This window comes from Pelodiscus sinensis, chromosome 24, assembly GCF_049634645.1.
Source record: "Pelodiscus sinensis isolate JC-2024 chromosome 24, ASM4963464v1, whole genome shotgun sequence".
NCBI classification, from domain to species: domain Eukaryota; kingdom Metazoa; phylum Chordata; order Testudines; family Trionychidae; genus Pelodiscus; species Pelodiscus sinensis.
In genome coordinates, this window is record NC_134734.1 from 18,728,689 (window position 1) to 18,998,070 (window position 269,382).

The following is a 269,382-nucleotide window of genomic DNA, read 5'->3' on the forward strand; positions in this document are numbered from 1 at the left end:
GTGGTCGCAGCACCCTGCGGGTTTGGAGGGCAGGGCTGTGGGGCCACGCCGGAGCAGCCCACCTTACTAATGGGTCGGTGGCCCTGCCGGTGACAAGCATCGTGCTTCTGGCTGCGGCTGCCCCGGCATAGGGGCTGCCGATTCTTCTGCCCCTCCCATTGCTATGTAGCCAGGATGACGGGGGAGGGCTGGCCTCTCTTCCCCCTTCCGGATACCCCCCGGCCAGAGCTCTTGCATCAGACGTGGCTTGCAGATCTGATGCCAACGACCTTTGCAACAGCCAGTGTGTGCGGGGCTGGGGGGTCGCAGGGGGGGCAGGGCAGCCAACTCCAGGTCCCATCCAGCCTGGCTCTGAGCCCCCTGCCATGGCTGCAGCTGCACTCGAGCCAGAGTTCTCGGCGTGTGGGGATGCCGGGTAGCTGCTTGCTGCCCTCCTCTGTCGGAAACGTGGCACTGTGCGGTGAGAGGCCTCAGCACGGAGCAGGCACAGACCCCGGGGCGGAATGGTTCCCCCTCAGAAAACACCCCCTCGGCGGTATTCGGGGGGAAAGGGACAGTGCTGACGAATTTCTCATTGGATAAACGTGGTGGGTTTTGGAGGCAGGGAGGAGGGTGAGCTTTCAAAATGGCCGGTGTCCCATTTCCCAGAGGTTTGCAAGGGAAAAAAAGTTGCGTTTTGGCAAAGGGGCGAAATGACTTTGTTTCAAGAGTTGGGGGTGTGTGCGTGTGTCTTTGCATGTCTGTGTGTGTGCGCCCGCCGCCCCCCTCCAGACATTTCGGCTGACCCACTTTGCATTCTTGGTTCAGGAAACGTCCGCTGCCGACTTTACTTTTCCTCCTCGCTCCGGAGGGAGCAAATTCCCAAAGGTTGCAGGACGGGAAAGCTCCTCCCCACCCAGCGTTCACGCCGTGCGAGGCCGCAGATCCGCCTGCCGCCGTCACACACCGTGGGCACGCACTTCCGCGGCAACGTGGGAGAACGCTCTCTAGGCCAGGGGCCTTGGCCTCATTGTGCAGTGAGCACGTCCGGGCCCTCAAAGCACGGTGGCAAGAGAACGCCTGGTGGGACCTTTTCTACTGTATCCGAGCACCACAATGAAACCTCAGCCGCCCCCGCGATGACCTGTGTGTCACCCGCTGCTCCATACACACCTGGCTTGCAATCCCTGCTGGCAACAGAGACTCCGCGATTTCCCGTACCAGATCCATGACAGAGCGAGGGTCAGAACCTAGCTGTCTAGGGTCCCTACGCATGCCGGATGCATTAAGCCAGGCTGTCACCGATGGAAGGGTGTAGCTCTTCTTGCGGGGCAGGGGACTCGAATAGCGGCGGTTGCCATTTCGGTTTGCTGTGCTGAGGAGTGCTTAGTTCTGAGATCCGGCCCAGCCACCTCCGTGCTGCATTGCAAACCTGGCTCGGGGGGGAGAGCCGGGCGTGGGTTGCTTGAGTGTCCGTGCCGCATTGGAAACCCAGGTCCCACAGCTGGGCTAGCACGTCCACCCCGCCCTGTGCAGACCAGATCGGTGACCTGCGTTCACACTGCAGGGCTTGGACCCCAGACACCCTGGCAGGGCTCTCGGACCTGGGGTCTTGTGCATGCCACTCATTTGTGGGTGGACAGAAGTGCGGCCGGGGTTCACACCTGAGTCCGAGCCCAAGGGCAGACATGGGTTTGAGCCCCGCTTTTATACAGGTATAGCTCCACCCACAATGCTCAGCCCCGCCTGCTGCTAGCAAGCTAGGAGGAGAGACCAGTTATTCTGTGGTGGGGTCGGGGAGAAAGGGGTTGCACGGTGCAGGGAGGGCTGCTGGAAGGTGAAGGGAGAGATGTGTGATGGCACACCGGGGCATTAGAGGCATTAAAAGCCTTTTAGGCCAGTGTTTGCTGCCCATTCTAACCTGGGTAACTCCAGTCGGCCTCCAGCATTTCGCCCTGCCCTGCCAATAAGCGAAGGGAATCCCCTTGGCTGTTGTGCAGCGGGGCTGTTAAACAGCTGCCATGTGCCACCCCAGAGGTGGCCGCATTCCAATCCTTGCGCACTCACTTGAACAGCGGCCACCTTGCATCCCAGAGGCAGGCCTTGTGCCCCAGCGCTGCGTGGGCTGCCCGGGCGGTACTGCCTGTGTGCTACCGGACACCATCCCAAGGGGGTTGCTTCTCAGCTCGGGGCGGGGAGGACTATCTGATCCGGAGTTGAAAAAAAGAAACCGTCAGTGCTACCATGCTCAGCCGTATCGGGGCCGTGCCCTCGTTCAGCAGAGGCCCCGGGTGCTCACGTGAGCGCCAGATGGAGAGGACAGGCTGGGCTGGCTTTTCCCACTAAGAGGAATAACAAACCCATTTGCTTGTCTCCCTTTTTCCCCCTCCCGGAGCAGTAGCTCCGTAATGCTGGTGCCACATCCCATCCATGCGGCGGCACGTGGATGCTGGCGCCCACGTTGCCCCTGCCCTTCGCGGCTGCCTGACAGATTCTTGGCTTCTCCTCTCCCTTCTGCCTTTCCTACCCAGGATGCTGCAGGTGGCCTGGCTCTGTCCACGGGAATGGTGCCGGGCAGTCCCAAGAGATGCAGGGATCCGTCCCACAGGGACCACGGGAGTGTTTTATAAAGGCGCCCATCACCACGGCATCTCGAGGTCCCTTCCAGTTTTAGTGCTCTATGATTCGATGAAAACACCTGTTTTGATAGGCAGCAGGGTGCTTAGAAATTCACACGGGCCGTCCAGCCTCGGCAGTAAAAAGCTAAATCCGTGGCAGCAGGCTCATGAGAACCCGAGAGCTGGTCCAGCTTTCACGCACACGAGCCAGTTCTAGGTTATCCTCTCCCGGCTGAAAGCCAAAGGAGCCTGCCGCGACTCTGCTTGCAAACAGGCCTGGCGAAGCAGCGGGGGGATCTGTCACTGACGCACCGGGCTGCGCCGCGGAGAAGACTAATGATAGCAATAAAGAGAGCTGAAAATCAAGTCTGTTTTATTAAAAGCAATAACATTGTCTCTCCTCGGGGGGCGGATCAGACCTGGGATGTGCAATGTAACGGCACGCAGTCTGCGGGGGGGCTGCCTGCAGCTACCAGCCCTACCACTGCTGTGGGGAGCGAGGGAGTGGCTCCCTTCTCATGGGGAGGTGGGGCACTGCGTGTCCGGACCTGAGATCCAGCGCTGTGGCTATGGGGCCTTTCCAAGGAGGTGCGGTGGCCAGGATGGGTGTCTGTTAGCCACACAGGGCCAGGCTGGTTCTGTCCACAGGGGTGGCCGTGACACAGGCAGGAGATGAACCCCCTGAAAGGCAGCCTGTGATTGCACCAGCCCCAGCAGCTGCGGTGACGCTGTCAGCTCGCCACTGATGGAGACTGGGCATGGAGCTAGACCAGCTTGAGGATCTAGCGCGGGAGATCGACGGCCCAGGGCCCCCCCTGGCGTGCCTGTATCCAGCCCCCGAGGGGGCTGCCCCCCTCCAGCATCAGGAAGCCAGCACTGGCACGTCAGCCCTGCAGCACCTCGCTCCCCCCTGCACCCAGCGCTGGCTCCCCACTGTGGAGGAGACGGGGGAGGGGGGGGACAGGCCAGAGCCTCGTGGGCCAGAGTCAGGTAAGCCAGGAGCTGGATCCGAGAGGAGCCGGGAGGAGAGGAGTGGGGATGAACTCTCGGCCTGGCCAGACGGGAACCAGGCCCCATGGGCAGTGGGTGAAGATTTAGCCCCGCCCCTTCCACCGAGGCCCCGCCCCTTCCACCTGGCCACCCCACGGTCCCTGGGCAGCTGGGCCGTGTAGGCAGTTTCGGGAAGGCAACACCTTCCCTTGCCTTCATTACCCACCTCCCATGGCAGGCCCCGAGCGGGGAGGAAGGGAAGAAGTGAGGAGATGGCAGCTGCCGGCCCTCCTCGTGCACTGGGGCGCGGGGAGGGAGAGAACCAGCAATGCGGCACGAGGCAGCAGGGATGGCGGGCAACGGACACTGCAAGCCATCCCATCGTGAAGCCGCATGTGGGGCTGGCCTGCCCCTGAGAGCATCTATCATAACACAGCCCCGCGGCCATGCACAGCAAGAGCCCAGCGCGGCTGCAACCAGCCTGCACCAGCCCAGCCGCCCCTACAATAACAAGCCAGGGCAGGCAGGACTAGAGGCATGGCGAGAGAGTTATGCGCCAGGGGACAAAGGCAAAATTTGCGCCCTCTCCTTCCCCACCCCCGCTGCCACACGGCGGGGCCCTGAACCTGACTCACGGCTGAGCCCAACCCTGGGAAGAGGAGGGGGGGGAGCTTATACTGCATCTTCCCTTGCCCCTCCAGTTTGGGGCCAGGCCCCCACATGCACTAACCTGCCGGCGGAGATGGAAAAGGGTCGGGCTGGGGGTGGAGAGACGGGGAGGAGGTTCTAGCCGCCGCGGGTGGGTGGGGGAGGAGCAGGCGAGCTAAGGGATGACAGGGGGAGCAGAGGGGGGACTAAATTGGCTCCCCCCAGCATGGCAGGGGCAACTGCCCCCTTCCACCTCCACCCCCCCCATTACGCCACTGGGCAGGACAGCACCTCAGCCCTGCAATCGCAGAGCAACAGGGGGGAGTCCCTGTCTGCCACGGACCAGGGACTCATCTGACGGGGTAGCCAGCCCCCTGGCCAGCAAGCCAAGGAATGAACTTGCCCTTTGGGCTGCATTCCTACTAAATAGTATAGTGCACTACAGTCGGCACACCCCGGACCCGGGCCCCCTGGTGTCAGGGGCTGTACAAAGGGACCTGAGACTCCGCCCCTTCAGCAACCAAGCCCCGCCAAACCCCAACCCGGAGCCCAACCCTGCCAGGCTAGCCTCAAAAAGGCTGGGCTTGGCAGATCTATTTTAAGGCCAGAAGGGGCCATTTTTTCATCCAGCCCCTGACCTCGCGTGCCTCAGTTTCCCCCCCGCTCTCCCTGCACTGCGCCCCGTTGCCGTGTTTAGCTTGCAGGAAGACAGCCAGGAGCTGAAGCCACCAAAGGGCGCAGAAGTCACCACCTGCCTCCCTCGTTTGTTTCAGCATTTGCGACGTAAAAGCACAAGCCTTTCCGTCCCCAAGGCAGCGTCTTAACCACTAAGGCCCCCCCGCATCTCACCCTGCGCCCATCACCGTGGTGTCTGATTGGTCCACCCAGCACGACTTGGAGCCTAGGACGTTGTGGAGCAGAGGGGAAGGTGTTAGCAAGGAAAAGAGAAACAAGACACCTTCAGAAAAACCCCCACTCGCCTTTCCGGAGTCTGAGATTCATTTTCTCCCACTCACCGAGTGCTGCCAGTGCGCAAGGGGGCTGTCGTGGTACATGGCATCCCATGAGAGCCCATCTGTGCCAATAATAATAAGCCTCTGAATGATATTTCTACAGAGCCTTTGCGAGCCCCCTCCGGAAGCCCCGTAGCGCCTTGCTTCGGGCACACAGCTGCTGAAACGGAATCACTAACGAACCCGCTCGTTAGCCGGTCGCGGTGGTCTCATGGATGGGCTGAGCCCCATGCCAGCCCGAGGGTTGTGGGTGCAAAAGCGCACAGAGCAAGGAATGCACATGCACTGGAGAACGGCCCCTCTGGGTCAAACTCAGGGCCCGTCTAGTCCAGTAGCCTGTCTTCCAGCAGTGGCCAGTGCACAATTATCGATGGATCCCTCCCCGCTGTCCACTCCCAAGCTCTGGCAGGCAGAAGCGAGGGGCATTTGTGCTGGTGTGTCAGGGTGGGGCCTGTCTCTCTGAGCAGTTGCCCCTCAGGGGCACCAGGAGGCGCTGTGGGGTACGGCGCTTGGTGAGAGGTTCGGGAGGGGTAAGGTGACCAGGTGTCCTGTTTTGAAAGGCACAGTTGCATATTTAAGCTGGCCTGCTGGTGTCCTGCCTTTTCCTTTAAAAAGGGCACATTGTTCTGTATTTTATGTCTCCTGAGCCATGGAGTTCCTTGTCCTGCTGCTGGGTGGAGCCCTGCTCGCCAGCTGCCCACCCACTAGGGATGTAAAATCCTGTATAATCAGTTAACCGTTAGTGGGATTAAGTGGGATCCCGGGGGGGGGGGGGGGGGGCGGGACCGCTCCAGCTCAGCTGAAGCAGCCCCCAGCGCATGGCCAGTGTTCCCTGTAAGCTGTGCGCTTGGGTAGCCAGACAGGAGAAATTTAGGTGCCGCCCAGCTGATTAGTAGAGCGCTCAGAGCTTCCCACAGTTGATAGCATGTGTGTCTATGGGTGGTGCACATCCACGCATGCCTTGGTGCATGCAACAAAATTTATTCTGCACATAAATGGGGGGAAAAAATTAGAGGGAACATTGCTGCTAGCTATCAGTTCCTAGCCTCTTGTAGGGCTGCCGGCTCTGCCCACCCTGTGCAGGGAGCTGCCACCTTCTCCCAGCCCTGCACGGGGCTGCCGGCTCCCACTCTGGCCGGCGGTACTGTGAGCCCAATGAGGCTGGAGTAGTCCTCCACCCATGGAGGGCTGTGGGGGGCTGCTCCCAGATGCCAGTTAACCATTACCCAGTGAGCATCACCCGGGTAATGCTTCACCCACGTCATCACCCGTTCACATCCTTACCACCCACTGGTGGTGAGTGGGGATGATGATGCAAGGGAGTGTGCAAGTGTGTGGGGCTGGTTGTTCCCCTCGTCGGTTGTCGGTGCTTCCCCCATTGTGTGCTGACCCAGTAGGGCCCCGCCCCCCCATCGCGGCACCAGCTGTGAGCTGCGGTAGCTGATGAGTGCGGGCGGGCACATCCTTTTTGTAAGGGGGGGGGCCTCAGAATTGGGCACAACACTCCAGATGTGGCCTCCCCAGTGCCGAATGCAAAGGAACAGTCACTTCCCTAGATCTGCTGGCCACGAACACACCCCAATCTGCCCTTCGCCTTCTTGGCTTCAAGCACACACAGTTGTCTCATATCCAGCTTCTCATCCACTGTCATCTTCACTTCCTGCCCTGAACTCCCTGCTCCACCCCAGCAACAATTGCATTTTAGTGCGGTGGGACCTGTGCGCATTATGCTGTATGGCTGTTATGCAGCTGCATTGCCCCCTCCCCCGAGAAGGCTGCACTGCAGCGGAGGCGGAAGCCCAGAAGCAATTAAAATGGGTGCGGGGGGGACCCATCCCCCAGGTCCCATCAAGGTTATCAATCCCGTTGGGCAGCAAGGGGCTCTGTAAATATAAGAGATTTGGTTATTCCCACTGGTCGAGAATTCATTCAACCGCAATAATTGCAGCAGAGAGGCCAAATACATTTAACAGGCCTCTTATTGTCGAATACATTGCAACGGGATAGACACGTAACACTTCAGCGGCAGAGTCCCCACCCTCCTGTTCCAAGCCCGGGCGGGTGGCACGGGAGCTGCAGGAGAAGTTTCTTTCAATTCACTTCGTGGCACTGGTGCAAACCCAGGGGAGGCGCCCATAACCCATCGGTGTTCTATGTGCGGCCCGCAAGACATTTCATTTACGGCTGCCCACATGCAGGGGTGCCGGATTCTCCTAGTTTCCATCCACATTAAGTTTTTTCCTACCCGTGTTGCTGAAGGGACAGGCGTGTGAAGCCAGGGCAGGTGAAGGGTGGGACGGGCGGGCACCCAGCCCTGACTGTGAGCACCGGGTGCTCCCTCTGCTACGGTTCCATCAGCGCCCGCCGCACATTTTCGGTGCGCCAACACAGTGAGTAAAACAACTCTATGTCCTGGTTATGCCAATCTTGCAGCCCACTCCTGCGGCCCACTCGTCAGCCTAGCTTGCCCATCACTGCAGGGATGTGGCTTTTCCACAGCCTGAGCGAGGTCCCGGTGACGCACCCTGGGATAGGGGAAGGGAATAAGCAATTGTGACGTAGTGGGGGTACCTGGCTGGTTTCTATGCTGCTGGCTCTGGGGTAACCCCCACTGGCTGCCGTGGGTACCACGACCCAGCAAAACAGGAGGAGTCACTATGCAAAGGGACCTCTCAACCCTATGGCCAGACACCCCCCATGGAGAGGAACAAAGGAAGGTGGAATGCTGCCCTGGCTGGGGGGGCAGGGCTGGAAGAGTGTTGGTTAGTTGCGGGCTGGGAGCATAGAGGAGACAGCCTAGGGAAAGGGGCTGGAGTTTAGGGGCCCAGTCTCCCCCATCTCAAGGGGGCCTGAGGCATCCTAGCCCAGCTCTGTGACCAGATTCCATCTGTGCTGTGCTGTATCCTGGAGAGGCAATAAACTTCCTCTATTCCACCGCCTGGTACAGTCTGTTTGTGCCATTTCAGGGTGCAGGAGACGGGGGACCCCCAACGCGCTGTCACAGCAATACAATGGCACCTTGATGCTAGTGAAACTGCGTCCATGTTTGGGGCTGTACTGGTGTCACACACACTTAGGGTATGACTACAGTGGCAAGTTCTTGTGCAAGAACCCACAAAGCGTCCACACTGCCTGCCCACTCTTGCGCAAGAAGATGTACAGGACGGCGTCGGAAGACAGGACGTCTTGCGCAAGAGCTACGCTCTTTTCTAACAAGTGTAAGCCCTCTTGCGCAAGAGGGCAGTGTGGACGCGCAGCAGGGGCTTCTTGCGCAAGAAAGCCCTATGGGTAAAATGGCCATCAGAGCTTTCTTGCACAAGAGAGCATCCACACTGCCATGGGTGCTCTTGCACAAAAGCACATGGCCGTGTGGACATGTTCTTGCACAAGAGTTCTTGCACAAGAACCCTTGCGTGAGATGTTCTTGCTCAAGAACCTGCCAGTGTAGACATAACCCTAGGCTGTGTCTAGACTGGCCAGTTTTTCCGGAAAATCAGCCGCTTTTCCGGAAAAACTTGCCAGCTGTCTACACTGGCCACTTGAATGTCCTCAAAAGCACTGACTTCCTACTGTAAGAAATCAGTGCTTCTTGCGGAAATACTATTCTGCTCCCGTCCAGGCAAAAGTCCCTTTTGCACAAAGCTTTTGCGCAAAAGGGCCAGTGTAGACAGCTCCGATTTGTTTTCCGCAAAAAAGCCCGTCTAGCTTGGCACAGATGCTTTTCTGCAAAAAGTGCTTTTGCGGAAAAGCGTCCGTGCCAATCTAGACGCTCTATTCCAAAAATGCTTTTAACGGAAAACTCTTCCATTAAAAGCATTTCTGGAAAATCATGCCAATCTAGACCCAGCCCTAGTGTGGTTCGCTGACCCATGGGCTGTGTCTAGACTGGCCACTTTTTCCGGAAAATCAGCCGCTTTTCCGGAAAAACTTGCCAGCTGTCTTCACTGGCCGCTTGAATTTCCGCAAAAGCACTGACTTCCTACTGTAAGAAATCAGTGCTTCTTGTGGAAATACTATGCTGCTCCCGTTCGGGCAAAGTGTGGGAGCGACTGTGTGGTCAGGCGTGTGGGGCAGGGGCAGAGTTGTGGTGACAGCAACGCTCCGGTCGCCTACGCCAACTGCATGAGGGGGTTCTGCCTAGACCGCCTGACGGGCAAGGCCTTGGTTGTGGGTATCCCTCCAGCAGGGCTGTCTCTGCCGGGGCTGGTGCCCCACACTGGTACCACCCCCAGGAGGGGGGCTGAAGCTATGAGGAAAGAAGTTGCCAACGCTCCCAGACCGGATGCCATTTCCTGTGGTGACGTCCGACCTGGGGGAGTTGGCAACCAGGGGCAGGGCTGGGAGGGAGGCTCGGGCCGGAGAGACGCGTCGCTTTTAAGGGGAAAGCGTCACTTCGTTCCAGCGGCCCGCCCCCAGCCCGCGAAGGCCCCTCGCCTCCGCTTGGTAAGTGGGGGTTGAGTGCTAAGCCCTGGAGGGAGGGGGGCAGTCGGGGGATAGGGCTGAGGGGTGGCGGGAGCCCATAGGCAGCACATGGCTCCATGGGGTACCATGACATGTGGGGCAATTTGGTGCCCCACATTTCACGGTGCCCTCTGCAGCTGCACGTTTTCCGCATGGGTAGGGCCGGCCCTGGATAACTACCTGGAGGCAGGAATGAGGGAGAGTCGCCCTACAACAACAGCCCGCTGCCCTCGGGATGGCAAAACCTGGGGTGCAGCCTTGGGGACTGACACGAGGTGTGTAACCCCCCCCCAGCACTTCCACGCCCTGCCCCCCTCACTGTATGCAGCCTTCAGTGGATTCATCTGCTGTCTGGTTTTACAGCTGCTGATCAGAACACCCAGCTCTTCCTTAGCCCTTGAAAGGGGCGTTCCCGCAGTGTGTGGGGCGGGGGGGCAGGGGAGTTTTTGAGTTTCAGAGCCTGGAGCAACGGCCGGCGGCTAAAAATAGCAGTGTAGATGCTGGAGCTGGAGCCTGAGCTCCGAGACCCTCCAGGCCCTTGTCCCAACCCAGGGGTGGGCAATCATTTTTGCCTGGGGACCACTTCAAAAATGTTTGAAGTAGCTCTGGGACACCCTGGAAGGGACGTGGCCTAAGTGGGAAGGGGTGAGGGAGCCCCTTTGCCCTCCCTTCTCACTAGGCACCCATGCCCTGGAAGAGGCTTAGCATGCTCCCCCGGGAGCGCGGGGAGCCTCCCACCCTGCCAGGAGCATGTGGCACTTTGAAGAGCTGCAGGCTCCTTGCAGGGCCGGGGCAGGGCAAAGGAAGCTTCGTGCAGCTCCCGAGCCAATTAGGGCCTGCGGGGGAGCGACAGGACCTCCATGGCCTGGATCCACCCACTTGGTGGGCCGAATTCAGCCTGCAAAGGCCCTTTTGCCCACCCCTGTCCCAGCCTCTCCACCATTCCCGGGAGCCCCACAGCCTGAGCTCCCCTCCATTGCCCCGGGCTCTGGGATTCCACGCCAGAGGTTTGCCCTCCCAGCGTAGAAGTGCCTGGAGGACTCTCCCCGGCGCCCGCGGCGGAGTCGTGGCCAAGCAGGGAGTTGCCCGCAGCGCTCTTAATCAAGCACCTAACGCCCCCGTTTCCTTCCATTCCTGGAGCCCTCTATTCCTCCCCGAGCACGTATCCCCCTCCCGGCCCCCCTCCCGCCGCCGGCTCATGCAGCCCGGCCGGAAGAAACCCGCCGGCGGGAAGAGACCGGGGGAAAGGGGAACGGAACTCGCTTCCCGCTTGCTGCTGAGCAACGCCAGGGAGCAGAAAAATAATTTGCAAGTTTATGAAAAATTCCTCGCCAGGGGAAGGCAGGTGCATTTCCTTCCCTGATTAATAACCGGGAGGGAGGGCCCGGCAGCTTCACCCCAGCACTTCGAGCCACGGCGGGGCTCCGGATTAGTACCTTCTCTTTGTAAGCAATTACCAGGAAGCCTCTTGCGACGCTGCTGCCAGCGTGACCTCTATTCTCGGGTAATTATCTGAGAGCCAGGAGCAGAGGCGCCCAGCACTGCCCGCCCAGGCTCTGCCGGCTTAGCAGAGGGTGGTTTGCAGAGGACTGCAAGGGACTGGTTTTTGGGGGCTGGGGAGTCAGATCCATGGATGGAGGGAATTAACTGAGGGCCCGCCATGGAGCCATTCGAGGCCAGGCAGAGGGGAATGGAGGTATTAACACTTGCTGCTCGGGATTTTGTTTAAGGCTCTCCAGGAGCTGTTCAGGTCATTATTCCCCATGGGGAAACTGAGGCACAGTGATTCGCCAAAGGTCACACACTGGCTGAGCTGGGAAAAGGACCCACCTGTGTTGACTTCCCTCTTCCCAGCTAACCCTGGGACAACACACTTGCACTTGACTTCCCTGGGCTGAGCACTTTGTTCCGTTGTTTGCCCCAGGGCTAATTATCTCAGAACTGGGACTAGACATTCTAATTTCCAGCCTTAACCACTAAACCCTACTCCCCTCCCTAAGCCAGGGATAGAACCCAAGAGTCCAGATTTCCCCCATCCACCCTTCTAGATGCAGCAGCGATGACTGGTCTGTATTGCAGTCATGCCTGGGATTTCCAGGCAAGCGCCAGGTCCCTATGGTGTTAGGGGAGGGGCAAACTCAGCAGCCTCTTGGCCGTGGGGCTGAGGCTTGGCCAGACCTGCAGTAGCCAGTGCCTCTCCGTGCCGGTGAAGCCCTGTGGGCTGGCACACTGCCGGGGCTCCTGGGGTCTTCGAAACAGAAGCTAAACCCACGGGGAAGCCAGTGAGCCGCCAGATGACACTGCCTCGATCCACGGCTCAACCGCAGCCGTGCTCAGAGGCAAGGCCAGCCCAGAGAATTTCCCTCTGCTTCTGCCATGCCTCGCGTTGCTGGTCGGCTGTAACCAGCCTAGGACACAATGGGCGGCAGATGAAGGCCCAGCTGGGGAAGGCAAGCCCCAGGCCCTGCCCCTTCTGCCTGAGACCCCGCCCCTGGAGCCAAGCCCCGCCCACCCCTAGCCCAATCCTTCCTGGCCACCTGGAGGGCCGGGTTTACTGGGCTGCCCTCCCAGCTGTACCCAGCGGCCAGGATGCAGGACTAGAAGCAGCCCTTCCTGGTGGCTGGGGAAGCTGGCTTGCCGGGCAGGGGACTGGTCTTGATGACCTCTCCAGGTCCCTTCCAGTTCTAGGGGAGACAGACAGACAGAGGAAGGGAAGAATGGAAGGAAGGAGGAATAAAGATAGAAAGGCAGGTCAGGAAGCAGGAAAGCGGCCAAGGGAAATGCATGAGTGCAGGGGAGCAGAATGAAAAAGCACGTGTGTGTGGGAAGGATACTGGCTTCTCGTGGGATGAGGAAGGATTTGGACCTGGCTTTGGAGCTCCCTGTCACTCTGTGAGCTGAGCCTGGGGGCTGGAGGAGGGTTCAGTCCAGTTTATAGACAGGGAAACTGAGGCACTAAGCCAGAACAGGGAAACTGAGGCAGCACCAGGCCTCCGGACTGAAGCCCTGTTGAGTGCCAGCCCCGGAGTGTGCAGTATCAAACCCTGGGCTCTGTTACAAGGGGAGCATGCCTCTTGTGGGGCCAGTCGCGCTCTTCTTCCGGAGGGTAGGGGAGGGGCCATGCTGCCCTGTTTGTTTGGAATCCAAGCCAGGATCAGGCCCCTAGGAGCTCATTGGCATGGGCCTGCTGGGAAAGGGGTGGGGAGAGCCGAGGGCATGCCCAGAAAGATGTTCTCTGTTGCTTCCCACCCGCCCCATGCTGACGTGCAGGGGGCAGGGGAACAGGCCCTGGCCTCATGCAATGAGATGACGCCAACCAACCACCCGTGGACATGGCCAGAGCTGACTTGGCTTATTTCACCACGAGCCAAACACTCCTGGGGGTGTCTGCTGGAGACAGGTGGCCAGAGGACGTGGTCTCAGGGCTTAGCCCCAGTGGGCTCCCCAGGAGGAGAGAGAGGGTCATGGGCAGTGAGCAGTGTAGGCCACGGAAGGCACGGCCATCCCAAACCCGCCTACATGCCCTGGCCACGGGGGAAGTCTGGGGCCCCGGCACAGCAACCCGGTCACCCCAGCCGCCAGGGAGGGATGGGGCAGTGGCACGGCAGCCAGGCTGACAAATGACAGCCCTGGCCCTCCAGGTGGCCAAGAAGGATTGGGTGGGGAGTGGGCGGAGCTTTGCATGAGGGGCGGGGCCTCAGGCAGAAGGGGCGGGGCTGGGGCTTGCCTACACCTGCCGCCCATGGAGCGGGTTGAGGGCAGGGGACTTGCAGCCCTCTTCTCTTGGCCGGAGAGGATGTCAGAGCTGCTAAGCTGGCTGGCTCAGGGCTTGGAGGTGCTGCAGGAAACCGCATGGGCAGCTCAGGAAGCGACACGTTCCCTGCAAGTCAGCACGGAGCCCCCCGCAGGGTGCTGCACGGCGGGGGAGGGACATGTGGGGAGCCAGGAGGGGGTGCCCTCGCTCAGCCTCGGGGGGGCTTTGAGCGGCCCAAGGGAGGACGCCTGAGCCAGTTCCAGCTCCCAGGAGCTGTCCCAGCCTTCCTCCCTCAAGTCCCCCCCACCAGTAAAGGCATCACAACATCCTCCACCACTCCCTCTTTGCCACGTGTGAGCAGCTGCATGTCCGGGTGGTGGGATGGAGCCCGGCTGGAGTCGGATTTGACTTTGACTGCTCCATGCTGCTTCCCCCCGGGGCTGGGGGAATTGTGGTGGGGGAGCGTCTGCAGGGACCCTCTCCCTCTGCAGGCCTAAAGTGCGGCACGGCCAAAGGTCATCGGCCCCCTGCCCCCCCCAACCTCTGCGTGTGCTTGGATCCAGGCACGTGCTCTAACCACTAGGCTAGCCTTCCTCTCATAGTACTACGGGTGCTTGTCTTGTTCCTGTGGCCGATGACGTGTTGCTTGTGAAGCCTGCCCCTTTAACGAGTCTGCCACGTCTCCTAAATCCCCCCGTCACCCCCAACACCCCGCTCAACGGCACAGGGCACGGGGGACCCGTCATCCGCCGATCGAGCCCCTCCCTGGGACGGGGATTATCAAAGGTTTCCCCCCACAAAAGGGCTCGTCACGGAATTGTGCCACCATGAAAGGAAAGGCCCCGGGCACTCTGTGTTCCTGTCAAGGCATCTGCCTCCCCTCAGAAGCGCCGGTTCCTCATTTGCATGGCGAAAAAATAAAATAAAATAAAATTCGTTTCCATCACAACTCGCCTGAGGGGACCCCCTCCTCCCGCAGCGGGGCCGTGCCACCATGGGGGGAGGATGGCGAGCCGTCTCGGCGAGGGGGGTGCAGATCCCTCAGTGGGGGGAGGGTGTTTCTTCTCCCCTCGCTACCTGATTTTCTCCTAATTAGTGCCAGGGAAGGGTGGGGAAATTGATGGAACCTGGGGACCGCCAGCCTTCACTGCGTCCGGGATCTGGGAACGCAGCAGGAAGGATGGCTCGCCTGTGGGGAATGAGCGTCGGCTCCCCCCACCCCCGTCAGCTACTGCAGGTCTCTGTTGAGGTGCCCCGCTCGGACGGCAGCACCCCTGCTAGCAGTACCAAAGGAAGGGGGTGTGGCGTGGTATGGCCGCCCTTCCTTCTGTGCTGCGGGTAGTGGCATCTCCACTTTCCACGCCGGCTGGCCAGAGAGTGGCAGCCTGGCTTTGAAGCCAGTGCCACATGGAGGGGGGGCCACGGGTTGTTTTGGTGGCTGGGGCTGGGAACAGGACCTGCCGCATGGCTGGGGGGAGAGGTATCTGCTTTGGTGGCCAGGAAAGGGATATGGTGCATGGTGAGGGGCGGGGGCAGGGTCTGCTCCAGCAGCCGGGAACCCGCGTGTGTTAATAAATTGGGTGCCACAGGGGCACTCATCCAAACCAGCGCCCATGGCCTCGATATTGGTGCACCAGTCAAAACTCGCTCCGCTCACGGCTGGAAAATCTTAGAGGGAACACAGGTTGCCACCCTTCCTTCGGCGCTGTTGCTGGCAGTGGCAATGCTGGCCAGGCCGGGCGGCTGAGAGCAGGTGTCATTTTTTCATACATTATTTCCAAAGTCTGCCTGGACAGAGATGGGAGGACTAAAGCGGAAGTCGTAGCCGGAAAACACCGAAGCATGGGGACCCTACCAACGACCCTCCTGCACTTGCCTTGCCCCCGCCTTTGGAGGTGGGACCCCCCCCCCCCAGTCTGAGAAATACAGCACTAGGGGATTCCTCTATAACCCCAAGGTCCAAGATGGCCCGTAGTTCTTGGAAGACCCTTTCCCGCAAGCGGTGGTAGATTCTCCCCCTTTTCCTGCCAACCGTTGGTAGATTCTCCCCTCTTCCCACAAGTGGTGGTAGAGTCTCCCCCTTTCTATGCCAAGTAATGGTAGATTCTCCCCTCTTCCCACAAGTGGTGGTAGAGTCTCCCCCTTTCTATGCCAAGTAATGGTAGATTCTCCCCTCTTCCCACAAGTGGTGGTAGAGTCTCCCCCTTTCTATGCCAAGTAATGGTAGATTCTCCCCTCTTCCCACAAGTGGTGGTAGAGTCTCCCCCTTTCTATGCCAAGTAATGGTAGATTCTCCCCTCTTCCCACAAGTGGTGGTAGAGTCTCCCCCTTTCTATGCCAAGTAATGGTAGATTCTCCCCTCATCCCACAAGTGGTGGTAGATTCTCCCCCTTTCTATGCCAAGTAATGGTAGATTCTCCCCCCCCTTCCCACAAGTGGTGGTAGATTCTCCCCCTTTCTATGCCAAGTAATGGTAGATTCTCCCCCCCTTCCCACAAGTGGTGGTAGATTCTCCCCCTTTCTATGCCACGTAATGGTAGTGGTGGTAGATTCTCCCCCTTTTCATGCCATGCGTTGGTAGATTCTCCCCCTTCCCACAAGTGGTGGTAGAGTCTCCCCCCTTTCCATGCAAGTAGTGGTAGATTCTCCCCCTTCCCACAAATGGTGGTAGATTCTCCCCCCCTTCCATGGAAGTGGTAGATTCTCCCCCTTCACACAAGTGGTGGTAGAGTCTCCCCCCTTTCCATGCAAGTAGTGGTAGATTCTCCCCCTTCCCACAAATGGTGGTAGATTCTCCCCCCCTTCCATGGAAGTGGTAGATTCTCCCCCTTCCCACAAGTGGTGGTAGAGTCTCCCCCCTTTCCATGCAAGTAGTGGTAGATTCTCCCCCTTCCCACAAATGGTGGTAGATTCTCCCCCCCTTCCATGGAAGTGGTAGATTCTCCCCCTTCCCACAAGTGGTGGTAGAGTCTCCCCCCTTTCCATGCAAGTAGTGGTAGATTCTCCCCCTTCCCACAAGTGGTGGTAGAGTCTCAGGGAAGTTTTCATACTTCAAACATCTGTCTGGATGGAGACTGGGGGACCAAAAGGAGGTCCTGGCCAGGACAACCCCTATGCATGGTATTCCTGTCAGACATCAGCATCTCTTGCATTAAGTGGCCATATCATTCTTTGCACAAAGAAGCCTGTTCTTTACCCAGGAACAAAAATCTTGTGTCTACATGCTGCTTGTAGGAGCCAGAACGTATGCAACCTTCTAGTAACTCTGTAGTCTCCTGCCACCTGCCGCCTCCTCCTTAATTTCCTGGAATCGCAGAAAGGAAACGTTGCCTCCTCCAAGAGATGCTATGTCAATGCAAAATTCTAAATTCTCCATCCTGGGAGCACGGACCAACATTAGGAGCCAAATAAAAAAAAAATCACCAGACTGGCCTAAAATGATGAGATTAAAGAGAAATAAAAGAATTAATGTTGGGCCTTTGTATGTGCCTTTTCTTTCTGAGCCTGGAGGGCATACTCGAGTCGTGTTTTCAGCCTTTTCTTCACAAATCCGAGGACCTGAAACACCTTTTGCATGAAAGCCAAGGGTGTGTCTACACTCCAGAGCCGGTGTAAGTATGGCTGAGCCAGCATAGCCCCCTGGCTTAAGTGCAACTGACAGGCACAGAGGAGTTTTTCTGTGGGCATTAACAACACCGCCTCCCCAAACAAAGATCTCTTAGATTCATAACTTGAGCAGACATGCCTAGCAGTCAGAGGAGTGACACTATGGCTACACTTCATTCCTCTCTCTTGAGAGGAATGCAAATGCAGACCCCCAAAATTGCAAATGAAGCAGGGATTTAATATCCCGTGCTGCATTTGCATAATCGCATTATGGCGCTATTAAGAAATAATGCTATTTCGAGAGAAAAAATGGGGTTATTTCGAGATAAAACCCTTCCCTCAAAATAACCTGTTTTTTCTCTCGAAATAGTGCTATTTCGCAATAGCGCCATAACGTGATTATGCAAATGAAGTGCAGGATATTTAAATCCCCACTTCATTTGCAATTTCGGGTGTCTGCATTTGCATTCCTCTCAAGAAAGAGGAATGAAGTGTAGACATAACCTCAGAGACCAACATTCAAAGACATGGGTCAGAGCTGGGGTCAGGAGTCCAAGAGCATCCAAAAGGCAGGCCTCGTTGACTCTGACTTTAAAAGCAGAAGGGACCATCATGAACATCTGGTCTGATCTGACCTGCAGGCCACAGAACCGCATCCATCCACTCCTGCAATGGACCCACAGCCCATGAGTTACTGAATTCCTCCAATCAGGATTGAAAAACGTCAAATTATGGAGACTCCACCATTTACACTAACTGAAACCAGCAAGTGACCTGTGCCGCATGCTGCAGAAGAAGACAACCCCCAAGGTCTTTTCCCATCTGATCCATTGAAAATTCCTTCCCAACCCCAGACATGGGGTCAGTCTGACCAGGAGCATTTTGGCAAAACCCAGCAACCAAAAACCTGGCCCAGAATGCTCTGTAATAGCTCCTGGGTATGTCTACACCGCTAGCTAAGCCCAGCTCTGTGGGACCCAGGCTTGCAGACACAGTTTCCAGCTGCTGTCTCACATCTGGGCTAATGCGTCCACCCTGCATTGTAAACCTGGGTTTCCAGCTGCTGTCTCACTTCTGGGCTACTGTGTCCACTCTGCACAGCGCTGACCTTCTGGCTCAGGTCGGAGGCTTGTGCTGTGTCCACATTGCAAAACGGCAGGGCCTGCGCCCAGCAATTGGAAACCCAGGTTTACAATGCAGGGAGGATGCTCAAATGTGAGCTTGGAAACCTGGGAGACCACGGACCCAGGTTAATAACCCCTGCCATGCCTCTATTCCCTATCTCTGCAGTGGGGTTTAAGCAATGCTCTGCCTCCAGGAAGGATGTCAGGCTCGATGCACTAACAATTGGGTGGTGTCCAGATGGGGGATGGGTGGGACAAGTAGGGCAGATCTGGGGGCTTGAGGGATCGACCTGTATGTTTGGCAGGGATTGGCTTTGGGATCTAAAAACTCTGGTCTGTTACCAGCTCACCAAACTCCAAGGCCATAACTGACACCCTATCTAGCCAGTAGAGGGGGACAGACAGCCATGCCTGCTCTGCACAGGTGTGAGTCCAGAAACAACCAGCAAGATGAATTCAGAGACAAGCACCATCCCCCTGAAAGATCTCCCTTCCACAGTAGCTACCAGGCTCAATCCTACTTAGCTTCCAAAATCTGAGGGCTGCCTGGAGATTTGCACCTGGCAATTGCAGCATTAAAACACAGGCCTTTTCCTGAAGGAAGCAGCAGTAGTAGGCTGTTATCTGCTCCGTGGGGTAGTTCGTTGATTCCCGGCTTTGCTGTTGCATTCCAATTCTATGCTAAACAGTGCCATTTGCTCAAGTGCGACTCCCGCGACCTGCCGTTGGCTTTCCCGTGCGAACTTCCGGAAGGCGCTTGCATCGCCTAACGATGTTTTCCTTTGGCGTGTTTGTGTGTTTGTTTGCTGGGTGGGCTCGGCTCTCGGACAGAGGTGCTAATAAAGCAGACGGGTTGTCATGTGGGATTAGATCATGTTCATGTTAACATGCTGTTTTCTTTAAATAAATAATTGTCCCCAAACTTGCATTCAATTATTAAACAAAACACTGGTCTAATCCTCTTGTTCTGGCAATGACGCTGCAGGCCAACTTCTGGGTATCTTTTTTCCAGTCTACGAATCCTTCTCTCAGCCCTTTGGAATCTCCCATGGGGGGACAAAACTTTGGGTTTAGAGTCTCATTTTGGCTTCATCTCAACATGTTCCCAACACCTCTCCAGCCTGGATTGCTGACCTGGAAGGCTCGGGCGAACAGGGCTTGCTGCTTTCTGGCTATTGTGCTTGGAATCAGAAAATGTTATTTTCGCATGCCTCAGAGATGCGATCGGCTAGGAACTTCACGAGTATTGCTGAGCTGCACTGTGGCTATTTGGAACTGCTGGGCAGTAGCAGGCGTAGAACCCAGAGCGCTGTCAGCCCAGATCCCGATCCCTGGAGCTAAAGGAGACTCCCCACTAGCTGCCGGCAGTATAGGGTCTATGACACAGGGTTGGGTGGTTCTGATTCCACCCCACAGAGGACAGCGGAATCACACTCCCAAGCCACTTCCCTTGCAATGTGCACTTGCCTCTCGGAGGTAAACAGCGGCAAGGCAAACTTCTCAACACACAGCCAAGCTGAGCTGGCTCGGGAGAAATGCCAAACAGCAGTGAGTCCTGCTCCCATAACCCAGGCAGTCTTTGGCCTCTTTCCTGAGGCAGCCAGCCAGGGGGGTGACTTTTGTGACAGCTATTTGCTTCTGAGCCTGTTTCTTTTTAACCCTTACTATTCTGGAAGTTCTTGTTAACAGAAATGTCGATGAACTCTGGGCCACCCTCGCTTCTTCTCTGCATCTACCCAGGGAGCTACTTGCATTCACCTTCTACAACTCTCAGCCAAGGGGTGTCAACCACCGCCCCCTGTCCATTAGACGGTGACAGGGGAAGGATCCCAGGGCTAGTTACCTGGTATACTGCATGCAAAGCAACCTGCAGTTTTTCTCCTAAGAGAAGGAAGAAGGAAGAAGAAGTTTCCAGGCAGTGGATCCCTTTGTAAAGAAGGGAGAGCAGGATGTTAAAAATTAGCCCTTTCTAGGAGTTTGCAAAGTGCTACCAGGACAAGTCATTGCCTATTTAGTTACAGAAAAGATGGGCCTCATGAAGTTCTTATGGGATCAAACAGGCAAACAGCTTGGCTGTGTCTAGACTGGCAAGTTTTTCCGCAAAATCAGATGATTTTGCGGAAAAACTTGCCAGCTGTCTACACTGGCCGCTTGAATTTCCGCAAGAACACTGACGATCTCATGTAAGATATCATGTGGCAATAAGTTCCACAGGTTAAATCATGCATTGTGGAGAGGGGGGAGATTTACCTGGGACTGGTTTTAAATAAGCTACTGCCTTTCCAATTCATAGAATTCCAATTTCCACGTTCCACGAGGTGTACAGCTAGTTCAGATTAGAAGCCTAGTCCGAACTAGCTAGTCCGTGCCGCGTGTAGCCGCGCGGCACGGGGTCCAAACTAGCCGGCATTTAAAAATGGCGCCGTCCGGCTTCATGCAAATGAAGCCCGGGAAATTCAAATCCCGGGCTTCATTTGCAACTGCGGATGACTACATTACCTCCGCTAGTTCGAACTAGCGGGGTAGTGTAGACATACCCTAAGTTATTCAGAAAAAAAAAAAAGAAGCATTGCGCCTTTAAATTTCACATGTCCAGTATTTTCTGTCTGGGGACGCAAATACCAGACTGTCCCGATGAATACTGGACACCTGGCAACCCTAGCCATACCCTGCATACCCTACTGGCCTATCTAGCATCTTTCAGCATAATCATATGCTAGTAGGGTTGCCAGGTATCCGGTATGGACCCGGACAGTCCAGCATTTTCACCTCCTGTCTGGAAAAAATTTCAGAAAATACCGGACACCTGAAATGTCCGTTATTTTCGGGGGGTTTTCCCAGACAGGTGGCAAAAATCCTGGACACCTGGCAACCCTACAACACACTCAGCAACTGGGCCCAGCCCCCGGACACCCCCTGGACCCCGGACCCCTATCCCCAGCCCCCCTGGTTCTGCAGGGAAGCTCCCTTCTGGCTTAACCAAAAAACCAAGATGACTTCCAGCAAAAAACCTCAAGACCTGAGCAAGGGGAAGCAATGCCTCCTCTGGGTCTTAGTGCTCAACCCTCCTCTTCCTAGCCCTATTCTGACTATGCATGCAATTAAAGGGGCCATACTGTTTTAATGCTGTTTTTATTTATTTATTTTTTTGCTTAATAACTCTTGGAGTCCTTTTTTTGTTCAACAACTTTGGTCTCCTACCCTTTCCCCCCCCAACAGAATTTTTTCCCCGTTTTTTTTTGGGGGGGGGGATATTTTTGTTGAAACCATCTGGCAACCCTATATGCTAGCTGGTCCCGTTGAACCCTAGGAAGAGGTGTGTGCTCCAGCACAAGGTAAGAAAGCCTTCTTCTCCTTTCTAGACAACTCCTAGGATTCCTATTGAAACAGGAGATTAATCTGCCCCATGTGGCATTGGCTGCCTTCTCCCCTCACCCCTCCCCGGTAGAGATTTGCAGGTGAAATATGGGAGGATATAAAATCAAGAATGTGCCGGTGGGCTAGATGAGTTTGTGTAGGAAGGGAGGATAACTTTGCCTTTGTATCAGGATTGCCAATTTACTGTAGCGCTTCGTTCATGCTGGTTTCATTAGGGATCGGACTCAGGAAAATATATTTCTCTGCACACAATGGAAATACGGAATGCAAAAGGCACTTGGCAGGGAAGATTCTGTTACAGAGAGCAGATGCAAATGCACACTTGTGGAGCAATGGTTACAGAGCCAATAAAACCTACAGCAAGCACAGTGTGTGGTATAGGATGGTGTATAAAATACTGTAATGAACTTGTGGCCTCTTAGGTCTTTGTGGCTGTCACTGTGCCTCACATCATGGCAGCTTGGGACTTCTCAGGTGGCAGCGGGGAGAGCTCACACCCTCCCCTTCCAAAAACAGTGGAGCTAAAGGAGGATCCTCATGAGATGCAAACAGTATAGTGCTTATGAGCCACAGAGGAGCAGTTCTGATTGCATCCAGCAGAGAGTGGTCATAGAGAGACATACGTTCACATGTACGTGCCTCTTTGTTGCACTATTTTATGTCTTTCATATAATCAGAGCAATTGTAAATGGAATAGATCGACTAAGGGGCTTAGAGCCATCTGGGTGATCAGTACATTAGACTCTTCTGTATCTCCTTTATCCAGTCCTGTGAAGCTAATCCCAACAGGACTTTCTTCACCTCCCTGGCGAGTCGGAAAATAGATTTTCTCCATGATGTAGTGGTAAAAAAACGGAAATGGGTCAACCAATCTAAGCTGAACTCCACATCCCCTAAATTAGGTAGGGATATTCAGTTTCCTGGAGTTTGCCCTTGACTGCATGACAGGAAAAATAAGGGAGCAACTCACAGGTGCTGAGGGGAGAGATGGAGAAGAGCCAGACAGGGTGGGCAGAAGATTTACTGGGGAGAGGACACCTTGGGAAGATGTATCTGGGCCTAGTTTGAGGCTGGGGCAAAGACTTGGTGTTGGGTTTGCTTTGGACCTGGATTAAAGTACACTATCTCCTATAGTGAGGCAGCTTGACCTCCCTCCGACCCCTCAGAGGAAGGACTCCCTAAGGGCCCCCCGGTGGGTGGGGCCACAGCAATTTAGCCCCACCCACAGGAAGTAGAAAGGTGGAGCCAGAAGTATAAAAGGAGGAGGTAAGCGCTCAGTTAGGGCACAGTCACAGAACAAGCCAGATGCTCTGACCAGTCTCCTGAGGAGGAAGGCTCAACCGCCCCACCCTAGAAGGCAGAACTAAGCAGCCGGGATGGGGCCAGGACCACCACTGGGCCCAGAAGACTGGGCTGGGCCGCCAGGACCGCTGCCTGACCCTGGCCCGGCCCAAGGACACTCTGCCAGCACCGTCCTTCCCGGCAGACGCGAGGAGCCGAGACGAAGCCAGGCAGGACCCGGGGGAACCGGGAAGCAGCCCAGGTAGGGTTGCCAGGTGTCCAGTTTTCACCCGGCCTGCCCATTATTCGGGTCCCCCCGTCTGGTAAAAAAAAAGCTGAAAATTCCTGTTTCCCTGGGGCAGAAGCTCAGCGGGGACAACTTTCCCATGCTGCATCTGGTGGGGAGGGGGGGGGTGAGGAGTGCAGGGCCATTTAAAGGAGCAGCACCCCCCCCCCTTTTTTTTAACAACTTTGGTCTCCCCCCCCCTTTTTTTTTTAAAACAACTTTGGTCTCCCCCCCCCCCGCTTTTTTTTTCTCAATAGAATATTTTCCTGGTGGGGGGGAGGGGTGCGAGGTGTTTGGTATTTTTTGTTAAACCATCTGGCAACCCTAAGCCCAGGGATCGCCGGCCCATTGCCGGCTGAGAACATGGAGGTCCACTGGGCAGCGTGTTGCGGCCAGGATCCCCGCGGACCCAGTGGCAGCCCACACTGCTGCTGTTGGGGCCCTGGGCTGGGGAGACACAACCCCCCCCCCAGCCTGCTGACAGACCCGTGTCTCAAACGGTTGATACTGTTCATTTGTTGCCCTGTCCCAGGGCTGGGCCTTGGAACGGCCGCTCTGCCCAAAGGAGGCCTTAATCTTTACTTTGCTGGGCCTGTGAACTGAACAGTGACCTGAGCCCCTGGACCTTGGATAGCCTCGCCCTGAGCTAGGGCCCGGACACGAGGACTCCTGTTCAGCTGGGCTATCGACTGTAACCCCCCTGCCTTAGACTGTGGGGGCTTCACAGGCGGATTAACTACTCAGTAGGCAGTGTTGTGAGGCAGCTTGTATTTAGCCAGTGGGTGGAGTCACAACATCATGTCATCCAAGGGAAACTGAGGCAGGACTGCTGCAGGACTGTCCCAGGCCACAAGGCGGGGAGGGGGGGGGGAGGGGGTGTGCTCTAGAGGCAGCCACTCGAGTTCAGGTATGACAAGCTAGGAATAGGAATTCCAGGCTAGTTCATTTTGGAAACATTGAAAAGTTGCATTTGGATAATGCCTGCCAGGGCTGGTTTCCATCTGATTGCCAGAGTGAAGTAAGAGGGGACGAGCTTAGGGTGGCCAGGTGCCCAGTTTTGAACTGGACAGTCCAGTATTTGAGCTTTCTGTCCGGGAAACAAATTGAGACAATAGAAATGTCCAGTGTTTTCTAAATAAGATGCAATGTCGATTGTGATGTCATGTCAAGTGTGTCTGGTATTTTTTTTGAAACCATCTGGCAACGCTAGCCTAGCTTTAACTGAGAGTCAGGCCATAGCTCTTAAACTTGGCTTGATGTTTAGATCTCACTGTGACATCTACCAAGCAACCCTACTTTGAAGGGAAAATTCCCAGTGCCCATATATTATAGAAGCCATTATAATTTTTAGTAGATCTCTAATATAGATCACATTATTTTTATTCCATAGAACTATGCTTACCCTAACCAACATTGTAAGGAGAGCATGGTCCAGTGGTTAGGGTACTGCCTTGGGACTCAGAATTTGGATGCATGCCAGGCTCTGCCACTGACTCACTGGGTAACCTTGGGCAAGTCACTGCCCCTTGCTCTGCCTCAGTTTCCCCTCCCACGCTTTGTCTATTTAGATTCTTTAGGGCAGGGACTGTCTCTTACTAGGTATCTGGGCAGGACCCAATGCGATAGGACTCTGATCTTGAGGCCTCTAGGCTGAGCGAGTAAACTGAGCTGGGTTGACTAGAAGCCACCCTGTGCGGCTTAGCAGGGCCCAGCTATGCATGACTGCAGCGCGACCGCAACACAAGGCAGCTTGTGTGGAGCGAGACGTCATGAATAAGCAACACTGCGGGCCTCCTAATGGACTGGAATTTGTAATCTGCCGTATTTGCCCAGTCCTAATTCATAAATCAGCAGGCGTGAGTAATTTCCCCAGGAGAGCATTTAGACGGGAGATTGAATGAGTAATTTACTGGGAACATTAAGACAGCACCAAATTACTTATTTATGAGAACTTTTTGACAGATCGGCCATTCAATAATTTATACGGCGCCGCGTTTCGCCAGGGTCACCGGTAAATAATTCACTTATTATAAACTCGGGAAGGCTTCATGATACGGTGAATTATTCTCTCGCGCCCGAGTCAGGAAGGTAAATGTGGACCCCCACGATGGCACTTGAATGGGGAGGGAGCAGCCTTAGGCTTTCCGATCTCCAGAGCACCCCAACCTGAACGTTCGACGTGTGCTTAAGCCCCCAATTCGTGCCTGATGCCGGGAGGGCCTGAAGGGGCCAGCCAGAAAGTGAGTCTGAAATTCCCCAGCAGGGTGGGGAAAAGGTTTAGTGTATATAAGAACCAGGACCAGTGACTTCAGGGGTGCTTTACCCTGGGCCTACGTATGATGCTGACTCCGGCCTGGTCCCAAACCACTGATGTCCCCTTGGCACCTTGAATCACGCCTAGGAAATGAAACTTGCAGATGCTCCTGCTAGTTCCCGGGAGCCATTGATGGCTATTCTGCATATTTACACCAAGAGCTGGCTCCCCCCCAGTTCCCCAGAGAGACGGAGCACTGTAGGCAGGGGAAGGCAGTGGCTGGAGCACTCAGGTGGGACCCAGGAGACCTGGTTGCTAGTCCTGGCTCTGCCACTGACCGGCTGGGTGATCTTCCCCACCCTGTGCCTCAGTTTCCCCTCCTGCCCTTTGTCTCTGTAGTCGGTAAATGGCAAGAATGACCCTTGGCCTGTTCAGGACAGGCAGGGACCCTCTCTCACCCCATGTCTGTGCAACATCTGCCACCCGGAGGCCTGCACTCAGCTGGGGCCTCTAGAAGCGCTTGCTATACATACAACAGTGTGGCCTTCCGGATACAGCCTCCTGCCCTGGGGTACCCCAAAAGAGGGTGCTGCAGGGGGGGAATCTGGAGGGAGGTGCACAATTGAGGGATGCTGGAGGGGTGTGTGTACTGGGAGGGGTATTTGGGATGCTGGAGGGGGCATTTCAGGGGTATGTGAGGAAGTTGTTCCCTGGGGAACACTGGAGTGGGTATTTGGCAAGCGGGGGGGGTGTACTGGGAGGGGAATTTGGGGGTGCTGGCAGGGGGTATTTGGGGTGCTGGAGGGGCATTTAGGGGCTATGGAGGGGTGTGTGTACTGAGAGGGGGTACTTGGGGTAGGAGAGGGTATTTGGGAGTGCAGGAGGGGCATTGGAGCTATGGGGGGTGTACTGGGAGGGGGTACCTGGTGGGGCAGGAGAGGAAGCCTGCCACCTCACTCTCCAGGAGGGGGCCGAGTTGTTCCCTGTCAGGATGGCTGGCCCAGATCCAGGAGCAGTGACAACTGACTGTCTGAGGCTCCCTGGGGCTTCTCCCTCCCCAGGGCAGGGCGCCGGGGCCAGGGCGGGCAGGACTGGCAACTGTAGCAGAGGGCCCAGGCGGGCGCGGAGCCGGACGCCGGCTCCTTCTGAGCCGTGGGGCTGCCCTGCTGGAATCCCAGACCTCGCCCCTTATTTGGAAAAATCCCCCCGGTGGGAGACAGAGGATGGAAAAAGAGGCGAAGTCCGGGAAGCCCAGACATGTGGGAACCCTGCCCGCCTCGGGGTTCCCTTCTCCCCCAGGCCTCAGCGTCTGGGACGTCTGCTCTCCCGTTAGCCCCTCGTCTTCAAGTGGACAACAGCCACCGCGATGCAGAGGGGCCCGTAGACGGCTGCAATGAGATAACCCTTCAGGGAGCAGTGGCAAGTACGCCAGCTCTCACCGCCTTCCGGCTCTCCCCCGTCGCCTCCCGCCGCTGTTGGCTTCCCTCCCTTTCCGCCTGTGGTTATGGGATCTCTGCTGGTTGGGGGTTCCATCATTGTCCTCCATTCTTCTCTTGCGGGGGTCCCCATGGCTCCTCCTTCGCTCCTGCCTCCTTCCTGCCGACGGCCTTTGCAGGGGGTGAAACACAACGGCTGCAGGTTAATAACCGGGGGCGGTTCCTGCAGTGCATGTCTGGGGGGCTGGTTTAGATCTCTGGACAGAGGTGCTGGGGCAGTGATGAGCGCCAGGGAACTAAACTGTTACCCTGCATAGGAGGAAACCACATCACGCCAGGGGGTGCAGCAGCCCCCCGAGTTCCAGCACTTGTGTCTCCGGCCACAGCTTGCTCAGCTCAATCCATAGCAGCGACTTTAACACAGACGGGCTGCTGGAATTTTGGAAACCCCTTAGCAGTGTCCCCTGGAAACTATGCGCTTGTGGGGTCGCTCAGGAAAGATTCCAATGCTGCCCAGGGGATTAGCAGAGTGCCCACAGCTCGGTTTTGTGTTTCTACAGGTGGTGCACATTCCCATGTGGCGTGGTGCACAGAACAAAATTATTCCACACATGCATGGAAAAGATTAGAGGGTACATTGCCCCTTAGTGCCCCCCATTAGACCTCAGCTTACATGCAGCCGCACCTATTGACACCAGCATGGATTGGTGTGGGCAAGGCTGCCGCAGCAGGTTTTGCAATGCAAGTGAGACGGTGCAGAGGGAGAGGGGAGGCGGAAGCAGGCGGAAAGGATTCCTGCGTGCACTCTGTGGGCTCATTCTGCATTGAGCCATATGAGGAAGTTACACAACTAGCATGTGCCTGGCGGGAGGTTGTGCCTGAGCCCCACGGCACCTATCAGCTAGCACCACCCTGGCCTGACTTTCCGACCCCCTGCCCTGCGGCTGTCGCTGCAACGAGACGAGACTTCCTTCTGCCAGCCTGATGGGAACCCGCTGCGGGGGCTGGGAATTTGTACCCATCGACGTGACTTGCAGAATTTGCCCAGTCTCCCCTTCCCACTCCTCCTCCTGCCCCTCTGCCCACCCTGGGAACGTACCCCAACTGGGGCCAGGGCCCTGTCGCGCTAGGTGCTGTACAGACCCAGAAGCAGACAATCCCCCAAGAGCTGACAGTCGAAACCGATGAAAGGAAGACTCTTCGGCTTCCCGCCCACTACAGACGGGGAAACTGAGGCATGGAAGGACGCTGTGACTTGCCCGCGGTCACATGGCCAGGCGGTGGTGCTTTTGAGTCCCAGCTCAGGGCCTGAATCACAAAGCTGTCCTTCCTTTCTGGATTTGCTGTGGCTGCCGAGTGAACCCGGATGGCCAGCACAGGCCAGGTCAGCCTCGCCCAGGTGTGACTTTCTGCGCATGCGGCATTCAGGGGGTCCTATGCACCATAGCAGGGGTGCCCTGAATTCAGGTGGATTCAGTGGGAGAGAATTAGGGGAGACCTTCCGAACCCAGGCAGGGGGGATTGTGGGAAGGTATCAGAGGACTATCAGCACTGGGGCGGCTTAGCCGGCGTTCACACTGCAAAGGGGGGAAAGGGACCAGCCAGAGTGAACACAGCCTTGTGTGCTAACCCAGCCCCTGCTCTGAGCCGGCTAGCCTGGGCTGAATCACCCCCAAACCTTGGGGGGGGGGGTCTTGTGTGTGTGGAGAGGAGCGGGGCTGGGGTAACACCCAGGAAACGCCTGGGCTAGTGTCGCCAGGAAGCCACGTCAGGGGGAGGGATGTTAAATATCGGATATTTGAATAGTCGAATAACCTCGTGAATTCTTATCCGTTAGTCGACTATTCTGCAGTCCCTGGGGGCGGGGCCCTGTCACTCCGTGCTGCTGCCTCTGTATCAGGGGTATGAGGTGCGAACTGGTCCATGAGGGAGCCGGTTTAAAAACCAGCACCCCTCACAGACCGGCTGCCTGTTGCCCTGCGCTGCTGCCCCTGTTTAAGGAAGGGTCTGAGATCCTGGACCCAGCACGAGCCGGAACTGAGCCAGGCTGTCTGCCCACCAGGCTCCTCATCCAGTTTAAATGCAGAGCCGCAGCGGGGGTAGGTTCCGAACCCATCACAAGCCAGGGCTGAGCTGGGCTGCTGGCCAGCCTGCTAAAAAAGTACTGGTGAGGGGAAGGGAGAAGGGGAGAGAGGATAATGCATGGTGTTGACAGCATCGGTGCGTAACCCGTGGGGGTCGCGGCTGTCTTCCTGGGGGGTCGCAGGGCCGTGCCGGCCGCCATTTTGTTTTCCCAGCTTGACGCCCGCCGCAGCAGGGGCAGGGGGAGTGGCAGGGGAGCAGACCGACGCTTTAAATTAAAGGAGCTGCAACGAAATGTTCCCGGCGCCTTTTTTTTGCTCAACTAAAATCGCGAATTAAAAAAGGTTGAGCACCGCTGGTCTATAGCATGAACCTATAAGCTTTTGCTTCTCAGTTAATTAACTACACTGTTGTTTCTCAAACTGCGGGTCCTGACCCCCCCGGGGGGGGGGGGTTACAAGAAACTTAGAGGGGGGTCGTGGTAATGCAACGTTTGAGAACCCCTGGACTACACTATTCCATCCCTATCCATGGAAGCATTTGCATGGCCAAGCATTGCTGCAGACCCACGTGCTGGCTGCCAGAGGCACTCACCTCGCACGGACAGCTCGTAGGAGAATGTCTTGGGGTGGGAAGGGTCTGAGGAGATATCCACCACGGCGCGGTACGGCCCCTGGTCCTCTGGCCTCAGCCCTCGCAGCTCCAGCGAGAGGTTCCCGGCGTTGATGGCCAGCCGGTTGCTGAAGTACGGGACGTAATTGACGCGGAAGGCCCGGCTTTCGGGTTTGGCCTCGGCGATGTGAGTGCCCTGCTTTCCTGAAAACCACAGGATGCGGACGATGTCTCCGGCCACAGGGCGCAGGGCAGGGAAATACACGGACTCCCCTACAAAGCCCTCCAGCTGCTCCCGGCTGTAGGAGAGCTGCAGACCTGCAAGAACTGGGAAGGCAGGAGGGGAGTGAGTTGGAGAGGGGTCATTACAGGGTAAGGGGCCCCCAAGGAGTGGGAATTGGGCTCATGGGTCCAGACAAATCAGCACTGGGCGACGCTCCTTTCCAGAACCGAGAGCCCTAACCACTAGGCCACGCTGCCTCCCTTAAGAGCATTGGCATGGGGTGTTACACCAGGAAATGCTCTCGTGCAACTGGAAAGGGCTATTGTGATGCCACGATAACGTCCCATGGTGCACCTCCCACGATAGGGCAGGGCACGACGGCGGGCACATGGACCCTAGCGGTCAAGTTAAGCTGCTATGTGGTAACATGCTCCAGATCAACTTGCCCTCGGTAAATCCAAGGAGGGCAGAAACCCCGAGAGCTGGCCCGGGAACCTGTCATGCTAGAGCAGTGGTTCCCAAACATTTCGGCATCACGCCCCCTTTTTGATTTTTGAGAAACCCTCCCGCCCCCTCCCCACCCCACCCCATAGCAGAAAAACTTGTTGAGCAAAAAAAACCCTGACCAGGGCCGAAAAACAGCAGTGAAACTTAGGGGGGAAGATTGACGGGGGGCAGGGGGTGGGGCTGGGTCACCTCGTGCCCCCCCCCTGGAATTTCTTCACGCCCCCCCCAGTTTGGGAACCCATGTGCTAGAAGCTATATAGGTCCAACCCTTTCCCCAGCCCAGTCTGATTAAGAGGGAGAGACGCAATGACCAGCCTGGACCCCGTCTATCCAGGGGAGCTGTGTCAGATTATCCCCCACAAAGACCATGTGTTTCCCAGGTCTGCAGAACTTGCCCTGAGAGGTGGACGCTAGGTCAAAGACGAATTCTTCCACCCACCCAGAGGTGTCTACACGGGGGCTTAGCTCAGCTCACCTGCCGCTCTCAGGTGTGAATTTTTCACACTTCTGAGCCATGGAGCTAACTCAGCCTAAATTCTGGGTGTTGATCAAGCTGTAGTGGGATTCAAAAGGGGACGACGCTCCTGGTAACCCAACAGCCCCACATTATCATAGCCAGAGCTACCACGAATCCTGCCAAGGAGATTAAAACTCCTGCGTCAGGGTGTAAACCCACTTCTCAGTGCTAGAGACCCCTCATCTGCCTACTGGACGGTTCTGGCACCCTCTGCTGAACCATTTGGTGCTGGCCACCGGCGGAGACGGGATACCAGGCTAGATGGGCTCGTTGGAGCTAACGTATCTGTGTGGGACGGGAAACTCCCTCCCAGCTGCTGTATAGACACTAGGGCTTCGTTTACACTGCGGCGTTTGCCGCAAGAGCCTATGCAAATGAAGTGTGGATTAGCATATTGCCATGTTTCATTTGCGTAATTTATTCAAGCTGGTTTTGCGCAAGGGGTTTTTGCACAAAAAAGCAGTGTGGACGGGCTTTTTTGCGCAAAATCCCCATTGTGCGCAAGATCCTTATGGCTCTCCGGCTTGAATAAAATATGCAAATGAAGCACGGCGATATGCTAATCCACTCTTCATTTGCATAGACTTGCGGGAAACGCCGCAGTGTAGACAAAGCCTAGGAGACAGACCCACTTTGGTGTGGAATTGGGGATTGTTCTCTGGAAACTGGATTTGTGGATTGGGTGTTTCAGCGTGCACACGGCTTTGTAAACCTGGGCGTATGGCGGCCGGACTTGGCTCACAGGCGTGCTAATGGGTCCCCGCTGCATTCCGCAAGCTTCTGACGGGGTCTGCGGCTTGAGCCGTGTCCACGCCGCCGAAGCCCTCAGAGCCAGCTGGCTGACCCGTGTCAGACTGATTTGTGTGTGGACGCAAGGGGGCTTGGGTCACGCCTGCGTCAGTGTCCAGGCTTCGTGATGGGGTTGACACACCCTGCACATCTAGGTGAGTGTCTGCGGAGCTCCTGCAATGCCCAGCTCCTCGGGGCACCGAAAAAAGCTGCCGTCTTGCAAACACCTCCCACGCGGAGTGGTCACTGACAACACAATCCGTGGATCCCAAAGGGGGCTCCATGTTACCTGCTGCACGGCCCTTCCCGGCCTCCGCCGGGCCCAGGGGTGCGGCAGTTTCGGCAGCATGGTCAAGAGATGCCCAGCGCCCCATCTGAAGGTGGTTCCCACCCGCCAGGACACAAGCGACCCCTTTGCTACTCACCTCCCAGAGCCAAAAGCAGGAGGCTATGGAGCAGCGGCCCCGTTCCTGGCCCCATGCCTTGGACTTCTGCTTTCAGAGACGAGTGGGTGGGGAGGGGAGCAGTCTTCCTGAGCGGCACACAGGAAGCTGGACTTGGCCACAGAGTGCCTGTCTCAGTTAGATGTCAGCTTGCCTTTCCTGGACGGGTGTCTGTCGGTGGGAAGCTGTGGTCGAAGGCATCTGGCTCTGGGGGGTGGCGAAGGGAGCTGTTATTGCTAGGGGGATGATTGCACCAGCAGCCCAAGGAAAGGCGAGCACTGAATGGTGTCTCATGCTGAAGGAGACAGTGGGATCTAGTGGTTGGAGCAGGGGGGAAGAGGCTGGGGTGCAGGATTCCTGGGTTCTATTCCTGGTGCTAGAAAGGAGAGTTGCCCAGTGAGAAATGCAGAGGGACTCGGTGTCCTTTCTTCCGGCGCCTGGCTCAGCTGTGGGAGGGAAGATGGTCTAATGGAAAAAGTGACAGACCAAGGCACAAGGCAGCTGGGTTCTGGGCCTGGCTCTGCCCATGAATAGCTGCCCGGCCTTTGGCAAGTCTCTTCACTGTCTCCCTGTGCCTCGGTTTCCCTGGCTCTGAGCTGCCAGGCCCAGAGATGCCGGGCTCTGCTCTGGCACACATTAGGTACTGGGACCACCTCTCCACGGCAAACTAGTGCAGTGAGGTCCCTGCTGTTCCCCTGGATCGCCAGTAACCAATCCAACTGGGTCATTCCCTGGGGTCTGTCCTTTACTGGCGGCATTAGCCCTCTGTTTGCCTGGGGCAGCTCGCTCCCGTAGCAAAACCGACTGTGGGGCTGATTCCAGAGGGCTTGATGGGGGTGAGCGGCGTATGACTTCCTCTGGGAGGAAGGCTGCTGTGTGTGTGTGTGTGTGTGTGTGCGTGTGTGCGCGTGTGTGTGTGTGTGTGTGGCCCCCACCCATAGGGCACAGAGCATGTGAAATCAGGAGATTGCATCAAGCGGGATGCAGCAACCCCTGGGTATGGGGGGGAGGGCCTGGTAGTTTTCTGCTCTGGGAGTGGGGCTGGGGGCCAGTGGCTTGACTCTCCGAGTGCGCTGGAGGGGCTGGCGCATCAGGTCTGGTTCCTTGGCTCCATCCGTGCAAATTTCCCCACCGAGAACCCACGCAGCTTGGCGGGTGGGGGAAGGGAGCAGGAAGAGGGGAAACCCAGCTCGTGCGGAGTGTGCAAGCGGCTCGCTCTGGGGACCCCGGCGGGGAGAGCGCACGCCCACAGCTCCTGGTGGTGCCGGCATGGGAGGGGGGTTACGAGGCGAGAAAAGGGGGGACATGGAAGCGGGTATCTGCTGTTCTGACCGTGCGGGCAAAGCAAGCGCCCTTTTGTGAAATGGCCCCCTGCCCGGCCCCACCCAAAGCGCTGGGCCTGTCCCCCTGCGGGGCTGGGGCTGGGCTTAGCCCCCCTCTGTCTGGGGGGCGCTTGGGGCCACACACGAAGCTGCGCTGCCCACAGGAAGCCGTTTTCAGGCAGGCCCCTCACGGTTCCGTGCTCAGGCCTCCACCGGCTCTCGCCTGAGGCGGGTTTAGCTCGGGGCTTGGTGTCACGAGGCCACCGGCCGGTGGTGATCCAAGATGGGAGCACCCTGGGGAGAAGTATCCAGGAGAGAATTAACAACCCCTCCAGGGTCTCCGCCTCAAACAGCCCCGCCACCCCATGAGCCGGAAAAGCGCCACCTTGCGACAGGCTGGCTGCAGGGTGCAGAGAGAGGGCAGCCCCATCTTGCAGAGCCCAGTGGTGCTGGGGCAGGGGGAACGCATCAGAAGGCAGAGATTTCCCCAGCCTAACCTGTTGGCATCGCTGGTTCATGCTCGATCAGCTGTAGTCAGCAGGTTCCCGGCAAGACATCCTGGAGCGGAGCTATGCCCGTAAAGTGCGCCTAAGCGGAGCTGCTCCTCAGAGCCAATCAAACCACTCGTCCATCTGTCTATCCCAGGACTTTGTCTCTGCCATTGCTCTCTGCCGGATGGCATCAGAACGGGTCAGCTGTGTGTCATTGGCCCTATACAGTTCATCTGTAGTGGAGAGTCTCGGGTAGTTCAAGAGGCAGAGGCCTGGGTTATTAGCAAAGCTGGTAGGCCCAGATCTGCAAAACTCTTTAGGCTCCCAGCTCCCACTGGAATCCATCGCAGCCCATTTTTAGCGTTAAATTGGAAATTGCAAAGTGGCCTCCGAGTGCAGGGAATGTGATTGGTCACAGGTGGCTCTGGATTGGTCACAGCACAACGAGTGACTCACACGCTCCTGGACAGTTTGATAAGCCCTCACGGCAGAGGGACTGGGGAGGAACAAGGCTGAATTTGTTCTGGTTGGAATGGCGAAGGGGGAGGCCCTGTTCACCCCCGACCCGCTGTTTATCCTGGTAACCGGCTTCCTTCCTCATTCCTGAGGCTGGTGATCGGCCAGTGCTAGGATTGCCAGAGGGCTGAAACAAAAATACCGAACACCCTCCCCCGCCAAAAAAAACCAAACCACCAGGAAAAAATTTTGTTGAAGGAAAAAAAGGGGGGACGGACACCAAAGTTGTCGAGCAAAAAAAAAAAAAAAAAAAAAAACTCCAAGGACTTGGATCACTGCTAGGGGTTACCAGCTCGTCATTTAAAAAAACCCGGACACCCTTCATGGGGGGGGGGGGAGGACCGACCAGGAAGGGAGCAGGGCCTGGAAACAGCTAACGGAGGGGAGGGGCTAGCCGGAGGAGATGAGGGGGGCCAACGGGAAGCAGGGCTGGTGGGGGGGGGGTCGGGCGGAACGGGGCTGGCCGGGAGGAAGGAGGGCGGGAAGCAGGGCTGGTGGGGAGGGGTCAGGCGGAATGGGGCTGGCCGGGAGGAAGGGGGGCGGGAAGCAGGGCTGGTGGGGGGGGGGGGTCGGGCGGAACAGGGCTGGCCAGGAGGAAGGGGGGCGGGAAGCAGGGCTGGTGGGGGGGGTCGGGCGGAACGGGGCTGGCTGAGAGGAAGGGGGGCAGGAAGCAGGGCTGGTGGGGAGGGGAGTCGGGCGGAACGGGGCTGGCCGGCAGGAAGGGGGGCGGGAAGCAGGGCTGGTGGGGAGGGGGGTCAGGCGGAACGGGGCTGGCCGGCAGGAAGGGGGGCGGGAAGCAGAGCTGGCGGGGAGGGAGGTCGGGCGGAACAGGGCTGGCCAGGAGGAAGGGGGGCAGGAAGCAGAGCTGGCGGGGAGGGGGGTCGGGCGGAACGGGGCTGGCCGGCAGGAAGGGGGGCGGGAAGCAGAGCTGGCGGGGAGGGAGGTCGGGCGGAACGGGGCTGGCCAGGAGGAAGGGGGGCGGGAAGCAGAGCTGGCGGGGAGGGGGGTCGGGCGGAACGGGGCTGGCTGAGAGTAAGAGGGGCGAGAAGCAGGGCTGGCGGGGAGGGGGGTCGGGCGGAACGGGGCTGGCCGGGAGGAAGGGGGGCGGGAAGCAGAGCTGGCGGGGAGGGGTGCAGCGGTGCTGGTTGGTGTAGATCAGGAAGAGGAACGGGTCGGTGGGAAGCAGAGCTGGGGGGGTGCAGGGGGGCTGGCCGGGGAAGTGAGGGAGAGGAAGTGAGGGAGAACCGGCCGGCCAGGAAGGGAGGAGAGTGAGCAAATTGGCCAGCGGGGAGCGGGACTGACCCGGGCACTTGCTGCCTTTCCTGCGCAGGCTCCCGGCGACTCACAAGCAAGGAGGAGGTTTCCCCTCCTCCTCACACTCAACCACCTGAGGGCTCCCGGCAGCAAGCGTGGCCCCACCTCCCACCTGGGACTCCCTGCCACTCCCCCGCCCACACCAGGCTTCCATCTGGTGTGCAGCCGGAAAAATCAGAAAATACCGGACATTGCACATGTCTGGTATTTTCTGATTTTTTTTACCGGACAGAGCGTGCAAATAGCAGACTGTCCGGTACAATACCGGACACCTGGCAACCCTAGCCAGTGCACCAGGCTGCAGATTGAAGCCCAGTGCCATGAAATGGCCGTGAGAACGGCCCATTGGGGCTGCTCGTTGAGGGACTAGCCTGCACCGACGGGTCGTTCTGTCCCAGGGGTGCACCAAAGATTGGGGGGGGGCGCAGAGACGGTAACTTCCCAATGCCTTGGAACAGGCTCTCTGGGCCCAGGGAAACTACCTGACTTCTGAGGTGACACCCACACAAACACACACACATGCTGCCAGCTCTGCTGAAAGGCTCATGGGAGCCAATTCCTTTTTGGGTGGGTGGGGGCGACAGACTGCTGGGGAGTTCTTTGGCATTAGAAAAGGTTCAGAGAAGGGCAACTAAAATGATGAGGGGTTTGGAACGGGTCCCATATGAGGAGAGATTAAAGAGACGAGGACTTTTCAGCTTGGAAAAGGGGGGATATGAGAGAGGTCTATAAAATCATGAGTGATGTGAATAAGGAACAGTTATTTACTTGTTCCCATAATGTAAGAACTAAGGGCCACCACATGAAATTAATGGGCAGCAGGTTTAAAACAAACAAAAGGACGTTCTTCTTCACACAGCGCACAGTCAACTTGTGGAACTCCTTGCCGGAGGAGGCTGTGAAGGCTAGGACTAGAACAGGGTTTAAAAGAGAACTAGATAAATTCATGGAGGTTGAGTCCATTAATGGCTATTAGCCGGGATGCGTAAGGAATGGTGTTCCTAGCCTCTGTTTGTCAGAGGGTGGAGATGGATGGCAGGAGAAAGAGCGCTTGATCAATCCCTGTTTGGTTCACTCCCTCTGGGGCACCTGGCATTGGCCACTGTTGGCAGACAGGATACTGGGCTGGATGGACCTTTGGTCTGACCCAGTGTGGTTGTTCTTATGTTTTTACGCTCGGGGTCATGGGTGCAAGTGACACAGGTTCCTGCAGCCTGTATCAGCAGAAAGGCAGCAGGGCATCTGGTCCTGTTACAGTTCACTAGCTGCCAAAGCGTGGTCGAGTGCTGCCCCCTGGTGGTCTGAACGGAGCTCATGCATTGCTGGCCCAGAGCTGGGAGCCAGGTCTATGCCAGGCTATCAAAGGGACAGGCTGGGAGGTCACCAACGCGGGTGGGGGGAAGGGACGAGCTTTGGAGCTTCTCAGCGCTCATCTTCAGGTCACCTGGAGTTGGTGCAATAGAAGAGGTCACCTCCCCCCCAAGAGACGGGGTGGGGGGGCTGGGTTAAATCCCCTGGCTGGGGAGCAAAACCCCACTTTGTCAGATGAATGGAGGGGAAATTATCGAGCCGGGACGGGGAACCTTTTTGGGGTCGGTGGCTGCTGACCCACAGACACGCAAGTGAGAAGCAAACAAAACCAAACCAAACCCTCCTGGACTGAGAAGCAGAAAGGCATTCCCCACGTTCTCCTCACACCAGAGCCAAGGGGGGCCCAGGCTAGTAGATTTTGGGTGCTCCAGCCCCACAGGGGAAGGGGGAGGGGTTGGAGTACCAGCGTGAGGTCTCCAATCATGGGGAGAGCCCCGAACCACCTCAGAGGCCGGATTCAGGCAAGCTGGAGCCACATCCGGCCTCTGATCCTAGGCACCCCACCCCTGTGACAGTGGCAGGCATAAATGTATTTTATATGATATCTGTAATTTCCACTCCATCATCTGACAAAGTGGGTTTTTGCCCCCAAAAGCTTATGCCCAAATAAATCTGTTTGTCTTTAATGTGCCACAAGGGCTCCTGGTTGCTTTGCGGATACAGTCTAATATGGCGACCCCTCTGATCCTAATAACTTCCCTGGAAAGTTGAGGGCTCAAAAGGACTTGTTCCTTCTGTAACTTCCAATGCGAGGGTCTCAAAGCACTTACCAGCAGCTGTCACTAGAATGCAACCACCTCTGGGGAGGAACATGGCAGGAGTTGAACAGCACACCGTTCAGGACAGGAAGCAAAGTACAGGATGACGAGATATCAGGGCCAAGGAGAAGGGTGGCTGGGATGAAACGACTAGGCAGTTATCCAAAGAGTATGAGTGTAGTTGGGTTTAAGCAGTTTCCTTTGGCTGACGGCCTTAGCAGAGGGACCAAGGACTTATACCTGCCAGTGGGGCGTGCATAGGGAGCTTACCCTGCTTATGCTGTGGCTGTAGGGAAGCCATCCATCTCTCGAGTGACTGTGTGAGCATTTTGTACGAGGAAAACAGGCAGTGGGGAAGTGGCTGTCAGAGATCAGCCCGAGTCCAAGAGATGGATGGAAAGGGGAAAGGAGCAGCGTGATGAGAATAAACGCTGTTTCCTTTCTCTCCTCTCTTGAGTTCTTCTCAAGCTGCATGTGAGGGGAAGCGATGAGCCCTCAGGCTCTACTGGACTAAAATCAGATGCATTCTACCAACTATTATTAGCAATAGCATTGTCATAGTGCCTGAGGCTGCAGCTGCAGTCATGACCCCATTGTTTTAGGCACCGTGGGTACACATTATGCCATTTACTTGTAATATTTTGTTCATCCAGTAGGTGTCCCTTTAGGCTTTTTAGAGTTTCAGGCAGGAAGCAATCCCTGGTAAACCTGGGAGACTAAGCTGGAACACAAGCCCAGAGGGAATTTTTATTTATTTGTAGTTTTCTTTAATAAATGCCCCTGGGAGTATAATTCTATACGTGTGCATAGTAGGAGAGAGCCCCCACTCCAAAGAGCTTAGGGTATGTCTACACTACCCCCCTAGTTCGAACTTGGGGGGGTAATGTAGTCATACGGAGTTGCAAATGAAGCTCGGGATTTGAATTTCCCGGGCTTCATTTGCATAAAGCTGGCCAGTGCCATTTTTAAATGCCGGCTAGGTCGGATCCCGTGCCGCGCGGCTACACGCGGCATGGGGTCCGACCTAGCCGGCATTTAAAAATGGCACCGTCTGGCTTTATGCAAATGAAGCCCGGGAAATTCAAATCCCGGGCTTCATTTGCAACTCTGTATGACTACATTACCCCCCCTAGTTCGAACTAGGGGGGTAGTGTAGACATACCCTTACAGTCTCAATAGACAAAGGAGGGGTCATTATCCCTATTGTCCAGATGGGGAATACTGAGGAAAAGAAAGACCAAGATTTTCAAAAGTACCTCCTGGCTGAGGCAGTGTTAATTTTTTGAGAGGGTACTCAAATGGAAACAAAAAGGGGCCTGACTTTGAGACAATACTGACCAGTCTTCTCTGAAAACAGGCCCCCCACCGGGTCTCCCAATGGGCCCCCAAAATTATTTAGGACCAAATTCTCAAAGATAGTTAGTAGGGCTGTCATTTGAACTGCGTTAATGCCTGCGATTAATGCAGGACAGGATTAACATGTTAATTTTTTAACGCATTAATCGTGGGCATTAATGCTGCACTGCCCCTTTGAAGCGCCGCTGCGGCACTTCAAAGGGGCAGCGCAAGTGGAGCTAGAGATCAGCTGGAGTGCCCAGCTGATCCCTGGCTTCACTATTGCAAAGACCCTTTGAAGCACTGGACGGGCACTTCAAAGGGGCTTTTTAACACAGAGCTGGGGATATAGCTGGGCGCTCCCGCTGATCCCTGGCTCCGCATGTGCTGCCCCTTTGAAATGCCGTTTTGGTGTTTTAAAGGGGCAGCGCGTTAGAAGCCGGGGATCATCTGGGGACTCCAGCGGATCCCCGGCTCCGCTGTTGCAAAGCCCCTTTGAAGCGCCAGAGTGGTGTTTCAAAGGGGAGGCGCCTGCGATTAATCACAATTAAATTTTTTAATCGCTTGACAGCCCTAATATTTAGGTGTCCAGCTCTCTTTTGAAATCTGTGGGAATTCAGGGTCCAGGGACGTCCCTAGGCAAACACAGAATACACTGCTAAGCAGGGTGGTGCCCCCGATTTTGTAGGCAGCTGCGTACGTGGTGGCAGCAGCGATACTGACCCTCCCTATCCTCCGTCTGCCTGCGGACTGTGCCCACACACCGCTCACTAGCTTCTTCCCCTTTCTGATGGAAGGGGAAACAGCGGCTCGTCTTCGGCCGGCTGCATGGCTGCCCCCGCTCTACCTCCGGTCCCTGCTCCAGTCATACTGCTCGCCACCTGGCACCCACATCTCCACCAGCCTCCCTGCCCTGCTTCTGTCCCCTGCGGCCCAGCATCTCCTTCAACTTCTTGACCTGCCTGCTGGCCTCCCGCTCTGCCTGCTGGCCTCCAGGCAGAAAGGCCTGGAGTGAGAGAGGGAGGCTAAAAAGGAACTCCTAGCATCGAAGCTTCAAACCAAAGGGATGGCTGTTTAGGACTCCGAAAGGTGATCCGTTGGATTCATCACCCCATAACAGGAGTCGATTGAAATCCAAAATCTCCATGGTAGCACTCTCTGAAATGCTTCTAGTCCCGTGGGCTGGACCAAGGAGAGAGAGCTGCAGGGTCTCGCCGTGTGGAGGAGACAACGTGTAAGGAGGAGGGGGGTTAGATTTATTAGGAACAGGGGAAACTTTTGGGAAGGGGGGAGGCTATCCAGGAAGGACGGGCTCCCCTTAAGCCAAAATGGAACCAGACTGCTGACACTTAGCATTAAAAAGGTCACAGAGCCGTTTTTAAACTAAGGGCTGGGAGAATTCGGCACCTGCCAGCTGAGCACATGGATCAGAGAGAGACATCCCTTACAGGCGGGTCTATTAATGGAGATTCTCTATATAAGAAGGTGTCCACTCTGGAATGATGAATGCAGAAGTGGGGGCCCACAGAAGCACCCCAAAACCTGATCTCTCCAGGCTTTGGTACAAAACTTCCCGCAAAATCCTAACACCTGGACTTTGGGAAATAAATTTTTTTTTTTTAAAAACCCGCTGTCATCACCCAAATATTACAAGAAAAACCAGGGAAGAGATCACTTGGGAAATCTCAGCCCTAAAGTAAAACCAGGACACAGAAATGAACCAATGCCAGATTAAATAAAAAAGAAAGAACTTTTATTATCAAAACAATACCCCAGTTACAAGCATACAGCCGGTCCCCAAGTTACGAACAGGTTACAGACCAAACACTTGGCCGTAACCAATATGTTCATAAGTCGGACCCCATTGAGTTACATTGTGACCGTGCTGTTCGTAAGCGCGGGTCGCATCTGTAACTCGGGGACCGCCTTTACGACCGCTTAATGGGAGGTTTGGTCGTAAATGTGAATGGTCGTAAATCGACTGTTCGTAACTCGGGGACTGGCTGTAGTTGGAATGGCTAGATGGTAAGAGCCACCAATTAATATACTCATGGAGGATTCGTCCGTGGACCAAAACTTAGTTACAAAAGAGAGAAAAAACCATTTCTAACAGCACAGACATCAAATCCAAATTCCCAAACCAGAAAACAATAAAACCTGACGGATTTATCTAGACTTTACCCTACTTACACATTATGAAGAGTCTTTTTCTTGGAGAGAGACATGTCCTCTGTCTCCCTCAGTATCTAGAGAGCAAAACTGGCTCAGAGACAAAGGAGGGAAAACCCCAAAATTCCTTTGTCTCAGTTTGAAATCCCTACCTGCATTTCTATTGGCTGACCGCTACCTGGCTAGGTACAGGAGACATATTTAGCCCTTTCGTCCCCAGGCTGCTGGCCAACCCTCATGGTTATGGCAGGAGGAGAGGATGGAAGATGATAAAATACAGATAAGATCTGATGATGAGAAAAAGTTGAATGAAAAAGGCTCTCTCATACAATGACATATAATGGCAGGCTCCTAAAAAGGGACACATTTTTAAGTGCTTATGTATAAACTCTAGTCTAAATTACCCAAATCCATCAATAAAGAGATAGTGGAGTCATCAGGGAGAGTTGTCGGAAAACATCTGCTTCATGTAAAATAAAACCCTAACAGAATATTGGGATTCATTAGGAAGGGGATAGATAAGACAGAAAATATCATCTTGCCTCTATATGAAATTTAGAGGCAGCAGATTTAAAACAGAAGTGTTTCTTCAGTCAACCTGTGGAACTCCCTGCCAGAGGATGTTGTGAAGGCCAAGACTACAACAGGGTTCAAAAGAGAACTAGTTAAGTTCATGGAGAATAGGTTCCTCAATGACCATTAGCCAGTATGGACAGAGATCCAACCCCATGGGCTACGTCTATATTGGTAAGATTTTGCGCAAATACTCTTTAACGCAAGAGTTTTTGCTTTAGAGTATTTGAGTAAGAGAGCGTCTACACTGGCATGTGCCTTTGCGCAAAAGATGTGCTTTTGCGCAAGAGCATCCATGCCAATGTAGACGCTCTCTTGCGCAAGAACGCTCCGATGGCCATTTTAAACATCGGGCTTTCTCGCGCAAGAAATTGATGTTGCCTGTCTACACTGGCCTCTTGTGCAAGAACAGTTGCGCACGAGGGCTTATCCCTGAGCGGGAGCGTCAAAGTATTTGCACAAGAAGCACTGATTTCATACATTAGAACGTCAGTGTTCCTGCGCAAGTACTCGCAGCTAGTGTAGACAGGTGGCCAATGTAGATGTATGCCAATGTAGATGTAGCCATGTTGTGAAGGTCCCTTACCTCTGTTTGCCAGAAGCTGGGAATGGGTGACAGGATGAATCAATCAATGTTTGCCTGCTCTGTTCATTCCCTCTGGAGCACCTGGCATTGGCCACTGTCGGAAGACAGGCTACTGGGCTAGATAGACCTTTGGTCTGACCCAGGCTGGCCATTCTTATGTTCTTACATAGAACCCATCTGTACCTGGCCCCTGCTTAACCCCTCTACTCCCCTCCCAAAGCTGAGCTAGAACCCAGGGCTGTGTCTACACTGGCCACTTATTCCGGAAAATCAGCTGCTTTTCCGGAATAACTTGCCAGCTGTCTACACTGGCCCCTTGAATTTCCGGAAAAGCACTGACGATCTAATGTAAAATCGTCAGTGTTTTTCCGGAAAAACTATGCTGCTCCTGTTCGGGCAAAAGTCCTTTTCTGGAAAACTGTTCCGGAAAAGGGCCAGTGTAGACAGCCCAGATTTCTTTTCCGCAAAAAAGCCCCGAGCGCGAAAATGGCAATCGGGGCTTTTTTGCGGAAAAGCGCGTCTACATTGGCACGGACGCTTTTCCGCAAAAAGTGCTTTTCCGGAAAAGCATCCTGCCAATGTAGACGCGCTTTTTCCGAAAATGCTTATAACGGAAAAGTTTTCCGTTTTAAGCATTTCCGGAAAAGGGTGCCAGTGTAGACGTAGCCCAGGAGTTTTGATAGGGGCTCTCTCCCTCCGCAGAGTTAGGAACAAAGTAAGAATGTAGATTAACATTTTAAACCTAACTGTGTCCACTAAGTGACTTGCCACAAGATGTCAGAACATATTATTACAGTTGAGTGGGACTAGTATTTGTCTTTTTTAAAATAAAGGAATTAGATACGGGGCTTCTGCCAGCTAACTGCTACATTATTTGCCAGAAAACTAGAGTTTTCAAGTGCCTAAATAGCCCTTGAAATCATGGCTAAAATTGCTCCCCTTCAATCAGAATGTGAAATAGCACCCCTGGCTGGCCACCACATGCCCTGAAGTACTTGGAATTTAAACAGAGAAGTAATGGGCCTAGTCAAAACCAGAACCCAGATAGCTTTACTTACCTCCCTCAGCTCTACCCACTAGACTATGCTGCCAGGCTGGAGAGCCAGGCCTTTGCTCCTCCCTGGCATTGACAGAGCCAAGAACAAGCCCCGGGTCTCTGCCCACTTAGCTCAATGCCCTCTTCATGAAGCCACACTGCCCCTCCCTAGCGAACTGATCCCCTATTTCATAGGCCCTGCCCTGCCATCTGACCTGAACAACCTTAGCGTCAAGATAAGAACCTGGCTGCAAAATACAGCCCTGCTGGCAAGTGTAGCCAGAGCCAATGTTCCCTTTCACTTTTTTTAGATTGGAATAAATTTTGTTCTGTGCACCAAGGCATGAGCAGATGTGCCCCATCAATAGAAACACGTATTGCCGGCTCTCAGCAAAGAGAAGAAGCTACTGCAGAGGCAGAAGCACCCAGACTCTGAGCTCATAATCTGATCCAACCGCCACACGGCTGTTTTCCCCTCAAATCCCCTCTGAACAGCACTAATCACCTTATGGCTCCCCCTTCAAACCACCCGCCTAAACCTATTGTTTGTCATCCTTTCAACAGCTTCTGCAGATTAGCAGCCGCATGAACATCTTGCATCTGTACCAGTCAGCACTTGCCAGTCCTCTCCTTTCCACACAGCACTCGGGGCTCCCCTAGAAGCCCTGGCAGGGGGGTCTGCTCCCTTGGGGGGCTTACTTTCCCCACCAGCAGGAGGATGCACTGGTGCTCCAGCCTCTGATGGTGGTAGGGGGTGTATGTGGGACTTGAACTTGCAATCCCAGGTGCAGAAGAGCTGATGCCATCTCTAATAGGCCACCCCACTTCCTGCACCCAGCAGGGCAGATTGGGTCGGTTCAATCATTGTCTTCAAGTGAGCGCTCAGCATTATCCTGGTACCAGCCGGTTGTTCGCTCAGGGTTCGACCCTCAAGCCAGGAAGAGTTTCTGGGCAAAGCGGCATCGGGGGCTCAGACTCAGCTTCACTTCCTCCGCGTCAGAAACGAAGTGCAGCTATGGCTCTATTTGACAAAGCTGTTGGGTTTGACGCTTGCGTTTCGGTGAACAAAATCACGTTGTTCTGACGAAACCCGGGAAAACGGCGAACAAAAATTGAAAAGGCCCCTTTAGTTGGTTCGAACGTTTTTTTCAACGACAAACATTTAATTTTGGATCAGCTCTGGTGCAGAGCGTGAGCCAGTCACACATTGCAGCCCTCACGGTTCGAAAAGCCTCCTCCCATTCTTAGTGATTATTAGTCTTGGCAAGGGGGTGGCAAGAAATAAATCAATGGAGCGATAGGTGGCTGACACAAACAGCACAAGACAAGAGCGCTGTCACTTCAAGCTGTACTTTATTCTAGTCTCAAGCACTGACGCATGACTGTAACAGGTTAGTAAAACACTTCAGACTCTCAGTAATAATCAAAGTTTGGTGTCGTTCTCAGGGGTACAGCAGTAGCCTTCCGATGGCCAATCTTCTGTCTGGTCTACACAGCACCCTTAGCTCGAAAAAAGCTACACAATTTACGCTACGCAAATTGCACAGCTTATTTGGAGTGCATTTCGAAATAGCTTATTTTGTAATTTGGCAACTGTTTACACAGCACCAAATTTCAAAATAACTCGCTATTCCGAAATGCTCCTTAACTCTAGTGGAACGATAGGGTTGCCAGGTGTCCGGTTTTGAACCAGACAGTCCAGTAGTTGAGCTTTCTGTTCGGGAAACAAATTGAGAAGATATAAATGAGAAAATAGAAGTGTCCGGTATTTTCTAAATAAGATGTCATGTAGATTGTGATGTCATGTCATAGAATCATAGAATCATAGAATAATAGGACTGGAAGGGACCTCGAGAGGTCATCGAATCCAGCCCCCCGCCCTCAAGGCAGGACCAAGCTCCGTCTACACCATCCCTGACAGATGTCTATCTAACCTGTTCTTAAATATCTCCAGAGAGGGAGATTCCACCACCTCCCTTGGCAATTTATTCCAATATTTGACCACCCTGACAGTTAGGAATTTTTTCCTAATGTCCAATCTAAACCTCCCCTGTTGCACTTTAAGCCCATTACTCCTTGTCCTGTCCTCAGAAACCAAGAGGAACAAATTTTCTCCTTCCTCCTTGTGACACCCTTTTAGATATGTCAGATATGTCCGGTATTTTTGTTGAAACCATTTGGCAACCCTATGGAGCAAGGGTTACCGGGACATCGGAATAAACCACCCGTTATTTCAAAATCTATTTCAAAATAACGGGCTGCTTCAATAGATGCAGAAGAGCTATTTTGGGATACTTCCAGTATCCCGAAATATCTCCACAGTGTAGACGTACCCTAAGATGCATCCATGAAGACATCCAACTAGCCCACACTTCTCCCTTATTTATCCTTGTTAGCAGTCCATAACACATCAATCAAAAACTGGTGCAGCAAGCAACTTTAAAGGCTAAGCAAGAGGTCTCCTCAAATATTAATTAGCCAGAGGCGTTTTTGCAAGTGTCACCTGTTCGAGGAGCCTGACAAATATATTCCAAAGGGCAAATATAGACAAGGCTTCCTGTTTTTCTAAAACACGGGCCTCTTCAGCAGTTTTCAAAAGTGACTTCATCGGCGGCAGGCAAAAATTGCACAAGCGTCTCCTGCTGGTGGTTAACCAAAGCTTCCTCCCAAAGCTTAGTCCTGGGCTTTACAAAACAAATTGTTTGGTGGCTTCAGAGCAGGGCCACCAACTCTGGCAGGTGGCTGCACAGACGCTTTTCCTGAAAATACTTAATTTTAGGAAAACCAAATCAATATGCCCAGATACACACCATAGAGTTGCAATTTCTTTATGCAGAGGGGTTTGGGAGGGAGATTTGCTCTGGACTCGATCCTAAAAATATGGAAAGGGATGTAAGCATGATCTGAATGAATGAATGAATGCTCCGGGACAGAGAGCTGGAAAGGAGGAAGAGACCCTGGGTGTGTCTATGTAAATACAGTTAGCTCCTGCCTTGTTTACATTTGCTAGATGTTCAGCAGATGGAGAGGTACTTTGCTCGTTGTAATTAACTTCATTTGTGACCCAACACGAGTTATGTTAGTACTGAATATTGTTGGAGGAGTGAAATATTGTTACCAGCATGTAATTATTGCGAGAACACGGAAAAGCAGAACTAGGCTGAAACTCTTCCAAAGGAAAGGGCTTGAGTTTATTAGAAGGGGCTTTGCTAAGTAAGGCTGGACTGTCAGAGTCTTGTGAAGTATCAGAGGGGTAGCTGTGTTAGTCTGAATCTGCAAAAGCGGCGAGGAGTCCTGTGGCACCTTATAGGGTGTGTCTAGATTACAGAGTTTTGTCGACAAAAGTGGACTTTTGTTGACAAAACTTTACCTGCGTCTACACTACCGCTAAGTTCTGTCGACATAACGTCGACAGAACTCAGCAGTTTTGTCGATGCTGGTAAACCTCATTTTACGAGGCATAACGCCCTTCTGTCGACAGAGTTCTGTCGACAGAAGGTGTTATTGCATCTAGGGTTGTGTCTAGACTACAGGGTTTTGTTGACAAAGCAGCTTGCTTTGTCGACAGAACTGGATGTAGTGTAGACGCTCTTTGTCGACAGAAGCTTTGTCGACAGTATCTGTCGACAAAACTTCTGTCGACAAAACCCTGTAGTCTAGACGTACCCATAGACTAACTGAAGTGTTGGAGCATAAGCTTTCGTGGGCAAAGACCCACTTCGTCTTGCATCTGGGTCTTTGCCCACGAAAGCTTATGCTCCAACACTTCAGTTAGTCTATAAGGTGTCACAGGACTCCTCGCCGCTTTTGCAGAGTCTTGTGAGCGTAAGAAGGAGGGGGAAGGCCAGAGAGGATGATTTTGGGGAGGGAACGAATGGTCAATATTAAAAAAAAATCCTTTTTTCTGCCATGTGATCTTTATATTTTTCTCTTTTATTTAATACGTCAAAACAACTCTTGTTCCATTTCTTTTATTGCCCTCGCTTTGCTTGAATACGAGCCGATGCGATGGCCTTGCATGGGTCTTTCACTCGCTGAAGGATTTTACTTTTGGGGGAAAACGGAAGGAAAATCTACGTGCAATAAATAATTATCGCGCAAAAAAGGGACATCGCTAAAGTGGCCAACTTTCTGATCACCCACCCACAAATCAGAGGAGGCTTGGGGATGGGGTGCAAGACGTTTACAGGAGGCAACTCTGGCTAGTGGCTGCAGAGACGCTTTTCCCCCAAAATACTTAATTTTAGGAAAAACAAATCAATATGCCCAGATACACACCACAGCGCTGCAATTTCTTTATGCAGAGGGCTTAGGAGGGGGGTTGCTGTGGACTCCCGTTTGTGTCCCATGCAGGCAGTGTCACCTAGCGGTGACAGACAGAACTTTCTCTTTTGGCCTCCCTCCGTCAAGTTCCTGGCCTTCCTCTCTCTGGTCCCTGGCCAGTCCTGCATTTGCTAAAGAGCAGAAGGGCCCTGCTTCAGGCCCAGAGGTCTTTGTGCCTGCTGAGCCGGAGGAAATGGCCCATGCTGAAGAGGAAGAGTAAAACTGGTAAAAGAGGCAGGAATATCTTGCATAATGGGTGGTGGGGATTGCATCACAGGGGAGAAAGCCACACCTGTCTGACCAGGGACTTGAACCCTCAGATTACAGGGCTGATGCACTACCAACTGAGCTACCTAAGGAGTAGCCCCATCAGAGGGAAAAGGTGACTACAACACCACACATGCCTCTCTCTCTTCTACACCCAGCCAGCTCCTCCCGACAACCTCCTAGGGCATAGGGTTGCCAGGTGTCCAGTTTTGAACCGGACAGTCTGGTATTTGAGGGTTCTGTCCAGGAAACAAATTGAGAAAATACCAGACATAGAAAATATCCGGTATTTTCTAATGAGGTAAGTTGTATTATTATTAGGAGTATCGGTACGTAGTTGCAAACTGCCTGGCTGGTCGACATGCTCACGCGGCGTCACTGTGTCTACCAGCCAGGCAGGACGCAACTCCACGAGGGGGGGGGGGCCAGGGTGGGAGGGAATCCCCGGGGCCGGACTCGCTCCTGCTTCGCCAGGATCGTGCGCGGGATGGCAGCACCCCGGGATCTGCGTGTGCCTGGGTCAGTCCCGCTCCCCACTGGCTGATTCTCTCCCCGCCTCCACCGTGGCCAGCCCTGCTCCCCCCATCCCCTTCCCGGCCAACCCTGCTTCCTGCTGCCTGGTCCCCCCCCCCATCTCCCTTGGCCAGCCCTGCTCCCCCCAACCCCTCCCGGCCAGTCCTGTTTCCCGCTGGCCGGGCCTCCCCCCCATCTCCCTCGGCCAGCCCCGCTCCCCCAACTGATTTTCCCCACCTTCTCCTCCCCCCGATCTCCCCTGGCCAGCCCCGCTCCCTCCAATCCCCTGCCGGCCAGCCCTACTCTCCTCCCGGCCGGCCGGTTCCACCCCCTTCCTCCTCCCAGCCAGCCCCGCCCCCCCCCCCCCCCCCCCCCGCATCTGAGGGTTATGCTTCCACCCTGCACCCATCTGCAGCTCCACCCTGTGCAGTCCCAAGCCTTGGCATCTCACCATGCCAAGTGTGCCCTAGGTGCTGGGGACGCTGTGCTTGCAGACCTACAGCGCAGCCATCGCTGTCTGCCCACACTGACAGCTTGGCCTCACCGCTCAGTGACACCTCGGCTTAGCGTCCTCTCTCCAACAGGCGGGCAAGGGCAGGCCAGGTCGGTGCTGCAGCTGGGCTCCTGCAGCTTTGAGCTGCCTGGTTTCTGGAGGAACCCACGGTCCCTCTGTGATGTCAAAGTGGAGGTTCGGAGGGGGGCATTTGAAGCTGAGCTGAACTTCCCTGGGGTGGGGAGCAGGAAGAGCAAGGGGCAGCCAGATCTTCTTGGGCTTTCCAAAATGTTGCTGGCACTTGGACAACATGTTGAGAGACATAGACCTGGGCACTAAGCCCCGCTCCCTGTGAAGGGAATCTCTGGAAAAACCAGATGGAGTGGGACCGGAGCATAGCCCAGGACTGGTAGCAGCTACCCGGCTTGGCAGGGCCTCGAACCCACAACCCCAAGAGGCTGATGCCTCATCCATTAGAACAGTGCTTCTCAACCTTTTTTGATAAGGACCCCTTTTTAAAAAAAAATTAAATAACTTGTAAGTACCCCCAGTACCTCCAGTTTTCAGAGACAGGTTTTTTCTTCCTACTGTTGCAACACATTTCGTTAAACTATTTCATCATAGCCAGGCGGGCAATGACATTTTTGGGTGTAAAAAGTACAAAAATAATCAAGCGCTGTAAAACTTAAAACAAACATTCAGTTTTCTCCCAATTTCAGTGGTGTGGACGTACCCCCCAGACTTCTCTTGAGTACCCGAGGGGACTCGTACCACTGGTTGAGCATCACTGCACTAGAAGACTGATGTCATGACTCTACTTTCACCTGATGCCTTATTCTTCCTAATTTCAACTGGTGCTAACTCCCAGCCCCTGGGCAGATTGGGGGTAGGGGGAAGAGAGACAAACCTCACCCCCACAGCCCCAGCCTCGGGCTACTGGTGCCTTAGCCACTAGGCTACTGGAGATCCACCACAACACATTACTTTCAACAGTCACCTTACTTTCAACAGCTCCTACTTTCAGCTGGGGACGCTAGTGGTAGCTGTCCAGGGAGTTGTGTTTAACCCAGGGGTGGGCAAAAGGGCCTCCCTGGGGTGGATCCAGCCGGCCAAGCGGGTTGCTCCGGCCCGCGGAGGCCCTGCTGCTCCCCTGCCCCCAAACCCTGATTGGCCTGGGGGCAGAAGGGGGAGCACGCAAAGTCTCCTCCCACCACTGGGGGCATGGGCACCCAGGGGGAACCTCTGGTGGGGGGCAAAGACGCCCAGGTATTGGGAGTCATGTTTAACCCCTGGTTGTTGTGTTTAACACTTTGGGAATCGCGTTTAACACCTGGGAGTCACCATTAACTCCTAGGAGTCGTGTTTAACCCCTGGGCATCACGTCTAACACTTTGGGCATTGTCATTAACCCTGGAAGTCGTGTTTAACCCTTTGGGAGTCTTGTTTAACTGTTGGCCATTGTGTTTAACTCTTTGGGAGTTGTGTTTTACCACTTGGAGTCATCTTAAACCCCTGGAAGTTGTGTTTACCCATGAGAGTTGAGTTCAACCTTTTGGCAGACATGTTGAAGTCGTATTATCTCCTGGGTGTCATTTTTAACCCCTGGATGTCATGTTTAATCCCTGGGTGTCATATTTAACCCTTTGGGAGTCATGTTTTACCCTTTGGAATCATCTAAAAACACTTAAAAATAGTGTTTACCCCTAGAGTGGTGTTTAACCCTTTGGGAGTCATGTGTAACCCCTGGATTTCATGTTTAACCCTTTTGGAGTTGTATTTAACCCCTGGAAGTCATGTTAAACCCTTTGGGGGTTGTGTATAACTCCTGGGAGTCGTGTTTAATCCTGGGGCATCATTTTTAACCCTTCGGGAGTAGTTCTCAATCCCTGGGTGTTGTGGTTAACCCCAGAACTCATTTTGAACAATTTGGGAGTCTTGTTTAACCCCTAGGAGTCCTGCTTAACTTCTAGGCGTTGGTTTTAACTCGTTGGGAGTCATGTTTAAAGGTAGAAGTCGTATTTAACCCGAATGTAAACCTGGGAGTCATGTTTTATCCCTGGAAGTCATATTTAATCCTCTTGGAGCCATGTTTTACTCCTGGGTATCATATTTTATGCCTGGAAGTTGTGTTTAACCCTGGTTGTCGTGTTTACCCCTTTGTGAATCGTATTTAACCCCTAGGATTCATGTTTAACACTGGGAGTCACGTTTTTACTCCCTGGGGGGTCGTGTTTAACCCCTGGGTATTGTGTTTAACACCTGCCGGCTCTTAATACATTTAAAAAGCAGAAGCACAGTGGGGAGGACCGGCGTGAGCTGGGAATCAGCGGACCCGACTCGCGCCAGGGCCCCAGCGCTGCTGCAGCACCAGTCTTTTAAACATAGTGGCTACGTCTAGACTGGCATGATTTTCCGGAAATGCTTTTAATGGAAAAGTTTTCCGTTAAAAGCATTTTCGGAAAAGAGCGTCTAGATTGGCGCGGAGTTCGTGTTATAAGGATGCGCTTTTGCGGAAAAGCGTCCGTGCCAATCTAGACGTGCTTTTGCGCAAAAAAGCCCCGATCGCCATTTTCGCGATCGGGGCTTTTTTGCGGAAAACAAATCTGAGCTGTCTACACTGGCCCTTTTGCGCAAAAGTCTTTCGGAAAAAGACTTTTGCCCGAACGGGAGCAGCATAGTATTTCCGCAAGAAGTACTGATGATCTTACATGAGATCGTCAGTGTTCTTGCAGAAATTCAAGTGGCCAGTGTAGACAGCTGGCAAGTTTTTCCGGAAAAGCAGCTGATTTTCCAGAAAAACTGGCCAGTCTAGATACAGCGTCTAAGAGCCAGCAGGCTCTTAATACATTTAAAAGGCTGATGCACCATGCGGAGGACCCAGGGTGAGGCTGGGGGTTCTGGTAGGACTGAGCTCTGTTAGAACAGTGCTTCTAAGGCACCGGCCTCTTAAAGAAGCCGAAGGGAGGCCCGGTGGCTCTGCTGAACCTCTCTGCCCAAACGAAACAAGCGTCATTAAAAAAAAAAATTAAACAAACACATGAGGAAAACCGGTGGTTATGGAAAGAATGAAGCAACAGCCAGCCCCCTTTAATTTTCTCAGCCCAGAGGCAGCATGATGCAGGGATCAAGTGGCAGAGTGAGGAATAGAACCCAGGCAGCCTGACTCCTAGGCCCCTCCCCAGGGCTGGAAACACAACCCCGCTGTCCTATCTCCCAGTGCAAGGGGGCAGTTGCTCAGTGACACCTAAAGTGGTCCACTGTTGCTGCAGCACCATATATAGTTATTAAGCAGGCCTTACATCAACAGTGACTTTGAGACTAGCAAGCAAAGATGGGACAGTGACCAGTGTTCCCACTAATCTTTTCCAACCCTGTGTGGAATTTTTGCCATGCACGTGCAGAATAAAATTTGTTCTGTGCACTGAGGCGCAGGCCAATGTGCACCACCAATAGAAACACAAGCCCAGCTGTGAATGCTCTGCTGATCAGTTGCATGGCATTGGAATTTCTCCTTAGCAGCCGCCCAAGCACCCAGTTTGCAGGGCCAGACACACAGAATTGCAAAGGGGGCCTGGTAAAAGCTAGAAGAAATAAACACAAAGTGGATTCCTGCCTCATTTGCTTATACCACAATGCTCTCAGTTGCCCAGATGGGATGCTGTGCTGTGCTAGCTAAGGTTAGGACTGAGCGAGGTCATGCTACCGCAGTGCAGCATCTTTCGGCTACTAGCTAGGAACAAGCTGAAGGCTTGTCTACACTCAAAAATAAATTCAGATTAAGGGAGGGTGCGAATTTAAAATGCAGTAGCTATTCCCGAATAGACACACAGGCTGTGTCTACACTGGCCACTTATTCCGGAAAATCAGCCGCTTTTCCAGAATAATTTGCCAGCTGTCTACACTGGCCCCTTGAATTTCCGGAAAAGCACTCACGATCTACTGTAAGAAATCAGCCGCTTTTCCGGAAATACTATGCTGCTCCTGTTCAGGCAAAAGTCCTTTTTTCAGAAAACTGTTCCGGAAAAGGGCCAGTGTAGACAGCACAGTAGTGTTTTCTGCAAAAAAACCCCGATCGCGAAAATGACGATCGGGGCTTTTTTGTGGAAAAGCGCATCTATATTGGCACGGACCCTTTTCTGGAAAAAGTGCTTTTCTGGAAAAGCATCCTGCCAATGTAGACGCGCTTTTTCCAGAAATACTTATAACGGAAGACTGTTCCGTTTTAAGCATTTCCGGAAAAGGGTGCCAGTGTAGACGTAGCCACTGATTCTGGCAGAAGGCGGCCTTATTGCTATCTGTCTTAATCCAGATTAAACGACAGAACAAATTCTCTCAATCCGGACTCAGTGTTCATACAGGTTGCTAATCAGGCATTGCTAATCCAGAGTCAGGTCCGCAGGTGGACAAACCCAGACTTCAAAACTCAGCAGCAGCCAGGGAAGAATGGATGTTCTGGTCCTTTTCTGCCAGTGGCTTGCAGGTGATGAGTTTGTTGAGTTTCAGTCATCTCCACCGTCCTGGAGGTTCTACGGGCTGGGAGAAAAAGGCTGCTGGGTTTGAGGTGTGTTTTGGTCATGGATTTGCATTTTTTATTCTTTGCTGCCACCTAAACAACAACAAAACTTCCCTGTTTATGTAGGACCTACCTAAAACCACCACTCCTGGCTCGCAGAGGTGCAACTCCCAGTGGACTTGAATTGGAATTTGGGGGGGGGCTCAGGCCCCCCAACACTGAGCTCCTGGGTATCGGAGCAGCAACACAAACCTCGGGCCTGGCCATGCTGGTGCCTGCGCCCCAGGAAGTAAAAAAAATACCATGATGCTCTTCTTTGCTGGGGCAGAATGTCTGCCCCCATGCTGGATGGACCAACAGATGGCCTCCCCCAGCAGCCTGCAGCCCAAGGGCTGGCCTGGGCAGACATACTGAAAGCCATCACTCTGCAGGCTTAGGGCACGTTTCCCTGCGAGAACCTGAGAGACAAGCCCCCAGGCCGAGAGCCAGACAAGGCCCGGAGACAGCCCCCTCACACCCGCAGACTAGGGAAAGATTTTTATTTCCAAACTTCCAAGGCAGTGTTACAAATAACGGAGGGTAGAAAAGAGTCGGCTTCACCGAGCACGGGAGAACAGCCCTGGCAAACGGGGGGCCAGCTGCAGAAGGTTCGTTAGTAGGCTCCGGGTCTGACCCTGCTTCTATCCAGTCCACGAGGCGGGAATGTCTCGGGCCGTGGAGCTGGGCAGGGTTAGCCACCCGACACGCGCTGCGGCTGTACCGAGGAGGGCGTGACCGGCGGAGGAAGAGGGAGTGGCCAGAACCAGAGGATGGGAAGAAGAGATGCTTCTGGGGGGACATGGGGGTGCCCCACAGAACCCCCGGCACATGGGGAGCCTACAGCCCGTGCAGCTGCCCAGCACCTGGAGGCCTGAAAGTGGGGCAGACGGGTGTGATGTCTCAGGGAACTGCAAGAGGCAGGGGAGTTGTCTTGTTCTGGGGGGGAGCACGCTGTGAATGCCCTAGGGTCAAAAGAAAGCATTGGGGAGGGCAATCTAGTCCCCCCCCCCATCCCAGCAGGATTCCCCCAGCCTGGGACCCTCCTGCATCCACTAAACCCGGAGTGGGCAAGAATTTTTGCCAGGGGGCCACTTCAAAAATGTTTGAAGTAGCCCTGGGTCACCTCAGAAGGGGCGGGGCCTAAACAGGAAGGGGCAGGGCTACCCCACCCCCAGACCATGATTGGTCTGGAGGTGGGGGAGCCCCTTTGCCCCCCCTTCCCACTAGGCACCCATGCCCTGGAAGAGGCTTGGCACGCTCCCTGCCCCCCCCCCCCGGCCAATCAAGACCTGGGGGCGGGGGAGCGTGGGAAGCCACCTCCCACCCTGCCAGGAGCACGGGGTACTTCAAAGCACCACATGCTCCGGGCAGGGAGGCTTCACGTGCTCACCCTCCCCCAGGCCCTAATTGGCCTGGGGGCAGGGGAGCAGCAGGCCCTCTGTGGGCCAGATCCACCCAGTTGGCGGGCTGGATCCGGCCCACGCAGGCCCTTTTCCCCACCCCTGCCCTAGACCTAGGGTGGTCCCTGCAGCACAGGGGGTGGACTCGGCCACTGCTAACCTGGAAAGGCCAGCAAGCGTCACAGTCAATTCTCCCCGGGGCTCGCTGCCTCCCCTAGGGGCGGGTCTGGAAACACCCTCCGGGCCAGCACCGGGAGGCTGTGCTGTGTGCAGTCACCCAGGAGCCGGGATAACCGCACAACAAGCTCAGGAGTTTCCCGCGTGACCCAGAGTCTCACGAGCAAGAGGAGGGGCTCTGAGTACCCACCCCCACCCCCGGCCAGGTGGCGGTGAGGTTTGGCCCATGCAACAACCGCCCTCCCTGTCCATCCATCGTGGCTGTGTGCCACGGGGCCTGGTTTAGGCCCTCGCTGCTGTGGGGAGGGCTACGGGAGAGCTTTGTCCCCACTGGGAATTAACACCCAAACATCCCCCTCGCTCTGAGGCTCAGGGGGATTAATGCACCCTGAGAACGCGCTTCCTGCAGCTCGGATTATGTCACTGGGCCGGACAGAGAGCTCCTGGCCCGACAGACCTCCCCCCGCCCGTTGCTGGCTCTGCCTCCATGCAGCCTTGCCCGTGAAGCGGAGTTCAGACCTGGGCCCACCCGAAGGGAGACTCGCAGAGGCGGCAGTGGGAGGATGTGCTGGTCAGATCCTGCATTTCCCCTGGGATGAGAAGGCTGCTCGTTAACCAGCCCCCAGGGGGGCCTTCTGCATCACCCCGGCTGCGCCCCGCCTCACAGAGCCTTCCTAGCACTTCTGGCAGGAGAGGAACACATGGTCTGTGGAAAGGGCCCCTCCAGGTTTGTAAGAGCTCCCCCTGCCCCAGAGATCCTGCACAGGCTGTTCACAAGAGGCACCGGGCCGCGGCATCACCGCCTCTTCCAGCTGTCGCTCCCCAGGCGTCTGAGGAAGGAGTGGGTGAGCCAGACCTGTCACCCCGTTTCTCCCCATTCCCCCTATCCGATGGAGAAATGGAAGCACAAGACGGGGAAGCAACTTGTCCCGGCATCCCAGCGTGAGAGAGCTGGGAACGGAACCCAGGAGTCCTGGCTCCCAGCCCCCACCAGCTCCAAGCACTAGACCCCCCCCCCCCCCTGAGCTGGGAATGGAACCCAGAGTCCTGGCTCTGAGCCCTGAACACGGAGCCGTGACAGGAGGAAACGTGGAGGGGGGCCCGTGAGGGTGAGAACAGCCACGGCCCGGACCCAGGCGTTAGCCGGGAGAGCACTGGGCATCTTTGGTGTGAGCTCAGAGGCACCGCGCAGGGCGTCGGGGGCAAGGCCAAACCTACAGCGACGCCCACAGCCCACTTAGGCTCCACCCACAGCCCACTTAGGCTCCACCCACAGCCCACTTAGGCTCCACCCACAAGGTCCCTTCCAGGCCCAGTGCTCCAACCCCTCCCCCCGCCGTGTGGCGATGCACAGATCAGGGCCCTGGGACACGCCTGCAGCATGGCAGGAGGTTCCACCTGCCCAGCGTGGAAGCCCGGACGGAGCTCATCCAGGAAGCGGGCCCTGTGCAGGGGGAGGAAGAGAGGTGAGGCGAGCTCCGTCGGGGAGTTATTACGGTGATGCGGCAGGACCGTGACGGGAAGGGGGTCCTCGCGCAGCAGGCAGAGGGCGAGCGGCTCTAGAGGAGGACGCAGTCCGACTCCGGCTTGTGCCGCTGCCTGCGCTCCGTGGCTGGCCGGCCGGCCGCCTGAGCTCTCCCCTGAAACCAAGGAGAAGAAAAATGCAACCGCTGCCTTCAGCCATCTCAGCGTGCTTTGCAGTCACATCTCCCCACCCCCACCCCGCCACCAAGAGCCTCCCCCCGGAAGGGCCAATGGAAGCAGAGAGAGGGGAAGCGACTTGACACAGCTAGGGACAGAACCCAGCTTGCTCTAACCATTAGGCAATACTCCTCCTGGAGCTAGGAAGCGGAGTCAATGGGTCCCAGTTTCCAGGTCTCCTCCCTTGCACCCTCCACAGGCCTGGGAATAGAGCCCCAGGGCCGACCTCACTCCCTGGCTGCAGGGGCTGCCCCGAGAGGTACAGCTGCTGCTACTGCAAACAGGGAGGCTTTGGAGTTAGATTCCACATGCAGGGCCACAGATTCCCTCCAAATCCTCGAGCTGCTCCCTGCCCCGGAGCAAAGGCCCATGGGACACAGCTAGACCAGGGGAGGAGGAGACAGAATTGCACCAAATTGGACTGATGCGTCCTCGCCACATGGAGGGGGGGGGACTGGCTGGACCAGCAAGAGTTGGGCGGAGCTGAGCAACTCTTGAGTGGGAGGGTTAACGCCGGGGCTGAAAGGACTTGCCCTGTCCCCCAGGTGAGTCCCCCTCACCCTAGGAGGGTGCCATGCCACAGCCTCCTCCTTCCCCCGCCAGTGGCTGGTGTAGACCCCTGACAGCAAGAAGGTCCAGGGAGCAGGGGAACAGGGTGGGGCTGTATTGCATTCTGGGGGGTAAGCCAGGGCCTGTTACCTGCACAGGAGGCGTTGCTGGCTGCTGCTGCTGCTGCTGCTGCTGGTATTCCTCCTGCTGCAGCTGGCGTGCAAGCTCCAGGTCGCTCAGGGCAGAGGGGCCCTGCTGCTGCTGCAGGGACAGGGCTATCATGTAGTCCTGGGGGCGAAGGAGGAGACGTGCTCAGGGCGGGGACTCCTGGGGAGTAGGATACAGGGGAAAAGAGGAGCTCTATCCCAGAGGGTCCCCACAGCTCTACACCAAGGGGGTCCGTAGGGGATCGCTCGCCCAGCACTGACAGGCAGCCACCTCTGGGGAGCAACATGGCAGCTGTGCAAAACACACGGAGGCAGGACATAGGGACACGTCACGGAGGTCAGTCTCAGCAGGTCTGGGCACGAATTCACGTAGCAGGGATCATCGAGGGGCGGGGGGAAGGTTGGATCTGGAAGGCTCAGGGCTAAGTCACCGCAATGACCTACCCTCTGGGGAGGATCCATCACCCTCGCTTGGGGAGGGGGAGAAACAGAAGTTCAGAGGGATTAAGAGACTCAAACCTCTGGGCTCCTCTCTTCTGCACTGATCAACGTCCCCCTCAGAGGCAACGACAGCTCCCAAGAGCCCTGATTCCCAGCACCTCTCTGCTCTAACCACTAGACCACTCTGCTCTAACGATCAGGAACCTGTTCTAGTAGGGTACGTCTACACTTGCACCCTCTTTCGAGAGAGAGATGCAAATGCAGCGGAGCGAAATTGCAAATGAAGCGCAGATTTGAATTTCCCGCACTTCATTTGCATAATCGCGGACCGCCACTAATTCGAAATAACAAACGCTGTGTAGATGCGGTTATTTCGGGAGAAAACCCTTCTTCCGAAATACCCCTTATTCCTCATACAACGAGGTTCACCGGTGATTTCGGAAGACGGGTTTTCTCCCGAAATAACCACCTCTACACAGCGTTTGTTATTTCGAAAGAAGGTATTTCGAAATAGCGGGGGGTCCGCGATTATGCAAATGAAGCGCGGGAAATTCAAATCCGCGCTTCATTTGCAATTTCACTCCGCTGCATTTGCATCCCTCTCTCGAAAGAGGGTGCAAGTGTAGACATACCCGTAGATCCGGATTCCGGGAGGAGACACATTTCTGTCAGAAGAGCAAGAGAACTGTCAATTCCATTCTCTAGTCTAGACCACGCAGCCTGCCTGGGGTCGGAACGAGAACCCAGGAATTCCAGCTCCCAGTCCCCTCTGCTGTGACTACTAGACCTCACTCCCCTCCTATCGCTGGAAAGGAACCCAGAAGTGCAGAAACCACCACCGCTCTCTAGCCACCAGACCCCACTCGCCTCCCAGAGCCAATAATAGAATCCAGGTGTCCTGACCTCAGCCCCCTCCACTCTAACCACTCAGCCATGCTACCATGGCTAGCCACCTCCCTGCACAGTCAGGCCTCCTACCTGGTCCACCTGCCTCTGCTCCTGGGGGGAGCTGCCGGCCGCCTCCTTCCCCAGCGTGTGGCTCAGGTGGAACTCGGCATCACAGAAGCAGCTGTCCCCATCCACGTTGTGCAGGCTTTCCCACGCCACCTTCTCCTCCTGGAGGAAGCCCTGGTCTGTGACCAGCAGGTACAGGTGGCCCTGTGGAGAGGTGTGTAAGAGCCAGCATCCCCTTGAGAGCCTGTGATCCACTTAGGCACAACCTCTGGGGGACATCACAATCAAAGGGTCACTACCACCCCACCTCTAGGGGGGCATGCGAGGCAGGAAAGGGTTAATGGACTAGCAAAACACTGGGGAAACCGAGGCACAGCTGCTGCTAATGCTGCAGCAGGCCATAAAGGGCTGCAGCCCTGCCTCAGTTTCCCCTATGCCTCAAATTGGGCCCCTTAACCCTTTCTTGCCTTGTGTGGAGCCTCCCCAGACATAGAGCCCCCCATGTCCACCTGCATGCAGCCGTAGGAAGGCAGAGCTCACCTGGTGCTTGATCATGGTGCTGAAGTGGTTGTTTCTGAAGAAGACGCTCAGCTCCCCCTCCTTGACAGCGGCCATGAGCTCGCACAGGCCGTGGTAGGACAGCTGCGAGGCCGTAGACTCCAGGAACTGCTCGGCGATCAGGCCTGAGGGGCAGAAACGAGGCGTTAGCCAGGGAAGGGTGGGGGTGTGAGACTGGCGCGCCGCGGGGGGGAGGGGGGGCACCCACGCTGGGTGTGAAACCGGTTCAGCCTGCGCCCGTTGCTAAACCGACGTACCAAAGGGAAGTGACTTGCTCAGTGCGAGAGCAGGGAACCGAAGCCAGGTCTCCTGCGTCCCAATCCCTACCCACTAGGCCACACTGCCTAGCAGCCCACAGCCCCCTTTAGGGAACCAGCTGCAGATTCTGGGAGAGGCTATCTTTGTGTTTAAGGGGGAAGGATGCTCTACCGAGTAGCAGATTCGCTCCCTCCAGGAGCATGGAGGAGGCAGTATGAGCCCAGGCGGCCAGGGAATGGCTCTGAGGCCTTGTCCCCAGCTACACGTGGGTGCAGCCCAATGGGAAAGGGCAGACACGGGAGCAACACGTGAACCCAGGCAGCTGTCCTGCCTGAGGACACTGGGCGGGCTGGAGGAAAAAGTTCCAGGGGGGGAGGTTGTCTCAGACTGCCGGGCCCCGGAAGGGGCGGAGCTTTGGGCAGAAGGGGCGGGGCTTTGGGCTAGTCTCCCCCAGGCAGCCCCCAGCACCGCCAGACCACGCCACGCAGGGCTCCGGCAGCAATGTAAAGGGCCCTGGGTTCTGGCTGCCACCACTGCCCGGGCCCTGTTGGATCACTGAACCCCGTAGGCAGTTGACACAGCGGGGGTCCCGGAGTGTCTGAGAAGGGGAGACTGCACCCCCATCCCTGTGCCAGTGCAGGGGTGATTCTGGCCCCGGAGGGTCTCAGATCTGCAATGGGGTAAATTGCGTCCTGCGTCAGGCACCTAACGAGGGGCGAGTGCCCGGCGGGGGGAAGGGGAGGGGTTCAGTGCCAGGCAGGGCAGGGGAGACACAGCTGAGAGGATCATGAGCTTGTTGTTCACAAGGGAAGGAGCCCCCAAATACAGGGGAGTTGTAGGTGCCCCCCAGCCGAGGTTGGGGGTGGAGTTCAGCTCTCAGGTGGGGGGGGGGGCGGAAAAATGGGTTTTACCTTCAGTGACCAGGTTGGGGTCACTCGAATGCTTGCAGGTGATGATCTTCTCCACCAGCTGGTTGTAGCTCAGCTTGCCCACGGCCTGGGCCACGTCCGGGCTCTGGAGCCAAAAAGAAGATTGGGGGAAGGAGACGCCCCAAGGAGCCCAGGGAGAAGCCAGAAGGGGAAGTAGAGGCCCGAGCGGTCACTACGCTGCAGCCCCTTTGGTGCCAGCGAGGCCGGTGCAGAGGGCGTTCAATGCCAGGGCAACGTGGCCTGGTGTCCCATTAGGGGATGCTTCCTTCAAGCACAGCCAACCCTGCCTCGGCCCTGGCTCAGTGCTCTGCTCTGGCAAAGCCCCACAAGACCCAGCGGAGGGGCGTGTGGGGGAGGGGAGGGATGCAGAGGTGCCACTGAGGCTACATGGGTGCCCGCTGCCCCTGCATCGAGGTAGCGCAGGCTGCCTGCCCTCTCTGCAGTCACCAGCCATGGGCGAACCTGCCCTGGTGTCTCCATGGGCCTTTTGGCTGCCCCTCTGGTTTTATGTTGCGAACGAGAGACGAGAGTGGGGCCCTTCGTCATTCCCAGGCCTGGGTCAGCCGAGCCACCGGAGGCTGCCCCACCCTTCTGCCTGGGTACAGCACAGCCACGCTGGCCCGCTCTGTCCTTGGCTCTCTGCTAGGGCGCCAACAACGCAGAGATTACAGTGGTAGCTGATCTGGGGTGCAACTGCTCTGAAATAGGACCGGAGCCTTGCTCCACCGGACAGGACTGCAGCTCTCGGGTCTCCCAAGAGCAGTGTTTCTTAAACTCTGTTCTGCGGCACACCGGTATGCTGCAAGGCAGTCGGAGGTGTGCCGCGGAAAACAACAGAATTCAAAATGGCCACCCTTAAAGGGTCAGGCTCCTTTTTTTTTTTCTTGCTCAATAACTCCCCGCCCCCTAACCCCCCTTTTTTTTTTCCACTCAACAAAAAATCCTTGGTGTTCTTCATAAAAAAAAACTATTGTTTGGTGTTCCTTGGTCTTAAAAAGTTTACGAAACACTCCCCAAGAGGGTCAAGGAGCAGTGAACATAGGGGAGCGCTCAGCACAACCAGCCCAGCTGGATTGGAACTAGCAACCACGGGGGAAAGAAATCCTGGCTCTGCTCAGAGCCAGAGGAGTTTTGCCGTTGGTTTAGTGGGGCCAGGATTTCAACCGCCAAACCTCTGACCTACCCGCTTGCCCTTGTGTTTCCTCATCAACCCAATCCCTGGCCCTCAGTCTGCAAGAGGGAATAGTCTCTGCTATTCTCCTGCCTCCCGCTATCTGCGCGCTGGGCTCAACTTCCTTCTGTCATTGGGGCCAAAGCCGCTGCCAGCTTGGCAGGACCTCGCAGCGCTGCAGAGACAGAGCGCTATTTCCCGCCTGGTTGGACCGGCCCCTCTGTTCTGGGAACGGACGCGGGCGGGTGCCATTTCGCTGCATGGAGCGCCAGCCGCAGTGTGAGCTCCACACCTTTCCCTCTTCCCCATGACCAGTGCTTCCCAAACTTTTCGGCATCACACCCCCTTTTTGATTTTTGAGAAACCCTCAAGCCCTCCCACCCCCTAAAAAATAGCAGCAAAACTTGCAGAGCAAAAAAAAAAAAAAAAAAAAAAAAGAGGGGGGGGGGACTGATGGGGGCCGAAAAACAAAAAAAGCAGCAAAACTTGGGGGGGGGCTTGGTTGCCTCATGCCCCCCCTGGAATTTCTTCATACACCCCAGTTTGGGAACCCATGCCCTAGACCAGTGGTCCCCAACCATTTGAGGTTGTCAGGCGCCAGGGGGCGTGGCCGTTCGCCCGCCGGGCGCCAGGGGGCGGGGACACTTGTGCGCCCGGGGGCGGCCCCCCCCCATAGCCGCATGCCCGGGGCCCCCCCATAGCCACGCGCCCGGGGCCCCCCCATAGCCACGCGCCCGGGGCCAGGGCCCCCTCCAAGGGCCACGCGCCCGGGGCCGGTGCTCCCCCCCCCCCCCCCGCAAGCGCCGCGCGCCCAGGGCCGGCGCTCACCGTGCGCCATGTGCCCGGGGCCAGGCCAGCCCCGAGCACCTGGCGGGCGCATGCAAATGCCCCCGCGGGTGCACCATGTTGGGGACCACGGCCCTAGATGCTCCCAGCAGCCAGAAAAAGTGGCACCAAGAAGTTCTGAACTGGACTTCAGCCTTGTCAATTCCTAAAACACCCCTCAGGTGTCACGGCTGCCTTGGTGCCCGCTCCTGTCAGAACTGTAATGCCATCTAGTGCCTGCCTGCTGCTCTTCCACCAGCAGATCTCAAAGCACTTGGCAATGGGGAAACTGAGGCACGGGGCGGGGAAACAACTTGTTCAAGCTCACCCCGCAGTGGAAGAGCTGAGGCTGGAACTCAGTTCCATGAGTGGCAGTCGAGTGTGCTAGATCCGCTGCCTCCCCCTTCCCTTCTCCAGCGCTTCCCCCACCCCACCGGCTCTGGCTTCTATCCATGCCCCACGCAGGATGGAATTGACGGACGCATCGCTCACCTGGGGATCCACCAGCCAGCCATGGTACAGCGGGATGTTCAGGAGGTCAAAGATAATGCACTCTGGGGTGTACTCAAAGTCGGAGACCCCCGTGAACCTCACGTTCACGTCGAGGCCCGTGGACATCTTGGGCAGGACCATCATGGCATCGTTGACGTTCTGCAGCGGGGGAGAGAGAGGACAGCACTGTGTACCGACTGGAGACAGAGGTGCCGGGGCAAGGCAGGGCCTGGGCAGTCGGGGAGTTGCCATTTGCAATTGGGGTTGCATTTCCTCCTGACTTAGGCAGGCTCTTGGGGCTAAAATCTTGGCCTGACATCCAGGATTAGGCTGAGCTGGGATTCCTGCTACCCCTGCCCTGATGGTCTCTGTTATACTGCTGTCACGTCATTTGTTAGCGCTCCACAGCCGCACAACGGGGCTGGGTTTCCAGGCAGCGTCGCCTGAGACTCGGGGCTCTCTTCACCAAAGCGGCGACCTCAAAGCACAGGGACTGTCTCTCGCGAGGCACGTGCAGCGCCCGGGACAGCAGGGCCCCGATCCTGAACTGGGCCCTACTGTAACACACATGCCTCCTCGCAGGGCAGCTGCGAGATGCTCTCAGGACTTGGCTAGACAGCGAAACGGACCAGAACAGCTCCCTGCAGGGACACCCTGCTCCAGAACACGACCCTCTCTGCTCCAGAACGATCCATGTGCTTCCGAAGTGGGAGTCTCTACTCTGGAAGGAAGTCACTTTGCCCCCCACCCCTCCCTGCCAGGGGCACACAGTGCCTCGAGGGAATAGCCGGTGGTTCTCTCTAGGCCAGGGGTGGGCAAAAGGGCCTCCGCTTGCCCACCAAGCAGGTGGATCCGGCCCATGGAGGCCCTGCTGCTCCCCTGCCCCCAGGCTAATTAAGGCCTGGGGGCGATGGAGCACCAGAAGCCTCCTCCCGCCCTGCCAGGAGCACGTGGCGCTTTGAAGCGCCGTGCACTGCTCACAGGGCAGGGAGAGAGCGGAGGAGGCTTCATGTGCTCCCCCGCCCCCAGGCTAATCAGGGCGTGGGGGCTGGGGAGCTTCATGAAGCTTCCTTCCCCCTGCCCCAGCCCTGCAAGGAGCCTGCGGCACTTCAAGTGCCACATGCTCCTTGCAGGGCGGGAGGAAGCTTCACGTGCTCCCCTGCCCCTCAGGCCCTGATTGGCCTGGGGGTGGGGAAGCGTGCCAAGCCTCTTCCAGTTGCCTAGTGGGAAGGGGGGGCAAAGAGGCTCCCCCACCCCCAGACCATGATTGGTCTGGGGGTGGGCAGCCCCGCCCCTTCCTGTTTAGGCACCGCCCCTTCCAAGGTGGCCCCGGGCTACTTCAAACATTTTTGAAGTGGCCTCCGGGCAAAAATGATTGCCTACTGGGCGCTGCACACCCCTGGTGCGGGGGGGCAGGAGACTTTGTGGGCTCCTGCCGCCAGGTCTCGATTGGCGGGGGAGCGGCAGGACCGTATCTTGCCCGCCCTGTTGTTACTACATGTGCTTTGATCTCGGCTCTTCTTTGCCTCCGCTGTAAAGTAAAACAATCCCCCCCTTGCCAGTCCTCCCTCCACTGGAGTGTCCTTGCAGGCCTCCGTTCATCCACACTGCCCTTCCCCGCACCTCGTGCTTGTTCTGCACGGAGGGGGTGAGGTGACCCGTGCCACACACAAAAACCCAGAGGCAGCACCGTTCACTGAAATCAAGAGAGGTTCGTGTGGGCCAGAGGACCTGGGTCTGAAAGGGGCCTTCTCGATCAAATAGTCCAGAGATCCTGCGAGCACGGACAACCCTTCTGCAGCAGCTCATGCAGAAACCCATCAAACTCCACCTTCAAACGAATGAGGCTCTTCTCCTCTCTGCTGATACTCCTAACGGAGGTCGGTCCAGCACCTCTCTCCTCCGACGGCTAGAAACCTGCTTTTAATTTCTAGCCTCAACTCACTCCGGAGCCAGTTTAATCCCCATGTGTTCTTGGGCCAACTCGGTCCTTAAGCTTGAGCGGTTCCTCTCCCATCCCAGTGGAAAGTGCTGCAGAGGATGAAGTGTGGACACAGGGCAAAGGAAAACAGAACGGAGCAGATGCTACTCTGAAGTGACACTCGGTTGCCTGCTCAGTAAACTATTGTGCGACTTATCGAAGAGTTTAGGCACCTTCGTCGGCGACAAACTGGAACCTGGAGTTTTGCAACCCACATGGGAAGTGTTACCCGGTTCATTTTTATTTTATGCAGACACACTAGGGCGGCCGTGGCCAACCTGCGGCTCTGCCCCCCACTAAAGTTCGGGTAGCGAAGCCGCCCCTGCGCTCCTAGAAACATCTCCCGGCTCCTGGTTCCCTGTGCTCGCCAGGTGCCAAGGAGCTGTCTGGTGAAATAAAATGGCTCAGCCAACGGGAGCCTGATGTGGCCAAAAAGCCAACCTGAAGTACCTGAAGTGGTTGTGTTTTTTTGTTTAAAGGGACAGGGTTGTGGGTTTTTTTCCCCCCTCGACAACTTTTCCTTCCCGGCTCTTTGTGCTATATGCACAACTATTTTGGCTCTTTGCCTAGAACGAGTTAGCCACCCCTGCGCAAGGGGGTTTGGTTTGCTTTAAACAGATGGGGAAACCGAGTCACGTGAGCTGCACGGTGCCTCCCATGAGGCCATCGAGCGGGCCGATGAGAGAACAAGTCCCTGTCCGGCGCTCTGGGGGTGAGGCCTCTCTTGCTACCAACATAGCTCCCAGATTCGCAGACTGCTTTTGCAGCACACTAGCTCTCCTCCCTCGCAGTGCAGCTGACAGGGCGGGCATTTTTAAACAGGGATCAGTTTGGTCCCCTGCTGACCCAGGCCTGCTTCGACACTCCACAGACGCGGTGGGGGAGGGGGTGGATCCAGTTGGTCTCACCTGCTGGAAGTTGAGCTGCAGCCCTTCTGACTGCTCTTGGGGCTTGATGGATAAGATGCAGTCTCCTTTGAAAGAAGAAAACACCCAGTTGCTCTTCCTGATCAATGATACTTAGCCTCCCAACATGTGAGCACCTCACAGTCTGATATTTTTATCCTCCCAATCCGCCTGTGAGCCAGGACAGGGCTATTATCCCCATTGTGCAGGTAGGGAAACTGAGGCACAGGGCGGCTAAGTGACTTGACCAAGGCCACAACAGAAATCTGTGGCAGAGCCAGGGACTGGACATGGGTTTCCTAACACCTTCACCACTGGAGTATCCTTTCTGCCTTCAGGAACAAGGCCAGGGCTTGGCCTGTCCTCAGGGGAAGGCTGGATCTGGATTACAGTGAAGATGGCGAGGCGACAACTCCTGCGCAGGCTCACAAAGCCCCTACACCATGACGTGGATTGGATCCAGGAAAGAAGACTGGGATGGAGGATGGAGCAGAGAAGCACTAAACCGCCCAATTCCCACTTGTGGTTGGGGAACGGGCAGGAGATTGCATTAAGGGTCCCATCCGGCCTTCTTCTTTGTGCCCCTACAAGTCACAGAGAAGCAGCTGGGAATTTTAAACGCCCCCCCAGGATAGTTCTGGGCAGCCCAGGGCCTCGAGGCGCTCTCCCGAGTTCGCCACTCACCAAGGTGCGCCATCAACTCGTCTGACGTGATCACTTCCTTCTGCGGGGACAGCTTCACCTGCAGGAGGTAGGGAAGTTAGCAACGTTGGCGACGGACCCGGCCTGTTTGGATCCTCGAGGCTTCCCCCAAATCGGGACACGGGGATAATCACTAACATCCCGATGCACATCTGCCAAGCCCCTCTTCAGCCATATTGAGGTCAGACACTTGGGCCCCCTAGTCTGTCTCCTGCCATCCTGGTCTACACCATTGGCCTTCTTAACCCTTTACCCCACCTAGAGAAACCCACATCCCCGCCATTAAGGCCTGATGGTTTAGAGCCGGGGTGAGGAACCTTTTTTGGGTTACGGGCCACTGACCCACAGAAAAAAATCACACGGCAGCTGCTCACGAGCGAGAAGAAAACAAACCCGCACTGACATGGCCCTCGACTGAGAAGGAGAAACCTTCCCCACATTCCCTTCCCACACCAGAGCCTAAGGGGGCCCAGGCTAGTAGACTGTGTGCTCTAGCCCCACAGTGGGGCAGTGGTGGGGCTGGAGCACCAGAGCGGGCTCCCCAATGCTGATTCTAAGGGGCTGGATCCTCCCTCCCCCCGGTTTAGAGGATGGTGATATTGATAAAACAACCACACGATCTTACGGTGGCACTTGTTGGACTGTTACTAAACATTGTACCACACTGCATCAGCCTCGTTATCCCCACTGTACAGATGGGGACACCGAGGCAGGCAGCAGGGAAGTGGCTTGCCCAAGATCATGCAGCAAATCAGCAGCAAGGTTGGGAACAGAATCCAGTCTCCTGAGTCTCAGGCCTTAATCCACTGGGCCATACAACCTAGCAACATGGCACAGAGAAAGCAAAATTCTTCCTGGCCCCTGCAGTAGCCAGCAGGTGCCCTGAAGCATGAGACTTGACCACATGTATTTTTACTGCAACATCAGACACGTCACAAGATCTCATGGCCAGCTCCCAAGCCCCCAGAAGCCAATGGGAATCTTTCCACTCACTTCAGGGCGCTGGGGTCTGGCCCCACCCCGAGATGAGAAGACCCCCCCCAACAACGGAGGCGTTTAAATAGCAAACACTTCAGCTACTACAACGCTTTGCTGAGCAGTTCTGTGGCAACAGCATGTGATGAGCATGGAACAGGACAAAAGTTTCCCAGCATGCACTGCCAGGGGCCATGTCCCCGTCCCTGAGTTTGCCAAAGGGAGTGGCCGATAGAAGATAGCTAGTGCCACCCACAAAGTCCCCACTGGGGCAGGTTTCCTCAGTGTCTTGGATACTTACTCAGGCCCCCTCACCATCATATCTGAGCACATTAGAGTCTCATGCACCCTTGCAGGGGAGGGCCACCCCATTTTTCAACTGGGGAAACTGAGGCACATAGAGACTAAGCGACTGACCCAGGGACTCACAGAATCTGTAGCAGAGCAGGGATGTGAACCTGAGCCCTAACCATCTGGCCATGTCGACTCTCAGTACAAGGAGGCATCTCCGTGCCACTAGAGAAGGGCCTCTCACATGAACTACACTACAAGATGGACCCAGATCTTAGGCCAGTCCAGGGGAGTCCGGGCTGTACTGCCCGCCCAGTGGCTTCTCCCTGGAGCCGGCGTGGGGGGCAGTCCGGTCCGACAGCAGCTCCCTGGAGCAGGCCGGAGTGGCAGAGGGCTGTGCTGCGGGCCAGCGACAGCTCCCCAGGGCTGGGGCGCTTGCTGCCCCCTAGTGGTCATTCGTGAGTGTAACTGTCCCTGCTCTCTCACCCTGCCCTTTCCATTTGATGGAGAACAATCCCATTCCAGGCACATCCCATTTCCCTGGCACAACCAAACCTCGGCCTGGCTTTAGGTTAGAAGAGGAAGCTGCCGGCCAGATTTGGTGGCCGCTGCTCATACCGTGTAGGAGGAAAGCTGGTGAACAAATGGACTCACAGAAACGGAGGGACACACAGACAGACACCCCCACACTCTAAAATAGGCCTCTCGTCCTTGCCACCCCCCTCTTCGCCCCCCCGCCCCCCTGTTCTGAACGGCAGCCCCGGCCTTCCTCTGGCACCCGCCTACCTTCCACTGCAGGAAGAGGATGTTCATGATGGCTAGGAGTGGGCAGGGCCCATTCTCGCTCTGGGTGATGATGGGGGTCCTCTCTCCTTTCCAGCTGATCCACTTCACGCAATAGAAGTCGGGCTCGGGCTCGCGGGCTGGGGGCTGGGCCTTGGTGGCCTCCGACACCTGCCCCACGGCGCCCAGGCTAGGGCTAGCGATGGTGGAGGCTTGCCGGGAGGAAACGCCCGCCGTTTGGCTGCCTCCCGTGGGGGGACGCTGCTTCTCTTTGGGGTCCGCCTCTCCTTCGGGCTCCCCGCGCTCCAGCTGCTCGGCTTCGTCACTGGGCCCTGCTCTCGGGGACGGACCCTTCGTTGGGGCATCTTCAGGCTGGCAGCTCGGGCTGCGCTGCCCTGAAGGAGCCTCCTCACCGTGCAATACCCCAGTCTCCTCTGGGCTTCCTAGCTCCTGCCCATTCAACAGGCAGGCTTGAGCTGCTGCCAGCTGGGTTCTCTCTCCCAGGCCAGCAGTGCCTTCCTCGAGCGGGCAGGTTTCAGGTCTGGTGCCTTCCATGTTTACATCCTCCCCTTTGGTGGCCACAGGATCCACCTGCTCAAGCCGGGGCTCCATCTGGCCCAGACAGCAGGCAGAGTCCTTAGTGCATTCACCAGGGCCGGGAGCGGATCCTGGTTCCCTTTCCACGGCTGTCTGACTGTGCCGTTTGTTTCGCTCCTGTCCCTGATTTTACAAATTCTCAGGGAAGCCGATTCCACTCAACACAACTGGAGGGGGGAACAGCGGCCACCACCATCGGCTTCTGAAAAAAAAAAAAAATCCCACGTCTCAATCTACCCTTTACAAACACGGCAAATCCAGTCACCGCCCAGGACTACGTCCCTTTCGAGGCCATAAAACTAGCGTGTTCTAAGCAAAACGAACTCTTCGTCATTCATCATGTTCAGAGCTCATTCCTCTTCCTGTCGATTCAGCTAGATCCCCCCTCCCTTCCTGTCAAATTTGTTCAAATTAAAAAAAAAAAATCGAAGGTAGGGTAAGGGTATAATAAATAGCTCCTCTTAAAGCAGTCTAATTCTTGTTCCAGAATCTATTTAGTGCTGTTTGGTCAGGACGAGGTATTTAAAGAAATCTTTAAAAACAACAAATAGTCTAGCAGCACTTTAAAGACTAACAAAACATGTAGATGGAATCATGAGCTTTCGTGGGCACAGCCCACTTCTTCAGATGACCAGAGTGTTGACACATGCTTTGTTAGTTTTTAAAGCGCTACCAGACTATTTGTTGTTTTTTAAGTTTATCCTCTACAGAGTAACTCGGCTACCCCCTGAAGTTAAAGGAATCTTTGCTAGGCACGTTGAGATTTCTCTGCAAGTTTGTTTTTTTTTAAATCTCCTCCTGCTCAAAAAAACCCACAAAACAATAAAATAAAAAAAGACCCCACCCCAATTCTGCACGGATACCTGGCCTATCCCTTATCGATCAATTTCCTCAAAGAAAATGAATCCCGATCTTCTTTCCTTTCCTATTTTATATTCAATTACTCAGTGCTGACTAAATGCAATCTTCCACCTGCTGTGTGTGTGTACACTTCAGCTCAAGATCACCTTTAAAAACAAAGGTGGCTTCTCAGTGCTTTTCTACACCCTGAAAAGCAACAATCTAGAAAGAAGGGAAGAGAGACGGAATTCAAAACAACACACACAGAGCAGCTAGCTTGCAAAACAGGTCTGATGTAATTAGAGATAATGTAGATAACAGCCCCCCCTTCAATACACAGAGCAAAGATTTTCATACAAAAAGGTATTTTTAAGCTATAAAATTAAAACAAAAACAAAAACACAAAGCCAGTGGGTTTTTTGCTTAATTCGGCCTTATCAGTGGTCTGGAATTCTTCTGATTCCTCTCAATTCTTTACCCAAAGTCCTTTTCTCTCCAGGCCTGAGGTTATGTCAACAGAACAGAGGGCTAGTGCTTTCTTATCTTGTTTTGACCTCATCTGTGGCTCTTCCTACCTAGCGATTTAACTTGTCTTTCCTGTTTGTCTTCCGGAGTTATTTTTCTCCCTTTCCGTGATTTCACTGGGTTGGGGTATCCGCAATGTTGGAGCTGTCAGACTGAGCTCTCTTAGGCGGTCCTTTCAGCAGTCGACTCCCCCCGGTTCACTGAATAAACACACAGAAGAGAAAGAATGGGCTAATAATTCCACGGTGAGATTTCCAATAGTCATTACAGTTCAAAACAACAAATGGTCTGGTAGCACTTTATAGACTAACAAAACATGTGGATGGGATCATGAGCTTTCCTGGGCTGTTCATTTGCAGCTGGAAAAGACTCACCCCTAATGGAGATCAGAAGTACAGGCCAGCACTTCCCAGCTGGCAAGTACCCTAATGCTTTAAAAAGTTTAATACGTTTTTAAAACAAAGACCAAAGTTGTGATTGTAATAAAGGACAGCCAAGAGGTGCAGTTCTAAATTCATAAATAAAGAAAAAGAGCCCTCAGAAGTAACAGCAGGAAAAAGGTGAACAAAGAAGTAATATTAAAAAACACTACACTTTCAGGTGGCAAAGTAATTTTGCCTGTAAATAAATGTGAAGCTTAGCACAGCAGAAAAACTATGACTAGCCTGATCTGCCACGTAAGAAGGGAAACTGAGATATACTACCGCGTGAATTTAATATCTCAACAGTGGGATAATTTATCCTAAAACCTTAACGTTGAACTAGTGAACTAACTCAGTGGGATTTTACATCCCCGTTTCCCATGCTGAATCCCTAGAGCCTCAGCCCAAACCAATGGCTTCAATTCATTCGAGCCCCCTCGCCCAGCATGTGCAAACTCATCGTAGGCAGAGTGCCAGACCAGGGCTCGCTCTGTGATGCCACTTTGGAAGACCTGGGTTCAATTCCCAGCTCCACCACTAGCCCGCTGGGCACCCTAGGGCAAGTCGCTGCCCTGCTCCACGCCTCAGTTTCCCCACCTTCAAAACGCTGCTTATCAGCCAAGAGCTCTTATTACTTATCCTTCTTCACACCCTCCCCGCAACCCCCTAAAAATATAGCTCTGGCTTTTCGCATCAAGCCTGAAAATGAATGAACTGCAAGCCCTCCAACACAGTGTCAGTGGGTAGGGTTCTGAAAACCACATGGGTAAGGCAGATACCCAATTCCTATGAATTTTGCATGGGAACTGGGTGTTCATACTGTAACACCTTTCAGAACCCTACTCTGGACCTTTTCGTTCGGTGTGAAATTTGCTTGGCTCACGGGCAGGCAGGACAGACAAAGAATGAAAAGAACCCAACAGCAACAAAAACTATCCACCCAGCCAGCAAACACAGCCCTTGAAGGGCCTGTCCACACCTTATAACATCTTATACCTGCCCAACTAAAGCAGCAAAACCCTTCCAGTGTAGACACAGTTCTACCAGTGGGGGTAGTTCTCATCAGTCACCGATTCTAAGCCCAGAAGAGACTACTGTGATCACCTGTACTCTGACCCCTAGTCTGACCACAAGCCATAGGACTTCCCTGAATTAATCCCTGTTTGAACTAGCACAGATCTTCTCAAAGAACATCCAAGTTGGATGTAAACACTGCCAGTGATGGGGAAGCTAACATAGGCTGTGTCTAGACTGCAGGCTTCTTTCGAAAGAGCCTCTTTCGAAAGATCGCGTCTAGACAGCAGGCGGATCTTTCGATAGAGGAAATCCGCTTTTTCGAAAGAGAGCACCCAGCGAGTCTGGATGCTCTCTTTCGAAGACGGCCTCTTTACATTGTAGAACGCCTTCTTTCGAAAGAGGAACTTTCGAAAGAAGGCGTTCTTCCTCGTGAAACGAGGTTTACCGCCATCGAAAGAAAAGCCGCGTTCTTTCGAAATAAGTTCGAAAGAACGTGGCTTGAGTCTGGACGCAGGGGAAGTTCTTTCGAAAAAAGGGTACTTTTTTCGAAAGAACCCCTGAGTGTGGACACGGCCATAGAGAAGAGACATAAGCTATCCCCATACAACATTTAATCCTGCACTGCTGCATCCACGTTTAAAACGCAGAGGTGCTGAGGTCCTGGTCTGGCGCAAGCCAGGACTGCTCTGCCTGGCTCGCACCAGGTCCCTGAGCAATCCCTGCTGCGGCTCTGCAGTTTAAATTTAGTATGAGCCGGGCAGCTATCTTACTCCATTTAAAATGCAGAGCTGCAGCAGAGGTAGCTCCGGGACCTGGCGTGAGCTGAGACAGAGCATCTTCCCTTATCAACTAATCGCGTAATCGATACAAACTAATCGGTATCAACCACATGATTAGTCAATTACCTGCCTCTTAACATCCTAAATTCAGGGCGGTCACATTGGGCCCCACGCTTCAAGGGGATGTGAGGTCTCCCCCCACTACAGACCCCACACTCCAGTCGTGGGCAATAATTTTTGAGCGGGGGCCACTTCTAAAAATGTTGAAGTGGTCGCGGGCCGCCCCGGGAGGGGCGGGGCCTCGGTGGGAAGGGGCGGAGCCTTTCAATAGCAGGAGTTGAAAGGGATCGCGCCTCCAATATGGCCGCTCTTACGTTCTGGGTGGCTGCCAGGCAACACAGCCGCCCGGGGAGGCGTGAACCCTTTAAACTGAGACCGTTAAAAGGGCTCGCGGCTCTTCATGGCTTTGATCCGGCCCGCATGTCTGTTCCAGGCCCCGCCCCCTAGCACGTTGCTTGGGAGCCAGACCCGCGCGAGCCCTTTCGACTGCTTCTATTTAAAGGGCTCGTGCCTATCGGTTCCCAGGCAACGCGCTAGGGGGCGGGTCCGTTGGGTCACGGCCTCAACCATTTTCTTCGACGGGGTCATGAGAAAAAAAAAAAAAAAAGGTTGAAAACCACTGCAACACAGCTCCCACGGAGGCCACCTGCCTCCCACGCCAGCTTCCTCGCACCATCTCTGGGAGAGGCGTAGCCCAAAGATCGACAGAGATAGGCCACCGATGCGTCCATAGGCACCCTAACAGGGCTGTTAAATCGATGCCTGTGCTCCTGCGGAGGGCATGCCCTGCTGAGACAAGGAGCATCGTGAGCACGTGCAAAAGCCGTTTAATCCCTGCCGTGACTGGACATGGACGTAACTTCGGTCGCCTTAAATTGGTGGCGTAGACCGGCCCGTAAACACTCTGTTTGGCCCCTTTAGGGCTACCACCACACCCACCTGCTCTGCGTCCGGCTGGTGCATCTTCTGCACATTTAGGCCCTGATCCTGCAGACTTAACACCCGGAGCTTAGCTTGACATACGGCAAGTCCCACCGACGTGGGTGCATTACGGGGGATTGTTCCATTTGCCTCAGCAAGATCAAGGCTGTAGGCTCCATGGGTGAAATTCTATGGCCTATGTTATACAGGAGATCAGACTAGATTCCCAAAATGGTTCCTTCCAGACTGAAAAAAATCTAGGGACTCTGAAGTGTAATCTCTGTAAGGCAAGGACTGTTTTACATTTGTATAGCGCCCAGCACCCTGATAACAACCCTTAGTGGAATCTGGCTCTTTGCATCAGGAGATCTCAAAGCACTTTACAGAGGAGGTCAGAGAGGGAAACAAAGGCACAGAGAAGGGAAGCTGCTTGCTCAAAGTCAGTCAGGAGCCGAATCCAGCTCTCCCAAGTCCCTAGCCTATGCACCATCCGCTAATCCACATTTCTGGGACCCCACTCTTGATTTGGCCCTATAGGTGCAGTTAAAAGAAAATCGAATGCAACTGTCTCTAGTGCAGGATCTCAGTGCTGAAGTTGTACACCTGGAAGCCAGTGGAGATTTCCAGTGGCCACAGCAATTTCTTTTTTCTTCAAAGTCTTGATTCCAAACTCAAAAAAGGCCACAGTCGACACAAGTCACTAGACGTGAGAGAGGAACGACTGAGTGAAACTCTCCACGGCACAGGCCAGAGTTCAGCCTAACTGATCTAATACCTCCTCCCAGCCTTAAAAACAGGGATGTGAACACTAGTTGACTAGTCGCTCCCCCTTCCCCTTGCTGCCTCTATCAGAAAGACAAAGGGGTGCTTCCAAACGGCAGCACCGCATGGAGCCCGGGGCCAGACCTGACGGGGTCTGGATGTAAAACTCAAAAAATGCTCCCCCATCACGCCTAGGGTTGCCAGATGGTTTCAACAAAAGTACTGGACACACTTGACATGACATCACAATCTACATGACATCTGATTGAGAAAATACTGGACAGTTCTATTTACTCAATTATAGTTTCTCAATTTTTTTCCCCAAACAGAAAGCTCAAATACTGGACTGTTCGGTTAAAAACTGGACACCTGGCAACCCTAATCACGCCCCAACTGTTGCCATTGCAAATTTAAGGCCAATTTCTTCTGGGCTCCTCCCACCTCCTGATGACAGGCCCCGCACAAAAAGCTCTGCAGTCAGCTGTTGATGGCTCTACCTTGCCTCAGTCAGGTTCACGCCGGCAGAGCAGAAAAAGCGACCATGTAAAATGTGCCCTTTTCCAGCGACATCCACAGCTTCAAAAAGAGGAAAGTGGGGGAATTTCAAAGCAGATCCAGGAAAGCACTCACCCGCATGCTTACATTTCAGCATGTCCGCCGCCTCACGGAAGTCACTTGAACTGTTCTGTGCTTCGAAGTTAAGCACATGCTTAAGTGCTTTGCTGGATCAGGACCAGAGACATTTAAAAGCACCCTTCAAAACAGCTCGGCTACATTAATGCGTCCTCTCCCTGCATGCTGAGTGTCTACGGGATTACAGAGGAAAAGAAGGGCGAAAAGTGGCCAGTGCCGTGTTTTGGATGCCAGAGTAGAAACTGCTACTGATGCGGCTGTCAATCAATGCCGCCTTGCCACTGTAATTCACTGCGAGTTCCTTTCATGCCAAAGCACTGGCGGGAATGGAGTCTGGTGTGATGGATGAGGGAGACAGGCAGGATGCAGGTCCCCACAGTTCTTTGTAGTCTAATATCTGAAAACAGGTTTTCAAAGCTCCTGCCTCCGTCATTTAGGCATCGTCCATCCCCTCCCTGGCAAATCTCCATCGAGAGAGGCGAAGGACAAATGGATCACAGCCATGAGAGTCTCCTTTAGGGGGACCCTACAGCAGATCAGGGCTGAAGCAGCCGGCAGTGGGAGAAGCGGAGGGGAAGACATGCTTTGCCAATGATAAAGGGGTCCTGGGATCGGAGACTTCCCTTCGTCAGCTGGAAATGCTCTTGCTTTAAGAGTATAAATCGGACGTCTCTTCCCAAGGACAGTATCATCCAAACATTTGCAGTCCCGGTGCTGCCAGCCAGTCTTGCCAACCCCAGGAAACACACGAAAAGAAAGTTGGGATCGCCCCAAAAAATCATGGATTGGTTTTGTTTTTTAAATACTAGATTTATCCAGCGCTGCTCGAATGAAAATGTCCAGGCTGCGTTTGAATCATTGCTCTGGGGTGGGGCTGTCGCTGGGTATTTCAGGATGCAGGCTGCTCCAGGGGGCAAAGGACAACCCCCGCCCTCTCTCACCACAGCAGTTTGGGGGCAGGTGAGAAGCGCCCCTCCATGCTACTGCAGCTCCAGGGGGCACAGCTGGGGGAGGGCTGCGAGTCCCTCAGCTGGGGCAGGTCCAGGTTCCTCTGCCCCCAGAGGGAAGAATGAATCAAACTGCACTTTCCCCTTGCTCCCTGATGAAGAGGAACAGCCAGCAACGTCCTAATATGAATTAGCGGGATAGCAGGGGGAGCTTCAGCCTCCCCCCACTTTCCCTCCCTAAAGGGTGCCTGGGGGGAGGCTTGGGGCTAGGGCAGTCCCAGATGGGGCATCAGGGACATGCCCCCAGCCCGCCCCTTTCATCGGCCTGGTGATTCTGTCTCTTTTTTGTATGGTTTTCTGAGAAGCAATCCCATTCCAGGCACATCCCGTTTTCCTGGCACAGCCAAACCCTGACCTTGCTTTAAGTTATAATAAGAGGAAGCTGCATAGCAAATTTGGTAGTTCTAGCTCTTACTGCTTAGGGGGAATACTTGAGCAAAGAGACAGACAGACAAACCCTCAAAAATATACCACAGATAACGGTGGGGTTCTTTCTATTTACTTCCCAGCTTCTGAGAGTCCTGCTTGTGTGCTTCCCTGCCTGGCTGAATTCATCGGTTCACTCTTTGCTTATATGTAAATAAGAAGCATTTTGGAATGGGGGATCCTGTATTTGTTCAGTTTTGTACAGCACCTTCCACGTGGAGGGTCCTTGCTCATGATTATAATACAAGTAATAACAGAGCCTTTAGGGTGCATGTTTTCAAACTTTTCTCCGTGTCCACAAGCACTGTCATTTGCAGCCCGAAGCGGATCGTGTTCTGGGAAGGGGGTAGACACCTGCCACCACCCTCGTTTGCCTATTTAAAAGTTGTCTTCCTGACCCCATCTCTTGGAGAATGGTGGGCGAGCTCTCTGCATTGCTTTGTCATTTCTAGTTTTAAATGAAAGTTAAGATCCGCCCACACCACATGACCCCGGGAGCTGGGGCTTTAAGAAACACAAGAATATCACAGGATTTGCAAACAACAAAAATCACAAGAGAAGGGTATTGTTGTGTTGCAGAATCTCACATTCTTTCCCAGGGCTGCTCCCCGGCACTGTCAAAACAACTATTGCATCACAGCGGACAAAACCAACTTATCAGACGTGAAACCTCAAGATAACATTTCACCCAAATTCTCCCCAGCCTTAGTCTACTAGATTGTGTCACTTGCTTATTTCCATGCTCAATCTTAAATGGCAAGCAGGCATGGATCCTAGCGGGGAGAGCAGGACTCGTGAGTTCTATCCCCGCTCTGCCAGTGACTCCGTCACAGCCCACTAGGTAAACCACATGCCTATGCCTCAGTTTTCCCACCTATAAAATGGAGATAACAGAACATCCCATTGCTAATCACATGCCATACCAAAACACATCGGGGGGAGGGGAGTCTTTAAATGCAAACCTTATTCATTTACAAGTTTTGGGATGGGTAAGAACATTTTGTTGTTTATACAGGCAGCAAGCGATTTGCGCTGCAAATTCTGGGGCTAGATGGGACCACGTCACTGCACCAATTGACACCAGCAGTGAATTCGGCCTTAGGGGAATGGAAGGCATAAGTCACCGAGGTCTGAGTGGAAAGGAGAGGAGAGGGGTCTCCATCCCTACGTGGGATGCTGCCTCCAAGTGTCTAGGCCTCAAGAGCTGGAAGCCAAGGGGTCGGGTGCTCTATGAATTGCTACGAAAAGGATGTGCTGGCCTTTTTACTGCTCTGTGTCCTGTAGGATCATCTTAGAGGGTGGAGTTGTTGGGGCCACAAAGCAAAGCAGAGAGCTCGCCCGCCATTCTCCGCAAGAGATGGGGTCAGGAAGACAGCTTTTAAACAGGCAAACAAGGATGGTGGCAGGTATCTACCCCCTTCCCAGAACACGATCCGCTTCAGACCGCAAATGACAGGTTTACAAGCTTAGCCTGGAGTGACCCAGTTTCTTATCTGGGGTCCTGTTGCCTGGGCTCTCCGTGGTCACCACAGCGTGTGTGGGTGTGGCTCCCCCAGGCGCACCCAGTCCCGTGGAGCCCTCCCCGTCTCTGGGATTTCACTCTCCAGCCCTGCCAAATAAAAGGAACCTCTGGGAAGGAGGTAGCAGGCGTCAAGCTGGAACCAGAGAGCAGCCAGGGCCCCAGCAAACTTCCAACACTTGAGTCCCGGCCTTGAAACCAAGCAGCCACTGCCAGGAGGTGGGTTGCAGCCTGGGCACATGTTTCCCCCCCTCCCCCCGCTTTGGAAAACTTCTCCAAGTCGAGTCACAACCGTCTGGACCCGCCCCTGCTTGCGTCTTACCACACAGCAATCTTGGTCTCCAGGTTTGCAACACACACGCGCAAAGGGACGCTCCCAAACTTGCCCACGACACCGCACCCTAGGCGGCTGGGCTTTTTTTTCCCGGTGCTCATCCCATGCTCCTTTTGCAAGCAGCCAGCAAACCCTGAAGCCAGTTCCGGGCAGCACAGCTGTGAGGGTGGCTTTGCCGTGTCCCAGAACCATGGGAGGAAGGGAACAAGGGTCCAGATAGCTTTGCCCATATGGCTGCACTCATCAAAAGCCACATTTGCAGCCTCCAGACCTGGCACGCAGACACCCCTTGCGTTGGGGACCAGGGAAGCAGGATCAGAGCCTCACAGGCGGTTAGCTCTTAAAAGCAACCTCCCACCCTTTCCCAGCCCTAAAATGTCTTATTCCAGTGCCCCAGCCAACCTCAGCCATCCCTTCCCCAAAGGCAGCCAGAAAATGAGTGGTCATCTTGCAAATCCACACCCCCTCCCCTATTCCAGATGGGACAGAGGTCTCAACCCACTGACACCCCCTCTGCCAACTCTGCCCCTCAGCAGCCATATTTCTCTTTCCCCGCTGGCATCTGTCCCTCTCCCCCCACCAACCACCTGCTTCCAGATTTTTACCTGGTAGCGGGGAGGTGGGAGAGTAAAGTTTCTTTGCAGATTTCACTCTGAAGCCGCTTCTGGGCCAGGACCGACTCTTCTCCTGCTACCTCTTGTTGACAGCACTGTGTTGTTCTTCTTCTCCGCCCCTCCTGGTGCTCATGTAAATGCAACTAATCCGGATTCTGCTACTGGGCTTGTAACTCTATCTCCTTCCTGCAACACATGCAAACTCCCCTGCCTGCATAGGGGGGTCTATAGGGTGCCCCCAACACCTCCCACCGCCCTGAAACTCTCTGCTGCTACTTTGCTGCCTTCTCTGGGAACTTTTGTGTTTTTTATTTTTTTTCCTCCCCTGGGTGGATCCATCAACAAGAGGCCTGGAGCAGCTGGGGAAAGAAAAACTGCTTGGGTTTCTTGGCTTGGCCTTTGTATTTTCAGAAGGGACATCTGCTGGGTTGGAGGATTTACAGCAGTCAAGGAGGCGGAGAAAGTGTTTTCCCCTCCTCCTTGCCAGTTGAACAGTAATCCACAAGAGCTGCCTGGAGAAAGAAACAAGACGAACAGTCCAACCACCAAGGAGTCCGGTGGCACCTTACAGACTAAAGTTATTAGGGCATAAGCTTTCATGGGCTGCGGCTCACTTCGTCAGAGGGGGGAGGTTTTTTTCATGAAGCTGATGAATTTTTGTAAGCGGCAGCCCATGCAAGCTTACGCCTTAATACATTTGTTAGTCCTCAAGGTGCCACAGAACTAATTTTTGCTGAAACAGACTCACAGCTACTCCTCTGCAACTCGTCAGTAGCAAGAGATTAGCCTTACTTACTGGCTGTGTCTATATTGGCATGCTGCCTGCCTACGCTGGCGAGGAGTTCTTGCGCAAGAACACTGACGTTCTAATGCAGTGGTCCCCAACACGGTGCTTGTGGGCGCCATGGCACCCCTGGGGGCATTTGTGTGCGCCCGCCAAGTGCTCGGGGCTGGCCTGACCCCGTGCACGTGGCGCATGCATGGTGCTAGAGCTGGCCCTGGGCGCATGGCGCACGGTGAGCGCCGGCCCCAGGAGCGCCACGGATTGGCCACCCGCGCTCTGGGTGCACAGCGCATGGGGGGGCGCCGGCCCCGGGCGCGTGGCACTTGGGGGAGAGGGCGCCGGCCCCGGGCACGCGGCGCTTGGGGGGGGAGGGCGCCGGCCCCGGGCGCGTGGCGAATTGGCTGCCCGCACTCCGGGTGCACAGTGCTTGGGGGGGCGCCGGCCCCAGGCGCATGGTGCTTGGGGGGGGGGGGGCGCCAGCCCCGGGCATGCGGCCCTTGGAGTGGGCACCAGCCCCGGGCGCGCAGCGCATGGGGGGGCCCCACCCTTGGGCACGCAAGTGTCCCTGCCCTCTGGCGCCCGGCGGGCCAACGGCCACGCCCCTTGGTGCCCGGCAACCTCAAATGGTTGGGGACCACTGTTCTAATGTATAAAATCAGTGCTTCTTGCGCAAGAATTATGATGCTCCTGCTCAGGAATAAGCCCTCTTGCGCAACTGTTCTTGCGCAAGAGGTCAGTGTAGACAGGCAACATGAATTTCTTGCGCAAGAAAGCCTGATGGCTAAAATGGCCATTGGAGCTTTCTTGCGCAAGAGTGTCTACACTGGCACGGATATTTTTGCACAAAAGCACATCACTTGCACAAAAGCACATGCTAGTGTAGACGCTCTCTTGTGCAAATACTTTAACGCAAAAACTCCTGCGTTAAAAGTATTTCCGCAAAATCTTGCCAATGTAGACGTAGCCACTATGTGCAGGGGCTGTCTCATAGGATAAGAGTCTACAGGCCAGAGCAAAGAAGATTTAGCATATCAATCTACTGTGGATTACACTGAAATATCATCGTGCTCATTTAAAGCCTGTAGGATCTGACATACTGGACTATCGAGTTTTTTATCCAGCAGCAGCCAGTCCAGTGTTGGCAGTTCCCACAATTCTACTGTGAGTCTGGCAATACTGAATGTGCATTGCTTAAAGCTCCAGCGGCTGGAGGCATGTGATTAGGTGAGACTCGCAGGTGCAGTGTGAGTGTTTGAGGTTGGGCTTCACCTACACTGAAGGAAGAAGCCTTTTGCAGAAGAGTTCTTGTGCAAAAGTGCGTCCAGACCTCAAAGTGCATTGCAAAAGCGATGTGCTTTTGCGCAAAACAGTATCCACACTGTATGGACACTCTTGTGCAAGAAAGCCCCGATGACCATTCATAGAATCAGAGCACCTGTGCTTTTTCCGATAGGGGTTTCTTGTGTAAAAAACCCTCCGAAGGATCCCTTCCTGCCTTTTTGCGCAAGAGCTATAACACAAAAAGGAGTTATTCCTCGTGGGGAGAGGAATAACTCTACCGGCAAAAGCCCTCTGTTCTGTCAATTTTCTTGCGCAAAAAAGCGTTTGAGGTGTGGATGCTTTGCCATTTTTTGTGCAAAAACAGCTGTGGAGAAAAGCTGAAAAACAGGACTGAGACAATAGATGGCTAATAAAAACCCGTTGCTTTAAAAAGTAGAAACAAGCAAACGAAACAGCTTATGTGATTAAGACTTTTTTGGGGGGGTGCTCATCTTTAGGGGACCCTCCTCCCTAACAGAGGTACACAGGTGTGGGAATGCTCTTTATATTCAGGACAGCAGCAGACGGGGTTGTAACCGAAATGATCAACTAATAATTCAGGGAGTCCGTTGCTCCCTTCAGCCCCTCTACGATCTGCCTTGCCCTGCGATGACATTAATGAGGAGGGTGCAAAATTTGTAGCTTGTGTAGGCTGAGCACTTTCCACACCTCAGGGGCTTCTTCCTTTGGTATAACTCGGCTGCCTCCTTGGACAAATCTGAAGGCTTTTTCAAATCATCTGGCTTAGCATACTGCATGGCCGAGCATCTGCAAAGCCATTCATGTTGAGGTCATTGGTTCCAATCTCGCCCAGGTTATTAGAGTCCAAAAAGTGACAACCTGTACAAAATGACCTGGCAGGAACGGCGTGTACATCACAAAAACCCTCCATCACTCCTGCAGTGTTCCCACCTCTTGAGATTACACTGCAAGCCAGACTGGTGATCTATCCAGCTACTGGAATCATGAGATTGCAAGAGACTCTTTGGCTTTTATTAAAAAGGAAACCAGGGGAAAAAAAGTAATTTTCTCCTCCTTATGGTTGAAGAGAAATATTTAAAACCACGAAGCAACTAACCGCTAAAGTCTCAGACACTAGAAAGCAAAGGAGAAGCTTCTACCAGCATGGTGGTGCTAAAGATGTTAAAATTGTGTGTATTCTGAAAATTTCAGCAGTTACGCGTTTAAACGGATGGTGGGGGGAGGTGTAAAGGTGGCAAGTTCTCTGGGAGCCAGCTTTTAAGAGGCAGCAGCACCTGGGGAGAAGGCCTGTGTGTAACCATGCTCATCGGTTAACCTAGGCCTGGGTAAAATATGGCCCGCGGGCCGGAAGCAGTGGAAAGCTGCATAGCCCTGCGGGGCACTTTCTTTTTTGAGTCCAAAAAGGGGGGGGAGGGGGAGAATCATATGCTGCTCCTGCCCCCAGCACAATCCCATTGGCCAGTTTCTGGACAAACACTAGCCAGTGGAAGCTGCCCATTTGAATAACAGGCAGCCAAAAAGCACAACCCTCCTGCTCACTCGCTCAAGCACATGGCTGAAGAGGCAGAAACATTTTAAGACTCCTGGTGAGAACCTGCCTCTGGCACCTCAGCCCCTCCCTTCCCCAACCCTCTGCCTCAGACTCCTGCCCCGCTACTCCACATGCACCCAAACCCCCTCCTAGATCCGGCACCCCAATCTCCTGCCCGAGATCACAATCCCCTCCTACCCTAGGTCACATGCCAAAACACGGCACCCCAGTTCCCTGCCCTAGGTCACACCCAGGGCCGGATTAAGCGGGGGCTTGCCGGGCAGCTGCCCGGGACGCCAACCTATGGGGGGCGCCTGATGGCAGCTGTAAGGGGCGCTGCACGCCTGGAGCTGGGGGCCGCGCGACACCCCCTAGAGCTGCAATCAGGCTCCGGCACGCTCAGTAAGGTGCGCAGTGTGCCAGGGGCAGGGCCATGCATGCACTGTGCGCCCAGGGGCAGAGCGGCGCCTGCATTGCACGCCCACTGCCCGGGGCGCAGGAATGGCTCGAGCCGGCCCTGGTCACAACTACCTCCTTTGCCTAAACTCCCACACTCCATTCTCCCTTCTTTACCCAAAGCTCCCTTTGGCACCCACCTCCATCCCAGACCCTGCATCTCCTCCATGGAAGAGTGTGGCCCCCCCCATCCAAAATTTCAAAAATCTTGGGAGTGGCCCCCCCATCCAAAATTATTGCCCACCCCTGGGTTAACCATTTACACATTGACAGTATCACATCCCTAGGCGGTGCTATAAAAATTCATAATTTTAAGCCACCCTTGAATTTAAAAATATGATTTTTGACCCTTTCAATGTCCCTTTTTCTCTTTAATGTTTTGCTGCGCTTCTTTATTGGGAAGTAAAACTGGTTCGCAAACAACATTGTCAGCCTAATCGCAATTTGCTGCAGGTTATTTTTGCCTCGTGACGATTTTTTTTTAATTCACGTATTTATTGTAAAGTGATTGTATGTCAGAGACACGCACATACACACACCGGCCTCCCTAATTCTGAACCGCAGCTGTCAAAGCAACACCATCTCCCTCAGGCCAGCTGCTGCACTGGATTTGTGTCTCATATCTGAAGCGTAGCTAAAGGCAAGAGGAGTAATTCAGAAGACAAACTAAGAAGTAAGGTTGCTGTAACAACATAAGGAAAAGAACCAGTCCAGAAGTGAGCCGGGTGTTATGTAAATAACACAACTGGGATGTTGGGTAGCAGAGAATATTGCTTGCTGGCAGAGGTTCTCTGAGGTTTTGGTCAAAGAAATATAACAGGACAACCAATCAGGATACAGGGTAATTTAAATTACAGGGTATGCAACACTGGAGGGGGGATTGGGAATAGTGTGACTGAAAAACCATACCCCCATCCCATGAAAACTTCACAGCTCACTCTGTCCCCGTCACTTGGCCCAAAAGATCTGCCTCACTCTCACTTCTGTCAAACTGGATCAACAAACTGCCCCCACATACTCCAGCAAGTCACCCCACTTCCTACAAAGTCCACACAACCGCACGCTCACAGCTGCTGCCTGTGTGTATTTCCATACAGCTCCGCGCCTGCAAAGTACCTTTCCATCCCCACAGCACGTGAAAACCCCTCTGTGTACAAACACAGCCTCACAGAGCTCCCTGCAAACACACTTACTTCTATGTACAAAAACACAACTACACACACACTCCCCCATCACACCCCTAGAATCCCACTAGCCTTCTGACACACACATACTCACCACAACCGCACACTGTCATCTCACTACCTCTACACTCATGCCATACTACCCACACTCAGTTTCCTATGTTCATAGCTGTCCTACACACACCACCATACACACTCACTCCCTACTACACATGCACATCACAACCCAAACCCTCTAATCTCACAACACTCCTATACTCAAATTCACAACTACATACCATCTCCTGCACACACAACCCTCCCACATATATTCCATCACAACCCTTACACACACACACACACTCACCCGGAGCAGAACCCCATGCACACTCATTTACTGCTAGACATATGCTCCCCATCACAAACTCCCCCCAGTCACACCAATCCTATACACACAACTGGAACCCCTAGACACTCACTCACAGCTACACACATATCACAACCTGACATCCATAACCTTCCATTTACAAATACATTCCCTCCCCATCACAATCGCTACACTTGGACCAGATTTCTTTACATCCCCCCCCACGCACCCCAGTCATAACCCTCATACATACTTACAATCACACACACACTCAGACAGCTGATTACACATTCACTCACCACTACAAACACATCTATCACAATCCTCTGCAATTTCTCCCATCACACTCTCTCCTATACACACACACTCTCCCATCACGCCTTTTCCTACACACACCACAGTCACAGCCTCTCCTACACACACACAACTCCTACAGCCACACGCTCCTCTATATCCCCGGCTGACACACCTGGGCCTATACAAACATAACCCCCACAGTCACAATCTCTTCTAAACACGACCCTGCCAGTCACACGCTTCCCAACACACACATAAACACCGCACAGTCACACACACCCTATACACATACCCTCCGCAGTCACACACACACACCCTAGTCACACCCACCTACACAAACCACAAACATACACATCCCATGGTCACGCCCTTCCTACACATAACACACACCCCACAGTCACCTTCCCACTACACACACACACACACACCCCAGTCACATCCCCCTACACACACACACACCCCCCAGTCACATCCCCCTACACACACACACCCCAGTCACATCCCCCTACACACACACACACACACACCCCAGTCACATCCCCCTACACACACACACCCCAGTCACATCCCCCTACACACACACACCCCAGTCACATCCCCCTACACACACACACACACACACCCCAGTCACATCCCCCTACACACACACACACACACCCCAGTCACATCCCCCTACACACACACACACACACCCCAGTCACATCCCCCTACACACACACACACACACACACACACCCCAGTCACATCCCCCTACACACACACACACACACACCCCAGTCACATCCCCCTACACACACACACACACACCCCAGTCACATCCCCCTACACACACACACCCCAGTCACATCCCCCTACACACACACACACCCCGCAGTCACATCCCCCTACACACACACACCCCGCAGTCACATCCCCCTACACACATACACACACCCCAGTCACATCCCCCTACACACATACACACACCCCCCAGTCACATCCCCCTACACACACACACACACACCCCAGTCACATCCCCCTACACACACACACCCCAGTCACATCCCCCTACACACACACACACACACACCCCAGTCACATCCCCCTACACACACACACCCCAGTCACATCCCCCTACACACACACACACACACACACACACCCCAGTCACATCCCCCTACACACACACCCCAGTCACATCCCCCTACACACACACACCCCAGTCACATCCCCCTACACACACACACACACACACACCCCAGTCACATCCCCCTACACACACACACCCCAGTCACATCCCCCTACACACACACCCCAGTCACATCCCCCTACACACACACACACACACACACCCCAGTCACATCCCCCTACACACACACACACACACACCCCAGTCACATCCCCCTACACACACACACACACACCCCAGTCACATCCCCCTACACACACACACACACCAGTCACATCCCCCTACACACACACACACACACACCCCAGTCACATCCCCCTACACACACACACCCCAGTCACATCCCCCTACACACACACACACACACACCCCAGTCACATCCCCCTACACACACACACCCCAGTCACATCCCCCTACACACACACACACACACACACCCCAGTCACATCCCCTACACACACACACACACCCCAGTCACATCCCCCTACACACACACACACACACACCCCAGTCACATCCCCCTACACACACACACACACCAGTCACATCCCCCTACACACACACACACACACACCCCAGTCACATCCCCCTACACACACACACACCCCAGTCACATCCCCCTACACACACACACACACCAGTCACATCCCCCTACACACACACACACACACACACCAGTCACATCCCCCTACACACACACACACACCCCAGTCACATCCCCCTACACACACACACCCCAGTCACATCCCCCTACACACACACACACACACACACACCCCAGTCACATCCCCCTACACACACACCCCAGTCACATCTCCCTACACACACACACACACACACCCCAGTCACATCCCCCTACACACACACACCCCAGTCACATCCCCCTACACACACACACACACACACACACACCAGTCACATCCCCCTACACACACACACACACACACCCCAGTCACATCCCCCTACACACACACACACACACCCCAGTCACATCCCCCTACACACACACACACACACACCAGTCACATCCCCCTACACACACACACACACACACCCCAGTCACATCCCCCTACACACACACACACACACCCCAGTCACATCCCCCTACACACACACACCCCAGTCACATCCCCCTACACACACACACACACACACACCAGTCACATCCCCCTACACACACACACACACACACACACACCCCAGTCACATCCCCCTACACACACACACACACACCCCAGTCACATCCCCCTACACACACACACACACACACCAGTCACATCCCCCTACACACACACACACACACACCCCAGTCACATCCCCCTACACACACACACACACACACACCCGTCACATCCCCCTACACACACACATACCCCCCACAGTCACATCCCCCCCCACACACACCCCAGTCACATCCCCCTACACACACACACACACACACACACACACCAGTCACATCCCCCTACACACACACACACACACACACACACAGCCCAGTCACATCCCCCCCCCCCACACACACACACCCCGCAGTCCCAGCCACCCAGTCGCAGGGCCGCTCTCTCGCTCCCCGGGGCCGCCCCCTTTCCCGGCAGCCCCGCGCGGCGCGCACCGAGGAGCTGGGGCCGGGCCGGGCTCCGCACCCGGCAGGAGCCGCAGCTCGCTCGGAGCCGGGAGCCGGGACCCTCCGGCCGCCATGGAGCGCTTCGTGCGGAGCCGCCGGGCCGCCCTGCAGGTACCGGGGGGGCCCCCCCTAACCCCCCAGCTCCCCCAGCCTCTGCCTGCCCCCCAGCACTCCCCGACTCCTCCCCCATCCACCCATGCCTGCTCCTCCGTGGTCCCCCTTCATGTGACTCCCTCTCCCCTCATTCCCACCCTGGACTTAGCCCTTGTGCCGCCCAGCTGGTCAGCAGAGTCCCCAGCTAGTGTGTGTGTGTGTGTGTGTGTGGTGCGCCTTCCCACATGCCTCGGTGCATGTCAAAATTGATTCCGCACATCGGTGGGAAAAATCCATTCGGGGATGGAAAAGATTAGAGGGAACTTTGATGCCCGCCATGTGCTGCAGGGATGGGCACTGATGGCTGATGTAGCCCTTTGCCTCTGCAGAACCAGGAGAAAAGTTACTTGGGGATCAAAGTATTTTCTGTTTGGTGCGGGGGCTGAAGCCACCACTTAGCAAAACTATTGGTCCTGGAAGGCACCTTATTAATTACAGTCTTGCTTTTCAGCTTTAGTTGCTGCTCTTTCCCCATCCAGAAGAGATAGCGTCTCAGGCTGGCACCTTCAAAGGATCCTTACAGGGACATTTGACTCCGAAATCCCTTTAATTTTCAGTGAAAGGCGGGTTCCAAACCCCTTCAGTCCCTATGAGAATCGCAGCTTAAGAGTTTTTGCCCCTTGGATGTTGGATTTTGAGGATGTGCGGGGGGGGGTATAGTAATGCTGCCTTGAGAACCCACAAAACCCAGGACAGCTAAAATCATGGACGAATTTAAATAGAGAATTAAATGTAAGTCTTTATGTCTCGTAAGTGTCTTTAATAAGAAATCTATATCCCCTACTTCAACTCACACAACTTCCAGTGACATCTAGTTCTGATGTTTCATCCTGCCATCAGGCAAGTGTTTTGTTTTGGCACTAGTTTCAAACTGGCTATTACATCTCATGGGTCCATATAATTCCCTTTGCCTGTGGGACCTGTTGACTGACACATATGATGAAAACAAGCTCAAATTGTAGAAACAAAGGGGCTGGTTGTTAATGTTAGTGTGTATGGGCAAGGAGAGGGAATGTCAGAACTGGATGCATGAAATGACCCAGGGTTTCCCCCTCCTCTGTTAGGGAGAAGCTATCACTTTCATTTCTTTAGGATTCTCGAGTTCTGCTGTGTTGGGCAGCGAGGCTAAAATGAACATGTAACTGTGTCAAAATAAGAAGTGCAGGAAATAGAGGTGGGAAGAGAAAGGAAAAGTGAAATTCTACCATTGGGGTATTAGTGTCTCAGCCCTTCCCTGCTTGGTCCTCTCTCTATTAGAATTTAGCGTTGCCTTGTCTGTTTTGCCAACATCTTTCTAGCAATGAGCTAGATCTTGGCTGTAACTTGGAGAAGCTGCCTTTTATAGATGAAGGCGTGCCACTCCTTTGAAAATCAGCAAAGCTCTAGCTTGTGAGTTTACATGTAAACTCGGCCCAGGCGATGAACGCATGGTAAGGGCACAGTTGAGTGTCAGCACTGCGATTTTACTGCACGGTTCATCTCTGGAGAGAATTTTCTTAGCAACAGACTAGGGCACTCCCAGCAACTTGCAAGTGTCTGACAGCAGTCACAGGCTGACAGCTCTGTATGATTTGGGGCATTCTGACGTGAGGAAAGTGATGAAAGAATGGATGTGTGGTTAAGACTCCTGAGTGTGAGTCAGGAGCGTGGGTCCTATTCTTGCCACAGCTGTCTCTCGTGACCTTAGTCAAGTTTTTGTGCCTCAGTTTCCCCAACTTTGATACTTCCCTATAGCCCAGGGCTGTGGGGTGGAATATTTAACCTCACTTATCTTTGGAGCAACTTTTTCAGGGAGGGCTTAGAATAGAGTGCTGTGAGCACTAATTCTTATGCTCCAAAGGACCCTATGGATGAAGATATGTCAATAAAATGAAATATAAGTAGACCACCCTTTATAGATTCTTTCTGGCCTCAGGACCTTATATTTTCAAGGCCTATTACTTTCTTTCTTTGCTTATGTGGGATATGCACTAAAACCGTCACCACTGGCCTCTGAAGTATTCGAGATGAAGATATTTGAAAAGTTTATGCCTGATTCCAAGGTAGAATTAATGCTGGGAATGTTTGATTAGGGTGCTGCTGTTGGACAAGCTCCGGAGCGGAGTCCAGATAGGAACATACAAATGGAAGATTGCCTGCCTCTAAAAATAGAAAGTGTGTTTCTTCCTGTCGTCCCCCAGTGTGCCAAAATGCAAGCGAAGGCAACGGTTCTATGCAGACAGATTGGAGTGGGGGTGAAGAGTCTATAATCGCTCTATGTGTTGTGGCAATGAGTTTTGATATCCCCACGCTGTTTGTGGCCATGATAATTCTCATGCCCCGCACGGCTCTGTCTCTCCGTGTCTGGAAACTGTCATTCATCTTAGTTGGTCAAGGGATAAAACAATAATAATAATAATAATAAAAGCCCCCAAACCTAACTACATGACATGACGCACTTGTTGGAGACATTCTAGTGAATGCAATGGAGAATTAGGTCATTTAGCTGCAGGGCGTGGTGTATCAGCGTGCTTGAGGAGCAAGGGAAGATAAGAAAGACAGAAGAGGTTTGGCTATTTTGATCCTGATTAGGATGTGATTTAAATTACATTTCTCCTCTAATAGGCTTAAATTTCCTAACCAGAGCATAGCGCTGTCTTTTTTCTCTACACTGACACCTTGTTATGGTAAGGGAATTATAGCTGAGTATTTTTATGCAAGCAGTTCTTCCAGGAGAGACATGAGCTAATCAGTGATATCTTTAATCTCTCTCTCTGCACGGAGGTGCAAACATGTCGTCTGAGGGTTGTTGGTTTTTTTTAAATCAACTTGACATTTCAATAGACTGCAGAACCTGCCTATTTCTCAGCTAATCCCCCACTTCGATCATTCTTTCTCAAATCGTCCCCCCAAGTTGTTGGCAGGGGTGGTGGTTGTTGGATTTAACAGCAAAGCTAATGCAGCGATGTCACCTGTTACTAACACTTACCATACTACAAACCATAATAGTAACACCCCAAGTCACCAGCTGAGATCAGCCAGGAAAAAACGATATGTGGAGGGAAGCCAATGGACTCTGGCGTGGGCTAGAGTAAATAGATTGTCTCACAGGCCACACACAGAACACTGATGGGTCTCGGTTTGCCCACCTCTGGTTTGCAATCTACACAGACAGAACAGAACGTGGGAGGAGTTTTACTGAGACGCGGAGTGATTTTAAGTGTCTTTCCTAGAACCCAATTCTCCCGAGTTCCAGCCTCGTGCCTTCGCCACAAGATCAGCCTGAACCATCGTCCCTGCAGTGACCAAGTGCACTGAAGAAGGACGCCCACTTTCCCTAGTGAAACAGACAGTTTTGCTGTATGGTGTCTTCCCCGTTCCAGGAGCTCCTCTTCCCCTAGGGTTGAGCGTGTGGTTTGAAGGCTGATGTCACCACTTGGCCAGGGACAGCCTGCATGTCACTAGCCTCCAAGGACGTTGCTGTCAGCAGCTGCACAACGCACTCCTGCCCACAGCTGCTGCCTTGTGGCTGGTGACTCGGGTGGGGCCTCCGTAAGAGGAGGCAGGCACCCCCGACCTCCTGTCCCATTGAGGTTCCTCTGTAGGGTGGTCTCCCGACCTTTCCAGGTTGGGTCCTGAAGTCAGGTGATGCTCTATAGCAGGGGTGGGGAACCTCAGGTCCGGGGGCCAGATGTGGCCCTTGGCTTGCCTTGATCCGGCCCCCGAAGCCCCCCCCACATTGGGGAACCCACGTTGGCGCTCCAGCCCCCCTGCCACCCACCTGCAGGACTGGAGCACCCAAAATCTAGCCTGGGCCCCTTCAGGCTCTGGTGTGCAAGGGGGATGTGGAGCATCTTTCTCCTTCTCATTCAGGGGCTTCTCACTTGTGTGCGCCCCCCCAACTGTTTTTTCTGTGGGTCAGCGGCCCCCGACCCGAAAAAGATCCCCACCCCTGCTCTGTGCTGTTCAGAACAGCTCCCAGTTCCTTCTCGGTGCCCGCGCCCCTGGCGGCGGGAGACTTCTCGCGCTCCCTCCTCCTGCCCCCAGGTCTGGGGAGCACGCAGGGTCTGCCCCCGCCCTGCAAGGGAGCAGCCGGCGGTTCATTCTAAATCCCGAGCCCCTTGCAGGGCGGACGGAGACTTTGGGTTCTCCCAGGCCAATCAGGGCTTGAGGGGAGCACATGAAGTCTCCTCCCATCCTGCCCTCCGGCGCACGGCGCTTAGAGTCAACCGCAGGGTTGAGTCTAAGTGCCACGCGCTGCCCCGTCCCTGATTGGCCTGGGGGTGGGGGAGCAGCAGGACCTCTGTGGGCCGGATCAACCTGCTTGGCAGGCCTCATCTGGCCCGCGGAGGCCCTTTTGCCCACCCTGTTATACAGGCTGTGCAGTGAGTGAACGGGGCCCGTACGAGACCCTGCATGAGTGTAAAGCTTTATGCCTGCACTAGGATTTGGCACCAGCCATAACTCCGGTGGCTAAAGGCCGTGCCACGGCTAAAGCTTCAGAGACGGGGTGTAACCTACCTGGTGAAGAGGCCCCCTTGTTCTAGAGCCCAACCAGAGCACAGATTGGGTTTACGTGTGGGGATCCGGGACAAAAAGCTGCTTTCTCCTGGCCGGGCGGAGTCTGCTGGCTGGAGAGAGGAGTGGGGAGGCTGAATGCAGGGCGGCTGTTCTTTCCGACTGTTTGTTTGGGGCTTGCGCATAAGCAGCCCTCTGTGTGCAGCTGGCTGGCTGCAGCCTGCTTGCGCCAAGGGTGTTGTGACCTCGTCCGGCTGCTGTTCGTGTGTGTCTTTGCCTGCCACAAAGATACGTCGGCTGTCTTGGGCTAGACTCGCGGGGCGTCGCCCTGCCGCCCGTTCACGCTGCCTGCAGGCTGGGTGTGAGAAGATGCCCAAAAGAGCGTCGGGTAGGAGGAAAGGTGAACTAGTCCCAGCTCTGCCACTGAGCAGCTGTGTGACCCTGGGCACATCACTTTTCCTGCTCCCTGCCTCAGTTTCCCCTTCCAGCCTTTCTGTTTCGGCTGTCCACTCTTTGCAGCAGGAATTGCCTCATGGTCCAGTGCCTGGCACAGTGGGCTCCAGTTTCAGCACAGATCTCTGTGGGCACTGCTGTCAATTGGGCTGAATACCGCCCTGGCTTGGAATAGTAGGTCCGTGACCACCTTTCATTGGACCCTCTCCAGCCCCCTGCTGGGCCTGTGCTGTGTGTAGCTCTGTTGCTGTGTCTGTGAATTACCCCTTGCAATCTCTGACGGTCACGCTGTGAGCAGACAATAGCAGTGAGTTTGCCTCTAGCTGGGCACAAGCTTTTTCACGTTGCAGGAACAGGTCTGATGGCCGCTTGTTTCAAGCAAGTGCAGGGAGATTAGCGAGAGTGGATACAGTGAGCAGCAAAGATGCAGCCACTTGGACCCCATGCAAGCTACTAATGTGATAATGTGGCGGCAGCCCACACTGAACCCTATGTCGCTGCATCTCAGCTGCTAGTTTTAGGTGCAGTCACGCCTCCGATTGCAGGGTAGAATCATAGAATCATAGGACTGGAAGGGACCTCGAGAGATCATCGAGTCCAGCCTCCCGCCCCCAAGGCAGGACCAAGCTCCGTCTACACCATCCCTGACAGATGTCTATCTAACCTGTTCTTAAATATCTCCAGAGAGGGAAATTCCACCACCTCCCTTGGCAATTTATTCCAATATTTGACCACCCTGACAGTTAGGAATTTTTTCCTAATGTCCAATCTAAACCTCCCCTGCTGCACTTTAAGCCCATTACTCCTTGTCCTGTCCTCAGAAACCAAGAGGAACAAATTTTCTCCTTCCTCCTTGTGACACCCTTTTAGATATTTGAAAACCGCTATCATGTCTCCCCTTAATCTTCTTTTTTCCAGACTAAACAAGCCCAGTTCATGAAGCCTGGCTTCATAGGTCATGTTCTCTAGACCTTTAATCATTCTTGTCGCTCTTCTCTGTACCCTTTCCAATTTCTCCACATCTTTCTTGAAATGTGGCGCCCAGAACTGGACACAGTACTCCTGCTGAGGCCTAACTAGTGCAGAGTAGAGCGGCAGAATGACTTCACGAGTTTTGCTTACAACACACCTGTTGATACAACCTAGAATCATATTTGCTTTTTTTGCAACAGCAGCACACTGTGGACTCATATTCAACTTGTGGTCCACTATGACCCCTAGATCCCTTTCCGCCATGCTCCTTCCTAGACAGTCGCTTCCCATCTTGTATGTATGGAACTGATTGTTCCTTCCTAAGTGGAGCACTTTGCATTTCTCTTTATTAAACTTCATCCTGTTTACCTCTGACCATTTCTCTAACTTGCTAAGGTCATTTTGAATTATGTCCCTATCCTCCAAAGAAGTTGCAACCCCACCCAGTTTGGTATCATCTGCAAACTTAATAAGCGTACTCTCTATCCCAATATCTACATCATTGATGAAGATATTGAACAGTACGAGTCCCAAAACAGACCCTTAGGTAGACCGAACCTGGGTTCAGCCCTTGGGCTCCAGGGGGTCTGTCGGCTCGTTTTGTACGGAGAAGCTCTAGTTTAGTTCAGCAGGTTGCTGGTCAAAGTTCTGTAAGCACGTGGCTTGCTGGGGTAGGGTCTCTTCTTTCCCCCTCCCAGTTTATTTTTGTGGCTGATTCCCCCACGTTTTGGGATGATGTTGCCCTTCGGTGTTGGTTTCCTCTTCCCCAAGAGTGTTGACCCCAGAAGACGAACGCAGCGCCTGAGCAAAGACGCCTCGTGGGCTGTTGGAGTGAATGAATCAGACCTTGACTTAGTTCCTCATCAGCAGACAGTTATTCCTGCAGGTCTGCACTGCTGGCATTTTCTATTTGCAGTTGCAGAAGTAGCTCAAATGGGAGCTTTTTTCTTTTCTTACCCATTAAGAAAAACCATACACTTTTGTATCACGCTGACTGGGAACACTGGTATTGCGGGACAGGGTCTGACCTGTATCACTGTAGTATCTGAGCACCTCCCAGATTAGTGTGCTTATCCCCATAGCCCCCCTGTGATGCACGGTAGGGTTGTTTATACTCATTGTATGGGGAAACTGAGGCACAGAGCAACAACGGGGAAATGTGCCAAAGCAGTTAAGTGATTTATTCCGGGTTGACGAAGTTTGGACTCGTTTGTGCCTCTGTCATTTTTGAAAATGGAAGTTAGGCTCCTGACTCACTTGGATGCTTTTGAAATTGTTCCACTGTGTTGAACCCTGAGACAGAGCGGGGAATCAACACATCTCCTAAGCCCCAGCCTCGTTCTTTAACCACTGCAGCATCCTTCCTCTTCTTAGCCAGCAACATGTCCTGTCTCCCGTGGAAACCATACCAGCTTCTTCAGAGGAAAGCACAAGCCACCTTTACAGTGCGCCATCACAGAATAACCTGCTTGGAAAGGCATTTTCTGACACCTTCGCTTAGTGATTAGTGTCTGCCCCGAAGCAGGAAGGTTTCTTTCCTTTCCAGTCTCTTCTTTAATTCCACCTACGGTAGCTTTGGCCACCCTCTTTACCTGTCTTTGTGACTCTGACTGAGCTGTTGGCCTTGCTGAAATCATGTGGCAGGGAGTCCCACTTGTCAAGTGCGCATTGTCTAAAAATAAAACCGTTTCCTGTCCATGCTCCTCAACGGACTGCTTTTTGCTGAATAATGTCCTCTTGCCCTTGTGTTCTGGAAAGATAACTGGGGCGCTCCAAGTTCTCTTCTCTCCATTCTCTGTAGAGCCCTGCAAATCTGTGGATCTCCGCTTTATATCCGGGGGTCATTTTTGCAGATGCGGACGCAGATACCAATATTGTAGCCACGCAGGGCTCTAATGATCTGCTATTGTACTTGCCCTGTCTTGTTCCCTCTCCTGTGTCGCTTCCGGGAAGTAAACCATCTCCGCCTTTTTGTGCTGGACATTTTCCTGTAGGGCCCTCTCTATTCTGGTCCTCTCCTTTTAGAGGGAGCAGGCCCGGAACTGAATCCAGTCTGCCAGGCTATAGCTGTTGTGGATTGCAGTCCCAGGATCTCGAATCGAGATAGGCCTGGCGGTTATAGAAGTGAGTCCATTTTGACTGGGATAAAGCAACTCCCCTAGGCTGTGTCCAGACTCAGGGGTTTTTTCGAAAAAAGTAGCCTTTTTTCGAAAAAACTTCACCTGCGTCCAGACTCAAGCCGCGTTCTTTCGAAATTAAATCAAAAGAACGCGGCTTTTCTTTTGATGGCGGTAAACCTAATTCTACGAGGAAGAACGCCTTCTTTCGAAAGTTCCTCTTTCGAAAGAAGGCGTTCTTGAATGTAAATAGGGCTTCCTCGAAAGAGAGCATCCAGACTCGCTGGGTGCTTTCTTTCGAAAAAGCAAGCCGCTTTTTCGAAAGTTCCGCGTGTAGTCTAGACGCGCTCTTTCGAAAGAGGCTTGCAGTCTAGACATAGCCCTAGGGACATGGCAGGATAGCCATCTGAGTCTGGGGGGGATAACTTTGTATAAGAAACGCACTTGCCTAGCCAGAAGGTGTATGGGACGGGTGTTGAAGTTACTGGCCGAGGTGCTGGGGCTGGCAGCGTGTAGCAGAGGAGCAGAACGGTCCCATAAAATCTAGTTCAGTGATCCCCAACATGGTGCCCATGGGCGCCATGGCACCCGCTGGGGCATTTATGTGTACCCGCCGAATGATCTGGGCCGGCCCTGCCCCAGGTGCGCGACGCATGGGTGGCCCCTATCCTGGGCACGCAGCACATGCATGCCTCCACCCCCGGTGTGCAGGCCCGCCCCCGGGCACCCTCACAAGGTTGGGGACCACTCATCTAGTTCACTATGAATATGCTGCTTGTGTTATTTAGCTGGAGGGACCATTTGAGTTGCCCCTCCCTGCCAGCCTAATCTGATTCCAAAAGGTGCCGGTGTGTCTCTTCCATTGCTAATGGCTCAGACCCGTGCTGATGTAATGTGTTTGGAGGAAGGGCTGGAGCCTCACTGCCATTCCCAGCGAACGCTAAGGGTAAATTAGCTTTGAAAAGGCTTGTACACATCCCTCTCCGAGGCCTGTGAGTGCCTTTTAGTGCAAATTGCTTGTGCCTTTCCCTGGGATGCTGTTTTCTTTCCTCCCTGGGGCCATATGCTGCTGTTTTGCCTGTTTGCCCCGTAACAGGCAGCTCTTAACTCTGCTCCATAAATGCATTATCCCAACCCTGCTTATCTAAAGTGCTTGGCTGGCCAGCGCCCAGTCCGTCCAACCCAGCCCCGATTGCGGCCTCTGGTTCTCTTGGCAGTAACTGGGAAACCGACGCGGCTGCTTAGCACCGGAGGCGAAGGGCAAATAGCTTTTAAGGAGCTGGTGCCCATCTGCCTTGTTTGCTCTCGGACAAAGCGGGCTGTTGAGCTGCTGCATCCGTTTGCTTGGGCAGGCAGCGAACGCTTAATTCATAGGTGGTCACCGAGGCCGCGCGTTGGAGCGGCGGAGCCGGCTCGAACGCCCTGCGGGTTTTCCCTCAGCCCCCCGCTCCAGAGTCCTGTTGAAGGAGGGATGTTAAACCGTGTGTCATTAAGGAACCGGGTAGCGGCTGAACATGTCAGCGGTTACCTGCGGATCGGCGGTGGGCCCTCCGGAATCTGGTGCACGTGAGGACTCCCCGAACTGTTACTAATGTCTCTGTCCCTTCCACACTGTAGGGACACTCATCTTTACCCCGTTTCAGGGGTCAAGGTGCAATCCTGTTAATGTACACCCCCACCCTTACTAATTTGAAGGGCTCAGGGCAGAACTTTCTGCAGGATCTTTCGCCATTGAAAGAGCCTTACGCAGTAATAGTCTTCTCTATTTATTGACAATTTCCAAGCAAGCAGCATACACATGCTAAACACACAGGCTACGTCTACACTGGCCCCTTTTCCGGAAGGGGCATGTTAATTTCACCTATCGTAGTAGGGAAATCCGCGGGGGATTTAAATATCCCCCGCGGCATTTAAATAAAAATGTCCGCCGCTTTTTTCCGGCTTTTAAAAGAGGCGGCAGGTGCCAGATACCTGCAGGTCATTGCTCCTGGAAAGCACCTTGGTACTAGCCTAGTGTCCACTCTTACCCCTGGAAGCCATAACTGGCCCTTTCATCCTCGCTGCTCATCCCGCCGACTCCTCTCCCATCTTGGCAGAGCTGCTGTCCTACTCTTCCTTTTCATGTCATGCGGGGAGGAGAGTGGGGCAGGCTCTGGTGGCGTGCCTGGCACCCAGGGGTGATAGGTGCAGGTGGGGCGTTAGAAGGACTCTAGGAAGGAATACTGTAGAAAGGGATCTAGGGGTCATAGTGGACCACAAGCTAAATATGAGTCAACAGTGGGATGCTGTTGCAAAAAAAAGCCAACATGATTGTGGGAGAGGCATTAACAGGAGTGTTGTGAGCAAGACACGAGGAGTTATTCTTCCGCTTTGCTTTGTGCTCATTAGGCCTCAACTGGAGTATTGTGTCCAGTTCTGGGTACCACGTTTCAGGAAAGATGTGGAGAAATTGGAGAAGGTCCAGAGAAGAGCAGCAAAAATGATGAAAGGTCTAGAGCAGTGTTTCCCAATTGGTGCTCTGCGAAGAGCCGGCCCCCTCCCCTCTTAAAGAGACAGTGCTGGAATCACGGTGGATGGGTTTTTTTGTTTGTTTTTTGCTCAACCAAACATGGCGGGGCCTTAGGGGCTCCGTGGGCAAATTAAATTGGGAAACACTGATGTAGAGAGCATGAGCAAGGAAGGAAGACTGAAAGAATTGGGCTTGTTTAGCTTGGAAAAGAGAAGACTGAGAGGGGACATGATAGTGGTTTTCAGGTACCTAAAAGGGTGCCACGAAGGAGGAGGGGAAATTGTTCTCCTTGGTCTCTGAGGACAGGACAAGAAGCAATGGGCTTAAATTGCAGCAAGGGAGGTTGAGGTTGGACATTAGGAAAAACTTCCTCACCCTCAGGGTGGTTAAACACTGGAATAAATTGCCGAGGGAGGTTGTGGATTCTCCACCACTGGAGATATTGAAGAGCGGGTTGGATAGACATCTATCAGGGTTGATCTAGATCAGAGCTACTCAACTTTGGACACCCCGGGGGCCACAGTGATATGCACAGCACATGCCGAGGGCCACAACTTAATTGTGGTTGCATGTACATGCAAATAAATATGCACAGAGCTTCTTTCACACTGGCGGGCATGAATACAAAGATTAAGGCAAGACCACACAACACACAGGCCCCATTTAAATCAGTTCAGCTGATATTAATAAAATGCAATATTGACCCGACTTCCACCCGCATGACAGCACTTTGAATGAGCAATGACAGTCCAGGAATTGAACTACTAAAACGCATCTCAACAGAAGACCATTCTGTTGACTCGCCGTGGTGGAGCGTGTTCCCAGTGGAGGCCGTGTTTGAAGGATCCCACCCGTGGGCCATGTGTTGAGCCCCGCGTAAACCCGAACCGCACAGTCGGCCGCAAACAAATGGGCTGCGGGCCGCATGTTGTGTAGCCCTGATCTAGACGGTGCTTGGTCCTGCCGTGAGGGCAGGGGACTGGACTGGATGACGTCTCGAGGTCCCTTCCAGTTCTCGGGCTCTAGGATTGTTCAGCAGATAAACTTGGGAGCCTCAGGTCCCTAAGTCAGCACAGGGGCTAAATTGGTGGTTCTCAAACTTTTTGGCCTATAGCCCAACCTGCTCACCACAAACCTTTCTACGGACCGCCAGCCAACCACCTAGGATGACAAAATGGGTGCAGGAGGAGTGAGGATGGGGGTCTGGATGGGAGGAGGGTGCAGGAGAGGGCTGGGGGTGGGAGGTCTGGGAGGGTGCAGGGGCGTGGTGGTGGGTCAGGGAGGGAGAGTGCAGAAGCGGGCTGGGGATGCAGGGTTTCAGTGGGAGGGAGGCTGTGTGAGGGCAAAGGGGGTGTGGGCATGGGGGAATGGGAGGTCTGGGAGGGAGGGGGGTGCAGGAGTGGGCTGGGGATGAGACGTCTGGGAGGGTGCAGGAGTAGGGGGGCCTCTGGGCGGGAGGGTGCAGGAAAGGGATTGGGAGGGAGGGAGGGTTCAGGAGAGGGGTGGGAATGGGAGGTCTGGGAGAGTGCAGGGGCCGGGTGGCGGTCTGGGAGGGTGGGAAGGTGCAGGAACGGGGTGGGGGTGGGTGGTCTGGGAGGGTGCAGGAGCGGGGGGGAGGGAGGGAGGGTGCAGGAGTGAAGTGGGAGGTCTGGGAGGATGCAGGATTGGGGTGGGGGTCTGGGAGGAGGATGCAGGAGTGGGCTGGGGATGGGACCTCTGGGAGGGTGCAGGAATAGGGGGGCGTCTGGGCGGGAGGGTGCAGGAAAGGGGTGGGGAGTTTGGGAGGGAGGGAGGGTTCAGGAGAGGGGTGGGGGGATTCGGAGGGAGGGTGCAGGAGCGGGCTGGGAATGGGAGGTCTGGGAGAGTGCAGGGGCCGGGTGGCGGTCTGGGAGGGTGGGAAGGTGCAGGAACGGGGTGGGGGTGGGTGGTCTGGGAGGGTGCAGGAGCGGGGGGGAGGGAGGGAGGGTGCAGGAGTGAAGTGGGAGGTCTGGGAGGATGCAGGATTGGGGTGGGGGTCTGGGAGGAGGATGCAGGAGCGGGCTGGGGATGGGGGGGTCTCAGTGGGAGGGAGGTTGTGTGAGGGCAATGGGGGTGTGGGCACGAGGGGGATGGGAGGTACTTACCTGGCTCCGCCTCCTGCCGCCCCCAGGCACTGCCCCCCACTGCTCCCATTGTCCACGATTCCAATTCCAGCCAACGGGAGCAGCAGGGAAAGTCTCCAGTGAGCCGTTTCCTATGCTGCTGTTCCCCCAGCTGACTTGCGCCCCCCTCCCGGCTTGCCCCTCTCCCCCGCTGGGAAGCCGGCGCTGGCGCCCCAACATCATGGAGGGGGGCAGGGCTGGAGCGTCCACGCAGGCTCTCTGCTCCGGGGGTGAGCCCACGGTGCTCCACAGACCCCACTTGGAGAGCCACGGGTCCAGATGAACAAGCCTTCCTGGGTCGGGCAAGGAGGAGCCGGGCGAGAAGTCCCTGCCACGTCAGACTCCTCGAGCAGCCCGCCCCCCGGAGCCCCAGCGTGTGCTTCCCTCCTGCGCCGGCACCCGGGAGCCAGCCTTCCCCGCGGGGCTGCTCCGCCGGGATTCCAACCCGCCCGTCTCTTGGCAGGAGCACGTCCAGCACGGCCGGGAGGTCCACGTGGTGCTGGGCAACGAGGCCTGCGACTTGGACTCCACGGTGTCGGCGCTCGCCCTGGCGTATTACTTGGCACAGGTGAGCGCGTCCCCAGGGCTGGGAGCGCTGCTTGGGCTGGGTGGAGTTAACCGGGGGATCTCTCCGTGCACGGGGAGGCCCCCGGGTTGGCCCTGAGGCCGTGGTGCGGTGCCTGGACTCCCCCGTGCCACACACGCCGTATCCAAGGCCAGTTGCTAACTGGCCCTCTGGGTGGCTGCGTTCTCCTGCAGACCTCTGTGCAGTCCAAGGCGGCGTTCCTCCCTGTGCTGAACATCCCCCGCGCGGAGTTCCCCCTGCGCACAGAGAGCACTTTCCTCCTGCGGGAGCAGCAGATCCCTGACCGCTGCCTGATCTTCCGGGACGAGATCGACCTGCATGCGCTGCACCGGGCTGGCCTCCTCTCCTTGACTCTGGTCGACCACCACATGCTGCCAAGGCAAGGGGAGAGGCGGAGCAGAGGGTTTAGGAGACCGGGGCGGGGTGTGCGCTAACTCTGGTTCTGCCACTGAGCTACTCGGTGACCATGGGCAAGTCACTTCACCTCTCTGTGCCTCAGTTTCCCCATCTGTGAAGTGAAGCTGAAGACACAGAGACGCTTTTGGAAGTGCTTTAAGATATCTAGATGGAAGACACACTAGGGCAGCTAGGGGGTGTTGTTAAATCGCAGGTGAGGGGAGAGTGGGGGCTCCAGCTAGGATGGGAGGAGGGGGGCGCTGTTGACCCTTGTTTTGGGGTATGGAAGAGAAATTGCGGAGGGAAACACCGGGGGATGAAAGCAGCCGGTGCCCGCCTCTCCAGTGGGGGGCGCCCACCCGGTGCCGCTACTCACTTCCCCATCTCTCCCACCCAGCGGAGACGCAGCCCTGGAGGAGGCTGTGGTCGAGGTGATCGACCATCGGCCCCTGGAGCGGGAGCCTGGGTGCAGCGTCACCGCGGAGCTGGTGGGTTCCTGCGCCACGCTGGTGACGGAGAGGATCCTGCGGGGCCCGCCGGAGCTGTTGGACAGACAGACGGCTGCGCTGCTGCACGGTGAGGGCAAAGCTAGCCAGGGTCGATCCCCAGGGTGGGGTGCAGCGTTCTGGGGAGGAGACTCAGACCTCAGGCCCCCGTGCCAGGCTGTGTCCTGCTGGCTGTAAATCCAACCCCTCAGCAGCATCACGGCTGCTGCGGCAGCAAAGCCCTGACGTCCAAGGCCAGTGTACGGCAGCATGGCTTTGCCTAGGGATATACCCCACCGCATTGCCTGGTCTTTAGACCAGGCCTGGGCAAAATACGGCCCACGGGCCAGATCCGACCGGCAAGCCACCGGATCCAGCCTGCAGAGGCAGCGGGGAGCCCCAGGCAGGCTCCCCCGCTCGCCCCGCTCGCCGTGCAGAAACACGGCTGCAGGGCTCCGTTTCTGATTTTAAACAGGAGGGAGGGGGAGTTTTAGGAGCTGCCCCGCCCCCAGCTCAATCCCATTGGCCGGTTTCTGGCAGAAACCAGCCAAGGGGAGCTGCTTGTTGGCGTAACAGGCAGCTAAGAAGAACCACGCCCCCTCTTCTGCGCTCAGTTATTCATGAAGCACATGGCCAGGCAGGCTGGCTAGGAAATGTGTTAAGCTCTGCAGGCAGGCTGGCTAGTTTGGCAGCTGGCAAGGAAGTCTCTTGGCCACAGCCTGCTTCTGGCACCCCAGCCCTTTCTCCCCCCCCCCCACTCAAACACACCCAAACCCTCTGTCCCCCTCTTACACCCACACCCTCTCCCCAATCTGGCACCCCAATCTCCTGCCCCCTCCTACCCTAGGTCACCTGCATTCCAGTTCCCCTGCCCTAGGTCACAACCGCCTGCTTCATCCAGTCTCCCTTTTGCACCCCAGTCCCTTACCCCAAGCTCCCTTCTGCACCCAACCTCCATCCCACACCCCACATCTCCATTAATATCATGGAAGACGGCAGCCCTTGAGTACTTCCCAAATCTTGGCGTGGCCCCCCCTCAAAAATTTTTGCCTACCCCTGGTCTAGACTTGGGGTATGTCTAAACTACATGGCTCCATCGACGGAGCCAGGTAGATTAGGCTGATCGGCAAAGGGAAATGAAGCCGCGATTTAAATATTCGCGGCTTCATTTAAATTTAAATGGCTGCCGCGCTGAGCCGACAAACAGCGGATCAGCTGTTTGTCGGCTCAGCCCGCTAGTCTGGACGCTCCCCTGCCGACATGAAAGCCCTTTATCGACCTCCCCGGTAAACCTCATCCTACGAGGCATAACGAGGAGGTCGATAAAGGGCTTTCAGGTCGGCACGGGACCGTCCAGACTAGCGCGCTGAGCCGACAAACAGCTGATCAGCTGTTTGTCAGCTCAGCGCGGCAGCCGTTTAAATTTAAATGAAGCTGCGATTATTTAAATCGCGGCTTCATTTCCCTTCGCCGATCAGCCTAATCTACATGGCTCCATCGATGGAGCCATGTAGTTTAGACACACCCCCAGAGACACTGAACCCCCATGCTCATGTCTCTGCTGCTGTAAGAGCACAGGGGTCACCCCTGCTGTGGAAGGGTCTCTGGTTTCTCATGGCTTGGCTCACAGCAGGCTGTCTTTCTCTTCCACCGCTGCTCCCCTGGCCGTAAAGGTACGATACTTCTGGACTGCGTCAATATGACTCCGGAAGCCGGCAAGGTGACTCCCAAGGATGCGCAGTACGTGGCCCTGTTGGAATCCAGGTTCCCAGACCTCCCGGTGAGGAGCGTCCTCTTTGAGGCTCTGCAGACTGCCAAGTTCGACGTGTCGGGTATCCGCTTTTCACAGGGTGATCGGGGATCGAATGGGAGGGCCGGGGGCTGCGTGTAACTTATGTAGTGGAGGCACTAAATCACGCGAGTCTCCGAATTCACCTGAAAACAGGGCAGGGGATGGCCGGAGGGTTGTGTGCATCCACGCTGCCTGAGGCTTTGGGGGCTTCCAAACCCAAAGCTCCCTGGAACTGGTCCACGCTCCCCCTGGGAATGGAAATCCACCTTCAACTCGCCCCTCTCATTTTCCCAGGGCTCACTACGGACCAGATGCTGCGAAAGGACCTAAAAGCGCTGTCGAGCGACGGGTTGGTTCTTGCCATCAGTGCGCTGTATGTGATGCTGGAGGTAAGGATCAATGCAACTTGGGGAAACCGAGGCACAGGGAAGCGAAGTGACTTGCCCTGGGCAGCAGAGGGAGTTGGTGGCAGAGGCCAGGAGTGCAAGTGGCTGTCACTGTGTCTGACACCGCTCAGGTTTCCATTTTAGTGGTACCATGGTGGAGGTGGGGAAGACGGTGGTCCTGCAGTTAAAGCACTGGATTGAGTGGGGATAATGTTGCCCCTCTCTCTTGTGTGGCCATGGTTCGGGTTTTTTCTCTCTGTGGTGCTTACTAGCACAGAATCCTAGAAGCCCCTCCGGCTGGGCTTTTAGCCCATTGTATAGGTGGGGAAACTGAGGCACGGAGCAGGGAGGTGACTTGCCCAAGCTCACTTAGCAGATCCAGGTCCCCTGCAGTGAAGTCTGTCACACTGTCCACTAGACCGCGCTGCTGCTGAATAGCTCCCTTCCACAAGGAGCCCACGGAGTAAACAGTTCAGCCGCACCAGGTACAGAGACGAGTGGGTGGCGCTGGGGAGAGCGGCCGAGGTAGGAAGCTGGGGAGTAAGACCATTGCCTGCCGGTGGGCTCCGGACTCTGATGCCGAATGCTCTCCTCGCCTAGGCCTTCCTGCAGCGGCCTGGCTTGCAACAGGACCTGTGCGCCTTTTGCCAGCGGCACGGCTACGGCGGGCTGGTAGTCATGGCGATCGCTTTCAACGAGCGGAACGAGCCATTCCGGCAGCTGGCGGTGTACAGCCAGCACGCGGCGGTGCGGACAGCGGTGAGCATAGCCGGGGGCTACCCTCAAACTGTCCGGGGGTATTCCTCAGTGGCCAGTCCCAGCAACCCCTGTGATTCCCGCCTGCAAGCGCTAAATCCCCGGCTTGAACTTGGTCCTGTACAACTTTTAAACAAGGGCGTCTCTTCCGCCACCGAATCGTGGGACTGGAGGGGCCCTCGAGGCCAGTCCCCCGCCCTCACGGCAGGACTAAGTATCATCTAGACGAGGGGGGTAAGAGTTTAACCGGTCAGCATCAGCGTATCATTTTCCTGCCGACTCTCCAGGAGCGGAGCTGGTAGCTAGGAGCTGGTGCACGTAAGCCGGACCCTGGCACACACTGGCTCCGGCCCCTCTGTGGGCTCTGCAGCCAAAACCACTTTAGCGGTTACATGTTTCCGTTTTAAAATCTTTTTTACATCTCTAATCTAGGGCAGCCTGTCTCAACCAGTGGGAGGAGTCCCCTCAGGGGGACTCGAGAGAAGTCGGGGGGGTACGTCCACACCACTGAAACTGGGAGAGAACTGAATTTTGGTTTTTAGCTTTATTATTTGTGTACTTTTTACACCCCAAAATGTCATCGCCCGCCCGGCTGCGATGAAGTTGTTTAAACAAAATGTGTTGCAATGGTAGAAAAAAAAAGTGTGTGTCTTAAAACTGTAGGTAGGTACTTTTCTTTTCTTTTCTTTTTTTTTTTTAAAGGGGTACTTTATAAAAAAAAGGTTGAGAAACACTGATCTAGACCATCCCTGACAGGTTTAACCTGCTCCTAACAATCTCCAAAGATGGAGACTCCACAGCCTCCCTAGGCAATTTATTCCAGTGCTTCACCACCCCGACTGTCCTAACATTTTCCTAATGTCCAACCGAACCCTCCCTGTCTGCAATTTGAACCCATTGCTTCTTGGCCTGTTCTCAGAGGTTAAAGAGAACAGTATTTCTCCTTGCAACAACCTCTTAGGGTACGTCTACACTAGCCTCCTAGAGCGATTTAGGGAGACTAATGCGGGCGACCGGAATTGCAAATCAAGCCCGGGATTTAAATATCCTGCGCTTGATTTGCATGTTCCTGGCCGGTTGCCATTTTAGAAATTGACTAGTCCAAAGTAACTGCCCGCGTCTACACGCGGCAGTGAAACGGGATTCCGATTTAAAGCCCCTAATTCGAATTAGCTGGTAAACCTCATTGCAGGAGGAATACTCTCGCCCCCCACCTCCGAGGCGGTTTCTAGCTCTCCATGAATCTCCCTTCCCCCCATCCTTCCAGGCTCTGCACCGCAGCCCTCGCAGCCCCTGCCGTGCGGTGCTTCTTCGTGCCGCAGTCGCTCCCCGAGCTGGAGATGGTGGCTGAGCTGCGCCCGCCTCCCCGTTCCCTCTTCGGCTCCAAGGCCACCCCCATTGCAGCAGCCCTGCACGCCTGCCGCTCGCTTCAGTGCATCCCAGAGCCCGACAAGGAGAACACGCTGGGGGGGGGGGGTTATTTCCCCCATCGCCAACCGCGCAGCAGCGGCTCCGATCCCGTGCGGTCACTCGTCACTCATTAACCCCGGTCAAAGGTTCGATGCTCTGGGAGGGAAGGCAGGCAAATAGCCCGGGTGGGTCAGAGAGCGAGCGGGAGCCGGCGGCCTTGGAGATGGGAGGTAAGAGGCCCCTTTGGCCCTCTCCACAACCAGCTGTGCTCCAGGAGAAGTTCCCTGCGTGTGACCCTTCCCCGGCGCCCGCCTCCTCCCCCCGTAGCGTCGCCTGCCCCCAGGGCTTTGCCTTGGGAGTGGAATGTCGATCTTTAAAACCCAAACGGTGTCCAGCCTCCCCCCCCCATTCCCGCCAGCCTGTGTCCAGCCCCCCCCCCATTCCCGCCAGCCGGTGTCCAGCCTCCCCCCCCCATTTCCGCCAGCCGGTGTCCAGCCTCCCTCTCCCATTCCCGCCAGCCTCCCCCCCATTCCCGCCAGCCTGTGTCCAGCCTCCCCCCCCCATTCCCGCCGGCCTGTGCCCAGCCGCCCCCGCCAGCCCGTGTCCACTAATTCCGCTAGTTCCTGAATGCCAAACTCTGCACCTGCTTGCTGACCTGGTCCATCTTGTCTGGGCGAGTGGGAAACCCCCGTTCCTAGGCTGGGGGGTGCACGTGGGGTTTCTCTCCATCCGTGGCTTCCCAGGCACAGGGGCCTGATTTGGACTCCCGCTGCTCTGAGAAGCGTCGCTCCATTGGAGCCCGAGGGGAAGAGCCCCGGCTGGGGTAAATCCGGAGCAGCCCCTATGGGGAGATCCCCAACGGCACTTGGTCTCTTGGGCTGTGCCTGCTGCCACTAGTGAGGGGCCTGGCTGACTGCCCGGCCAACTGAGCATCCTCATTGCTGTCCCCAAGTTTGGGGGGAGCGCGACCCTGGGACGAGAAGGGCGCAGCGGGGAGCACTGGGGGCAGCGACCCCCACTCGGGGCGCTGGTCACACCCTAAGGCCACAGCTGGCCTTGCAGGTGCAGCAGAACGGGGCAGCCGTCCGTGTATAATTCCCTCTCCCTAGACCTGAGGGTGCTGCACCATTCGGTACTGCTGGGGATCTGTCCTGCCTGTGTCCGGATAACACGGCCAGGGCCCCAAAGGGTGGGAATGTAGGAAACCTGTGGCTGGAGCGGGGGGGGAAGACTGAGGGTGATCCTGTATGGCAGGATCCTCTCCCTGTGCGGTGTGATGGCAGGGCCTGAGTTCCCCGTGCCTCACCCCCTCCTGTCCCTGTCTCCGCTAGGTGTGCGGCGTGCTGGAGCGTGCTAACCACCCGGCCCTGGACCTCTCCCCTCTGGGGAGCCGCTACCCCAACCTCTGTGCTTATAACCAAGGCAACACAGTCGCCTCGCGGAAGAAAGTTCTCCCGATCCTCAAAGACTTCCTCCGGGAGTGGGGGACAGCAGCCGGCCCTGTGCCTCCCGCCGCCACGGATTCCTGGGCCACGCTGAACCCGGAGCCGAAAGACTCCACCGCCAGCGAAAGCGACGAGAACCCGGAGGACTCGGAGGCGGCTGGGGAAGCGGGGGCCTCGGGGTGCAGGGGAGACCCTGCCAGGTGCCCGCGGCTTGGCGAGGCCCTGCTGGAGGATGATCTGCCGTTGCCTCCCACCCCTATGAACAGCCTGGTGGACGAGTGCCCCCTGGACCGGGGGCTGCCCAAGCTGTCGGCGGAGGCCGTCTTCGAGAAGTTCAGTCGCATCGCCGTGGTGCGCCCCTCCGCCAGCGGCAGCCCCAAGAAGAAATGACACCGGGGCTGGCGCCCGCGCGGATTTCAGGAAAGCCGTTCCAATCCTGGCGTCCGTCTGGCCCGCTGGGAGGTGGTCCCCCCTCGCTCCGCAATAAAAGCCAGGTGCTTTGTCAGGGAGGCTTTGGAGCCGACGCCCGGGCGGTTCCTTCTCCCGCAGGGAAATTTGTAGCAAAGCCAAACCGAAACGCCAGCAGCGTCCTCCCCGGGGCAAAGTGCCGCTGTACTTAACGGGCACCGTGGGTTTGATCCACGCGCTGTCTGTGTCTCGGCGACGCTGATTTCCTTAGACCCCGTCCTGGCACAGCCGCAGCTTGCGTCGCCGTGGCGACGGACACGAACCGGGGTGGGTGTTGTGTGGAAGAACACCCAGCAGCCCCCAGTCACGTTACACACAGCTGCTGTGTGGGGTCCCCTTTCTGTGTGCGCATGCGTACCCCGTTCCATCTCCGTCGATAGACCGGCCGCGTGGGACGCCGGAGCTCAGCCTGCTCGTGGAACCCGCAGTGGATCTGGCCCCTTTGTTCCCACCCAGAATCCCCCTCTGGGATCAGCAGTAAAGGAGAGGAACGTCCCTCCCGTCTCCCCTTGTCCACGTGACCGTGCGGCCGGCCGGCCTGCCTCCTGGGCGCCCTGGCTCTGCCACAGACCAGCCTGTCTGGGCAGCACTGGGTGAAGGAAAATTTTTCCTGCCTCACAGCGCTGTTCTCTGGGAGCACAATTGTCCTGTCCCTTGGAAACCCTGGCTGGGGCGTTTTGGAAGCAGTGAATTCCCGTGAGCTGGGATTGTGGGAAAGGGTTTCTCTTGATTGAGTCCGAAAACTTGGCCCTGGAAAGTGACTGAAAGGGAGTTGGACCCAGGGCCAAGACAACTGCATTGGGGTCCTGTTAGGCCACAGGGGCCAGTCCAGTTCTTTGGGGAAGGGCCCGGGGTCGCCCCCCATTAACATGGCAGGGCCACCCCAGCTCTATGGGGAGGGATCTGGGGTCTCTCTGTGTTAGCCCGGCGGGGCCAGCCTGGCTCTGGGTTTGGGGGTCCAGGGTCTATTCCTCCTAGTGCATCATCTGTGGAATTGTTCCTAATTTCCAGGTCCTGGTTTTATTGGGCTGTTTTGGTTTCTTCCCCTGCCCCGCCCCGGGTGGAGGCACAAGAAGGAAGGAACCGGTTTTGGAGCCCCGGCTGAGCTTCCAGGGCTCACATTGAGGAGAAAACTCCTTGGCACACGTGAATGGGGTGCGTTTGCTTTCAGAGCCCCAGGCTGCTGCAGCACAGAGCCACCCGTGCCCTGGCATGGTCCGACCTACGGGTGAGGAAATGGCCGGCCCAGAATGCACCAACGTCTCTGTGCTTGCTCCCAAGAGGAACCATTTGTACTGTCTCTGTTTAATGCCGCTTTGGCCGGTCAAGCCAGCAGTGTTAACGCTACTGCCCGCCTTTCTGGGGCCATGTTCGGTACCTAGGCAAGCACCTTGCATCCTGCCCCTAGGCAAGTATCCACTACACTTGTGCTTGGATGGAGACTGTTCCTTAAACTGTTGAAGGGTCTGCGCTCTCAGCTTGCCCGGGAACCAGGGTCAAAGAAGAGGTGGGGGAAGGTTGCTATTGAGCTTGTGGGGTAAGGAAAGCCTCCGTTCTATCATAGCTGGGGGTTTAATTCATCCCTGCATGAGATAGGGGAGCAGCACAAAGCTTAATGCTGCATGTAAGCCCGCAAAAATTGGCCTTGGGTCCTTGATTCAGGGCAGCACCCCTATTCAGGAAGGCTGCTTAAAGTTAAACACATGCTGAAGTGCTCTCCTGACTCAGGGTTGCATAGATCTTGGGCGGGGGGGTCCGTTTCACTCTGCACGCAGGCTGCTGTTAATCTGGGTATCAGTGGCAGGAATACGCAGTGTGTAATAAAGCTAAAACAAGATGAGAAGCAGCATTTTGTAAATGGAGGGACTGAGCCATTCACATGGGCACCATGAAGAAAATGCGGTTTGATTTTTTTTCTTCCACTGTCGCTTGGTATAAAACCCATCTTAGCAAAAGAACCAATGAGAACTTCAGAATCGGTGTTGTGGGTCTGTAAGCCTTCCTGTCCCGTTCTCCACAGAGCAGTGGGACGAGCCGCCGGCCTCAGCGGGCAGTGCTTTCCGACGGCAAACTTTTTGGAGAGTATTTTTTTGTAATGGTTTGATATGGTAATTTCCCTTCCGACACTTTTGAGGGTGGTATTTTTACGTAGGCTACAGGTCTACCAAAATAGGCTGTGTTTAATTAATTTCCACATTGTTGTATGAAAAAGGAAAAATAGTACGAACCAAAGGTTTTTTTTGTAACTCTGATGATCTTGCATTTTAAGGATTAAATTTGTGTGCTAAATTTCCTGAGCTGCGTTGTGTATTTTAATACACCTCCACTCTCTCCCTATTAATGGTAGTGTATATTTTAAAAACTCCTCCCCACCCCCATACACCCTATTCTTGGTACAGGTGGAATGCATCTAGACTGGCAAGATTTTGCGCAAAAGTGGTCGCTTTTGTGCAAAAACTTGCCAGCTGTCTACACTGGCTGCTTGAATTTGTGCAAGAGCACTAACTTTGTAATGTACAAAATCAGTGCTTCTTGCGCAAATACTTTCCTGCTCCCGCTCAGGGATAAGCCCTCTTGCGCAAGAATACTTGCGGAAGAGGGCCAGTGTAGACAGGCACCTTAATTTTTTGCACAAGCCCGATGGCTAAAATGGCCATCAGAGCTTTCTTGTGCAAAAGTGCGTCTAGATTGGCACGGATGCTTTTGCGCAAAAGCACTTTTTGCGCAAAAGCATCTTTGCCGATCTAGACGCTATTTTGCGGAAATACTTTTCACAGAAAAACTTTTCCGTGAAAAGTATTTCCGCAAAATCATGCCAGTCTAGACGTAGCCGTGGTGTAAATCATAAGCACAAAAGACTGAACTTACTTGGTTGCGTCTAGACTGGCAAGTTTTTCCGCAAAAGCGGCTGTTTTTGCGGAAAAACTTGCCAGCTGTCTACACTGGCCACTTGAATTTGTGCAAGAACACTGACGATCTCATGTAAGATTGCCAGTGTTCTTGTGCAAATACTATGTTGCTCCCGTTTGGGAAAAAGCCCTCTTGCGCAAATGTATTTGTGCAAGAGGGCCAGTGTAGACAGCTAAAAACTGTTTTGCGCAAAAAAGCCCCGGGGGCGAAAATGGCAATCGGGGCTTTCTTGCGCAAAACCGCGTCTAGATTGGCACGGACGCTTTTCCACAAAAAGTGCTTTTGCACAAAAGCGTCCGTGCCAATCTAGACGCTCTTTTCCGCAAATGCTTTTAACGGTAAAACTTTTCCGTTAAAAGCATTTGCGGAAAATCATGCCAGTCTAGACGCAGCCACTTGGGTCTGACAAATTTTGCTCTTGCTTAGATGCACGTGGATTGCCAGGACACAGCCCTGAGGAAGCTGGTGGTGACTGCCCAGTTGCTCTCTGGGCGGGCTGGGGTCCCACAACCCCATATTCTGGAAGCTGACGCCTTAGGCAATCCTGGTGTTCATAAACCATTCCCATATTTCTAGTATTGGATTAAAACCCGTAGTAACACAGAGCCAAACATGGGGAGGCCTCTGATGCGCTCAGTGATGTTCCCCTCATCACTTCCTGCATTGGAGGGGTCACCTTATGAGGTTTTAATAGGGGAAATGCAGCTCGTGGTTGCACCCACAGGAACCTGCAGACCGGCAGGTACACCATATCTGCTTGCCTAAGGGGATCTGGACAGGTCCCTTGATCGTGTGCTCTGCTTCAGTTTGGGAGGTACCGTCACTCAGGATTTCCCTCTGCACGGGCAAGATTATAAAAGGATCCTGGGGACGCCTAGGGTTGTCCGGTTTTCACCCAGACTGTCCATTATTAGGGTCCCCCATCTGGTTTAATGGAAGCCTGGTGGGGACAATTTTCCCCTGCAGCATCTGGTGGGGGCAAGGGAGTGAGAAGTACAGGGCTATTTAAAGGCACAGCGCCTTTTTTTTTTTTTTTTTTTTTGCTTAACTTTGGTCTCCCCCTTTTGTTTTCTCAACAGAATTTTTTCTCTGTGTTTGTTTTGGTATGGAGGGGGGTGTTTGATATTTTTGGTTAAACCATCTGGCAACCCATCTTGGTCTTCAATCCTGCTCTTGCCTTCAGAAGCATCCTTGCTGGGGACAGAGGGAAGAGTTTGTTGACCCAGCCTAACATAGCATGTACTCCAGAGACTTGGTGGTTTGTTATGTCTCTGCGAAGTGCCTGCATCCAGAACGTGGTGACTGATGTGTGCAGGGTATTTCCTTTAACAATCTCACTCTCAACTTTTTCTTTCTTTTTATTAAGAAACCTTTAGATTTTAGAAGATTGGCCCAGTGTGCTCCTTGGGTAAGATCTCAGATATACATTGACCTGCGCCTGTCGCTGGTCCTTCGGGACTGGGAGAGTCCTCTAGGAGTTGGGGAGATTGGGCTTCTCGTCCGTGTGAGGTGTGGTGCAGGCAGAGCAAGGGTGGCTAAGGGGATGTGCTTGCGAGGCTTCTTGCTGGCGAGGGTGGCAGCTGATGGGCTGTGTGTGACTGGTTGGGTGCCTTGCAGGGAGGACCACCGTCTTGGGCTGTAAGTGGCCCTGGTTCTGGGCAATTCACCCTCTCAGTGGTACTCTAGACCGCCCTGGTATATCAAGCTCCCACTCTAGCTGCAGCTCCTGGCCCTGGAGAAGCTGGTAGCAGCTGGTGCCCAGCTGATCCCTGGGTGGATTGGTGGCCCACTAGGGTTGCCAGGTGGTTTCAACAAAAATACCAGACACACTTGACATGACATCACAATCGACATGACGGCTTATTTAGAAAACATGACATTTCTATTGTCTCCGTTTGTTTCCTGAACAGAAACTCACTGGCAACCCCACCCACAACCCCAGCGTCTGGAGGCTGATGCCATATTCATTAGGCCTTTGGAGGACTCACCCTACCTCCAGCTGCTGTCTTCTCCTCCCTACCTTCACCCCCCTCACAGCCCAACCCTATGTCCTGAGTCCATCAACCCCTGAACCTCCTGCCCTGAGCCCCTCCGGCTCCCCAACCCAGATTCCCGCACCCCCACCTCCCCAGCCCCCTGCCAAAACACTCCTGCGCCCAACACACCCCAACCCTGTGCCCTGAGCCCATCATACACCCGAACATCCCCTGTCCTGAGCCCTTCATACACCCCAACACCGATTGCTGCACCCCCCACATCCCCAGCCCCCTGCCATAACACTCCTGCATCCCAACACACCCCAACCCTGTGCCCTGAGCCCATCATACACCCGAACAGCCCCTGTCCTGAGCCCTTCATACACCCCAACACCGATTGCTGCACCCCCCACACCTCCAGCCCCCTGCCATAACACTCCTGCATCCCAACACACCCCAACCCTGTGCCCTGAGCCCATCATACATCCGAACATCCCCTGTCCTGAGCCCTTCATACACCCCAACACCGATTGCTGCACCCCCACATCCCCAGCCCCCTGCCATAACACTCCTGCATCCCAACACACCCCAACCCTGTGCCCTGAGCCCATCATACATCCGAACATCCCCTGTCCTGAGCCCTTCATACACCCCAACACCGATTGCTGCACCCCCACATCCCCAGCCCCCTGCCATAACACTCCTGCACCCCCAACACATCCCAACCCTGTGCCCTGAGCCCATCATACACCTGAACCCCCCCGTCCTGAGCCCTTCAGACACCCCAACCCCATTTGCTACACCCCCCACATCCCCAGCCCCCTGCCATAAGATTGACAGAAGACAGCCTGAATGCACACACACAGCTGGATTTGACCAGTTATCATGGAAACGTCAAAGAACTGTGAAAAAAGCTGCAGTAGCAGGCGTCTCATTAAAGCCTGCGAGTACACTGTTTCATGAATGCTATTATTAATCCGCACGTCCGTTATCCGTGATATTAAGCTGCATATGTTCAGCCATGCAAATGGGCATTCTTAGTTATACAGCTCTTTGGTGGCTCCTTGTTCTGAATTTGTTTTGGCTCTTTGGTTTGAAAAGTTTGCCGGCCCCAGCTTAGAGAGTAGCTGGCTCTGCGTTCTCTAGCCACTAGAGAGGGCTAAAGAGCCACGCTGGCATTTCCCATCCCTTTCACCAGTTTACCAAGTGTATCCCATTTCCAGGTTTCCCTCCGTGATAAGACTGAAGAGCAGGGATGGTAAAATTCACCCCTGTGCAGAGGGGGCGTCTGTGGGGCACAGAGCTGCTTCCCTGCTCACCGCGGAGCAAGTTTTTCCATGAAGCTTGATTCACCATTGCCTTGCACTAGTGCAGATGTTTGTGAAATGCTGCTGCACCACAATGGTAGCGATGTTGGGCTCAGTTTGCACTGGTGTAAAAGACTGTCCCATTACAATTGTGGCATGGACACACAGACGTTAGCTGAAACCAGAAATTCTCTTGCTGGAAGGTCGTATTATTTCTTAGCAGTCAGATGGATAATACCTAAGAACCCCAAAACCAAGAGAGGAAAAATGGGCTACTCCCTCAAACAGAGGCACAGTTCCACCCACCTTGCTCCAAGCTGGCTCTCTTGAAGACTGACCTCTGTTGCTAGATCTATCTGTCACAAGATGCAGGACAATGTAGCACTTTAAAGACTAACAAGATGGTTTATTAGATGATGAGCATTCGTGGGCCAGACCCACTTCCTCAGATCAAATAGTGGAAGAAAATAGTCACAACCATATATACCAAAGGATACAATTAAAAAAAGTGAACAAATATGAAAAGGACAAATCACATTGCAGAACAGAAGGGGGATGCGGGGGGGGGGGGGGGGGGGGGGGGGGAGGGGGAGGAAGGAAGGTAAGTGTCTGTGAATTGATGATATTAAAGGTAGGGAGAGTGGGATGTTTGTGAGTTAATGGTATTACAGGTGATAATTGGGGAAACTGTCTTGGTAATGGGTGAGATAGTTCAAATTCTTGTTAAGTCCTTGTTGGCAAGTGTCGAATTTTAACATGAATGACAGTTCAGAGGATTCCCTTTCAAGTGCAGATGTAAAAGGTCTTTGTAGCAGAATGCAGGTGGCTAAGTCATTTAGAGAGTGTCCTTTCTGGTTAAAGTGGCAAGAAACTTTCTTGCCACTTTAACCAGAAAGGACACTCTCTAAATGACTTAGCCACCTGCATTCTGCTACAAAGACCTTTTACATCTGCACTTGAAAGGGAATCCTCTGAACTGTCATTCATGTTAAAATTCGACACTTGCCAACAAGGACTTAACAAGAATTTGAACTATCTCACCCATTACCAAGACAGTTTCCCCAATTATCACCTGTAATACCATTAACTCACAAACATCCCACTCTCCCTACCTTTAATATCATCAATTCACAGACACTTACCTTCCTTCCTCCCCCTCCCCCCCCCCCCCGCATCCCCCTTCTGTTCTGCAATGTGATTTGTCCTTTTCATATTTGTTCACTTTTTTTAATTGTATCCTTTGGTATATATGGTTGTGACTATTTTCTTCCACTATTTGATCTGAGGAAGTGGGTCTGGCCCACGAAAGCTCATCATCTAATAAACCATCTTGTTAGTCTTTAAAGTGCTACATTGTCCTGCATTTTGCTTCAACTACCCCAGACTAACACGGCTACATTTCTATCACTATCTGTCACACTCTTCCCCTTAGCTTGCAAGCAGAACCAGGAAACCCCCTGAAATGGCAAGTGAGAGCTTACACTTATAAACTGTTTCAAAACACCCCAAGCCCAAGGAAGTGGTGAATAGGCCCATGCTGGCCACCATAAAAGCCTGAAAGCTGAGGCATGCCAGCTGGGCACCCACCTCCTTTTCCAAGGCTTCTTTGGAAATCTGAGTCTAAACTCTCCTTTTCTCCTGCCAGAGCTGGGTGAAAGGTCCTTTGTAAAGGGAAAAGTAAACCAGGTCCACACCCATATTTTTGTCTGCCTTGTTTGGTTTAAAGAATTGAAAGGCTTTTGAAACCGGCTCTGCTTGGTTTTATACGTTTAGAAAAGTCTCCTTTTTTGCGGAAAGGGTTCCGAGAACCAAGTGAGGGGCAGGAGATGGGAGGATCTTTAACAAAGAGAACATTCTTCCCAACTGCTTACCTAGCGTTTGAGTGAAATCAAATTTAAGCTCAAATGCTCACCTAAGACTGGAAAGGATCTTTTCATTTTTTGCTTTCTTTGCCAGGTTGCTGTTTAAACACATTTATAAATGAGGCTTTGCCTCGACTTGCTTTTTTTTCCAGTCAAATATGTAACCGAAGCTCCTGTATTTACCTAATAGTTCCTGGCAGCATCTATTTGTAATGAGGAAAATAAATGTTTGATTTTTGCGGCTTGAACAGCAAAACACAATAGCTGAGGTGCCAAGTAGGGTTCGTTCTCCCCTATCTTTGCCAGCTATGCAGTTTGATTGCTTAGTTTTGAAAGGGCAGTGGAGGAGAGAACAGAAAAATCTTTGCAGGCCTGTTCCTGAATTAGTGGAGAATTGGCAAGATTATGCCATGCAAAATAATGAAACTGGATTAAGATGGGAAGTGGCTTTGAACCAGACTCAGTCAAACTTTTTGTTGTTGTCAACACCAATTTAACTCAAACACCTATGGGGAGAAAAACTTTCTTTGTTAAAGATACAACAGTCCCTATGCTTAAAGGCTGAAAGACACTCACAATCTACATTGCTGGACTCTGCAAAAAGCCTTAGGGTTGTTCTTTTTAAAAAAAATCCCTACTTTGATGAATCCGTTCAACTATGCGAACACGAAGGCTGCAGGCTCAGCAAAGCAGAAAGACCAGTCTTCCCAGAATTCCTCAGTGAGTGTCCGTTCATTCCACTCTGGAAGCATGACATCATCAGAGCATGCTCCCATTGGCCGAGCAATACCGCCGAGGGCAGATGCAAACCCAGCTGACAGACGCACAGGGCCAATCATCAGATCCCACCTGGGTTGGAAAAGCCTCCCTTGAATGAAAACTGAAGAGGGTATGTGCACGAGCGTGCATAAGTGTGCGCATGGGTGTGTGCTTAGAGATTGTACAGCCTGAGGGCCCTATTAGCTCACTGGGTCTGCCCTGTATAAGAGAGGCTGCAGAATTTCTCCCTAATACCTGATTGGAGTTTTGTTTTAAAGGGCTGCGGGGGGATATGAACTGTGGACTAATCGTGATGAATCCAGGGAAGATTCAGCCCTGAATTCTGAACCCCCTTTGCTGAATAATGGAAACCCCACGTGTCATAGGCCCTGACTCGATGGTTGCTCCGGGGCTGGAGTGCCCATGGGGAAAAAATGGGGGTGTGAAGCATCCACCGACCCCAAGCTCCCCGATCTGTCTCCCTCCCCCACCCCGCACCTTTCCTGTGCCAGTGGCCCAGCTGACCAACTCCTCCCCCTCCCTTCCAGCTCTTTTGGAATGCTGAGGACAGCTGATTCCTGGTGTTCAGGAAGCGCTGGGAGGGAGTGGGAGGAAGATGGGGCAGGCTTGGAGAGGAGGCAGAGTGGAGGCGGGGGCTTGGAGGAAGGGGTGGAGTGGAGGTGGAGTTGGGGCGGGGCTTAGGGGAAGGGGTGGACTGAGGGCATAGAATCATAGAATACTAGGACTGGAAGGGACCTCGAGAGGGCATGGCCGGGGCAAAGCAACGGTGGAGCATCCCCCAGCTGGAGAGGAAGTCGGTGCCTATGGCTTGTGTTATATTTATTTATAATACAGGTTGAACCTCTTTGGTCCGGCAACCTCCGTGGTCTGGCATGATTTTAGCTAGCCAGATGTCTACTGATCATGGGTGTGGCCAAGTTTCCCACGGTCCCATAAAGTTTACAGCCACCCGTCCTGGCTGTCAGTGTTCTGTGCTGCAATTTAGCTCTCCCTGAATGTCTTCTCAAAGCCCCGCCAGCAGCGGCAGTGTTGCTAATGCTGCTAGACAGTGTTGACCTCCTGTAGTCTGGCAAATTCTCAGGTTTGGCACCAGCCCGGTCCCAAGGGTGCCGGACTAGAGAGGTTCAGCCTGTAGCAGGGCAATTTAAGGCCCAAACTGAGATCAGTGCGTCAACTGGGCGGGATGTTGCACAGACACACACAGGGAGACTCTGCCCCAAAGAGCTGCCAGTCTGGCCAAAGACAGGCTTACAACTGGTTGTCGTTTTACAGACAGGGAAAGGGAGGTTTGGCGCGATGGTGCGGCATGTCGATGGTCACCCTGGGAGCGGGTGGCAGAGCTAGAAGCTGCTCGCAAAGGTTCTAGTCCTGACTCAGCCCCAAGGCCATTCTGCCGGTTAATTAGAGGAGGGCAAAGGCCTAACAGCTTTTGGGGTCCATTGGGTGGCTGATGTGGAGGGAAGAGGAAGCTAGTGTGGCGGGGGCGGGGGCTTAGATCCGGGGAAGTTGGTGGGGGCCATGTTGCTGCAGTAACCCAGGCACTGAATGTGGCTCTGGGCAGGAGCTGTTGTGGGTTTTGTAGTGAATCAGGCACCTCTGAGTCAGTGGAAAAGCTGAGCCGGGCGTGGAGGCCGGAGGGGAGTTTGCTGGTGTTGGTAATGGCCCTTGTCGTGTACCCTGGAGGCCGGCCCACCTGTCCGTGCTGCCAAGTGCACGCTCCAGACAGTTAGGAGGGATTTTCATTTGAGCAGCTCAAATGAAGCTTCCTGCTGGGGCCTCGTATTCCTCCATCCTGGGGTTCCTGCCTCACGAAAGCCCTGCCACCGAGAGAGGCTGGAGATCGCAAAGCTCCTTCATGATTAAGACCCCATCTTTTTGCTCTCTCTGTGTGCAGCACCTAGTGCATCTAGGAACCACTGTGATGCAGAGGAGGCCTTTGACTTTGGATCCCTCGGGGCTCCTTCCTTAATTGGCGGGGGGGTGGGAGGTGAATCGTGATTAATGCCTAGCACCCATTATCCGTTTGCCCTCCCCCCTAAAGGGCTGAGTGAGCTGCTGTTTCAGAGTGCTCGGCTTTAGCCAGTCAAGCCTCTTGCAGGGAATAGAGGGGGGCACTGTTCTGCATTGGAAGGGGGAAACTGAGGCATGGAGACTGGCCTGAGGTCACCAAATGAGGCAGCAGCAGAGCCTGGAATAGGACACAGCAGGGTCCCTCTGTCGCCGATAACTATCCCCCTCCACCCCCGCAGAGGAGGGGGCTCTTTTTGTCAGATCCCCATGGCAGCTTGTTTGGTCATGCTGTGCCTGGGAACAGTCTAATGCCAGGACAGGGTAATCCTGCTCCATTGTTACCTACCCCTGCAGACCCCAGGTTTGGCCTGAAATGGGTTGGGATCCAGGGATTCTGTCTGAAGCCGTCCATTACGATGGAGCCCTGGGCCTGCCCCTGCCTTCCTCAGCCCAGATATAGCAGCAGGCAAACCGGGGGTAATAGGAAGCATCCTCACTCCTCATCCCCCAGCCCAAACCAGGGATGCCCAGAGGATTCAGGAGGTCTGGGGGAAAGCAATTTCGGGGGGGGGGGGCTTCCTGGCACTCCCTGTCTCAGACTTCAGACATTCTCATGGGGGCCCCTGCAGGGCCTGGGGCAAATTGCCCCACTTGTCCCCCTCCCCCGGGCAGCCCTGAGCCAAACACACACACTTCTGCCACTTTAGGGCTTTGTCCACAGGGCGGAGAAATGGGCACTAGGACCCAGCAAATTCTCACCAGGTGGAGTCAGGTGTTTATGCAGATAAACCAGTTTAGGATGAGCAGTCTGGGTGGTAACTGGTGTTGTCCTGTGATCTGATCTGCAGGAAGGGAGGAACAGCCAGGAAAATCCACTGAGGATCTGTCTTCCAAAGAAGTGGGGGAAAACCCAGTGAACTTCTGCGTTTTGGGGAAGGCTGGAACAATGGGCTCCTACGTGGACTATGGTGAGAAACTCCAGCCTCAAAGGTGAGCTTTGATGCCAGTCAGGGCGGATTCTGATCTCGGTTAATCCAGACCAGTGGTTCTCCACCAGGGGTACATGAACCACGAGGGGTAGGCAGAAGTCTGCCAGGGGGTACATCAACTCATCCAGGTATTTGCCTAGTTTTACAACAAGCTACATAAAAAGCCCTGGTAAAGTTAGTAACAACTAAAATTTCATACCACCAATGAGTTGTTTATACTGCTCTCTGTGCAATACCCTGAGATGGAAGCCCGGTATTTATATTGCGTTTGATATATGTTATAATTACAGGTTAACCATGCAAAAATCAGCAATTTTTGAGTAATAGTGTGGTGTGACTTTTGTGTGCATGTGTGTCTGGTTGTGTTGTGAGTAATTTTTCAGTGAGGTAAAACTTAGGGGCATGCAAGGGATCCAGTAGTCTGGAAAGATTGAGAGCCACTGATCTGAAGCGACTCCACTCCAGTGTAAATGGGGTCAGCAGTATCCTATGCTGTTCGAATCTAGCTTGGGAAATTCAGGTTCCCCGGCCGCTGGCCAGGCCAATGAGATGGGCAGCTTCAGGATTCTCTCTAGTCTAGTCTGTGTGTCTCTGGTAGTGCCTATCTGTGCTCAGTGGAACCTGCAAACATCTTTTGCGGGTGTTAAGAGAGGCACCCGGAAAGTCAGGGTGTTACCCTGGGTGTTTTGTGGCTTGACTGACTGTCTCATACTGTGCCTGGCCTTTCAGGCAGGCTGACAAATCCATCTCAGAAAGTGATAGTTTCTGAACGTGGGGCCCAATCCTGTATGATTTTATGAGAAGCAATTCCATTCCATGCACATCCCATTTTCCTGGCACAGCCAAAACTTTACCTGGCTTTAAGTTATGATACAAGGAAGCTGAATACTGAATTTAGTGGTCCTAGCTCTTAGGAGGAGTTCTTGAACAACATACAGACAGACAGACTCTCTCAAATATACAGTAGGGCTGTGTCTAGACTGGCAAGTTTTTCCGCAAAATGAGATGATTTTGCGGAAAAACTTGCCAGCTGTCTACACTGGCCGCTTGAATTTCTGCAAAACACTGACGATCTCATGTAAGATCGTCAGTGTTCTTGCGGAAATACTATGCTGCTCCCGTTCGGGCAAAAGTCTTTTTCCGAAAGACTTTTACGCAAAAGGGCCAGTGTAGACAGCACAATAGTGTTTTCCGCAAAAAAGTCCCGATCGCGAAAATGGCGTTTGGGGCTTTTTTGCGGAAAACCGCGTCTAGATTGGCCACGGACGCTTTTCCACAAAAAGTGCTTTTGCGGAAAAGCATCCTGCCAATCTAGACGTGCTTTTCCGAAAATGCTTTTAACAGAAAACTTTTCCGTTAAAAGCATTTTCGGAAAATCATGCCAGTGTAGACGTAGCCTAGATGTTTTAAATGTAAAATGTTAAACAAAATTAAAACAAAATGTTCCACTTCAAGATGAATGAAACGATTCCTATGATTTGAAACTTTAAACAAAATTTTTTTATTTTCCAAAAAATTTGAGTTTGGATTGAATAAAAAAAATTCCTGCTTTTTTGCACTTGCCAGGGACCTGAAAAATCAGTGATTCCCACAGCTCAATTTAAGATGCTCAGAAGGGGCGTGGGCAAAATCCAGCTCTTGCTGAAATCACAGGCAACATTCCAGTGACTTCAAGGGGCTCCAGGACTTTTTACCTGTGGTGTTCAGATCAAATAGGGGTGCAAGCAATTTCTGGAAATCATGCCCTCCCTTGGGCTGCCTTGTCAAGTTAGACTGGGCACTCCTCACGGTCTCTCTCGTTATTTTGGGGAAGGTCTCTGGTCTGTACTATGCAGGGCATTACATTGGATGATCACAGTGGGGTCCCTTCTGGGCTTAGAATCGATGGATTTGGGTTAGCAGGGTATTCGGGAGTTGAAGCAGGCTCAGCTACTGCTCCCAGGGTGGTGAAAAGACTTGAGAGCCCATGTTAACCTTCAGAAGGGAAGTAGGGCAGAATCACTGGAGAATTATACCGAGACTTGCCCCAGCCACTGCGTGACTTGTTTGTTTTCTTTGAAGGAGGGTGGAGCAGAAAGCCCTTGCGGTGGAACAAAGGAGGGCGGATGTCTCCTTGTCTCTGCACCTCTTTCCTCTGAGAGCAGGGCAAAGAGAGAGGAAGTGGTGGGACTGGAAGCTCTGCCCACAACCCTGTGCTCCTCCCTCATCCCCTCCCTCGCCTTAAAATGAGAAGGAACGAAATAGCAAAAGTTAGTGACCAGCAGTAGGGTTCAGAGTCAACGTGCCGCCTGCCAGTAAAGTGCTTCCCCGAGGATTCTGTAACTTGTCCTGTTGCAACGGCAGGTGCAGCGTTGCCAAGTGGGAGGCGATTCTGTGGGAGCTGGGTTTTAAGCCAGAGTGCTGGACGTTGCACCTGACGGGGGATTTTGTAGCCCATACACCTCCATCAAGTCCACACTGATTCACAAGGGCAGAGTGCATCCTGCAAATTTGCAGACACTGCTTCCGGTAGCAGCCTGGCTTTTCTTTCGAGGTTTCCCATCCAAGTATTGAGCATCGAGGCAGTGTGGCCTAGTGGACAGAGCACACACTGGGAATCTGCGCTTCATTTGCATTTTCTATTTCCCTCATTTGCATTCCTCTTTCGAAAGAGGAATGTAGTCTAGATGCACCCACTGGGACTTGGGGAGCCAGCATTCTCTTCCTAGCTCTGCCACTGGCCCGCTATATAACCTTGGGCAAGTTGCTTTGCCTCACCGTGCTCAGTTTCCCCTCCTGTAAAATGGGGATGGTAATACTATTGACTTATTTTAAGACCTAGGTAGGTAGACACTGCTATAAGGCTTCTTCTTAGAGGCAGAGGTGACCATAAGGCAATGCGCCCTCGGGGCGCCGCTCCAGCAAGGAGCCGGCTGGTTGGGGCATTCTGCAGCAGAAGGAGGCTGCAGGAGGGGCATGTCCCCTCGTTGGTCTGGAATTGCCCCAGCCCTGAGCGCCCCCTGCAGGGCGCCATTTAGGAAGCGGGGCGGGGGGAGGGCTGAAGCCTCCCAGCCATTGGTACGAGGACACAGCTTGCTGTTGTGCTCCTTCTGGTCACTCTCAGGGAGCCAAGGGAAAGCACGCAGCATGCATGCCTCTGCCTCCTGCCTGGGGAGGGGAGGGGCAGAGGAGTGAGCGCCCCACACGGTGCACTTGCCCCTAGACAAGGATGAAGGCGACAAGCAAGCAGCATCCTGGTGCAAATCTCGGGGGGAGGGGAGGGGACGCGGTGGCCAAAGGGCCAGTGCGATCCTGGGACGCAGAGAGGGGATTTTACCGCTGGGCCCGGCGCTGATGTGACGGCTGCCGGGGTCCAGCTCTGGTGCCCGCAAATCAAGGGGGCTGATGAATTAGAAGGGCTCGGTGCAGAGCCCCGAGAACGCTGACAGGGCTGGCAAACCTGCCTTGTCCTGAGAGACTCCAGGGGCTCGATTTACTGACGAGAGGGGGAAGGGGTGATTGGCTCGCAGCCTGTAAGTACCTACACAGGGAACAACTATTTAACAACAGGTTCTTCAGTCTAGCAGTGGGAGGGACAACCCCAGCCGCAGGGGCTGGGAATTGAAGCTAGGCAAATGGAGACCGGAAATAAGGCGTCACTTTTGAACAGGGAGCGTCATGAACCCTTGGGACGACTTCCTAATGGTCCTGGGGGGTTAAATCAAGTCTAGGGTTGCCAGGTGTCCGGTAGTGAACCGGACAGTCCGGTATTTTCACCTCCTGTCCGGTAAAAAAAATCAGAAAATACCAGACACCTAAAATGATTTTTTTCCCAGCCAGGAGGCGAAAATCCCGGGCTGTCTGGCTCAATATGGAGGCAGCCTGGCAACCCTAGTGCTTACGGGGGAACTGTTTGGCCTGGCACAGGGAGGCAAGATGGTGGGCAGCCGCAGGCAGCCTGGTGGGGCCAAAAAGCCTCACCAGGCGTTCTTAAAGGGGCCACTTTTTTTTTTTTTAAGCTCAACAGACCTTTTTCCTGGTGTGGGTTTTTTTTTTTTCAGTATTTTTTCAGAAACCATCTGGCAACCCTAAGTGGGACCATTGTTCTGTAAGACCTAATCCAGGGACAAAACAGGGGCAGGGGCTAAGGGGGAAGGGCAGGACTGTGGGCAGGATGGCGATGGAGCAGGGGTGAAGAGGGGGGTGTCCCAAGTCCCGCGCCCCACTAGGGACAGCGCTGCTGGATTCAGCCTACAGAGAGGGAGCTGGCTGGGAGACGGGGCCTGGTGCTGGAGCTGCCCCATACATGGTATGCAGCTGTCTAGGGCACCACAACATTTGGGGCAAGTTGATACCCAAGTTTCTACATGGCGGTGTATTTTGCATATTGGCAGGGACAGACGTGGGGATGGGGGAAGAAGGGATGGAGAGGAGTAAGCAGGGGCAGGGTCGGGGCGGGGGCAAGAGGCAATGTAGGAACTGGGCCTCAGGCGGCAGGGCCACATTTCGGGCACTGGTATCCCTCCACTTTCAGAGAGCTGCCTCTGACCATGGGCAGCGCCCTCTCTCCACAGCCCTAGCCATGTTAGAACCCGTCCCGCGGCCTCACCCCGTCTGTGGGCACCACACCGTTCTGGCCCCACGGGGTCCCGCTAACTGAGTCATGCCCCAGCCCGTCTGGGAGCGCCGGGCCCAGGGCAGGTTGGAGCAGCAGGGCATGTGCCTGCCAGCCGCACCTCGCTGGGAAGGAATGTGATGGGGCAGCAGACAAGTCCTTCTGCTCAGGGAGATGCAGGGGGAAGGTCCCCCCCGGCCCTTATGCCACTTTGCTGCCTCCTCTTCTCCCTTCTACAAGAACAGACTTTTTTTACCCGTGCCCCTCAAAACTGCTTCTGTACTGGTTAGCCTATTGGCTTCATCCGGCCCAGCTTTCCAGCACAGCCAGAAAGGGCAGGAAGGGAGTGACTCTGAGGCTTACATTACTGGAAGCTCACTAGATGCAACAGGGAATGGGTGGTAGCGTGGATCAGCGATGGGCAACCTAAGCTAGTGAGCATGGGCGGTGGGCATTGCCTTCCCAAATTTGCCTACGCTGCCCCACTGCCCAGGAGGGGCTGGGGCCGCACCATGCAGCAGCTCCAGCTTTCATCTGGGGCTGAGTGGGACTTGGCTGGGGGCAGGTGAAGTGGCATGGTCTCGGGGGAATGGGTGTGGCTTTGGGCAAAAGGGGCGGGGCTTCGGGCCATGCTAGTGAGTGGGTTGCATGCATGGCCTTCCTCCGTCTCAGTGGGGCTGCAAGATTGGCGCCTCCAAGACGATCTCCCGGACAGGGCGGTTTTGCTCACGGCGCCCTGGAACCTAGACTGTGCGGGGGGTGCCGATGGAACGGTAGCCGCGCTGTGATTGGCTGCAGAGGGAGCGCCCGGCTCTCACGGTCCGTGCTGGGCGCAATCAGCCTGCACCACCCTTCACCTGCCCTTGCTTCATGCGTGCGTCACTTTAGTGATACCGGTAGGGGAAAAGAACACCTGGACGGAGACCAGCCCATTCTGGAAGCCCTGTGCGTGTGGGCGACAGTAAACAAAATGTCTTGAGAGCCACACACAGAACCCCAATGGGTCGGGCTGCCTGCCACTGGTGCGGGTGCTTCTCCAGTGACACATGGGGGTATTTCATTGCTGTTGGTGTTCTTCTGCCAGCCTCACTGCCTCGACAGCAGGGCGCTGCTACAGTGCTGGGGGTGTATGTAGATCTGTCACAGCCCCTCCGTGCTGTGTCTATTGAGTTAAATGTTACCGGTAGTCCACGGAGCAACAGTGCTGAAATTGGGCATGAGCCAAGTGTAAGTTTAACCCACACACCTAGGCTTTGTCTACACTGGCGCGATCTTGCGCCAGAGCTATGTAAATGAGGCTAAGCGTGGAATATCGCCGAGCCTCGTTTGCATATCGAATAAGCCGCCATTTTGCGGAAGAGACTCTTGCACAAGAAGGAGCTGTCTACACTGCTCCTTCTTGCGCAAGAAAAACCCTTTTGCGCAATGCCGTTATTCCTGAAAATAATCAGTGTAACGGCATTGCGCAAGAGGGTTTTTCTTGCGCAAGAAGGGGCAGTGTAGATGCTCCTTCTTGTGCAAGAACCTCTTCCGCAAAAATGACAGCTCATTAGATATGCAAATGAGGCTCGGCGATATTCCACGCTTAGCCTCATTTGCATAGCTCTGGCGCAAGATCGCACCAGTGTAGACATAGCTCTAGTGCGGGTCACTCTCCCATGCAGTGGCACCTAGATCACAGCAACAGCTGAAAACAAGAGACCTCTACAGCCTGGGCTGAGAGCCAGCTGGCTTTTAGCTCAAAGGGTAGAGGCTCCAATACTGAGGTCTCAGGTTCAAATCCGCCCGGTGGCGGTTACACAAGCAGGATAGCAGGGATATAATGAGAAGCAAGGAGTCGCCCAGCGACGTTCACCCAGTCAGCCTGTGACCCGGTCGATGGTGGATACAAATCTGGTGGACTTCTGAGGAAAATTTTAATAAAACCAGCCCCAGAGCAAACCCCTTGATTCTTTATATACAATTTTGGTGTAAAAAAAAAAAGAGTATTTTTCCTTGGAAAACTGACTGTGAATGCCGTGACTGAGATGGCTGCACTGGGAAGGTTTGGTGACAAAAGTGCCGTCCACGTGCAAAAGTCGCTGGAAGTGAAAACTGGTCAAACCAGTTTTTCTGCCTCCTGTTGTCCATGTTCATGGCTGCATGCCTGGCACCCTGCCGACAGACAGAGCAAAGCGCTGTGAGGAAACATCCCACGCTGCAGTGTGGTGGGAAGGCCAAGCTGATCCTTGGGATTCCCTCCCAGGGGCGGTCTTATGGTTAATGTACTGAGTTGGGAGTCAGGAAACCTCTGTTCTCTTCCTGGCTCTGCCAATGGCCTGCTGGGTAATCTTGGGCAAGTCACTTTCCTGCCCTGTGCCTCAGTTTCCCCCATCTGTAAAATGAAGAGAACGAGACCAACCTAACAAAAAGCACTAGGAGAAGCTAGCTGAAATTTTCCATGTCTATTCAGCAGGAAGTGCCTTTCAAAATGCTCTTGCATTGCAAATTGGCGGGAAGAGCTGAAATGTCAAATGCTTCATTTTCACTTGGACGTTAATGATAGTGTTCGTTTACACCACAGCCAGGCGTACAGTCGTGAATTTTACAAGTGTCGTTGGCCCAGAAGAAGAAAGAAGATGATATAAGATAATATACAAATCAAAACCGTAGGGTCCAGACAAAGTGCTTTGACCTTATGGAAAGGAAACGCTTGGATCATTTTCCGTTATCCACGGATACGTTCTCGAGAGCCACTTTAATTTTGTTCAGTCAGGATTTTAGGACAGAAACCTGTTTTGTTGGGGGAGGAGTGGGGACGGAGCACAAACCAGCGGATTCACGGCGCTTTGAAAGTGCTGGGAGGAAGTGCGGGGCTCCGGTGCACAGGAAGGGTGTGAGGGAAGTGGGGGGTGGGTTGTGGACCACAGGTGGAACCCCAGGTCATCAGCACTGGTCATGTGACCCACTGAGAGGAAGCAGCGCATTCATACAATCCTAGAACTAGAAGGGACCTCGAGAGGGCATCAAGTCCAGTCCCCTGCCCTCACGGTGGGACCAAGCACCATAGATCATCCCTGACAGGTGTCTGTCTAACCTGCTCTGAAATATCTTCAAGGATGGAGATTCCACAACCCCCCCTAGGCAATTTATTCTGGTGCTTAACCACCCTGGCAGTGAGGAAGTTTTTCCTCCCTGGCTGCAATATAATCCCATTGCTTCTTGTCCTATCCTCAGAGGGTAAGGAGAACCACTTTTCTCCCTCCTCCTTGTAACACCACCCTTTTAGTTACTTGAAAGCTGCTCTCACGTCTCCTCTCAGTCTTCTCTTTTCTAAAGTAACCAAACCCAATTCTTTCAGTCTTCCCTGATAGCTCCTGTTTTCTAGGCCTTTAATCATTTTTGTTGCTCTACTCGCTTTCGTTAGGCACTGGCTTTGATTGCCCATCGCTGATTTAGGGTCACGCTCGGGTCCTGTTTTTTATCTGCAAGGCCCAGGCATGAAATGTACTTTAAGCTTTAAGAAGACCCGGTATTGCAAGAGTTGTCGACGCTTGATGATTTTTTGTATGACTGTAATGCCTCGGCCAAGGCTCCGTAGTGTTGGGTGTTGCCCATATAGAAGAGTTTACAGCTTGATTACACCAGATGGACAAAAGGGCCGCTGTTTGCCTGAAGCCACACAGCTGATCAGAGCTGGGATTAGAACCCCCCACTTCACTACATCTGAACCTACTTCATTGGATGGGAAAATCAATCCCATGGCTTATCTATGAAACCACGCTGCCGATTGGCCATGCCCCTTCACCATACCACCATTAACTTTAGCCCTCTTAGCTGGCACGAGGGGGAGAGATGGCTGGGAATGTGACCCAGCCGGAAGGCAATCTGCTGTGTCTTAGAGGACAAGTTTGCTTTGTTGCATCCCCCAAAGAGGGGAGCTGAACCTGGCACAATGGTTCTGTGTCTCGCACCCACACCCCATCAGGCAGGTCTCACTATGGCGTCAAGTCTTTTCAGCGCCCGGTAACGCTCCTGCCTTTTTATCTTGCAGAGCAAACTAAGCAGGGTGGGTCTCCATCCGCCGCTACCGGCTGGTGGCCAGCATCGTGTGCCTCTTTGTCACCCCCTACTGGCTGGTGGCCAGCATCGTGTGCCTCTTTGTCACCCCCTACTGGCTGGTGGCCAGCATTGTGTGCCTCTTTGTCACCCCCTACTGGCTGGTGACCAGCATCGTGTGCCTCTTTGTCACCCCCTACTGGCTGGTGGCCAGCATCGTGTGTCTCTTTGTCACCCCCTACTGGCTGGTGGCCAGCATCGTGTGCCTCTTTGTCACCCCCTACTGGCTGGTGGCCAGCATTGTGTGCCTCTTTGTCACCCCCTACTGGCTGGTGACCAGCATCGTGTGCCTCTTTGTCACCCCCTACTGGCTGGTGACCAGCATCGTGTGCCTCTTTGTCACCCCCTACTGGCTGGTGGCCAGCATCGTGTGCCTCTTTGTCACCCCCTACTGGCTGGTCCAGGCCAGAGCAGCTCCCCCGGAGTGGTTTCTCCACGTCCCTGCTTTTTACTCTGCAAGGCCTGGGTTGGAAACTCGCTGGGGACCTGGCTGCAGGGTGTTGCTCCAAACATGGTGCTGTCCAGCCCTTTTGCTGGATGGAGCACGCTCGGTCGCAAGCTTTCCTGGGATGCTGTTGTAACCCATGCACCTAATAGGGAGCCATCTCTTTCAGAGACCTCTGTGGGGGAGGTAGGAGTGAGTTGAGTGGTGTTGGGCTGATTTAGCGCACCACCCAGACGTTTCTGGAGTTGGGTTTGGTACTTTGGGGTCAGACTTCATGAGCCAGCAGGCAGGGCAGCAGCTTTTCTAAGGCCTGTGTGAGCTGGGAGAAACTGAGTCAGGCGCAGAGAGCAGATTGTTATTCCTCACTCTGCAGCAGGCAGTGATGGTGTTAACCCTCTACCAGGGCTCATGGGCAAGGCTACTTAGAGCAAGGAGATCTGGGAGGGAAAATACCTTCTCCTGTGTTAATTGTCTGCTTTCAATGCTGCTTTGATTTTAGCCAAACTGTTCTAGCTCACTTTCTCAGTGAGATTCTTCAGCGCCTCTGCAAATGTAGCAACGGGGAAAGAGTTGTTTCTAAACACTGGAATAAATTGCCCAGGGAGGTTGTGGAATCCCCATCTCTGGAGATATTTAAGAGTAGGTTACATAAATGTCTATCAGAGATGATCTAGACAGTATTTGGTCCTGCCATGAGGGCAGGGGACTGGACTCGATGACCTCTCGAGGTCCCTTCCAGTCCTAGTATTCTATGATTCTATTTTGTTACTCTCCGGTTTTGTATTTTCTTGTGACAGGGCTCTTTAAGCCTGTTTACTTGTGACTTAAGGGACTAGTTAATCAGTGAGCTGGCTGCCTAGCAGTGATCCACAGCAGAGGAAGAATCTACCTGGATTTCCTACGAGCAAGTGGAGGGTTGGTTCAGACTCAGCATATGGTGCAGATTTGATGATCGGAGGCACAAACGGAGACTTTGGTGAACTAAATCGAAGCTTTTGGGCCCTCTCGGTCTTTTCTTGTTGTGTTTGTGTGGACTGAACTGTTCACATTTTACTTTTTGTTTTCCCTTTACATATGTTTACTGTCATTGTGGACGTTATTTGTGGGTTATAAAATAGCTGCGTTCTGTTGGAAGAATTAGATTGCTTGTTTCTTCATAAGATTTTATAAAGTTATTTAATTAAATTCATTTATTCAGTTTCTTTTGGGACTTGAATGTTGGGAGGCCAGCACTGGGCAATCCTTGCTGAACTCTAGGTCTCTAGTACGTCTATGGGAGTGGGGTTTTTTTTTTAGACACTGGAGAAGGGCAGTGAATCCAGCCCACCCAAGGTTACACTAGGGGGTGCTAGGCACCAAAATGCTGCCAAGAGGCGAGGGGGACTGGCCATGTAGCATCTCCAAAAGTCCCAGCCATGGTGAGTTAATTCAGATGCCTCTTCGCAAGGAAGCAAAGCAGATTCATCTCTCCCTGCCTGCCAGTGCCAATCTGCCTTCGCTCCCCATTTTTAATGGGGTCCCTACTGCTGACGAGAGGCCTAGCCCCCACCGCCCGCTCCCAAAGCAGGCACCAAGTGATCCCTGCTTCCTAAGTTCCCTTGCTCGCCGGATTTACGTTTCCTTAGAGACGCCGAGTGGCTCGCTGGGCTTGTGTAAACAGGACCAGCCCTGCGCCAGACGACAGGGCTTGCTAGGGTGGCGCTGGGTTGATTTTCTTGGGCGTGCCGGCGAGTGCTGCCAGGTACAGGGCTGATGTCAGCTGGCTGGAGAAAAGGGAAGCTGCTGGCTCTGAGCAGCTGCTCCAGCGCGTCCTTCCCTGCCACAGGCCCGAGCTGCGGGGGCCCCTCCGGATGCCTTTGTAACTGAGCAGTGTGAAGAGGTAATTGGCGACTGTGATGGGCCCAGGGGGTTCTAGCCCTGGAGAGGGGTGGTCAGACAGGTGGAGCCGTGATTACTGTGTATGTTTCAACACAGGTGTACCGGGGACGGGGGCTGGGCGCAGCATGGTCTCGGCCAGCCAGGCTGCCGTGGAAAGGGTGGGTGGGTGCCTCTTGGGGGCGTCTTGGCTCCTCCCCAGCTGCAGCGGGGTGTAAGTCCGGCTTTGGGGGAGTGTGTGGGGATGGTGACCATGCCGCAGGCTCCGTGTTCTTGCTCCAGGAGAACTCATCTGCCTCTGGGGTTCGAGGGAGGGCGATCCGGTCGCAGAGCCCGCGTCAGTCTCCTGGGAGAACCCAGGTGAGCTACCTGGGGGCACTCGCTGGCGAGGAAGGGGAGCCGGCGGGTCAGATGGTGCCTATTCTACTGCACCATTTCCACCCGGTTTATGAGTCCCTTCCAGGATAGCAACAAAGTGTGTGTTGGATGACAGGGAATGGGAGGGGCAGCGAGGCAGAGGGGAACTGGGCCATGGGGAGGCAGGCCCTGAGGCACAGTGGGGTGGGGTGGGAACTGGGCCATGGGGAGGCAGGACCTGAGGCGCAGCGGGGGTGGGGGGACTGGGCCATGGGGAGGCAGGACCTGAGGCACAGCGGGGGTGAGGGGACTGGGCCATGGGGAGGCAGGACCTGAGGCGCAGCGGGGGTGGGGGGACTGGGCCATGGGGAGGCAGGACCAGAGGGGCTGCAGTGGGGGGTGGGGCTGGGCCAAGGGGAATGGATGGGGAGGCAGGACCTGAGTGACAGAGATGGGGGGCAGGCAATGGGGCTGGTGGGAGCAGTGGGGGTGGGGAGGGGAAAGAGGGGGAGATGGAGGCATGTGTGGGGAGGTAGGGACATGAGCTGAGAGGGGAGGCAGTGCCCCGGTGGCGGGAGGTGGGGGATGGGAGTTGGGGCTGGGTGGGTAGACGGGATGCGGGGGGGGATCTGTGTGCCTGGGGTCGGGGCAGTGGCCATGAGACAATTTCTCTCTTCTGGCGAGGTCCCTGCTCCTGGTGGACTAGGAGCCCTCCCTGGCCTGGCACTGAGAGTGCCCTCTGGCAGGGGGGCCAGATGTCCTGATTTTATAGGGACAGCCCTGACATTTGGGATTCTTTTCTTATATGGGCACCTATTCTGCCCTGCCCCCGTCCTGGTTTCCACGCTTGCTCTCTGGTCACTCCGCCTCCGAGGGATGTACTGGGCTGTGCCAGACCAAGACCGGAGCGGGGCCAGCCCATGGCGGAGGGGGCCCCATTGAGGGATGGGCATGTGCCCCCTGCCCGCAGCAGCGGCAGAGTGGGGAGCAGCGGCCAGCGGTGCTGGGGCCCTGGTGGTGCCTGGTTTGGTGCTGATCCCTCTGGGCAGGAGGCAACATGGGGGGCGAGCCCCAGGCATCCAGGGCTCTGGGGAAAGACCCACAGCCTGGGGAAGGCCTCTTAGTGGCAGGGCTGGACACCTCAGTGCTGCCCTGTGGGGGCCCCCCTCCTGGGGCAAGATGGGGGGACCCTTTCCCTCCTGGTGCTCTGTGCCCAGGCTGCCAAAGGGGGGGGCCCAGTGTTAGTGCCAGCTGGGGCAGGGCACCTGGGACACCAGGCTGAGGCCCAGCAAACTCATTCCACATGGGAGGTGCTAATGGCTCCTGGTTCCTAGGAGCTCGGCTGGGTTTGCCCTGCTGACGGGCTCCATTCTCAGCCCGGGGGCCTGGCCCTGGGAAAGCCACAATCCCAATGCAGGCCACACCAGCCCTTAGGATAGAGCCGCCCTTGGGGTTGCCCTGTCAGCCGCGTTCTCCGGGCCAGCCACCGACTAGCCCAGCCCGGTTCCTCCAGCCCACGCTCTGTTGGCATTGCAGGGACCCGACGGAGCCGGAGAAGCAGGAGCTGGCGGAGCAGGGGGAGGGAGCCGTATCCATCCAGGACATGGAGCTGAAGGAGGAGTGGCAGGACGAGGAGTTCCCAGGGTGAGAGATGCAGCGGGGTGCTGGCTGAGATCCTCGGGTGTCTCCTGTTGCCCATCCCGGGTGCAGAGGGAGGTGACACAAACTGCCCCTTGGGGAGCCAAAGGGCTGGTACCACCCCAGTGAAGTGGAGCTGCCGTGTGAGGAAGGGGGCGTCCTTAGTGATCAGTGGTTTCGGCTGCGGCCGACAGAGAGTGGATGTAGCTAAGGGGGGACTAGAAAATCCGAAATGGGTGTCGATCTGATGAATCCGCCCCCTTCCAGCCGGCGTCCTTCAAGAAGCCCCATGCCTGGTAGAGGCAGCGTGGCCCCCCCCCAACCTTGCCAGGTGGTCTCAGGACTCCTGGATTCTAATCTAGTGGATAGAAAGGGGGATGGGGAACCAGGACTCCAGGGTTGTGGGTCCAGCTCAGCCAATCAGGGAGAGTTGCTTCCTGGCTCTATGCCTCAGTTTCCCCACCTGTAGAATGGGAATCGATGAACAAAGAGAGCGGGGTCTGATAATTCCTTCCTGCCAGGCTGGGGACGAAATGAATCACAAGCAGTGGGCCAGAAAAGAGGCAGAAAGGCATGTAGCCCTCCCCCCCACCCAAGGAAGAAAGTGCCCAGCACAGTCACTCTGAGGTCTCTCAGAGCAGCGCACGGCTGGTGTCTGTGACAGGATCCGTCCCACAAAACACAGCTGCAGGCGCTGTCTTCCCAGCGCCTTCCCACCGGCAGCTGGTGCCCGATGAGCTCTGCTGTTCACCCAGTGGGCAGTGTCAGGGGGGAGGAGAGAGGGATGGGAGAGGACAGGAAAGGCTCTGCCTTGTGAATGGCAGGAGGTGGGGTTGAGAGCCAGGATGACGCCTTCTGGGGGCCGGGGTTCAAAGCCTCGGGTGAAATGAGGTGAGTGGCCTCAGTCCATGGGCTTGGTTCTGGTCCGCCACGCAGGCCACAGACCACTGCATCTGTTCTGGCTGAAACTCCTGCCAAGGGATAACAAACGGTGGGGACTCGGCAGAGCTAAGCATGGTCAGCCCAAGACTAAAATAGCGGGGGCACAGCAGGGTAGGTTTGCAGCAGCAGAGCCTCCAATGTGTGACACTTGTTCAGCAGCTGCGTCCGCTCTGGCTAGCCCTGGAGCTAGGGCAGTGCCACTGTTCCCATTTAACAGGTGTGGAAACTGAGGCACAATGTGATGACATAACCTTCGCTGGAGCACACAGTCTCCACCCCCAGCTCTAGCCAACGGGCCCCACACCTGTCCTGGAACCAGGAACAGAATCCAAGAGCCCTGACCTCCCCAGCCAGCTCTAACCATTGGATCACGCTCCCTTCTCAGAGATGGGGTTCGAACCCAGGACTCCTAGCTCCCCCTGCTCCAAGAACATCTGTCTCCTCCATAGCGGTGCAGAGGTGGGAGGGATGCTCCAGTCCAGGGTCTCTCAACCGTGGTGATACCAGGGACCGGTTTTCTGCCTTGCTAAATTGCGTCAGGGAGATTTCACGGACGGGCTGCCGTCTCTGCCCCTTTGCCATGACTGTCTCGGCCTCCCCTCTCTTCCAGGCCTCTCCCAGAGGAGGTCTCTGAGGAGGACCTCGAAGACTCCGGCGAGGAGCCCAGCCCAGGTAAGGTCACGCCTGGGTGGGGGCAGGTGGGAAGGCAGCAAGCTTCGCCGACAGGAGGGTCAGACCCCAGCACCAAGAGAACCAGCCGGGAAGGCTCTGAATGCGAGCGTGCTGGGGGTGTTGCAGGGCAGGGGCCTCCGTGGGGAGGCTATGTCCCCCGCCTCAGATCCCCAGCCCCCAAATGCGCCAGGGCACAGCTGGCCTGGGTGGGGAGGTTTCCTCGACCAGACCCCCGTCCAGCAGCGGGTGCAGGAGCAGCAGAGCTGACTGGCCGTGACGTTTTCCTTCCCTCCCCTTTCTCTTTCCCGTTCCCTGTCGCTTTTCACTTGCGCTCATTTCTCTTTATCCTCCTCCCTTCCTCTCTCCCCCTCTGCCCCCCCAGTCGCCCCCAACACCCTGGAGCTGTGCGGGAAGCGGCACATGAAGAAACGCCTGCCGGCGCCGAATCTCAGCCTGTCTTTGGACCGGGCCGAGGGCTCGGTGCTGTCAGGCACCTATCCGGAGGGCACGCCGGACGGCAGCCTGGACATCAACGTGGACGAGCTGGAGACCCCGTCCGAGAGCGAGCTGCTGGACGGGCCCGAGGGGGGCCATGACTTTGAGTGGGAAGGTGGGGCCGGAGAGAGGATGCGCTTGAGGCTGGGCTGGGCTTTGGGATAGGGGAGGGTTGGGAGGTGGGGTGGGTGGGAAACAGGCCTGACTGGGGCTTGTAACAGTGGGGGCCTTAGACAAAGCTGAGGTGGTGGGTCAGGCTCAGCAGAGGTGACGGGCAGGGCGAGGGCTTGGGGGGCGGGTGGGACTGGCTGAGGGAACGGTTCCAAGGAAGTTGCGTTTGGGGAGGTTGGGGCGGAGGGAAGGAGGATGGCTCTGGGAGTGGCATTAAAGCAGGGACGAGGATCCTTCTTTGGGTCAGGGGGCCGCCGACCCACGGAAAAATCAGTTGGGGGCTGCACACAAGTGAGAGGGCAACCCCCCCCCCCACCGCTCACTGACGTGGCCCCCAACCGAGGAGGAGAAAGACGCTCCCCACATTCCCCTCACACACCAGAGCCTCGTGAGGCCCAGGCTAGCGGGTTCTGCAGGGCGGCAGCAGCGAACTGGAGCGCCAATGCGGGCTCACCAGTGCTGGGGGGAGCTGAGCCTCTGGGGCCGGATCCAGGCAAGCTGGGGGCCACATCTGGTCCCCAGGCCTTAGGTTCCCCGCCCCGGGATTAAAGGGAGGGGAAGAGCTTGGTTGGTGCTTTGAGGGGAAGGTTCAGTTATTGGCTGGGGGTTGGGGCAGAGGTTTGGATGGGACTGAGTGGCGGGTGGGTGGGTGGGTGTGGTGAGGGGTTGGTTGAGTTGGTTGGGGAGTGAGGGGTTGGTTGGTTGGAGTGAGGGGATGGTTGGGATGAGGAACTGGGGGTAGGATTGAGGGTTGGGCTGGTAGCGGTGAGGGGTTGGTTGAGTTGGTTGGGGAGTGAGGGGTTGGTTGGCTGGGGTGAGGGGATGGTTGGGGTGAGGAATTGGGGGTGGGGTTGCGGGTTAGGTTGGTAGTGGTGGACAATGGGTGGAGTGGAAGGGTTGGTTGGAGGTGGGAGAGGGTGGGTACGGGATTGGTTGAGGGGAGGGCTGGTTGTGGGTGAGAGGGTGGGGGTGGGGTCAAGGGGTGGGTTGAGCGTTGGTTGGTTGAGGAGAGGGGTTGGGGAGCCGAGGGTTGGTTGATGGGATGAGGGGTTGGGATGTGGAGGGGCTGGGAGGTCGAGAGGTTGAATGTGGAGCAGGGGTTGGGGTTTGGTTGGAGGAGTTGGGGGTGAGAGACTTACGGCCGGGGATGGTTAGTTGTTGTTTGGCTAGAAGGTTCCGGGAGAGTTGGGCTGTGAGGGAAGATTTGGGAGAAAACGGGGGTCACTTGGGGACTGTAATTCTTCTTTCCCTGGCCTGGTTCCCCCACACCCATTGACCCCCCCTTTCATGGGCCCCCGGCACTCTCTGGTTACGCAGCACTTAGAGCCGAGAAGCCTTTCCTGCTACCCCTCATTCCCCTCCCTCCCGTCCGCAGATGACCTGCCCAGAGCCCGGCGCCTGGACAGCAGCCTGCTCGAGGAGAAGCTCAGCGAGGGGCGCATGGTGGATGTCGAGGACAAGGATGGACGGAAGTGGAGGATCTTCCTGACGGACGAGCAGGAACAGAAAGTGGATCTGAGTGTGGTCGAGCCCTACAAGAGGGTCCTCTCCCACGGGGGTAACGAGACATCGTAGCCTGGGACCGAGTGCTCAGAATGGGAGGCAGCAGGCTTCCTGGGTTCTTTTTCTGACTCTCGGAGGGGAGTCATGCCTAGTGGTTAGAGCAGGAGGGCGCTGGGAGACAGGACTCCTGGGTTCCATTCCCGGCTCTGGGCGGGGACGGGGTCCCCGAGCGATGATTTACATGCTGCCCGTCATTAACGCAGGCACTTTACCAGTTGTAGCAAGTGCGGCCAATCAGAGGAGGCTTCTGCCCCAAGAAATCCACAACCGCAGCCCTACAGGACCCCGGTATCTGAGCCTGCCGGAACAAACCCACTTCCCCCAGCCTGTGGCCCCCAGAGCACCATGGATCGCCATGGCAACTCCATCTGTGCTGGGTCTGGGGCTGAGCAAAGCCGCCAAATAGACCTGATCTGGGCAAATCCCAAAGCTCCCCCATGGGGGAGAACAAGTGGGCCATGGTGTAAGAGGCGGGGGGGAGGGGTACATGGGCCGGTTGGACCCGCTCCCTTTGCTCTGCCGCTCCAGGATACTACGGAGAAGGCCTCACCGCCATCATCCTCTTTGCCTCCTGCTACCTGCCCCACAGCACTGTGCCGGACTACCAGTACGTCATGGAGCACCTGTTCCGGTGAGCGCGCTGCCCCCTGCTGGCTGGGGATTGAGCCCCACGGGGAATAGCCGCGGAGAGGGCGGGGGGCTAGGGGTGGCTCTGGGATCCCCCCCAGTGGAAAGTGACAATGGGAAAAGAGCAGACTGTGATGGGAACTCCTCCTGCTTGTGGTAGAATCCCCAGAGCTCCTGTAACTTACTCGTGAGCCCCAAAATGATGGAGGGAGAAGCTCAAAGGCAGCTTAACCCCCCCCTCAACCCTGAGTTCAGGTGCAGAGTAACTGGAGAGTGGGGCCCTGATGCTGAGAGCAGAAGGTACGGATACATCCCTGAGTCGGCCTGCGGTCCACGGGGGCGAAGCGGGGGCGGGCTCCTTTGCCCCAGGATCCTTGGAACCTCCCGTTTCTCTGCCCCTGGTAAATTGACCCTTTGAAGCGCCAACCTCCCCCCCTTTAAAACAAACCCCTTTCTCACGTCACAGTCTCCTCCCCAGCCCTGCCTGGCTACTGGCAGCACCGTCACGGGGAACATTGGCCGTTCCCCTCCTGAACTCACTCGCACGTTTCTTCTATTCCCAGACCATCTGTTAGGACTGTCCCTGCACTGGTCAGGACAGAAGCTGCTGGTGCAGGAAGGGTTAAATGCCTGGGTTAGAATATGAGTTAGTAGGGAGGGAGTGAGGCCTAGTAGTTACAGGAAGGAACTCAGGCGCTTGGGCCCCTAGATTCTGTTCCTTGCTCTGGGCTGTGGTTTGTGCAGGTAATTGGGTGTCATGACTCATGGATTTTAGTCCCTGATTTGGGAGGACAGTAATGTCTAGTGGTGAGGGGAGAGAGGGTGGGAGTCAGCACTCTTGGGTTCTTTGTCCAGCTCTGGGTGGGGAGTATGGCCTATTGGTTAGCACAAGTGACAGGGAGGCAGGACTCCTGGGGTTCTTTTCTTGACTCCTTGTGTAACCTTGAGCTGCGCACAGCCTGGCTCTGTGCCTCCGTTTCCCCCACCTGTGAAAAAGGGGTAGGGGATAAGACAATTCACCTTGCTGCTGGGGTGATGTGAAGCTGAACCCACAACTGCAGTGTGCAGTCACTTTTTGTGTCTCACCGAGGGCTGGTTCCAGGCTGCATCGCTGGACCTCCTTTCTGCTCTCCTGGCAGGTATATCATCGGGACGCTGGAGGTGATGGTGGCAGAAAGCTACATACTGGTGTGTCTGAATGGTGCCACGCTCCGCAGCCAGGTCCCGTCCTTCAGTTGGATAAAGCAATGCTACCAGACCATTAACAGGCGGTGAGCTATGGCAGGGGACTGAAACACCGGGAGTAACGCTGCTTGTCCAGCTCATGAAGGGGGAGCTCTCTCTCTGCTGTTAGCCCCTGTCCCCCTTCCACTCCCCTCTGGTGAGCCAGGAATTCATCAGAAATTCACAGAAGAGCTGGGCACAGAACACAGATCTAATTCCCATCCCGACCACCCCACTCTTAATCCCTAGACCTCCCTCCCCCTGAAACCTAGCCAGAACCTCCGTCCCTGCACCATTGGAAATAGGAAACCAGCCGCTTCCTACCTGATTCTCACAGCGTGAAAGCCGGTGAAGCTGACACTGATACAGGCTGGACCATAAGTGAAAATCCCCACCGGGCTGAGGATGGAAACTGCAGCCTCCCCTGGAGGGAGCAGGAAAAGGGACCATGACGGGTGGTGGTGAATATAAAGGAGGGTTCTCTAATGAGGCTGCTGGATGGAGGGCAGCCCCTGTGGCTCTCTCTGGCGTGCCAGCTCCCAGCCTCTTGGTTTTGGGAGCACAGGATTTACTCCAGAACAAAGTGACTTTTATTCCAGAATAGAGTGCCGATATGGGGAGCTACCCTGGTCAGTTTCTCCGTGTGGACCAAGCGTTTTGCTATCTTTAAAAGAAAAGGCTCCAGGACGTCAGAAGCCCTGCTTTGGACCTGGGGCACATCCAGAAACCTCCTCCTGGCCTCCAGTAGTTAGCCATTGGATCGTGCTAGGAAGAGGGGGGGGTTCAAAGCCCTTCCAAACTCCTGGATTTCAGATTTTCAAAGGCTCCCCTTCGCCATCTTCAACACCAGCCTCGGCACTGACCACTGGAGCATGGGAGACTGATTGGCTGGATCAACGTCTGACCCTGCTGTCAATGGTGCTGAACTCTTGGCTTCAGAGACAGCTTGTGGCAGAGAGTTCCACTGGCTAATTGATACATTGTGTCCTGTCTGCTTTGCATTGTTTCAGGCTCCGGAAGAACCTGAAGGCCATGATTATTGTCCACCCCACTTGGTACATCAAGGCGCTGATGGCTGTTATCCGCCCCTTCCTCAGGTAGTGTGAGCTGGACTCTTTACTTGGCCTGTGAGAGGAGGCTACCAACAAAGGGGTGTGTGTGTGTGTGTGTGTGGTACACACGCACGTGCAAGGGGTTTGGCAACTACCCAGCCTGCAGTATCCATCCACCCGCTATAACTCCCTTCCCCCGCAGGCTGTCCCTTGCAGAGCGTTTTTCCCACCCTTTCAGCAACATTTCCTCCCTGAGTCTGGGACTCCGGGCAGCTGCTAGTGCAGCAGGCCAGGGCTCTGCATGCCAGAGAGTGGGGCTGCTAGCGACACGGGTGCATGGAATAGGGCAGCAGGGAGCAAGGTTCTAGCTCAGATTTCTTGGATGCACTCTGCCAGCATCCTCTATGTGACCAGACACCATGGTGATGGGTGCAGGGTAAGATTCTAGCCCCGGATTTTTTTGCATGCCTTAGGTGTCCGAATATGGTGGCAATGGGCACTAGGTAAAGATTTGGATTTCCCCTGCCAGCTAAAGCTTTACCTGGAATTAGCAAAAACATCACACCTATACTTGTAGGGCACAGCCATTCCCTCTCCCCCTTGGCAGCAGCTCTGTGGTCTGGGGAAGCGCTAAACCCCTAAATCAGACTGGTCAACAAATATGGGCACCCGTAGGCACAAGGCAGCTGGACACGTGTTGCTCAGCAGAGGGCAGAGTTGTGTCTGTTAAAGGTACCAGTTTGTATCACAGTCCCGCCAGAACAACAGCTAGATTGCACACAGCTGAGATTGCTGGGCAAACAGCTGTGAGTCAGTTACAGGTAGTGCCCTGTACAGATATGAAATGTGTATCCACATCTGCAAACATGATCCTCGTGGCTATAAAAGGATATCCACAAATATTCAGGGTTCTAGCTACACACTTTGTATCCGCATCCGCATGCGTAAAAAATGAACCGCGGATATCCGCATCCCCATGGTGCTAGAGAGGGATCCGTGCACCAGCACACTGACATAGCTGCAAGAATTTGAACCAACGGTTTTGTGATTCAGGGGCCAATTGGAGATATCCCCAAGGAATCTGGTTTTTGCAGACAGCCCCAAGCACCAGCAATGCTGCCAACTCTCTCCAGGTTTTATTCCTGACTTAAAACCCCAGCTCCCAGATACAAGTGATTACAGGAGAATCTTGGCTTTTTTTAAAAAAGAAGGGTATTTCCAGCCTTCCTGGTCACAGAGAAAACCCTGGTATGTGACCCAGTGGATAGAAAAGTCTAAAAGACCAGACAACAGAAAAAAAGAATTTTTAAAAAGAAAAAAAAAAACCTCATGATTTCTTTAAGGCCTGACTTGTGACTGTCCTAACCCTCTGAAAATTGAGCCCCTTTCAGGGGTGTCTAGTGGGTCCCTCAGAGACAGACAGAATCATAGAACTGGAAGTAACCTTGAGAGGTTAGTAAGTCCAGTCCCCTCACGACAGGACCAAGCACCATCTGATCATCCCTGACAGGTGTCTGTCTAACCTGCTCTTAAAATTCTCCAAGGATGGATAGTCCACAACCTCCCTAGGCAATTTATTCCAGTGCTTAACCACCCTGACAGTTAAGAAAATTCCCCTAATGTCCCACCTAAACCTCCCTTGCTGCAATTTAAGCCCATTGCTTCTTGTCCTATCATCAGAGGCCAAGGAGAACAATTTTTCTCCCTCCTCCTTGTAACACCCTTTTAGCTACATGACATTAACGCGGCAAAATACTAGTCCGTTTCAAAAGTTCCACTTCAGCCGTGTGCACGCACGAGTCCTGATCTTGCACCCAGGCTATGTCTACACTACGGGTTTTGTCGGAAGAGGCAATGCGAATGAAGCGCAGATTAGCATTTTCTTGCACTTCGTTAGCATAATGAAGAGGCATAAGGATCGTGCGCAAAAAGGGGGTTTTGCTCAAAAAGGAAATGTCCACACTGCTTGTTTTCACGCAAAAACCTCTTGCGCAAAAACGGATCCGAAGAGTTTATGCAAATGAAGTGTGAGAAAATGCTAATCCGCGCTTCATTTGCATTGCCTCTTCCGGCAAAACATGTAGGCTGCAGCTAGACTGGCATGATTTTGCGCAAATACTTTTAACGGAAGTTTTTCCGTTAAAAGTATTTGGGCAAGAGAGCATCTACACTGGCATGTGCTTTTGCGCAAAAGATGTGCTTTATATTCCATGCCAGTGTAGATGCTCTCTTGCGCAAGAAAGCTCCGATGGCCATTTTAGCCATCGGGCTTTCTTGCACAAGAAATTAACGTTGCTGTCTACACTGGCCTCTTGCACAAGAATACTTGCACAAGAGGGCTTATCCCTGAGCGGGAGCATCAAAGTATTTGCGCAAGAAGCACTGATTTTGTACATTACAACGTCAGTGTTCTTGCACAAATACTCGTGGCCAGTGTAGACAGGCAATGTAGACACAGCCATAGCGTGTCTTGCCAATGTAGACACAGCCGTAGTGTAGACATAGCCCAAGTGCGAATTAATCACAGAAAACCCACAGAAAAAGGTCTTTACAGGCTTTTGCTGCAGTCTCCTGCTGAAAGCTTTCCTGGTCCATCGGGATAGCAATGCTGCGAAGGGGCATTTAACCTGTACTGTAGTGTTCTCTCCGCTATAACGCACTGTTGCACGGAAAAGCCTTTCACGTGTGAAACAGTAGCTATGCTGCACAAAAGTACTGGCTGGCTCACAAGGAGTTGGGGACACAAGGGTCAGATCCTTGCCTGCATAGCTCCATTAGTTTACGCCCATTTGCACCACACCCGCGCACCTTTTGCCAACAGACCGCTGGTTCCGATCCAGCTTGGGATCGACCGGCTGTTTGTGGGCCTGCGTGCAATCAGCTGGCAGGGTTCAACACTTGGTCTGTCCTGAATGGCACAAATGTATCAGCCATGTCAGCTGAGAGGCCACGGATGTAATGGGCCGTAGGGACTCCATAGAAGGTGTGCACTGTAGATTCCCCTAAACCTACGGCCCTTTCCCCGGCATGTGCAAATGGGGACGCTCATGTTTCAGGGCTTCAGCTGGTGGCCTGCAGGGGTCAGGAAGGAATTTGGGCCGGTTGTATTCTGAGGTTAGGGGGTTTTCCTGCCTTCCTCTGAAGCAACGGAGATTGGCTGCAGCCGGAGACGGGACACTGGCCAGGCGCTGTGCATGGGGACGCGGGAGGCACACCACAGTGCTATCCATGCGGTGGCTGCTTTGTGGCCAGTAATCGTGTTGCTTAACGAGTTAGCGGAAGGTGCCGGGGGCAGGTCAGGAACCTGGGTAGAACAGAGCAGACGGGAGGGCTGTCAGTTCGGCACCCTGTGAGGTGCCTTGATGAGAAATCAACCACTCTGGTAACCTGAATAACTTACCCTCTCCCTTCACTCCCAGCTCCAAGTTTGGCAGGAAAGTGCAGTTCATGGATAGCCTGTGGGAGCTGTCTCAGCACATTCCTCTTGAGCAAGTGCAGATCCCCGACTGCATCCGACAGTGAGTTGATCCCCGGTACCCCTCAGGCTGGTTGTGGGGGGCGGCGAGTTCAGCTGGGCTGGGGGAGTCTGGAGCCCCCTGCCTTCAGGGGAATGAGGGCTAAAGTGGAAGCCTCTGAAATCCCCCTCCCTCCCTCCCTCACCTTCCCCTTTTTGTTCCTGCTCCTGAATTGTTTGCCTGTGTCGCCCCCCCCCCCAGGAGGGGCTCTTAACCCTTCACACCTAGGTAGGTCAGTGTGATTACCTCCAGGGAAGGGAAGCGAGCGATGAATGGCACCCTGTCGTCCTGGCTTCCAGCGTGAACCCGGGGGGAGCCTCGTGCTGGTGTAACTGCCCCAGTTCAGACCAGTCGTGTAGATGCACGTGCTGGTGCACGTCACCCCTGTGCAAAATAACGTGGGTGCAGGCAAAGCCAGAGGGGGCAAACATGGAGGGCTCTGGCCCCCCTCTGTGGGGTCTCTAAGGTACACAGTGGGAATTCTCCCCTGGCCTGCCAGCTCGAGCAGAGGACAAAATCTGGGCCAGTGGACAGCTCACTGCCTTTATGTCTTCTCTCCTCTAGACTGGATCACAGCTGGAATGGCTCCCAGGACACACAGCGGTGACACCAGCCGGAGATGTGCAGCAGCAGAGCCCAGCGCCAGTAGGGGGCAGTAGCGCTGCATAGTCTGTGACTACCTCTTCCCCCCGGCCCTTTAAAGGAAAACCCCAAAAGACAGTGGTTGGGGAGGGTGTTTGCCGCCAGGGCTTTGTAAATAGACCCAGCTTCAATGGATGCATTGGTATAAGCACTGGGGGCTTTTAAGGCTAGGCCAGCTTAACTGGAGGACTTTGCGTGCACAGCATTTTTAGGTGAATGCTGTTTCAGTTAGAAACATGGCCGTAGGAGGGTGTGAGATATTGGGGTCAGGACAGGCGTTCTCTGGCCTGTTAGATGGGGGGCAGATCTCTCCAGCCTGAACGTCTACACTAATTTTACAGCTTTGCCGTCCAAGCCCCACAAGCCTGAGTCAGCTGACTCTCAGGGGTTAATCACTGTGTAGACGTACCCTGTGGATTTAAAACCAGAATCAGTGTTGGTTTCTCTCAGATCAGTCCCGGTTAGCTTTAAGGATGAAAACAAGTTTTTTCACCTGCACAGCCAGGATAGGAGAGGGAGTTAGAGTCCTTTTCACCTTAGCTCAGTGTGCACCAAGGAAGCAGGAACTCAACATTTGGGTTACCCTGAATGGCACTAATGTATCAGCCAGGCACACAATGGGCCATAGGGACTCCATAGAACAGGTGCAGTGCAGCTCCTCTTAAACCTGCCGAGCTTTCCCCAGCATGCAATGAGGATGTGCAAATGGGCACTCTCATGTTTCAGGGCTTCTGCTGGTGGCCTGCAGGGATCAGGAAGGAATTTGGGCCAGATGTCTTTGGAGGTTAGGTTTTTTTTTCCTGCCTTTGTCGGAAGCAGCAGAGATTGGCTGTAGCTGGAGACGGATCGCTGGAGCCCCGCAGAGCTGATCCAGCTCTGGAAGAAAGCGTTGGATTGTATTCTGCCTCCCGCATCACTGGCGGAATCGGCACTTTGACTCCAGCTGCAGAATTTTGTTCCCAAGAGGCACGAACATGGTGTGGCAGCATTAGTTTCGTTAAAAATCCTGGCCGTGATAGACGGTGCAAGATGGGGAGCAGGACCAGGACAAATACATTTCACAGAGAAAGTTTTTATCCCACGTGTTTATTGTGAGGCGTCTGATGCAGGAAATTAACTAGTTCTCCCAACACCCAGCTCTGCTATAACCTGCCATTTAGCTTCTTTGCTACACATCCTTGCTGGTTGTCTCTGGCTGCCCAGGTGTGCTTTCTTAGTTCTTGATTAGTTTGTAAGATCTCCTGGATGGGAGGCTTCAGCCCCGCATATCTGTCCCCCACCATGCAGGCGAGGAAGCTACCTCAGTTAACTCCGTGTTACTCAGCCATTGTTAAGCAACAAATTGCCTGCTGCTGCCACATTGCCAACAGCCCCCCACGCTGTTAAACCGAGGGAAGTTTTCAGATCAGAGAGGGGGATTTTCCAAGGCAGCAGGCAACTCGCTCCGCAGACTCAACTGATTTTCAATAGGTGCCCAACAGCCCAGAGTGTCTTTGGCACGTCACCTCCAAGGTCACTTGCCACATGTCGGCTTTTCACTTTTCTTTTGCCTTTGACTTTGGTTGAGGCAGATAGTCAGTACTGGGCACTTTCACTTTCTGGTGGGTGCTGCTGAGTTTAGGTTCCCAATATGGCAAGAGGGGGTCGAATTGTCCCGTACATCTAAGGGTCGTCAAGTGCCTTAGAGCTGGAGCCTCAAAGGTGCTTCGGTGCCTAACTCACACACATGTCACTGGGAGTCAGGCACCTAAATATGTCTGAGACGCTGGTCCTTAGGGGTATAGATCTCACTGAAAGGCAATGGGATTTGGGCTCCTGTCACTTAGCTGCTTTTGGAAATTTGACCCCAAGTCCCATTTTCAAAACTGACCTAGGCAAGATTTTCAAAAGGGGCTAGTGAATGGAAGTGGGGAGTGATTTAAGGATGTTACATATCAGTTAATTGACTAGTCGAGTAGTCAATGGAATTTTCATTGACTAGTCGATAGGCATTTCCGCATTCCTCCTTTGAAATGTACAAGAGCCCCCGGAGGGGCTCTTGTACATTTCAAAGGAGGAATGCAGAACCCCCTGTGCAGCCTGGGGCCAGAGGGAAGTCCTGCTGATTCTGGGCTGCACAGGGTGTGCCAGCTTTGAAAGGTACAAGAGTCTGCCTCAGGCTCTTGTGCATTTCAAAGCCACAGCACAACATGGAGCCTGGGGTCCACGCGGCGTTGCGGTTTTAAAATGCCACATGGAGCCGGGGTCAGATAGTGGACTAGTCCTTAACATCCTTAGAGCAATTGAGGGGGGCCTGACTTTCTGAGGGTGGGTGTTTGGTGCTTTATGAAAATCGGGGCTGTAAGGTGTCTCAAGCTGTCTTTCTCTCCTCCCCCCAACAAGGCACCCAAAATCACCAGTCATGTTTCAAAAATCCCATCCTAAATTGCAGATAAAGCCCCTGAGATTTAGCCTCCTAAGTCCCTTAGTCTCTTTTGAAAATGGAGTTTGAGATTTTTAAAGGTACTTGGGGTGCCTAGATGTCTAATGCCCATGGGTGTGGAGTTAAGACACCTAGCTGCTTTTGAAACTCCCTTTAGGTGCCTAGCAGCACCGTTAGGCACCTAAATACCTTTGAAAATGCAGCCAGTGGCTCTTTTGGAACTTAGGAACTTTTGAAAATGTTACCCTTCATCTAAACCCCAGCTGTGTTCTTTGATGTAAATAGAGCCGCTGCTGGAACTATGCCTTAGACTGGAAGCTCTTTGGGGCAGGGACTTTTTGTTCTGTTTCGCAGCGCCTAGCACCATGGGGTTCCAGGCCATGACTGGGACTACTAGGCCCAACCATGGACACAGCATAACAATGGCATCAAGGCTGACTTGAGGGGAGAAAAGGGGGCACAGGGGAACCCCCAAAACATCTGTAACTGAGGTGAAATGGGAAGGGATAGGACCTCAGCAAACATTATGGCTACGTCTAGACTGGCATGATTTTCTGCAAATGCTTTTAACGGAAACGTTTTTCCGTTAAAAGCATTTGCGGAAAAGAGCGTCTAGATTGGCACGGACGCTTTTCCACAAAAGCACTTTTTGCGGATAAGCGTCCGTGCCAATCTAGACGCGGTTTTGCACAAGAAACTCCCGATCGCCATTTTCGCGATCAGGGCTTTTTTGCGCAAAACAATACCACGTTGTCTACACTGGCCCTCTTGTGCAAAAGCATTTGCGCAAGAGGGCTTTTGCCCGAACGGGAGCAGCATAGTATTTCCGCAAAAACACTGACAATCTTACATGAGATCGTCAGTGTTCTTGCAGAAATTCAAGTGGCCAGTGTAGACAGCTGGCAAGTTTTTTTGCTTTTGCAAAAAATGTGCCAGGCCCCGAATTTCTCTCACCAGGCTTGATTGGAACCATAGGAGGGTCTCAAAGCGGAGGCATCTACACTGTAATTTTTAGCCCTCTGAGCCTGAATCCATCTGGGCTGGCCATGGTTGCGCCGTGGGTCTTCTATTGCAGTGTAGATGTTCCTATTGTGTGGGGTAAGCTGGAGGGAACTGCCAGAGAGCAGCAACAAGTGCTCCTGACACTCTGGATATCCCTCCCCGCCAAACCCTAGCTCTCCTGAGTCCAGCAAACCAGCACTGCACAGGGGCAGCCCCTGTGGCCCCGTGGAAACTATTGTGAAGTAAGGCCATTGCACAGTTTGGTGCTTGCACCTTTTGCACATTCGCACGCTGACGTGTTTCAGTGCTGATTTATGGTATTTACTGTATGGAGTTTACAGAAAGGAAATAAAGTGACTGGACACACGTCTGGCTCCTTGGCCCAGTGTCTCTGTTAACAACAGTGGCCAGGTGGTATTTGCAAGGCGCTGGGCCACGGGCAGAAATGATCAGTCTGTGCAAACCAACTCCTTGGAGTCAGAGTCCGGAAAGAAGGCCACAGAAACGGGACTTTTATGATGCCTGGCCACTGGCTACCTCTTCTGAACACTCTGTTACTCCACAAGATCAAAAGTGCAGCACTCAGGCACCCTGGCTCCTCTGTTCCAATCCCACAGCTTAATGCCAATGCATCTTCCCTGCAGTCACCGTCATGGATGAGACCGGCAATTGGTGCAAGTGCTGAGCTGTGTTCATTAGTGTTTGTAAGACAGAAGCCTTAGCTATCAGCTCTGCTCTAAGCTCCATGCGGCACTGTGTGGTCTGTTTCTGCAGAGGTCATGGTGGGGACGGGGACGGTCAGCTTTGTACAGATCGGTGGTTCTCAAACTTTTTGGCCCTTTCCGCAGACTGCCAGCCAACCACCCGTGTTGACAAAATGGGTGCAGGAATGGGTGGGGATGTGGATCTGGCCAGGAGGTAGGGTGCAGGAGCGCAGTGGGAGGTGCGGTTGAGGTGTCGGCTAGAGATGGGTGCAGGAGGGGGGTGGAGGTGTGGAGTCTGGGCATGAGTGGGGAGGGGGAGCAGCAGCCACTTCCCCGCCCCCTTTAGCGAGCTGGATCCAGCCAGCGAGTCTCACCCATGTCCCCTCCCTGCTGTGGGAAGCCGGTGCTGGAGCTCCGTCCTTACGGGGCAGGGGATGAACTGGAGTGCTAGCTCAGACTCCCTGCGGCAGGGGACGGCCAGCCCCAAACCCACAGCCCACCTGCAAGATGGCCGTGGTCCGCAGACCACACTTTGAGAACCATCGAGAAACATAAGGGCTGTGTCTAGACTGCATCCCTTTTCTGTAAAAGGGATGCAAATTAGACACATCGCAATTGCAAATGAAGTGGGGATTTAAATCCCCCCCCGCTTCATTTGCATAAACATGGCTGCCGCTCTTTTCCGGCTAGGAGCTTTGCTGGAAAAAAGCACCAGACTAGATGCGGATCTTTCGGAAAATAAAGCCTTTTCCGAAAAATCCTTTATTCCTTATTTTAAGAGGAATAAGGGATCTTTCGGAAAAGGCTTTATTTTCCAAACGATCCGCGTCTAGACTGGCGCTTTTTTCCAGCAAAGCTCCGAGCCGGAAAAAAGCGGCAGCCGTGTTTATGCAAATGAAGCAGGCGGGGATTTAAATCCCCGCTTCATTTCCAATTGTGATGTGTCTAATTTGCATCCCTTTATGGAAAAGGGATGCAGTCTAGACACAGCCAGGTTGTAAGGCTTTAACGCTCCCAGAAGAGGGCTTGTTTACTCCACACAGGCTTTGCTGGCGTACAGCTATGCGCACCAGTTCCCTCCTGGGGATACAGGATAAACGACCAGCTGGCGCTCTGCTGGAAGAGCTTCCCTCCACATTAGCTAACCTCCCCAAAGCATTCTTTGGTCAGCATCATTGTGTCTACACAGGGATAGCTACCGGAACAGCCATGTCACCTGGGGCTGCTTGTGGTATTTTTCACACTCCTGGCCATGCCAGAAAAATCTGTAGTGCAGCTGAGTGCTTGGGTGGAGAGATTCAAAGCCTGCCCAGATGATTAGCAGAGCGCCCACAGCCGGCAGCCTGTGTTTCTATTGGTGGTGCACATCCACCCATGCCATGGGCATAGGACAAAATGTATTCTGTACATGGATGGAAAAAATTAGAGGGAACATTGGCTCTAGCTACACTAAAGCGTATGTCAGCCTAATTTATGTAGCATAAGGGGTGGGTGTAAACCACGCCAAGTAACAAATTGTGCTGGCATACGCTCTCGTGTGCACAGTGTTGTGTCAGCGGGACAGCATCTCCTTCTGACAGTTTTTGCTGCCTGAGGAGTAGAGATGCGACCGGTTAACCAGTTAACTGGTAAGCGTCACCCTTGATAGGTGAGTCTTATTGGGCACAATTAATCATTGGGGGGCTGGAGCAGTGCCCCAAGGGCAGGGGGCTGTTTCAGCACCATGGGGCCCACTGCATGTGGGGGGGGCAGGGGCGGATATAGGGCAGGGCGAACGGGGCGACTGCCCCGGGTCCCGCGCTTCAGAAAGCCCTGCGCATGCGCCGTGGCAAAGGGGGGGGGGCGCGGAATTATGCTGCCCGGGGCCCCGCAAAACAGTCATCTGCCCCTGGGGAGGGCACTCCAGTCTGGCTGGAACAGCTCCCATCCATGTCATGGGGGGGCCGTTCCAAACTGGAGGGGCCCTACTCCAGCCCCGTTTAATCGGTTAACCATCATGTTTAACCAGTTAACTAATGAAACAGGATTTTACATCCCGATCATGGCGGTGATTTTAGTATGCCGTTGGCACAGAGCTTTTCACCCTGCTGCGCCGCAGTCACACAGCTGCACCATCACAGTGCTGCATGAGTAGCCATGGCCTACGCCGGAGATACAGCAGTCTGGGGGTGCAGTTGGAGCAGGGAAACACAGGGCTTGACTACATTTGGAACACCACAGTGGCACATCTGGAACGCTTCAGTGTAGACAAAAACTACAGCGACAGGAGGTGTTTTCCTGTTGGAGCAGTGAAACCCCCCCCTTCCCCCCCATCCCTGAGAGGAGGTAACTAGGTCTATGGAAGATTTTTTTTCTTGCCCTAACACTGTCTACTGCAGGGGCTAGGGCGGTTTCCCTATGCCACTCCGGGAGGGGGGCTTTTTCACATTCCTGAGCGATGGAGCAGGGGGCGACTTAAATTTGTGTGTATAGACCAGGCCTCATTCCTGTGCAGGAAGTGCAATGAGCTATCCCGGGATAAGGCAGCTTTCTACTAGTACAAAGGGGTTGTACTGGGATGATGACAGCAGTGAACAGTTACACCTCTGGACTGGGTCTAGACTGGCCAGTTTTTCCAGAAAATCAGCCACTTTTCGGGAAAAACTTGCCAGCTGTCCACACTGGCCGCTTGAATTTCCGCAAAAGCACTGACTTCCTACTGTAAGAAATCAGTGCTTCTTGCGGAAATACTATGCTGCTCCCGTTCGGGTAAAGGTCCCTTTTGCGCAAAAGGGCCAGTGTAGACAGCTGAGATTTGTTGTGTGCAAAAAAGCCCCGATCGCGAAAATGGCCATTGGGGCTTTTTTGCTCAAAACCGCGTCTAGATTGGCCACGGACGCTGTTCCACAAAAAGTGCTTTTGCGGAAAAGAGTCCGTGCCAATCTAGACGCTCTTTTCCAAAAATGCTTTTAATGGAAAACTTTTCCGTGATAAGCATTTCTGGAAAATCATGCCAGTCTAGACGTAGCCCTGATGTAATGATATGATCAGCGCCAAAGCTATGTGTACAGGAACGTGTTGGATTGCAAGCACTAGGGACAAGAGCCCTGCCTCTTACTGCACTGGGTGCATAATAGACAGCCTTCCTCTCCATGCGGGGGTTTCACTGTTTGCTTCCTGCCCCCCCCCCCTTTACCTCCTGCTCCTCTCATGCTCCCGAAGCTCTTTTTATGGGGTGTCTGCTGTGCCCATGATGTCTTTTGAAGAACCCACTGAGGTCTGGGTTTTTCTCTCTCACCCCCCCCCCCCCCCCAACGCCACCATTCAGGAAACTCATATGCAGGACGCATACAGATGCAGACACTGCTGGGCTCCCCCAAGAACTGCTGCACATCTGCACACCCCCCCCCCCCCCCGCAATGCACAACACCTTTCCGGGGCCCCTGAAAACCCACAACGTCCCAGTCCTCCCTCCTGCTCCAAGTCACCCTGGGGCAGGGCATGCACCCTGCCGGTGCAGCAGGCTAAGGGTGCGCTATGCTCCCCCCCCCCCCCCCGGGTGCTGCCCTGCAAACGTGCAACCCGCCCCCACGCCCTGGTGCCATGCACAGCAGCGACTCCACCATGCAACACCCCCCCCCCCGCAAACCCCGTGTAAGCGCCCTTATACGGGGGGGGGGGGGGGAGCTCTGCCGGCTGCACCGCGGCTCGCGCCTCTCTGCTGCAGGCTCGCGCCCCCTCCCGCCCCGCCAACGACCCCCCCACTTGGCCCCTCCCCCCGTTCGAACGACGCTCGGCAGCCGGGGGAAAGCCACGCCCCCTCCCTCAGCAACAGCTTGTGGGAACCCCCCCCCCCAGAAAGACTCACCCCCCCCCAGCCTGGGGCTACCCCCCTGAGAGATTTTGCTCCCCCATAGCCTGGGGTCTCCCCTCAGCCCCCCCAGAGCCTCTGCCCCCCTGGGGATCCCTAGCACCCAAGCCCCCAGGTATCTGGGGGGCCCCCTCTGCCTGAACCCCCCTGAGTGATATTCTCCCCCCCCCCCACTGCTCCCAAGACCTGGGGATCCCCCCCAGCCTCCCCACCTGCCTGAGCTCTTTCAGAGCATCTCTACCCCCCCACCCCCATCTGCTGAGAGATATTTGTGGACCTCCCAGAGCAGCCTGTGGAACAAGGGGGGGTCGCCCCCCTCGCTTGATGATGGGGCTGCTCCCCGGTGCCCTGCTCCTGCTCCTAGCCCTGCAGGGGACCCTAGCCCTGGACCTAGGCCCAGAGGGGCGTGACGAACCCACCGACCAGCCCCAAGCGACCAGCACCGTATCTTCCACCGTGATCAGCGGCACGACCGTCCCGAGAGTCATGGCTACGCTCGTCGACGCCTTGGCTAGGGCCACCATGCCTGAAGTTGGTGGGCACAACCTGGCGGAGGCAAGCCACCACGTGGGCGCCTCGGGCAATGGGGAGGTATACGTTGTCACCACAAGCGACGGTGGAGGGTCGGAGATCACCACCAGCAGCCACAGAGGACATGAAGCCACCACCAGCAACAATGTCCTGGGCAGAACCACAGGCACTGGAGAAGTGATCATGGTGGGAGACCCTCACTACAAGTGGCTGGCGTGGAGCAAATGGTATTGCAATTGTAAGATGGGCAGCATGTCCCGGGTGCGGGACATCACCTACACGGTGCCTGGCCTGCAGCTGAACCCAGACGACTACAACGCCATGCGCTTCCAGCGCACAGCCTGCAGCTACCGCCACTGCAAGTGCAGCCGCAAGCACCACGAGTGCGACCACCCCACAGTGATCTGCGATGCCCCCAGCCCCTACCTATGTGCTGTCAGGGACATCCGGCGAGCCCGGTATTTCCAGACGCAGCACTTCTGGAGACGGGTGCGGACGGAACTCAGAGGGCTATGGAAGAGCATCAAAAAGGCCTTCTCCCAGCTCAAGGAGGTGAGGATGGGCGGGTGCTGCTACATGCCCACCAGACAGGTGTGGAATGGAGGGCCATGGACCAGCTATCCAGGCTGCATGGTCTGGGGATGCAGGGAAGCGTGGGCAGGATATCCTGGGAAAATGTGCTGGCAGTCTGGGCGTGCACAGCCTCAGAGTCTAGGATAGTGTTTCTTAAACTTTATAAGACCAAGGAACACCAAACAATTTTTTTTTTTTAAAAAGGACTTTTTGTTGAGAAAAAAAAAAAGTCAGGGGAAAAAGGGCTGAGGGGAAGTTATTGAGCAAAAAAAAAAAAAAAAGGTCACTTGCCCCTTTAAGGGCAGACATTTTGAATTCTGTTGTTCTCCGTGGCACGGGCATTAGAGAAAGCATCTTTTAATCAACCTACTAAAATATTTCCACCTTTGAGTTTTCCAGTGCAGCCGGTCATCTCTGAATATTTTATATTCTAAGTGTAAATGACCCTACTCCCCCCCATGGGTCATTAGCACTTCAGCATAGATCTGTAGGAGATAACCCATTAGCTAGTAGCAGTAGGCGACTGTTATGCTCTAGGGCAGTGTTTCTCAACCTTTTTTATGAAGTACCCTTTTTCAAAAAACAAACAAACCTATAAGTACCCCCAGTACCTACAGTTTTCAGACACACAATATTTTTTCTACCATTGCAAGGCATTTGTTTAAATAACTTAATCATAGCTGGGCGGCGATGAAATTTTTGGGTGTAAAAAGTACAAAAATAATAAAGCGCTGTAAAACTTAAAACAAAAATTCAGTTTTCTCCCTATTTTAGTTGTGTTGACATACCCCCCCCCCCCGACTTCTCTCGCGTACTCCTAAGGGTACTCATACCACTGGTTGAGAAACACTGCTCTAGGGAATTGTCCACTAGAGAGAGGTATGACTTGTTGATCTTGCCAGCATGTTACACAAGCACTTCCAAGCAAGAGGTGCTGAACCAATGACACAGGAAGTGGGTCTGGCCCATGAAAGCTCATCACCTAATAAACCATCTTGTTAGTCTCTAAAGTGCTGCATAGTCCTGTCTTTTGTTTCAGCAAGACCAGACTAACATGGCTACAGCTCTATTACTATTCTACAGAATTACTGCGACACACTTAAAATAGAGGGGAAAAGACAAACAAGAATGTGTAGCAGGTCCAATGGTGGGATTCAATCACTTTAACCAGACAGATCACCAGACCTGCTTTTCTAGAATAACTGTCATCACATTCTGTACAAGCAATTGGTGGAATCAATATTCTTGGAGCTGTTAATAGTAATGTGCTAGATTGAAGGGGGTTAATCAGTCTTCAGTTGCTTTACTATTCCTAGTTTTCACCACCAATTATTGAAGCTACTTGTAATGGGTGTACATTTCTGCAAGTTGCATTTCTGAGATGCTACATGGCTGATCCTAAAAGCACTATGCTTTTGTTTAATGGTACTATCAGCATGAATGTTTGCAGGATCAGGGTCTAAATATTTATTTTTAAGTGTATGAATTTGGCCATTACAAAATCTCGGAACAATTTTTTTTTTATTAACACTCTTCAAATTTGCTGCCCTTGGTCATGTATGTCTGTGTTCCACCTCCTGGGCAGTTGTAGGCATGCAAACTTGAAGCTATTTAGGGAGGATATAATCTAATATTGTTATTGTGTAATGTGAAAGGGACACCAGATGGTGTGGATATGACCACACACTTGGGGCTTGATATACATTTACACTGCAGTCCTGCTGGCAACATAAAGGGGCCTTAAAGAAGTGGCATTTACAACCCCTTTAAAGCACATTCACACTACCAGAGGGGTACAAAGAGACCTTAGTTAAATGAGACTCAAGTCTTTCAATATTTTTTATATGAACATGCATCTGTGATGGGCAGAGATGATTTTGTGAATTAAATATTGGTGTCAGGGGTTGGCAAAAGCATAACTTGGTTCTAAAAATAATTAACCATAGATGCACCTATCCTCCAAGAATTTAGTTATGGTCAGGGATGAAACCCCATGCTCCACATGTCCCTAAACATCCATCTGCCACAAGCTGGCATGCAACAGCAAGGAGTGGATCACTCAAAGTTGCCCTCGTCTGTTCATTGTCTCTGAAACATTTGGCACCAGCACTGTCAGAAGACAGGATACTGTGTGTGCTAGATTGGCCACTGGTCTAATCCAGAGTGTCATTCACATTCTTGTAATCTTATGACCGTAAAACATACAGAGTTTTGTCCTTTAGCACCCTGAGTTAATGCTGGTTGATTTGCTTTCTTCTCTAGGAGCACAGTTGAAGATGAACTCCATATTCAAGGTGAACCAGCTCGTTTCCATTATCAGCAATTGGCAGTAGCATCACTAGTGCCGCCAACGAAATTTATAGTAAATGCTCTTTACAAATCTGTCTCTGCTCCTGTGCTTTTTAAGGAAAGTGTGTTGTTTCTAAAGGAGAGTGTCATTTCAGCCCCTGTTCTGAGGCACCCTTGAACGAGAGAACCTATGATAAGAACATAAGAATGGCCATACTGGGTCAGACCAAAGGTCCATTCAGCCCAATACCCTGTCTGCTGACAGTGGCCAATGCCAGGTGCCCCAGAGGGAGTAAATGGAACAGGTAATGATCAAGCTTTCTCTCTCCTGCCATCCATCTCCACCCTCTGACAAACAGGCTAGGGCCACCATTACTTAACCTAGCCATTAATTGACTTAACCTCCATGAATTTATCTAGTTCTCTTTTAAACCCTGTTATAGTCCTAGCCTTCATTACCTCCTCAGGCAAGGAGTTCCACAGATTGACTATGCACTCTGTGAAGAATAACTTCATTTTGTTTTAAACCTACTGCACATTAATTTCATTTGGTGGCCCTTAGTTCTTATATTATGGGAACAAGTAAATAACTTTTCCTTATTCACTTTCTCCACACCATTCATGATTTTATATACCTCTATCATATCCCCCCTTAGTCCCATGATGACATGCAAAGAGGGAAGGTGCTTTCTTCACCCACCAACAGAGAACTCAGATGGCGCAGTGCGTAGGGTCCTAAGCTGGGACTTAGAAGACTAAGTTTCAAATCCCACCCTTGCCATAGATTCCATGTACTTAGTCACATCCCTTAGCCTCTCTGTGTTCCAGTCCCTCAGTTCTACAGGGGGAGGAGGGGTCACCTACCTCCAAGGGTGTTGTGATACATTAAACAGTGTGAGGTGCTCAGATAGTGTAGCTAAGGTGGAACAAAGGTGAACATAGGCACCGCATTTCAAGAAAGATGTGGAGAAATTGGAGAGGGTCCAGAGAAGAGCAACAAGAATGATTAAAGGTCTAGAGAACATGACCTATGAAGGAAGGCTGAAAGAATTGGGTTTGTTTAGTTTAGAGATGATTGAGGGGGGATATGATAGCCGTTTTCAGGTATCTAAAAGGGTGTCATGAGGAGGAGGGAGAAAACTTGCTCATCTTGGCCTGAGGCTAGAACAAGAAGCAATGGGCTTAAACTGCAGCAAGGGAGGCTTAGGTTGGACATCAGGAAGAAGTTCCTAACTGTCAGAGTAGTCAAACACTGGAATAAATTGCCCAGGGAGGTTGTGGAATCCCCATCTCTGGAGATATTTAAGAGTAGGTTAGATAAATGTCTATCAGGGATGGTCTAGACAGTATTTGGTCCTGCCATGAGGGCAGGGGACTGGACTCGACGACCTCTCGAGGACCCTTCCAGTCCTAGTATTCTATGATTCTATGGTTTTGAAGGAGCCCGTTGTTAGAGATCAAAATTTCCAGCAGGTAGTCATGAAAGCACTTTTAGACACAGGTAGCCTGTTCCACTGCCCAAATGAAATTGAATTTGCCTATAATGAACATAACTATTAATAGACTTCTCAACTTTTATAAAACTTTAAAAAGAAAGGATTGTTACTTAAACACAGTGGAGTTACTTGCCAATTGCCCTAACACAAGCACCACCAGCGCAAGTGTTATAGAATCATAGAATAATAGGACTGGAAGGGACCTCGAGAGGTTATCGAGTCCAGCCCCCCGCCCTCAAGGCAGGACCAAGCTCCGTCTACACCATCCCTGACAGATGTCTATCTAACCTGTTCTTAAATATCTCCAGAGAGGGAGATTCCACCACCTCCAATATTTGACCACCCTGACAGTTAGGAATTTTTTCCTAATGTCCAATCTAAACTTCCCCTGCTGCACTTTAAGCCCATTACTCCTTGTCCTGTCCTCAGAAACCAAGAGGGTTGCTTGGTAGGGTTGCTTCTGAGTTTGTGATAACCCCTCTTAAAGGATCAAGGGCCTAATTCAGACTTCACCTGATTTTACTCAAGATTTTAGCTGGCGTAAGCAAGAGTTTAGGGAATCAATTAACTGCATGCAGTTAGGTGAGGAAGAAATCAACTCCAGTAATTCACAGCCAACGGCATTAGATTTTTCAAAGCAGTTTTTAAAAAAAAGCATTACGTGAGAATATGGACTTTTTGACTGATAAGAACTTTCAAAAATCCAAAAGTGGAAGTGGATGCTAGTATGATAAAGAGGAAAATGTTTACGGCCAAGGAGAAAACAAAATGAGCCAAAGGTTTAGAGGTTATTTTATGGCATTTATAAGGTAGGTAGAGAATCAGATTAAATAAATATGTCTCATGCAACTGCTTTAGGCAGAAAGTCAAGGCAGGAAATGGAGCAGCATGGTGCTGATTCATCATCTTAAGAAATCTCATTCTGTAGCAGCCTAGAAATAAGTTGCATATTTTTAACACTGTGGGCAATTCACTATGGTTGTGTCTACACTGGGCCACTTATTCTGGAAAATCAGCTGCTTTTCCAGAATAAGCTGCGAGCTGTCTACACTGGCCCTTGAATTTCCGGAAAAGCAACGACACTCTACTGTACAAAATCAGCCGCTATTCCGGAAAAGCTACGCTGCTCCCGCTCAGGCATAAGTCCTTATTCCGGAACACTGTTCCGGAAAAGGGCCAGTGTAGACAGCCCAGTAGTCTTTTCCGGAAAAAAGCCCCGATCGCGAAAATGACGATCTGGGCTCTTTTCCGGAAAAGCGCGTCTACATTGGCCACAGATGCTTTTCCGGAAAAAGGGCTTTTCCAGAAAAGCAGCCTGCCAATGTAGACGCTTTTTTTCCGGAAATACTTATAACAAAAACTATTCTGTTTTAAGCATTTCTGGAAATTCATGCCAGTGTAGACACAGCCTATTGGAACAAGTCACTTAGGTACAGCTGGGCTGCTACTCTGGGACAGGACTTTGAACCTTTTTGTTGACAGAAATTCTAGTTTTATAGTATTAATGGGTTCCACTATTAAACTAATCCCAGGCAATGACCAGAGGGGTACTCTTCAAGATCTTTATACAGTTTAACCTCAAGAGTTATAAACACCAGAGTTACAAACAGAGCAGTCACCTCATTTGGAACTGGAAGTATGCAATCAGGAAGCAACAGAGAAGCAGCAAATACAGTACTGTATTGTGTTACATGTAAACTACTAAAAATGAGTTTCAAAGCTATATTAAGTCAAATGTTGAGTTGTATTTTTGAAAACACCCGTAACATTTTGTTCAGGTACTACTGTATTTGCTCTGGTCTAGAAGACAACTCTGTTTAGCATTCTCCCTATTATAGCTTTTATTCCTTCTGCGAAGGCTATGACAGCCCTAAGCACAGTCCTTGATTTAATTTAGATTTACCAGACAAATTTGTTTGTGGATCTGTCTGCATTGGGTAAAATGCGGGGAAGCACGATGAATCTTTTATGAATGAGAATGCCACCTTTTTCATACACTTGGGCATCTTATGTTCTGTATAAATATTTCATAGTAGCAACTGAAGATTATGGAACAGAGTTAGAGTTTATTTATAAAGGGTGAGGGGGGGGGGTGAGACAGAAGGGCATTTCAACCTTCGACTTCACAAAACAGGACTGTCAATACAAACAGACATCTTTTAATTTTTATTTTCAAACACATACTTTGTAGGAAAAGTTAAGGTGTGTAAAAGAGAAAGAAGGATATTTCTGTACAACTGTTCCACAAACACTCCCCAACCCCCATAAAACCTTTTTGCACAGCAGAACATCATTGTAAATTCTCTACAACAGTGCCTCAGTACAGCAGATATTAGGATAAATACATTTCAGTGTATTTGGATTTATTGTAAGAGGGATCCACCGAATAGCTATTGCTATGGCTTCCCAGTGCTAAACGTCTTTAGTAGAGTGATACCTTTTTATATGCAATGCATTTCTTGGTTTAAAAAAACTATTTCTAGCTACTAACATCAGAATAGCCCAGCTATTCTATCAGAGTGATTGTTTTCAACAGTCCAGCTGTGAAATCCATAGTTTGTGCAGGAGCTAGAATTTTACATCAAAATACTTATTAAAAAAATCAAGTTATTGGAAAACTGAGCCAGATTCTTTTGATAAGTCCTGTGCTTTTTCTTCCTCTGCCAATAGTCAAGCTTTTTAAAATACATGATAGTTCAGCATGTTCATTTGGCAAAGCTTCTGAGCAAATTTCCTCCTCCTTAGCCATCTTGTCATGTTTTGTTTGTGACAAAAAAACAAAACAAAAATCCACACATCCTCCATTACTTGCACACTCCAAAGTTCCGTGGGAATTTGGGGTGTTCTAGTAATGGAGGTCCAGGACCCAGTTCTCCTAAAAAGTGAGAAAGTAAGAGACATTGTCTTTGCCAGAACTGTTCCAGCAAAGGAAGTATGTGGCAGAGCAGCAAAAGCCATCAGACTTCTAGAACATTGGTTGAGATGGTTGGTTGGATTATTTTATCCATAGGAATTGTGGTCTCTGGCTCAAGACCTTCCAGGTCTCTCTCTTGCAATTTCCTCTACTCCTTGGGAAACTCTTGAGGATAAATAAATGCGCAAGTAAAGGATTCCTTGCTGCCTCCTCCTCACATAGGACACAATAACATCATTCTCCGTCATTCTGCACTATGTACAGTCATTTACACCAGAGCAAAGCATACATAGGTCACTGCTGCTCTGTTTGGCAACATTTGTACTCTTGTAAATAAATACACAACATGCAGGACAACAGAGAATCAGGCCCCTCCTGTGTACCCCTCTCATAGCTTCAGGCTTTTAATGCTAAAGCTTGTTCCCAGGGGAAACAATGGACCCCCTCCCCCCTTCCTCCCATTGATTTCAAAGGAGGAGAATGTGGACCTTAAAATGAGCACATTCCATTTGGCCCTTGACTCCAGTAAGAGCATGGTGCTTGTTAACCTCAGTGGGAAATTTGTCTCAATTAAAGACTGTAGAAACATTGGTCATTTGTTTCTCAGTGCAAACAGACATGCATAACATGGTTAGAAAGGGTTTTGCATTGTTACTAGGTTCCGGAGAGTTTGGTAGGAAGGGGATAATTTTCAATCAGTGGTGTGCTGGCAGGTCAAACTGGGGTGCAGAATCCAGGTTTGGTTTAAAAACAAGCTTTGATAAACCAAGATTCATGCATAGCTAGAAAATAAAATTGAAAACATTGAAAACAACACACAAAAACCACCACACAAACATTATATTGCCCTGCCATATTTGGGTTGCAAAACACTGCAGCATTCCACTTGTGGTGGTGAACATAAACCTAAAACTGATTACAGATCAAAAGGGGGAACAATGGTCTATTTTCAGCGTGGAGAGAAACATACAAAGTAATCAAGACTGCATAAATAGTGAAACATGAACTGGACTTAAATGTTTTTCCAGTTACAATAATCTAATACAGAAATCCATTTGATGAGGTTTATAATATGATTTAGCCTAACTGAATATTTTTAAAAGCCCACAGAGTGAGATTTGATTTTTATCCATTGGGTATATCTGGAGAGACTTTTGTGGAGTCCACGTCAGATCGGCCCCTGTGTGATTGAGATCAGGTTGCTCCTAGCATTTAAAGTATTTTGAAAGTTTGCAAAAAATAGATGTGCATTTTGCAACAAAATTGTATCAGAGGGGTATCAACATTGTGCGTTTCCTACACTGTTGTGTGAAATGCCACTAATTCTAGGCGAGGTTCTGCCTTCATTTCAACTAGTGTAAATCCAGAATTGCCATCAATAGTACTCTGGCTTTATGGAGGCACTCTGAATTTCCACTGAGCTAAGAGAGGAAGGCATGTTCATCTGACTGGAACCTGACTGTAGGAATGCTAGATGGCAAGCAAGATGCTTTTGCATCAGGCTTTCAGAGCCTCAGCTAAATTTTCTTTTATGTAAATTTCTAGCTTTCCAATGTACAAACAGGACTAAAAAAAATAAAAATAAAAAATGCAGAGACTGTCACTGTTCAAACAGACTCCACTTCAGGGCAAACCATCCCCCCAGCACCCCCATTTCGACAAATGTTCCATGGCAACAAATGGGTTTGGCAGTTCGAAAGACACTCTCCCTCCGGCTAGCACAAACATTTTAGTTTTAGGTTTGGGGAAAACTGAATCGGCACCTGCAGTTTGTTTATAAAATACCACAGAAAGCAGCGCGGGGTGGGGAGGGAAGAAATCAGTGAAAAAGCCTGGACTAGTTTTCTGCAGAAGAATCAATTTATCTTGTGCGTCAGCTTTTGCAGCTTCATCCAGAATATCTTCTGCTTTCAATGCAAACTAGGCCTAAAACCTTTCATAAGCTGGCAAAAGAGAGTCTAGCACATCAAGCAAAAACACCTTTGACTAGAGTGTGCATGTGTATAGCGAAGCCATGATACTCAAAGGGGTGTGGTTGCAATTTACTAACCCACAAGCATGTTGGGACAGCGAAAAAGTGCCTCCGTCAACTGAGAGTTCCTGATCCAGGCTATTTTTCCTAAATTAGGGGCAAATGTAATGCTGATAAAAGGCACCAGACTGTTGGAGAACATCTTCCCCCCGACAGGGACTGCAGCAGGGCAAGCTTCCTACAATATGCAGCCAAGCTAGGGTCTTTCACTCTGTTCCAGAGGGGAATCCAATTGTCATAGCGCATCCAAACACAGGCCTAGCCAGAAAGACCATCAGCAGCATGTGTCACTGGGGCAGACACTCACCAAACAGCTGGCAGAATTTGCAGGAGGAGCCTAGAATTTGAGCAGCTCCGTACCAGGATCCTCAAGCCATCTGGCCCTTCACAAAACAAGGCTGTTGAAAGGAGAGGCTAGCAAGCTCCACAGAACTCGGGTACTCCTCAGGAGTCGTGCTCTCAATCCAAGCCATTTGGTAGACCACCCTGATGCTTTTACTGTTATTCACCACAGCAGCTCTTGTCCATGGTAGCAATAACAGACTACCCTCCTCCTTGACCGGAAGCCTGAAGTACAGCTGTAGCGACAGAGGCATATCCGATGAGGTGCCACGGATTTCTTTGCTGTTCCAAGATTTAACCCTTCCCCCTTAGGGCAGCTCTCTTCCTTTGGACAGCTATGGACCGAATGCTCTGCCAGCTGACACCTGGGCAGCTCCCAGGAACCGGCTCTCCTGCTCACAGTCATAAATCAAAAGTCATGGCACTGAACTCCACGGGAATCAATCCAGTGAAGAGGTGACTTGGGCAGATTCCCTGTAAGCCGGGGTAAAGGAGAGCACTGCGCCCCATAGACGAAAGGCAAATCATCTGCTTGCTCTTGTGCCAGGGGACTAGAGTCAAGGGTGGATGTAGGGAAGAGATCCAGAGATGAACACTTTGAAGAAAATTTGCAAACTTAGAGCTGCCAAAGCCCTCTTATTCCCCTTGGAATCGTCACAGCCGGCGCCATGTGCCTTACACCTTCTGCCCCCTCAGAGAACAGCTAAGACTATCTCCAGTGACCTTGGGTGTGACCAGTTTCTGCTGGCAGGGTCACACTTCATTCAATCATATCTCAGTATGCTTTCTTTGAAGACCAACACTCCCACCTGGAAGACACCTCAGTCAGAAAGAGGCAGTAACTGCAGTTCTGCAGACATGTTTGTGCGGTGATGCTGAATCATTGCTAGGCAGTTCACCTTTAGCAATCTGTCTCCAGGGCCTCTGTCTGTTTCCACAGCGTTAGGACAGTCTTGCAGACATGTAGTGGAAAGCTCTTTTAAATTCGCTCTCGATCTTAAAAGCAAAAGCAAAAACCAAAACCCCATGCATGTTTGTGTTTGTGCCCCGCTGGCATCTGTAAAACAAAAATTCCATAACTGTAGGGCTATGTACCACTTCTTACAGGCCTGATCTCTTCACAGACAACTCTCCCAGACAGGTTTGAAGGCCACAGGCTGAAAAGTGATGTGGGTTTTTGGAGGCACACCACGAGACCTTAGGAAGGCTGGTTTTTCAGTGGTGCACCACACTTTTTGAAAATCGAGGCACCTGAAGACCACCACTGAAGATCTCGTCCATTAACATGTCTCTCTAAGTACGCCCATGGAGTTGCTGATGGCTGCGTTGTAACTTTCACTGTGCACCTAAAGAAGCATCAAGGCCGCTGGGTAAATCCATCCCTTCTAATAGTCCTGTTACATATCACAAACAGCAATTTGCAGAACGCTAATCCTCACAACAGCCCTGGGAGGTAGGAATGTAGTTACACACGGGGGAAACTGAGGCAGAGAGCTAGCCTATTAATTCTGGGTGCTCCGTTTGCAACACCAAGAGCCTGATTTTCAGTGGGACTGAGCCTTCAAACTCCAGAACCTTGGCACCTGTGAAAAATCAGACCCCAACCCGCCTCAAGTTGGGAGCCAAAATTACAGGAGACCTTTTAAATTATAGGCGTAAGGCCTTGAATTCAGAAACTCTTAAGACCGATCTGCCAAAGAAATGTGTGTCACAAGCAGGACTAGCATTCCAGAGTTCCACTCTCTACCAACTATGCCCTCCATCGCCCATGAATATTCCCACCTTAAAGCTCGGCTAACTAAGCTGTATAGAGCCATGGACATGAATATTTGCCGGAACTACTGAAGACCAGTTAAGTCTAACACATTGGTGGTCAGGGAGTGATTTGCTCTTACAGGGATTCTGATCATCTGCCCTTGGATTGGATCCGATTCCAAAGATCTTATAACTTGAAGGCCTGCGCATGTTTTCGCTGTGTCCTTTCCCCACCCTGCCAAGGTGGAACCAAGCAGTGCTCTGAGAGTTTCACGGTTCCATATTTCCATTCTTCACTGCAGTGTTGAAAGATTGTTGACTAGACCGGCGCTTGGCTGTTATTTTTGTGCTTATAAGTATGAATAAAGTTAGAAGGCTCTGGGAAAAAAAAAAAACAAAAAAAAACCAACCACCCAACTGCAACAAAACACAAGTTGTTGGGATTCACACGGGGGAGCCATTAGGACAGGAGCTTTCAGTATTTAAAAAAAAAAAGAAAAAAAAATAACCCACATTGCACTTTTGGTGAAACTTATTAGATGCTGAGGAAACACGTAAAAAAAAAAATCATGACGTTTGGGATCAGTTTGCATAAGTTATCGAGTGAATAAAGCGCTAAATATTTGTATTTCCGCCTGACTGGCACGCAGGCAATTCAAGTGTGGGCTCTGACATAGCCTGGGACCTGCAAAGTGGAAGAGATTAAAGCACAGGTTAAAACTTGCTCTGCATGGCACTGAGACACAGTGACTTGCTAGAAGTAGGCGAATTTCCTTCCGGTGCAGAAGGTCAGCACAAGGGCTTGTGTGTCACTTAACCCAATCTTGTCCGGAGTCTGAGCTACTTTGGCAGTGGGTGCAAATGGGCAGGACTAGCCAGGGGCCATGGACAGTCATCCGGGACAGTGTCAGCTTTTAAAGACGTATTCGGGATGTAAAATCCCAGTTCATTGGTTAAACGGTGAAATATTATGTTTAACCAATCGGGGGGGGGGGGACAAATGGGAGGGGGCTGCTCCAGCCCAGCCCCCTGCTGCTGCCTATGATGGGCCCCGAGGGGACGGAGCAGCCCCCTGCCTGTGGCTGGTGGGGAGCGTCTTCAGCCCCTACTGGTTAACCGGAGCCGGTAAGTCTCATCTGTTAAGGGTGAGGCTTCCTGGTTAAGTGGTTTAACATCCCCAAGACGTACATCTCTAGCACTTTCGCGTGGGAAGCCGACCTTCAAAAGGGGACCAGACTCTGTCTGCCTGAGTTGGCAAAGAGCCTGGAAGGGGTTGCCCAGAAGTGCAAGCTGCCTAATTTGTCTGAGCTGGTGCTAACTCAGATGCCAAGGAAAAGTCTCCAGATGGCACTATCATTCACTATTTCACTGCTCAAAGCATGTAAGAAAGGAGAGGGAGCATGAGAGACTAGACTGGCACGGATGTCTGTGGGCAGGCTGGCATAGATGTCTAAGATAGATCTGCCTGTAATGCCATTGGAAGGTGGAGCGCAGATGGGGGAGAAGGGCGTGCGATTGATTCAGTTTCCAAGGGGGGGGGGGGAGGGGGCGAGATTTCTTCTTCCAAAATTTGTGCCTGGGCGAAGGATGTAAAAATGCGGTGATCTGATACAAATTGTATCGGCGACACGATTAGTCGATAGGGACCGCTCTGCAGAGCCACAGCGAGGGTGGCTCCAGGAGCCGCCCGTACTGCGGCTCTGCATTTTAAATGTAGTAAGGGCTGCCAGGCTCTTACTATATTTAAAATGCAGAGGTGCAGCATCCCGGACCGGCTCGTGCCGGGTCCAGCAGCCCCCGTGCCAGCGCAGCCCCTATCTGTGGCCAGCCCAGCCTGGCACAAACAGGGGCTGCTTGGTGGTAGCAGCCCCTGTCTGGGAGTGGGGACAGGATGGGAGAGGAAGGGTGGAGAAGCCTCCCCTATTCCCCCCCCCCTCCCGCATCTGATAGAGGCACGGGAGAGGGGGGGAAGGGAAGGGGACAGGTGGTACTGCAGAGACAGTACTGGGGGGTGGGGGGGAGGGAGAGAAACCATCTTTTAAGCCACCTCCCCCCAGCACCAGCTCCTGTTTCCCCCCTCCCCCTTGCTGCCTCTCATACAGAAGCAGCAAGCGGGAAGAGGGAGAGGGAGAGAGGGAGGGAATGAGTAGTTGAGTACTCCACTTGACTACTCACTTACATCTCTAGCCTGGGCCTTGTGATGATTTTCAGCAGAGGGATGAATTTCACCCCCCAGTGAGAAAGGGGCTCAGAAGGTGGCAAAGAGTTCAGTGTTTTGTTTTCCCCGCAGCTTTCTATTACGATCAGAGTGATTTGTAGGGCTGGGTTCTCTCTGTTCAGCTGCAGATCGAGTTGCTGGGGCAACCACATGAAGTGATCAGGTGCAGACATGGGAGGGGAGAGGGGAAAGATCCTGATTTGGGTCAGCAAGCACACAGGGCCAGGTCCTAGGACTCTGGGTTAGAGCCAGAGCCCCACTGGGACTCAGGTCGCAGCCCGGTCGCTGTGCAGCGTGGGCACAGCTCAGACAGCGGACCTGCGAGACGCAGTATGGACAAGGGAGCATGTCTGCAAGACCTGGGTCCAATTGTAAGCCTAGATTTATAATGCAGTGTGGACACTCCATCTCAGGCTTGGAAGCGATGAGTTCACAAGCCCGGGTCCCATGGACCAGGGCACCAGACATCCCCACAGACTGCCTTCAATAGGACAGCCAACAATTAAGGTGCCGAAGATCTCGGGACTCTTTGGAAAGTCTTGACCCAAGAGTTTCCAAGGCTGGGATTTCCGTGAGATTCAGGACTCAACCACACCCCTCATGTGACTCTCCCCAGATCCCTGCGTCAAGCCTCCTAGCAGCAAACTGAGCAGGGAACTGTCCGATTTGACTCCTGGACCCAATCAGATGAACTGACGGAGACAGAATGTTCTGTGCAGTATCCCGCTGGAGGGGAAAATTCCTCTTCCAAAGTTCACAAAGAGACCCAGGTACTCACACTCTGTGCGTAGAGCTACAAGACTCTGGAGCTACTCCACTGCCTCTCCCGTCCGCCTTTGGATCTCATCTCTTGAACAGCACCTGTCTGCAGAGAGAGAGCGAGAGAGAGCATGCACACGTTAAAAAGGGTCATTGAACGCTGCTCCTCTAGGGTATTTTTGGGTGTTAGCAATGGCCGAGCGACCAGCTGTTCCCAAGCTGCACCACACATTGATTAGAAAAGCTGCCCAGAAATCAAGCAGCATCGACTGAAAACGTACTGTCGGTCACCTGTCAAAGCTGCTCTGGAGCGGATTCAGCCAAGTTCTGCAAGGCAGAATCCCTGATTCCTTCCTCCAGGCTTGAGCAGGGCACATGGGAGTAGATGGGAGGAAGGAGCTTAGAGTATCATATCCAGCGCACCAAGGATAGTGTTGTCCAGTGGTTAGAGCAAGGGGGCATTGGGAGTCTGGACTCTCAGGCTACATCTACGCTGCCTTTTTTGCGGCAGAAAATATGCAAATTGTGCTTTCATTTGCATATCTTCCACCAAACCTTTTTGCAGAAGAGGTTTTGCTGCTAAAAAGCCCTGTGTAGATGGGGCCATTTGTTGTTTAAAAAAAAAAAAACCTTTTTGTGTGAGAGCCTGTAAACCTCATTTTTTGAGGAATAAGGGGTCTTGCGCAGAAGGGTTTTTTCTAACAAATAGCCCCGTCTACACGTGGCTTTTTAGCAGCAAAACCTCTTCCGCAAAACGGATCGGCAGAAGATATGTGTAGTAAGAGGAGAGCAATGTCTCATGCCCTCATCCTACTACAATATGCAAATGAGAGCGTGATTTGCATATCTTCTGCTGCAAAAAATAAAAAAAAAAAAAAAAAAAAAGGCAGCATAGGCATAGCCTCACGTGCTAGCCTCAGTTTTGCCACCAGTTTCCTGTGTGATCTTGGCAAAGTAATTTTTCCCCAGCAATAAGCCATTGCTGGCTTTCTGCAGAGGGATTCTATGGGATCTTAGATCTTCTCTCTCTGGTTCCTACCCGCCCCCACAAGCTAAGCAGCTTCTCTGCTCGGTAGCGTGTGTCATTTTCCACCCTGTCACCGGATCTGGCAGCCACACTAATGCACGGCTCGCCACAAGCGCTGAGGCTGTCTGCTCCGTCAGAGGGAGATGTTTTGCTCCTGAGCTGGGGGGGAGGGGGTCGGGGGAACAGACTCTTGCTCCTGAGCTGGGGGGGGGAGGGAGGGGGGAAAAACAGACTCTGGCTGTTGGTTTGCTGCTTCTTGCGTGCTCAGCACCTGGTCGACTTACTAGCTGGCTTTTCCTGTCCCCCATGACAGGGCCCTCTGCCACGCCACCTGGGTGCTACCGAGACCAGCGAGTGTTTCTGCAGAGCAGCCATTAAATCAGGTTTGAGGGTGGAAGGGAAGATGGTCCATCACAAGGACGTGTTTTTAAAGCTCAATATCCCAAGCCGATTGCACCCATCTCTTGTGAGTCTAATGGGAACCAGCGAGAATGCTAAGGAGGCAGGTTCTCCTTAGCCTCACCTAGGTCATCGGTTCTCAAAACTTTTGCCCATGGACCACCAGGCTCAATGCAAATCTTTCCGAGGACCACCAGTTGCTAATGGAAAGTGACCGTTAATTACATAATTATGCCTGAGCCATTTTGCTAGTGCTGCAGCTAGGGAGAATGGTTTAGTTTAAATTATTAAACAGATGAACTGTCTCATGTTAGTTTATCAATCTTCATTTTAATTAAGTAAACTATTAATTTATGTCCAACAAAAAAGGATCTAATGTTTCCTTTATTTGTGGCAGGGGCAGGGGACCTTTTTTGGAGCGGGGGCTGGTCTCAAACCACAGATCACCTGGGAGGTGGCCATGGACTACTAGTGGTCCAGGGACCGCACTTTGAGAACCACTAACCTAGGTGAAGGTGTCTGCTCCCTTTGAGCACAGCAGGTCCGTCAGGCGAGATGCTGACTCTTTCACGCCAGTAGATAAGTGCTGAAGAAGGAGATGCCACCTGACTTACTGCGGCTCCTTCCAGAGCTTCAAAAATCTACTTCGCCCAGCCTGTGGATTCTGCCTTCCCAGCATCTTGCAGAAACAGCCACTAAGGAACTTGAACCGTTGCAGCCTAGGGCCCAAAGTCTCCTATTCGCTCTCTACTCGCTCCCCAGAGAAGAGCAGTTGGACCAGGCTAGTCCATGACCCAGAGCACACTGACAAGATGGGGGCTGTATGAAATCAGGAGATACCTTCTTTAACATCGTCTTTCAGTGATCTGAGAGGGGAAGTCCCCCTTGCCCCGAGTGCGGATCGGAGACAGTGGACTAGGGGAGTGTTTGTGAAGGGGCTGTCAAAATAGTTGTCTGGCCATAAAAATCTGTGACGTGGCAAGAGAGGAGTGGAATTAATTCAGGGCCGGCCTGTGGCCTGTGCCATGCAGGAGGTCCAACGAGACAATCGCCGGGTCCCTGCTGGGTTCAGAATCCAGGGCTTTCTTTCCTTGCTCCCCTGGGACGGACAGGTTGGACAGACACCTGGGCCCATAAAGCAGTAGAAGCTCAGTGACGGGCCGGCGTTGGCAGCCCCTTGTCACAGGTCCCACCAGATGAGATTCCAGGGCAATTTTCCTGCCTCGGAAAGATCACGGTCCCATTGAACTCTCTCTGCCAGGTCTGACTGCCATGACGCCCAAGCTGCTTCGGAAGAGCAGATGTTACGGCCTTGCAACCTGCCAGCTTGCAGCAGACCCGGTTAAGGACACTCACTCCAGCAGGGTCCTCGAGATTTCCTACAGCAGCCATGGGCAACCCAGGCTAGCGAGCCGCGTGACCTTCCTTCAGCTCAGTGGGGCCGCAAGATTGTCGTAACCAAGACGCTCTCCAACAGGGCGGTTTTGCTCGCTGCACTTGGGTACCTAGAACGTGCGGGCGGTGCCGGCGGAACCGTAGCTGCGCCGTGATTGGCTGCACACTGGGTGCAATCCATCTGCACCTCCCTCCATGTGCCCTTGCTTTATGGGCGTGTCACTTGCGTAATACCGGTAGGAAAAAAGCCACCTAGATGAAACCAGTGGAATCTGGAAGCCCCGCATGAGTGGGCAACAGGAAACAAAACGTCTCATGGGCCGCACGCAGAACCCCAACGGGCCGCATGCAGCCAGTGGACCACAGATGCCCACGCTATCCTACAGGGTCTTTACTGGGCCCAGCTGTTACCTCGTTCCCATCTCAAAACCACGCTGCGATCTGCTACGATCAAGGGGAAAAGCCCTTCCTACCAGCTTGTCAGCCCAGTCCCGCGGCTCTCTTCTCTGGCGGTGGTTCCCCGGAAGTGGCTGTGTCGAAGACAGTGGCAGCCATGTGAAGAGAACCCAGGGCTACGTCTAGACTGGCATGATTTTCCGCAAATGCTTTTAATGGAAAAGTTTTTCCGTTAAAAGCATTTGCGGAAAAGAGCGTCGAGATTGGCACGGTCGCTTTTCCGCAAAAGCACTTTTTGTGGAAAAGCGTCCGTGCCAATCTAGACGCGGTTTTGCGCAAGAAAGCCCCGATCGCCATTTTCACCATTGGGGCTTTTTTGCGCAAAACAATACCGCGTTGTCTACGCTGGCCCTCTTGCGCAAAAGCATTTGCGCAAGAAGGCTTTTGCCCGAACGGGAGCAGCATAGCATTTCTGCAAGAACACTGACATCTTACATGAGATCGTCAGTGTTCTTGCGGAAATTCAAGCGGCCAGTGTAGACAGCTGGCAAGTTTTTCCGCAAAAACAGGTGCTTTTGCGGAAAAACTTGCCAGTCTAGATGCAGCCCAGGAGTCCAGACTCCCAGGCCATACCCTGAATGGCTTCGAGAATGGGAACAGCACGATCCAGAGCCGCAAAAAGGAGTGATCAGCCATTCAGAGAGGGCTCCAAGTGCATTTAGAGGAGACAAACCCAGCACAGCCCTCCAGCTGCCCCATCCGATTACCTTTGTTGTGAAACACCCCTCGCCTTCACTCCGCCAAAATTAAACACCCTGCTGCTAGGACTTGCAAGTCACAGTCAAGAGCAATTTCACAGAGGCTGTGAGCAATTTCCTGCCAGCTGCAAGGAGCACAGCCAACGGGTCACAAGAGATAGCTCCTGACACGCGCCTCCTCCAGCCAGCCAGCCAACCTTTGCAGCTGGCAGGCGAAGGAGATGTCCCCTCCTCCTCCATCACAGGCTCAACACTACCCTGCCAGCAACGTAGCAGCCATGACAACTGTCGGCAGCCCTCAGTGCACCGTTGGCACCTGTCCCCGGGAACCGCTCCTCTATCCCTACCGCAGACAGTGCCCACCCTAAGGCGACACCACTCTGGCAGGTTGAAGCCTATTTATCCACATTGACGGCTTCCTCCTCCATCACCTTGATTTAGTCATCAGCTGCGAGGCTTGGAATTCAGAGGCCGTTCAGTCCGTGGCCCTTGCTGCCATCAGCACGAGCGAGGCTGGATTTTGCAATCAGGATGCTCCAAGAGCAGACCCCAGCGCCACCAGCTCCCTCCACATTGGAGCGCCCTGAGGCCAGCCCCCAGGACTGGATTTGAACCAACGATCCAGTTGGGAGAAGCTGCCTCCCGCTTCATTTCCTTAAACCCCCCAGGATGTAAAGGACACACCCGCGAAATCTCCTAGGTGCAGCTCCTGTGACTGGTTCTATTCAAACAGTTAGTGCAACACGCCCAGAGTACAGAGCCTGGGGCGGGGTGGGGCAAAGCCACGGCTGTCCTCAGTGCAGTCACCGTTCCAAAGCAAACATGCCCATGCGAGGACAAGCCAGGAATAGGACTAAGACATGGCATGGGGATACGGGCCACCTCTTTGGGAAAGGCCCTGTAGCGTTCCCTGCTGAGCAGATAGTTTGCAGCTTGAGTGTGATCCCCATTTTACAGATAGGAAAACAGAGGCCCGGAAAGGTGGCAAGTCAAGCCAGCAGAAGGCCTCAGGTTCCCTGGACTCCCAACACCTACTCCTGTGCCTACTCCATTTGAGTACAGAGCCTCCTTGCCAAAGCAGCGGCTCGCGCAGCATGTGGTTTTATGCTGTGGGGAAGCCTGTGACCACGGAGAAGTCTCTGAAGGACGTGTGAAAATCTGTTCCTGGCGCAAATTGTACTGCAGATGCCAGAGCCACCTCTTAGTGACGTGCAAGCTTCTGCCCTGGCTAAGGCACATGCCCTGCTGCGGGGAGGGAACATTCTCTAGATGGAGCAGGGCTGGTGGAGCGGTGCTCTCCATGAAGGGTCTTCAACCCTGGAAATTCCTCCCTGTTGGTCCAGTGGAAGAGACCGGAGGTGGACCGAAGAGCTCAGGAGCATTGCAGGCAGCCCGCCTCCCGGAGGTTTGTCCCACACAGCACTACACGTGCACCAGACGTGTCAGGTAGCTCAAGTCTCACCCTCCCATAGGGACAGGACCAGATCTGGCTGCAATCCCTGAGGCCACCTCCTGTGGACGCTTTAGGAAATCGGGGTAGGATAGACTGGAGTCCTTCCCTATGAAAAGGGGTATCCTATTGGGCTTGGAACCCCCCAAACAGAGCTGCTGAGTCAAACAGACCCTGGTGTGTGTGAGTGATCTAGCAGAAGGCAGGCAGCAGCAAGCCAGGGCGTGTCGGGTCACAAGGAGGCCTTTCCATGCACTCTGTGTCTTGAAAGTTACATATGTAAAGAGGCCGGTAAAAATCCATTTGGCACGGTGTATCTTCTGGGCTATGTCTACACTATGAGTTATCAGAGCAAAAAATATGCTAATGAGGGGCTCATTTGCATGAGTCATGATCTCATTTGCATATATTCTGCCACTCCGTTTTTGTGCTGGAGTTTTCGTGGAAAAACAAGCTGTGTGTACATTTTCTTGTTGTGCAAAACCCCCTTTTCCCGATCTTGCGGAAAAGGGGTTTTTGCGCAAACACCTCAGCACAAAAACGAATCGGCAGAAAATACGCAAATGAGATCACGATTCATGCAAATGAGCCCCCATTAACATATTTTTTGCTGAGAACTCGCAGTGAGTAGACATATCTCTAGGCTACATCTACACTGGCAGCTTCTCGCGCAAGAACTCTTTTGCGGAAGAGTTCTTGTGCAAAAAACTTCCAGAAGAAAGCGTCTGCACTGGCATGTGCTTTTGCACAAGGGCATCCACGCCAGTGTAAACGCTCTCTTGCGCAAGAAAGCTCTTTATCCCAGTACCGATGGTAGCGAAGGCAAAGGGAGGTGACTTACTAGGGTCACAAAGTGAACCAGTGGCAAAGGTAGGAATTGCATGTTGGTGGCCAGGCATCCAGCCCTGTTCCTTAAACACAAGGGTTTCCTTTCGTCCAGGTGCCCAGGTGCTATTAATTATCCCTATTATGTAGACCCCAATGTCAGTCAGTCAGGACCCAATTGTAGTAGGCACTGTATGAAGAGAGCCATGTTCCACTGTACGAAGAGAGCCACTTCCGAATGTGGTTTCCCACCTTTTCCACCCTGAGATCCCCTGCCGGGACTGTCCTCTTCCCCATTCCACAGAATTAGAAGGGCAGTTGTGACTCCCACATTAAGAACTCATGCACTGGATCATATTTTCTTCCCATTTTGTTCGAGCACCCACTAGCGTTTTACTCAAAGGCTCAGTGCTTATCCAAGGGCGAAGTTCCCCGCCACAGAGTTTTTAGCCACACGAACAGCACGTTAATTTTAAGGTGGGGAAAAAATTATCACAACAGCAGCTTCTCAGCTCTGACTTGAGTTCATTTCCCATCCGGGGTAATAACATAATACCAATCCATCAACAGCATTAAAGTCGGTCTGGCAAATGGGTCATGACAATTTACCAGCCAGGCAAGCATGAGATGCTGTCTTGCAAGGCTGATGTAGAGGTGGCCAGAAGGGACAGCTCTAGGCAGGAATGAAAGAGGGCGGTTTTGTTTCAGTGGCATCCAGTCATTGGGGTGGAATGACTCTGCAAGGCTTGTCTAAACAGGGACATGCAGGAAAGTTAATCTGAATTAACTAATAATGTGACTTTGAAATAGATTAGTTAAACCACAGAAAAACCCCTGTACCGAATACCTTCATTCAGAATTAACATTGCCTTTATTTGGTTTCTGAATGAAGATGTTCCCACAGGGGTTTAATGTAGTTAAACTAAGCCAATTCCAATTCACAGTTAATTCGGATTACATTTCCCTGCATGTCCCTGTGTAGACAAGCCCTCCGTTTCCTCCTTGCAGTTGCAGTGGGGTATTGTTGCTCTACAGATTGTCCCATGCCCCAAATGAAGGATTAAAATGATACGGTACCATGGGAAGGCCCTCGTTAGCTGCCATATCACCCGATCCGATGTGCGTCAGGTGTACAAAATTCATTGGCTCCCCTATCATGGTGCGGTCAATTCGCCTCCTCTTCTTTTTCTGCAGAGAGGACAAAAAGAAAGAAGATTTAACAGGCGCGTAAATTAACATTAATGTCTTGCTGGCAAAGAGAGACAACACTGACAGGCAGTTATGGCATGGACTGTACCCAGGGGCTTCGTGGCAAGGACAGCTAGCAGGCTGAACATGTGTTGCCCCTTTGGGTGGTTTTTAGGGGCTGGCAAAGTGCTTTATACACGAGGGAGTGTTTCATCACGCCCGAATTGCACATGGGGAAACTGAGGCACAGACGGGGCAGGGATTTGGCATCTCTTGAGAAGAAAAAGGAACTCAGTGCTGCCTCAATTCTGACTCTCCTAGGTGCTGCTGGCCCCTGTAATACAGTTCGAGCAGCCCTGGGGATCGGAGCTGCATTGCCGCAATTTCCCAGAACACAAAGCACTCTGGGTCCTCCCATGTAGGTCAGGGGGCAGCACCACGTACCTCGCCCTGTGCTGCTCCCGCTCTGGGGGAAGGTCTCCCTGGGCCTTGAGCTACCTCCCCAAAAGGCCTTTGCACTGCTGGAGTGGCATTCAGGAGGTTAGAGAGAAGCCCTGTGAGCCAAATTCTGCTGTCAGGGCCTCTGCTAGAGTTGGCAACTCCACCGAAGTCTACAGAGCCAGCGTGGAATCTAGCCCGGAGCCCGTGACAAGGAAGGAGGCTGCCGGGCAGGGGAAGGGGGTGACCGAGTCATATCAGGCTTGAGTCATGAGGAGACCCAGAAAGCAGACGCTGAGCCAGCCCCCAGGCGTTTGCCCTCCGAGAGCATCCGATGGGAGGGATCCTCAGAGAAAGCGATCGCCTGCCTGATCCTTGTGGCTAATCTTTCTCCACGTCAAACCCATCCTGGTGAAGAGCCCAGGGGATGTTCTCCAGCCAGAACGTTTCTTCCTGACCCCCACATCTGGGGCCGGGGTGAATGAGTGTAGAGAGGCAGTGGATCTTGGAGATCCCACCCCTGTGCCTGCCCCCAATTTACAACCTGGTGCCCACCCGCCAGGTGCCTTCCAAAGGGTTTGCTCTTGGCTGGTGCCCAAGGCAGGCCAGCGAGGCCATGGGTCTGCATACTTCAGGGGTGGGCAATATTTTTTGCCTGGGGGCCACTTCAAAAATCACCTGGAAGGGGCAGGGCCTAAACAGGAAGGGGCGGGGCTACCTGACCCCCAGACCATGATTGGTCTGGGGGTGGGGGAGCCCCTTTGCCCCTCCTTCCCACTAGGCACCCTCCCCCACCCCCAGGCCAATCAGGGCTTGGGGGCAGGGGAGTGCGGGAAGCCTCCTCCCGCCCTGCAAGGAGCATGTGGTACTTTGAAGTGCCGCGGGCTCCTTGCAGGGCGGGGCAGGGCGAAGGAAGCTTCACACAGCTCCCCCTTCCCCCAGGCCCTGATTGGCCTTGGGGCAGGGGAGCGGCAGGACCTCTGCAGGCTGGATCCTTCAGATTGGGGGCGAGCCCAAGGAAAGGGAGACGCCACCCATCCCAGCTGGGAAGGCAGAGTCAGAACCTCATCCGAGAAGACGTGGACGGATTTTAAGACAGCTCCTGCCGGGGGGTAAGAAAGCAGCAGCAAACACGCCCGTCTACCCTGCTGGGAACCTAGCAGTGGCTGCTGCTGCCGAACTTCCCAACCCACCACACGGGGAAAGGGTTGAGATCACGTCTCCTGTGGAACGAAGTGGGGAGGCGGACGTACCCCCACATTCAAATAGGGGTCGCAAAGCCTTAAGAGAGGGAGGACGACTCCCTCGTGATGGGGGAGACACAGATCTGATCACAGCTGGTGAACACAACGGGGGCACTGCTCCTCCTGCAGCTAACCGCGGTCAGCGGCCAACGGATCTCCACTGGCCAGCAGCTTTCACGTCTCCGCCTCGCTGAGGCTGCAAACGGTGACTTGAAACGCACCCAAGGGAGGGAAGGTAAACAGGATGCCGGGCTCTGACACCCTCCCGCTAGCTGCGGAGCCCAGGGCTTTGAAGCCGAGTGCCCAGGCTGTGACAGGGAGGAAATATTTCAAAAGACGTTGTCATTGCAACAGGAAGCGGGAGGATGGGTGCCGTGCACAGAAAGGCTCCAACGGCGGCAGGGTTGGGATGCGCAGGTCGGAAGCAGCCTGTTCCTGGTCTATCCAAATTGCATAAGACCAGGCCCGAGTCTTTTCGGGGTATTAGCGTTGCTTGCAGTGACGTAGTGGGGGGTGAACTTGCTGGTTTCTATGGGGCTGTGGTAACCCCACTGGCTGCTGCCGGTTCCACAGCCCAGAAGGACAGGGATGGGTCATTATGCAAAGGGATCTCTCAAGCCGTCTGACCAGCTAACCCCCATGGAGAGGAATAAAGGAAGGTGAATGCTGCCCTGGCTGGGGGGCAGGGCTGGAGGAGAGGGAGTTAGTTTCTGTCTGGGAGCATGGAGGAAGCAGCCTCAGCAACAGGCTGGGGGGTTTAGAAGCCGAGACACCCCCCTCCCCGCATATCAAGGGGGGCTGAGGCATCCTAGGCCTGTCCTGTAACCTGATGACATCAGTGCTGTGCTGTATCCTGAAGAAGCAATAAACCACCTCTATTCTACCGGCTGGTGGAGTCTGTTCATGCCATTTCGGGGGTGCAGGAGGCGGGGGACCCCAACGCGCCGTCACACTTGCATTATGGGCATTTTACATCCTGATCTGCAATGGGACTGGACGGACTGAACCACTGTTCTGCCTTGCTCCTGGCTGGCTCCTCAACCAGACTAAACCGCAGACCTAGGCAACGAAAAAGTTTCCCGCCGAACGGTTTGCCATCAGAAAAAGGCCAAAAGCAACCCAAGTTCGCAGGAACGTATCGCAAATGGACGGGAAGTCACAGAATCCGAGAATCCTAGGGCTGGAAGAGAACTCAGGAGGTCACTGCGTCCAGTCCTCTGCCCACAGCAGGACCAACCCCAACTAAGTCGTTGAAACGTTTCATTTCAACTGAAGAGACGTGTCGGCACAGGACACGGCAAGCAGGCTTTTTAGAGGTTTCTGGAAGGGCGGCTTCGTGGGGTCGCTGGGCAGCCAGGGGGACGCTTTGTTCCCACTTGGGGCAAAAGGAAGTTTCTTAAAAGCCAAACTTGCCCATTTCCTGACTCGCTGGAACAAACAGCCTGTGCCCCCCTCACATCGATGGGATGGGGATGCAGCCCACAGTAGCCACAGACAAGAGGCCGATTAAGTCACCTGCGAGACGGGCCAGGGTTAAACAGCGGGACGGCCAGTCCTCTCAAGCCACGAAGCTGAGCGCAGAATGGGGCCAACTGGACAATCCGTGCAACGGGGATAAAGCGAGAATTTCTCAGTTACAGACCAAGCTGGTCAGTGATGGGAAAGAGGTGTCAAATCGCTCTCATTTTAACAATGGGATAGACCACTGGGAAGCACCATTGGTTAACGCTCATTAAGCCCCGTGCAGGTGCTCACGGCTGCAACGGGAAGAGATCTCAGCCCTGAAACTGCCAGGGATGTGGGAAGGAGCCACTCTCCACCTGCCCCAGCACCAAGCTTTAGTGGCCAGGGGTCCCTCTTTCCCCCTCCTGCACTCCAACCACCAGTTGAGCCCCTTACAAAACCTAGTGCCCTCCCTACACCTCCCCCCAGAGCCTGAATCCTTAGCCAGCACCCTTGCACCCCAACCTCTGTCCCAGCATTCAGCCCCTCAACCCAAGCTCTGTCCTAGAGCCTGCCCCCCAAGCTGGAGCCCTCACATTCCTGCACCCCAACCCTGAGTCCCTTAGCCCCCTCCCACACTCAGAACCCCTCAGGCCCCACTCCCACCCTATGAGTTTCGTTATGTGCACCACTATAAAGGTGATGTGGAGGTGCTGTATGACACATCGCACGGCACCTCGCACTGGTGCACGTAAGAAAACGTGTTCAGTCCAGGGGTGGGAGAAACCCGAGGCACCCCTGACCATCAGCCCACTCCTATTTAATACTGGGCTAGAGCGTGTCACGATAAAGAAGAGTGACACTAGCCCCAGCCCTTATTTTCAGAGCAAAATGAATGAATTAGGAGCAGGAATACAAGGGAGGCTGAAAAGAGACTCAACAAAGCACCAAGAGACATTTGAACCTGGAGAAACATATGGGGGTTCAAGTTCTCGGCTGTGAAACAAAAGGATTGTTCTTCTCAAAAGGGGAAGCTACATAGGAATGTGCCTTATGTCTGTAGGAGATAAGCCCTCTAGACAGAGATAAAAGGGTTTGATTTCTAGGGGTATGTTTTATACTGGATAACTGTGGAAAGATCACACAGACAGTGAAAGATAAAAGCAAAGGAAGGATCAACCTGCTTCAAAAGTCTAGGTGGGACTAATTTGGGGATGGATACGAAAACACAGCTGAATGCACACAGTGCTTTAAACAGGCCAATTATCGATCAATTATGAGGGTTGGGAACCTTTTTTGGATCGGGGCCACTGCCCCACCGAAAAAATCAGTCAGTGGCCACACACAAGTGAGAAGCAAACCCCCCCCCCCAAAAGAAAAGCCCCTCATTGGTGTGGCCCCAACTGAGAAGCAGAACACCTCCGTGCACATCAGAGCCGGGGGGGGGGGGGGGGAGGCTGGGCTAGTCAATTTTGTGGCCCCCACTAGGCTCTGGGGTCAGACAAAAAGTGAGGGGTTCAGTGTGTGGGAGGGGGCTGCTGGGAAGCGGGTTTGGGGTGCGGGCAGGAGTGAGGGTGCAGAAGCGAGTTGGGGGGTCTGGGAGGGTGCAGGAGTGGGCTGGGGGTTCTGGGTAGGAAGTAGGGTGCTGCTGCTCCAGTCGTGCGGGGGAGGTTCACGGGGACGGAGAGGGGGACACGGACGCAAAGCCTGAACATCAGAGCGGGCTACCACGATACTGGGAGAAGCCTCGAGCCTCAGGAACTGGATCCAGGCAAGCTGGGGGCCCAATCCAGCACCTAGGCCTTAGGTTTTCCATCCCTGAACTATGGCTTTGGGGTCGGCATTGAAAGCAGGACTTCATCCATTCGCTTTAATGCAAGCACAGACTCCATGAGCTGCGCAGGGTGCATTTATTGCTACACCCATGGGATGCTACAAGGCTAGGGACGTTAAAGATCCGCTAACTGAAGAGTCGATTAACCTCATGAATTCTTAGCAGTCGACTACTCTATAGTCCCCGGGGACAGGGCTGGCAGCCAGTGTGTTCCAGCCTCACCCCTGAGGAGCCCCCTGCTACCCCACACTGCTGTGTGTCTAATCAGCCCCTGTCCAGGGTGTGTGTGTCTGACTCCCAGACCCGGTGCGAGCTGGAACGGAGCCGGGCTGCCTGCCTGGCTCCTAACACTTTAAATGCAGAGCCACAGCGGCGGTAGGTCCTGGACCCAGTGCAAGCTGGGACCCTCACAGTTAGGAAGTTTTTCCTACTGTCCCTAAACCTCCCTTGCTGCAGTTTAAGCTCATGGCTTCTTGTACTAGCATAAGAGGCCAAGGAGAACAATATTCCCCCCCTCTTCCCTAGGACACCCTTTTAGATACCTGAAAACTGCTATCTTGTCCCCTCGGTCTTCTCTTTTCAAACTAAACCAGCCAATTCCTTCAGTTTTCCCTCATAGCTCATGTTTTCTGGACCGTTAATCATGCTTGTTGCTCTTCTCTGGACCTTCTCTAATTTTCTCCACATCTTTCCTGCAATGTGGTGCCCAGAACTGGACACAATACTCCAATTGAGGCCTAATCAGCGCAGAGCAGAGCGGAAGGACTCCTCGTATCTTGCTCACAACATTCCTGTTCATGCCTCCCAGAATCACATTTGCTTTTTTTGTAACAGCGTCACACTGTTGACTCCTATTTAGCTTGTGGTCCACTATGCCCCCTAGATCCCTTTCTGCAGGACTCCTTCCCAAACAGTCTCTTCCCATTGTGTGTGTGTGAAATGGATTGTTCCTTCCTACGTGGAGCACTTTGCATTTGCCCTTATTAAACTTCATCCTGTTTACCTTAGATGATTTCTCCAGTGTCCCCAGATCATTGTGACCCTCTCCTCCAAAGCACTTGCAACCCCTCCCAGCTTGGTAACATCTGCTAATTTAATAAGCATCCTCTCTATGCCATCATTTAAATCACCGATGAAGATACAGAACAGAACCAGTCCCAGAACAGATCCCTGCGGCACCCCACTTGTTATGCCCTTTCAGCGTGACTGTGAACCGTGAATAATTACTCTGAGAACGGTTGTCCAGCCAGTTATGCACCCACCTTACAGTAGCCCCATTGTATTTTCCTAATTCAGTGGTCCCCAACCTTTCGGGGCTGCTGGGCTGCTCACGTGCCAGGTGTCCGGGGGTGGGGCCACGCATGCGCCCGGAAGCAGGGCCGCCCATGTGCCCGAGGCCGGCACCACGCATGTGCCACATGCCCAGGGCAGGGGCCGCCCATGCGCCCTGTGCCTAGGGCCAGCACCATGCACGTGCCGTGTGCCCGGGGCAAGAACTGCCCATGCGCCCTGCGCCGACACTGCACATGTGCCACGCGCTGGGGGGAGGAGAGGGCAGCCCAGAGGATTCGGCGGGCGTTCATGAATGCCCCGGTGGGTGCTATGGCGCCTGTGGGCACCGTGTTGGGGACCACTGTCCTAATTTATTGATAAGATCATGTAAGACTGTGTCACATGCCTTACTAAAGTCTAGGTATGCCACGTTTACTGCTTCTCCCTTATTCTCAAGGCTTGTTATCCTATCAAACAAAGCTCTCAGATTGGTTTGATGTGATTTGTTCTGTGTGTCATGATAGGTGTCAGTGGTGCTGTGTTTGGGTGAGTGAGGGTGGCTTAGGGGTGCACAGTATGTAGGTGTGCAAGGCCTGAATGGCAGTGGGTGGGGTGTGCAAAGGCATGAGGCATGTCCAAGGTCAGGAATCAGTACATCTAAAACAGCAGCCACTATAAAACCAGCTATGCCAGCCCACATGTTAGCAGCAATGCTGGCATTAAGCTGGATCTGTGATGGACAGCCCGCAGCGGCTGCCACTAATTTTCTTCCAATTCAATATCAAGCCTTACTGCAATTTAAAAAAGGGGGGTGTCTCCCTATGTCAGAGTGATTTCATCAATGTCGGGACACTTCTCATCACAGATCTAGAAAAGCGTAGCTTGAATCCCAGTGCATGAAATGGCGGACAAAGTAGCTAAAAGCACTGTTAGGAACGGATACAGAAAAGCCCCGGAGTGTGTCTGAGCAGTGCCTGGTTATTAGGGAGACCAGGTAAGTGAGGGAAGATCTTTTATTTTGGAGAGAGAGAGAGAGAGAGAGAGAGAAGCCTTCTAGCCAAACAGAACCCTTCAACAGAAGTGGCTCCAATACAAGATTTGACCTCCCCTTGTCTCATGAGTCAATTGCAAGTCAAAAAGCCTCACGCTGCAAAAATTTCAAAGGAACGCAAAATAGGTAATCAATGGCGGGGGTGGGGGGGGGGAGGGAAAAAAAGAGTTTTTGGTTTGTGCCCTAGAATGGAGGATGACGACAAACCTTAGGGCCCCGCTGGGAAAAGCAAAGTGATTTTGTGCAGCGTATGAATTGGTCCCTGTGGCTTGAATCAGTAAACACAAAAGTGGACTCTACATATACACACTGTGAGGCAGGAGAAACAATTGATCACCTTGCAGAGGTATGTAAGCGCCTTGATAAGAAGGGAAAAGCTCGGAGGAATGTAAACAGCTTCATGTAACACGTTACATTAGGTTATTCAGGGAAAAGAGGAGAAAGGAGGCAGTTACAGAATGGTCTTGAGACTGACACAGAAGGAGAGAACAAACCTCTGGGTATTTAAACAGGGGAGGTGGGGGGGACAACACATTAACCAGTCCACCTTGATTTGCCATGAAAGAAAAAGACTACAAGGAATCCAGAAGGAGGAGGGAGAAAATGGGGCGGGGGAGAGGGGAGGGCTTGAAAGGTAGCAGCCCAGGGAAATAGCAAAAGGGAACCAAGTCCCTGTACACTAGGTGCTTATATGCGACTGCTCAGAAGAGATTCCCAGCTCTTTAGCAGAGCGCCCTCAGAAAGGTTTGTGTTCCTCCTGGTGGTGCACATTTGCACATGCTTTGGTGCACAAAACAAAATTTATTCTGCTCGTAGATGGGAAAGATTAGAGGGAACAGTGCTAAGGACCTGGGTGGTAGGGTCCCTGGGATGGATTCGTCTCTAGGGCTGGGCCCAGCATCAAGCTGCAGCTGAACCCTGTCCGGGGAGGCTCGGCGACAGTTGTCCTTTTGGACTTCGTCACCCCGGAACAGGTGGCCTAAATGATGGGTGGCTGGAGGGCCAAGCGCCACATGGGGGGCTACACCAGCCCCCTCTAGGTGCCTGGGAGGTGGATGAACCTGGTTCAATCAAACCTGACCTCCTTGGAAGGGTTAATGCGGATACTCTGAGCAGGCCAGGGGCCCAGAGGGAACCAGCCTGCTAGTTTCTGTTCGCATTTCAGGGCAGATTATTTTTAGCTTTCTGTGAGAACTGCCTGTGTGCGCGGTGGGGGGAGGGCACAGATGGCTGGCACCACCGCAAAAATGGGAGGGTGGTCCAGCAGCCGGGAGCCACGGGCAGTCATGCTCAGTGGTCAGAGCTCGGCGCAACCTCCATCTGCAGACGGGGAGGAGTCCAGGGGGCACGTCCCCCGCATGCCTGCGGGGCAGGGTACAGCCCCAGCCGCAACAGGGCACCAGGCTTGCCCCGGGCCAGGCACGCCAAGGGTTAAGCACATACCAGCGCAGGGAAAGAAAGGCCCAAACAAGCTAGTGAATTAATGAAGCCTTTGGAAGTTGGCAGCAAGCGCTGGTGGATTCCTGCCTCTGCGCCGCTCCGCGGGAGGGGGACATGGCTCTTCGCGCCAAGGAGCCTTCGGTGCCAGGATCCAGGCAGCTTTGCAGACTGGTATGGGGCTGGCACCACTCACCCCTCCGATTCCGCTAAGGGGGCCGCCTGCATGTGCGTTTGTGGGCACTGGAGGCTGGGGGAGGAGAGCAAAGCGGGCTAGGTGGCAGGAGAACTAGGAGCAGATGGGGGGGGGGGGAGATGGCATAGAGCAGGACTGGGCATCAGAACTCCTGGGTTTATTTCCAGATCGGCATGACTCCAGGCAAGTGCCTTTCCTTCCCACCCCTTAGAACAACACTCCACTGGCTTCTGTCTCCCTCCTCTCCACCAAGCTCTTACATCCTGCGACATACGCCAGGGCCTCCCCGCATCCCGGGGCAAAGTCTCCCTCTGCACTAACACCCCTGGGAGGACGCAGCCTTGCTCCTGCCAGAGGTTGGGCTGGCCGGGACAGGAGCAGAGGGGAGCCAATGCCCACCAAGCTCCTCCTCTAAACGACAATTCAGCACAGAAAAGGGGAGCCAGGAGAGAAGGCGCCTCAGGCCAGGGCAGGAGGGAAGGACCGAGACAGCGCTGGACACGGAGACGAGGGTGATGTGTTAGCGGGCAGAGTTGAACGGTCTGGCTGGATTCTACAGCCTGGTTCTCAGCTCCAAAGCAATTCACACAAAAGGCTCCTTCACACTCAAATCGGCCTGCCCGCTGCACGCGTCCTCGCTTAGCCCTGCAGGCCCATCCCCGGGAGAGTGAGGTATGTGCTAGCCAAGCCCATGCCTCACCACCAGGTCGGTCTCACGCTTCAAGGCTGACCAGAGCAAGGGCCAGGAAGGAACCGCTTTCCCTTCTGCCCAAGCATAAGAGGGGCTTTTCCTTTTGCCTCTTTCTGCAGGAGCAGCAGATTTCAGAGGTAGGTGGCTCAACGCTCGGCTCCAGAATGCAGGAGACAGGTGCTCTGGATGTGCAGCTGCTCTGGAATCAACACACTCTGTTGCCCCGATTGTTTGGATCCAGGAATTATAGAATACTAGAACTGGAAGGGACCTTGAGAGGTCATCGAGTCCAGGCCCCTGCACTTAAATATCTTTAGGGATGGAGATTCCACAACCTCCCTGGGCAATTTATTCCACTGTTTAACCACTCGGACAGGAAGTTTTTCCTAATGTCCAACCTCAACCTCCCTTGCTGCATTTTAAGCCCATTGCTTCTTGTCTTGTCCTCAGAGGTCAAGGAGAACAATTTTTTCTCCCTTCTCCTTGTGACACCTGCAAACCACGATCACGTCCCCCCTCAATCTTCTCTAAACTAAACAAGCCCAATTCTTTCAGCCTTCCCTCATAGCTCATGTTCTCTAGACCTTTCATCATTCTTGTTGCTCTTCTCTGGACCTTCTCCAATTTCTCCACATCTTTCTTCAAATGCGGTGCCCAGAACTGGACACAATACTCCAATTGAGGCCTAATCAGCGCGGAGCAGAGCGGAAGAATGACTTCTCGTGTCTTGCTCACAGCACTGCTGTGAATGCCTCCTAGAATCATGGTTATATATTGGTTTAATTCAATGTGGGGGGGGGGGGGAAGAGACGAGCAGGAAGCAGAGAACGCCTCTAGATAATTCTTTTTGCTGAGCAGTGGCTGTTAGCTTGATAGTTTGGACAAAGAGGGCCAGAAAGAGGAGAGCTAGCTGCTTAGGGGAAGCAGACCGAAGCCAGGTCTGCACTTCTAACACTACAGCAGCAACATGACCTACTCCAACAAGAGGGGTTCTCCTGCTGCTGCAGTTAATCCACTTCCCCAAAAGGCTGTAGCTGGAGGTTAGCTTAGCTTAACTACACTTTCACACCCCGAGTGACTTAACTTTCCCCTGCAGACCAACCCTCAGACACAGGCACCCGCGGGAGGGGACTGAAGAAGCTGCACCTGCCTCGCGTACATCGGGGTCGTCTTGACGGTTTGGACCAGAAGGGCCAAAAAGAGGAGAGCCAGCCACTTAGGGGAAAGCGGACTGAGGCGAAGTCTCTTCTGCTTTGTTCCTGCTGCTAAAAATACCACCTCACTTCGGTCACAGACTTCTGCAGAGAGGATCCGCGGCTGTCCACGCCGGCCTGGCCTAAGATCTCGTTCACATGGGGACGGTCAGGAAAGTTAATCTGAATTAAAAAAACCTCACATCCCTCCGTGCTGCAGCTGTGCCGACTGAAGCCCAGTGAAGATGTGGCAAGGTCAAGGGAAGAATCACTCCCCTTCTGAGAGACGGGTTTGCCACAGGGACGGAAGCAACCCTCTTTACCACAGCTGCAGCTATGCTACTGGGGCGTTCCTAGCAGAGAGAAAGCGCCAGCACCCTCACATAGACAAGGGGGCAGAATTGCAGAATTCCAGCCCAGGAGAGCCCAGATATTGGAGAGGTGGGACGAGGTGATGGGCCACTGGCCTCATGACAGGCCCCTCCCCCTCCGCCCAGGCCCCTCCCCCTCTGCCCAGGCCCCTCCTCTCCCTGCCCTTCCCTCGCCCTTTCTCCACCCACCTCTTCCTCTATCACCCTCCCCACCCCCCGGAGCAATGTGGCCCATAAGACCAGCAGAGCCAGGGGTCTGGTCCCCCCCATCACTGACCCAGCTCCTCCAGTGTGTGTGTGTGGGGGGGGGGGGGGGAAGAAACACTGTCCCTGCCCTCCCCCAAGCAACATACCACCTGGGTACCACCTGGGACTGTGTTGCTCTGCTCCCACCACCAATCTCAGAATGCGGGGAACAGGAAGTGGTCTAGACTCCTGCTGATGACGCCATCCCCCCCCCCCCCCCCTCCCCGGTTCCCTGGCTCCCCTCCTGCCCCTGGCAAGGGGGGGGGGGGGGAGGAAGGAAGACACATACCCCTCCCCCCCAACTGGGGTGGGTTTTGCACTCAGAGATGCTGTTAGAGCTAACCATGACAGCAGTATGAGCTGACAGAGGTTCTCCTCCATGGAACAGCGAACCGGCCTGGCGTGGCAAGCATCAAGGCGCCTGACTCAAGGGAGCAACAGGCTGATCGGGAGCAGCCATCCCCCCGGGTGCTACTCCCTCCCCTGCTGGCTCACGGCAGCCAGGGTGACACAGTCACGTGGGAGCAACTTACCGGCTGGGGTTTCTCTACTACGCAGCAGCCCAGCTTGTGCCAAAAGTCACTCATATTCGCAGAGGCTTCCAGTTTTTCTTTTTTGCTTTCTGATCGCTCCCGCTGCTCAATGTGGTCCCGGCTCTGCCGCCCCCGGCTTTGCTCCCACTTTCCCTGGGAGGGTGGATGGACAGACGGACGGACACACACACGAGAAACGGCAGCACAGGCCCTGCTCGGAGTCACTCCATGGAGCAGGTGGTATATTGGTCTCCGCAAGCGAATCCCAGGGGAACTGGGGGGAAGTCCCTTTCCTTTCAGTTTTCAGGATCGTAGGTCGCCGTTGGGATCCCCAGCCCAAAGCCTGTGTTGGCAGCACCTACCAAGAAAGGGGAGATTTGGTTAAGAGGCATTTCACGATGCATCAGTGCACACACAGTCAATACGACAGTGTTTCTTAAACTTTTTAAGACCGAGGAACACCAAATCATTTTTTTTTGTTTTAATGAGGAACACCAAGGATTTTTTGTTGGGGGGAGGTGGGAGGAAAAGGGATCGGGGGGAAAGTTAGAGCCAAAAAAAAAGTCACATACCCCTTTAAGGGCGGCCATTTTAAATTTTGAACCCAGTTTAAGAACCGCTGCTGTAGGATGAGGCTCCATTCCCACCGCACCCAAACCTGCATGCATCTCAGGGAGCCAAGGCTGGGGTACTGTCATCTCAAGCAGGCTCTTCTACCCGGGGAGCAGTGGCAGAGAAAAGGACGACTCAGTCAGCCCAAGCAGACGTAAGCTGGAAATATCCCTGTGGATGGAGGACTGCAGCCGCCGCCGAGCAAAACAAAAGACCCTCGAGTTACTACGCTATGTGGCATGTGGCTTCCCCCCACCTTCCAAGGTAGCCTCCCAGCTGCACACTTTCTCAAGTCCAGAGGTCGTGCTGTTGGTCAGTCAACAGATCTCATGCTTCAGGGCATAAGCTGCAGGGGGTCAGGAAGGAAGCAACTTACCCCATATGACAATTTTTGGAATTTGGGATTGGTTACAGCTGCAGGAAGGATGCCATACCAGACAGACCTATGGCAGTATCTGGCTGTGACACATGCTGCATGCTGAGCAGATGAGTGGGGAGCGGGGGCAGGACCCCCGGGATTCTGTTCTCCCGTCACTGGGGAAGTGTGGTCTAATGGCTGGGGAAAAGGGAATGCCTGAAAGTCTCAATTCCTAGCAGGGATATAAAATCCCATTTAATTGGTTAACCAGTTAAACAGATTTAACCAGTTAATCAATTAAAGGGGGTGCAGGCACGGAAGATGTTTCCACTGATTAACTTAACTGGAACCTGTAAGCATCGCCCATTAAGGGTGATGCTTACAAGTTACCTTTCACATCCTTCATTTCTAAGTTCCAGTCCCAGTTCTGCTACTGACTCGCTGCAGGAGTTGAGGGTCAATCTTTTCCCCTAGTCGGGACCTCAGTTCTCCCATCTGTAAAATGGGTGCAACTCTCACTTTTCTAGCATGTTGAGTTCCCTGCACAGACACGAGTCACCATAGAAGTGTGGCATTACTAGTCTCTGAACTTTGCTCATTTCTTTTATAGTCTGGAGAGGAATCACAGCGGTTCCTTCCAGGCTTAGAAATATTAAAACACTTCAGACACATTCACAGCCGCTTCAGCTTGAGCTTCCTCTGCTTTGCAAAGAGAGACTAGGTTCTGCTTCTCAAGCTCAGGGTGGGGTTGCAGCACCCTCCAGACACAACCGTAACCACTTCCTGGGCGGCAGCTGCAAGCCGAAGCTCTAAACAACATGCCAGCGAGTTCCCTTGAACTTTCCCCTGGCGCTCAGCGTGGTCTATTTTAAAGCATCCTAGAACATGCCCAAAGAATCAGAAAGATCAGCCGACGTAGCAGTGGGAAGCACCATCAGGACGGGCCGTGCTGGCCAGGAACAGGCGGCGCTGCTTGTTCCTGGGGGTCTGGGCCGAGCGGAGACAGGGGCGGGATCTGGTCGAGCCGGGAAGAATGATTCTTCCCATGTCCAAGGAGGAAATCCGAGGCACCAAGAGGGAAGCGAGTGGCTCAAGGTACCAGTAGGAGCGCCGGGAAATTACCAGCCCCATCAACTTTGGGCCACATGGTGTGTGTGGGGGGGGGGGGGGGGGGGGGGGGAAGCAAGTGGGGGGGGACACATGCATGGAGAGAGGAAGGAAGGGCTCACAAATACATGTATTGTATCGACAATATCTTTACAATGGGGTGTTTAGCATCACTGGCCCTGCAGGCACATGCTGTTCTCAGCCAGGTTTGCAAAGCTGCCCTCTTTCTTCTCTCTGAGCTTGGTATTGCCCTGGCCACAGGGTGAATCAGACGCCCCTGCGCTAGCCCCCAGCTGGCTGAGTGGGTTGGGAACACGCCCTTTGTGAGTGGCAGGGGTCGAAGCCAAAAACCCAGCGCCCCCATTCCCATGCCCTTGTTCCGGAGCAAGGCTGGCTTAGAAAGAGTCCCGGCTTCCCATCCCTAGGGCTCAGGGGAGACGCAGCCCTATGCCTGTGCAGATCCATGGGGAGAATCGCTCTCCACACCTCCCGCCTGCCGGGAGAGCAAAACTGGGCTTCTGTCTCCAACGGTGCCCATCCCTGTGGCTTTCGGGCACACCCCTTAGGGCAAGGGTGTGCCCAGGCATAGCAGCCCCCAGGGACCATGGCCCAGCCGCTGGGTGGTGATTGTGGAAGAGACTTGCCCCCAGGCCAGGCCGGGTCAGCAACGCTCGGCTGCAGCGCAGGAGAAGAGAAGACAGCGGCTCCACACTCCCCAGGGAAGAGTTATTCAGAGCAGAGCCTCCGGGAGCACCTGGCATCACCACTGTAACGGCTGGCAGGCCTCACAGCGAGGCAGGCAGCCAGGTGAAAACGCTGGTTGGTATCCTCCCGCCAGGGTCACAAACCCCCAAAATGCCCCCTTCTGCACCCGCCTATAGAACGCTACACAGGCTGCTCTGTGCTGAAGAACCTTGCAGCCCTCCATTCCCAGCGGCTCTCTCTGCCACATCAAGCTCCATCCAGTTCACTGCGCGTGGGCAAAACCCCACCCCCCAATCCCATCGCACGGGCTGCGAGTGTTAAAGACCCCCGAGCACTACGAAGGAATCTGCCTGGTTTTCCTTGGCCAGAATTTCTCCTCTCCCTCCAGAGCACTGAGTTTAGAGACCACCTGGATTGGAGCGGACTGGAAAAGTGGGTCTTTCCCCACCCACCCAATTTGTTTTCATCAACATTTTCCACAGACGCATTGGAATTCTTGCTGAAACAAGAAAATAGTTCAGTGCCGCCGCATTGCCTCATGGGAGTCGTAGTGCAGGATGTGTGTCCCCCCCATTGTTCTCTGTAGCCCAGGCTGTCTGGTAGAACTACATCTGCCATCATCACCATGGTGCATCATGGGAGACAGTTTGGCTGGGTCCTCCAGCCCGAAGAGGAGAATGGGGACATGAGGCCACCCAGCTGCAATGTTTTGACACTGAAGGATCTGCAGATGTGGATTGCTCCCTCCGCCCTTAAATGGCGGGGATGGGGAGAGAGAATTCTCATAGCATCATAAGGGACCACACAGGTCATCTAATCTAACCCCCTTGCCAAGACGTAGGATTTGTAGCATCCACCCTGTCGAAGACAGACGGCTAGTCAGCCTCCTTTTGAAAACCTCCAGTAAAGAAACTTCCACGACCTCCCCAGCCATGTCTGTTCCGTTGTCCTGATGTTCTTACAGGTAGGAAGTTTCTCTGGGGATTTAATCTAAAGCTGGTTGGATGTAGGTTGAACCCACAGCTTCCTGCCCTGCCTCTGTGGCAAGAGAGAACAATGTTTCTCCAACTTTTTTATGGCAGCCTTTCAAGTATTTGAAGTCCAGTATCCCGCCCACCCCCTAACCTCTTTTCCCATCTAACCATACCCAGTTCCTTCAGCCATTACTCGTAAGGCTGCATTCCAGCCCTTGGATCCTCTTTGCCACTCACCTCTGGATCCCTGCCAGTTTTTCTACATCAGTGACCAAAACTAGACTCAGCACTCCAGCGGAGGCCTAGCCAGTGCCAAAAAAGTTTTTTTACAGTCACTTCCTGTGACTTGCATGCTATGCCTCTGTTAATGCAACTCATCATTGCATTTGCTTTTCTTGGCAATAGCATTGTACAGGTTGGACCTCTCTAGTCTGGCACTCTCAGGACTTGACCGGTGCCGTACCAGAGAAATTGCCGGACGACGGGAGGTCAATATTGTCTAGCAGCATGACCAACACATCCACTGCTTGCTGGGTTCGGAGAAGACATTTAGGGGTAAATTAGAACTAAATAGCAGTGCAGAACATGGAGACCCAGGACTGCTGGCTGTAAACAAACTTTATTGGACTGTGGGAAACTTGTCCACCATCAGGATAAGTGGACATCAGGCTCTCTCAGACTATGCTGGATCATGGATGTTGCCGGACCAGAGCGTGCCAGACTAGAGAGGTTCAACCTGTGCTGACGTCTCATGTTGAGGAAGAGACGCACCGTATCTCCCAGGTCCTTCTCAGCAGTGCTGCTACCAAGCCGGTTTTCCCCCAGCCTGTATTTGCACATTTGGTTTCTCTTCCCTCCGGGGAGCAGCTTCCATTTGTTTTAGTTGAATTGCATTGTGTTGTCTACAGCCCAGTTTATCAAGATCTCGTTGCAATTTAGCTCTATCCGCCAAAGTGCTTGCAACCCCTCCTCCAAGCTGTGTTTCACCTGATCCGTTTGCTCTCTACTCCTTCCTCTGGGTCATTAATAAAGATGTTCAACACCAGATCCAGAACAGATCTCTGGGGAACCCTTCCAGGACACCGCCTTGTAAGCTGCTACTCTTTGTTGGTGACACTTTAACCAATAATGTATCTATATAATGCAGTTCCACTGAGTGCACGTTTCTCCAGCTTATTTAGGAGAACATCACGTGGGACCAAGTCAAAAACCTTCCTGAAGCCCAGGTAGATAGTCTCCCCCATCCATCAAACCAGTTACCTTGTCAAATAAAGAAATCAAGCTGATTTGGCATGAGTTGTTCTTGGTCTATCCATGCCGGCTGCTAGTGATCACCCTTCATCCGCCAGGTATTGTGGTCTGAACATTTGCTGTGGTGTTCTAGTAGCTTCCCTGACTGGTTGAGTTAAGCATTTTTAAAAATTAGCTAGATTTTTAAGATGGATTAAAAAAATCCTCTCGCCTCCTTTAATCAGATTTCAGCCCTCGCTGATGTCATGAGCCTGCCAGTTCACCAGTCATCTGTAATGTACTCCCAGGGCCGGGAGAAGATCAGTTTAGGCACAAAAATCCAAGCTCGCTCCACCCCCTTTGCAGGTCACCTTTCCATTTATTAAACAACTACACACATGGCCCAACCAAGCATCTTCCTCTCTGAAATAAGGTTATTCTTGTGCAAGAAAATATTCTGAAAAGGCTTTTCCCCCCCCCCCCTGTGCTTCTTTCACTAGTAAGACAAACACTCACTCCCCACCCCCCGCACCGAGAAAGAGATCGGGCACAGGGACAAGGCCTCCAGCTTTGAATACGGCTGTCCGGTCAGATAACAGGAAGCTGCTTTCAGTGAAGCGGAACCAGGCTGCATTTTATTTTCTCGGTCCCTTTAATCATCAACAAAAGCATTTCCCGTGAAGTCTGCTCGGCGGGGGGAGGTTTTTCCAGGCCATCACATCTGGTTACTGTCCCTGTGGGGTTAACCTGGTTTGTCAGCCGAAGGGCTCCTGATGTGTCCTGAAACCACCCCTCCGCAGGGCAGGCCCTACAGCATCACGCTTCCTTCTACACAAAGCAGATGAGAGCTGGAGATTTCCACAGTCTAAGAGCTGGCTGGCTGAAACCCTTCCAACCTGACCACGCTGTGCTACAGAGTTAGATACATTGCAGGAGCGCCAATGGACTCCAGGCGAAAGGAAAGCCCTGTTGTGCGGGATGCTGTGCGCACACACACGACAAAGACACTCTTGCCCACAAGCTGCAGAAGAAGATGCATAAGAAGTGGGAGCAGTAAACACTGCTCCTCCCCGTCCGGCAGCAGAGACCCGGCTTGGAGGAGCAGTGGGCTGGGCTTGCACCAGATCTGGGAGCTCAGACCCACCCTAGACAGGGGATGCTGCTGCCTCTTCATCAGAGGCAGCGGCACAGGGGACAGGCAGTTGGTCGGCGAGGGAAGCTGGTTTTTAAACCGGCTCCCCTCACAGACCAGCTCCCACCTGGCACCCTGCACTGCTGCCTCGGATACAGAGGCAGCAGCATCGAGTGACAGGAGGCTCCTCGGGAGTGAGGCTGGAGCACACTGGCTGCTGGCTCCGCCCCCAGGGACTAGAGAATAGTCGACTAACCGGTAAGAACTCGAGGTTACTCGACTATTCAATTAACGATAGTTAACATCCCTAGAACATGATGCTCAGCAGCCAGACAGGAGCTGGTGGTCAGAACAGTGACTCAGCAGAACCGACAAACAGCCTGGGGAATATTTATGCTTCCTTGGGGACTCAATACCTCCTCCCCTTCCCCCCACGTTCTCCCTCTAGCCGCCCCCCCCAGCTCCGTGATCTGAACATGCCGAGTCTCTCGAAATGCCCAGGAGACGGGGTGATCCCCCTCACCCCACTTACCAACTGACTCAAGCGGCAGAGGAAGGGTGCTTAGCTTGAAGGTTTAATGAGGGGGGGGGGCTTTTGGGGAGGAAGGGAGATGTGAAGTTTGCCACTGATCTTCACAAAAAGCTGGAACGCGAGGCTGTGCTCCGTCCGCCTCCTGCGCCCCCCTCCACCCATCACGACGCTGCTGCTGGAGCTTAGCAGCGGGTTCTGTAGATGATGCAGGAGTCGGCACAGATTCCAGCTCCCCCCTCCGCAGCCCTAACGAGAACGAACAGGAACTAGCATGGGTTCGTCTTGCTAAGGGAAGTCAGCCCAGCTCAGAGACACAGGCGGGGGAGAGAGCGAAGGGTCGAAAGCAGCTGGAGACGAACCCCCCCTTCCTGACCCTGCTCCCTTTGGTGTCTGGGAGTTTTGCTGAGGGATTTCAATAGGAACCAAGTCTAGCCCTGCAGAATGCATCAACCTTCCTCTTACCTAGGGGATCCTCCTCCCACGCGCATTGCCGCTGGTTTCAAAAAGGGTTCCGCCTCCCCGTCTCCACCTGCCCCGCCCCAGCCGTGCTGAAGGGCGCGGTTCTGCTCAGAGCACCAATCCCTTTGCACCGTGCATGTACGCGCCCAGCCAAATGAGCCGGGATGCAACTCTTCGAAGCACCCCTGCACATCCGGGCAGCCCCACCTCCGTTACAGGGAGACCCAGTGCAGGGAGGGAACAGGAGGATGTGTCCAGGGAAGAAGAGCCACCCACACAGACCAAAACAAACCCAAGTATCCCTGGACACCCAGGGCTATAAATAGTCTGTCCTTTCCCAGCAGGTTATAAAGCTTAATTTCTAAAAGGAGAAGGGGGAAATGCATCTTCATTTCCAGCTGGGCTCTGACTCAGAGGCTGAAAAACAAATAAGCAGCGGGCAGGCCAGACAGCCCAAGGAAATGGGGGGTTGGGGGTTGTCACTGGCTGGGACCCAAACACTCCAATCCATAACGTGGGGGGGGGGGGGGGTTCAGGAGATGTGGCAAGGACTTTCTGGATCACCCAGCCTGCCAGACTGTTCCCGCAGGCTTGGGACTGGTCTCCTACAACGTGACGCGGTCACTCTCCACGCAGCGACCCCTGGTTTACATTTACAGCGCTCAGAGGAGGATCGGGACCGGTTTCTGCAGCACTAATCTGTCCTGGTTCAAGTTGTCGCCCCCTCTTGTGCCTTGGGGAGGGTGGGGAGAAGTGGGGGGCCGGTTGTCTCCTCCAAGTCATCAACTGGGGTTTTGGACCATGCAAGGAGGAATTTCCCTCCTACCACCACCACCAAATGAAGATGGGGCTCCAACGGATAGGACTTCAAGGTCTAGTGCAACACCCAAGTCCCAGTCAAAGCTGGATTAGCAAGTGCTGATGCCTGTAGCATGACAGTGGCCAAAGGAGATAGCCCTAGCCTGGGAGTATGGAAATCTGGGTTCCATTCCTGGCCTTGTGTATCCGTGCCTCAGTTTCCCCGGCTGAAAAGCCCTAGCCTGGGAGTGTGGAAATCTGGGTTCCATTCCTGGCCTTGTGTATCCGTGCCTCAGTTTCCCCGGCTGAAAAACCCAGAACGATGCTTGAGAGCAGCAGGTGCTGTGATATGGGTGAACCTGAAGGGTCTTTGACCCTCAGGGCATCCTAGCAATTCTGGGCCAGGCCTTGCCAGCACACAGCAAACGTCCTGCTCTGACTTCGCCAGCGTACGTAAAGCGGTACGATATTCCAAACCAACGTGGACACAGACTGCGTAAGAGCACTTATGCTCGGATAGCTTATTCCCATACTGCCAAATCTCGCTGGGATTCAGCGGGGGGGGAGGGGCTATTCTGGCTCTGGCCTGCTGGGTGACCTTGAGCAAGTCACAGCCCCACCCTGTGCCTCAGTTTCCCCAAATCTAACAAGGATCCTGACCAGCTTTAAAAGACAATCCTTTGGCCCATTGAGATGGAGGCCACTCATCCGGCCTGCTCACTAGCCTCAGCTGCCACTCACTGAACTCGCTCACACCCAAATGCCCTTGCCCCGCCTCCTTTCCTAAGGCCCCGCCCCACCCCTTTTCCAAGGCCCCACCCTGCCCCTTGTGTAAAGATGGTGCAGAGAAGGAGGGAGTGGGGTCCACCCTGACATCAGCACCCCTTCCTCTGCCTCCCCCACCCTACACAGCAAGCAGGATGCTCCCAGGGCCAGCTGCAAGGCAGAGGTCAGGAGCAGCACAGCAGTGTGTGTGGGGGGGGGGGGGGGGGGAGAACAGAGGTGAAAGGAAGCTGGAGCTGTGCACAAGGGTGCACCCGCAAGAGCTGGCTGAGCTGCGGCAAAAGCCAGCCGGGAGCTATATCAAGATCCGCCAGGGATCCGGGTTGCCATAGGACAGTACCAGTAAGAAATTTAAGCTCCTTTCACCCTGGGGGGAGGGGGACAGCTGACGTGCCCACCACTTGACAGCCTCCCAGCCAAACCAGTCAGAGGCTCCGGGATCGACTAGCAGATCCCGCTCGACCAGCTGGTGACCACTGGCCAGTTCTGAGGCCCCATCGTGCGGCAAAGGAGCTCGAGAAGCGCGAGGCAGAGGGGTGGTTTCTACGGGATCGCTGCCCCAGGGAGAAGAGCAGGATATTTATACTGGTAAAACAAATCGCCCCCAGCTTAGTTCTACTGGGGGAAAAAAAAAACCCCGCCTGTAACCCAGGCCGTAATCAGCCAAAAGGAAAAACGTTTCCCAGTGGTGGGGGGAGGCGGGCGAGCCGTTTGCTGCGTCACACCAGCCCTCGCCGCACGCAGGTCCAGAGGGGGGGGCTGTTTTGATTACACGTTGGAAAACAGGAAAGGTCACTTCCTCTGCCCCGGCCGCCCGAGCGCAGCAGACTTGAAAGGGAGCCTCCGGCGGGGTTTGCCAGCACCCGGCCCAGCCTCGCTACTCGGCAAAGGGGAGACTCACCTCTCTCGGATATTTGCTGGGGGTCTTCCCTGGGGGGCCGGTGCCAGCCAAAGCATCGGCCAGTCTAACAGCTGTCGGCTTTCACAGCCAGGCTCCTCCCTGAGGGAATACAGAGCTGGCACCAGGGATACCTGCTGCCCGCCCCCGGCTCAGAGGGACGAGGGGCGTTGGGCTGGAATTCACAGCCACTGTGGCTAGTCACTGGGCCGAGTCCCTGCCCTGGCTGCTTTCAGTTACACTTGGGGGGCTGGGAAGGGCCATGCACACCCCCAGAAGAGGGGGGGGGGGAGCGCCACGACTCGCCAAGCACAAGGAGTTTGACCCCCCTGCAAGAGCCCGGCGACTGCAGACGCAGTTACAAGCGGGGCCTGCTCCCCACACAGAGCACGATCTCCTTCCCCCGGCTGAAGTCTTATTAGTGTTCCACCCTTTCCCCCATAACCAGCCCCCGAGGGAGGTCGTGCTCATCCAGCTCCTGGAACCCGGGGCTGTGAAGTAAATGGCGGAGGGTGCAAAGTTCTGGCGTCCTGCCCCCAGCCCTTCGCAGGCAGGCCGGCGTTGCTCTCCCCTGGAGGTCTGGCCTCAGCAGCAGACGACCACCCAGGGCTACTCCCGTGCACAAGAGTGCAGAGGAATCCTGGGCGTTTCCACGCCCGGCCGAGGACAGAGCACGGACTGGGGCTCGTGATTCTGAGAGGGGCGCTTTAATCCTTCCTCCCCTCACGGGCGGAGAAGAGCCAAGCGACAAGGTGAGGAGATCACAAGGCGAGCAGTTCTGAGCACCTCGCCGCACGAGGGACAATACCAGCTCACAGACCCTACACATGCAGGCACACAAGTGTGAACAGGATTGCAGACGGCACCTGCTAGTGGGTGGGGGCGGAGGGGGGCCAAGGCTTAGAACCAGTCTACTAGTGCTACCCAACAGGGAGCTTCCCCCTTTCGATCAGTTTTGCAGCAGGCAGCCTGGAGGCGACCCTTTGTACAAAACACACTGATCGTGCGCACACACGCACGTGCAAACACACACACGGCACAAGCACAGCAGAGCATGTCCACGGGCAGGGGAAGAGACACCTTCGTCTGCTTGTTTCAGCTGCTGACCTTTATGTGGGAAACTAACTTCTCACTCGGATTTTACATATGCTGGAGGAGGTGCAGCGTGGAAGGAAACCGGACTTTCCACAAGAGCGAGCAGCCGTGTCACGAGATCCCAGCCACAGACAATAGCTATGGAAAGTCTGGGGAGGTGGTTTTTATCCCCCAGGCTTCCCCGCTTCTGCTCCCCGCCTCACTGCCCATCACGTGGGCCTTCTGGGGCAGGTTTTCAAGGCCTTGGCACCCACTGCCTGCATGGCGTTTTCATAGACTCCTGCTCTGCCAATCAAGGCCACATTTCCCAGCTAGCGCTGGACCAGATGCACCAAGCTCCTGTACAAATCCAGACCTGGAAGCCCAGTTCAATGGGCAGGTGAACGAGGGAGCCCTCAGCCCCCAGCTGATCTTCCCCGCAGCCTGGTTCTCCCAGGCTCTGCTGTATGGAGGAAATGCTTTGAAAAGCAGCAGGGAGGGGGAGGGGGAGAGCCGGCAGGATGGAGGCGGCAGGGGAGTGGGTGGGTCTCCAAGTGCCTTCCTGCCAGTGAGCGATCAGCAGCAGGACCCAAAAGGCTGCATTCACAACGGCATAAGGAGCATGAGCAGCAAGACCAGAGCTCTGCAGGGAGGGGGGAGGCTGAGACAGCCGTTGCAACCCCGGGCGGTGTCGTTGGGGACCACGGTCTCAGGAAAGAGATCTTGGAGTTATCGTGGATGGTTCTCTGAAAACTTCCACGCAGTGTGCAGCGCCAGTCAAAGAGGCAAATAGGATGCTAGGAATTATTAAGAAAGGGATAGAAAATAAGACCCAGAATATCTTGCTGCCCCTGTATAAAACTATGGTACGCCCACATCTGGAATACTGTGTACAGATGTGGTCTCTTCACCTCAAAAAAAGATATTTTGGCCTTAGAAAGGGCTCAGAAAAGGGCAACTAAAGGTTTGAAATGGGTCCCATATGAAGAGAGGTTAAAGCAACTGGAACTTTTCAGTTTAGAAAAGAGGAGACTAAGGGGGGATATGATAGAGGTCTTTAAAATCATGAGTGGTGTGGAGAGGGTGAATAAAGAAAAGTTATTTATTAGTTCCCATAACAGAAGAACTAGAGGACACCAAATGAAATTAATGGGTAGCAGGTTTAAAACGAATAAAAGAAAGTTCTTCTTCACACAGCATGTAGTCAACCTGTGGAACTCCTTGCCAGAGGGGGCTGTGAAGGCTAGGAGTATAACAGAGTTTAAAGAGAAACTAGATCATTTCATGGAGGTTAGGTCCATAAAAGGCTATTAGCCAGGGGATAGAAATGGTGTCCTTGGCCTCCGTTTGTCAAAGGCTGGAGAGAGATGGCAGGAGACAAATCGCTTGATCATTGTCTTCGGTCCACCCCCTCTGGGGCACCTGGTGCTGGCCACTGTCGGCAGACAGGCTACTGAGCGAGATGGACCTTGGTCTGACCCAGTACGGCCGTTCTTATGTACGGTGTTACACGTGGTTTACCTGTGGCTGTGTTGTACTGCCCCTCTCCTGAGCTCCTTCCGGAAATAACCAGTGTGTGCTGGGGGGGTGACCGGAGATTATAGACCGCTCCAGAGAATTTCCACCCCATGGGGGGGGGGGGGGGTTTGCAGAGCCTCGTTAAACGGGGCTTCCCAGCCACTCAACCAACAAAAGGGCCTTGGATTTAAAACATGGAGCTTGACCCCGCCCGAGGGTGGTTTCTTTTGGATGCAGCCAAACAGACAGGCAGCCCCAACCCTCGTGGAAGAGCTGGAGGGACGCTGGCAGACACAGCCCCATACATAAGACTGAGGGGCACGTCACCTGTGGGGAGCGACAGCTCTTGGTTTCCATGCAATTGCTCCAGAATTGCTTTTACCTTAAGAATAAAGGTGCTTGCTTACACGGCGCCAGAGGGTAACTCACTGCCCCAGCCTGTGCGTTGCCCTCAGAGAGCAGGTGACGCACAGCGGCAGGCAGGCTGGGGTACCGGGGACACTTGCAGAGCGAGGGGTGGGACAGCACAGAGGGAGGTAACCAGCTAAGCCTCGTGAGAACGGTCCCACGCCTAGGACTGCCAGGCAAGACAAGGAGGCAGCTGGGATGCATGTTAACTTAGCACTACCTAGCCGCTAAACGGGGAGATGTGAGCCAGGGTACTTGGTTCTGGTTAGGGATACTAGTTTAAATAGTTAGCTGGTTAAATGACTAACTGTTGGCGGGTAGGCAGGGTCCTGCCGACCCAAGTAGGAGCAGCCAGGCCTGTGGCATGGCCAGAGCCAAAGCCTTGTTGGCTTGGCCTTGCTGGCCCGCCTGGGCCAAATCAGAGCCACGAGAGCTGACGGCCCAACATGCACAGCCTGCATGGCTGGGGTCCAAGTCCCACCAGTCTACAGGGGCCAAGTCAGAGTGGCCAGGGCCTGCCACCCCCACACGGCCAGCTGGACTCAGCTAAACATTCTGGTAAGCATTCTGGTAAGCCTAACACCTACCATGTGACTGGTTAACCTTTTACATCCCTCATCCTCGTCCCACTTTGGAGGGAGTGAAGTCTAATGGTTAGAGCAGGGGAATCGAGAGTCAAGGTGCCTGGGTTCTAGTCCCACTTCAGCACCGATTTACAGGCAGAAGGCTGCCAAGTCACCTTCCTTCTCCAAGCCCTTATTTCCCCTACCTGTACAAGTAGGATCCCAGCTCACTTCCTGGAGAGGTTATGAGAGCCTAATTCACTTTTTGCCAAGAGCTTAGAGATCCTCCCCAAGGAAGGAGTGATAGCAAAGCCTGGCTGAAAAGAGAAGGGCTCAGGACAGTCAGTCTCTTCTCAGTGCACAACCTGTGGAACTCCTTGCCAGAGGATGCAGTGAAGGCTAGGACTTTAACAAGGTTCAAAAAAGAGCTAGATAGATTCATGGAGGTTAGGTCCATCAATGGCTATTAGCCAGGATGGGGTCCCTAGCCTCTGTGTCTGGAAATGGGCAACAGGGGAGGGATCATTGGATGGTTCCCTGTTCTGTTCACTCCCTCTGGGGAATCTGGCATTGGCCACTGTCGTCAGACAGGACACTGGGCTAGATGGACTGTTGGTCTGACCCAAGCTGGCCGTTCTTATGACAGAATCTGTGAAAGTAAGAGAAACCCCTAGTGGTGCAAAAGCTGCTCTTTCCCCAAACAGAGCAAGCATTTTTAAGGCAGCATGAATGGGCAGAGCCAAAATTAAACCCATGAAGTTAGCCCGTGTGACTAGCCGAGGGCAAAGCTGACCTCTTTGTCCCAGACTTTCGGCTCGCCCAGCTGCCCACAGAGTTATAAGGAATCCCCGACTTGGTCCGGCAAATGCACAAATTGATGTTTATCAGCCAGCTTCCACCGGCCAGGAAAGGTGACTCAGCAGAAAAGTCAGGGGGGAGGGAAGGGAAAGAGGATCTGGAGTTTCCCAGATTACTGATCACACCAATATTTCCCCAACTACCCGTCAGCATTTAAACATCCAGCCAGCTGTGTCTACACTGGCCCATGTTACACCAGGGCTGACAATAGTTTAAGGGCTAGTGTAGACAGGACTGTGCTCATCTGAACGGCAGGCTGAGAGCATCCTGGCTCTGCATGGACTTCTCACATTCAGGATTTCCATTCAGTCACCGCAGGAGCTGCTGGCTGTCAAGACGCGGGCAGATTTTCCTCAACAGTGTTTGGAATTGCTCGGAGTAGAACTGGGAAAAGTTTTCCAGTTGAAAACTTTTTGGGGGGAGGTGGCGGAAGGGGAGAGAAGATGTGGACAAAAACATTTGGCAAATCTGTGTCTAATTCACCAAATCGTTTGGGTCAACCACAACAAATTCAGAAAAAAAAAATGAAAAATATGTTTTGTTTCTGAACAATGTTTCCTTTCAAAGGTTAATCTCAATTTTATTCTAGTTATTTATTTAAAAATGGCTTGAAGTAGCCTGGAACACAAACTGAAATGTTCTGACTTGAATTCAAAGTTTCAAGCTCTCCCCCCAAAAACTATTTTCTTAAGGTTCAGCCAGCAAAGTAGAAAAACGATTATCTACCGACGAGAGCCGGAATGGACCACCAGGACCATCTCATCTGCCCGCCTGTGTAACGCAAGCCCGTCGGACCTCCCCAAAACAATCCCAGCTTGAGTTAGGGCAGAGCTTTCCGAAAGAAGGTTTTGTAGCTCTAGTTCTACGTCTGGGGAGACACGCGAGCCCCCTCTATGCTGCACCACCTGCCTTTGCTAGACAGTGGTGGAGCAGTAGCCAGTGGGAAGCGACGGGTCCTGATTTTGCCAGAATTGGCAACGCAAAAGGGATTTGCAGCTGAAGACGTTCCTTACCCCAGAACGAGCTGATACCCAGCTATTGCAGTGATGGGAGCAGGCCAAAGGCCTAGATTTGCTAGGCACAAATGGGCTGATGTGGAAGAGAATCAGTCACCTCTAGAGAGGCTCCGAGAGGGTTTAGGGGGGGCCCTTTCTGGCAGGGGACCATGTTAGAAGATTCTCCCCGACCAAGAACCTCGGCCCGCCCTCACCAAGGACAGCGGCCCACTGGCCGGATGCCCTGGTCCAAAGGGCAGCCCCTAGTCCGATGGGACAGTCTGGACGGCACCGGGACTCGCTTCATCACCGTGCCCAGACATGCTCCCCGCTTTAACAGCATAAGCGGGGGCTCTGGGGTGACCCCACTTAATGCTGGCATAGAGGGAAGTATCAGATATGGGCAGCACCTTTCCAAGCATGGAGGCTGGCCCGGCACCCGCTCAGGTGAGGCGTGTCTTCCACTCACTCCCAAAGTCGGTCTGCTCACAGGGACGGTGCCAGAGATTCCATGGGAGGGCAAACGGGGAACACACAGTGCTCCTGTGATGGCCTCATTAGCCAGCTCATTACTCTGAGGTCTCATTAATCTACATCCAGCACAGGCCACGCAGGGACCAGGCCTGACCGTGGCCTAGGGCTCATGTTCTGCCACTTAGGAACCCACCCCACCTCCTGAGGGTCTTTCATCCTGTGTTGGCTGTCCCGCAACTCCCAGGGTGGGTGGGGCTTGAACCCCCCACCCTGCACTCCCCAGGCAAGGGCCCTATCCCCTAAGCCACTCAGGAACGCCAATAGCGCTCAAGGATGGAGCTTCGGGAGGGACACTAGCAGCACTGCCAGGCACGAGGGACAGGCAGGAATGGCTTAACTCCACCAGGCCTTCAACCTGCTCAGAGCGCTAGGAGAGAAGACCGACACAAGGGGCATTCCGGGCTATAGGAGAAGGGCTCTGATGCAGAGCACGTGGGAGCAGAAACAGGTCAGAGCAGGCCAAAAGCCAGAGCTGCTTGACTTGGACAGACCTAGACACATGTTGACATGTGTCTGTTGTATGTACCGTATTTATCCTCACGCTCCTGTGAGGCAAGGCAGGGCTATTTTCCTTTATGTACAGAAAGGAAACTGAGGCACGGAATGGCTAAGTGACAAGGAATCCGAAGCAGAGCGGAGAACCAGGCCTCCCGAACTGGGACTACGCGACTTCTCCAGAGAGCCGTTACAGGCCGGCATGTACGGCCCTGCACATGCATGGAGCACGCTTAGCTTGCAGATGCGCACAGAACGTTCGTGCAAAGGCGTGCCAATGCGGGCATGCTTGCCCAGACAGCCATGCCTGCCAACACACGTGTGCAAATACAAGCATCCCTGTGTACAGACCCTCCGAGGCTGCAGTGCACAAACCCATGTAAACCCACGGCACGTGCACATGGGAGACACACGGGGGTGCAGGACAACGCCGGGAACCTCCCACCCACATCGGACTTGGGAACAAACAGCCCCCCCTTATCCCTTCAAATGGCACCATGAGAAGGCCCATCACCTCTCAGCCAGCAGAGCAACCAGGATCCAGGGGAGATGGTGTCCTAAGAGCTCTTAGGCGTTTTATCAGCACCTGCACAGATCCTTTAGGCAGCCGGGGCCCTATCAGAGGGAGATGCCCAGCTGTGTACAGGTGTGCAAGTGCCAGGCGCTCACGGAATCCAGCGGCCAGAGAGTTTATCTGGGAGCCAGGCCCTGAAACAACAGTCGTCCCACTGCTCTGAAAGGGGATAGGAAGAAATGCTGGGGGGGGGGGGGGGAGCTGCTGCCCCCTCTGCCAGCACAGACCCCGCCCAGGCTAGAGAGGATGAGATGTGGATCAGGCTCCAGGGTGCTCCATCCAGCAGCCCCCTGCCGGGCCACGCAGATTCCCCCCGCACCCCGACCCCGCCAGGCCAACAGCCGCATGCCTGGACAGACACCGTTCACCAGCCTGCTTCCCTGCGGGTGCCCACGTGGCTCAGCTTCCCGCTGGGCACGCAAAAGGGGGGCGTGGATGGCGCGCCTAGCGCAGGATGGGGACTTGCACATAAGCCAAATGCTCTCGACCACGGGACTTCTCACGCAGCCGTCACCATGGGATCAGGGCGCAAGGCGCTACGAGTTGGAGGCACGCGAGCCTACCGCATGAGCATACGGCTTTGTCTACACTGGGACGTTAATTCAGATTAAGGCAAGTCAATGCGAATTCCAAGTGGAATAACTACTGTGGAATAACGCCACGGGAGGGGAGGGGGCTGCATTTATTCCGGAGTCAGAGCCAATTAATTGTGAATTAAGCCTGGTTGCCACAGTAACTTAAAGAGAGTGGATTCATTAGACGGTGCTAAACTCCTGTGTAGATGCTCTTGTTTAGAATTACAGTGGCCTTAATTTGAATAAGTCAAAGGTGCCAATGGAAGCAGGAGTGGTGCATGATTCAGGCGGGAGCCGGGGGGGGGAGGCTGCAGAGGGGTGCAGGCGGGAGCCAAGGGGCAGTGGAGGGGTGCAGGCGGGAGCCGGGGGGGCCGCGGAGGGGTGCCCCACTGGAAGCAGAGGTGGAAGGAGCTGGGCAGGAATGAGCACGTCTCTGTTAGTCTCTCCCAAGCAGACCTTCCGCTAACCCGGCGAACTTCCCAGCATCAGCGTGCGGCGCAGAGAAAAATCCCCCTCCACACGCCCTTCCCTTTTCCCCAACTGTTGGTGCGAGTGGCCAGCCCCGACCTGCCCGGGCCCCGCGGCCACGGCTGCTGCGCAGGAACACGCCTCAGGCTGGGCCTGACTGGAATTGCCCTTCCTGCCCCAACCTGCTCAGGTCGGATGAATCTTCCACCTGGAGCAGGGAGGAATCCGCCACTTGTAACGGCAGGGGTGTCCCTGCTAGGGCCCGTCTCTGGGCTCCATTTCCACGGAGAACGCCCTTGGGCGGCGAGAGCAGCTGACTCAGGCAGCTTGAACCCAGACTCCCGGAGCTCGTTTCTCTTTTCACTTGCCCTGGTGCACATCAGGCCCGACACTCCTGGGGTCAGCGCGGGGGAGCAGCGAGGAGTCGCTGCGCGTTGGAGGAGGTTTGGGGGCACCGGGGCCCAGCTCCGGGGATTGGATACGGGCCGGGGCCAGGGAGCAGGGAACAGCCGGCTCAGGGTTGCCTCGCACTCGGAACGAGGCCAGGGAGTAACAAGTGCAAGCTCCTGTCCCTGCCGGGATTCCAGCTTCTGGATCCAATTCCTCTCCCACCTGGGCAGCTTTGGGGCGAGTATAAATCCATCCGTTTCAACGGAGCGGCTCCGGATTGACACCCATTGAGCGTCAGGCCCAGCTAGCAGCTTCTCCCGGAAGAGGATTCACCCAAACGTGCGCACACAGGTCTGATTGCACAGTGGCAGGCCATATGCACCAGTGCTTAGAGCAGGGGACTTGAGGGGAGGGAAGGCTCCCTGCTTTTATCCCTGACTCTGGAAGGGCAGTGAGCCCTAGTAGTTAGAACACACACTGCTTTTATCCTGACTCTGGGTTCTAGCCCTGATGTTGGGAGAGGTGTGTCTTCAGATTGGTGTGCCGCACACCAGCCTGACTCAGCAGTGACTCAGGGCTTGGGTGCTGCTGTTGGCTTTCGGGCAGACCCTTCTCCTTTCCGTGCCTCAGTTAGCCCACCTGCGAAGTGGGGAGAACCCTGACCTGCGTCAGAGTCGGGGGACAGAGGCTCCGTCGCGCAAGGAGACCAGAACTGACCAGAGCAGCCTGCAAATTGACTCCTCTTCTGGTCCTATGACCCTCTCTCCCTGCCTAACCGGGAAAGTCCAGATCATGGCTTGGCCAGCCCCAAATTCACTGGGAATTAAACTAACAGAGCACACGGCCAGCAGGTTTAAACAAAAAACACACCACACCCCCTCACTCAAGGCCCGATTCTCCTCTAGCTCCCACTGAGGTCAGTCAGGAGTAGCTCCCCAGGCCCAAGACGGAGCCCGGTAGGCGAGAGGCCCTGGCCTGAATCCAGCTCTGAATAAATTGTGGATTGGTGGGTCAGGGCCGGCTGCAGTGGGGGTCAGGTGGAGAAGAGCGTGTGGGAGGGACCACCGCCCCCCTTTCCACGCACATCCCCAGGCGGGGGAGGGCCGCTGTGACTCACACGCCTTGATCAGCCAGTGAGGATGTCGCCCCAGTTCTCCATTCGCAAACCGAAAAGGGGAAAGACGCCGACCAGCGGGACAGACCACCGAGTGACTCAGCAGGCCCGGGAACAGCACAGCCCTGCCTCCCCCACATCCCGGTGCCAGACGTGGGGGGGGGGGGCATTCCGATTCCAATCCAGGCTGGGCCTCTGCTTACGAAAGCGGAGTCGCTCCCAATTTACACCAGAGCCCGGCAGAGGAGAGCCAGGCCGGGGGCCGATGTGGAAATGGCTCCTTCCTACACCCCGTGTCTGCCCTAGGCCAATGTCACAAGTGGAGGCAGCTCAGAGAAGGGGAGTCATCAGCTTCTGCGACATCCCGTTAGCCCCGCAAGCGGGCAACGAAGCCGATACAGCGGTGGCGTGAGGGATGGAATCTGCTCTCTCTCATGGCAGGACCAATCCAGGGCCCGTCTACACAGCAATGCAGGTCCAGCGTAAGCAGAACTGGAGTTAGCCACCTGAGTTGGGTAACCTCCGGCGTCCACACTCATTTGTAACCCCAGGGGAAGGGTCCCAACCTGTGGCTCCAGCATCTACACAACATGACGCAGGCCTGACACCTACCCCCCGTATCCCGGCATCCCTGCCACACCCTCCTACCAGGGCCTTTTCTTACAGCCCAGCCCTGCCGAAAGTGAAGCCAATCCGGGCCCACCCAACCCACCGAGCCAGTAATCCTGGTGCCAGCCCATCTGCCAGCCAGGCCAGCAAAGAACAGGCGGTGGTGACACAGTCGGCATTGTGCAAGGCCCTATTTATTTAACCACTGCCGTCGCCTAGCAACTGCGGGGCTGGTCCGAAGAGAAGGGCAGTGCCAATGGATGGGTTTGTACTAACCGAGCCGCCAGGGCAACGCACCAGGGATGCTTCTAGTGGCCTCCTCGGTACCTACTCACTGAAGACAAATTCTGGTCACGAGAGTCAAAGGTGCATCAGGCATGTTAGTTTCATGCTAATCTAGGGCTTGTCTACACAGAGTGATTCCTGATTCCCTCTGTGTGTGGATGCACTTCTGGAAAGAGGGCTTGTCTACACAGAGACATTGAGGTAAATGAATCCAAATTACCTGAAGGTGTGAATTTGAAGCACACTTAAAAAAAAAATATCACATTTGATTCCTGCGTGGATGCTGCAATTCAGAATTAAAGCGGTCTTAATGCAGTTTAGTTTAATCCAGTTTGGAAGTGAATTAAGATCAGCCAAAGGAAGGCCACTTTAGTTTCAAACGAGGGCATTCACACAGGGGTTTAATGTGGCGTAGTGAATCCTGTTTAATGTCACATCCTGACCCTACTCCAAATTAATTTCCTCATGTAGACAAGCAGATTTTGGCCTGATTTGCCCTCTTCTGCTCACCCTGCTGCAGCTCTCACGAGCGCAATAGAAATACAGGCCTGTTATGTAGCATGACCGGATCCATACAACAAACCGGAACGCTGCTTGGCTTGCGTACAACATCCCCAATGTGGCTGTGTTGGTAGCACAAACCGGACCCCTACATGGCGCTAGACCTGCTGATTTATAGCGGTAACACCTAGAAACACCATCCCTAATCCAGGCCCACTGAACCAGGCACTGCACATACACTCAGGGACAGTCACTGCCCCAAAGAGCTTACAATCTAAACAGACCAGACAGCTAAAGGATGGAAGGGGAAACTGAGGCACAGAACAGGAAGGTGGCCAGGTCTCATAGCAGGTTTAGAGCCAGGAACAGAACCCAGGACGCCAGAGACCCCAACCACTAGGCCACATTGCCCCTGCAACACCATCCTGAAGATCATCACACTCAGGCTGCCGGGTCCAGGGGGAAGGCGGGTGAAGCAAAGCTGTGGGGTGGGACTGAGATAACTCTTCCCCCAGACGCAGCAGTCCAGGGACTCCAAGCTCTGGCCCCGCCCCAGACCCCCGCTCTGCAGAGGTATCCAGACATCTCCTGCTTCAGATCCGTCTCCCCCTCCTTGCTCCGTCTCTGAGAGGGAGCAGCTCTGGAGAGAGACTCCCTGCACCACCCACTCCTACCAGAGACGTAAGCGACTAGACGCCGAGTCGTTTCTCCCCATTGCTAGCTTTATCAGAGCTAAGGCGGAAGCGCCCTTATCGACTAATCGATAGAAATCCCATCAACTACTCAATGAGTTAATTCATTGAAATTTAACACCCCTCCTCCACACCAGCCTTTTCTTTCTTGAGCCATTATCAATTTAGTTCCCTTCTTTCACTGCCGCAGACTAGTGAAATCACAAGTGTTTCCTCTGTACCAAGATCAGCTGGGGGGCGGCAGAGGAAAGCACATGCCCGGTTCTTGGGCTGGTTTCGCTGAGATGTAGGGTCCCTGTTCCGGGTTATCTAGACTTGAAGCAGGGGGTGGAATAGGAGACATGGGACAAGACCGACAATAATACTGAGCGCTTCTGCCGTACAGTCAGTCTCGGAGCAAGTCACACCTACTAAGGAGGAGGAATCATCTTCTTGGATTTGCTCCTCTACTTTAGAAGGGGAAACTGAGGCACACCGCTACTCAGCAACAGAAGCCAGGAGTCCTGTCTCCTGGTGACTAGACCAGATGTCAGTTTCCACCCGCCCCTCGAGAGATGGGATAATACACAGCAGGAAGAGAGCGATTGGTTCACAACACCAGGGCCCTCGGCCAAGCCCACTGACAGGGGGTAGGGCCGGGAACGAAGCGAGCAGTTGCCTTGTGGCCTGGCAATTCAAGGGATCCTAGGGCTCACAGCCACCGATACCGTGTCAGCAGTCAGAGCCCTGGCCCTCTTTGAATTGCCGCCGGAGTGCCGCTCTGTGCGGCTGTGAGGACTGTCTGCTCCTGGCCCCACCCCTTCTGCCTGAGGCCCCGCCCCTTCCAGGGGCACTGAGCCAGGGAGCCCCCCATATCTTGCCCTGGGCCCTGCACAGTGGCTGTTGGCCTCACTGCCCTTGGCACTGAGATGATGGGAGAATATAGATTTAAGGAGGAGGTGAACGGCACAGCTGGTAGATTCCCTCGCATCAGTGCAAAGAGGCTGCCACCCCAACTGGGTAGCAACTATGCCTCGCTAGCCCTGGCACAGAGCAGCTGAAGTGACTGAGAAGCCACCTGCCCGCAGTCCCTCACAGCCAGTATTCCCTCTCATTATTCCCATCCGTGCGGAATACATTTTGTTCTGCGCACCCAGGCATGTGCACCACCAGAAACGCATGCGAGCGGTTGTGGGCACTCCGCGAATCAGTCGGGCGGCATTTCCGTGGCTGCCCAGGAGAGAGTCAAGTGCTCCGCGAACAGGGAGCGCTGCCCGTGGTCCAAAACTACTGAGTGCCAGGAAGCCGCTGTGGGCAGCGCCTCTGCTCTGGGCGAGAGGGGGAGGGGAACAGAGGCATATGCAGAAGCAGCTTTGATTTTCGCCAGTCACGGAAACAGAACAGAAATGAATAGAAAGGAAACTCCCCCCTTGACTCCCCCCCAACCGGGTTTGAATGCAGCTGTGCTCCAGCCGTCTGCCCCGGGTGACCTGTCTGCGCACAGAGCGACAATACAGACCCAGCCAGTCCCCTCAAACGGCCGCTCTGTTCCCTGCAGCAGGGCTGCGGCCGAGCTCGGGCCCAGGGAACTGCTCCACCGGGCAGCCTCTCAGAAGAATGCTCCCAATTCATGCCAGCCTTGGAAACGCCAGCTCCGAGCTGCCAGCGCAATTCAGCGCCGCTGGGCCATCCCCCCAGCTGGTGTAAAACGGGGCCGGCTTGCCGATCTCAAGGGAGCAACACGGATTCACACCCACAGGGGAGTCTGATCCAAGACAGCCTGCCCGATTTTACTGCCCAGGAATCTGGCCCCCAGAGAGCAACATCCATTTACACTGTCAAAGGCCAGTAGTGGCCAGGCATTATCCATCCCAATGGCATCTCTTTAGGGATCTAAGTAATCTGATTACAAAGTGAAAATCCCAGCCACCGAGGGAGAGGCCACCAGACCCGATGAAGGGGTGGCATCCAAAGCAGAGAGCCAGGGAGGTTGCTCCAAACAGCAGGTGCTGCACAAAGGACAGTGGAAAGGGTGAACAGGGAAGCCAGCATCATGGACAGGACAGCTCTGATGAGCAGGGCACGGGAGAGATGCCGGCGGCAGGCACAGAGGAGAACGCTCCGCTAAGCCAGGCAGAAGGAGCAGAGAGGGGCCAAGCTGAGGGGCAGCTGCAGCAAGTCCATGGAGAATTTCAGACGCAGGGGAGGAGATTCCGAACCGGAGGGGCAGAAGTAGCTATTCTCAGGGGCCATGGTGGAATGGGCACCAGCGCGCCCTAAGGATATTAAAGACTAGTCGACTATCCAATAAGCATTTGCTTATGGGACAGTTTTTTGACTAGTCAATGGGCACTTCCACATTCCTCCTTTGAAATGTACAAGAGCCCCAGCTGGGCTCTTGTACATTTCAAAAAAGGAATGCAGACGTGCCTATGGACTTGTCAATTAACTGCATTTTAACATCCTTAGCGTGCCCTCTATTTCCCCCCCCCCCCAACCATGTACAGAATAAATGTTGTTGTGGGCACCAAGGCATGTGCGGATGTGCACCACCTGTAGAATACCTGCTGCTGGCTGTGGGCTCCCTGCTAAGCTGCCGGGTGGCACGTGAATCTCTCCTGTGTGGGCACCCAAGCACTCAGCTTACAAGGAACACTGCCCAGCATGTCCTCAGCTCAAGGCAAGGAGCTCAAAGGCTCTTTGGAGCCCGATTCGGATTTCCTAGCCGCTGCATCAGGCGTAACCCACTGGAGTCACTCCTGAGGGGTACAGGGATCGGTGAGAAGAGTATGAGGCTCTGGTGTCTGTGCCACATTGGGCAGAGACAGAACAAGTCTGGGAAACTATGTCCAGATAATCCCCGCAAGCTCAACGTGCGTTCTCTTTGCTTTGTGTCTGTACAACCCCTAGCGTATGGAGGGGAAGGGCAGTATTGCCAACCGAGGCTTCCTACTGCAGCGCCATGACAGTAATCCCTGAATCTGCTTGGAGAAAGGGGGTGCATGTGTCTCCCAAACCCACCCACGGGCTCCCCAACCCCCGTTGGGAAACGAACAGGGCTGTTCCCGATGCAGCCCTCCCACAACTGCGGAATGAGACGAAACCAGCCGTCCAGAAAGAAAGCTCCCCCTCTCCGCCCCCCACCGCCCTTGTTAGAGAATATAAAATCTGCTCAGCCCCAAAGACAGAGCATTCCTCAGCCTGCCAAAGGCTCATTGTGCCCCGGCCCGGCCGCTGGCATTTGCAGAGCTCGGCTAAATTCCCTTAACCCCCTGCACGCCGCTTGGGCAGCGCTAAATCCGGCATGGCTCCCGCCACCAGCCCACGCATCGGCCCTGTGCTAAGTGCCTAGCGGGGCTGGAGGGATCGGGGCATCTTTTCTGCCCCCAGAATTCCAGCGAGCCCTACCGCGTTGGATGCCTTTTGTGGGCTAGTCCGGTTTTTACCCCGTGGACACGGCAGCATGACACGGCACGGCGTGGGACAGCCCCGTGCCACGGGCAGGGAAGACAGCGAGATGCGATGCTTCGTCCCGTCCCCAGATCTTCTCTGAGTCCAACCCCCCTTCAGAAGAAAGCCAGCCAGCGGCATACGTAACCCACGCATCTACTGGGTGTGACTCACTATCCCATGCAGCGGCCCTTAGCCCACGTACAGAGAGAAAGAAGGAGTTTCCTCTACAGCCTTTTGCTCCAGCTGTAGAAGCTCATGCACGAAGCTCCAGGAATCCCAGGTTCAGTTCCGTCTGTCTAGGATATACAGGCGGGCATTGTGGTCACATTCACGTGTCACCTCTGCTCTGGACCGGTCATTCCCTTCCACCCCTCCTCTGTCCTTTATCATTAGGCTCCTACCAAATTTGCAGCCCTGGCAAACATCTCGAATAGTGAAATCTGGCCACAGATGCGCTTTACCCTACACTAGACAGATTTCATGCAGGGGAGGAAGGGCAGCATTTCTCAGATGGGGATCCTAACTCAAAGCGGGAATCACAAGGTTATTTTAGGAGCATCACAGTATTGCAAACCATAGGGCTCTAGCTGCCCAGCTCTGAAAGCTGCACAGAGAAGCGGTTGTAAGGTTGGCCTAGCGCCTTGCCAGCCAGCAGTGCAGAAATAAAGGGATCAGTTCCATGCCAACCCATCCTTACTTCTATGCTGCCGCTGGAAGTAGCTCTGCCACCCAAGCTGGGCTCCCAGCCAGAAGCCGCTGCTCCCCGGCTCTGAAGGTAGCACCACCACCCACAGCAGCGCAGAAGTAAGGGTAGCAGTGCTGCAACACGCACACCCTGCAATAATCTTGTGACCTCCACACAACCCTTTTCGGGTCAGGACCCCTACAATTACACCACCGGGACACTGCCGATTTAAATCCCTGAACTTGAAGTTTACCAGTTTAAAAACCCCATGTCCGTGAAATTGACCAAAATGGACCATGAGTTTGGCAACCCACTTGTTCTGTGGGCTAGTTAGTCGTGCTCGGACTCAGGAGATTTGAGGTCTCTGATTGGCTGCTCCAACGAGAAACCCGCAGGACCAAACCTCAGGGCCCAGATCGGCTAAAATCTGCAGCAGAGACATGTTGGCTTGGGCTGGTCTCAGAGCTGTGACACCCTCTCCCGCCCCATCTGAGCGCCTACACTACAATTCGCAGCCCTGGGAGCCTGAGTCAGCTGACTTGCAGATCTTGGACTGCAGCATAGCTATACCCTCTGCAACTCCATTTCCCCTCCTCCCCCGTCTAGTGAGACCGAGCGCTCTCGCTCCGTGTCCACGCAGCACGCACTTGTCGATCCTCAAGACCGTCTTTTCATCCTGGTTTGTACCACCCCCAGCCCCAGGGGGTGCTGATCCACGGGCGGGCTCCTACATACTACGGGAGCACAAATACAATATCATTTAGTATTATAACAGAGGCAAACATGCCCCAAATCAGGGGTGAAGGAATTGCAGGTATTAGAACCATAGAATCCTAGGACTGGAAGGGTCATCAAGTCCAGTCCCCTGCCTTCGTGGCAGGACCAAGTACTGCCTAGACCACCCCTGATAGACATTTATCTAACCTAGTCTGAAGTATCTCCAGAGATGGAGATTCCACAACCTCCCTGGGCAATTTATTCCAGTGTTTGACCATCCTGACCGGCAGGAACTTTTTCTTAATGTCCAACCTAAACCACCTTTCCTGCAGTTTAAGCCCATTGCTTCTTGTTCTATCCTCAGAGGCCAAGATGAACAAGTTTTCTCCCTCCTCCTTACGACACCCTTTTAGATACCTGAAAACTGCTCTCATGTCCCCCCTCAATCTTCTCTTTTTTAAACTTGGCTCAGCTCACCACAGCAATCATGGCCAGAGAGGAAATTCCTATCTGGGTGACCTTTAAAAAAAAAAAAAAAAAAAAAAAAAAACCCACACAACATGTGTGTTTCCCATGGCTAGATCTGGACTCACCGCTAAGGCAAGTGCACACAGCCTCTCTCTCCAGCAGCAAACGAGTCAAATGCTCAGCCAGGGCATGGTAGTTTTGCCCCACTGACATCAATGGAGTAAAGATTTACACCAGCCACAGATCTAGCCCCGGCTTTTTCAGAGATGAGCCAGCCATAAGATAGTCAGTGAAGGATCAAATCTTGCTCTGACACCTGCCTACCCTCTTTGGTTCACCTCAGGTAGAACCGACCCTGCTCTTCTGACGCTGGCTTACCCTCACTGAGAATCTAGCCCTTGGGCATCTGAGCTTTGCACAACCGCAGCTGAGACGGAGGCTGCGCCTTTGTGGGCCTGAAAAACCAGGCGAGAGATGGCAAGATTTCAGACCCTCCTCGGCCCCCAGCCAAGAATACTGTGACAATGAGCCCTAAGCATTTCTCCTGCTGGCCTCCTGGGAACAGTGAAAGCAGCTTGAAATATTTGGTATTTAATCAAGATCCTTTCTTGCTACTGTGTGGAACAGCGGGTGCCCAACACGCAAGGCAGAGTAGCAAAACTAAACCCCGCTGCGGGAAAACGCAACACAGTTTAATTTTTCTCTCTCTCTCCCAAGTCCTTGGGAAGCCATGAGAGCCACAAAGAGGCCCGAAGGCTGGTGAGTCACGGCGCTTGAGGAGTTTCTTTAGAGAGCCACAGTTCTAAGACCAGATGGGACCCACTTTGCCCGCCTAATCCCCCCCGTCTCGCCCTGGCCAGAGAACATCTGCAGAATCACGCCCGTTTCAGCGAAAGCCTCTCTTCCAGAAGAGAAGGCTTGATTTCAAAATCCCCAGTGGGGATAGAAACCTCTCAGGGAACAGGTCCCCCGCCCCCCCAAGCTCAAGTGTCTCATTCAAACACACTCCAGAAAAATCAATCCATCCACCCTTGATCCAGGGGAAAGACTGCTTTAGCAAAGCAAAGGACCTTCCAAATAACGCACACTAAGGGAGTTTTCACCCTCGAGGCCAGAGGCTGGACAAGTTTGACTCTCCACACCAGCAGCCACGTTCTGTTCTTGCTTCCAGAGGCACATGCCCATGGAACAAGGTCAGAATCTGCCCCGATGGGGTTGGGGTTATAGGTAAGTTCTTTCCCCCCATCCTCGGTGGGAATTTACAGATGGGCAGCCCACGCTCTTTGCTGACAGGGAAAGACTCGATGGGCCCAATCCAATGCCACAGGGAGCAGGACCGGGCCTGCTGGTCCCTAAAGCCCTTTGAAAGGGAACGGGAGCCAGCTGGTTCTCAGCTCAGCAGGCCAGACAGCTAGGCTGTGTCTCCTACACGCACACAAAATGACTTCTCTTGCAGCCTCGCCTCCCCGCCTGGCTGTTGAGAAATCCTGCAGCAGCAGGCGGCACGTCACGGGCGTGGGATCCTGCCTGGGCAGGGGTGCCCCTGCTGTCCTGGACTCGGCAGGGGGTCAGCGTGAAGCAATCACGTAGCTATAATCAGGGCTCTGATGCAGACTGGGGGGGTCTCCAATTTCTTACTCACCAATGAATCAGCACAGCAAAGGGATCACAGAGGGAAGACCAAAAAAAAAAAAAGTTCCCCAAAGGCTTTTCGGCAGCCTAAACTTTAAGCAGCCAGGGCTGTTTTTTCCATTCCTCTGCATTATTTGTTTTAGAGTGACCTTTAAAGACCTTTATTGGCAGTTTGGCCACCGAGGCAGAGGTCCAGGGCTTGGACATTAGGGTCACGGGGTGGGGGTGTCACATTGAAGGGAACAAGCCGCTCAGGCTCCAGGTTGCTGTAACCAAGCCCCCGCTGCAAGACAGCCCGGACCCAAACCCACCTCAAGAGAGGGAGAAAAGAGCCATTTCCCATCCTCTACAGCCAGTTTCACCCTAAGGAAGGGAGCCAAGGGCGTGACTCTTCAAACACTCCCTCCAGAGCGGCCCTGTTACTCGCAGGAGTGAAGAGCCGGCTCTATGGGAAAGGTTTCCACCGTCCTCAGCAAAGGGGACTCACTCCGGATTCACTCCGGCCTCGCTCCTCTTTGCCTTCCCAGCCACTAGAAGCCTTGCAAGCCTGTGCCTCTAACTGCCCTGGCCCATGGCTCACGCCCTCCCTCTCCGGTTTAAATTCAAACACACGTTTGAAAAAGAGGAGACTTCCGGCTCGATTTCTCCCCAACCTCCTGGGGGGGTGGGGGGTTGAACCTTGCAAGCCCCGGGAAAGCATTTCACCTACCTGCTTCACAACCCCCCCCCCCCTCCAGCTGTTCCAGGAAAGGGCCCGGAGGGGGTTTCCCACAAGCCCCACTCCAAACCTGAATCAATGGGCCGCATTCAAACCAGGCTCTGGAATGGTGCAGCCAGTTCCAGACGCTGCAACCGAGTTTCTCTTCCGAGAAAGCCACCCCCCAAAAATGGCCCAGCTCCTCTGCGCCCAGCGCACGGGCAGCGGGACTTTCCCACCCTCTCTCGTCCCACAGCCGGGGGTCAAGGAATCAAGCCAGGCTGCTGCCCCAGTGAAGGCGAATAAGACCCTTTCTCTGCGCCACCAGACCCCCGCCTGGAGTCCAGCTGCCTCGGCTCTGGGTCCCTGAAATTGACCAGCGTGGAGATGCGGATTTGGAAAAGGATCCAGCCGCCCCCTTACCTTCCCCTCTGAGCGCGCCGGGCTCGGGCGCCTTCTCTGGGTCGAGGAGGAGGAAAGTTTCCTTGGGAACTTCAGCCCCTGGCCGAGGTGTGGTTCGGGGAGAGGAGTGAGGAAATGCTCGCGTTTCAACACGCCGGGCGCTAAATACACAGCCGGCTCGCCGGGCGCGCAGCACCGACCCTGGACACATGCTGCATTGCAACTCGCAGGAAGGAGTGGAGCAAAGCGGCCCTACCCCCTTCCCCTTCCCCGCCTGCGGGCCATATTAACTCTTAGCGGCCTGAGCCGGAGTGGAGACCCAGGCGTGGTGGAGTAGTTAATTAGGGCCAGAGATGTGTTGGGGTTTTTTTAAAGGCTTCTTTTTTGTAGGGGCCTGACTCTCTTTCCCCCCAGCCGCCTCATGGTGTTGAGCTGTGAGGCTATGTCTAGACTGCAAGCCTCTTTCGAAAGAGGCTCTTTCAAAAGTATCTTTCGAAAGACCCTCTTTTGAAAGAGCGCGTCTAGACTACACGCGGAACTTTCGAAAAAGCGGCTTGCTTTTTTGAAAGAAAGCACCCAGAGAGTCTGGATGCTCTCTTTCGAGGAAGCCCTATTTACATTCAAGAACGCCTTCTTTCGAAAGAGGAACTTTCGAAAGAAGGCGTTCTTCCTCGTAGAATTAGGTTTACCGCCGTCGAAAGAAAAGCCGCGTTCTTTCGATTTAATTTCGAAAGAACGCGGCTTGAGTCTGGACGCAGGTGACGTTTTTTCGAAAAAAGGCTACTTTTTTCGAAAAAACCCCTGAGTCTGGACACAGCTGAGTGTCGGGTCCACCCCAACAGGTGGGTTGCCCAGAGCTGGAATTGAAAGGCCAGGTTTTGGAAACTGGGCTCTTTCCCAAGAGCTGGAAGCTAAGGTGTTCTGGGGATAGCCCCAGGCAGAGCCGGGGAAAGAGGCCTGGGATTTAGGATACAGGGTTCTACCCCTGATGGCCTGTTTGTGCCTCAGTTTCCCCCGCTGGGATTGTGAGATTTACGCTCTGCAAACACTTCAGGGCTGCTTAATTAATGGGCTACTCGCTGGGGGTTAAGGGTTGTGGGTAAGAACAGGCCTTAAGGTCACTGTTGGGTTCTCAGGCTATGTTCTTTAATGGGTGTAAAGCACTTGGAGATTGCCAGCCTAGAGGAGTCAAGAGGGAATAAGACCTGGTGCATCTCTCCAGCTGGGCACTCGCCTCCCTGCCCAGGTTGACAGACACACCCGCCAGGCTCCGTTGAGGAGGAGAGCTCCAGGACGGAAGATGAGCCCGGTGAAGTGAAGAGAAAGTTCTGGGGCTGCCCGCAGCCTGCTGTGGCTGACTTTCACATGTGAAGACTCCCGAGCTGCCTTGGTGAAAGTTCTGGTGCTGGGAGAACAGGCCAGCAGCTCCGAGCTGCAGGAACCAGCTGGTAGCTCTGCAGGGTTGATTCTGTAACTACCCTGCGTTAGCTCAGTTCTCCCTGGAGACGAACCCGGCTTTACCCCAGGAGAAGACGTGCCGCGGCCTTTCAGGCTTTCATGAACAATCTTGAGGCTCTGTCTCCCACACACCCGCACCCCCCCATTTGGGCCTTGGTAGCTTGGGAGTTTTGTTGCAAAGCAGAATGTATCATTACTGCCTCTGTGGACCGCTGCAGACCTTGGGCCCTCGCTGTTGCTGGGCGTGAGAAACCCAATCTTATTCCACAAAGGGAACTTTGTGGCAAAGTGACTGGTACACCAGGAACTGTCGTGCGCCTTCCAGAGCTGCGCTCGCACCCGGGGCGGTTGAGCTAAAAGTGTGTTACCAGTCTGGGGGCTGGTACAGATCCTCTGGCCACATGGGAACTGCAGCTTATGGCGCTGCGCTGGCATAAGGATAGTGCTAAGTGGGCCTACGACACATCTCTGAACTGGTCCCAGAGCAACCTCCTCCTGTGATTTTTGTTTCCATCTCTGAAGCTGTTTCCGCTCCTCGTTAATTTCATTAAATGTTCAATGGCAAAATGCTTTTTGGGAATGAATTATAGAGCAGCACTGGGTTTAGCTTACATAACACTTTGCAAACTTTCTTCCTTCACCTCTTTTCTCTCTTCCTCCTCCTGATTTATTTTTTCAACAACATAAAAAAGGCCACACAGGGTCAGACCAAAGGTTCATCTAACCCAGAATCCTGTCTTCTGAAAGTAGCCAATGCCAGGTGTCCCAGAGAGAATGAACAGAACAGGGAACCATCAAATGATCCATCTCCTTTTGCCCAATCCCAGCTTCTGACAAACAGAGGCTCGGGACTCCATTCCTGCCCATTCTGGCTAATAGCCATTGATGGACCTAACCTCCATGAATCTATCTAGCTCTTTTCTGAACCCTGCTAAAGTCCTGACCATCACAACATCCTTTGGCGAGGAGTTCCACAGATTGCCTGTGCGTTGCATGAAGAAAAACTTCCTTTTGTTTGTTTTAAACCTTTTAATTTCATTTGGTGACCCCCTAGTTCTTGTGTTATGGGAACAAGTACATAATTTTTCCTTATTCACTTTCTCCGCACCAGTCAGGATTTTCTAGACCTCTATCATATTCCCCCCTTAGTTTCCTCCTTTCCAAGCTGAAAAGTCCCAGTTGTATTAATCTCTCCTCACATGGCAGCCGTTCCATACCCCTCGTCATTTTTGTTGTCCTTTTCTGAACTTTCGCCAATGCCAATATATCTTTTTAGAGATGAGGTGACCACATCTGCACACACTATTCAAGATCTGGACGTACCATGGAGTTATACAGAGGCAATACGGTACAGTGATTCCTCATTTAACACTATAGCTATGTTTCAGAAAATGATCGTGTTAAGTGAAAACGTGCTATGTGGGGTCAATTTTCCCACTGAAAATAATGGGAAAGGTGGGGGTTGCGTTTCAAGTGGTGGTGTCTGTTGGGACCAGGACATAAGGTTGGGGGAGAAAGGGGACTGGGTTACAGTAGGGAGGGGAGGTGTTTGGCTCTGGTAATGGAAGGGGGGGAGTGGAGAGGGGGACTGGGTTGGGAGTATACCCCTGTGGCAGATCTGCCAGAACCCGCACTGTGTCCGGAGAGGGGGGGTTGCCGGGGAACAGCGCGGCGAGCGGCGAACCCTCCACCGCTTTGCAGGGAGGCAGGGGAAGCCCCGTGCAGCCGCTGGCAACGGGCCAGCTGGGGAAATCGTGTTATTCCAGGGACTGTCATGTAATTCAAAAAACGTTCCCTAAAAAAAAATCGTGCTATCGTGACAACGTGTTAAGCGGGCACGTGTTAAATGAGGAATTACTGTATTCTCTGTCTTATTCTCCTTTCTTAATGATTCCCAACATTCTGTTTGCTTTTTTGGCTGCTCAGCCCATTGAAGGGATGTTTTCAGAGAACTCTTCACAATGACTCCAAGGTCTCTCTTGAGTGCTTATAGCTAACCACGATATGATGAGTCCCCATCGTTTTGTACGTATGTGGGTTACTGACTGGGCAGCTCAGGAGGCTGTAGTCGTTCTATGGGAGCAGCAGTGCCAGGAGACTCAGGCGCGGAGAGGGGGCAGATGGAGAAAACTGCGTGTGATAGCGCCCCATAAATCTGTGGGGGCAGATCCCTTTGTCGTGCCGAGCTGTTGCTTCAGCTGTACACGGTAACAGGCTGAATGCTAAAAGTAAGATTGCAACCACATCTTTCACAGAACTTCAGTCTGCGGATGACACTGCAGTTTTTGCTCACTCTGGGAAAGATCTTCAAACTAGCTTGAAGGTGTTTGCTGATGCTTACATATGTTTTAGTCTCACCCTCAACATCAAGAGGGCCAAAGTGCTCCATCAGCTCTCTCCAAATGAGGTACCATACCCCCGCATCTATTAAAATCAACGGCGAGGCACTGGAGAAAGTCGATCATTTTCTCTACCTCGGAAGCGTCAGGGGGTAGCCATGTTAGTCTGTACAAGATAAACTTAAAAAACAACAAATCTGGTAGCACTTTATAGACTAACAAAACATGTAGATGGGATCATGAGCTTTTGTGGGCACAGCCCACTTCTTCAGATGACAGGAGTTTTGGCAAGTTATCTTTTATCCAAGACGGATATTGCTGTAGAAATACAACATCATCGGAGCTGGGGCTGTGCGGCCTTTGCTAGTTTATGACACAGGGTTTTTGAAGATCATGCCATTCGAACAGACACCCAACTTCTTGTCTATCCAGCCATCATTCTCCCAGCACTATTGTATGGGTCTGAAACCTGGGCAACCTACAGATATCACTTGGAAAAGTCCTGGAGAGGTATCACCAATGCTGCCTTGGCAAGATCTCGCAGATCAAATGGGAAAACAGGAGCACTAACAGCAGGGTTCTGGAAGAGGCAAAGACCACCAGTATCAAGGCAGCGATCATCCGTCAGCAACTTCGCTGGACTGGTCACGTTGTTTGGAGTCCGGACCATCGCCTCCCTGTTTTCTCAGCTGAAAGGACACCGTAACGTGGGAGGACAACGGAAGCCTTCGAAGGACTTGCTAAAGGGTAACTTACAGAAATGCAACATTGACGTTGACACTTGGGAGACACTCGCCCAGGATCGCTCAAAATGGAGAGAAGTCCCACGCGATGGCTCCCTGCATTTTGAATTTGCCCGCCAACAAGCTAAGGAGGAGGAGAGGTGCAGGAGGGAGGGCGACTGGCCCCAGCACTTACCTCTTGGAGCCGGGCACGGCTCTCTGTCAGGCTTCAACAGCTGAGCAGGAAGCAGCTCCTCTATGTGACTCCAGCTGCTGCTCTTCCCGCCTCCTAGGGGCAGAGGCTGGTTAGTGTAGCCGACTGGACTTTTAGTGTCCGCTCAATGGTGCGGACTAGCGATGTTACATTTAGATTAATAAGCGAATCGAATAGTCGATGCAATTTGCGTCGACTATTCAAAGGGAGCCTCGCCTTTGACATGTAGCAACAGCCCCAATGTTGTTGCTACATTTCAAAGACAAAAGCAATGTGGAGAGAATGGGGCCAGTGAGGGACTGATTGAATCCCCTGCTGGCCCCCTACTCCTGTTTCAAAGCAGCAGCACCACATGGAGCTAGGGGCTATCTGGGGATTCCCCTGCTGACCCTGGCTCTATGTGGCATTGCTTTTTTTTTTTTTTTTTAATTAATGGAGATTGCCTATCTCCTAGGACTGGAAGGGACCTGGAAAGGTCATCGAGTCCAGTCCCCTGCCTTCACAGCAGGACAAAGTACCACCCCTGACAAATTTTGCCCCAAATGGCCTCCACAAGGATTGAACTCACAACCCTGGGTTTACTAGGCCAATTCTCAAACCACTGAGCTGTCCCTCTGATGCCGTTTCACTTCTCCCTCCCCCCTTGATGCCTCTTACAGCAAGGGCAGGGGGGAAGTGGCTAGTCAACTAGTTTTTTGCATCCCAAGTGCGGACTGGACATTGTCAAGTTCCCTCTTTGACCCAACGTTCCAGTCCAAAACTGGACATCCAGTCACCCTAATTTCATTGGAGTCCTGCTGAGAAACTGATTGCCGTTCAGGTAGGCATGCCAGAGCTATTTGCACCCACCCTGGCCTGGCTGATCATAGCTGGGTAGACGCAGTGCCGGTGACGTGGTATGCAGCATCCCGGGCCCACACCGCTGCATCTGCACTGCCATTTTTAGCCCTGCTAACATAAGTATGTGTACCCGAGCGGCAGTCACCCCGATGTGTAGGTATACCTGGAATGGGGAATCAGACCCAGTGGTTCTTTATCTTAGCTTCCCCTTGGGCACATTCCATCCCAACCAACACCACCACCAAGCCAGCAGGAACTGGGACAAAATCATAGCACAGGAATAGAAAAGTTATTCTGTATCTTATTGGAGCCTGGTGAAATTCCAGTCTGGACTAGTCTGGCTGGGTGCTACAGAGTAAAAGCCAGTACCTGTCCCCAAAGAGCTTCCATCTAAAAAGACAGAGGAGGGGAGGGGAAACTAAGGCATGGAGTGGGGAAGTGACTGACTCAGGGTCACCCAGCAGGTCTATGGTAGAGTTGGGAAGAGACCCAAGGTCTCGTGGTCTAAGTTCAGTGTTCCAGCTAGTACCCCACGTTGCGTCTCTGATGGATGGGAGGGGTACTACCCTTTTCCCAGCATTCAGTATCTAAAGGGTTAAACCCAGGTATCCAGGAAGTGTTGGCAGGGAGCCAGGAGAACCAATGGGAAGAAAGCATTGAGATTTGAACGGAAAGGAAATCCGCCTGCTGCTGTATTTTTATGAGTCCAAGCCAGGAGCTGGGGGTGGGGAAGATGAAGTGAACTGGGCAGGGATACCCATGCCTAGAAAAGGACTGAACCTGGGAACTATGGATGTGTGAGTAGATAGGGAATGTTTAGGGTATTTTCTTTGTTTTGTTGTTTGGTTAAATGCCTCAGTGCTGAGACCATGTGCCCCCCACCCCACTGTAACTGAAATTTAATCCCCGAGAAGCAATTCTCTGTGTTTTAATCTGTTTTCTCAGTTGCTCTGTAGCACCTGGCAACTGAGTTTGCTTTATCAAGTTCGTGGCTTTTGTTTTTGTTAATAAAACCACCTTTTTTAAGGTTCTGATTGGATTCCTGTGTCCTACAAAGCGGGAAGGTCTGTGTGCACATGCCTGAGTCTGTGGGCCCGTTATCAGAAATGATACTTTGTTTTCAAGCTCTCTCCCGAGGGCCGGTAAAAGAGCTTGGGGGTACTCCAGGGGAAGAGGTTCCCAAGTGAATCTTCCTAGGTTCAAAAAGGAAGGGGTTTTGCACTTGGGTGGTGGCAGCATACTATCCAAAGTCAGGGAATCTGTGACCTTGGGGAGTTTCTAAGCAGAAGCCTAGAGAGACAAGTCTTTTGAGGGCCCCCAATTTCTGCCCTCAAAGTGCCAGAGTGGGGAACAGCCTTGATAGCCTCTCTCTAAGTCGACCTTCGATTCTTTTCTTTTTCTTCTCTGCGGCATGAGGCTGACATTTTCATTTCCTGTTCCTTGCCCCTTGGTAAATAACAAGGTCGCTTTCTAAAGCACAGACTTCATCCGTGCAGCGATCCCCCACCAGGCGAGAGACCGCCTCTGAGGATGTGGCAGCTGATTAGCAGCATACCACCAAGACAGCAGCTGAAGACAGGATGTGAAGGGATCCAGTGGGGAGCAAGGGTGGCCGGGAGGACTCACCAACCCTTTTAAGAAGCACTGTGACATTTTTCACTGATCACAAGCCGGTGGAAGGTGATGTGGGTCCACTGGCTGCAAATCAACGGGAGTTAGGCGCCTAAATCCCTTTGAAGACCTCTATGGGAGTGGAGGAAAAGGTGACACAAAACCTCCCCACCATACTTCCTTCTTGCCAGGCCCCCACGTGACGGCGAATTGGGAGTTCCCCCGATCCTGCAGCCCCGTAGCAGCACGAACAGACTCCACCAGCCAGTAGAACAGAGGGGGTTTATTGCACCTTCCGGGTACAACACAGCATAGATGTGATCTGGTTACAGGAATTAGGGCTAGGATGCCTCAGGCCCCTTTGAGATGGGGATGACTGGGCCCCTACAACTCCAGCCCCCTCCTCAGTCTCTCTCCTCCGTGGCTCCAGCTTAGCTTGTCTTCCCCCAGCTTCCCAGACTGCCACTGCCCCTTCACCCGAACCCTCCTGTTGGTCTCTCTCCCTGGGAGGCTGAGATTATGTATCTGGGTTAATACACATTTGGGAGAGTCCGTGAGAATCTCCCATCACAGCGGGTGACAAAGCAGACAGCCCCCCCGCTACGCCACACCCCTCTGACAGGGAACGGCTGGCACCAGAGCCACCTCTGCCAGCCTCCTGCCAGCTGGCGCTCCCCTCCCTCCTGGGGATTCCTAGCTGGTTGCTTAGACAGGCCGTGCAAAGATTTGGGCCGAGTGGCCCCAAGGGGCAGGACCTCAGAGAATCTGGCCCAGAGCATGCTGGGAAACGGCGCCTGCCCAGACGCTCATCTCTGGTTTCAGCCTGAGGGGAGGATTTTGGGAATGCGTCCCAGGTGGCGCATTGGGAGGGTCGGGTTGCCCCCCAGGCCTGGCAGCTCTGGTGCATCAGGAGACCCTAACACCCTCTGTTGGGGTTTGCATGTGGGAAAACCCCTCCTTTGTCAATTGCCAGCACTGCCAAAGGCCAGCCCGGCTCCCAGGCTATCCGAGGCGTATCCAGAATAGCCCCTTCCAGCTCTCCATGCACCCCTGCACTCCGATGAAGAGAAGCAATTCTCCTACTCCCCCGTCAGTCCGAAAAGCCCCCACAACAAGGCAGCTACTGTCCGCGGCTCCATCTGGTCTCTGTCCTGCCGCTATAATTCATTGCTGCTGAGCCCTGGCGGATAATAGAGCAAGTGTTACCATGTTGGCTGCCCTTGGGCCAAGGCTCCTTTCAGAAGAAACCTTCTTCTTCTTCTTGCATGGCAGGATCACATCGCCCCCTGATGACGATGGGGGGACGCCCGCCCTGCTGATGAATTGTTTGTGAGGAGGGGCACTGCCAAGGGCGGAGGAGACAGCCTGGCAGCGGCTGTGTTAGATGGAGAGCCCCCAAAGGAGTGGTGACACTTGTCAAAAGGCATCGCCTCACGTGTCAGAACACGAGTCCCTCCAAGAAGCTAATTAGGTCGTGTGTGTGCGTGACAGACAGACCTAGTGCACGGGCAGAGGGGAGGGATTCTGTCTGCAGTGACAATAATCCCTAGCTCTTCTGCTCAGTTTGGGTTCAAAGTGCTTTACAAAGATTAGGATAATCCCTCTTTTACAGATGGGGAAACTGAGGCACCAGGCAGCAAAGTGACTTGCCAAAGGTCCCTCAGCAGCCCAGTTACAGGGCAGGAATATCCCTCCGATCTCCTGCCACCCTGTGCCCTATCCACTGGGGAACACTGCCTCGGCAGCATGGCACCTCCAAAGTGCATACAGGTAGCATGGTGTCAGGGCTGAGTGGCTGCTGCAGGTAGCGAGGTCGGGAGGTGCCGTTGCCTGATCCTCCCCTTTGAGAGCAGCTAGCCGGGGGTGTCTCCTGGCCTGCCCTTGGATGTGGAGCCAAGTGGATGGGGGAGGCTGAACAGGAAGCAGCATGGGCCTTGCTGCAGTGATGAAGGATCCAAGTCATTCCATGGCACTAGCCAGTGATGTCCTGGAAGAGTGGCAGAAATTCCCTAAAAATGCGGTGGCCCCGCCCCCTTCACTGCCACTTCTTCTGAGGCCCCACCCCTTCCCCAGAAGCCCCACCCACTCCACCCCTTCTCCCCAAGCCTCCCACCTTAGCACTGCCCATTCCCCCCAAATGATGGGGCCATGGCTCTCTGTTCCCATCCCCTGGCTGGAAGGGTAGCGTGGTGCCATGTAACGGCCTCTGGTATGCAGGAGCTCAGAGTAGACCATTTAATGTCCCCTTCTGGCTATGGATCTGCCAGGGATCTCCTGACCGCTCTAGCTGCCCACTTGACCCCTTGCAGAGTGTCTGTTTGGAAGGACTAAATGCTGCTCGGGATTTTCCTCCTCCTCCTGGGTCGATCCCATCGGATCTGTGTGCCCTGATCAGGTTCCCTCCGGCTCCATCATTCAGCCTCTGTCGCCAGAGATGCGAAGGAGAAGGAAGCGTCTGGACCTGTTTGGAAAACACCAGAGAGAAGAATTTCGGGAGTTTCCACGGCAGAGTTCCCGCACCTGCTTGGCTAGGCAGCCCCCCTCCTCCACCCCGACCATGGCTGGGAGAACACGTCAGCACAAAAAGTGTGTCTATTTAGGGAAAGGAAAAGTAGCCTGTTCAGGCTCCGAGATAAGTGGATCTGAAAGCAAAAACGCAGAGGCAGAAATGGTCTGAAAACCGAATGCAGAGGGGGCTTGTCTCGGCCAGGAATGATGTGCCAACAGCAAGAGGAGAACAGCTCCTGTGGAGGATTTAAGATCATGGTACCCCTCTGCTGAAAACACAAGGGCTAGGATATTAGAATTGGGTTTCTATCCTCAGTCATTTGATAGGAGCTGCACTGATGCAGCCTTATTCCGTGTGTGTCTTGAGAACATCTTAGGGAGTTAACGAATTGCTCCCGCCTGCAGCGGGAGCAGATTTTAAAGGGATTCATGGGCTCAGTTTCCCCTTTGGAGCAGAAATTAGTAGTGCAGAGTCCAGTATGTGCTTCGTGTCATTTGTTTCTTTGCAAAATAAACCATTTGGGGGCCCCACTGTAGAGGACAAATTGGAGAGAGTCCAGTGGAGGACAATGAAAATGATTAGGGGGCTGGGATGCCTGGCTTATGAAGAGACATGGGGGGTTTGAGGTTTGTTTAGTCTGCAGAAGAGAAGAGGGAGGGGGGATTTGAGAGCAGCCTGCTACTACCTGAAGGAGGAGTTCTGAAAAGGATGGAGGGAGGCTGTTCTCAGTGGTGGCAGATGGCAGAACGAGGAGCAATGGTCTCATGTTGCAGTGGGGAAGGTCTAGGTTGGATATTAGGAAAACTATCCCCCTAGGAGGGTGGGGAAGCGCTGGGATGGGTTCCCTAGGGAGGGGGTGGAATCTCCATCCCTAGAGGGGTTTAAGTCCTGGCTGGACAAAGCCCTGGCTGGGATGATTTCGTTGGGGTTGCTCCTGCTTTGAGCAGCGGGCTGGACTCGATGACGTCTTGAGGTTTCTTCCAACCTTGAGGTTTCTTCTGCGATTCTGTGAAATGGTCCCCAGCTCCCGTTCCTCTGAGCAGAGGTGGGAAGGGCCTGGAGCCCTCAGTCTCCTCGTTGCTTCCAAGGCCCCCCTGAGGTCATCTTGTCTGGCTTGCTGCATAGCGCGGGCCAGAGACCTGCTCCGAACCAAGTCCCGGCGCAGAGTTTGAGCAAAACGGCCCATCTTGATTTCAAAATGGCCACAATTGGCCCGAGCCATTCGTGCGCCCCTGGCTCCGGGAGCGTGGAGTCACCCTCGGGAGTGCGGCGCATGCGCGGCTCCACCCCCGGGTGCGCGGCTCCCCCGGGTGCCCAATGCATGCACGGCAGCCCCGCACGGTGCCCCATTGTCGGTAGCCTGGTCAGCCCATAGCTTGGGCCAGCTCTGGGTGATGGAGATGCCACCGGGCCTTTTGGGAAATTGTGCCAGTTGGTGGTTAATTATCCTCACTGTTAAAAATGTCCGCCTGATTTCCTGTCTGAGTTAGTCCAGCTTCAGCTCCCACCCCTTGGCACCTGTGAGACCTTTTTCTGCTGGACTGAAGAGCCCACTAGGGAAATATTTCTCCCCCGTGTGGGTACTCGCAGGCTGGACTTTCTCCACATCCAGCGCAACAGCCGGAGCGCCCGAAGTCTCACACTAGGAGGCAGGGTTCCTAATTAATCAGCCTCGTGGTTCTTCTCTGACCAGGGATGTTAAATTGAGTGGACTCGACTCGTCGACGGATGGAGCTAACCCTACTGCGGCGCTGCCTTGGAGATGGATTAAGAGCCTGTTGGCTTTTTAAAGGTGGGTGCGCAGCAGGGGGGCCCTGTGTGAGCTGGGAATCGGCTGTCCCGGCTCATGCTAGGTCCTCCCTGCTGCGCTTTAGCCTTTGACATGTATTAAGAGCCTGTTGGCTCTTAATACATTTAAAAAGCAGAGGCGCATCTGGGACTAGGTGCAAGCCGGGAACCAGTCCCCAGTCTCCCGCTGCCCTCCTAACCCCCGTGGAGATGGAGATGGGGAGAACCGGCTTTTAAGCCAACTCCCCCCAGCACCGGCTCTTGCTCCCCTCCTTGCTGCCTCTGATGGGGGGACGCAACTAGTCGAGGGACTAGTCAACTATCCGATAAGCTTTTGCTTATTGGATAGTCGACTAGTCACTTACATCCGTCTCTCTGACCCCTCTCCAGGTTAGCCTCATCCTTCCTGACCAGTTGAGGCCAGAACTGGACCCAGGGCCGCTGCGGCCTCACCTGGGCCAAACACAGGGGGAAAATCGCCTCCCTGCACCTACTCGGCATCCCTTGATAGATGCCTCCCAGGATCTCCTTTTTGGCAACGCTGGGAGCTGGATGAGATGCAGATGACCTCCTGAGATCTCTTCCAACCCCAGCCTTCTATGAAAATGTCCCTGCTCCCGTTCATCTGATTATCCACCACGACCCCCCAATCTTTTTCAGTCCCCGCTTCCCAGGAAAGAGGCCCCCCATCCTCTAAGTACATCCGGCAGGGGTCATGTGTTGAGGGACATGGCCACGTTCTCCCCCCCACAATGCCATGGGGGGAGGGGCAAGGGGCCAGCAGCTGGTGTGCTGCGCCCTCCCATTCCTTAGACGGTGTGGGGCAACACTCTTTGGGGGGCACTGCAAGGCGGGCAGGGGGATTCGCACAGCCGGCAGCAGGGGTCACTCAGCCCCAGCTTGCTCTGCTCCTCCAGCCAAGTTGCTCCATTTCCTGCAGCCACCGGTGAATGCAGGGGTGCTGCTGATCCCTATTGTGGGTACCAGGCGCCCGCTAGTCCCCCAGGCTACATCGCTCGGAGGAGTGGGCTTGAGGGAGAGGGGGCGAGTGGGGGCGGGAAGAGGCAGGGCCTGGGACAGAGGGGGGGGTTGTCCTGGGCCCCACATCTTCCTAGGGATAGTCCTCCCCTGGACTAGGGGTGGTGCAGGGAGGAGTTGTGGAGGGGGACAGCCACATGGCTGGTGTCCCCCACCAGCTGTCTCCTCGGTTGGCCAGCGTTCTGTGTTCCCAGCTGGATATCTTCTTTAGCGCCAGTATCACACACACCGTTTGTCTGGGCCCGGCTTCCCCAGCGCTCCGACTTGCTTGGAGCCAAGGAGCCTGTTTCACTGACAGGCTCTGCAGAACGGAGCGGAGGCAGGTAGAAAGGCAAAGCCCTGGGCGGCTCAGCCCCCCGCCCCTCAGCACGCCGCCGAGGAGGGACCAGACCGTTTCATCTTCCCATTCTATGGCCGTGGGTTTTCCGCAACGCGATACCACCTCCCGCTGCCATCGTGCGTGGGGATGGAGCTTTCAAGCCCAGCCCCCGGCCCCATCTATAATAAAACCCGGGGGGGCGAGCCGCTTGCATAGCAGAGCGCTCATCCCGCTGAATCATCGGCCGACCAGCCCTGGGAGGAGGGGTAATTCATCTGCCTATATAGGAGGGGCTGCATTGCGGAGACAGACACACACACAGACAAAAGGCAGGCAGAAAATCCTCGCCAGCGTGCCTGACGCCCAGCTGCAGCAGAAGTCGCTTTCCGCACAAAGAAGACCCCCCCGTCAGCTGGCTGAGCAGCCTCCAGAACCAGCCCTTTCTTAAAACAGGTAACAAAAATAACCCAAAACATTAGTCTTTAAAAAGGAAGTGGATTCTCTTTGGGGGTGGGGGTCGCTGAAGGTCTGGGATGCTGGTCTGTCAGCTCCAGGAGGCTTTCCAGGAAAGGAGAAGAAATGAAACATATTTACTGAGTTTAGCACAGGGCTGTCACGGAAGGTGCCCCATCAGAATGGCCAGACTGGGTCAGATCAAAGGTCCACCCAGCCCAGTAGCCCATCTGCCGACCCTGGCCAGTACCAGGTGCCCTAGAGGGAATGAACAGAACAAGACACCATCAAATTATCTCACCCCTCCAGACTAGCTGATGGCACCTTATGATTCCACCTGGAAAGGCGACCAACTTAGATCTGAGGATAGCCGGCAAAGGATTCTCCAAAATGTGATTGCCTTTTTTAATACCTGCCTCTTCATATATAGGTAATTACCCACCCACCCCCCGCCCCACGCCCGCCACGGCTTTGAGTGCATTTCCAAACGAAGCCGATTGCTCAGTGCTCATGCAGGGTCTAATTTTAATCATCTGCTGTCCTCTGGCAAAAGAGAGAGCCGGAAATATACCCATGAGCGGAGCGCTATTTCAAACCCCACAGTTGTTCGTTTGAGGGAAGGGGATGACGTCGGGACTTTCATAGCCTGCCTGGGACGTTTTGGATTTTTTTTTAATTTGGAAGCAAACGGATCCCTGTACAATTTGAGGAGGATGTGGAGGTGCAGGGGATGGGGAAGCCCATTGGAATTAAGCCTCGGCAGGCACGAACGGAGAGTCAGCGGAAAGTGAGGGATACATCATTGACGGTACCATCTAAGAAATCAGCTCTGTGGCCGGAGACGGCGAGGAGCAAAGGAGACAGTCCTGCCGGGGAAACGCACCGGGCGCGTTGGATTCACTTGGCCTGGGCTAGGCCGGGGCTTTGGGGAGAACGGCATATGAGCAAGTGTGGGGGGAGGGGCTCTGCAGCAAATTCGGCAGGGTGGGGCCATTGCAGGAGCTGCAGGCTGGGCACACAATGGATGGGTGTTTGGGGATGGGCCGAGCTGCCGGAGGTGGGAGAGGCGTTTCCGGTGGGAAAAGGGGTGTGATGGGGGGAGGGGGGGAACAGGGCAGAAATCCCCAAGCAGAGCTTTGTCTCGGCCGATTTGGTCTCGATTCTGCTTTCGCCTCCGGGGGGAGGGGGCTGGAGTCAAGACAGTAGCTTTCCTGCTGATTCAAGCAGGGGCGTGGCGGAGAGAGGAGGATGCCCTTTCTTTTTAAGGGCAGGTGTGTGGTGTGGGTGTGCATGCGCACACACACACACCCACACACCACAGATTGACATGTATGGCCACACAAGTATACGCACGCACAGTAGTAATGCCTCTTGCACGCTCCTCATCAGAAGAGCTCCAAGTGTTTCGAAAAGGAGGTCAAGACACGTTTTGGGAAATGAGTCATTCCCCCACCCCCACCCCCACTCCCTGGTAAAGATGGGGAAACTGAGGCACAGAGCTGTGATGTGAAATGGCCAGCAGCCAAGGAAGGAATAAAGCCCAAGTCTTCAGAGTTCCAGTCCAGGGCACTACCCACTTGGCAACACTCTCTCTCTCTCTCTCTCTCACACACACACACACACACACACACATAGTTTACACGCAGAGTTACAGTCACAGGCCAGCAAGAATGTGCTGTGAATCCTACTCACCCGAATTCGACGTCAATCCCTGTTTTATTCCCATTGCCTGCCCCTAGTTCTGTTCTCAGTCCTGTTTGGCCACAAATTCTCTCCTCCACCCTCGAAACAATCCCCCGGGGATATTACTTCCCAGCCCCTTCGGGATTAATTCCCTACCCTGCAAGCAATCGGGCGGCTCCTCCCGAGAAGGTAGCTACTTACCCAAGGGAAATGCTTCTGAGAAGCCAATCAAGAGCTGGGCATAACGACTGTTGAGGTTCCCGGTCCTAGCTCTGACCTAGCACTTTATAATGGAGGCCAGTGTCACCGCCCCCATTTTACAGATGGGGAAATTGAGGCACAGAACGGGTCGGTGACTTGCCTGAGGTCGCCAGGAGACCAGTGGCAGAGCTCCATCCCCAGTGCACTAGCCACTAGGCCACACTGCCTCAACGCACAGCTTTTCATCGCTTGTCACAACAGGATGAAATGCTTGTCGGGGAGTGATGCTAGGCAGCGGGGGTAGAAGGTGGCTGTCCAAACAGCCCTTGGCAGCGGGAAGGGCTTGGAGGACTCAGGGCCTCTGATGTGTTCCAAGATTTCAGGGACGTCCCCATCCCATAATCTCATTCTCAGGTGTGTGGCGGTACCACCTGGAGGCCCCTTTGTGCTGTCCAAGCCCAGCGCATGAGGCAATCCCAGCCTGGAAGACCTAGGCCTCTACCTAGGCCAACAGAGGAAGGAGCATTAGTGCCAATTTTCAGACGGGGAGCCGAGGTCTAGAGCCTTCAAGGTTCTGAAGTACCAGGCCACACAAGATCACAGAGAACATAAGAATGGCTGTACTGGGTCAGCCCAAAGGTCCATCTAGCCCAGTATCCTGTCTGCTGATAGTGGCCAATGTCAGATGCCGCAGAGGGAGTGAACAGATCAGGGAATCATCAAGTGATCCCTCTTCTGTCGCCCATTCCCAGCCTCGGACAAACAAAGGCCAGGGTCACCATCCCTGCTCATCCTAGCTAATATGTATTGATGCACCTAACCTCCATGAATGTATCTAGCTCTTTTTTGAACCCTGTTAAAGTCCTGGTCTTCACAACATCCTCTGGCAAGGAGTTCCACAGGTTGTGCGCTGCGTGAAGGAACACTTCCTTCTGTTTGTTTGAAACCTGCTCCCTATTAATTTCATTTGGTGACCCCCTCATTCTTATGTTACGGGTCACGGTGATGGAGCCAGGATGAGACCCAGCGTGCCTGAGCCCTCATCCGCAGCCTTAGCCACTCGCCCACAAGCAATGCTATTGCACAGCTGGGGGAGGAGACAGTTGGGAACCTCGATGGGGAACGTCAAAGGGCCTGTAATGGTGGTGAAAGAGATGAGGCATGGCCCACACTCATGAGGTACCAAAGCCCCAGTTTTCTCTCAAGGGGCCTGTTCACAAATGGGACCTAGACAAAGCTCCCTCACGAAACGGGCGATTTAGATCATGCATGAGCCAGAGCAGCTAGGATTCTGGTGATCTGCGGCTCTGATAGTCTTCCCTACCCTCTTCCTTCTAGCTGGAGATGCTGGACACGGCGAACAGCCAGTTCGACTCCTTCCTGTACTGGAGGATGCCCATCCCGGAGCTCGACCTGACGGAGCTGGAGGGGCTGGGTTTGACCGACATGGCGCTCTACAAACCCAAAGGAGGTTTGGGCAAGCGGTCCGGAGACTGGCCGCAGCTCGGGCAGGACGAAGACTCTCTCCTGCCGTTCAACAGCTTCAATTTCTGGCGCGCGCCAATCGCCAGCATTAGCGTGTTAGATTTTGATCTGGTTTGATGCTCGCCCCTCCCTCCCCCATCCCTGTCAATCAGGCCCATGACCGGTCGTTTTGGTTAGGTCTCTGTGTTGTCCTTTGCTTTTTAAGTGGTTGTTGACGATGCTAATTAAGTCACTGCCCCCTGATGATGCCTACAAGACTCACAGTCTGTTTGCTCCCCGCCCCCACACACACACTTGCCTTCTATCTTCCTAAGGGTGTGTCTACACAGCAAACTCAGGTGTGGGCACACCTGAGCTGTGACTCTAGCTAGCAGGGGAACAGTAGCAGGGAAGATGCTGCAGGCAGGCCATTTCTCCAGATTTAGGGCAGGCAGTCCTGGTTTTCTGTGGCTGGGCACCTCCCCAGCTCTGGTATAAAACCAGACCGGGCTTTGTCCGGTCCTATGCACAGAGGATGCCATGTTGAAGAGTGCACTCCTCCACCCCAGCCTATGGGTTAGGGGCTGTGGAGCCTCCCCAAAAGTGGAGGGCCTAAGGGTCCCCACCTTACTCCAAATCCCCCCACCCCCCTGAAGCCCAGATCCCGCCACTTGCCTGGGGTGGGAGACCCCAAGAGCAGTCCCTGGTTCATGCTCCCACCCCCCAGGCAAGTGGAGGGTTTGTGGCTCCCCACAGCTGCCCAGGTGATAGGACTCAGAGCCACCGCCCCAGGCCTCTACCGTCTGAGTGACTTTTCTTTGGCCAGTATAGGGTCTATGATGCACAGTGGAGCAGCTCTGATTCCATCCACCAGAGAGCAGCCGCACAGCTGTACGCTTCCCTGGGCTCCAGCTGCCAACCTGGCCAGGGGGAGGAGCCTGGGGAAGGACGTGGAGAGGGAGGGACAGGGCCCCGCCTGTTCTGGCACCTCAGCTGGGGTCTTTTCAACGTGGCATCCCATGCGGACACACCCAGGGGGGCAGGGTCACACAGCTGGGGTCAGCCCCACAGTGTTCCCAGAAGTACTAGAATGTCGGGGATTTCTGGGGATGCGGCAGTCGCCCCCTTAATACGCGGTGGCCGAAGCTAGCTACCAGAATCCCTGGGTATGTTTTCAGGGTGTCAGCCTACCCTGTCTACACTGCTCTTGTGACTCACGGTGCGGAGACCAAATCTGGCAGGGCCTTGCTGAGCCGGGCTGCCGTTGCTTCTTCCTGGGCAGGGTGGATGTGCCTGGGCTGAGCTCGGACATGTCGGAAGCCACGCTGGCTGTGTCTTGGTGTGAGCAGGCATCGTGCAACAGCTCTGGCCGGGCCTGTGCGAGGACATGCCAGAGAACCGGGAAGGAGCAGTAGGACCTGAGCTCACGCCTCTTGTGCTTTATTACGAAACGTGCATGCAAACAAGAGAGACCCTCGCCTCTCCCAGTGCCCCTATTAGCTGGAGTCTGCGTTCGGGTTGTAAAATCCCGTTTAATTGGTTAACTGGTTAAACATGATGGCTGCGTCTAGACTGGCAAGTTTTTCCACAAAAGCAGCCACTTTTGCGGAAAAACTTGCCAGCTGTCTACACTGGCCGCTTGATTTTGCGCAAAAGCACTGACGTTCTACTATCCGAAACCAGTGCTTCTTGCGCAAATGCTTTGACGTTCCCGTTCAGGCAAAAGCCCTTTTCTGGAAATGCTTTTGCACAAGAGGGCCAGTGTAGACAGCTGAAAACTGTTTTGTGCAAAAAAGCCCAGATGGTGAAAATGGTGATCGGGGCTTTCTTGCGCAAAAGCGCGTCTAGATTGGCACGGACGCTTTTCCGCAAAAAATGCTTTTGCGGAAAAGCGTCCGTGCCAATCTGGACGCTCTTTTCCGCAAATGCTTTTAACGGAAAAACTTTTCCGTTAAAAGCATTTGTGGAAAATCATGCCAGTCTAGACGTAGCCGATGTGTAACGGGTTCACTGATGAAAGGGGGGGGCAGAGGCGCTGGAGAGTTCCACTACCCCCCGCCACAGGCAGGAGCTGCCCAGAATGCAGGGAACTGACTGAGCAGAGCCTCCAAAGATGGCGAGGAAACGTCTTTCCGCCGACCGTCAATCCGGCCTACCACCAAACAGAGCCACCCCCAGCCAACGCCACTTTTGCCTTGGGGTTCCATTTTGCTTGGGCTCCCACCACTGGGATTGCTGCTACATGGGACGTGCCTCGCATATGGACTCTGAGGGCCCGACCCTGGTCTCCTCAGAGAGCTGCACGCCATGGGCCAGTGGCCTTCCCAAGCCAGGGAGCCCCCCGCTACCGAGTGTGAGGACAGCTATCGGAACCGGGCCCTGAGAGCCGGCTCTTGCTACCCCGCATCATGCTGCTAATCATCGCATCCACCCCACTGAAATATTTTCGGGCTACTTGTAGGAGTAGCTTCTCCCCGAGGGGGTGGGGTGGGGGGCTAAGGCCTTAGAAACCCGCTCGCTAAGCAGCAGCTAGCTCTGCCTATTACTCAGGGGGCTGAGTGAGTCTGGTGCAAGCGGCACCCAGCCTGAAGGAGGTAAATGCTGTTTCCTGACTGCGGGCCTAGCTTTGACCTGCCCAGCACCTCGAATGAACCTGACCGCAGCTGCCTCGCTCCCATTGATTTCAGTGGGGGCTAGACACCTATCTACCCATGAGGGCCGGGGAATAAGGGGCAACTCGGAATGAGTCACCCTCAGGGGAAGGGGTTAAAAAAATCACTAAATTGTTTTTCTTCCCCCAAAAGAAGTGTCTGAGAATAAGTCACGGGAAACCTGCTTTTTTTTTTTTAATGTCCTCATATATAAAACAAGGCCCATTGGCTGGCTGTGTCTAGGAAGGAGCATGGCGGAAAGGGATCTAGGGGTCATAGTGGACCACAAGTTGAATATGAGTCAACAGTGTGATGCTGTTGCAAAAAAAGCAAATATGATTCTGGGATGTATTAACAGGTGTGTTGTAAGCAAAACTCGTGAAGTCATTCTGCCGCTCTACTCTGCACTAGTTAGGCCCTCAGCTGGAGTACTGTGTCCAGTTCTGGGCGCCACATTTCAAGAAAGATGTGGAGAAATTGGAAAGGGTACAGAGAAGAGCGACAAGAATGATTAAAGGTCTAGAGAACATGACCTATGAAGCCAGGCTTCATGAACTGGGCTTGTTTAGTTTGGAAAAAAGAAGATTAAGGGGGGTCATGATAGTGGTTTTCAAATATCTAAAAGGGTGTCACAAGGAGGAAGGAGAAAATTTGTTCCTCTTGGTTACTGAGGACAGGACAAGGAGTAATGGGCTTAAAGTGCAACAGGGGAGGTTTAGATTGGACATTAGGAAAAAATTCCTAACTGTCAGGGTGGTCAAATATTGGAATAAATTGCCAAGGGAGGTGGTGGAATCTCCCTCTCTGGAGATATTTAAGAACAGGTTAGATAGACATCTGTCAGGGATGGTGTAGATGGAGCTTGGTCCTGCCTTGAGGGCGGGGGGCTGGACTCGATGACCTCTCGAGGTCCCTTCCAGTCCTATTATTCTATGATTCTATGATTCTATGATTCTAAGTATGAGCCATGTTAGCCCAAAAGGCAACCGGGCCAGAGGGATGTCAGAGACTGAAGAGGAGGGTTTGTGCTTGACCTTCATGGTAGCCCTGCTCAAGTACAGCTGCTGTGTGTGAAGCACAGTGCGGCGAGGGAGGGAGGAATGTATCTCTCCCGAGACTGATTGTAACACATCTAGGGCTACCTAGGACTTCATAGATGCCACCAGGCTGCATCAGGCTGTTGTTTGGAATTTCAGGGTGCTAGACCACAGAGGCGCTGCTCCCGGCCTCTCCCGTTTGAGCACCGAATGAATTTCCTTTAGCCGCTACCAGTATAGGGTCTATGATGCACAGTGGCGCAGTTCTGATTCCATCCACTAGAGGGCAGAGGTGATGCTGCATGCGAGCTGGTTCTTTGCAGTGACTCAAAGCTTTCCCACGCGCTAGCGGCGTGTGTGACACGTAGGAGGAAACGAGGCAGGCTGTGGTACTAAACAGCGAGGGAAAATGTAAATTCGGCATCGAAAGCACAGCTATTTCACTGTCCAAAAATAGCCAGGCTGCTGACTTTCAGTTGCCACTTTTAAACGGGAGGGGAAGAATGTCAACTTTCTTCCACCGGGCTGTATGGTTTTGTGCCCAAAGCCAAGACGCCAGGGAAACCCCGGGAGAAGTATTTATAATGAAACTTTACATCAAATCAATTTTTTTTAAAGTACACATTCCCGAGGATGCTTGAAATCCATACAAGCTGGAACAAAACGCTCTTTCTAGCTGCTATTCCTCAACTGCCTTTGCCCTGTTTAAAGTTCACTATACACGGAAAGTGGAAGTGCTAAACCATGGGCGTGCCTTGTCTGAAACGCCTGCCTTCTTGCTTGGGGTACTGAAAAATGAGGGGGCTTCTAAAACAAAGGGGCCACTGCTTCTTATCCCCCGCACCATGGTCCGTTATTTACCCCAGTACCAACTCAGCATAAGGGAGCCCTGGGCGGGAAGTACGTTCTGTTCCATGAAAACTCCTGCCATTTTTTATTCCCCCTCCCCATTCCAGAACAAAACCAAAACAAGTCAAAAAATTCCCATGAAACAAAATTCAGCCGGGGGATGGGAAAGAGGTGGCGGGAAGACATTTTGGGCTGATCCCAACATGTCACTGAGTTCAGCTTTTTTCAAAATGTTACCGACACGTTGAACAATGATTTTGTAATGGAACACAGACTCACAGAACTCTAGAGCCGGAAGGGACCTCGAGAGGACATCAAGACCAGTCCCCTGCCCTCATGGCACGGCTAAGCCCTGTCTAGATCATCCCATTGGGACAATCAGTTCCAGAAAGTGTGACGCGGCCCATTGCGAAGTTAGGGGATGGTGCCATTCTGCTTGGCTACGTCTACACTGGCACCCTTTTCCGGAGATGCTTAAAACAGAACAGTTTTCCGTTATAAGTATTTCCAGAAAAAGAGCATCTACATTGGCAGGATGCTTTTCCAGAAAAGCCTCTTTTCCGGAAAAGCATCCGTGGCCAATGTAGATGTGCTTTTCTGAAAAAAAGCCCCGATCATCATTTTCGCGATCGGGTTTTTTTTCCGGAAAACACTACTGTGCTGTCTACACTGGCCCTTTTCCGGATCAGTTTTCCGGAAAAAGGACTTTTGCCCGAGCGGGAGCAGCATAGTTTTTCTGGAAAAGCAGCTGATTTCTTACAGTAGATCATCAGTGCTTTTCTGGAAATTCAAGGGGCCAGTGTAGACAGCTCGCAGCTTATTCCGGAAAAGCGGCTGCTTTTCCGGAATAAGTGGCCCAGTGTAGACACAGCCCTTTTGTTTCTGAAATGATCAAAACTGATGCATTTCTGAGACACCTTTTGCTCTGGACGAAACAGCATTTTCTGATGGAAAAACACTCCACTCAGAAACATCCCAGGAGCTCTAATGTCAGACGCTTCACTTCTGAGCAGCTAGCACTTTGTAGCACTTGGTGTGGGGGTAAGTGCCATACAAAGGTGCAGGGTACTAAAGAATTGGGCCCAAAGTCTCCAAGACTGACATGCTTAGTGTCCAGTGTGCCTTACAGAGAGCAAGAAAGCAGCGAATGAATAGGAGAAACCTACTCAATTAAACCCAGTGCATTTTCCTTTCACCCATCTCTGCTGGTTTGCAACCAATGCTGATATTAAAGGCCTAGGAACGGATTCCAGAAATCTGCCTTCAACCTGATTTCCATGTGAAATCTGAGGTCATGTTTTGATGCCTCCTGAGATTTTCCTACATCCTGAATTTAGAACAGGCTTGCTTTCGGGGGCTGTATATATTCTTCTGATTCCTTGTAGAAACACAGGTGTCCTGATCAAGACAATAGAGTCAAAGGGAGTGGAAAATGCATCTGTGGTCAGTAGGAAACTAGGCACCTGTGGTTGATTTTGCGGGCAGTAAGCAGAATGTATTGATACTGTACTTGCTCCTAATGCAAGCACAACTGATGACAGTGGTATATAGCTGTTTGGTAGTTCTCTGATGTACAGAGTATATGTAACCACCACGCAGATTTGAACCTGGGCACCTCAGTGCTAAGCAGTTAGCTAGCACTCAGCTTAGGCTGTAGAGCTCCCGTCTTAGCGCTCAGGGTAAGTGGTCTCAGTGCCACTACACAGGACAATGATGCACACAATCATCTGATTTTGCAGAAAAACTTGCCAGCTGTCTACACTGGCCGCTTGAATTTCCGGAAAAGCACTGACGATCTCCTGTAAAATCATCAGTGCTTTTCCGGAAATACTATGCTGCTCCCGTTCGGGCAAAAGTCTTTTTCTGAAAGACTTTTGCACAAAAGGGCCAGTGTAGACAGCACAGTACTGTTTTCCGCAAAAAAGCCCCGATCGCGAAAATGGCGATCGGGGCTTTTATGCGGAAAACCGCGTCTAGATTGGCCACGGACGCTTTTCCGCAAAAAGAGCTTTTGCGGAAAAGCATCCTGCCAATCTAGGCGCGCTTTTCCAAAAATGCTTTTAACGGAAAACTTTTCCGTTAAAAGCATTTCCGGAAAATCATGCCAGTGTAGACGTAGCCTAGGAGTGTGGGTTACATATACACACACCAGCCCAGTGTACACCTTAAACACCACGTTGCAAAAGGCTCCTGTGTCAGTTTGTGCTAGCGGCGAGTCTTTGTTTTGTCCCCCTTTTTATAAAGACAGATACCTCGTTTGCCTTCACAAATTATTCAGTCTTCCCCCTGTTGTCTCGCATTTCCATTGCCTCTTTGCGTTCTCCAGGGCAGAGTGAACTAAGCTGACGCCGGAGATGTTTTCTGAAACCTTAAAGTGTAATGGTCCCAAATTGTAACCGTGTGCTTCACCTGGCAGTCTGTTACTGCTGCTTAACTGTGCTGCCTCCTAACAAATGTTAAGGATGTATTTCACCCCTGAACCACTCTCAATATTTGCGGTGTGACTATTACCCCTTGATTGCTATGATTGGAAATAAAATGTTTATTGCAGCAAAAGATTCACCCGACAGTCACTTTGCTGCTTTTACTGTCTATTGCTTTTGCGGTGCATTTCTAAGTCTGGCATTTCACAAAGATTTCAGTTTCTTCACCACTTTGTGCTCCATAATATCATCTTCCACCTCTTGCATTTCATAGAAATAAAAGAGGATTGAACTAAGAGGCTTTGCCTGTCATTTCTGGGGCCCCCTCTCCTATTACTGGTTGTAACTCTGCATTTCAAGTGTGCGGATGCATGAAAACAAAGATCTATTGGTTTTCCTTCTGCGTATTTTCTAGCTGTATACTTTGCCTCTGGGTGGGTCCAACCTCACAATCTGTGGGAGGTGTATTTCCATCATTTCTCATATCATTATGACTAACCCTGGCTGCCAAAAGGAATTTTCATCCTGCTGAAGATGCCACCATTTAGGGAAATTTTTCATCCTAACATGGAGTAAAACAACCTCAAAAATGTTCCTGGGAGAGAAAGTCTAAAAAAAGTTTTTTTTAAGGGATTTATTTATTTTTTGACTTGCTGGTGGCCCTCCTGAAAGGCTGTCATTGTCACTGTCTGCCTGCAGGGGACATGTGAAATTGACAAAACTCTTCGCCATGAGCTTTCAGGGTTCCAGCATTTTGATTTTTCCAATGGAAAAAATGAAAATTTTCAGCAAAATTGAAAGTTCCCTCCAGACGATTTTGATTTTTGCACGAGGGGCCGGTTCTTTCGGAAAAGAGAGTGCCTCTCTGTGTGTCTGTCTGTGAGTCTGTTCGAGAACTCCTCCTAAACGGTAAGAGCGGGGGCCACCAAATTTGGGATGGCGCGTCCTCTTCTCCTAACTTAAGGCAAGGTCAGGGGTTGGTTGTGCCAGGCCAACTGGAAGCCCCGGGAAAAGGACTGTTTTCCATAACGTGCGAAGGGAGGGGCTGCTTTTGGAGGGACACAATATGAGATTGTCCACTGAGGGGACAACCAGCAGGGCTGGGGCTTCGCTATCTTGCCTGCCAGCGCACTGGTAAGTAGCCCCCCCCCAGCCCAAACCCTTTCCCTCCTCTTCCCACCCTTGGCCACAGTGCTGGGGGAGAGGGGGAGAGAGCAGGTCCTGGGTGGGCTGGTGCTGGGGAGAACAAGCTCATGGCAGGCTGGCCGGGGTGGCCTGCAGGGGAGAGAAATGGCCTATGATCCCCATCCTCCTTCCCCTGCATCCCCAAGACCCTGCCCTGAAGGACCCAGGCAACGCTGGATAAGTCTGCTAGTGGATTTACATGAGCGGTCTCCAGCCTTTTTAAGCACGAGATCACTTTTTGAATTTAAGCACAATCCAGAATCCACCTCAAACCCAAATACTCTGGCCCCGCCTCCTTCCTGCCCCTTCTCCGAGGCCCTGCCCCTGCTCACTCCGTCCTCCCTCCCCCATCCTCCCTCACGTTTATCAGGCTGGGTGCAGCAGTTTGGGGCGCAGGAGGGGTTCAGGACTGGGGCTGGAGTTTGGCATGCGAGCTCTAGCTGGGCACCACTTACCACAGGTGGCTTCTGAGTGGTGGTGCAGGGGGCTAAGGCAGGCTCACCCCTACCCTGGCCCTGCACCCCTCCCAAAGCAGCCAGCAAACTCTCTCCATCCCTGCCCCCCCGCTCTGTGGAGATGGGGTACAGGGTGGAGGGAGGGGCACTCTGACATCAGCACATCCCCTTCCTCTTCTTCCTGTGCCTTGCTCAGCAAGCAGGAGGCTCCCTGGGTTAGGGGCACTTTCAAGGCAGAGGGCGGGAGCAGCTCGGCAGTGCTGAGAGGGGCAGATGAAGTGCCGGCACTTGACAGCCTCCTGGCCAAACCAGTCAGGATCACCTGTCAGAGGTTCCAAGATCTACCAGTCGATCCCGATTGACTGCTTGGTGACCACTAATTTACATAGTGTCTTTGCCTTTGAAGTATACTCAGTGAATGGCTGTAAAGTGGTTTGAAGGTATAAACGCCTCGATTCTACATCACCCTGCACCTTCTGCAGTAGTGGACACAGGCACAAGGTGGAGGCAAAGGGCCGGGAGCGTTTTACACTTTGCTCTGGAGTAAATGGCAAGATAACAGAGAGCCAGGCCCACAAAGCGTTAACCCTAAAAGTGTCAGTAATTATTCGTTTAACATGTGCCCGCTTAACATGTTTTCGCAATAGCACGATTTTTGTTTAGGGAATGTTTTTTGAATAACACGACCATCCCCGAAATAACACGAAAATAATCAAGTGGTGGACTACTTTGCACGGCAGTATAAGTTGGTGAAAACAGTGGTAATACACATGAGCGGATGAATACACGTGGTCACAGCGCTCCTCCGCTCACTCATGTGTTTATCTGTGGGTATGTCTAGACTACATGCCTCTGTCGGCAGAGACATGTAAAACAGGCTACCCGATATAGTCAATGAAGTGGGGATTTAAATATCTCCAGCTTCGTTAAAATAAAAATGGCTGCCGCGCTGTGCCGGCTCAGCTGATCATCGGCACAGCGCGCAAGTCAAGATGTGGATCGGTCGACAGGGGAAGCCTTCATCGACCGATCCCTTATGCCTCATGAAACGAGGTTTACAGGAGTGGTCGACAAAGGCTTCCCCTGTCGACTGATCCGCGTCTTGACTCACACGCTGTGCCGACGATCAGCTGAGCCGCCACAGCGTGGCAGCCATTTTTATTTTAATGAAGCTGGGGATATTTAAATCCCCGCTTCATTGACAATGTCGGGTCATGCCGACAGAGGCATGTAGTCTAGACACATCCTTTGACTTCGTCTAAACTGGCATGATTTTCCGCAAATGCTTTTAACAGAAAAGTTTTCCATTAAAAGCATTTGCGGAAAAGAGCATCTAGATTGGCACGGACGCTTTTCCGCAAAAGCATTTTTGCGGAAAAGCGTCCGTGCCAATCTAGACGCTCTTTTGTGCAAAAAAGCCCCGATCGCCATTTTAGCCAGCGGGGCTTTTTTGCGCAAAACAATACTGTGCTGTCTACACTGGCCCTCTTGCGCAAATGATTTGCGCAAGAGGGCTTTTGCCCAAACAGGAGCAGCATAGCATTTCCGCAAGAAGCACTGATTTCAGAGAGTAGGAAGTCAGTGTTCTTGCGGAAGTTCAAGCGGCCAGTGTAGACAGCTGGTAAGTTTTTCCGCAAAAGCAGCTGATTTTGCGGAAAAACTTGCCAGTCTAGACACAGCCTTTGTGTTTTAACAAACCGTGGCAACTTGTGTTGCTAGTTATCTTGTGTGGCTCGATATCGAATGTTGACGTTGACAACCCAACACCAACAAAAAATTGACTTTGCTGCCACCACCACCTGAAACACAACCCCCACCTTTTCCATTATTTTTAATGGGAAAATTGACTCTGCATGGAATGTTTTCGCTTAGCACGAACATTTTCAGAAATGCATCTATAGTTTTAAATGAGGAATTACTGTAACCTCTTGGTCTAGATGGAGGCCTTAAAGGTCAGCGTCTGTCCCAGGGTTTTCACTAGGCCTGTTGCAGGCCTTCTCCTCAGGGGTCTGCAAGTTACAACGGCCCAGGGCTGTGTTCTGAGCAGAGATGTTAAATTTAGATTAACTGGGTAATTGGATAGTCGGTGCAATTTGCATCAATGATTTGATTAGTTGATAAGGGCACCTCCGACTTTGAAGTGTAGCTTCAAAGGCAAAAGTGTCGCGGCGTTTCAAAGCAGCAGCTCTGCATGGAGCCCGGGGTCAGCAAAAGAGTCCTCAGCTGACCCTGGGCTCCATGTGGCGCTGCTGCTTTGAAATGCCACGTGCTGCCCTCAGCTGGCCCCGGGCTCCACACGGCACTGCCGCTTTGAAGCACCCCGTCCTCTTCCCCCCACTTGCTGCCTCTTTCTGTCAGAGGCAGTAAGGGGGAGGGGGAAGTGACTAGTAGACTAGTGTGTCGACTATCCGATAAACATTTGCTTACCAGATAGCCGACTAGTCATTCACATCCCTAGTTCTGAGCTGGTGTCCACCGGCTTAGCGCCTCTGAAACCAGCAGAGCAACCAGCCCTGCCCCATCAGGCCAGCTTCTCTCTGGAGTGCCATGCTGGCATGACAGCCGAGGATGGAGGCTCCGTATCAGGGTTCACGCACCACAAGAGCCCCTATTCCCAGGCCTGGCAAAGCTACCAGCTCCCCTGGCTGGTACTCAGGGTTTTTTCCTTACCCTGCCTTCTTCCCACACAACTATGGGACTGACCCTTCTTCCAGGGCTAGGATCCCATGGCTAATCTCATATCTATCTATCTAATCTACCTATCTATATATATGGCCAGGATTGGGGGGTGGGACTTGGACTCTTTCTGGCCACCATGAAAGGGGGATTGTTTTCACTCTGTTCACTTTATGTTGCATATAATTTCTCCTGTCCTGTCGTAACTCCATGTGCGTGCCTCAGTTTCCCTGGGCACAGCCCCACTATCTAGACGGGGATGGGAGTTTCAGCAGTGACTCTCCCTGAGAGAGGCTGCTCCAGTCCCAGTGTGAACAGCCCAGGCTTCCTGTAACCAGAGCCCGGGAGGAGGGTGTAACCAGGTGACACCTTATGCCGAGTAAGATGGACAAAGGAGGAGCTGGCGCTGCCTGCCGGGCTGGGACCTGTTGCTGGGTGAGTGAGTTAGTCTGGGCTGGCTTAGGATGCGGGGACGGGGCCCTGGCTCTGTTTTACCTGCCAGCTAAGAGTCTCGTCTGGCTGTCGATGCGGGGCAGGGCCCGGAGACCCCCCGCTCCTCAGTGGCGCCCATCACGGGAGCAGATTGCACATAGAATGTTCCCGTCGCCTGCGGGAAAATGGCGCCCTGGGAAAACTTCTGTTTTGGTGCCCCCACCCCTGTGAACCTAGCACCACCCATTTCCCTGGTACCCAGGGGCTCCCCCATCCTGTGCCCCCTTTAACCTCTGCACAGGGCACCCTTCATCCTAACCCCTACACTCTCCTCCCACCTGTGCCCTGAACCCCGGCCCTGCGCTTCCAGCCCTGCTGCCTGGCTCCCTCCATCCCTGCGCCCGGCAACAGCCATGCCCAGTTCTCCCTCCTGCTCTGGCTATGGCGCCTTGGGCATGGGCCCAGTTTGCCCAGCCTTAAGGCCAGTCCTGCTTCCGTCACTCCGGTACTCTGGGGCTTCTCTGCCCAATTGCAGCTCCAGCCAGGCTCCCAGCAACTGACCCTCCAAGAACGGAGGCTGCCGTCCTGCCGCCCGCCCGGCTGATGCTCCGTGTCAGAGAACTTGCGGGGGTCAGGGGGTGAGTGCAGGGGACTTACGACCTACGCATGAATGGGGAGCAAGCTGGTGGATTTGCCAAGGGTCCAGTTAGATTTTCAGCGGGAATCAAAAGCAAGCGTGGCCAGGCGGGTAAGTGCTGTAGCCACTGCTGCGATGGGATTGAAATAGGATCTCGCCTTGTAACCGAGCCCAGGGCAGGCCAGGCTATAATTGTAGTGCTGGAACCAAGGAACGCAGGTACCGCTTAGCCCTTCTGGGATTGGGAAGCTGATTCACGGGGCCCGTCAACTCCCCGGCCCCACGTGGTGGCTCCAGATTTATAAATCCTGTTTCTGGATTTGTTGGAGGAGGTCAAATCTCTGATTTCGTTTGGGCCCAGGCCAGCATCCACATTCAGATTTCAGTTCCCACACTGGGGCAGATCCAAGGTCCATCTAGCCCCGTGTCCTGTCTGCCGACAGTGCCAGAGGGAGTGAACAGAGCAGGGAATCATCCAGTGATCCCTCCCCTGTTTCCCATTCTCAGTTTCTGGCAAACTGAGGCGAGGGACTCCATTCCTACCCGTCCTGGCTAATAGCCAGGGCTCGCCAAATCCGTTTATCGCCTCACCCATGGCGAGTAGATTTCAGCTGGTGGCCCCATTCACCGGCGGTGCACGCATGCGCAGTGCAGGTCGGTGCATGCGCGGTGCGGGGCTGGTGAGTGGATTTCACCGCGGTTTATCGAGCCTGCTAATAGCCATCGATGGATCCCATGAATTTATCTCATTCTTTTTCAAACCCTGTTATAATCTTGGACTTTACAACATCCTCTGGCGAGGAGTTCCACAGATTGACTGTGCACTGTGTGAAGAAGCACTCCCTTTTGTATATTTTACACCTCCTCATCATCATCATCATCAACCACCATGGGCTCAACGCCCATTGGTGTCTGATGCCTCCCTCACTATTTTCTTCCATCTTTCCCTGTCCAGTACAGAGTGGCTTAGTTTCTGTAGACTAGCTCTGCTCCAATCTACTATATCATCTACCCCTTCTCTGTGGGGTCTGCCTCTCCTATTCGGACCATCCATTATGACGGATACCAGGGTCTTAACTTTTCGCTTGTTGTTCATTCTGCAGATATGCCCGAATAGCTGTAACTTCCATTGTATAACCTTCTGCAGTAGGTTCTCTTTCGGCTGTATCTTCCTATATAATTCCTCATTGGTGACCTTCTGCATCCATCCTGTTCTCAGGATCTTTCTATAACAACTCCTCTCGACCGCCAATATCCTTCTCTTCGAATCCTATTAATTTCATTGGGTGACCCCCTAATTCTCGTGTTATGGGAACAAGTAAATAACTTTTCCTTATTCAATTTCTCCATACCACTCATGAGTTTATAGACCTCTATCCTATCCTCCTCTTAGTCGTCTCTTTTCCAAGCAGAAATGTCCCGGTCGTATTAATCTCTCCTCATACGGTGGCTGTTCCACACCCCTCATCATTTTCTTTGCCATTTTCTGAACTTTTTCTAAAGCCAAGCTATCCTGTTTGAGGTGAGGTGACCACATCTGCACACCAGCTGTAAGCACACCGTGGATTTCTATAGAGGAATTTGAAGCAAAATGCAGGACAATGTAGCAATTTAAAGACTAACAAGATGGTTTATTAGGTGATGAGCTTTCGTGGGCCAGACCCACTTCCTCAGATCAAATAGTGGAAGAAAATAGTCACAACCATATATACCAAAGGATACAATTAAAAAAAATGAACACATATGAAAAGGACAAATCACATTTCAGAACAGGAGGGGGATGCGGGGGGGGGGGGGGGGAGGAAGGAAGGTAAGTGTCTGTGAATTGATGATATAGAGGAATTTGTTTCTCTGCTGCTTTTGTCTGTAGCCACTAGATGGCATCAGGTGTAGGACAAAGTGCTACCAGACCAGAGTTTCTCAACCATTTTTTATAAAGTACCCCTTTTCTAAAAAAAACCCATTAGAAGTACCCCCAGTACTTACAGTTTTCAGACACACACATATTTTGTCTACCCTTGCAACACATCTGTTTAAACAACTTCATCGTAGCCAGGCGGGCGATGAAGGCTTGGGGTGTAATAAGTACAAAAATCAGAAAGCGGTTGTAAAAATAAAGACAAAAACTTCAGTTTTCGCCCAACGTCGGTGGTGTTGACGTACCCCCCAGATGTCTCTCGGGTCCCCCTAAGGCAGTGTTTCCCAATTTTATTTGGCCACGGAACCCCTAGAGTTACCTTAAAAAAAAAAAAAGCCCTCGCCATGGCTCTGTCTCTTTAACAAGGGGCGGGGGAGGGGAACCCTTGCTTTCACTTCCTGGATCCCCAGGAGCACCAATTGGGAAACACGGCCCTAAGGATACAGACTATTTTCTTCCATTATTTGATCTGAGGAAGTGGGTCTGGCCCACGAAAGCTCATCCCCTAATAAACCATCTTGTTAGTCTTTAAAGTGCTACATAGTCCTGTATTTTGTTAAGGATACAGAAACACTGCACCAAGCAGTTGTGGGCTTTGACATTGATCCACTAGATGGCACTGGTGTCGTACGAATCCACTCGATGGCCTCCCTGCAGGATCTTTCGCAAAAACTTTTTGCGCAAAAGTACGTCTACACTGCACGGCTGCTCTCCCGCAAGAAGGGCCACCCGGAAGCATTTCAGGCAGGGCAGAAGGTCGCCAGCTGCTTCCGAGGGCTGGCACCGGAGGCCTGCAGAGAGACATCCTGAAAGGGACGGCTCTGCTCAGCTGTGTCTCTGCTGCTGCTGCTGCCTGCTTGCTACCTCTGCCAGGGGCAGCAAAGCTCTCGCAGTCCCTGCTGGGTTGCCCTGTGCTGGTTGGGCCGCTGCTGCTTTTCCATGGAGCCGGAGCTGCCCCTGGCCACGTCCTGGCCCCACACGGCCTTGCTGCAGTGCATGCAGCACTTGATGCAGGCCACCGCCCTGCTCATGCAGGAACTCGACCCTGACGAAACTCTGGAGTCCCTCTCCCGGGAGGCGGCCGCTGCCCTCCGGCTGCTGCAGCCCACGCTGGGGAGGCCGCTCAGGAGGCCGGACTCCACCTCCGGCTGGAGCGACTGGTGGGACGACCAGCAGTGGCTCCAGAACTTCCGCATGAGGAAGGAGACGTTCCTGGAGCTGTGCACCTGGCTGGCCCCCGCCTTCCAGCAACGCAACGCCCCCCTGCGGCCCGCCATCCCCCTGGAGAAGAAGGTCGCCATCGCCCTCCGGAAGCTGGCCAGCACGGACAGTTACCGCGTGGTGGGCGAACAGTTCGGCGTGAAGAAGTCCAGCGTCGGGGTCATCCTCATGCAGGTTTGGCCCTCTGGGGCTGTAGTCCCTGCGCGGGAAACGGGGAGAGTCCTAGCTGTGGGGGTGGGGAGGAGCCCCGTCCCTCAGGGGGTTGTGCCACCCCACCCTTACACAGCCCTGCTGATGGGGGGGCAGTCTCATAGGGCACTTGGGGGAAGAAGAGATGGGAGGGGGGGTGGGCTCCTCCTCTTTCTCATCCTCTGTGTTTTCGGTGCTTCTCTGTGTCCTTCTGCAGGTGGTGAGGGCCCTCAACTCCATCCTGCTTTACAGAGTCATCCGGCTGGGAGACCAGGACGCGACCATGGCCGGATTTGCTGCCCTGGGGTTCCCCAACTGCGGGGGCGCCATAGATGGGACCCACATCCCGATACCAGCACCTAACATTCTAGGGCCCTGCTACCTGAATCGAAAGGGCTACTCTTCGATGGTGCTGCAGGCCCTGGTCGACCACCGGGGACAATTCCTGGATGTGTATACGGGGTGGTTGGGCAAGGCAGACGACGCCCGCATCTTTAGAAGCTCCGGCCTGTACAAAAAGCTGAAGAAGGGCCTGTACTTCTCCCCCCGGGAATTTGCGGTGGGGGACGTGCAGATGCCACTGTGCATTGTGGGAGATGAGGCCTACCCCCTCCTGCCCTGGCTCATGAAGCCGTACACCGGGCACCTAGACCCCAGCAGGGAACAATTTAATACCCGCCTGAACCGGGCCAGGAACCCGGTGGAGCGGGCCTTCGGCCGTCTCAAGGCACGCTTCCGGTGCCTGCGGACCCGCCTCACCGTGGGGCAGAAGAGCATGGCCGAGCTGATCGCGGCATGTTGTGTCCTCCACAACATTGTGGAGAAGAAGGGGGAGGCCTTCCTCCCAGCCTGGGAGGCAGACACCAGCCAAGTGGGCCGTGTGTTCGAGCAGCCCCAGACAGTCGCCATCCGGCAGGCCCACCAGGATGGGGTGCGCATCCGGGAGGCCCTGCGGGAGCAGTTCTCGCAAGCACCCCAGTAATTGTCTCCAGGGCCTCCTACCAAGGGGCCTCTGCCTTGCAGCCGCATCCCTTCCCCTCCACAAGCCCTCCCTTGCCCCCAGCCCTGACGTCCCAATAAACAAACCTCCTTGCTTTTCCACCAAACATGAACTGTATTTCTTTAACATCCGCGAAAGGTGGGCAGGGGGAGGGGGCTGTAAACTGGGAGGAGGAGGGGGCTCATGATTGTTAGGGGCGTGGGGGGAGGCTCTCTGTGTTACCTCAGGTGCAGAAGCCTCGTCAGGTTTGTGGTCAGGTGGGTGTGGGGAGTACAGGGACGTGGCCAGGATGGGGGGAGGGGCAGGAGCAGGGTCAGAGTTGGCGGGGGCAGCAGGAAGAGGGGGTGTGGGCCTGGCAGAGAGGCAGGAGGAGGGGGTATGGGCCTGGCAGGGGGGCAGGAGGAGGGGGTATGGGCATGGTGGGGGGCAGGAGGAGGGGGCATGGGCCTGGCAGGGGAGCAGGAGGAGGGGGCATGGGCCTGGCAAAGGGGCAGGAGGAGGGGGCATGGGCCTGGCAAAGGGGCAGGAGGAGGGGGCATGGGCCTGGCAGGGGGGCAGGAAGAGGGGGAGTGGGCATGGCAGGGGGGCAGGAGGAGGGGTCATGGGCCTGGCAGGGGGGCAGGAGGAGGGGGCATGGGCCTGGCAGGGGGGCAGGAGGAGGGGGCGTGGGCCTGGCAGGGGGGCAGGAGCAGGGTCACGGTTGGCAGGGGGCAGGAGGAGGGGGCGTGGGCCTGGCAAAGGGGCAGGAGGAGGGGGCATGGGCCTGGCAAAGGGGCAGGAGGAGGGGGCATGGGCCTGGCAGGGGGGCAGGAGCAGGGTCAGGGTTGGCAGGGGGCAGGAGGAGGGGGCATGGGCATGGCAGGGGGCAGGAGGAGGGGGCATGGACCTGGCAAAGGGGCAGGAGGAGGGGGCATGGGCCTGGCAGGGGGGCAGGAGCAGGGTCAGGGTTGGCAGGGGGCAGGAGGAGGGGGCATGGGCATGGCAGGGGGCAGGAGGAGGGGGCATGGACCTGGCAAAGGGGCAGGAAGAGGGGGAGTGGGCATGGCAGGGGGGCAGGAGGAGGGGTCATGGGCCTGGCAGGGGGGCAGGAGGAGGGGGCATGGGCCTGGCAGGGGGGCAGGAAGAGGGGGAGTGGGCATGGCAGGGGGGCAGGAGGAGGGGTCATGGGCCTGGCAGGGGGGCAGGAGGAGGGGGCATGGGCCTGGCAGGGGGGCAGGAGGAGGGGGCGTGGGCCTGGCAGGGGGGCAGGAGCAGGGTCACGGTTGGCAGGGGGCAGGAGGAGGGGGCGTGGGCCTGGCAAAGGGGCAGGAGGAGGGGGCATGGGCCTGGCAAAGGGGCAGGAGGAGGGGGCATGGGCCTGGCAGGGGGGCAGGAGCAGGGTCAGGGTTGGCAGGGGGCAGGAGGAGGGGGCATGGGCATGGCAGGGGGCAGGAGGAGGGGGCATGGGCCTGGCAAAGGGGCAGGAGGAGGGGGAGTGGGCATGGCAGAGGAGGAGGGGGAGTGGGCCTGGCAGGGGGGCAGGAGGAGGGGGTATGACGGGGGGGGCAGGAGGAGGGAAGCCAGGAGGAGCAACATGGGCCACGTGTGCTGCCATGCTGGCCATAATTTTGCCAAAGTGATCGCAGCGCCCCAGGAACTGGCCCCAGGCATGTTGCTGCCACTTGTGGTCAGAGAGGACCTTCTGCGCCAGCGTCCGCTCCATCCTTTCGACCGCAGGGGCTGGTCCCGGACCCTGGCGGCCTGCGTGGTCCCTGGGCTGTGGCCTGGCCGGCCCTTCACTCCGTGTGTGGAGAACACACAGCGGGCGAGGCGGTCACTCATCCCTGCAGACCCTGTCCCCGAGTCCGTGCCCTCGTCTGTGAGCAGCGACCAACCGTCCGCGGGCCGAGGACCGGGCTGCCTGCTCGCCTGCACCAGCCCACAGCCCAGCAAAGTGTCCAGCCACAGAGGGATCCCCTTAGAGGCAGCAGAGGAGCTGGGAGCAGCCTGGGCTTCCCTGGGGGCTGCCGTCTCGCTCGTGCAGGCATGGCCGCGTACCGAGTGCGGCACTCCTGGGGGGGGGGGGGGGCTGCGCCCTTGTGGCTACCCTGCTTCCAGCTGGCAGCCACCTCCCCCGCCCCTGGCAGGACATGTGTGGCCAGCAGGATCCCAGGAGTGCTCAGGGGCTGCCGGCTGCACCCACGTGTCACACACTAATGCTGCACGAGGTCACACGTGGCACGGTATCCGAGCAACACGGGTCCCCCACCGCCCTCTGTGTGAGTGACAAAGAGACCACTCACCTGAGGATCCTGCCCAGGTCTCTGAGGAGGCCTGGGGGATTTCCTGGCTGACAGGCACCAGCTCCAGGGAGAAGGTCACGGTGCCCCTCGGCTCCTCCCTCCTCTCCCGTGGCTGCCTGGCCCTCACCCTCCTGTTCCTCCTCCGGCTGGGTGACGACGGGGGTCAGCAGCCCAGAGTCTGCAAATGTGGCTGGGGAATCGTCCTCCCCACTCCCCAGGATGTGGTGCAGCTCCCTGGAGTGGGGGCCGGTGTGGGGTCCTGCCCCGAGTGCTCGGTGGCACGGACATATGCCGGGTGGAGTTCCTTGACCTTACTCCAGGCCTGGTCAGAGGTCCGTGGTGGGTGTCCAGTCTCCGCCAGGGCCTGCGTCATCCGGCCATAATTGTCCACGTTTCTCCTCTTGGCCTGGGGATCCTGGAGCGCCTCCTCCTGGCCCCACAGCTCCGGGAGGGACTCGATCTCCAGACCCAACCAGGAAGGTGCGCGCCTCTTGCTCCCCCTGGGTGGGGCCTGGGTCTGCTCCTGCTGAGGGCCACAGGGGGTCGCAGGATGCTTCAGGGCCTGGCAAGGCCCGTGGCAGGGAGAGCCATGCGGTGAGGTGCTGTTCTCTGGCCGGCTTCCTGCCACGTGGCTTGCCCAGGGGGCCTGCAGCTTTAAAAGGGGCTAAGAGACAGGAATGATAGAGCTGTGATGAGTTTTATGGAGCGTCCACCTGTTTTTTATCCTGGAGGCCAGTTCTTACAGGCCTTTTGGCTTCTTCCTGGTAGAGGGTCTGTCTACACTACAGCGCTAATTCGAACTAACTTAATTCGAATTAGTTAATTCGAACTAAGCTAATTCGAACTAGTGCATCTAGACCTAAAAAATAGTTTGAATTAACATTTTGCTAATTGGAACTAGCATGTCCACACTGAGTGGACCCTGAACCGGGGTTAAGGATGGCCGGAAGCAGTGCCGCAGGGCATCAGATGAGGACTTAGAGCGTGGAGCTGCTGCCTCAGGCTAGCCGAGGGCTGTGCTTAAAGGGACCCGACCCCCACCCTGGACAGACCGTTCTCAGGGGTGCCCCGCTCACTTGTCTAACTTGATGAGGGACAGCAAAGCAGTCCTGGCTTGGAGTGCCCTGAGTGCCCACACTCGGCACATCACAGCACACGGCCATCAGCCCAGCTGCACTTGCCGCAGGCTGCCATCCAGAGGAGGGTCAATCGGGGGGCTGCAGGAGAGCTTCCACCCCGAGGAGCCCGCAGAGCCACCCCAGTCCTTCCCATTGGGGGCTCGTACCCCATTCCTCCCTCACCTCCTTCCACTGACCCCTCCTTAGCCCCCCTTCCTGATGTACAAAATAAAGGACACGTGTGTTCAAAAATAGAAACTCTCTTTATTGAAAAAAACTCGGGGAGACTGGGAGAAGGAGGTGGGAGAGGGGAAGAGAAAGGGTGGGAGAGGGGAAGGGGAAACCTGGGAGGAGGGAGCTGGAAGGGGGAAGCCAGGGGAAGAAGGAGGAGGGGAAGTATCAAACTATGGTACACCATATCTTCAGTACTGTGTACAGATGTGATCTCCTCACCCCAGAAAAGATATTTTGGCCTTGGAAAACGTTCAGTAAAGGGCAACTAAAACGATCAGGGATTTGGAACAGGTCCCATATGAAGAGAGGCGAAAGAGACTGGGACTTTTCAGCTTAGAAAAGAAGAGACTAAGGGGGGATGATAGAGGTCTATAAAAGCATGAGTGGGGTGGAGAGGGTGCATAAAGAAAAGTTCTTCATTAGTTCCCATAATATAAGGACTAGAGGACACCAAATGGAATTAATGAGTAGGAGGCTTCAAACTAATAACAGAAAGTTCTTCTTCACAAAGCAAATAGTCAACCTGTGGAACTCTTTGCTGCAGGAGGCTGTGAAGGCTAGAACTAGAACAGAGTTTAAAGAGAAGTTAGATAAATTCATGGAGGTTGGGTCCATGGAGTGCTATTAGCCAGGGGGTAGAAATGGTGTCCCTGGCCTCTGTTTGTGGAAGGCTGGAGATGGATGGCACGAGACAAATGGCTTGGTCATTGTCTTCAGTCCATCCTCTCCAGGGTACCTAGTGTTGGCCGCTATCGGCAGACAGGCTACTGGGCTAGATGGACCTTTGGTCTGACCCAGTATGGCCATTCTTATGTTTTTATGTTCTAAGCTCAGGGTCGGGGTCTCACTCGACCACCTTGATTTTCATGCAAACCTGCTCCTGGGTGGCCAGGCTGGCAGCTCTCCTGCCCTAGACGGCCGCTTTCCTGTGCCTAGTGCGGAGGTCGTGGACGTTGGAGGCTTCCCCCCAAACCGCAATGAGGTCCACAATGTCCGCACTAGACCAGGCGGGCGCCCGCCTCTTGCAGCCCCGGGCAGGCTCCTGGGAGCCACCAGCGTGGTCCCGGGAAGAGGCGGAGGACTGGGTGGCAGTGGGTGGCTGGCTCGTGCCGTGCCAGGTGCAGGGTCTGCTGGCTGGGTGCTGGCAGACTTGCACCTGGCACGGGCACCGTAGCCAGCCCATGCCCCTTTAAGGGCTCCGGGGCCGGGAGGGGGGCAGACAAGTTTCCCTGGTGGTGCCCAGAGTGGCCACTAGGGCAAGATGGAGAGGGCTAGCCTCCCACTAGTTTGAATTAAGTGGCTACACAGCCCTTAATTCGAACTAGTTAATTCAAACTAGGCATTAGTCCTCGTAGAATGAGGTTTACTTAGTTCGAATTAAGTGCTCCGCTAGTTCGAATTAAGTTCGAACTAGCAGTTTCCCTGTGTAGCGCCTATCAAAGTTAATTCGAACTAACGGCTGTTAGTTCGAATTAACACTGTAGTGTAGACATCCCCAGAAAGAGGAATTACTTGAGCGCAAAAAGCCCTCTCTTCTTATGATGTACTGTACATTTTCTTGCGCAAAAACGTACTTGTCGTGTGGACGCTCCGTGAGTTGTTGCACAAAAACGGCCACTGCGTAGACATAGCCCACAAAGTTTAACATTTGATTTAATTCATACCCAGTTTGTGTTTGTCCCAGATGTTAACTAGCATCGACCGGGTTTAAGCCATTTCTCTTAATATTCCAACGTTATATTCTCTGCGTGGGTGCTTATATCGTTCAGTATGGCTGGCCCTGGGAAATCTGGGTGGATTTTGTTTTGGTTTTTAAAACGTTTGGATTTGTGTTCGGAAGATTTGGGAACATTCGCCCGTCTTGGAAGTATTTGACAGCCTGGCTTTTACAACAGGCCCCTGGTCCTTGCTGGATTGGAAGGAACCACCATTCTAAATCATTGCAGACTTATCCACCCCTAGTCAGCGTGTGACCCCTTAGGAGAATTCCTTCCTTCTTCACCTTTCTTGGATCAGGGCACGCTGGGGTCCCTCTCAGGGCGGCCTGGCTCAATGGAGGCTCTGCGTCCACTTGAGAGTTTAATGAGTAGCAGTGGCCGCGCTTTAATCGGAAAGCGGGGCCGCGGCTCGAGAGCTGGGAGATCTCCCAGGGCTCTGTGTAAACTGCCTCCACAAGAGGAGTAGCTAACACTCCTGGGCACCCGTTTACACTGGCGCTGGCAGCGCTGTAACTTTCTGCCTTTAAGGGGCGGGGGGTTTCTCACACCCCAGAGCCAGACCGTTACACTGTTGTAAAGGGCCCAGGTAGACTTAGCCTAAGAACAGGGGAGCCAACAGCCTCTGCAGGCTCATGGGCAAGGTGGGTGCCTCTGCGCTCCCAGAAGGGCGGGGCCTTGTGTGAAAGGGGCGGGGCCTTGTGTGAAAGGGGCGGGGCCCTCAGTCACAGATATAGTCACAGCACCGTTCGGCTCAGAGCAGAGGCAGGAGACTACTGGCGCTGTCACAGCACAGGGCATCCTGGGACGGCAGCAAGTGTGAACCAGGGAGCCCAAGGGGACTCTGGAGGGGGACAAAGGACTGCTATTAAGCAATGAGTTGCGCTTTAAAACGCCCTCAGTAGCCTGCTACAGCAACCTGCGCTCAGTTCTTTGGTGCTCCTCTGGTCCCCCTTACAGTATTACCTGAGCACCCCACAGCCGGGGGAAGCGGGGAGGCTGTGTTCTTGGCCCCATTGTACCAGGCTGCGTCTAGACTGGCAAGTTTTTCCGCAGAAAGTGCTTTTGCAGAAAAGTGTCCGTGCCAATCTAGACGCTCTTTTCCGCAAATGCTTTTAACGGAAAAACTTTTCCATTAAAAGCATTTGCGGAAAATCATGCCAGTCTAGACGTAGCCCCAGTGCGGAGGCTAAGTGACTTGCTGTAATGGGGTGGCGCTCACCTCCCACGAACGCCCCCCGTTTGGCAAAGTGCATTTGTCTCTTTAAAAGCCTTCTGGCTACTTGGCTCTCTGGCAGAGTCACACAGCCTCCTGTGAAATCACAAGCCCTTCTGGCAGGGCTGGGCACAATACGGCCCTGGGGCCGGATGCGGACCATGCACCACCCTGCTGGGACCCTCAAGCACATAGCGGCTGCAGTTTAAAGTGCAGTCCCTATGTTTCTCTGCTCTGCAAAGGGGCCAGCTTTGTGTGATCTCCCCGCCCCCAGCCCAACGCTCCCCTCCTGTTGGCCAGAAACAACCAGCCAATAACAACTGACGTCAGCCAGTCTCTCAGCTCCTATTGGCTGGAAACAACCGGCCAATCGGAGCTGAAAGATTGGCCTGGGAGAGGGGGCAGGGCAAGTTTCTCTCCCCGCCCCCGGAGCTGAGCGCCACCTGGAGGGAACAGCCTGTATTTCCAAGCTGTCTGGGGCTACCGCTACATTGCGCTGCTCTCCCGGAAAAAGCCACGCAAATTGCGAACCACAATTTGCAACTTTTTCTGCTTCTTTTTTCAGAAGAGGATTTTGCTGCACTGGGCCAAATGTCGGAAAAAGCCCTTCGGCACATCTCTTCTTCCTTGTAAAACGAGGTTTACAGGGATGCCGAAAAAGCACGTCTGCTCTTCTGAAAAAAATGTCGGAAGAGCAGACGCATTCCCTGGACATGGTAGACGTAATCAGGGGCTGCAGCAGGCAGGGAGCCCAGGCTGCCTTGGAGATGCTGCAGGCCGGGTGATGTTTAGATAAGTGCCTCCCAGCCAGAGCTTGCCTCTGTCACCCCTGCCCCTCCTGCACTCGAACTCCTGCCCCCAGGTCACCATCCAAGCCCCCTGTACCCACCTCGCCAGTCACAACCCCCTCCTTCATCCAAACACTCTCAGACCCCACACCATCTCCTGCATTCCAGTTCCTTATCCCAGGCGCCCTTCAGTACCCAGCCTCTATCCTAGACCCCGCTCCACAGAAAAGTGTGGCCCTTGACCGCTTATCAAAATCTTGGAGTGCCCCTCCCCAGCACCAAAATTATTGCCCACCCCTGCCTTCTGGGGTACATGCCTATCAGGGGCCCACCCCTGTGCTGCTGTCTCCAAGTCTCTGTCTCAGTACATTTCCTCTCAGTCTCTTTCCCTGCTCAGAGAAAGTGGGGCCTCCAGGACTCCCCCACCAGAAGACACCATCCCCACCCAACTTCATGGCCTGCACTGACTACTGCTTAGCTTTGCAGCTCCTTTTGTAGGCCTTCCTGGCTCCTGATTGGCCGGTTCCTCCAGTGTCTCTCTAACCTCCTGGAGGACTTCTCTATGGCTTTTTCTGGGCTTGTCTGCCCTGTCACACTTGCTCAGGGTCACACATGAAATCAATGGCAGAGCGGAGGTTTGAATGATGGTCTGTGGCAGCCCAGGCCAACACCAGCTTCTCCTTCCTTCCTGACTCATTTCATTCCTATTTTACAGCTGGGGAAACTGAGGCACGGCAGTCTGCCAGAGAGGCCACTCAGCACCAGCAGAATCAAGGCGAGAAGCCAGGCTGGCTGAGCACAGGCTAGGCCCTGCTCCAGAAGATCAAGCAGCCGCCGTTCTCAATGCTCACCACTGCTTTGCGCTCCGGATTTAACATGCTCCCAGCATCCCTGAGTGCGGCACAATGAGCCAGAAACCCTGGGAAAGCTGGCTCAGCAGCAAGAAACTCAGTCGTTAATGCTGATTCCCAGAAGCTCTTTAATGAGAAAACCTTGAATGGCAAATCCAGACAGGACAGCGGGAAAGCGCTAGGTCAGCATTATACGGAGCAGCTGAGGGGAATTCCTCCCTGAGCTTGGCTTGAGGAGCCCAGTCCCTGCCCAGCGCATGCAAGGGGGGGGGGCAGGAAGCTGGCTAACGAGTTCGTTAAAAGGTAGCACAAAGGCTGGGTCCCACCTGCCAAAAATCTGCCCTTTCCTGACTGGTTGAAAAGGGCCCTGGCTGCTCTGGTCAACAGCATAGCAGGGCAGAGGTGGGGGGGGCAGAGGTGTGTGTGTGTGTCCCCTCTCCTGAGCCTCTGTCCCAGCTCGGAACCCCCTCCTGCACCCAAACTCCTTCCTGGAGTTTCCCCCTCATGCTCCCACACACCCCACCAGCCCCAGCTCTGAGCCCCTTCCCGTACCCAAACTCATTCCCACAGCTTGCAATGTGCACCCCCTATTTCACCCCAACCTGCTTCCCCAGCCTGGAGCCCCTCCCACAGTCTGAAACCATTGGTCCCAAGCCCCATCCCAGAGCCCCCTCCTGTTCCCCAACCCCCTCTTCACCCCACAGCCCCAGCTGGAATCTTCACCCCCGCTCGCACCCCAGCCCGATGAAAATGTACAAGTGAGCCGGGGTAGGGGAAGGGAGCCATGGAGGGATAGGGCTGATGAGCAGGGTGGGGCCTTGGGCCAGTGGGAGGGATGGGGGAGGGACAGGGCAAGGGTGTCCCTTGGCCACCCTATGGATGGGCAGAGGTAGGCGCCCAAGGACGGGATATTCCGACGCCCGCAAGCGGAGCAGGCAGCTGCCTAGGTTAGCCAGCAGTGAAACGCAGGGGAAGGGAGTGGGGATTAGGGCCCAGATCCACATCTCCTATGGATTTGGGCCGTCCATGTGGGAGGGCCGACAGCTTCCGCAGGCCCCCAGGCAAGGAGGGGGTCAGTTCTACGGGGCTGAGGGCAGGCAGCCCTGCAGGCTGCCCGGAGCGTGACGCTGAGCCTCCACTGCCTAGAGGCTCACGGAGCCTCCAGTGTGACACTCCAGCAGCAATTAAAGTGTCTGGGGATCCAGCAACTGCCCCCTTTACCTCCTCCCCGGCCCCCACCATCTGTGGGCCTGCGTCCATGCCACAAGCATGGGCTGGTGCTAGGTGCCTCTCTCCAGCCAGGAGCCTCGGCCACAAATGCTCCCCCGGACGGAAGTCAGCCCAGCCCTACTCAGGCAAAACCAGAGCGAGAGCACGAGCCCCCAGTCCCATCCCCGAGAGGCCAGGGCAGGCCACAGGGACGTGGGAAACATGGGTCAATTCCCTGCGCTGCCTGGTTCAGAGCAGGACTTGAACCCACGTCCCCACTGAGGATCCCTGTGCCCCCGGGAGGAGGATGGTCTCAGTTGCTCCTATCACCGCTGTTCCAACACAGTCACCGGGCCAGGGAGAGACTCCAGGCCTGGAGACGCCCCCTGCCCTGTGCCCTGCCCTTCAAGGCTTGGGGAATCCTGGGGAAAATGCTCCTGTTTGTTCCTGCCCCTCCATGCCACTGGGATACAAAGCAACGGGCCAGGGAGAGAAAGCACAGACCTGATCTCCAGGGGGGAAGGAATGGTCCCTGGGACAAGCAAAACAAGCTCCCGAACAACGGGAAGCAGGAAACACCTGCAGCAAGAAATACGGAGCAGTGGGGCTTAATGAGAGCAAAATATTGAGGGTGGGGGGAAATGTCAGGCTGTGAACAGGGGAAGTGCTTCCCGGGGGGGAGGGCACATGAGCGGGGCTAGGAGCTGGGCTGAGCTTCTAGCATATTGCAATTGTAGCTCACACACCTGGGCTATGTCTACACTTGCGGCTTCTTGAGTAATATGCAAATGAGGCTAAGTGTGGAATATCGCTGAGCCTCATTTGCATACCTAATGAGCCACCATTTGTTTCAGAAGAGGCTCTTGCGCAAGAAAAACCCTCTTGCGCAATGCCGTTACACCTATTACTTTTCAGGAAGAACGGCGTTGCGCAAGAAGGGGCAGTGTAGATGCTCCTTCTTGCGCAAGAGCCTCTTCTGAAACAAATGGTGGCTCATTAGGTATGCAAATGAGGCTCGGCGATATTCCACGCTTAGCCTCATTTGCATATTACTCGCGCAAGAAGCCGCGAGTGTAGACATAGCTCTAGTGTGGTTCACTGTCCCATGTAGTGGCACTTAGACCACTTATAGCAAGCACTAAGGATAAAAGAGCTCTGCAGCCTAAGCTGAGTACCAGCTGGCTTTTATCTCAAGCTGAAGAGGCTTCTAAAGTATGCTTCTGAGGTCCCAGGTTCAAATCTGCCCGGTGGCAGTCACATGCGGTTTATGAATTCTTGTTATTTATTATTAAAAGAGTTATCCAGCATTCCTCAGGTCCTTAACTCAAATGTGTTTTGTTTTTCTTCATTTAAATCATTGCTATGGGGTGGGAGTGGGGGTGAGGGGGTCAGTATGCCGGCCGCCCTGGGGAGAGAGGACAACCCCAGCCCTCTCTCACTGCAGCGGCTTGGGGCCAGATGAGTAGCGCTATTCCATGGCCCTGCAGCCAGGGAAAGGGTGCAGGGGAGGGGTGCATGTCCCCCCAACGGGAGGACAGACAGACACACAGAAACAGACACACAAACAAACTCTCAAACGTGTAGCAGAGAGCTGTCCCTTTCTCTACTCCTGCCCCCTGCTGGCCCAATGGGGTTATAGCTGTCCCTGTCCCCATCTATGGCCCCTTGCTTCCTCCCTGTGATTATTCCACTTCAGTGTTTCTTAAACTTTTTAAGACCAAGGAACACCAAACAATAATTTTTTTTGGCAACACCAAGGATTTTTTGTTGAGGAAAAAAAAGAGCAGTTGGGGGGAGTTATTGAGCAAAAAAAAAAAAAGTTGCCTGCCCCTTTAAGGGCGGCCACTTTGAACTCTGTTGTTCTCCGCGGCATACCTCCAATTGCCTCATGGCACACCGGTGTACCGTGGAACACAGTTTAAGAAACACTGTTCTACAGTATAATTCCCTCCTACCAGACCCCTCCCTTTCCATTTTATGAGAAAATATTGAATCCAGGCACATCCCACTGTCCTGGCATAACCAAATCCTGACCTTGCTTTAAGTTATGATATGAAGAAGCTGCCTATCAAATGTGGTGGTCCAAGCTCTTACTGTTTATGAGAAGACCTTGAACAAACAGACTCACAAATGGACAGACAGATACATATTTCTAAACTATATAGTAAGATTACAGCACCTAAAAGCGAGATGGAGCTCTGACAAGCAGAGTCAAATAGTGTGACACAGGCAATTGGGCCCGGGCCGCAGAACTAGCCCTCCATCTCAGTGGGTTGCACGACTGTTGTAAACAAAAGGAAAAGCTATGTTGCACTTTAAAGACTAACAAGATGGTTTAATAGGTGATGAGCTTTCGTGGGCCAGACCCACTTCCTCAGATCATATTCTGGAAGAGAATTGGCATGACCATATATACCAAAGGAATACAATGAAAAAAGTGAACACGTTATTGAACTGACAAATCAGATTTGGTACAGAGGATGGGGTGAGGGAGAGGAAGGGAGGGAATAGCTATTTGAGTCAATGAATGGCTAATCAGGGGTGATAAGTAGGGAAGCTATCTTTGTAATGGGTAAGGTAATTAGCATCTTTGTTAAGGCCCATTCGTAAAGTGTCAAATTCGTAACCAAGACGCTCTCCCAGGTGAGAGTGGTTTTGCTCACGGGCTGTGTCTAGACTGGCCAGTTTTTCTGGAAAATCAGCCGCTTTTCTGGAAAAACTTGCCAGCTGTCTACACTGGCTGCTTGAATTTCCGCAAAAGCACTGACTGTAAGAAATCAGTGCTTCTTGCTGAAATACCATTCTGCTCCCGTTCAGGCAAAAGTCCCTTTTGCGCAAAAGGGCCAGTGTAGACAGCTCAGATTTGTTTTCCGCAAAAAAGCCCCAATTGCGAAAATGGCGATCGGGGCTTTTTTGCGGAAAAGCACGTCTAGATTGGTACGGACGCTTTTCCGCAAAAAGTGCTTTTGTGTAAAAGCGTCCGTGCCAATCTAGACGGTCTGTTCCGAAAATGCTTTTAACAGAAAGCTTTTCCGTTAAAAGCATTTCCGGAAGATCATGCCAATCTAGACGCAGCCACGGTGTTGGCGTACCTAGAATTGCAGGCTTGCGAGTTGCTACCTGCCTTAATTTTACATACAACATCTGTATCCCTGACCGTAAAATCATATTTTGGAGCCTGTATTATGTGACTTAGTAAATCCCTGGACAGGAGAAGGAATTTAAGTAGTGTGAGGTGCTAATTGGCAACAGAAGGTGTCACCCCCTCCCCAGCAGGAAAGGTCAGTCGACATCTGCCGGACTATTGTGGGACAGCAACTTCACACTGATTAGGCCTTGATTGGAACATTGTGTCCATTTCTGGGTGCCAGATTCCAGGGATGATTAAGACAAATTGGAGAAAGTCCAGAAAAAAGCCACAAAAAGGTTGAAAGGTCTGGAAAACATGGCCTATGAGGGAAAATTGAAAAAAGTGGGTTTGTTTAGTTTGGAGGAGACAAGACCGAGTGAGAACATGACAACCATTTCCAAAGAGATAAAAATTTGTTACAAGGAGAAAGGTGGGAAAATTCTACTTATTGTCTAAGGCGAGGACAAGAAGCAAGGGGCTTAAATGGCAGCAAGGGAGGTTTAGGTTGGACATTAGGAAAAACTTCCTGTCAGGGTGAGTAAACACGGGAATAAATTGCCTAGGGAGGTTGTGGAATCTCCATCTTTGGAGACTGTTAAGAGCAGGTTAGATAAACACCTGACAGGAGACTCTAGATCAGTGGTTCCCAAACTTTCGGCATCACGCCCCCTTTTTGATTTTTGAGAAACCCTCCCGCCACCCCCACCCCCCAACAGCAGCAAAACTTGTTGAGCAAAAAAAAAAAAAAAGGAACTGACCGGGACAGAAAAACAAAAATAACAGCAAAACTTGGGGGGGAGGGGCTTACTGAGGAGGGGACTGTGTCACCTTGCGGCCCCCCCTGGAATTTCTTTATACCACCCCCCCAGTTTGGGAACCCATGATCTAGATGGTGCTTGGTCCTGTCATGAGTGCAGGGGACTGGACTAGTTGACCTCTCAAGATCCCTTCCAGTCTTACATTCCTGATTCAAGCGGATAAAAGACTTCCTTGCTCTGCTCTTCCCCTCTTGCCTCTCATAAAGATGAGTCATGCGAGTGGATTCCTCCCATCAACTGAGTTTGCTGCTTAGAGCACATGGGAGGAAAGAGATAAAACCCCCAACGAAAAGGAACAGGAGCTTTCTCTGATGATTGGACTCTGAAGCGACGTCGACGCTGCAGAGTTTTAAAAACTCATGGAGCGTCCACACCTCAAGTGTGTTTTTGCGCCAGAAAATTTACAGTGAATCGACAGAACAGAGGGGTCTTTGCGATATAGGTATTCCTCTGTCTACAAGGAATAACTCCTTTTTCCGCCAGAGTTATTGTGCAAAAAGGTGTGTGTGGATGGGAAATGGGTTTTTTTGCTTAAAAACAACCTGTCAAAATAAGCACAGGTGCCCTGGTGGCCATTCTGTGAACAGCAATCAGAGCTTTTTTGCGAGAGAGCGGCCATGCAGGCGCAAGAAGCCTGCAGTGTAGACGTAGCTTAAGCGGCAAAGAGTTTTTAGGCATAAGTGAGAGATCCCCAGCTACTTGGCCTGGGTTAGCCCTTCAGGATATATTGCATTTGCTTGTTAGAGAAGCTTCTACTACTTTTTAAAGTTTAAGATTGTAACTCATTTGGAGTGGTATATTTGCCCGATTTAACCTTGTAAATAACACGCTGGTTTCCTTATCTTATATAAATATAATAGGATTGGCCAAAAGCATGTCTTAGGTGTGAGAGTGAAGGTGCAATTGACCTGGGGTAGGTAACTGGTTCTTTGGGATTGGGAGTCAGCTGAAAATTGCTGTGATTCTTGATGTGAAGGACAATCCATCAGAAAGGTTCAGTGGCAAGACAGACCAGAGGATTAGCCGTGACTCCCTGCTTAGTCTGTTACTCTCAGTACGTGGTTGGTGAAATCAAAGTATAAACCTCACAGCCAATTTGGGGGCAGCACTACAAATTGGTCATCACAAGGTGTGTACAGCATTAGAGGGGGAGTGTGTGTGTGGGGGGAGGGTGTACAGATAGAGAGATTCCTATTTACACATCAGTAAACTGAGGCATACGGAGGTTAAGGGATCAGGCCAATCAAGTGATTCATCCTAAGATTTATTAGCTAACGGGATAGTCTCCCATGGGTGTGAGATGGCTTTAACATCACCCAAGATAAAGCAATAAGAGTCTCCAGGAGATGCTAATGGGGGATGGGTTGGCCTAGCCCTCCAGAGAGCTTTTCTGGGTCTCCGGACAGTGTCAGCAGAATCAAAGCTCCAGCTGCTGGACTCCTGTGATTATGGGAGACTCTCAGGTCTCGGTGTTTGAAAAAAAACCTTATCAACCTTTCTGGCTCTCTGGCTGCAGAGGAAAGCTAGGAACATGCTATAGGCTCAGAAACCAGACAATGACGGGAAAGGATCCACACTGATTAGTTTTGAACTCTTGTGTTTTGAGCTACAACCTCAGGGTGTTTGAAGGCTTGGCGAGGCTGCAGGATCCCCAGAAGTTGTTTCCTCAGGCCTTCCCTTCTGGGGCTTAGTGGGTCCTGCAGGGCCCGCACTATGCAGCATGCCAAACTTCTTATGAGCTACCACGCTGGGGCTGCTCCTTGGGGACCAGCAAAGGTGACTACAGCTTGGCTTCCTGGGGGTGCCGGGGACGAGAGCTGGCTCAGATCTCCCAGCCAGCCCTAGCTCTGCTTGGATTTCCAGCTTCCTTCTACCCTGGGCTTGGGCCAGCTGGGTTCTTGCATGGGGGTCTGTGTCACTAGAACCCCCAGGGAACAGCCCAGGCATCCCCAGATCACCTTCCAGCCAAGGAGCTAATTCTGCCTCCGTAGCTGCCTTCTTTCTTCCAGAGGAGCCAAACGTTATTGCCTTAGGACTGTAGGGAGGCAGGGGAGGCCTTGCCAGGGTCAGGGGGGGTCTAATACACTGCTGCCATCACAGAGAGGGACCCAGAACAGGTGTGCTGTTCTAACTGCCAACACAGACACCTGGGGGGCAGAGCGAGGGCTGGGGTGGACTGCCAGAATGGAACAGCATCTCTTCCCTCTGCTGTGTGGACCACAAGCAGCAGGGGAGGGGCACGTCCTACAGGGAAAAGGTGGGGGGGGATGCTTATGAGTTTGTATGAAGATGTGTGTGTGTGAAAGAGCATGTACATCTCTTTGTAGATGTATATTGGTACATCCATAGACCTATGTACACGGCACCCAAAAAACCCCACCTAGAGTACAAGGGATGGGGGATTTCACCTCGCCCACCTGGGCTCTCTAGTAGAACATTGTGGCAGGCTTTAATTGTAGGGTCACAGATTATTTCCCCAGATTTGTTCTCGGAAATGACTGGACCATTTTAGTTACAACTTCCCAGCGGAATTCATCCAGAGGCAGGAGCTTATCACAGGAAATTTAAGTTCACACAGTTAAAGGTTGGCAAAGTTATAAGTAACTGAGAACATGCTCTTCCAATGGGCAACTTTGTGCGACCCTGCTCATCTCCCCTCCCACCCGTGGAAGTCAGAGCAGCTTCGGGTCGGCTCTCACTTTTGCTCTGCCCACGATGCGCCCCACAAAGATACCAAAGTGCAGTGTGCTCTGGCCACACCCCGATCCGCTCCCAGAGGCCAGTGTACTATGACGCTGTCCCCATAGGCCCTGGGGAGCAGAGATCCCATCGGCCCGGAATAAGATCTTTAGAGGCCCTAAGCACTGAAGAGATTACGGTGCCCCTCCCATATATAAATCAAAATAAAAACACCATAAAATCTCTTTTTTTTTGGTGCCCCTGCTTTGCTGGTGCCCTAAGCACGTACTTAGTCTGCCTACTGGGTAATCCAGCCCTGGATCCCATAATGCAATGTGCTCTGTCCTGTCCCTGTGACGGATCAGGCCGGGTCTGGGCACAGCAGAAGGCATCTGTTCAGAGCGAATTGCTCAAAACTCAGGGCTCCGTACAGCCCCAGACTGGAGACCTTCCAAACAGGCCACACACCAGTCACACCGAGCGCTTCAGCAGCCAATCTGGCCAGCCAGAAGCCTCATGAGCAAAACTCCTCTGACACCCCAGCTCTTCCTGTGTCCCAATCAGCCCCAGGCCTAACACGCAGGTGAGGGGTTATAGAACCCAGTCTCACCTACCCCCAACGGGTTCTTCTGGCCCCAAGAAACCAGCCACAAGTCCCGATCAATTTACACTTTGGATCTTACCCACAAGACCACGCTGAGCCAATCCTTTAGAATCTAAAATCTAAAGGTTTATTACTAAAAGAAACCTGGACTTTGTGCTCAAAACAAGAGCAGAGGCTCAACACATTTCATATGCGCTGCCTTAGGCGTATACTCGGTATCTCATGGCAGGACAAGATCCCCAATAGCGCAGTGCTTGAGAGGGCGGGCACCGTCTCCACGTTCACCCTTCTCAAACAGAGGCGTATGCACTGGCTTGGCCACGTCTCACGTATGTTGGATGATCGAATACCGAAGGACCTTCTCTTTGGCGAACTTGCGTCTGGAAAGAGGCCGAAAGGGTGACCTAAATTGCGCTATAAGGACACGTGCAAGCATGACCTCAGCGCTCCATCAGTGCGAACACCTGGCATTCGCTCGCCTTAGACAAGTATGCCTGGAAACGGAGTGAAGGAAGCTCTTGCTATGTATGAAACTACCTCGGTGCAGGAAGCGGAAGACAAGAGAGTCCTCAGGAAGATCTGTGCCCGTGATACCAGAGCGACATCTGCCTACTACTGCTCACAGTGCGGAAAGGACTGCCATTCCCGGATTGGATTGCACAGCCACAGAAGATGCTGCTCGAATCAGTCCAACAGGAGTGCAAACCCATGATCCTTAGGGATCAAAGGATGCCTACGATTGCCTACGATTACTAAAAGAAAGAAAAGCACGAGAGTAAGGTTGTTGAGGAGAATACATTACATGCATCGAATCACCCAGTTCTCGATGCAGGCTCGTAGGAGAGATGTTGTAAACTTCTATTAGTCTCTGGTCTACATTCTATGTCAGGATGGGTCCACGGTCCTTTCTGGCTTGTTGTTCCCTGTAAGGCAGCATCTGGGATCAGGAGCTGAACTGAAGACAAAATGGAGTCTGCCACATGGCATTTTATATCCATCCCTGGTCTCTTCCAAGCTGGAGCGGGTCACAAGGCCCAGGGACCTATCCTTGTGTCCCAAGCCAGCAACCATTATTCTGGCTGCTCTGCAGGCATCCAGATTCATTCCTCAGGTGTGTCTTTGGCACCCACAGATCTATTGTCCCTGTAGCCTCGCTAATTAGCATGGCCATTGAACGAACATTCCTGGCACATAGCTCTGCTTCAGACAGAATTTTCCAGCGTCGACCCAGTGTACTTATTTGTAACTCCACATCCAGATATTATACAAGTACAGGAATAGCAGATACAGAATAGCAGAATGATCTTTAGAATCCAAGAATGTGATAATCCCCATGGGCCCTGAAGTGTAGAGATCTTGCCCCTCTCTCCCTCGACCCCCCCTGAAGGGCCCTTAGGAGCAAAGATCTTGCCCCTTTCCCCCCTTCACTCCCGAAGGGCCCTGGGGAGCAGCGAGCAGCCATAGTGCAGGAGGGGTTCAAGCCAACCAGGCATCTGTGCAGAGAGATTTTCAGAGGCCATTTCTACCTGCTGCAAAGCCCCTTTACACTGCGACAGTGCCAGTGAGCATCGGGGCTACACGAGTCTAGTCCAGGGCTGATGCGGAGTGTCCCAAAGCTGGGGGTGAAGGGGTTGGGCTCCCGTGGAACTAGCCCGAACCATTTCTCCCTCGCCCAGGCAGGGCGCACTGAATCCGCCCCGTGTGACCAGCATTTGGGGGAAGGCTCAGCAAGACTCTACCTGCAGGGAAATCACGTTCCAGCCTCCCTGGGGCGGAGCCCTCCCTGCCCAGCCAGGCAGGGAAGTCCTGCTCAGCAGCTGGGGGAGAAAGCCGGCTGGTTCTGAGCTCAGGTGTAGCCCAGCTGTCCCCGGGAAAGCGGCTGAACTGGTAGTTGCAGCAACGAGATGCCCTTGTTTCTCTGCAGGGGCACATTAGCTGCTGGGCACTGCTCATCTCCTGAGCCTTATGGGAAGCTACCACCATGTCTGGGATGAAAGGGCTGTGGGACAACCCACAGCTCCGGCCTACACCTTGAGAGAGCTACCGGAGATCACCCTGGGGTGTGCGGAACGGCTCGATCTCATCACTGCAGCACCAGAGCCAGCTGACTACACTTCCCAGCCACCGGGGAAGACTGGAGTCACAGCGTGGCAGCCCAGCTCCCCAGCCACTAGGGAGGGATGGGGCAGTGGCACAGCAGCCCTGCTCCTTGGGGTGGGGTGGGCGGGGCTTGGATCCGGGGTGGAGCCTGAGGTGGAAGGGGCGGGGCTGAGGCTTGCCTTCACCTGCAGCCCATGGCAGAGGGGTTTCCCTGTGAGAACAGGCTGCCCAGAGATGAAAGATCATGGCCCACTGCCCTGAGTCTCAGTCCCACCCTGGGCTGCAGAAAGGGGCTGTAACATGGGCAGACGTCTTTCCCTGCTGTGCTAAGGCCTCTCCAGCCAGGGCAGAGCTCGATGGAGCCTGTCTAGGGCCCCGTGCCAGGCCGCTAGAACTTCGCGCCTCTGGGCCCTGCCCTGGCTGGAGGGACTTTGGCAATAAACGGGGCCGTCATTCCCACAGCAATTCGCCACAGGGGATTGGAAGTGCCAGGCCCTGAAAAGGCCGCGCCCAGGGCAGGGCTGGAAGCAGCTAGGAGTGACTCTCAGGCCAAGAATCACAACTTGGAGCAGCCGTCCTGCCCGGCCCACGGAACGACTGAGAGTGAAAGGGAGGCAGAAGCATGCAGATGGGATGTTCTGAAATCACAGGGAATGGGGCCAGCTGGGTAACTAGGTTAAAGAGAGGGAGGCTGCGTATGGGGTGAGAGAGAAGGAAAGAGAGAGACAGAGATGGGATAAATCAACAGGGCTAGACAGATAGATCAGGCAGGACTGCTGCTCTGAGGTGTTATTCTTGGCTTGTCATAACCATTCCCAGGGCCCTGCCCTGGGTGAGGTCCTTTCAGGTCCTGGTGCGTCATTTTTCCTTCCCTCTCATCATCTAATCCAGTGATTTCCAAACTTTTCGGCATCACGCCCCCTTTTTGATTTTTGAGAAACCCTCATGCTCTCCCCCCCAATAGCGGCAAAACTTGTTGAGCAAAACAAAAGAAACTGACCGGAGCCAAAAAACAAAAATAGCAGCAAAACTTGGGGAAGAGGGGGGAATGAATGGGGGGGGGGGGCTGGGTCGCCTCACGCCCCCCCTGGAATTTCTGCACACACCCCAGGGGGGCACACACCCCTAGTTTGGGAACCCATGATTCTAATCTAGCTATCTCTCCCCACACACATCCATCTAATCTATCTATTAGATAGATAGATAGATAGATAGATAGCGGGGGTGAATGTGGATAGATAGATAACTAGATAGAGGGAGTGGATGGGGATAGATAAATAGAGAGGGGCGTGGGGATAGATAGATGGGGTGGATGGGGATGGAGATGGATAGACAGAGGGGGTGGATGGGGATAGATAGCTAGATAACTAGATAGAGTTATCTAGAGTTATGGGGATAGATAGCTAGCTAAAGGGGGTGGATGGGGATAGATAAATAGAGA

At 53.9% G+C, this 269,382-nt stretch overlaps 6 protein-coding genes across 9 annotated transcripts; 3 read left to right on the forward strand and 3 right to left on the reverse strand.

The window, feature by feature from the left end:
* Positions 1-21,128: 21,128 nt before the first annotated feature.
* Positions 21,129-33,959, reverse strand: LOC102463311 (uncharacterized). Of its 2 annotated transcripts, XM_075907360.1 has the most exons (4): positions 33,821-33,959; positions 31,984-32,208; positions 29,505-29,849; positions 21,129-26,999 (listed from the first exon to the last, which is right to left on the reverse strand). In XM_075907360.1, exons 2-4 carry the CDS (start codon positions 32,036-32,038, stop codon positions 26,722-26,724), a joined length of 678 nt encoding a protein of 225 aa, XP_075763475.1. In that variant the 5' UTR covers positions 32,039-32,208; positions 33,821-33,959; the 3' UTR covers positions 21,129-26,721. The 2 variants fall into 2 exon arrangements, with proteins under 2 accessions (XP_075763475.1, XP_006119469.2); XM_006119407.4 differs by lacking the exon at positions 33,821-33,959 and having other exon boundaries at positions 31,984-32,398.
* Positions 33,960-54,103: 20,144 nt separating this feature from the next.
* Positions 54,104-79,672, reverse strand: MINDY1 (MINDY lysine 48 deubiquitinase 1). 2 transcript variants are annotated; one of them, XM_075908434.1, is made up of 11 exons: positions 79,327-79,672; positions 70,892-71,041; positions 68,883-69,678; positions 66,813-66,870; positions 66,132-66,196; positions 63,243-63,401; positions 60,737-60,839; positions 59,550-59,692; positions 59,034-59,213; positions 57,598-57,735; positions 54,104-56,837 (listed from the first exon to the last, which is right to left on the reverse strand). In XM_075908434.1, the coding sequence occupies exons 3-11, from the start codon at positions 69,489-69,491 to the stop codon at positions 56,757-56,759; spliced, it is 1,536 nt and encodes a 511-aa protein (XP_075764549.1). In that variant the 5' UTR covers positions 69,492-69,678; positions 70,892-71,041; positions 79,327-79,672; the 3' UTR covers positions 54,104-56,756. The 2 variants fall into 2 exon arrangements, with proteins under 2 accessions (XP_075764549.1, XP_075764550.1); XM_075908435.1 differs by lacking the exon at positions 70,892-71,041.
* Positions 79,673-87,978: 8,306 nt separating this feature from the next.
* PRUNE1 (prune exopolyphosphatase 1) lies at positions 87,979-110,886 on the forward strand. Its single transcript, XM_075907101.1, has 8 exons — positions 87,979-88,138; positions 101,333-101,437; positions 101,629-101,834; positions 102,249-102,427; positions 104,010-104,168; positions 104,423-104,517; positions 105,115-105,273; positions 108,012-110,886. The coding sequence occupies exons 1-8, from the start codon at positions 88,100-88,102 to the stop codon at positions 108,513-108,515; spliced, it is 1,446 nt and encodes a 481-aa protein (XP_075763216.1). The 5' UTR covers positions 87,979-88,099; the 3' UTR covers positions 108,516-110,886.
* A 9,355-nt stretch (positions 110,887-120,241) lies between these two features.
* Positions 120,242-145,406, forward strand: BNIPL (BCL2 interacting protein like). Of its 2 annotated transcripts, none has more exons than XM_075907292.1 (10): positions 120,242-120,428; positions 133,333-133,440; positions 134,987-135,048; positions 135,431-135,658; positions 137,090-137,272; positions 137,806-137,908; positions 139,044-139,175; positions 140,139-140,225; positions 143,600-143,698; positions 144,260-145,406. In XM_075907292.1, the coding sequence occupies exons 1-10, from the start codon at positions 120,385-120,387 to the stop codon at positions 144,300-144,302; spliced, it is 1,089 nt and encodes a 362-aa protein (XP_075763407.1). In that variant the 5' UTR covers positions 120,242-120,384; the 3' UTR covers positions 144,303-145,406. The 2 variants fall into 2 exon arrangements, with proteins under 2 accessions (XP_075763407.1, XP_075763408.1); XM_075907293.1 differs by lacking the exon at positions 120,242-120,428 and adding an exon at positions 131,211-131,443.
* Positions 145,407-159,341: 13,935 nt separating this feature from the next.
* On the reverse strand, positions 159,342-216,091 carry CDC42SE1 (CDC42 small effector 1). The gene is made up of 5 exons (XM_075907982.1): positions 215,907-216,091; positions 186,612-186,969; positions 174,552-174,662; positions 167,244-167,330; positions 159,342-164,932 (listed from the first exon to the last, which is right to left on the reverse strand). The coding sequence occupies exons 2-4, from the start codon at positions 186,663-186,665 to the stop codon at positions 167,259-167,261; spliced, it is 237 nt and encodes a 78-aa protein (XP_075764097.1). The 5' UTR covers positions 186,666-186,969; positions 215,907-216,091; the 3' UTR covers positions 159,342-164,932; positions 167,244-167,258.
* Positions 216,092-228,819: 12,728 nt separating this feature from the next.
* On the forward strand, positions 228,820-238,182 carry MLLT11 (MLLT11 transcription factor 7 cofactor). The gene is made up of 2 exons (XM_075907265.1): positions 228,820-229,176; positions 232,399-238,182. The coding sequence occupies exon 2, from the start codon at positions 232,405-232,407 to the stop codon at positions 232,660-232,662; it is 258 nt and encodes an 85-aa protein (XP_075763380.1). The 5' UTR covers positions 228,820-229,176; positions 232,399-232,404; the 3' UTR covers positions 232,663-238,182.
* The last annotated feature ends 31,200 nt before the right edge of the window (positions 238,183-269,382 follow it).

What these genes read in the sequence shown, in the direction of transcription:
- LOC102463311 (XM_075907360.1), bottom strand. Translation starts at nt 32,038, where the DNA reads ATGGGGCCAGGAACGGGGCCGCTGCTCCATAGCCTCCTGCTTTTGGCT. An exon ending in CCTGCTTTTGGCTCTGGGAG is followed by an intron (nt 29,850 to 31,983) that starts GTGAGTAGCAAA and finishes CTGCCTTCCCAG; the next exon opens with TTCTTGCAGGTCTGCAGCTC. An exon ending in CTACGAGCTGTCCGTGCGAG is followed by an intron (nt 27,000 to 29,504) that starts GTGAGTGCCTCT and finishes CCCCCTGCAAAG; the next exon opens with GCCGTCGGCAGGAAGGAGGC.
- MINDY1 (XM_075908435.1), bottom strand. Translation starts at nt 69,491, where the DNA reads ATGGAGCCCCGGCTTGAGCAGGTGGATCCTGTGGCCACCAAAGGGGAG. An exon ending in CGAGTTGATGGCGCACCTTG is followed by an intron (nt 66,197 to 66,812) that starts GTGAGTGGCGAA and finishes CTTCTTTCAAAG; the next exon opens with GAGACTGCATCTTATCCATC. An exon ending in CAGCAACGCCTCCTGTGCAG is followed by an intron (nt 56,838 to 57,597) that starts GTAACAGGCCCT and finishes CCTTGGTTTCAG; the next exon opens with GGGAGAGCTCAGGCGGCCGG.
- PRUNE1 (XM_075907101.1), top strand. Translation starts at nt 88,100, where the DNA reads ATGGAGCGCTTCGTGCGGAGCCGCCGGGCCGCCCTGCAG. An exon ending in TGGCGTATTACTTGGCACAG is followed by an intron (nt 101,438 to 101,628) that starts GTGAGCGCGTCC and finishes GTTCTCCTGCAG; the next exon opens with ACCTCTGTGCAGTCCAAGGC. An exon ending in GACGGCTGCGCTGCTGCACG is followed by an intron (nt 102,428 to 104,009) that starts GTGAGGGCAAAG and finishes CTGGCCGTAAAG; the next exon opens with GTACGATACTTCTGGACTGC.
- BNIPL (XM_075907292.1), top strand. Translation starts at nt 120,385, where the DNA reads ATGGGCTCCTACGTGGACTATGGTGAGAAACTCCAGCCTCAAAG. An exon ending in TACCAGACCATTAACAGGCG is followed by an intron (nt 139,176 to 140,138) that starts GTGAGCTATGGC and finishes GCATTGTTTCAG; the next exon opens with GCTCCGGAAGAACCTGAAGG. An exon ending in ATCCCCGACTGCATCCGACA is followed by an intron (nt 143,699 to 144,259) that starts GTGAGTTGATCC and finishes TCTCTCCTCTAG; the next exon opens with ACTGGATCACAGCTGGAATG.
- CDC42SE1 (XM_075907982.1), bottom strand. Translation starts at nt 186,665, where the DNA reads ATGAGTGACTTTTGGCACAAGCTGGGCTGCTGCGTAGTAGAGAAACCC. An exon ending in TAGTAGAGAAACCCCAGCCG is followed by an intron (nt 174,663 to 186,611) that starts GTAAGTTGCTCC and finishes TCCTCTCTGCAG; the next exon opens with AAAAAGAAGAGGAGGCGAAT. An exon ending in CTAACGAGGGCCTTCCCATG is followed by an intron (nt 167,331 to 174,551) that starts GTACCGTATCAT and finishes CTCTCTCTGCAG; the next exon opens with ACAGGTGCTGTTCAAGAGAT.
- MLLT11 (XM_075907265.1), top strand. Translation starts at nt 232,405, where the DNA reads ATGCTGGACACGGCGAACAGCCAGTTCGACTCCTTCCTGTACTGGAGG.